A 265,311-nucleotide genomic window follows, 5' to 3' on the forward strand; every position below is an offset into this window, starting at 1 on the left:
TTTTTGATCATAAATTCACACTACTATAAGTCACAAAAATGGATAATTTAAAAGACATAGTAAAAAGATTGGGATCAAAAGAAAAACTTGTTGGACTCTTGAAATTCGAAAAATGTCACATAAATTGGAGTAGTGCATAGGAGGGGCTGAGGGGTAGTGAAAGAGTCAAAAGGTGACAGCAAGAGCATTTACTCCTCCCATGGGAGCCTCAGCCTAAAGTCAGCTGCCCTGTTTCTCTCTCTGCTTCCTCGAAACCGCGTGGGCATTCAATGTTCACCCTATCATTATTTCTTGCCATTAACAATCCTAATTAAGGCTCTCTGTATACTTTTTACTGCTTCATCAAATAAAGCAAAGTGCAGTAACACTTATCAAAAGCTTCGATTCATCGTAGTTTGAATAAGTCTAACCTACTCTGTACCAAGATATATAGTTGTTTCCCACTTTTCTTCACTGTGTTCTTCTGTGCCATGAACATGGAAATAATAAACTTTCAGTGTAGCTACAGAGTGATGAAATGAGTGTGTGTTTTATTTTGTGTTTAGGTAACACCAGCATCCTGCTTATAGCGAGGTCCAAGTGATGGAATTGGGATGTTAACAAATCACAACTAGGGTCATGGTTGAACATGACATGATTTGATAAATTTAGTTAAGAAATAAAGTTGCGATCTTACTTTTGCATAAAGTTTTGGACCAACAGTAAAATTATTTCTATGTGATTTATAGATCACATTTCAAGCTAGTAATGCCTGCAATAGGACAAACTGCCTATATTCTTGAGATCTAGTACTCTCTCATATCCATTTTATATGACTGGATATTATTAAACTTGCTTAATTTTCTAACTTTTAAAAATAAAATTTATATAAGTAGAATGTACTTACTACTATAAGTAATGAGTAAGAATTAGTACAAAGATATTTAAATGAATCACGAACAGTGCCACACAGAAAAGAGGGAGTAGCAGTGTACATGGCACATGCATGTAATAAGTCACTTCATATCTAATGCATGAAAATGACATAATAGAGGAAAAAGGGACAATGGCATTCATATGCGTATTAATCAGCCGGACGGGCCTCCAATCGACGATCAAAGCAGACGGTGAGTGCCTTTTTAAATTTATTAATGGAAGGCTACCCACTATTAACACTAGCATTCATTCACAAGCCAAAAAATATCAACCGGACTTCCGGGTCCGGGTTGGGCTTGTGATTTGTGAATGACGTCCTGTCATTAGCATATAAGCCCTACGAATTGAGTGTCAGCACCTAAGAAGATAGCCGACCTCTTTCGAAACACTTTTTTTTTCAAAATTCATAAAAAGAGTTGGTTATAGGTGTTGCTTTTCCCTACCGATGATGTGCCAAGAAGTGCATTATTGGAACTGGGTTGGAACTTAAGACCATAAGGTCTAAATTTTTTGAAGAATAATTAAACCAATTTATTTTGATTTTGATAATTATTTAATTCATATGTAATGAAATTTTTAATCATAAAGTTATAAGAATAAATTTTACAGATAGCTAAATTAGGTGTGTTACATTGCTAGTTACATTCATGTAGGGGAGCTAATAAAGAATTGTAGAGAGCATTATAAAGTTTATTGTGTTTATGAATAAAATGGGAAACTAAAGTACAGACTGTCTTATACACTCTAATAATATATGTTCTTGCTAGTTGTGTGTATATTTTGTAAACTAGATGAGGGGATGAAATTTGGCTTAAAAAACTCCTAAAATATTTTCCTTCGGTTGGTGTTGGAGATAGTCCTTGTCATGGATTTAGAAACATAGCATGGTCAGGGCTATCGAGCTAAAATCTAAATCATATAGAAAATTTCTTAGTGATAGCCGATAGGTCATCCATTACGTCAAACCACTGCAAACTTCTTTGCATTAAATTTCTTATGAAAAGAAATAGAGGTATGTCTTTTGACCAAAGTAAGCCATTATTTAAATCAATTCATTAAAATTATATGTTTTTTTGAAAATTTACAGAACTAGTATAAACGTATTCCTCAGTAACGTTTTAGGCTATATTTTATTAAAAAAATTCTGACGCATAAAATATATGGGCTGACGATGTTAAATAAAGAAATGTTATTGGTGGTAACGTTTTAAGCATAAAACGTTACTGCCAAATATGTTTTATGATTCATTACTCGGAGGCACGATTTACAGCTAAAACGTTACTCACAGTGACGTTTCTTTAAAATTCAGACAGTTGCTTAGTACATTTTTTGTTAATGTATCAGTTACTTTTTAACTGTTCACGGATTTTAATTGTGTTAGTTGAAAGGATCTAATAATTCTAAAAAGTGGAGAAATTAAAATATTCACATATAAAAGAATTTTTGAATTCTTCCAAGTGTAGAAAAAATTTACGTGTTCAAGAAATAATTTATAGAAATATTTTACTGTCAGTCATGCGATTTTTCGATCGCTGTCTCACCCACAATTTCCATATATATATATCCAACATTTGTTTTCAAGTAAGTTACTTCAAGATTTTCTAAATATCAGCTCTCTCTATCTATTAAATTTAATTTTTTTTAGTGATGTCTTCAATTTGAGGTAAATTTTAATTTAATTTATTTTAAAATTTTGAGAATTAATTATTAATTATTATTGTTTTGTAAAAATATTTTTCTTTAAATAGTCATATTAACATTAACAATTTTTTGATTTTTTTAGAGAAAAATAAATTTCATCACTTTAGATTCTAATTATTAGGATTCTCGATGGTTTTCGATATTCATTTGCCTATTGGTTCTTTACTCTCCTATTCTCTACATGTATAATGTTGGTTTTCTAACTCGAGAGTAATTTTCTCTCGCTAGGGTATTAATTTGAGGTGGTAATTTATCACTATAATTTATCGAACACTTGGCGGAAAATTGAAAGAAAAATCATCACTTTTATTTATTTGTTTTATCCTTTTTTGTTCACTTGATTTTCACAAGAAAAATCCAATAGAGCATGGTTATGCTCAAAAACATAGCTTATTCAAAAGGGACAAGAACGGAAAAAATAATCGTCGTGCATTGTTGGTATCTTGGATTGAAGTTAGCTTACAACAACTAATTGAATGGATACTAACACAACTAAACTTCGTAAACAGTTAAAAAGTAACCGACACATTAACAAGAAACGTACTAAAAAAAACTAAAAGTCTATGTCTGAATTTTAAAGAAAATGTTACTACGAGTAACGTTTTAGCTATAAAACGTGCCTCCGAGTAACGAATCATAAAACATATTTGACAGTAACGTTTTATGCTTAAAACGTTACCACCAATAACGTTTCTTTATTTGACGCCGTCAGCCCATATATTTTATGCATCACATTTTTTTTAATAAAATATAGCCTAAAACGTTACTCAGGAATACGTTTATACTAATTTTGTAAATTTTCAAAAAAAACATATTATTTTAGTAAATTGATTTAAATAATGGCTTACTTTGGTCAAAAATTCACTATGTGACAAACATGCAACCTGCAGTGTTTGCGATCTTTTTCAACTTAAAAAAATACAAGTGTGAGGGCTGAGATCGATTACAAATTTTAAAATTATGGGTTTGAAATTAGTATAATACTGTATGTATTTTAAAATATATGCGTCAGTCAAGTTGTGGGAATTGTGGAGTCAGCAGCAAGCTCAATAAGTAATAAGGTGTAACCCATTGGAGTTGCATCTATCCACCATAGTATGTTCTCCGGATTTTGTTTGATTGTGTACCACCTAATTTAATATGGTATCAGAGGAGCAGGGCCCATCTCATTTAATGTTGGGGTCCCAAAAATCAAAATTGTCCAAGCACTAAATGCTAAGCACTGCGCGAGGTGGGTGTTAAAGAATGACAAAAGTTTCACATTGGTGGTTAATGAGATGGATGGACTCCTCATAAGGCTTGGGTAATCCTCCTCTCTTGAGCTTTGAGTGTGAGTTAGGCCCAAGACCAAATTTAACATATTGATATGATGCGTTATGGTTATCTTCTCGATTCCAGCAACCAGCAAGTATCTTGCGAGTTATTTCCTATACGGTCATTCAAGTATTGAGAAAATCCAACTAAAGTAACTTTTGAATTTTTCTTTCCTATAAGATCAATAATACTTGAATGACATATAATTGGGAATTAACTCCTGCTCGTTATGCTGTATGTGAATATAATTAGTGGAAGTGGACTATTATTCGAATGGGTTTCGCTCATTTTTCAAGGAAATTTGTTAGAGGGCTTTTTCATTCTTCAACTTGGACATGAGAAAATGAGGAATTTAAGTGGGTTCACATTAGTGGAGCATTCTCAATAGGCCCCTTAACTATCTACAAATTAAAGTTTTTGTTCTACTTCATCTCCACGAGCCTGTTATATTTGGCCCAAGTGCAAAAATATCACTTTTTTGGAGTTGCTATTTTGATTGTACTCGATATTGGTGAAACCCCTTTTTTTGCTAACACATCCAATTTGGAACCACTTTAGATATATCAGATTGAAGTTTGGAAATTCACGTGTGAAGTTTGATAAATTTGAAATTTTTTTTTTGTTTGAAGTGTGTCTTGTTAAAGATGAACATCAAACATTTTTACCTAAACTTTAACATAATTTTGCCAAATTAAGGCCAACTTCAAATACTTTTGAATGAAGTTATTGACTTGGTAAGGTCAAACTTCAGGCATTTCTTTTTACTGAAGTTGTGGCATTGGTAAGGCCTACTTCATACATTTTTTCGACTGAAGTTACGAACCTGATCTAATTTCAAACATTTTGGCATGAAATTAAGGTGAATAATTTTTTGCTTGTGCAGCTAAATTAATTAACCAATAACAAAAAGAATGTAGCCGGTAGAATTTTGTAAGTGTAATATGAAAAAGATAGGATATATGCCTATTTTCACTTAAAAGAGACTTTCAAAAATGTCAAAAAAAATAAATTAACCATATATATGAAATTAGTACACCTACAATGAGACGGAATGAATTATTTTTTTTTAGTAGATTTTTCACACTAAACAAGATGGGACTACAAATCCCATCTTTTTAACACCACGGCCACGAGAAAAGTTGGTGGTGTTAGTAATATGTATTATTTTGATATGGCACCTTCAATTTGAACCACACTTAGAGCATCATATATCGTCTTATTAGGAGCCTTATCTTCTCATCTCTACATATGCAATCACGTCATAACCCAATATTTCAATTCGAAGTTGTACATATAAGCTATATTGAGTTGTGGTCTTTCGAAAATATCAATAGAATATAATTATTAAATATATTTATTTGCAACAAAACAAATATTAAAGTAATGAAAATAAATCAACCACAAGCAAAATATGAAGAAATAAGAATATTTTATTGATAAATTAATATGAGCACAATCTTGTTTCTCCCTTAATTCTTCTCTCATAAAATTTATTCATGATGAAGGTCATCTGGAATGATTTGAATTTGATCTATTTACGAATATTTCATGATTTACGGGATATTCGAGATTCTAAATGTCTTATTAAGGGAACATAATAACATTTATATAGGCATAAGTTAGGATTTAGGGTTAGAATAACCTCCAAGAATTCAATGTCTACAATATTGTTATTGTTATAAGTCTACTTGATACTCATTATTATATATAAATTTCGAAGTTACTTAATTAGTTTTGCCAAGTAAATATCACATAAAGCTACTTAACTATTTTTCTATAACAGAAAAAATCTCTGTCTTTGCCTAATTATCACAACAAGTCAATAAACAATTTGTGTAATAAAAAATTCATTCAACTTCTTTTTTGTTTCATTTTAGTGACTTTCTTGATACTTGGCCAAAGTTGAATTTTTTCTCTATTACCAACAATTAGTCTAGCGAGTTTCTTGATACTCATGGTGAAGGAAATAAGAGTTCCCAAAGAAATAATATATGCACAAGTGAATAACTCAACAATAGTAATATAGAAGAAGTTTATTAAATTAGAAGAAGTAGAAAACTTTATTCAATAACTCAAAAATACTAAAAGAGAACATATATCAAAAGTAAGCTGTTGAAATTTAGAACAACGTTCAAACTAAAGTTCAACGTTTTTTCTTGCCAATTATGCTAAACTCCGACTCCATTTCTTTTGGATTGCATGAACGGATTTCTTCAAAATGGTCCGAAATTCTTCTAGGTTTCAATACAAGTACCAAGAGTGAGATTTAAAACTTTAACAGTCATGAAATATAACTGTTAGTATCCCCTTATCATAACATTCGTTTTCTCAATCTTCAAAACCTTGTACTTAAAAACATTGTGCTCTTTCTCATTGTGTTCTTGAATGGCACGGTTAACCAATTTCATCATTATCCCAAAGTCAGCGTCCTCCTTGACATTTAAAATTGGTTCTATTAGAACTTCCCCACCGAGATAATCATAAAAATCAAAACCATAGGATTTACGAATTTGTTGACCGTATCTCTTTCGAATTTGATCGACAAGAGGACGGTGCTCCTTTAAAGTACCAATTCAATAGCATAGCCCTCGAAAATGTTGTCGCTATCATTCTCCGTCATTGTTTTATTCAATGACTCAAAAATTCTGTTATTTCACTATTAGAAAATATGTGAAAAAAACTTTGTATCTCACTATTAGAAAATATGTCAAAAAGAAACTATATTTATAATAGTAAGAAATCAAATTAAATAAGTACTAGAATATCTATTCCAGTATAAACTAGGATAACTAAACTCTAGCTAGATTCCAAATAAATACCAAATAATCAATCCTAAACAACTTAATTAGTATTATTACAACTTTGAAATAGTATTCCAACATAAAAATTTGAATTTTTTTTGTTATAAAAAACAATTTAATATTCATTATATAACTAAACAAAAATTGAGTGATCCCATCTATGCTTAAAGAGAATACTTTCATCTCTTTACTCTTTTCTACGATCACAAATTAAAATTTTGTTAGTTGGAAGTTTTTGCCCTCTAAGTAGTATAAGAAAGTATTTATTAGAGATTTATGGTAGTATTCAATATTTTAATGACACTCGCAGAAAAATTACACAAAAAGCTTTCATGTAACTACTTATTAATTCTACTATTAACTTAAAGTAAAATCAAAATAAATCTTTCAGTTTGAAAAAAGGAGTCCGGAGCCAAAAGGGCAAAAAAAAATTGTCAAAAATTTTAAAAGGACACATCAATTTTTTTTAAAACCAAAAGGGTAAAATCACTCCTGACGAAGCGATTTCCCTCTGACAAAATGACTAAAAATCACTGCCCTAGCAGAGATTTTGTCCATAAACTTTTTTTCTTTTTTTTTTATTAAAAATTGCTGCCACAGCAGCGATTTTAAGTTGAATTTTTTTTTCCTTACATCGCTGCAGGGGCAGCGATTTTCATGCCTATTGTTAATGTGCTATTATTTTCATGCCTATTGTTAATTATTAATAATATAAAAATGATAAAAAAGACGGACATTATATTCAATAAAAATGTTGAAGCATGAGGAAAATTGAATTATATATCATAAATAATAATAAAAGAATATTGAATTAAAAAAAAAACTTCAAAAAGGGCAAGATTAAACACATCAAAAAAAAATTCTATTTTTTTTAACTTTATCAAAATTGCTGGAAGTATAGGGATTTTTAAAAAAACTTTTTTTAAAAAAATTCTCAACTATAGCAGCGATTTTGAAGAAATTTTTTTCATTTATTTTAATGAACGACGTCAGCTTTTGTCAGAAGAAAATTGCTTCACGGAGCGATTTTTTCCCTTTTAGTTAATTTTTTTGATGTGCCGTTCTAATTTTTTGAAAGGAAAAAAAAATTACCCGTTTAACTTCTAACTCTTGAAAAAAGCAAGTGAAAACATAATTGGTGGCCCCTGTTATATAGCAAAAGCCATGAATTTCGGCCCAAAAGCAAAACTAATTAGCGTGTGAAATTATTTACTTCTTGAATATGAACATACTAGGGTAGTAACAGGGATTATTTACCTTATTTATAAGCAAAAAGTGCTGAAAAGAAATTTAAAAAGGCATGACCCTTTTAATTTACCATTTTCTACCTAAGGGATGAGACAAACATATAAACACGTTTAAGCTTATCTATGCTTTTGGTAAACACTCAAAACACACAAGTCAAAATCAGCAAAAAATCTTTTTTTTTTTTGAGATACTTTGCCAAAACAAGACCCTTAACTTCCTCTTTACTCCATATTAGTCGTTCATTATCTTATTTGTGAGAGATAAAAAAAATATTTTTAAATAAGTCTTGCGGCGGCAAGTAAAAAATATTTTTCATATGTATATATTTAACATAAAACAAAAAAAATTGGAAGCGGAAGGCTAGATGGAGTGGGTAGAATTAATTTTTTTTTAAAAAAATAAAATAATATCTAAATTAGTATTTGAGGGGGAGATGAAACTAAAAAAATGTAAATACTTTTATAAAAAAAAATTAAACAAAAAGGGGGGGAGGGAGTGTAGGGCGAGAGGAAGTGATGGTGGGTAAGAAACATATTTTACATTTTATTTTATAAAAAAAAAAATATTTTTTGGGATAATAATATTTTAATCTTTAATTTTTACTAATGCTAGTAATTTATTTAATTTTCGTGAAGGTGAAATGTTTTGTCCATGTGGACTGTAATGTGACAATTTTTTAAAATAAAAGAGAGAGTATTACACACACCATGGTGAGAATATTATAATAGAGAGATGAGTGTTTCTCAAACTAATAAGTGATAGTTTAGATATGAAAAAAATAAATAGTTTAGATGTGTTTTTGACATTTATCTTTTTATTAATAATGATCATCATCACTATATTTACTAATCACATCAACAATTTAGTATCAATTTCAACACTTGTATTCAAACACGTAATCATTTATTTATAATATTAATTTGGGCACTTACAAAATATTTTTTCTATTTGTGAAAATCTTCCTAACCTCTTCATTGTCACAATCTGAAGTGATGTGTTCATTCATAATTAGAGTGTGTGTATCCACTTATATACTATCTAAGAACGTTTTCATAAATTGAGGTTAATTAGTAACTAATCACGTGGCCATAATTAATAAGAAAAAGTTCAGCCTAGTAGATCTGTGTCTAAGATTGAGATCTTAAAAAGGAAAGACATATCAAGTGGAAATCTCTTACATAATCATAATACTTATCTTAAGCCAAATGAATATGATGAGCCATATCAGATCTAATACACTTAGTGATGTTAATCATTTTTTCATGTGATCGATAAAATGTAGAAGATGCTAAATGTCCATAACATTTGGTCAGAATTTGGCTAGAAAATTTAAAAGTCTATAATATCTTTTTTATTTTAAAATAAACTGATTTTTTTTTTAATTAAAAGGTATTAAAGTTAAAAGGGTAAAAATGTTCAAAAAGATAAAATAAAATAGTTTTTACCATTCTGGCTAAATTTTCTGGCCAAAAAGATTTTTCCAATGTTAGAATTATAAAAGATATAGAAAAGTAGCTATATATATATCACACTCGAAACACTATTAGCATAAATGTGAAAATAATTGCAATTAAGCTAAAAAGGGCTCATAAAGGCAGCAAAAAGTTCTGAATGAATTGAAACTAATAATTGAAAATGAGAAAAGTAATCAAGATGTAAGTGGCTAAACAAAAACTAATGGTAATGGAGATGTAGAAGATAAACAAGATAATGAAAATCAGAAAGTGTAAACTGTGATGATTGTTACTCCCAGTGGTCTGTTTTTACTTTGTTTAGTACTGATATTACATAATCCAAAATAATAAATAAAATAACAAATTTATTATTGTATATCACTTTGAATATAATAAATTAAGTACTCTGGAAAATCTTTTGGAAAATACTCCCGCTATTCCATATTAATCAAACTTATGAGGCAATGCATACTTATTAAGAAAATTATTCAAAAACATAATGCAAATCATATTTTTCACTATTGTCGTGAAATCAGAAATATAACTTTGTAACTTGTAAGTAATGAAATTTATCTCCTAGAAAATATCACTTTATTAAAGGAGAGGATAAATATGAAAAAAAATTCTAAAGTAATATTTATCTTGAACTTTGAACTATTCAATTATTTTGAATAATAAAAAAATTCCAAAAAATTCAATTAGTATAGAATAGAGGAAATATGTTTTCATTTTTCAAACTGGAAAAATACTCGGTCTGCTCCATTTTATTTGGTCAAGTTGACTTGACATAACTATCTATTTAAATTATTAAGAAAGCAACTTCCATTCGTGCTTTGAAAAGTATATTGAAAGGCTTACCGATTTTTCTACCATTAGCCATTAAAAACGCTTTTATTAGAGACATTTACTAAATAATCTTATTAATAATGTCTTGGGAGTTGGATTCTAAATTTGACTATTGTTACTTTATTTAATTATTTAATATTAAGTGCAGCATGAGAAAAAATAATAAAATTCTCTTAATTTACTATAATAGTTAATAGATGGAAAGTGCTAAATGGCCAGAAAATTTGGCCAGAAAATTTAAAAACTATAATATTTTTTTATTTTAAAATAAATTGATCTTTTTTCCTATTTTTTAATTAAAATGAATTAAAATTAAAAGGGTAAAAATATTTAAAAAGATAAAAATAACATAGATAAATATCATTCTGGCGAAATTTTCTAACCAAAAAGATTTTTCTTTTTAATATAATAAACTGAAAAATAAGTTTGATTTCTTTAATATGCATATTTATTACTCTATTATTATGATCGCGTGGAGTAGCAATATAACGACATACTCCCTTTGTTCCTAATTACTTGTTCACTTTTAAATTAAGTGAGGGTATAATAGGTAGAATTATTTTGTCCTTTCTTGATTTGTCAAAATGGACAAGTAATTAGGGACAACTATAAAAGGAAAAGGAAAAATCTTTTTGGCCAGAAAATTTGGCCAGAATTTGGCCAGAATGATAGTTTTTCTATGTTATTTTAACTTTTTAAATATTTCTACCCTTTTAACTTAAATACATTTAAACTAAAAAATGGAAAAAAAGATCAGTTTGTTTTAAAATAAAAAAAATATTATAGTTTTTAAAATTTTTTGGCCATTTAGCACTTTCCAAAAAAAACAATAGACAAGTAATTAGAGAGAGAAGGAGTAGCAATTTGTATCACTATGTTGATAATTTCCACATATTTGTTCCATGAGAATGTGGTTCCCAAGCACTATGTTTTCTCGTCAACCTTATAGTCAAAAGCATCATAAAATTAAGCCGACATATAGTTAATATGTCACATTTTATGAACTCACGAATAAGTTCAAAAAATATTTCCAGAAAAAAGAAGTCATTAAAGAACTATGACTACAAAGATTTACCCCTTTTCGCACTTTTCTCTCATACTAAAATGTTTAATTTAACTAGTATTTCAAATTCTTATTGTTTCCCCCATTTGCATTAGAATTGCAATTTATAGGTTATTTATATTCAATTTAATTCGTAAAATTTGTCGATCCAACTGAATTAAAACAGGACGTATATAATATTTCACAGGAATTGAAATCGAAGAAGCAATCTTTTCAAATTTATGAGCTTGGTCAATTTAGCTATGATGCATTGATAGATTGTTAAGTAGTCAAGTAGGTAACAAAATTTATTGGTATTTATTTTTTTGGTTATTAGTAAGGGATTGATTATTCATTTATTGGTAGGGGATAGATAACTCATTTATTTTGTGTAATTATTATTAGATTACGCGGATGCCAAAGCCACCTAAGAAAATTAAATTTCATTCATAATTTAGTACCGTTAGTTTTACCATTATAATCAACGCGTAAGCAAAAGCAGAGAAATTTCCTTTATAGCACAATTACACCAGCAGACACGCTTATTGCTCAATTCCAAAATATGTCCATTCAGTTTACTTTTTTTGGTTCAATTGGGACATCACAAAAATAATTTGACAAAGTCCATTGCATATGTAAAAACTAGAACTTAAATAATGCACGTACGTATTGCACGTGCAAACACAAGACGTACTTAGGAAGATGATGGTTGAATTTTACACCTTTTATGTAATGAAATGAATTGAACTTAAATAGAATAAGCCTATTCATGTAATTCGCCTTAAATTATGTACTTTTTTTATTTATGGAAACATCATTTTGGCCATAATTTGACTATAATGACCCAAATACATATTCACACTATAAATTGATTTTCTTTTTGATAATTATATCTTTCTTTGTCAAATTTATATTTTTTTAATTTATTTATTAATTATGTTTCAATAAAAGAGAAAGCTTTCCAATACATGGGAAATTGACTAATTTTCATATTATTTTTTTTAACTTCCATACACATGGTTTTTAATTTAGAAATGTTTTAAAATGACCAAAAGCCAATACGTATGTAGTTATTTTTTCCTTTTCTAAGTAATTAAAAATTTGTAAAGAATACCAAATTTAATGCAAACTTATTAAGAAAAAAAAAGGACATAATTTAACCATACTTTCCACTATTGTCCTTAAATATCAAACTTCATTTAAGGAAAAGGTAGTATTATATTGGGATCGATTATGTATTTACTACTCCCTTCCCTAATTACTTGTCCACTTTTCTTTTTTTAGATGCCCCTAATTACTTGTCCATTTTGACAAATCAACAAAAGACAATTTTTTTTACCTATTATACCCTCAATTAATTATTTTGAAAAAGGTAGACTTCTTGAAAATCTTAAATTTTTAATGCCTCTACTTCATAATTAATAGGGGTAAAATGGTAAATTCACTATATCAATAATTGTTTTCTTAATAAGTGTGTCAATTCAAAAGTGAATAAGTAATTAGGAACAGAGGAGTATTACTTAATAAATTGCCACTTACTTGAAGCTTTTTTAGGAAAAGTAATAGTATTATTTTGCCACATATTTAAAAACTATTTTAACCAAAAAACACTTAAAATAAGTTAATTCAACTGAGCTATTAACACAAATATTCTCAAAGTACAACCCATAATAAAATTAAAATAATTTGCATACTTTTTAACAACATTTTTCTATTGAATAAAATAAATGAAATTTGCAGCCGACTGCAACTTCATAAAAGAAAGAAATGTAAATTCCGTTTTAACCCCAATTTACCCCTATATATATATTTGTTTATTTACCCCCAAACCCCACGCCCACTCTCCAATATTTTCGTCTGCAAAGAATAAGCAGGAAGAACAGGACTTGTCCAACTGATAATTTCCGATTCTGTAGACGAATTTTTATATAACAAACTCAATTCTTCTCTCTCTACTTTTTTTTTTTAATTAATAAACCAGAATTAGGCCAAGATGGTGACTGGTAGCTCTCATAAATCTGTGAAATTCTCCAGTTAGGTCATGTTTCAATTTCTCGACCCACACTAAAAAAATTCAACCTTTGTATTTGTTTACAGGTGCTGTGTCGATTTCTTGCTCTGCAAAATTCAAAATTGGCATGAGTTTTCCTTCAGATTTCCTCTCTTTCTTTCCTTCAAACTGAATTTTTCACCACTGGGTGTTAAAATCCATGGCAGATTCAGAAACTCTTTCTTTCTCCCAACCCTCTTGGTTTCTCTGAATATGGATTTCTATTATCGCTTATTCTTTCAAAATCTGTTCTTGTTTCTTGCTATCCTATTCATCTCTGTTTTCTTCTATTTGGTTCCTCTGTTCACTTTCATCCCTACATTGTTCCTCAGGTATCAAATTTCATTCTTTTCAGTAATTTTTATGTTGTTTGTGATTATATCATCACTAATTTTTGTCTAATTTTCACTTTGTAGATTAAGAAGGGGTCACGCTACTTTAAACGACAATTCGGAATTTTTTGAAGTACTGCCTGAAGAAAAACAATTCGACAATGTGAAGGTCGAGCAAGAATTAGAACCAAAGTTTGAAGATTTTGAGAAAGTTGATTCGGACAAGAATGACGATAAGGAGAAAACTGAGTTTTGTTTTAAGTTTAAATTCCCAACCTATGAGGAATTTAGTAAAGACAAGACAGAAACTGGTGAACTTATCGCGTCTGATTTTGTACCAGAAAAGAGTTTTAGCAGTTTAATTCAAGAACCTGAGATTGTGAACCTGAATGCTGAAGAAATTGGTTGTAATATGAAAGATGTGTTTGATTTGGATGAAGAAGACAGGAAAGAAGTACCACATCATAAAATGGAAGGCATTCAGGAGGAAGAGGAGCACACAGGCGCACCTGAACACCACGGTTATCAAAAGGAAATTGAAGGAATGGAATTCCTCAAGGGAGAATCAGATTCTGTGTGCAAACAATTTTTGGGTGATTCAGATTTCCCTGATGAATTTTTGTTTCAATCAGAGAAAGATTCTTCAGGTACTGATTCAGATACTGTATCAGTTGGTTTTGAGCATATGCGTTCGCTTATGAGCAGGTTAGTAAATTCCTACAGTGATGGCTTCTTGTCCGATGAAGATTTTGGTGGTGAATTTGAGCTTGATCCTTTAAATGATATTGATTCAGACTTAAAAAATCCTGATTTGTCTGAAGAAAATCATGAATCTGAGGATTTTGAGGACAGTGATAGTGATATAATGGAAGAGTTGAGGGAATTAGAACAAGAAGACCAGCAAAATGACTCAGAATTTTTATCCCAGAATGATATTCATGAAGATTTGGGCATGGTTAATACTTTAGAATTTGTTACAGAAGATGACAAGTTAATAAATGGTCCACAAGAGTCTGAAAATCCCAAGTCAATAAACACAGCTATTGTTGACACTTCTGGGGATGCAAACAAATTAGAATCCCTGTGGGAACATCAAGAGTTGATTGAACAATTAAAGATGGAAATTAGAAAAGTCAGAGCCACGGGTCTGCCTACTATTTTGGAAGAGTCTGAGTCTCCAACAATGGACGAATTACAACCATGGAAGATTGATGAAATGCTTCATCGTGAAGATTCTATGAGCGAACTTCACAAATTCTACAAGAGTTACAGAGAGAAAATGAGAAAATTCGACATCTTGACATATCAGAAGATGTATGCAATAGGTCAGTTGACAACTCTAAACTACGTAAATTTTTTTCATCAACTGTCAACGTATAAACGTTGGAGTCTTTTTCAATAGTAGGAGCTCCAAGATTAGTGTCCATGGTTATCATCATAATTAGAAATTAAGTTAAAAGACAATAAAGTGGCTAACCTTTAATTATTCAGGACCCACAAGATCTTGTTAGCTTGGGATCCTGAAACTCATAATAACATGAAATTCAATGCATTGGATCCATGATGTAAGTAACAGAATAGGCCCCAGTGAAAAGGTTAACAACCTTTTCTCTTATTTTATGTTGTCGTCCATATGAAAAAAGAAAAGGTTAGATAATGATAACACTCAATACACGTTACACGTTTGTTTCCATTTGAATAAGTCAAAATGTTGTTTTTAATGTTTATTCATATGAACAAGAGGAAGATTACACGACAAGATGTCCGTATTATATAGTAATACTGTACTTGCTAGAAGTATGTTCTTGTTTCTTTCTTATGTAGCTGTCTAAACAGAACACACATGACACAAGTAAAAGAATAGAATAATGTGTATACTGACCTTTTGTGTAAGATCATATCTGGAAAGTTGAACTTTTTAAACTTTCATAATGCATACCTATAAGTTTGTTGGCCAACAACAGACAATTTGCTTAAGATAATCTTGTAGGATTGACTGATTACGTAGCGGATCATAGTTCTCTTCCCTAAATGTTCCACCTACTTGTCTCGCGAAATACTTTCTAATTATTAAATCCTTTTTTGATATTCAGCTGCTCTAATCTCACATGTTTTATAGGTTATCTGCAGAAAGATCCGCTAAAAGATCCACTGCAATTACTGTTCAACCAGAAATCTTCAGGTCCAACACTAAAATCCCTTCTCTCACAAAATATTAGGCTATTCAAACATAAAAGTCATGATATTGACCCAATGGTAAGGTTTATCAAAGAAATGCAGAGTGATTTGGAAGTGGTATACGTTGGCCAGATGTGCCTTTCTTGGGAATTTTTGCACTGGCAATATATGAAGGCTTTAAATTTGTGGGATTCTGACCCACGTGGGATCCGAAAATATAATGAAGTAGCTGGAGAGTTTCAACAGTTTCAGGTGCTCATGCAAAGATTTATCGAAAATGAACCTTTTCAAGGGCCTAGAGTTCAATATTTTATCAAGAGTCGATATGATCTTCGTAATCTTCTTCAAGTTCCTGTTATTAGAGGTTAGTACATTTTTGACTTTTTTTGCTGATTGTCGTAGAGGTAAAATCTAGTGTATTTAAACTCAAAAGTGACGTACAGATGACAGAGTGAAGGACAGAAACAAGGCAAGAACAAAAGAGAAAGCTGTTTTTTCAATTACAAGTGACATGCTAGTGGAGATACTGGAAGAATCTATACGAATATTTTGGCGCTTTGTCAAAGCTGATAAAGATTGTTATAGCGTGATGACGAAAGGTCAAAAGGGAATTCATCCAGAGGTTCAAGAACAAGAGGACATGGAGCTTTTACTGGAGATAAAAAAAAATCTTGAAAAGGTTAGTTTCTTTTTGTAGCAGCTATATCTATTGAACTTTGTGACTATATAATCTAAAGTTTAAGTTGTTGGACAAAGCACATTTTTATTTACTTAATTATGTTATGTCTCAACAATATCTGTTTTCGATATCTAGAATCTACAATGACATGATTGCCTGAACGTTTTTTTACGGAATGCAGAAGGAGAAGAAGCTGCAGGAAGTTTTGAGAAGTGGAAATTGCATATTGAGGAAGTTCAGGAAGAACAGAGAAGAGGATTCAGATCATGTACTCTATTTTTTCTCTCAAGTAGATGTGAAATTAGTGGCTAGGGTCCTCAACATGTCAAGGCTAACCAAAGATCAACTAGTGTGGTGTCACAATAAATTAAGCAGGATTAGTTTTGTACATAGGAAAATACATGTAGAGCCCTCTTTTTTGCTCTTCCCTTGTTAATACTAGTCATTGTTTTTAGTATCAAATCAAGCCAACAAGTTTCCTTTCGTATTGTTGTCATTTTATTTACTCCTAGATTGTTAGTCATTGACAAGTAAATATGAACGAGTGGAAACGTAGACGTAGGTAGTATTACATATCTTTTGGCCGTAAAAGGAGGTGGCTTGTCTATTTATCTTTTATTATAGGAAGTTTCCCCAACTCCAAAGATTGACTTGGGAACTCCTCTTAAGGTAACTTCTGATGAACATGAAGTGACATGTTGGGAAAGTCTGTTTCTTGCACGAAGGAACGTGGATGGATTGAACTAACTGTATCACTTTCTGCAATTTAAAGGTGAAAAAGTAAAGAAAGGGAAAGAACTCCGCATACACATAAATTCCTTCTATTTAAGGACTGAATTGGATTTCTGACAGTAAATCAACCAATTCCTAGAATTTCAGATGCCAATAGATACTTCGTGTAACTAGAAGTAGTACCATTAGTTATGAGGGGTTCTCACGTAATTAAAGTAAAGATGTCCAGCGATTATAGGTATGGTATGGGTAATTTATATACACAAACTTTGGGTAAACTGCAATCGAACATGCACTGAGAAGAAAACGGGCATGTGCTACTTCCAAAACAAACAAAATCGCCCAGTTTTCAAGTGTCTTACGTTTTAGATATGACGTCCCTGCTGAGAGCTTGTTCATTTCTTTCTCTACGTCCAACTTCTTAACAAAACTTCCGAGTTGCAACTGCAAGTGGATTGTCATAAGATCATGAAGCAGCATATAAGATTCAGTAGTTGCTGGTATGAAACCTTTACATCTTAAACAATACAGCAAGTATGTTGCTTAGATGATATCTCAAATTGAAATCATTGAACATTCTGTCACTACTAAAATTCTTTCTACATATCACTGTTCAACATAATACGTAAAACTTGGTTCACTTAATTGGCTATTGGAACCCACACCCCCAAAAAATACTAGCTCATAAGTTTTGAGTTAGTTGCACAAATTAAATACCTTCCCTGTGGAAAAAACCATATGAAATGTGCAAGAACTTGCACCGGAGAGTCTTACAGATAAGCAGAAATACAAAAGATAGATCAGTTCAAATAAAGCCATCATCTCTCTGTTAGTCTGTTTATACCAATGCCACCATCTCCGGACCTTCGAGTCTGTTCCTCTTCTTTTCTTTTCTCCATTTGTATTCCTCTTTAGGCAGGGCTGTATTTGCATTTATTTGATTTATTTCCCCTTGGGAAAGGTCAGAAGGAGGCGAGATCTCCAAACACAGGGCTTGGCTTCTGATAAAGGCACACAAGAGAACAAGTTATGCTGAAAATATTATTACTTAAAAGTTCATTAACATGTTATCTTGAACTTGACATTGCTTATTATACATTATTTTTATTTTTTTGAAACTTACTTATTACACATTATTTTTCTAACCCTAAGGAGAAAATAACGAACACCCAGGGATTCAGGAACCAGAGAAAGCGAGAGAGTGTAACCTTTGGTCATTTGGTGGTGCTCTCCTTCTTTTCTCGCATTTGATCATAAGCATTAAGGAGGTCTGCCCGTTTATTTGCTACTTCCACTAGAGTTTCAAGAGCTGCAAAAGATGAAGCCACCAATTCTATCAGGATGAGGCACAGAAAGATTGCAAAAATAGATACACAGAATTGATGCCAGATTTTCGCAGGTTCTATAGATGGCTAGACACACCAATCCTAGAGTAGTACGGTATAGTTTTGGCACTTTTAGTTCTCGGAGTTTAATTTTACCAGGGATTCTTTGTTACTCCGAGCCACTTTTATTTCTAGTATACCAATGTGAAAAGATACTTTGATCGTTGCTGGAGGGATGAAAGTAATTTACCTGTCTCAAATGACGATTGGGCAGCTCGAAGCTTTGGACAGACCAGCACTCCAAACATGGATAATGACTTGAGTCGCTCTTTTCGAGCCTAGAAAAGAAATAACAGTACCATTAAATTTAATGTACAGAATAGCACTCAATTTAATTCCAGTCTAACCCTGCCAAATTAATAAAAAGAGAGGTAAAGTTTAAACATTGCAGATTTGCACTCCACCTATCCAATTTTGGAAAATAGCATGGAGATAAAAACACGGGGAATTTGATGGACTCTTTCATTAAAGTTGGTGAAGGGTGCTTTGAAATGATGACAGATAACATGCAATGTAAAAGAGAAATAGTTTGTTGAGACGGTGTCACATCAATGATGTAAAGGAAGAAGAAGACACAGAGAGAGATTATTTCTTCACTTCAGTTAATCAGTTCACAGAGCAAAATTGTAAGAAAACTTGGATGAGAAGGGATCATATAACTGAGGAGATAAGTAAGTTGAAAACAAGATTAAAGTTAAAAACCATTTGGTTAACCTTGATCTATGTTCACTTCTAATCACATCATAAAGAACATTTGGTAGCAAAGCTGAAGTGCAAGGTGATTCAATGATTCTGAACAGAATTGTCAAATTATAAATGAATTTATTGGCCATGAAGCATTTATATATGTTGTCACAGCCTGAATAAAGTACTCAAAGGCTATTTCATAACTCTTCATGCATTCTTTCTCTCTCTCTCTCTCTCTCTATATATATATATATATATATATATATATATATATTAAGGGGATGTACTGCATGGCTGGGGAAATTAATTTAATAATGCATGTATAGGTGCCAGAGGCGAGCATCGCTTTATAAAATCATACCACCTGGAAAACACTGCTTGATTAGAAGTTGTTGTGAGAATATAAATTGGCGAGGTCACTTACTTGATCCTCCACCGTGCATGGTGATTCGGTAGCTTCCGGTGCTTCTGACACTTCTTCCTGAACTTCTGCAAAAGTAAAAGAAAAAAAAATTATTTATCAGAGAAGCTCAATTCAGGTAAAGGATTTTTTGATGCATCCTTTATTTACTTATTTGAATACATATCTTATACTATTTTTTACTTTAAGTGTAGAAGAAGCATTCCTTAAGCTGGACTTACATGGCACTAACAAACATCAAGTGCTGAAGGAAAAAGGTTATAGATATTGTCATGCAGTCTGAAACTACAGAAGTTGAGAGAGAAATATTTCCTTGCTTCTACCTCAGTAAGTGTAGCTGAAAATTCAGGTCTATTATCATATTTGAAACAAGGTGTCTTACATTATATTAGCAGCCTAGTATCTTATTCTTCTTAAAACTGCTTTTTAAGAAACGGTGTAAGTGTTAAAAGAGCCAGGAACATGCATCTGTACCAGAATTTGATGAACCATCCTGATTCAGAACCTTTGGGCTATTGGATTTCTTCTGTAACAGCTTATCCTCCTCAAATTTTGCTTCCTCAGAACAGCTTTTTGGACTCTCAGATGATGCCCACTTGCACAAACTGAAATGTGATTCCTCCGATTTAGGCCCAGCTGCATAACAAAATCAGTATACATCACAGCTAGACTTATAAAGAAAATCTAGGATAAAAAATATAATCAAATGCAAGTCCATGAGCCCACTTTATTCATATAATCAATTACATGGAGAATGGAAGAAACGCTGGTCCTAAACATGTAAATGAGGAAAAAGATAAATCGGGCATCGTCTTATAAATGATCCCCTAGATAGAAAATTCCATCATTATAATTTGGGTAATGGATGGTTACATAACCGCATTAGAACTCCCACGAGTCCTACAGATTAAGCATTTTCTAACAGAAAAGGAACTCCATGAATCACAGGCAATATTGTGTGCCGTCTAGTAAAAGGCACACTACCCTCCCCAAACCCCACCGTAGGATTACACAGGGTATGTTGCTGCTATCAACCCAAAGGCTGAAATGCTGCAAAGAGTATGGATTTACCATCCTGATGGTTTAATTGCAATGTAGTGGCAGCAGAATGAGATTTGAGATCAAACAGTGCACTGCTGATACGTGAAGCGCCCATGGAATGCCTAGCACTCGCCAGCTCCAGCCATCCCTGCCATGTAAGCCAAATTCAAGGTCAATACTATAACAACTTGTCGGATCAATAGACGGTACTTGCGCGGATTCGAATATCATCCCCTAGCAATCATCTCAATCAAACTCAAATTTTCATCCACTTGAATAAGCATTATATTTACATATGCATCATTACAAGTTAAACTACATTCTGGATCCACCTCTGTTAATGACTAGGAGAAGATGCTACTCAAAGTTAAATCAGGGATAGTGAGGATTACAGCGGAATCAGTAACTATCTAATGTAATATTCAGATGTTTTTGAGCGAAATCAGAAAAGAGGGATAAAGAAAGAAGTTGAAACCTCGCGAAGTGATGATGACAGAGAATTCATAAAAAGTAGATAGCTGTCCATCGAATCCATCAACTCCAAAACAATTTTATCGGAACTCTGTATTTCTGAGTTTTCTCCACTCACCATGTTGAATCACAATCTGCGTATTATTCTGGAAGAAAGCTATAATCCTTAATTTGATTTTACATATCCTTGATTCAACTTTAGTTTTACCCTCTATAGCGTGCCCCGACCCGATTCTATTAAATCAACCCAACATTTCTAGGTTAAATTGACCAACTTACCCTCTCATGTCAAGGCATTGTCAAACATAGGTCGGTTTGGTTTGATTTTTCATTAAAAAAATCTAAACTAATTATGTCGGTTTATTAAATCTAAATATCAAATCAAACCACGCAAAGCCGGTTTTTTCGGTTTCGTTTTTAGTCAGTTCTTTTGGTTTTTTACAACTTAACGGTGTTTGAAAAAGAGATCAAATATATTTTCACCTACCTGTGTGATAAGTTAAACTTGAGAAATGTTAAATGAATAGAAATTTTAGAAAAGACGGTAAAATTCACATGAGTACAAAATATTTTTTTTTGAAATGTCAACGTTCATTATATTAAATTAATAAGATTAAAGGATACAATCAAACTGAATACAAAATGAAATATTTACAAAGCAAATTGTTAACTTCGAATTTGAAAAACTATAACAATATAATTGTAACTTCGGATCTTAATACAAAATAAAATATTTACAAATTTTGCAAGCCCAAATTTGAAATAAAATATATAAACATTGAAAACTATAAACTAACTAAAAATATATTAACAAAGTAGATTATAAGTAATATTCTTTTATCTATAAATAAAATAAAATTATATATATAATATTTACAAAATTTTACACGCCCAAATTTGAAATAAAATATATAAACACTGAAAACTATAAACTAACTAAAAATATATTTAAAAAGTAGATTATAAATAATATTTTTTATCTATAAATAAAATAAAATTATATATATATATATATATATATTATGTCGGTTTGGTTTGGATTCAGTTTGACTTTTTTTCATTTAATACCAAACCAAATCAAGAGTGGCCGATTTTTTTTTTTGAACCGCCAAATCAACCAAACCAAACCACAAGTCGTTTTTTTTTCCGATTTGATTTGATTCGTCGGTTTGGTTTAACTTTACAGTTTGACTTGTACATCCCTAGTCAAACATATGTGAAAGGAGCTTAAATTTATTTAGAAAAATAATTGAGTCAACAAAACGTGAATGATATGATGATGATATTAAAAAAAAAATCATATTAACATTATAGTATGGTGAAATTTTAAACATGTATGGAACAAATTACTTTCAGAAATTAACTTTAGCGATGTCTGAGATATAATTTTTTTAGTGTTAATTTTCTATATTCAATTAGTATATGATATGTATTAAAAAATTAATGGAAACTTAATCCATTCGTATTATGTTAAAAATAATAATTGTTCTTTAGTTAGTCTCTATTCTCTTCGTTCACTTTTACTTGTCACAATTTGACTTGACACACCCATTAAGAAAATGATAAATAATATAGGTATTTTACCAAATTATTCCCTATTAAATGATGTCTTAGAAAATTATTTGAAAAATAAGTATTTAATGTTGAGGGTAAAACATGGAAAAAAAATAATGTTTTTTTTTATATGTCAAAAGTGACAAGGAAAAACAAAAATCTATTTCGAATAAGTGACAAGTAAAAATGAAAGGAGGAAGTAATTATTAGTAAATGAAACTAATATTTTGGCCTTCTACTTGTACTAGATATAGGACCCCGTGCCAGCACGGGCCCAATATATATATTTTTTTATTTTAATTTATGTCATATATGGAATTTGAGAAGTTATTGAAATTTTTATATGATTTTAAAAATATTTTAAATTTTTAGCTATTGTGATTTGTAGTACTTTTTTTTAACATAATTTTGAAAATAATATTTATTACTCTGTTTGTTCTAATTTATGTGGCACACGCAGAATTTCAAATATTAACCATTTTTTATATGTCTCTTTAATATATTAAGTTGTTAATTATTGTATTTTATAGTACATTTTGAACCTAATTTTTTAATAATATATGTTATTTGCCATGTCCCAATTTATGTGGCATTAATTGATAGATTTGTTGGAGTCGAGAGATTTATTTTATTAATTATTGTAATTTATAAAAAAAAAATTTGTCAATTTCAAACAATATATGTTGTTAATTGATATAATACTTTTAATGTAATTTTTTAAAAAAAATATGTGTGACTCTCCATGTCCCAATTTATGTGGCACATGTAAAGTTTTGACAATTAACCAAAATTTTAATACATTTAAAAATATATTTTTAAGTCGTTAAATTTTAAGTAATTTAAATTGTTGTATTATTTATTACAATTTATAATACTTTTAAAGTAGTTGAAATATTGTACTATTTATTATGATTTATAACACTTTTTTTTTAAATTTATGTTATATTATGGAATTTGAGAAGTTATTGAAATTTTTATATGATTTTAAAAATATTTTAAATTGTTAGCTATTGTGATTTGTAGTACTTTTTTTTAACATAATTTTTAAAATAATATTAATTACTCTATTTGTTCTAATTTATGTGGCAGATGCAGAATTTCAAATATTAGCCCTTTTTTATATGTCTCTTTAATATATTAAGTTGTTAATTATTGTATTTTATAGTACATTTTGAACCTAATTTTTTAATAATATATGTTATTTTCCATGTCCCAATTTATGTGGCATTAATTGATAGATTTGTTGGAGTCGAGAGATTTATTTTGTTAATTATTGTAATTTATAATTTGTTTTTCGTCAATTTCGTCGACTATTTTTTTTTTATTAATTATTGTAATTTATTGTTTCTTTTTCGTCAATTTCAAACAATATATGTTTATCATATAATCCATTTTATGTGGTACCAATAGAATTTAGAGAGTTAATTAAATTTTTTATATAAGTTTTAAATAATTAAGCTGTTAATTATTGTAATGTATAGTGTTACTTATATTATTTTTAAATATATTTAAATATTATATGTTAGGTTTTTTATCCTAATTTATATGACATTGATAGAATTTAAAGTGTCAAATAATTGTTAATTATTGTAATAGATAATATGGAGTATTCAAGTCATTTATAGTATAGTAATTAATATATAATATGTAGTATTTAAGTGTTATATTATAGAATTTGAGAAGTTATTGAAATTTTTATATGATTTAAAAAATATTTTAAATTGTTAGCTATTGTGATTTGTAGTACTTTTTTTTAACATAATTTTGAAAATAATATTTATTACTCTGTTTGTTCTAATTTATGTGGCACACGCAGAATTTCAAATATTAACCATTTTTTATATGTCTCTTTAATATATTAAGTTGTTAATTATTGTATTTTATAGTACATTTTGAACCTAATTTTTTAATAATATATGTTATTTGCCATGTCCCAATTTATGTGGCATTAATTGATAGATTTGTTGGAGTCGAGAGATTTATTTTATTAATTATTGTAATTTATAAAAAAAAAAATTGTCAATTTCAAACAATATATGTTGTTAATTGATATAATACTTTTAATGTAATTTTTTTTAAAAAAATATGTGTGACTCTCCATGTCCCAATTTATGTGGCACATGTAAAGTTTTGACAATTAACCAAAATTTTAATACATTTAAAAAAATAAAATTAAGTCGTTAAATTTTAAGTAATTTAAATTGTTGTATTATTTATTACAATTTATAATGCTTTTAAAGTAGTTTAAATATTGTACTATTTATTATGATTTATAACACATTTTTTTTAATTTATGTCATATTATGGAATTTGAGAAGTTATTGAAATTTTTATATGATTTTAAAAATATTTTAAATTGTTAGCTATTGTGATTTTTAGTACTTTTTTTTAACATAATTTTGAAAATAATATTTATTACTCTGTTTGTTCTAATTTATGTGGCAGATGCAGAATTTCAAATATTAACCCTTTTTATATGTCTCTTTAATATATTAAGTTGTTAATTATTGTATTTTATAGTACATTTTGAACCTAATTTTTTAATAATATATGTTATTTGCCATGTCCCAATTTATGTAGCATTAATTGATAGATTTGTTGGAGTCGAGAGATTTATTTTGTTAATTATTGTAATTTATAGTTTCTTTTTCGTCAATTTCAAATAATATATGTTGTTAATTGATAGATTTTTTGGAGTGGACTATTTTTTTTATTAATTATTGTAATAGAATTTAAAGTGTCAAATAATTGTTAATTATTGTAATAGATAATATGGAGTATTTAAGTCATTTATTGTATAGTAATTAATATATAATATGTAGTATTTAAGTGGAAGGTGGTGGGGCCCACTTATATAGTTTGATAAATATATTGGATATTAGTAGTGATTTATAGTATAGTAATTAATAATATATAATATGTAGTATTTAAGTGGAAGGTGATGGGGCCCACTGATATATTTTATAAATATATTGGACATTAGTAGTGATCTTATTGGAACATTGGTAGTCATTCCTAGACTCTTCTATAATATAGTAATTTGTAAACAAAGGACCAAATTGAATACTAATGAGAATGTAAAGATTCAAATGGGAGATGCTATTTTTGAGAAATTCTTAAACATGACAAAGAAAGTGAATACATAATAAATAACTGTCTTTTAATTTAGCTTTAGTTTGTATTTATGTCATTTAATTTTGAGTGTGCACAAATAAACAGTTAAAATTGTATAAAGTTGTACATATATATGACACTTTATGTGGTGTTTTACGTGGTCAATTGATATTTTATGTGTATAAAGCCACGTAGGATGTGTGTGCCTCTTTGTACAATTTAATACAAATTTAAGTGTCTATCACTATGTACCTCCAAAATTGAAGGGCATAAATATAAATTAATAAACTCAAAAAATATATTTATGTATTATATCTTAATTTTTGTAAAATTACTTAAGCATAGAGTATCAAACGAGGTAAACAAATATATAGATTGCAAGTACTAATTGAAACTTAACAATATAAATATTATACAAGTTCGAAAAGAAACAAACAAACAGGGTTAGGCATGGTATGATATATACCAAATTATCATATCATATTGAAATTTTTGATATCATGATTTTATTATTATGGTATTTGGTATACATTTTAAATTATTTTGATATTCGATACGGTATTTGGTATTTAGAAATAACATATCCACTATCATACCGAATTATATATATATATATATATATATAATACTAACAAATATGCAACCTAGTATTATTATAAACTAAATGTTTAAAAGTAAAAACTTGACTATTCTATTTTGATTGAAATGTATTTAAGTGTAATTGATTAACAAAATGAGTTGTTTTTACTTTCTTTTGAATATATACTTCTAAATGTGTAATGTGTTAGTATGATACATTTGAGGTTATTTTTTGAATTATCGAAGTCATAATACTCTAATTATATGAGTATATATTAATTGAAGTTGAACAAACTATGGTTACCAATTTATCATACCGTATAATATCGAAACCAAACTTTAAAATACCGAATCATACTGAATTAAATTGGTATAATAATGATATAATAATTTTAAAAACTGTATACCAAAATTTTAAATACCGTATTGTACCATACCATGCAATACCACGTCCACCCGTACAAACAATATATAAATTTCTAACAAATGAAGGTCACATAAATAAAACAATATCTTTATATGATAAGATATTATTTATTATTTATTTTTATTGTTGCTCCTAGCCTCCTAGTACATTTATGCATAAATAACTATGAAAATATTTAACATTTCTATTGAGTAGTAGTATTTCTTAAAGTTAGAAAAAGTAAAAATGATTTGATTTGATCAAAATTTTATTTACCCATATATGAGGTGCTTTTGTAATATACTCGAAATTCGGATGGGCATTTTTGGAATAAAAAGTGAGGCATTCGGAATTAGGGTTTGCAACAGTACATACCCCAGTATATATATGCATCTCCTTCACAAGACTTCACCCCTTCGTCCATTCTTGTCTCCATTAAAGAGAAGCGGAGAAACTTAACCTAGAAAATGGTTCAGAGACTTACGTATCGAAAGCGGCACAGTTATGCCACCAAATCCAATCAACACAGGATTGTCAAAACTCCGGGTAAATTGCTCCATACTGTAACCTAATTTTCCCCTGTTTTCATTGACTTGGATTTGTCTCAACATTGTTCTTATTGTTTGTACTAAGACAGATCCTGAATTTAAATTAGTGTGCATACTTATCCTAATCATATATGTAAAAGTGTTAAGACCTAATAGACAGTTCGAGCTGAAGTTAGTTTTGATTAGTAGTGTATATGTACACCCGTTGATAGAATTTGTTTGTTATATACATTGTATTGAGAGTACTTAGTTATGTGATCACTGATGTACCGTTATGTTCATCTTTTTGTAAATTAGGTGGAAAGCTAATTTACCAGACCACCAAGAAGAGAGCCAGCGGCCCTAAATGTCCAGTTACTGGGAAGAGAATCCAAGGGGTACTTTTCACTGTTCCCTTATTGTTTAATCTTCTAATGATTTAGTTCTTTTCAGTATGCGATCCCTGGGTTATGTGTTAGCCCTCTCTCTTATTTGTGACTCGATTCTAAAATGAAGGATTCCTGCTTGAAGATTATTATTCCTTTTAATGATGTGATACTAAGACAAGTAAATGTACTTTTTATCTAAGAAAATAATTAATTGGAATTGTTCTGAAGTAATTGAGTGGGTTGGCTAACAATCCTAAAGGCTTATGGCTATGCAATTAGTTGTTTTCTCTTTTCCCCTTTAGAACTTGGCTAATGGATAGAGTAAAGCTTGCGTAAACTAAGTAGTGCTTTAAAATTATCTTTAGGTATTTATCCATAAACATGCTAAGAATCACCTTGGTTCTGTAAAGGACATAGTTACCAATTACTGAGAATGCAAGACCTTATTTAGTGTATATAGACAAACATTTCTTGCCCCAGCCTCTTCTCATCTTCAAGCATGTATTTAAAATAGAAGCAACAACTGGTACCATAGAGAAGCGGCCATAAACTAGAGAGTCATGACCTCGCATTCAGCAAACAAAAGAATGTAGCCTTAGTCAGTGAAGACTCTTATTGAGCTATTGGTTTACAAAAGTGGTCATATTAGAGTTTCATTTTCCAGATTTATAGTGAATGTACTATTGCTGGTGCCTATGTCCCTTTTATTCCATTTTTAGTGTATGGAAATACCGAAATAAATTATTTTTGATCCTAGCCTGTGTCAGATTGTAGTTTTAAACTCTTTTATGTGTACTATTTACACATAACAAAAAATAGTATGAAGCCTTCTTGAGTATATTAAATTTGAATTCTCATGTACTATGCTAGACAATAAAGTTCCAATCTTTAAGCAAGCAAATCTAGCCGAAGGGAAATTATTGTTGATGGAGTCTGAACGTTTGGTGGGGGAAGTGAGGACATTAGTAAAGGGGTCAAAAATACCCATTAGATATCCGTATCCCTCCATGATTAGGTGAACTCATGTTTGTCGTCTTATAGCAGTCTTAATTTTACTACAGTGGGAATTCTTCAAAATCACCAAATATTAACTTGTTTTATTCCTTCTTCTCTGTCCCAGAGTCGAAAAAAGGACCTTCAAGCAACAACCATATATTGATGTGTTTCTCTATCTTGTTTAGATTCCACATTTGAGGCCTGCTGAATATAAGAGATCCAGATTGCCAAGAAACCGCAGGACTGTGAACCGCGCTTATGGAGGTGTGCTATCTGGAAGTGCTGTAAGGGAGAGGTATGCTTTTTTTGTCAGCAAAATTTCATACTTGCTTATGATATATATAACTGGAGTTTCTCAACACATGTATATTAATCTAATCCATGATTTACCTATGTAGAATCATCCGAGCTTTCTTGGTTGAAGAACAAAAAATTGTGAAAAAGGTGTTGAAGATTCAGAAGGCAAAGGAAAAACTAGCTTCAAAGAACTGAGTGTAGAGACCCTGAAGTCTCTGTCAATTCTATCATGTTTTCAGATAACTTAGCTTTGATGACAATGAATATGTGTGAAAGAACTTGTTGAAATGCAATTACTAGAATTCGATTAGAATTTAAGCTTTAGTATGGTTTTGCAAACTCCTTTTTGGAACTATTGCCACCTGACTGGAAGAGGTTGTTTCCTCTTCCCAGTTAAGTGATACTTTATTGCATGATTACTTGAGTTTACTTTACTGTTGTGATTAATACTCAATTCAGAATGTTATCTTTTTTGGATGAGATGCACAGGAGTGGTGGTCATTAGAAAATTAGTATTACCTTGAAATGTGAAGGAGGCAGGGTTGGTTGTCCTTGCAAGCCTCAGTATGTGATGATGCGGAAGATTTAATTTAGGATTGTTTTTACGTTTCCCTTGAAGTAGTTGATAGTAAAATTACGTTGGAGAAGGTATAACTTAGGAGGGTATCAGAAAAGTAATTGGTAAAATTTGAAGCAAATACAAGAGCCATACATACATAAAAGAAGAGTAACTGTGTTGATCCAAACCCAAAGAAACGCTGAAATTATGTTTTGATGAGTTGTATATTCTCAAGTAGCCTGTCCAGATTGGTTCATTCAAACCTTCCTGTTAAGTGCCATAGTACATTTAAACTCACGATTGGTTCTACTTACCTAGTGGCAGAATTAGTTGGTTCAAATTAAGTTTTTGGAGATCCAAGTGGTAAGTTTTTTTTTACTTTTCTTTTCTACGATTAAAACGTTAGAAGGCACCCTTGCCAAATCAAGGAGAGAAGTTTCGTAATGAAGAACACTGCATGACAAGTAGGCCATAGCCTAAATCTGAAAAACATACATGGGTTAAATGTCAAATCGTAAAAGAGTACAAAATGCAATTTCGTGGTAGGTTGCATGTCAAAAATGGGAATCTTTAATTTAGTAGATATAAATTTGTTGCTTATTATTGAATATATGTCAGGGTGGCCGAGTGGTCTAAGGCGCCAGACTCAAGTTCTGGTCCTCGTGAGAGGGCGTGGGTTCAAATCCCACTTCTGACATTTAATTTAATTTTTTTTACCTTTTCATTTATAAAAAACAAAACAAAAGTATGACTCTAATTCAAGTAATTGCTTATCTCTATAGGCCAGCCCTTAAACATGGTGTCGCTCCCTGGTAATTAACAAAGCACTACAAAGTTTGTTTTTCATCTTGGTAAGTCTATGTTCAGGTTTCCGTTTGATCCAATTTTATTCTAGTTTGAAGTTGATCTAACTTGCTATTTATCCAATTTCAGTCCCTGCCATTTTAGGGTTACAAAACGGGTCAAGTTTGCTCCCAGCAATTTCAGGTTTTAGAGAGTACACAGACAGTCATTATCTCAACTAGTGTTAGGCTTTAAACAGCATCTAATCTGATATTAATGGTTTTGGGGGAAAAAGAAAAAGTCCAACTTCAGAAAGGGTAAACATACCTAATAGCACTTAAATACTAAGAAAAAAACATGAAATTTTATCCAAACATATTACGTTTAAATTCGAGCAAGCTAAAGCAGTGAAAATCATAAAGCTGTACAATAACTTTTTAACAGAATATAGCTGGTTTTTTTAGTGCTATGGCTAGACTCTTTTTTTTCCATAGGCATCCGGTATCTGAAGTTGATTGAGTCGACGACCTTAGCTACTGGATGCCGAAAAGGAAAAAAACTAGATGTACACAAAGCCAGGAGGTTCTCTATTTGAATGTAGAACTAGTTGTAGCATTTGTTTGTTGAGAAACTGGTGGATATCTCACTAGGACAGGGAGGAGAATCCCATGACAAACTAGGCTTCCATTCATCAGCCAAACTAGCTGTCAAACTAAAAGGAAATCCCACTGATCTCATGTTTTCCCATTCAGTATTATCATTTGTTGAAGTTTGATTACTCCTTAATCCTGCTTCATCATCTTCCATGCTTATACTTCTTTGCATCTCTTGTGATGAACTAATTGCGTAGCTGTTCAGTTGTTGATTTGGACCGTCAAAGTCAATGGACTCGGAAGTCTTGCTGATATCAGTGATTAAGCCAGGGGATGCGTTGAAAAACATGGAATTCGCGTCTAGTAAACACCTGCTGTTTTGTCCTGAAACCTCAGGAGACGAAAACATGAAGTTATAGGAAATGTCTGTGCTAGGACTTGAAAGATAAGATGGTCTTGAAGCCATAGTATTGAGGGCCTTATATGAAGGAACATTTGAGACTCCTTGTAGTAACTCACTATTATTGGCTAGGTGGAGAACTGATCCTGCTTCGGTTATAGAAGAGACATTCTCCGAGATGAAATGAGTATTAGCACTTTGATTGAACAACTCTGGAGATGCTACTTCAGATAACGGATTTACCCATGCGTAAGATAGAGCTCGATTTGCCATTGAGTTGGTTTTCTTGAATATTCTGCAGATGGCCCATGAATCCTGCAAGGACCAAAAAGAATATATCGATTTAAACTAAGATAATACAAAGTCTTCAATGGATAATAAGGGGTTAATTAAATTACATAGTGAACCTACATTTGGTGGAAAATTCTTATCCAAGAATTTCTTAGGTGGTCCTGACTCACTGTTAGTCGTAGGAAGGCGAAATTCGTGCATCATCCAGTCAGTTTTTATGCCTCTTGCAGCCCTGCCTCTGTAGAAGACTAGGGACTTCTTAAGACCAATGCATTTGGTGCTATCAGATGAATAAATTGGCCTGTCAGTTCCAGTAGCCTTCCAAAAACCAGCTCCTGTTACACGGTTAGGACGGGCACTATTCCTGTACTTACGGTCCCTTGGACAGTAAAAGTACCACTCTTTTTCCCCTGTAGATGCTAGCTCTGGACAAAAATTGGTATGACAAGGAAATATTAGACTATGGTTCATAATTGTTAAGAATGAACCAGGCTCAAAATCAAATCAAATTTCATGACCAAACAGAGATATATGAAGATAAAATTTTCAAAATCTGATGGACAAACGCTAGCTCACTATATTTAACATCCATAAAAGTTAGATAATCAGTAACATGAAAAGTAAAACAATTTAGTTGCTACTAAGAAATTAGAAATGAAAAATGAACCTAAAGTGTATGAAATGCAGAGTTTCTTACTTGGAAGGTCCCATGGATCATATTTATATATATCGACTTGCTTGATGAGCTCAATAGGAAGAGATCTCTGCTGAATCTTTCTCTTTAGGTAGAACCCAACCAGCTCTTCATCAGTCGGATGAAATCGAAAACCAGGCAGCATCACTTCATCAAGCTTTTCCACATCACTTTTGTCATCCATAATTTCACTAGTAAAAGTCTCAAGGCAAAGGTTAGATTGTGATTGTAGTTTAGAGCAAATTAACAGGCAATACTGTCCCTTAAAAATGATAGCAAGAGACCAAATTTATGATCTCGAAAAGACTACAAAGTTAGTTTGTATGGAGATATGTTTTCACACCTTCCATGATGTGCTTATGGTTGGCTATCCTTTATATTCTTCTGAGTTCTGGAAATCTAAACAAAATGACAAGTCAATCTTCTAATGAAATTAGTGCATGCTAATATTATATATAATATGTTGGGAGTTTGAATAGTTTTTTGTTTATCATGCATTGCCAATGTTTTGTGTACATCCTCCGATTAAATTATTATTTTTTAGGTCATTGGATCTAAAAATAGTAGTTTCTATTCTCTGATATAAAAAACTTCTATTCTTTCTGTCACCTACGACCACGTGACCCTTCCCCATTTAATATCTTCGATAGCTAGAGATTCATTAAACAAAAAATTTGAAAATACTACTACTCGTCCGTCCATTTTTACTTGTCATATATTTAATCATGGTTAAGTTTTATTTTAATCTCACTTTAATTAAATTGTTTGGTATGGTAAAAACACTTAGATACATATAAGTATATTTAACCTGGTCCTGGTTGTTAGGACTGATAAAAGGCTAAAGTTGGATAAGGCAATACTCGTCATAAAATGTTGTCTTAAGTGTTTGTCTTGTAGCATTTGTCTTTTCAAAATATCCATTTATGCAGTCGAATTCTAATTACTTCTTATTCCAACTTGGTTGCTAAAACATATATAGAATTATAGAATTCATGTTCTATATGTGAGATAATGTTACAGAAGATAAAAATTAGAATTCTCCAATACTTGGTTTACCATGAAGTATCTGTATTACTTTGAAGCTCTATACGTAGAAGAGGTTAAAGATGATACAAATAAATATATTTTCTGGCTATTTTTACTTGTTCAAGTTTGACATGACATACCTTGTAAAAAGTAAATAAAAATGATAAGTTTACTATACCATCTTTTGAATATACTAGTAATAAATTCATTGTTTTGAAAAATGCATTAGGAAATGAATAGTATTTTCTCCGTTCACTTTTACTTGTCCACTATACTAAAATTAAATGTTCATTTTTTACTTGTCCAATTTGAAAAACCCAAACATAAATTATCACTTCGTTCCTAATTTTCTCTTATTATTACCTACAATAATTTCTCGAAACATTGAATTAAGTATATTCAAAGGATATTATATTAAACTTACCCATTTAACAATTAGTTTTAGAGCTAGGGGTGTTTCAAATCAAACACGAACAAGTAAAAATGGATTTCTCAATTTTATTTTAAACTGTACGAGTAAAAATGGTCTGAGAATGTATTTTATTTAAAGAAATGGGAAATTAATAAAGTTGAATGAGAAGATTGGTGGATCTGGAAATTTACGTCATGAGTGCATTGATTTAGGTTGGAATTTGTACAAGGGTTGAGTATATTTCAAGACTAGGTTAACCACATATGATATAGATTTAATTACCAGTGTCTAATTAAGTGGTGCGCATGTGCAAACTATATATATACCAAGGTAAATACTACTTATTGCAGTTCACCAAACATTAAGCAATGAGCAGCTCACCTACTAGATATATACTATATCGTTGACTGCTTCTCTAATCTTTTCATCATTATTTCTATTATTGGAAAAAAAACATATTTACTAGCTAATTAGCTAGGCGTCATCCAACAACAAAAGAATTTTAAAACTCAAAATTACATTGAAAAGGAAATATTTAAGCTAAATTACATCATATCGATCTTCATTACTCCAATTAGTATTGAAAATGAATTGAAGCTTTCCCATAGTTGCAATCATTTATCAATGCACATAACCCTTATATAGACAATGTTAAGTGGAAACCTTGCATGAGATTGCTAACCCCATGTCTGCTGGCTGAAGAGCATATAATTAAGAAATAAGCAATCCATAATTAATAATTAATGGGGGAATTGAAGTTCTTCAATGGCCAACTCTTTTAACGTTTCTGGTTTCGTTAATTAATTTCAACTTCCAATTAAAAGAATAAGTCAAAGTTCATCTTGTAACCTGAGCTAACCACACTCTTTTCCTGTGTCAATTTCATTATTATAAACGATGTGTTAGAGGATTGAGTAGTAGTAAAATTGTAATTATTGCCCAGGAACGTAGGGATAGTGTTTTACGTACTTTGTAAAATAAACAAAAAGGCATAGCCTAGCGAGAATTTAAGTTTAATGAGTTTAATCATTAATATTATGTTTATCGGAAACAACTTACCTTTGAGATAGAGGTAAGATCTGTGTACACTCTACTATTTTGAGACTCTATGCACCTTATGAGATTATACTGGATGACTATGATGTGTGAGTCGGCTGAAAAAAACACAACCTTAACACGTCTTTTTGGATTGTAATTTTAGAAAGTGATAATGTTGTTTGATTTAAAGATTTTGTACATTACTCTAGATTGAGATAGCCCACAAAGACTAGTTGATTGGCTTTGTCACTATACATCGTTGGCAAATCAATTAACATCACCAAAAGAAAAAATAATATTAGACATAAATATATTGATGGAATCTTGGGGGGGAGAAATTATTTTAATTTGCTTCTAAAGTTAAGAGACAGTTTTCACGAATAAACTAATGCTCTCGTTGTGAGACATTACATAAATATATATAGTAAGGTTAAGATTTAATTAAGGATATTTGGTTTAATATATTATTTATTTTTAGATAGAATAATTGTACTTAATTTAGAAGTTTCATATTACAGATCAATCCTACTCTGCCAGCACTAACAGGATCATTTTTGTTGGAGAAAAATAGAACCAACATATGTGATTTTGACACCATGTCTGAATCTTTAGAGCAAAAAGATCGAATTTTTAATGGATTTAAAATGAAACTCTACAGCATGAGTTCAATCCATCCTCAACCTCTAAGGTTCGTTTGGGTTCCTTAGAGGCTAGCTAACGCCTATAAAAAGAACATGTATATATTTTCTTGAAAATGCATTTCGAATATCGCAAATTGAGTAATCATGATAAAAAAGATCAAAATATCAAATAATTGTCTTTCTCAAATTTGAAGTAATTAAAAGGGGACATTCCTCAAGATCAACCCGACGTTAATTTTAAGCGATCAAATACAACCTCCAATAAATTATCCCACTTGAGAAATACGTTTCTAACGACCCTCAAGGTAAAGAGAAAATTGTGAGAGAGACTCAAGAAAGGAATAGAATTATTATACTTACAAATATTGATGAATAAAATATATGTTTTTTCATATTTTATGTGTGGTTGCAATTAATTTTTCATCACTGTATAATTCGCTGCAAACATTATCATTCTATTCCTTGTGTAGTATTCGTTGTCTTATGGTTACATCATCGAACATCAATCTTCAAGTAACAAGACATTTTAGACTTAATTATATCAAATTTTGGTTTAGTTAATAATGACTGCTATTTTGTTACATAATAATACAAAATTACAGTTACTAGAGGACCCATCCATTGTTTATTAAATTTATGGTTTCATCCGTGAAAATAACAGGATATAACACACCAAATAATTGTAGAAAAAAAAAAACATATGTTGATGTTAACATGAACAGCATCACCAAGATTATAACCTCTATTCACATTCATCCACCCAAAAGTTTGCCGCAACATTATCATGACTCATGAGGCGCCACACAGATTATTTAACTTCCTTTTTGGCGTTTGCATGAAAGTTGTTTGTAAATAAGTATTTCATAAGTGATCTGATTGTTTGTATATAAATATTTCATAAGTTGTCTGATTGTTTAACTGTTAGTGTATTTTGCATTAAGGTTGAAGGGATTGCGATTTATAGAAGGCTAAGTGATTCATAATATAATTAATGGGTTGTTCTCTTGTTTTCTGCAATGACTGGGAGCATTGAGCTTGAGCCACTGCAGGAACTCCAGTCTCCAGCTTGTTACTCCAGGATATATATTTTTATACACTTTCTGTATGGGGGTAATGTTTTCGTACATAACGTTCTATCCTTTATAGTAGGCCTCACTTATGGAATTACACCGAACATGTTATTGTTGTTTGTATATAGTATGAGCCTTCTGATTTTATGAATATATTCATTTACCCTTGTATTAATTTGGATTTAATAAGTGTGGTTAGCTCTACATAGTGGATCCACATATATATAGTATGACATTATTAATTTTTCCTTATTGTGTGAATATATAAGATGGAACTTAACAACACATAACATACCAAATAATTGAACTTGCAATTTTAGATGATGACGAAGGAAAATAATTAGTACTCAAATGGATGAGTTTGTCCAATTTGAGCGGATTAAAATGACTTGAGTTATTAAATGTGTGAATTATTAATTTACTCAAGTTTGGACGAATTGGGCAGATCATATTCTGTGAATGAATATGTATGATGATAATAAGAGTACTAGAGAGATGAACAAAAGAGCTAGCTAGGTAGACATATTTACTTTTATAACATTGTTAATATTTAATACATACACACAATTCACAATTGGGAGTACAATTAGAAGTATATATTTTGCACTCGTTGGTTAATATTGCATTTGCAAACGCTTCCTCCCATACTATTTATTGTCCACCCATGATCTCAAGGAACGCTGCAATAAATAAATAAATAAATAAATAATTCCAAGTAAAGAGAGAAACTAATTAATTTGTCTGTCATTGTATATAAGTTAATTACCTTTTGCAGTTAGTAGTAGGAGAGATTATTGGTATAGCAGTAGTAACACCACAGCGTGAAGGGAGATTAGATGCAGCATCTGGTTTAAGATTAGAGTAACGAGCTGCAGCAGCTTTCATACATTCACAAGCATCTTCCCTGTCTTGTTGTGTTGGCGTTAGTTGTACAACTTTTTTCACACCATCACAACATGAACCTGATGGATCTCCACCTTGTGTCAAATAAGGCACACAAGGAGCTACTGCTCCACCAACTTCACCACAATTTATCGCTTCTCCTAGTTGCACTACCAACATAAACAAACTCACTAAAACTGCACCTCCCTTCATTTTTTTTATTTGTTTTATAATTCAATTGTGTCTATGTTGAGGAGATGGAGCAGAGTATTTATACTAGTTGCGGGGACGGATAGCTTTCTCGTATTTTTTGATGTAAAATATATGTAAAAATTTATTAAAATTGCAATAAATAATAAGTTTGAGCCAATAAATTTAAATTCTGGATCCGCGTTTGTAAGTGACAAGATTCGGTGGAACATGAAAAGCGTGTTGGAGATATAGTAACGCTTGCGGAAATTTGGTCTTTTAATTCCTTTTTAGGGTGTCGTTTTGTTACTAATTTTAGCAAATTAGACAACTTTTTCATTTCCTTCCACATTTTGGAACTTTGTAGGTTGCGTACTGCATGTTGAAGGAAGGATTTCAGGGAAAGAACCGATCGAGCTCTTTGTGAAGAATTATTCACGTGAATACGGAGTACTACTTTGTAATTTAACATTATCAATAGGTGCTATTAATTAAATAGATTCACCGATAATTATACAAAGTGAATATTTTTTAAATCGTCAATACATAAAATGGTACTACTAATTTCAACCGTTTATTACTTATATATAAGTGAGTTTTATAGTGAAGACCAATGCCAAAATATTGTTGATGTTATTACGTCGTAACTAGTACTACTAAAGTCTCATAAAATCAAAGATTTATTTGTTTTACGCGAATGTGTTTGGTATGCTTGATTAAATTATTTTCTATTACTTGATTATGTAAAATTATTGCATCAAAAATGAAGAAAACTGATTTCCGTCACTAATAGGCACAAGTCATGTTTCTTTTGGATTATTTACTTCAGCAAACAATTACACAGATTCCACCTTATATATAAGTTAAATTAATTACCTGAACATCCAATCAAACACAAAAAGAAAACCTACATCGAAAATAATTTTTCAAAGAAAAACATAATGCGTTATCCCAAATACACCAAATCAAATTTTTTTTCTAAACACTTTACTCGTGCGTACACTAGTTCCATTACACGTATAGTTCTTTTCTCACATCGTATTAAATTTATCAACCACATCTTCATATAATTGTGTTCTCTAATATTAATATATACCTCAATATATTATTCATGTTCTTTGCTTTCGAGAGAAGAAGTTTGATAAGATTATTTACATGTTCTCCACTACTCAACACTATCTCTATCATATTCTTATAGTTCTGTCACAAAAGTAATATACCTAATGTATATTCATAAGTGGAGTCTGTAAAGGATATAGTATACACATACTTCACCCTACCTCATAAAAATAGAAAGACCGTTTCCAATAGATTCCTGATTTAATAACGCATTTCTACATTGTTATAGTTCGTTAAAAGATTAAAATTTGCCAGCTACATAAATTGAGAGATTGAGGCCCATGCCAAGTTTACTTTCGATGATGGGATATCGTCATCGCCCTTAATTGGCCTTCACCAGAACTACATGATTATTACAAAAATTGCTGCACAATAAGGGGTTTAAAAATTGTGGACATCCAAATCACTCAGTCCGAGTCCATAAATAAATTTAAAATCATTTCTGGTGGAACCTTTAAGTTTGTCAAAACAAGTCTGGAATTACCATTCTACAGTTGGCTACTTAACATAGTAATATTGAACCCATTTTCCAGTTCAAGTTACCCTCTATTCTCTTTGAGAGTTATAAGCTTATCTAGTTGAGAAGGAAAAATTAAAAATAAAATGGATGCGTTGTACCAACAAACAACTGTCATTAAAGCCCGCCTGGGCACCAAGTGACTTGATAAACATTCAAACTTACATAGCCAGGCCCCAACAAATCCCGAAAAAATCACAGGTTCAGTGCCTGTGGCTTCTTCAAGCCAGATAACGATACAACTTCCTATCGGTTTTATCCCTCTCCAAGAATTCACGCTCAATCAAAGACTCAATTCGTTTCTTTATGACAACAGGGTTTGGCAGGAATCGAGACTGTAGCTGCTTTGTTACTTCGGCAACTATATTGTTGTGATCTAGCACCCTCCGAGATTTCATGATTCTGACAATTGCTGCCTCAATCTGTGGTTTTCGGTCCTCCTCCACTCTCTGCCTAGTCTCCTGTTTCTCAGGCTCTGACTCCTTTTGTGCAACAACAGTACCTATCTTCACCTTGTAGAACTTGCTCGAGAATTTATCATTGAAGTAAAAGGCATCATCTTCAGCAATATCCTTGCTCATTGGCTCCTTCCTCAAAACATTCTTCCCCTTGACACAAGCGAGAGATTGTAAGCACCTCTTTAAGTCTGAAGCTGGTATTTCTGTAGCCTGTTCAATTTCTTTGTAACTCATTCGATCCGCTTTGTTAAACAACATAAGGATGCACATCTGATAAGTGGAAACATTAAGCTCATGCTTCTGTCCCTTTCCAAATGTAGCTTTCAGATCAGCAGTCCCCATATTTGTCTGCCATGACAACCTCCTACCCGTATGGGTCCCCAGGTAGTATGTCTTGAACCTATCACAGACCCCTAAGATTTCCGAAGGAAGATTGCAAGTATTAACAGATTGTGTTGGCCAGGACCCAGTAGTAAGAACCTGGACAGTAAGTGAAGGACCCTCTGCAAGATCAGCACCCGCAGCAGCATGAAAACCCTGCATTGTATCCTGTGAGGTCTTCATATCAGTAAACATGCCTTCCAGTTTTGAGGTGAACTGGTACCCGCATTCTGTTTTAAGCTTAACTATCAAACTTCTCTCTGCGTCATCAGATACCGTCTTCCCTGAGAGTAGCCTCTTTGCCAAGTGCTGCTTGTAGTACTTCTCAAACACATCTTTCTCCTGAAGGTAGCGGAAGAGCATCATCACTTTGTCTAATATGATCTCTACATCCTCCTCAGTAACCCCTTTCAGCCCTTTCCGAAGTTTGTCATCCACAAACAAAGAGATGAACTCAGGTGATCGTGGATTCAGATTAATGAAGAACTCAAATGAGGAATTGAGAGCATTCTGGAGTGTTTTGTCATTGTTAAATGCTGAACTAATGATCTTATCATGCTTATCCTTCTCATCCAAAAGCCTCTGCACAAAGTCTACAGGATCCTTCAACTTTTCTGGATCAGTGACAAGCTGCTTACCAATTTCTCTAATATGAGAAGTCATGACATCTCTAATCAGTGCGAGCCCAGTTGACACTCTTCGGAACAAGTTGTACATCCTTCCTAAATCTTCGTATTTGTCATTTACGATCATATTCACTAAGCCCGAGTTCTCCATTTGAACCAGCCTGTGCATATGGCTTTCAATCATCTCTTTCTCCACGACATTAGTAAGTTTGGGTTCACTTTTTGTATCTAAATAGTGGGACACTCTTTCAATCTCTTCGATAAGACGTTTCTCAGCTTTCTTCAGATAATCCCCACAATCACAGCACTCAATGTATTGCTGAGACTCAAGCCGATAGAAATCAGCCGAGACATCAAGAAACGGCTTTTCAAAGTCTTCTTGGTATACTGAAGAACCTAAATCCATTAGCATTTGTATTACATTCCTCATCAAACCCCTGTTTATCACTTCACCGGTCCTCTCATGCTGAACTAGTTCAAGAAGTGTGTCCTGAAGCCTTTTGTGTATTTTGCTAGAGTGGATGATGTTGTCTCTCCATAAATTCAAACCAAGCTCATGAACAGGTGTTTTATGTGTACTGGGAATGAAAGTTCTATCCATATACATCAATATATCTCGAATCATTTGCAGTGCCTTGTTATGCTCTGCCCATATCCGATTCAGTTCTTCAAGAAACAGCCCTCCCTGAGTAGATTCAATATGTTTTGCAATTTCCTTCAAATGTGCTGTCATAGTTGACACAAGTCCTGAATAGAGCTTCTCCCCAAATTTGTGTAGTACCATGTTATATGCATTTCTGCAGATGTCAGATAATAAGAACATCAAAGTAACAAGACGGCTATTCAAGAAGAAAAAACTATCAAAATAAAGGTGGCAGATCACCTCCTTAAATACAAGAAATAGAACTTGTCACTAAGCTCAATTACAGAAGAAAAAGATTTAGGGCCTGTTTGGATTAGCTTTTGGCTTATGACTTATAAGCCAAAAGCCATAAGTTAGGATTTCGAAATTATGGCTTTTGGCTTATTTTTGTTATTTTGACTTTAAAATAAGTGCTTATAAGCACTTTTTAACTTTACCCAAACACTTCAAAACTGCTTAAAAACTATTTTGGCTTAAAAGCACCTAAAATAAGTCAATCCAAACGGGCACTAAAGCAAGTAATTTTATAAATATCTAGACCCTCACTCCCCAATAAATGGTATGTGAAGTGATATATTGAAACTATCCGTTCATGTCAACTGGGAAGCTGTATGGTTTATGCACCAAAACATTTGGCAAAAAAGTAAACAAGTTCTAGGATTTCAGTCAATATCTATAATGATGCAATCAAACTACATCAAGTTTTCAATAGATATCTACTACATCTGTTACTAAACTACTGGCATATTATTTTTCTTTTGACAATAAGTGCTATACCACCTACATTATACCTAACAGAATAAGCAGGAACAGTTTGGACTTGAAAGGGCAAGGATAAACTTGCACTTTGCACTTAAAAGACATAGACAATACTTAAAGGAGGAGCACACTTCCATATAAATTATCACATTGCTATTTAGAAGTCTAACAGGAAGAGAAACCTTTTACAGAGATATATACTCCACTTATTAGAAGTAAAACCTCTAAGCTCAATCTTCAACAAGTAACGTTATGTGCGGGATTTTTTGTGTGAATCTACAAAGACTCTGTATGTGTCCCCCTAAACGAAAGAATAGTATCTCTATATCAAATTGCATTTCCTTCCCCTCAAATGAAAATATTCGCGCAAAATTAACTACAACGATTAAACTTACTTAGGTGGAATGAGGTAACTTTTTCCTCTTGATAAAATAAGAACATCTACATTTGACAAACCAGCCTGAAGTATCAGCTTTTTATGTTGCATCAAAGTCAACCTAACCTTGACTCACATTGTAATAAATTATGGTCAAAATTGTGACCACAAATCCTCCTCTTGCAACCATCAGCATGGAAAGGAGCCTGATCGGGTGGAACAAAGAGGTATTAAATTGAAAAACACATTCAAAAAAACAACTATTTAGGGTGAATGTGAGACAGAGACAATAAATCATCTCTTTTTACACTGTAAGGAGACAGTGAAACTTTGGCAAATTTTCATCAATAAAAGGGGCATCAGTTGGTCTATGCCAGGAAGCATAAAGGAAGCTTTGGCATGTTGGAATCGGGATGGAAATCAGTCGGGGCACAGGGAGAGATGGAAGATTGTCCCAGCCTGCATTTGGTGGACTATTTGGCTGGAAAGGAATCAAAGATGTTTTGAGGACAAGAGCTGCTCTATGGAGAAGATGAAGCTGAAATGTTTAGCTCTTTTCTATTTTTGGTGTAAACATGAATATCCTCATGAAGATGAGGATATCACTAGTATGTTAGAGTCCTTAAGGAGTTCATAGGAAAACAGCAACACTTTTGTATTTCTGATTGTAAGTATTACTGGAATACATCCTGAGGAACAGTATTCCTGTGTTTATAATACAAGTTACCTTTTCAAAAAAAAAAAACAACTATTTAGGGTTCTCTAATATACCAGCCTACAAATAGACTAAATGGACTACTACCAATTAACTAGTTAAAATCTATATACTAGTATTTATCCTATAGTTTCAAGTCTCTAATACAGTTATTAGAACAAAATTAACCTTGCACCAGCAACAAGTACCAAGTTACTCTGTCGACAAAACTAGGACAGATGGAAAGAAATCAGCTAGTGTTTTCACTTCTGCTGGGTTTTGAACCTGAGAACTCACGATTATCGACTTACTACATTGACCACTATACCGCATCCTGGGGTGCCTATGTGTTGAGTAATTTAACAGCTATTAATTCTTCCTCAAACAGCAGAATACAATCAATTACTTCTGCGCTAATCAAACAACTTATAACAAGTAGCAACATCACCAAAAGAAAATCTTAAACAAAAAAAACAAGAAGCAAACCTATAGAGCTCTTCAAAACTTAGACCACTGGCGTTATGATTGTAAATCTCATGAATCGCATGTTCAAGGATCTTCCAAGTTTTTTCAGCATACTTCGGATCCACAACAACCCGATGCTTAAATGCCTCTATCTGGAAAATTTTTTTCTTCGGTGCACTCATTTTTCTCAATTCCCGAAGTCACACGCCGCCTGAATATTCCAACTTCCACAACCTAAACTTCCTAAACCCGAATATAATCCAACTTCGACCGATCAGGTTTTAAATCACCGATCTAATAATTAGGAATTTAGGGTTTCTCTGCAAATAAAAAAAAATTGGGGAAAAGATAACTTAGCGACTAAGAAAGTAGAAATGGAATTGAACTTTGAAATTAACAGACGAAGAAGATTGATGGATTATAAAAGAAACTTGATGAATTAACAAGTAAAGATGGCTAACCAGATAGCCATTTTTGGTCGGTTGAAACTTCGAGCGTTTTCTTCTATGCTTCCTTCCTATCTGTCTCTGTTATTTATTTCAATCATTTTTTAATTTCTATGTTGTTCCTTCAGCCCCTCGAGTCTCGTTTTTCCTGTTTTGAAATTCTTTGGGTTTTTCAGTCGATATTTGGGACTTTAAAGCCCGGCTAAATGGCCCACGAAATTAAGTGCAAGAGCATCAAGAATTTCAATTTTTGTAGAGTCTAATTGGAGATTTTTTACATTGGTATGCTATAATTGGTGCATAGTTATCATCGATAGTGATCTAATTACGCAATTTTATTCATATGTGATGATACGTAATCTGTTATTTTTACATAAATCAAAATCTTTCATTAAATATTATCGGAAAGATTACATAGAGTGATGTGTTATACGATTTATTTCTTCTATGTGAAATATTGATACAAGAAATCAAATGCAATAAGTTTATTTTCAATTTCGAAGGAGTTATAGTTCATTCGAAATATTTTGCGCTAACAGGAGTGTCAATTGCAAAGGAAAAGGCAACGAAGTTGATGAAAGTTGCGTGAGAAAATACAGAGGGTGATACAAAATACAATCTCCTTCTCATATGTGAGATATTTATACAGGGAATCAAGGGAAACAAATTTATTTCCACGGAATTACAGTGCATTCGAAATATTTAACGCTAACAAGGGAAAATCGACATAGAGATTTAAGGAAGAACAAAGGTTGCAATGGAAGAATCAATGAAGTGAACGGAAATTGCCTGAAAGAATACAGAGGGTGATACGATATACAAATTTTTTTTTAATCATATATGAGATATATGTAGAGTATCAAACACAATGACAAAGTTGTCTGAAAAATACAAATAATAATACAATATACAATTTAATTCTCATATGTTAGATATTTATAGGGAATCAAACACAACAATTTTATTTCCAATTTTGAAGGAGTTACACTTCATTCGAGATAGTTGGTGCAAATAGGGAAATATTAACTCAAAAAATCAAGGAAAAACCTAGATTCCAATTGGAGAGGATTTGAAGTGCATGAAAGTTGATCAAAATATTACACAAGGTGATTACGATATACATTTTCTTTCTCATATCTGAGATATTGCTACAGAAAATCAAACGCAATAAAATTATTTTCAATCTCAAACGATTTACAATTTATTCGAGATATTTTATGCTAATAAGAAAATATTGACACAAAATTCAAGGAAGAACCTAGATTGCAATGGGAGAGACTATGAAGTGAATGAAAGTTGATCAAAAAATTACAGAGGGTGATTATGATATACAATTTCTTTCTCATATCTGAGATATTTGATATAGGAAATCATACGCAATAATTTTTTTCCAATCTCAAATGATGTACACTTTATTTGAGATATTTGGTTCTAGTAGGAAAATATTGAAACAAAAATTTTATGAAGAACCTAGATTGTAACGGGAGAGGCTATGAAGTGAATGAACGTTGATCAAAAGATTACACAGGGTGCTTATGATATACAATTTCTTTATCATATATAAGATATTGATAACAAAGAATCAAACGCAATAAATTTATTTCAATCTCGAAGGATTTACACATTATTCAGAATATTTTGTGCTAGTAGAGGAATACCGACAAGAGATTTAAGAAAGAACATAAATTGAAATGAAAATAACGGTGAAGTGAATGAAAATTGCCTAAAAAATTACAGAATACAATTTCATTCTCAGTGAAATTTTAATTAAAATTTACTAATTAATATTATAAAACATAAGGAGAATTAAGATTTGATCAAAACAAATAGATAAAAACTAGAAATGTATATGGGTAACAAGAAAGAACAGAAGACAGATGGGTTATTTTTCCCTCCCAATGAAATGTTGTGGATTATAATCCAATTATCCTGTCGCAGGCCCACACCAATTATTGGGCTGGTACAATATCATGTGGATAATGGACTTTTGCTATTCCATTTTACAATGGGAGAATTTTCGCAAATAGTCAATATAATACATTTAGAAAAAATTACTGAAATACACGTATGAACAATTTTCACATATAATAAATATAAAAATTATATTTGTATGTTATAGTTATATTTTGTATAATTGGCTCCATAGCAAATATAATATTTGCTATGGAGCTTTTGATTTGTATAATTCGCTAGATACATCAAATTTTATACAAATTGTTTAATTTTGTATAAATTTATTTATACATTGTAATTTGTATAATAAGATATGTATTTGTATAATTATAAGTGTGTGGGATGAAAATAATGTATTTGTATTTGTATATACACTTTTATCTCGCTTTATACAAATACAAATGCATTTTATACATTTGTATATCGAATGGCTAATTATATACCAAATCAGATGGCAAAAAAATGGGATGTTTGCTGCGAATTACAAATAAAATAAGTTATGGCTATAACATTTAATTTGAATTAATAGTTTGCTATTTCATACAATTTCCCCTAAATTTAATTATGTTTCATAACTATAGTTTGCATATTTACAGGTTGTAGTTACAGTTTAAGCTGCCTCGTATAATTTGCCGGGTGAGTTTGTATTATTGAACTATTTTTGTATAAACTCGAAATAACGAATTTATATAAACACAAACACCTGAACTTTAAACAATTATTATATTATATTAAAATTACATTATACAAAAGTTATACAAAATTTGAATTATACAAACTCAATATCTCAGCGCAACTCAGGATTTAAAGACTTCAGATGCACCAAATATGATTTCCAAGCTAAATTTTAAATAAAAATAATAAATATTGTCTAGCTAGATTCGGATCCTAGTCTCATAAGTGGTTCTTTTGCCTTATACCAACAGTACAAGAACACACCTATGATCCTCATGGGGTGCATTGTTAATTATATTCTAGTTTCTTTCAGTTTCTAAATATAGATATACATATATACACATGATATTTTCTGAATTTAACGGGTGCACATGCACCCTCACTAATTATGATGGGTCCACCTCTGTTGATTGCAAATAATAATTAACTAAAACTATAGTTACGATAACTAATCAACTAGTATATGTTTGTTTAACTATTTAATTTTCCCTATTATTTAAGTATTTGTAAAGGGAATAATTTCCGATCCTCTGTTTTTATTTCCCTCTATTCGTCAAAAAAAGAAAAAAAAAAGTAACGGATTGTGCTATAAATTTATATTAGGTTGATTTTTAGCTTGCATTTCATAATTTATTTTTTAAGTGACTTTCATTTTATCTCAATCCTAGCCTATTTTAAGATTTACTTTGATTTGATTTATTGCTTAAATTTTTAAAGCATGATGAATATAACACGGTAACCCAACATTCAGTAAAGCAAATAAATGGATTTTCAGCCTTAATTAATTTGTGCTGGTAAAGTGCCTAATATCCCATACTTGCAGGTATATTATATGGCAATCTCATGACCGTTTATCCCTAGCTCTGCTAATTTAATTTCCTACGATACATTGAAAGAGACACAAACATGCGATCCATATAAAAAATATATAATATTTTGGTAACTGACTTCAGTAGCTGCAACATTTGTCTACTACATAACTTTAATTTACTAGGTACAATAAATAAAGGCCAAACACATATACTGCTCCTTAAATTTGTCCTCATTTTTCATTTTGGCACTCCAACTTAGCTTTGTTCCATTTTAACCCTTAAATTTCATTTTTTCTGTACCATTTAAATACTTGAACTAATTTTTATGATTTGTTTTTATTTATGTTCTTCAATTGCAATATCTTATTTTAAAAAAAATAGACGTGAGCCTGTTAATTAAAAAAATTAAACATTTGCGAACGAACATAAAAATTTTCAAACAATAATATTATTTTTTGATATTTCTCTGTATTTTTGCATGAAAATAAATTGACGAAAGTTCTTTGATTTTCTTTCTTAAACATTCAATTAAATTAAATAACACTACTTATTTATTTTTTCTTATCATCTAGGCTATCTAAATTTAACGCAAATACTCACTTTTAATTTTTAATATAAAATCAATACGAATAAAAAAACTCATCTTCAAAAAGACTCGACTGACTTTGTTAATAACACTACTAAAAAAAGACTCTTGTTCATTGTTAATAACACTACTAAACAATGTTAAAACTCGACTGACTTTGTTAGGTTGTCGGTGATTTTAAAGAAAGAAAACCAACACAATTTCGTCGATTATTTTTCACACAAAAATACATAACACTCTTAAAAAGAAATTATTATTTTTTAAAAAGAATTATTTTTTGTTAATTTTTAATTTTTTAACTAAAATTAAATGACACATGTCGATTTAAAATAAGAAGTTGCAATTGAAGAATATATATAAAAATAAATAAATCATAAAAATAGTATTTCGTGTTAAAATGGAACATAAAAAATGAAATTCAAGAATTAAAATGAAACAAGGCTGAGATAAAATGTAAAAATGAAAAGTGTGAACAAGTTAGAGAGCTTGTATATGTGTTTGGCCATAAATAAATATATTTATATTCATCAAAAGATCAGTCTCTTTTTAGATGCATTATTGAATAGTCATCAACCAATAGAATCCTAAAGTCTACTTGTAAGGTGGCTGCTGCTTGTCATTTCAATGAACATTGAGAAAGAGGATGAAGAGTACAGAACATTTTTGAGTTTGACACAAAATCATTTTATCTATCTATTGGGTTTGGCCTGTCTTCATGTGCTTTACAATAACAATAATATCATATTGAGTATACTTTTGTGAAGTACAATTTTGTGAACTGGAGTTGTGAGATAGAATATATACAAGCCTTATTTTTAAGTCAAAACAATTAAAACAGTCAAGAAAAATAATATACAGAAGTGAAGTCATCACAAAAATTTATCAAACAGTGAACAATAACTATAACAAAATATACCATAATCGAAGTACAAGAAATATCAAACGGTAACAAATGGCTTGATTCACCAATATTAGGTTAATACGCAATTGCCTAAGAACAGAACCTTTTTAAACCTTTCAACAATTCCACATGTCTGGTAATCCAAATATGTTGATATATTATCGATAGCGATTGTCAAAATTTAAAGCCTAATTCTGAAATACAGAGGCGTATCCAGGATTTTGAGATGATGGGTGCACTGTTATAAAAAAGGTTGATCTATGATATAAATTTGATCAGTTCGACATTTAAGTTTTTACTACTGAAAACCGTTAAAATTTTAGGTCTAAAATTAATTCTTATATATATATAGCAATTACCACTTAGAGAAGTGTTATCTAATTTTAGAAAGAAAAATAAAACAAGATAAATATAAAATTCAAATTTCTAACCTCGCGGAGAGAGGTGCACCCAATCATAATCGCATTATGTGATACTTCAAGTGTGGGTTCACACATCTATATTTCAATATTTTTTTAAAAATATAACACTACTACATATGATCTTAGGAGGGGACTATGGGTTCACGTGAACCCAGTGACCCCCTTGGATACGCCTCTGCTGAAATATCTATCATATTATAATCTTTGATTTAATAGCTAAAAAAGATGCCACTTGTTTTCCAATTTCCTCTCACGTAGAAATCCTTGTATGAGCATTGACCCACCCATAATTGCAATTCCCCTGCCATTTGGACACCACTAGTAGTTGAATTATTGTAAAAATATTTGTCTTTCATCAGTTTCTTGATTGTTTGGCAACTCTGTTGGGACTGTGCAGATTTGATAGAGACCTCCCATCCAATATTTGTAGCCCACTTGGGCTATATTCAAGATCCTCACATGTTTTTTAATACTCAATTGTATCGACTAACTTCATGAATAGACGTTCCATTAATTAAAAAAGAGTAGTAGAGAATATCTATATGTGAAATCAAGATACTCTCTGTTCAATTCAATCAATATCTGCTTTAACCTTAGTCCTTATGAAGAGTAATACATATAACCTTTCAATAAATAGATTGTTATTGTCATTGGTCAAATATATTCTAACTACTAGTTTGAACTTTGAAACATGAATAGATTAAGTAATGCTTTTGTTAGTTTATAAAAATGAGTTTGAAATAAATTAATATTGCAAATAATATATTTTTAAGATCATAAGATTAAAGAATATTTTGATATATTTAATATCTTTTTAATTTAAAAAATCTTACTTATTTAAAGTTTTTATCAAATCAAAATTACCGATTAAATGTTAATAATGAACTCTACCAATAGCATATATGACTTGTCAACAAATGAAGTACATGTGTAAATTAAAAAAATTAGGCAAGGGGCTATACATGTGTCAACAAGTTAAAAAAAGGCTTAATTTTAGCTCCACCTAAAATGCGTAACTCAGCAGGTAAGTCAGCTTCCCACCGGCCCACCGATGCAGCACAAATTTTATGATTATCATTAGTAATTAAGAGAGGACACATGTATAACTACTATAAATACTACCAATATAACCATGACAAACCAAAGCGGCACACTTTTGTTTTCTTTATCATCACTTGCTTGCCTCAAATATTCATCTATCCTTTTTTCCTCAATATATATTTGGATCCAAAATGATATATCAACACTTAGAGATGGAGAGTAATCAAGAAAGAGAGATTGAGTATTGTCGTGCTAGGAAAATGAATGCATATATTCATAGCCAAATTATGAGAATTAGAGCAGAGGATTCACAGCTTGGGGAAGATATAGCTAAGAAGCTCAGGCAGAGAGTTGTTGATCAGGATGTTGCTTCTGTTTTTATGTTGTCTAAGCCTATGTTGCCTGCTTCACCACTTGGTGGGAAAACGCCCATTAAGTCTGCTAATTAGGTGCGTTTGACTTGTTTATTTTCCATTTTTTCTCTAGTCACAGATTCAAAATTTGAAATTAAATGTGTGATATATAATTTTTTATAAACGTGGTGAATGCACATGTACTCACTGGTTTTTGAACTTCTAACATAGCGGGGTTTTAATGGACTTTTTTCTCTTGTTTTGAAATTCAATTGAATTCCCTTCGGAACTGGTATCTGTTCAAGTACCCCTTCTTACGTTCGAGCATGAGCAGAGCGTTTTTTTTTTTTTTTTTTTAATCTCATTATTATTGTAAGGAATTCGAAAAGACTCTTTCATATTGCACTGGTATTGGATCCTTTAGGAGAAAAAGAAATATCAGACTATATATAAATGGTTGAATTCTCTTAATTTTAGGAATTTTTTTTTATATAATGACAAAATTGGTTCAGAAATTGCGTTAGGCCGCGGTACATCTCTTTGACACTCTTGTTTAACATTTTTTACTTTACCACTTCTTGATATATCAAAAGAAGGATTAGTAGTAGTATAATTTTTAGGTACTATTTTTTACTGTAGAATCTTTCTTCGCTTTGTATACTGCTATAAATCTTGTAAATTAACAGTTAATAATTCTGCTTGATTGGAACAGGAAGATTTTCTCTACGCTGGGGCTACCGGAAAAAGGAATAGAGATGGAGATGAAGTTCCTTTCTTATCACTTCCGTTATGTATATTTTGATGTACAGTATATAATACGTAGGAAGAAAATAGACGAAATCTCCAAACTCCACTATGTATATTAAAATATTGAAATACCAAAAACGTAGTTGAGAAGCAAAGTCTTGAGAATAGTATGGTGAATGAAAAAAAAGTTAATGAACACGTATGTGGGATTGTGAAATTAAAATTAGTATGGTGAATGATAATTTCAACGAATATATCAACATCAATGTGTTTGGAAAGTCCAAGACTGGTCCATAAATTAGGGATAGTTGATAAGACACAGGATTAAGAAGTTGAAAATAGCAAACTACATATTCAGAAGAAAGTTAATCAAATACATGAACCTACTGAATATGAACCACTTCTAGTTTTAGGTACCAATGAGACCATTGGCTACATAATCATCCAAGCAAAACATGGAGAAATAAACCTAATACTCTTCATTTTCATCATCTTCACCATCACCAGACTCGCATCCAACTTCCTCATAGTCCTTCTCAAGCGCAGCCAAATCTTCTCTAGCCTCAGAGAACTCTCCTTCCTCCATACCTTCACCCACATACCAGTGAACAAAAGCCCTCTTTGCGTACATCAAATCGAACTTGTGGTCAATTCTTGAGAAGACCTCAGCAACACTAGTGGAATTTGAAATCATACAAACAGCTCTCTGCACCTTGGCTAAGTCTCCACCAGGGACAACAGTTGGTGGCTGGTAATTGATACCACATTTGAACCCAGTTGGGCACCAGTCCACAAACTGAATGGTCCTCTTAGTCTTAATTGTGGCTACAGCAGCGTTCACATCCTTGGGCACAACATCACCTCTGTACATCAAACAGCAGGCCATGTATTTCCCATGGCGTGGGTCACACTTGACCATCATAGACGATGGCTCAAAAGCAGTGTTAGTAATTTCAGCAACAGAAAGTTGTTCATGGTAGGCCTTCTCAGCAGAGATCACAGGCGCATATGAAGAAAGCATGAAATGAATCCTTGGGTATGGAACCAAGTTAGTTTGGAACTCATTTACATCCACATTCAAAGCACCATCGAAACGCAGAGAAGCTGTCAGCGATGAGATAACCTACAGAATCGAACAATTGATTAGCCCATCTCTTAAATCAAACAAAACATTTCAAAATAGGAAACAGTGAGATGCTAAAAATACAATACCTGAGAAATAAGCCTGTTGAGATTGGTGTAAGTAGGTCTTTCAATGTCGAGAGATTTACGGCAAATGTCATAAATGGCTTCATTATCCAAAAGGATAGCAACATCAGTGTGTTCAAGAAGCGAGTGTGTTGAGAGGACAGAGTTGTAAGGCTCAACTACAGCAGTAGAGACCTGAGGTGAAGGGTAAATGGTGAATCCAAGCTTGGATTTCTTTCCGTAGTCAACAGAAAGCCTCTCAAGAAGTAGAGAACCAAGCCCTGAACCAGTCCCTCCACCAACAGCATGGAACACCAAAAATCCCTGAAGCCCAGTGCAGTTGTCAGCTAGCTTCCTTATTCTATCAAGACACAGATCCACAATCTCTTTCCCAACTGTCACCAAAATTAACCAATAAACAACATATAAAACAAAAACGAAATGAACAAATGAAACTCCCTCTTCATGAAAGTTAGAGGTTTCGAGTCTTACTTGTATAATGTCCTCTGGCAAAGTTGTTAGCAGCATCTTCTTTGCCGCTGATGAGCTGTTCAGGGTGGAACAACTGACGGTAAGTTCCGGTCCTCACCTCATCAATAACAGTAGGTTCCAGATCTACAAACACAGCACGAGGTACATGCTTTCCAGCACCCGTTTCACTGAAAAACGTGTTGAAAGCATCATCTCCTCCTCCAACAGTGACGTCTCCGGGCATTTGTCCATCAGGCTAGACAAATTATCAAACACAAGCCGGTCAATACAAAAATTCCAAATAGAACTACATCTATTGAAGTAGAGAGATAAGGGGACAAACCTTGATACCGTGTTCGAGGCAGTAAAGCTCCCAACAGGCGTTTCCGACCTGGATTCCGGCCTGACCAATGTGGATGGAGATGCACTCTCTCATTTTCTTTTATGTAAGAAATTGCAGAAAATCGAACTAGAAAAGTAGTGAAGATGGATGAAAATTTATGACAAGAGTGAATTGAATAAGGAGCTAGGGTTTGTAAGAAATGGGTTGTTTATATAGGAGAGGGAAAGAGGAATTATAGCCGGTGGAATTTTGAAATTTGAAATGCTTTCTTTCCAGCTGTTTGTGACCGTTGCCGCTCCTTTACGTTTTCTGGAAAATTTGAATTTTTGGTTTCGTTGGGCCTTACGATACTGGACCGAGCTCATCAAACTATAAGAAATGGGCTCGTTAGTTTTCTCTATTGGGCCAAATCTTGTGGATTTAGCCAGAGATCTCAGCCCAAACCTTCTACATAGGCCTAAACCAATAACTGGAGAGCTATCTTTTTCTCTCTCACACACATTAGTGATTAGACCCCCTCACTTCCAACCCGAAAGTTGCGAGTTCGAGTCACCAAGGGAGCAAAAAGGGATGGACGCTCGTAGGGAGGGTAAAAAAAAAAGATTAGACAATGTTTTTCTCTCTTTACTTATTAATTATTATTGGTGAGCAAAACGTGAAGAGACATAAGATTGTGCATTTAACATGCTTAAAATTATGATACAATTGATGTGTCATTGTCTCATCATCTCTTATCATTCAATTTAAATGATTTGTTCAAATTTTAATTGTTTCACCTTATATGAGAAGCTTAATCTAAATGAATAACAACTATAAACGGCAAAAAAATAGGTTTGGAACAAGGATATGCCGTGGTAAGGCATGTTGGAAATAGTTTTTCTACCCCCACAAAATAAGGATAAGGTCTAGGTTTGATTCTCCTCAAACCTCACTTGTAGAATTTCTCTGCATATGATATTGCTGTTGAGCTCCAGTGAAAAGACTAAATTTGTCCTAATGAAGTTAAATGTAGTTTTGGTTTACTAGTAAATTTAGCCCTATGGACTATACTAATAAAATACAACACAATTTCTCGTAATTCAGTGACCATTCATCAACAAGGCCTAAAACTATTTTGACATGATTGTTCCATGTTAACTTTGAGATGTTTTATTGAGGGATTTCAAAATCCAGTATCCATCATGTTCATTATATGTGGATTAGGTTGGAAAGTTTACCAGAATTAATTTAATGTATCCATATAGGCCTCATTAGAAGAAAAGGCAGTTGTGGTCCAACACAAAATGAATTTAGCTTCACTGTCTATGTTTGTGGTCCAAATGTCTTTATGTCTGTCTCTAATAATCCCATTGCAAACTCATACTTTTATATATCATTGTTCTTCATTATTACTCTCACCTTCTTATTTTCATTGCTCTTATAATCATTTATATGATTACTATCAAAGTCCCTTTTAATTTCATTTGTTTTTTTTTGTTGTATAGTTTTTCCTATTTTCCTAGCTTAATTATTAGCCTAGATTTCAGCAGGGAGTAAAGGGAATGAATTGAATGATCAACCGAATCATTATTAATGTAATTAACCTCATCAACCAAATCACTTCATAAGATTGCATGCAAAAATTAAGAAGTTACATATATCCTGTTTGGTAAAGTTTTTTGAAACTTAAAAAAGGATTTGTTTTAATAAATTTTTTTTATTGGTTTAGAGTGTTAAGGTGTCTAAGGAAGATTGTTTAGGAAAAATAAATACTTGGAATATATAGTAAAAGAAGATGCTAAATAAAATAGCTTTTTCCTATAAGATCTTTTTGAACTTTGACAAAATACAACTTGTTGTTCTAATATTGGCAAAAACTTCTTTTTAATTTGAAACACAAAAGAGATGCTATAGCACTTTTGGTTCCTCAAATATGAATAAATTCTAATTTTGATTCTTATGATGTATGATTCAAATTTATTTAATTAAAATCTGTGTTTTTGGTCCCTTATGTTCTGTTTAGACTATTTTTTAGAAATAAATTACTATCTTCAAACATGGAGTGACAATATAAATTTAACATACACTCAATAATTAAATGGTGCAACGTACCATAAATCTGTAGGAAATTTTTTATTATTCTCAAGAAAGTGAATCAAAAGTGCATATTTTAAGTAATTGAAATTTGATTGTTCTTGATCAAATATTACAAAGAACTAAAAATAGAATTTATTAATTAATAACTAACGAATCAAAAATGTTATTAGCATATATGAGCTATATACCTATTATTTTTTAAATTCTTTTTATATGATCGTGGTGTCGGACCATCTTTCACATACCTCAACTTATTTTAAAGAATACCAGTCATCTCACCCCTTCGACCAACAACAAATATCATCAGGTACCTCTAGCGTTCTTTAGAAACAAAAATAAAAACATTAGGATGGGAATTTTGAAGAGATGAAAGATAAGTGGAAATCTTTGCATGGAGAAAGGAGGATAATATCCACAAAAATAGCACATGGGTAGTACTCTGGTGGGCATGCTAGCTAATTAGAAGAAGCTTAAATTAGTATAAATTATTTCACCGAAACGGATCTTATGTCTCCAAAAGTGACTACAACACAACAAAAGCCACTTCATTTGATTAATAAATCCTTTTACTCAAATACAAAATGGTTTTTTGTTCCTTATAATAATATATCTTTATTTACTATCATTCTAATCTTGACCCTTATAGTCAATAATCACATCTTTTCTAGAGCACCCAACTACATTTAGGATTCTCATCTGTTAATTAATTTCATGTTGTTAAATTTTATTATTGAACAAACATTTAATTATAAAAAATTACTTGAACAACAGCCACCATTTGTTGGCGCCCTAGCTACTTTTCTTTTCACACTAGCTAATATATAGTTTAATGTATTACTGTGATGAAGAACAGATCATATTTCTCATGATTTGATAGTTTAACTCATAGTTTATACTATAAAAACATTATAATATATTAACCCTTTTGTACTAGAGTTATTGATTCCTTTAAGAATGAGAATCAAGGCAACTAAGAATGTGACATGGTTATCAATGATGTTGTGTGAAAATTAAATCCTGAGAGATCAATATTCAAATTTCAGCAAAAAATAGTAAACACTAACTTATTATGGGCGAACTTAATTAAAATTTATTGTTTTATGTTAATTTCAGATTAATATTATACTAATAATAAGTGACTTCATAGTTATTTAATTATGATTATCTAGCGAATTTCATAACATAAATATACATACACCATCTGAATAAAAACTACCATGTGGACTCAAAACCTACTCGTGTCTTGCATGATGGTCTGTCTAAGCAAACTTTGTTGGATAAAATTATTCGGTGCCTATGCTAGTGAAAGGTAACATAGTAGAATAATTGACTAATATATAAATGCGCACAAACTAACTTAGACACCACTGTTCTAAAAAATATGACCATTCAATATTATAGAAAGATGGGACTTTTTGGTAAAGCAACTGCCAGATCTTTAAAGCCAGGATTTGTGCGTTTGAAGTTTGTAAAGGTGATACAAATGACCTAAATGGTCTATCAACATTCAACAGTGAAGCAAGGGCTAGAAGGTGGACACCCTCATTCTTTCTTCTAATTGGGTTATGGGGTAATGTTTTTTTTTTTTGGAGAAATTGTAATCATTATTCAAGAATAACAGAGCAAAAGGTCACCTCTTTTTTTTTTTAAGTGGCCTGGCTGAGGTTGGTTTGAGACATCGATGAACTTTTGAAACGTGTGATGGATATATAAATAATACTAGTGTGTTTTCAAGATTTTCTAATTTTTAATATCTAAAAATAGAACCTTTTGGGGTTGTTCATGTGAGGAATGGAATCAAAGATTTTTTTTTAAGACCACCAAGCTCAAAATAATTTTTACATTTTAGAATTGTATGTGTAGCAATGTCTGACACAATTTTTTCTAAGTCATACTCCCTTTGTTATATATTACTTGATCATTATTGATCTTTCATACTATTTAAGAAAACTTTAATTAAAGATGCATTTTATTCCCTCTTGGGAGAGTTGAAAGATCATGAGGTTATATTCACCTAATAAATCTATTAAGTTTTCATTCATTTCAATTGTGATCCTTCAGTCTAGTTACTTTGTTGAAAACTCGATAACTTTTATATATATATATATATATATTAAGAAACATAATACCTGATTATAAATCTAGCTATTATAAGAGTGGTAACTTAAGATTATTGTAGGATTTTGCTAAAAAAAACTTTAAATTCTAAGTTCAATTCCATTTTAAATTTGTCTAATCTAATTCCAAAAGTTCCTCTCATAGATTCGTTTTATCAAGACATCACTACTACATTTGATCGTTCATTTTCTAATTAGCCTAGCAATTCCAAAAAGTACCATCAATCTGTTATGTGTAAGTTATTCAATGCTTGTAATTTTTATGCTTTGTTTCTTGGAGACAACAATTTTAGTAATTCAATGTAAGTTTTATTTTGTTGGAAAAGGAATCTATATTGTTTATCAACATAACCAATTGGGCTATTTAATTTGGGCTGGATCTTAGCAGGCTGGACTGCTTTTTTATCTCAACAGTAGCCCAGAAAGAGACATTTCTGGCACAGCAAAACAGTGCAAAAGAAAGATATATGATGGCATTATTGATATCTTTCATTTTCCATAGAATTATACGTTTTGTCCTTCAAATTATTTGGTCTTTGATTTAAATAGTTGGTCTTTAATTTTTATTCATTAGTAGTCAAACTTATGCCTAAAGAAGCATAAGCTAATTAGAAACTGAAACTTATGCCTAAAAAAGTATAATTTCAGTAATATAGCTCGTGAAATATTATGAAATAGGAATATAAATTTATGCCCTCCAAAATGACTGTTTGTTACCAAGGGAAAAAAATTATGATAAGAAAAAAATAGGGGCAAAAATGGAAATAACCTCATTTTTTTCATCTACACTTGGATGTGACAAAGCTTTAGTGGACTGTCTTTGTAAGCACATGCATTTGTTAAATCTTATGATTGGAATTGAGTGAATCAGGAAATAACCAGATAACCTTTGAATTGATTTGACATGAGAAATTAAAATAAATATTATCTAAATTTTGGGTTTTCATCTTAATAAAGAGTTTTATTTTTATTTTGAATAGGCTATATATAGCACAAATTCAAATTAGTATTCTAATCAGATAGGAACGATAAAACAATTCATATTTAATATTTAGTTTTTAATGGACTCCATAACTTTAGACATTAAAAATAAAAGAACTAGTACAAATTCATTGATGTATGTGATATCTTTTGGGAGGATATTGTAGAAATATTAATAACTGAACGAAATATATAAAATTAAATAATAATATATAGTATCAAGTCACATGTGTAACGAAACTGGTTTGTTTGATTGAAAATGGCCCATCACCTATTCCAAGCATGGCAAAGTTGTATCATCAATTTTGTAGCATGTCTCTCTTGACTTTATTAGCAAGTTTTTTCTTACTTCTGCGCATCAAACATGGAGTCGCTTGGTAGCTGATCTGAAAGTGAGTTATGCATGTATTAAATTTTATATAAATTATGTCATATTATTTAGGTATAAAATAGTATAGTATTATTATTTGATTTGCAATTGTAAAACAATCCACATAACTAATATTATATAGGTTATGATGAATTTATGTAGTATTATTTTATGCAGGATAGAAGATAGAATACCTAATACAAATATATAATACATGAATAACTAAAAATTGCATAAATATACATAATTTTTCTCATAATTAATCCATACATTACTAATATCCCCGTAACTTTAATCTAACTACCTAATGATCCCTGGTTTGAATTCCTCATATACCTTCCAAATATATACGAATTTCAAAATATATATCCTGGATTATGAGAAGACCATTGCCTTTCTCTTAGAAATAAAAGGGTAAAAACAGAAGGTTATTTTTTTATTTATAAAATCTTTCGCTTAGGATCATATGTTATTATATGGTACTTGCACAGTATAATATCAGGAAAAAAAACTATAATTTGACCTATTGGATGAAGAGTCTTAATTGAGCTATTAAAATTCTTTTAAACTAACAATTGCGTGTCAATTTCAAGTCACAAGTATGAAAAACAACAACCACGACCAACGTGCCCCCAACACTCTTATTTACACCTTAAAATACAATATTTGAGGTTCCAACCATATACAATACTTATTGTGATAGAATACATTTCTACCGCATATTATAAAGGAAACTTTTATGTTCATTCATATTGTGTTATCTTTACAATTCGAAAATAAATCTGTCACAATTGCTTACTATATGATGAACACGGGAGTAACTAAATTTTTGCAAAGTAAACGATGTTTAACATCTGAACCACTAAAAAGTAAATAAATTGAACAAAAATTATCGCAAGATTATATGGTAAATAAATAATAATAATAATAACCATTAGTTCATAAAATGAATTTTATACCGTCCAATAAATCCTTTTCTAATTGAGTTTGTATTACAAAATTAAAATCAAATAAAGAATAAAGAATAGTCCTCATTATTAGTCATTAGAAATAGAGCTATCAAAATGGGCTGGTAACCCCATCCGGGCTAACTCATACATGCTTTGCAATTTGACGGGTCAGACCGGGCTAGCCCATTTTTTATGTGGGCAAAAAAATAGTCGGCCCAGCCCACATGTGCGTGGGCTACGGGCTTTGCCGGCCAACCCTCTTTTCTCATAAGTATATTTTTTATAATTTTTTAAATTAAATTATAATTTAAAAATATTATCATAAATATCGACTAGTGTTACTACTTATTAATCAAATACACAAATAAAATTATCTGTATAATATTTATTAAGTTTGATTTTAAGTAAAAACATAAATAACTAAATAGAAATATTAACGTAATTATTTTCCAATGATCATAATAAAACATAAAAACTATGATAATATTTCATAGGCTATGACCTATGTAGTGATTCCCTAGAAATTTTAGGAATTTTATTTTATGTAGTACATATTTTATAAATATAATTTGTATTTAAATTGTAATATTTCAAACTTTAAACAGATTTTGAGTGTAGACTCTTGTTATTTTTAATACTCTATTTTATTTTTATTTTTTTAATTAATTTGTATTTATCCCACGGGCCGGCCCTATCTATATTTCTCAAGCCCCACAAATCGACAGACTTATTCAGGCCGGGCTAAAAAGCCATTTTCTTAAATGGGATTCAAAAATCATAGCCCAGCCTTATCAAATCACGGGTTAGGCCAGGCCAGCCAACGGGTGTAGCCCATATTGACGGCTCTGATTAGAAAGTTGAATTTCGGCAACTGTGACTTTTTACATTAAATGAAAATTCTACGATTTATTTTATTTGAAAATAAAATTGTTTGACTTTAATCAATTAACAAGTCATAATCATTCCCATTTATGAAATTTATCCAAAGAGACGTAACACTTTTTTCAACAACTTAATACTTTTCCTCTTTATTTTATTTTATATATAAGAGATTGAAACTTGTAAGGTATTTATTTTAAATATGGAAATAAACATGAGAAATTAATGGCTCAGTGTCACAGTTTTGCCATAAGGAAAACACAGAAGTCGAAGCTGCAGAGCAGAGGGAAAAAGATCATTAGATTCCGTTGAACTCAGTAAAAAATATCAAACCAAGTTTAAACAAACCAATAAATTTTTAGTCAAATTCATAACTCTTAAAAAGGAAATATAGGTAAAAAAAAATATTAGTCAAATTCATATCGTTTGACTCTTAAAAAAAAGAGATTGAAACAAATATTTTCTATGTCTAACAATTGTTGTTGTTCTGTCATTTTTATTAAATATAAGTTATCTAAATATTGAAGAATGAATAGTATTTAATAATACGAATAATACAGACACAACATGATAAATTATTTATTAATTTTATAAATTTAATAAGCATTATTAGACATCCTAAAACATTATAATAGACAAGTAAATACTTACCGGAATAATAAAGAAAGAAGGGAGTAACAGAAAAAAAAAAATCAATTTACAAAGGAGACACCCCCATACCCCCAAATAAAGTCCCTCTCTGAATCTCTGCTGCTATATATAAGTATAGTTTAGTGAAGTGAACGATGTCTCACTCTCACTTGCACACACTTTTACGCTTATTTTTCTCTCATTCCTTTGACTACTGGTCTTTATTACTCCCCCCACCTTTCTCTCTTCTCTTTCTCCATTTTCTCTTAAGCTCAATCAAGAAAATATTCTGTTTTCTTCAACAGATCTCTCTGATCCCATCATTCAATGGTGTTTCTTGTTTCTTTCAAGAAATGAACTTTCTTGACCCCAATTAATATTCTTGAACTGGGTTGTCAACAAAATTTGTTTTTTCTTTTTGTTTCTTGGGGGTTCTTGAAGTTCAATGGCGGAGACTACTGAAGGGAAATCAATGCCAGAGGCAGAGAAAAAGAAAGAACAAAGTCTTCCTTTTTATCAGCTTTTCTCTTTTGCTGATAAGTATGATTATCTTCTTATGACTTGTGGAAGTATTGGAGCTATTTTACATGGCTCTTCTATGCCTGTTTTCTTTCTACTTTTTGGTGAAATGGTAAATGGTTTCGGAAAAAATCAAATGGATTTACACAAAATGACCCATGAAGTATCAAAGGTTAATTTTCTTTCTTTTGAATAGATTTATAAATTTCTTTTACACGGATCTGATTTTTTTTTCTTGGTTACAAAATTTGCAGTATGCTCTGTATTTCGTGTACCTTGGGTTGATAGTTTGTGCATCATCCTATGCAGGTGAGCTCAGTGATCTACTTACTTTTCCTTTTTTAAAAACTTTTATGGGTATCTTGAAACAAACTTTGCCTCGAGTAGAGACATTTTGTTTCGATGCAAATAGTAGTTTATATATATATATCGATATTAAAAAAATGTTTGTATTTATGCTAGTTAGCCAGTTCACACTGGATCAAGATTAGGTCTCATGGTTGCACGTGGTCCGTGGACCGTCTTCCTGTCTTTTAGCTCTATATTTTATACAGTTATAATTGTCAATTTCCTCATGTATTTTCCACCTATTTTTATACAATATTATCCCAATCACACGTCCCTATCATGGATCTGTAATATAAAATTTTGTTTTCTATTTCTTGTTTTACAGAGATTGGTTGTTGGATGTATACTGGAGAAAGGCAAGTAAGTGCACTAAGGAAGAAATATTTAGAGGCAGTGTTGAAACAGGACGTTGGGTTTTTTGATACAGATGCAAGAACAGGGGATATCGTTTTCAGCGTTTCAACGGATACTCTACTGGTCCAAGATGCCATTAGTGAGAAGGTCCGCCCTCTCTTCATTAATTATTTCGAATTTATTGCCAACACTGTTGCAATCCATTTAAGTAAAATATTCACAAGGCCAACGGTGAAATCTAGTAGCATTCATAACTGTAAGGATAAACAAGGAAATACGTTACACATACTTTTGAATAATGATGTGTGTTCAGTCTTCATTCAGAGCGGGTCCCATACAGTGGCAGAATAAGATATATAGTGTAATTTTTCGACTAATAATACTCTAGTTACGCCCCCCTGGTCCCAGAATGGCACATGTTAGCAAAAGATTGCTTGCTATCACACGCCATTTCTTGGCTTGTTTTGTTTGGAATGCTTGTCTTGTTTTCATCTTTTTCCTTATTTTCCGGTGATAAAGCCATATTAGTTAAACTGTATCCTTTTATTTTTTTAAATCTACTTTAATGATGTTTACTTGCACTAATAATTGATGAAACGACTTTTTGACGTAAAAACTTCAGGTGGGCAATTTCATTCACTACCTTTCGACGTTCTTGGCGGGTTTGGTGGTTGGTTTCGTGTCAGCGTGGCGGTTAGCTCTCCTAAGTGTGGCGGTTATTCCTGGAATTGCTTTTGCTGGGGGTCTTTATGCTTATACTCTCACCGGTCTCACCTCAAAAAGCAGAGAATCCTATGCCAATGCTGGAATTATTGCTGAGCAGGTAATTCACGATCATCCTGTCTGTCAGCTAATTTCCTTTTGGTTACTTATGAAGTACTTTAAAACAATATGAATTAGTCCAGATGAAATGATCCTTCTACATGTGCAGCCATGATAAAGTTTCACTGTTCCTTTATTGGTTTTTGAGTACTTTAGCCTCTAATTATCCTTTTTTAGCATGCTGTTCCAGTTATCAAAGTTAAATCTTTCTAAATGTGACTTTATGAAAGTTATCTTTCTGATATGATCTAATTATGAAAGCTGTCTTTATACTTTGACTAATCAAAATGTTTTTGTAAAATTACTATTTGTGTTTTTTTTCCTGGATTCTTTGCATAAAGAAGCTAACAACTGATTTGAACCGGTTTATCAAAATTTTAAAAATGATGTAGAAGTTGTTTTAGGAATAATATACAAGATTTACCGAGTATTGCCGCATATTACACAAAACAGGCATTCCTTATCTATCCGTATCTATATCACTATTTTGAAAGTTTTTGATGTATAAAATTTTCAGAAGTGAGAGCTTTTTTATTGGGCCTTTGCTTTGATTTTTTTGTTCTACTAGTCTTCGCTCACGTGCGTTGCACGTGTATCCTATCAATTAATATTGAGTTTTTAAAAATGACACAAGTATAAAATATATAAATGAGACATAAAAGTAAAAAATTTTTAGAAGAAATATACTCGTAAACTTAAAACAATGAAGGGTTATATGTATACTCCAAATTTTGTGAATCAATTGAAACACCAAGTAATTTTACCCTATTATCAAATATAGATATTGGGAACCATATAGTTATTCACTGGTCACTTGTATTACATATTTGCATTGACTTTTCATTTTTTCATTTTAATTGTTACCATAAAAGTGAGATTAAACCTTATTATTTTAATTGTTACCATAAAAGTGACATTACTACGATGACATTTCTTAAAGGATGAAAAAGTCTGTCAAAGGAGATAAAGAAGCGATAAGTACTGAAATTATTTTTTTCCAACAAAAATTGAAATCCCAAGGTAAAAAATAGAAAAGTATCACACGTATAAAATTGAGCAATACCTCGAGAATACATTTCAAAATTACTAAAAAACTCATCAAAAAATAGACATCAAAAAAACATTCAAGGGTACAACATATTAACAAGACCACACAAAAATAAAATAATAACCGCGAAAACCTTTTCTAGTCTAGATAGAAAGCACACTGAGGCTAAGCAAATCAAATACCATAAAACTAACAAAAAAGATGATACTCAAAGAATACATCAAAATCACTAAACATTAAGAAAGAAGAATCAAAAGCACATAGCACTAAAAAAACCACACAAAATTAAACAATACAGACAAATTGTATTACAGATTATTAGCACAATTTGATGAAAACAAGATCAAAAACTTGAAGAAAATATATTAAAATACAATAAAAAAATTCAAGATTAAACAAATAAAGTAATAAAAAAGAAAAAACATAAAGATTCAATATGAAAGAAATAACCTTTAGTGTCTTTGCTACTTCTTGTATATCTTTTCTCTATTAACAACAAACAGTGATAAGAAATAGTCACTGACACAAGTCCCAAGCCAAAATTTAAATTGTTTTTTGATAAAGAAGAATTGATATACACATTTATTAAGGAAAATGGAACTTTTGGTCTTTCCTCTTCATTGTAACTGTTTCCCAAAGAATTTGAACCATTGTGTCTACAGGCATGAATTTAAATAAAATTATTATTTAATATTAAATTAATTATATATTAATATTTTATTTAGTTTAGAGATACAATAAGGGCAGAATGGTAATTCAACTTTTAAGTTAGGAGCTTCCCACTTATAATAATATATGATAACTTGCACAAAATGTAATGGCCGTTCTCTTCAGATTTTCAGTTCTTCTGGTTTATGATGTTTACATTGTCAATGCAGGCAATTGCACAAGTCAGAACAGTTTACTCATATGTGGGCGAGACTAAAGCCCTTAATTCATATTCCGATGCAATTCAGAACACATTGAAGCTCGGATACAAGGCTGGCATGGCTAAAGGATTGGGTTTGGGATGTACCTACGGAATAGCATGCATGTCATGGGCCCTTGTTTTTTGGTATGCTGGGGTTTTCATTAGGAATGGACAGAGTGATGGTGGAAAGGCATTTACTGCTATTTTCTCAGCCATTGTTGGTGGCATGTAAGACCTTGGAAGTACATTATTTCTGATCACTTCATTTATCTTGTTAAGTCTGTGCATGTAACCTGTTATTGGTTGTTGAAACCTTGGTTTTGCAGGAGTTTAGGTCAGTCATTTTCCAATCTTGGGGCATTCAGCAAAGGAAAAGCAGCTGGATACAAGTTAATGGAAATTATTAGGCAGAAACCGACCATTGTGCAAGATACTCTAGATGGGAAATGCCTGTCTGAGGTCAGCGGGAACATTGAATTCAAAAATGTGACCTTCAGCTATCCGTCAAGACCTGATGTGATTATCTTCAGAGATTTCTGCATTTTCTTCCCTGCTGGAAAGACAGTTGCCGTTGTTGGTGGCAGTGGCTCAGGAAAAAGCACAGTCGTCTCATTGATAGAAAGATTTTATGATCCTAATGATGGTAATTTAACACTTTTCCGCGACTTATGTTTGAGTTTTATAATGTTGATTACCAATTATCCCATTTAAAAATATGGTTGATCATGCAGGTCAAGTTTTGCTTGACAATGTGGACATAAAGACGTTACAACTTAGATGGTTGCGTGATCAGATTGGCCTTGTAAATCAAGAGCCTGCGTTATTTGCTACTACCATACTCGAGAACATTCTGTACGGAAAGCCTGATGCAACCATGGCTGAAGTTGAGGCGGCTACCTGCGCTTCCAATGCACATAGCTTTATTACCTTGCTTCCTAACGGATACAACACCCAGGTTATAGTTTGTTTAAGCCTTATCATTCAATTTCCTAGAGCATTGAACTTGATTGGGTCGACTAAGATGATTTGCACTTCCTGAGAAGTTAATACTGATTCTATATCCAGGTGGGAGAGCGTGGTGTACAACTCTCTGGTGGACAGAAACAGAGAATTGCAATTGCAAGAGCTATGTTAAAGAACCCGAAGATCCTCCTGCTTGATGAGGCCACCAGTGCTCTTGATGCTGGTTCTGAAAGCATTGTCCAGGAAGCTCTAGACCGTCTCATGGTTGGCCGTACTACTGTGGTTGTAGCTCACCGTCTCTCCACAATCAGAAATGTCGATTCAATTGCAGTTATACAGCAAGGGCAGGTGGTTGAGACTGGAACACATGAAGAACTGATTTCCAAAGCTGGGGCTTATGCTTCTTTAATCAGATTCCAGGAAATGGTTGGGAACAGAGACTTTTCAAATCCATCTACTCGCCGTACTCGTTCAACTCGGTTAAGTCATTCATTATCAACAAAGTCTCTAAGCCTTCGCTCTGGAAGTTTAAGGAATTTGAGCTATTCATACAGTACCGGTGCAGATGGGCGTATAGAAATGATTTCTAATGCTGAAACAGATAGGAAAAATCCTGCTCCACAGAATTATTTCTGCCGGCTTCTCAAACTGAATGCGCCTGAGTGGCCTTATTCAATCATGGGAGCCGTAGGGTCTGTCCTCTCCGGTTTCATTGGTCCAACTTTTGCTATTGTTATGAGCAACATGATTGAGGTATTCTACTATACAAATCCCGCAACCATGGAAAGAAAGACGAAGGAATATGTCTTCATCTACATTGGAGCGGGTCTTTATGCCGTTGTAGCATATTTAATACAGCATTACTTCTTCAGTATTATGGGAGAAAACCTCACTACCAGGGTTCGGAGGATGATGTTGGCAGGTATTTTCCCGTGCCAAATCATTTAGTATTACTAAGATCTTGTAATTTTGAGCTAATTGTTTGTTTTGACTTGTTCAGCAATTTTAAGGAATGAAGTCGGTTGGTTCGACGAGGAAGAGAACAATTCAAGTCTACTAGCAGCTCGTTTAGCTACAGATGCTGCAGATGTTAAATCTGCTATAGCGGAGAGGATCTCCGTTATACTGCAGAATATGACATCTCTTCTCACTTCATTCATAGTTGCATTTATAGTCGAATGGCGGGTCTCACTGCTCATCCTCGCCACATTTCCGCTTCTCGTCTTGGCCAATTTCGCTCAGGTAATTTTTTTTGCATTCCACTCAATTAGAAGTAGTACTCCTCCACTAAAACAAGCATGTCAGGTTTCATTCTTTATTTAACATTTTAAATATAAAGAAAACGGGAAGAAGGAACATAAAATAATTAAACATTGAGCTGTGAGCTTTTGAAATTGAATTGATGATAAATTGTTTAAAATACTCTATTAAAAAATTTGAAATGGTTTGCTTGGAATCTGGTGCCTTGTAAAAGCATAGGACAAGAGAGTAAGTAGAAAGTGGTACCATACTGGTGCCTTGCATGTGTTTCCTCCAATTCAGCTGCTTTAGTTCTTCGATACTCACATCTGACCAAACTTTTTTAAAAAAAAATATTCATATTCAAGCATACCTATTTTACTAGCCATGACAGTAAAAACTGAGCAGCAGCCCTTTCCCTTTTTCTTTCTTTTTACTCCCTCCCCTCCGTTTCAAAAAAATAATGTCTTTAACTTTTCACATGTCATGCTTAAGACTACTAGAATAAACTACATTTTGATATATTCTACTTATCTTTGAATTCCGTGTCAAGTTAAAACTAACAAACAAATTGAAACAAAAGAAGTAGTATTTCCTTAGTTGTCCACTTCTCAAATTACTATTCCGCTTTTTTTCCTTTTTTAATGGTGATGTGCGGGACTATTCCACTAGATACCTACTATCTTCCACCTATATAAGTTCCGGATAACTTTAACCATTGCTTTTTTATCACACTTCTTTTGAGCTAATGGTTTACCGGAAACAACCTCTTTATTCATAAAGGTAGGGGGTAATATCTATGTATATTCTGCCTTCTCCAGACTCCGTTTGTGGAATTACACTGGGGTGTAAGATAAAAACACATCCAAAGACAGTGAAAAGGACAAAGAGGAAATGGGGTTGAATAGGAGGTGCAGAGGGTTAGATTGTTTTTTTGACTTTGTTAGTCTCTTTTTTAGCTCCTAGATATTGATGCCAGAGTCTCAGAAGTAGCAGAGATTCTTTACCCGTGATCATCTTGTGTATATGACAAACTGGACTTAACTTTTTTCTGTTCAATTTTTTTTTTTTTATCTTTTTACTATATTATGTGAGTAAGTTATTGATGGGAGAATTGTCAGAAATGCCAGTCATGTGCCTAGCAGAGTGCTTGAATATCACAGATCTAATATAGCTCAATAACTTAAATAGTGAGCAACATGTAGAAGAGATCAACAATTATTTTTGTCCTTATACATGGTGCTTATTCCTTTTTGGTTTTTAATTATTCCCTAATTAGAGAAAATAGTGATTTACCTCTGGGAGCGGAGGTAGCATATAATATGTCGGTTCGGCATAATCCAGTAACTTTGGTCTAAATTCTGTATTTATATTTAAAAAATCACTAAATATATATATACAAAAGTTAAATTTTTAACCAAATTACTAGCACTTGAGACCGTGTCGTAAAATCTAGAACTCATAAATTTAATTTGCATGCATGATACAGCAACTCTCACTGAAAGGATTTGCTGGAGACACGGCCAAGGCGCATGCGAAGACTAGCATGATTGCTGGAGAAGGAGTAAGCAATATTAGAACTGTAGCAGCCTTCAATGCCCAAGAGAAGATTATCTCTTTGTTCTCCCAAGAGCTTCGAGTTCCACAAATGCAGAGTCTTCGACGAAGCCAAATGTCAGGACTCTTATTTGGTATATCACAGCTTGCTCTTTATGGTTCTGAAGCTTTGATTCTTTGGTATGGTGCACACCTTGTTAACAACGGGGTCTCGACTTTCTCTAAGGTGATTAAGGTCTTTGTAGTCCTTGTGATCACAGCTAATTCAGTCGCTGAAACCGTCAGCCTAGCACCCGAGATTATTAGGGGTGGTGAAGCTGTTGGTTCAGTATTTTCTATTCTTGATCGCTCTACCAGGGTCGATCCTGATGACCCTGAAGCCGATCCAGTTGAATCAATTAGAGGGGATATTGAACTCCGTCATGTTGATTTTGCATACCCTTCACGACCGGATGTCTCTGTGTTCAAGGACCTCAATCTAAGGATTCGCGCTGGCCAAAGCCAAGCTCTTGTTGGGGCAAGTGGCTCGGGAAAGAGCTCCGTTATAGCCTTAATCGAAAGGTTCTATGACCCAACCGGTGGAAAAGTTATGATCGATGGGAAAGACATAAGGAGATTAAACTTGAAGTCTCTAAGGCTTAAAATTGGTTTGGTGCAACAAGAGCCAGCTCTGTTTGCAGCTAGCATTTTTGAAAATATTGCCTATGGTAAAGAGGGTGCAACAGAAGCTGAAGTCATTGAAGCAGCTCGCGCAGCAAATGTACACACTTTCGTAAGTGGTTTGCCTGAAGGTTACAAAACCCCTGTTGGTGAGAGAGGTGTTCAACTCTCTGGAGGACAAAAACAAAGGATTGCAATTGCAAGGGCCGTTCTTAAAGATCCATCGATTCTACTACTTGATGAGGCTACAAGTGCACTGGATGCTGAATCCGAATGTGTGTTACAAGAAGCACTTGAAAGGTTGATGAGAGGTCGAACCACCGTTTTGGTGGCTCACCGATTATCAACAATTCGAAATGTGGATACTATTGGAGTTGTGCAAGATGGACGAATCGTTGAACAAGGAAGCCATTCTGAGTTAATCAGCAGGCCAGAAGGTGCATATTCTAGACTATTGCAACTACAACACCACCGCATATGATGAAAATTACAAGAATCTCTTCTTCCTTTTTTTACTTTTAATTTTTATGGAAGCAAGCAACATGGCCTAGTGTTTTTGGCCTTTGGGATGACAATGTTTGGGTCCTAGTAACTGTTGCTTTCATATGCTTTATTGATTATTATGATGATGATGCTGATAGTTGTAGATATGGGATTGATTGTCACGATCAAATATTATTATATCATTGGGAAAGTTTACAACTCTATTCCCTATGGAGAAGAAGAAGTATATGTTAAAATATTACTCCTATCATCCATGGAGCATTCAACTTTTCTGTATATGCTTTGGATTATTTCATTATACAGCTTGGTTTCCCTTTCTTTCAGCTTTTGTAAGTTTTTCAAACTCTGAAAAAAGCAAAAGACACACCTTTTCCAGCTCACCTAAAATATTGCTTTCCACTTTTTCTCCAGCATGTGTTTGCTCTTTTGTTATAATAAGATCAAGAAAAACAATTGGGGCCTCTAGATACAGACTGGATAATCATAATAATTCACAATAAACCTTGAAGCTCAATCGTGTTTAGGAACATTGTTATTAAGGATGATATTTCACCCGTGTTGGGAATGGGAATAAGGAACAACAGAGTTTGATAAGTAAAACCCACACTTGGACGTTTTTGGAGTAAGACCAGGAAAATATTGAGGAGAAATCTACCACATTTGCTTTTCAAGCCATTTCTAGTGTGTGAACCTAACCCCTTTTCTCTTTACTCACCAATTGAATGGGTGAAAAAAAAATCTTTAATTAATACTTTCTCCATTTCAAGTTTGTCTAGTTTTGATTTGACCATAATTTTAAAAAGTCAAAAAGAAACTTTTGAATCTTGTGGTGTTAAACAGAATATCTTAAAATATTGGTCTCAAAATGTTTTGAGATACTTTACCTAAAGTTCTTTTTAGGATACTAATAACTAACATTCTTTTTAGCTAGGTATGAAGTTGAGACATATTCATTTGGAGTTGATGGACTGAATTATTGTTTAAAAAGCACGAGTACATCAAATATTAATGAAATTGTATAGAAGAAGTCTGTTTCTCACATTGTGACCCTACCATGTTTAGATCAACAGTGTCTGCAATAAGGACTCTGCCTACAGAGTGGCTAAAGTTTGAAAAGAAAAAAGAAAGATCAGTGGGATACGGTCGGCATGAAAGTGATAATTGCATAACTTTGCAAGGACAACCCATATGCGTTAACTTAAAAAGGCTTTTCAATCAGTGAATGGCTTCAATTTCTGATTACTCTGCAAAATGTTACTAGATATTTCAAAAGAAGAAAGCATACGACTTATGGGGTTTGATGGATGGCAGAGCAGTAATGAGAGTAGAGGTTTAAATTATTTGGACCCATCCAACATGGTCCATGGATTATTAAATACATCGAGTGATGAAGTAATTTGCACACTTCAGCTTCTTGGGCAAGACGAACTCGATCCTCTTTTCTAACATCATTTTCCGCATGATTCCTAACTTAATTAATAATGTCTATTCACCTCCATGATTTACAAACTTTAACTTGTAATCTCCAAAATTACATTAGAGTAGTAGAGTATACCAATCTGAGGAGAACAATGTAGTCCCACTAGTGGAAAAACAATCTAGATAAAAGAAGTAAGGAAAAAACAAGAAACAGTTGCAGAATTATATGATTGAAGTACAAAAAATAATAGATATCCATAACATAGGAGTATCCAGGATTTTGAGAAGATGGGTCTACTATAACGAAAATACGGATCTAAGATATAAATTTGATCGGTTTAACATTTAGGTTCTTATCACTGAAACCATTAAAAATTTAAAATTATAGGTCCGAAATTATTTTTATCTATCCAAACTACTTAGAAAGGAATAAACTTATAAAAGATTCAAATTTCTAGTCTCACTTAAAAAGGTACACCTAATCATTATTGCACGACATTATATGATGATACTTCAAGTGTGGATTTACACATCTATGTTTAAATATTTTTTTTAAAATATAACACTGCTATATATGATTTGAGGAGGGGAGCATGGGTTCATAATCACCAATTACAAATATTATGATTTTTTTCTCTTCTTATTTCCTTTAGTTTTTGTTTTAGAAGAAGAAGCAACCAATTTTGAGAAGTCCAAGGGAAGAAAGTATTTTGTGTTCCTTACTTCCTTTAGTTAATTTAAGAGTTCCTCTGTTTTATTTTTTCTTTTTGTTGAATTAGTTGATGGACCAGCCCGATGCATCTAGTCCCGTGACCATGAGGCCAGAAGTTGACTTGGGCTCGGCTGAAAAATCGTTAAGTTGGACAAATTCATTTTGATGGCTCTAGTTAAAAAAAAAAAAAATGTACGCTACCAAGTTTTACGAGATAGTAACGTTAATAAAATTTGAGAGGTTTCCCTAAAAGACAAAAAAGAAGAGTGGTGAATACTAGTATGAAGCATAAATAATGAAGTGAGTCAGGCTAATAGAGAGTGGGGTACAAATTTTGAAAGACTCTACACTATTACTATTATGGGTCTTGGTAGAATATGGAGATCGGAGATAGAGTTAAATAGCCTCTGCAATATTTGACTGTTGGTCTATAAGAAACTTTCTTCAGAATCAGAAAAAAAAGGGCCCAAAAACCCAATGGCTTCTCCACTCCTTTTCGACGTCCGTATTCTTTTGTTCTCTTCTTCTGCTTAATAATGTTAACGCACCTACCTAACATGCACACTAGAGACTACTACATAGCTTCATTAATTCATCATTTTCAACAAAATATATTTACCTCTACATAAATATTAGTAACTACTTAACTATGTATAGGTAACTGAATAAATTTTGTTAAATCAGTTGTTTTTTTGTGAATAAATTATACAATTAGTAAAATAATTTAGTAGCCAAGTTAATGTGTCAATACAACATTTAGAATATTAATAAAAAGAGAAGCGCAAATAATATCTAATGAAATGGACAATCTAGGATTTATTATAGTCGTACCTTTTTCCCAACATGGTAGCTAACCTGTAGTTTTCTTCATGTACTAGGTTGTTTACTTGATGTTAATTATGGATGAGCTTAGATATTAGATAAAATTTCAGAAATTTAAAAGGATTTTGTGCAGGGATGGACCCACCCTTAACCAAGGCCCTTCCCATGAAAATTATATTGTATATAGAGGTTAAATTTTTTGATAATAACTATATATACAAGCATTGACACCTCTTGACAAAAATTGGAGATTTAGTCTAGTAGTTAAGGCGTTGCAAAAATTTCTTGAGATTGTGTGTTCTAGTCCTACTACAATATATTACAAGTTTTTGCATGGATTACTCCTACTTCTATTTTGGGTAGTTTTTAATTTCTCATTCAAATCTGTGATTTGTTGTTCGTCAATTTAACAGAAATGACTGAAAATGCTCTTGACAATGAAAATAATAAATCACAAGACACAAATTCAATTAAACAAGTTACGCTACAAGCAGAGGTGAACCCATGTGTACGTATGAGGGTGCACACATTAACTTTGGAAAAAATAATGTATTTATGCGTATATATAACTTGAGATATGAGATATATTTCAATAGGCAGGACAAAGAACATTGAAACTGATTAGTGCACTAGTTTAAATCTTGCGTCCCTCTTCATTTTCAAAAGAATATATTTGGGCTGGACTGGGTTTTGGTTAGGAGATCATGCCTATGGGTCCTTACATTTATAGCCCAAAAATATTAAGATCCAATTCATCATTTTTCATCAGCAATTTTGACGAAAAAATGGCACAACATGACATGTTATAGTTAAAATTGACAATAAATAGCCACTTATAATTTTTTAGCAAAAAAAATATTTTTTAAAATCTATTTGTCATTTATTAGCCATGTTCTCTTTTACTCGTTATTTTTTTTCTTTGTAAACTTCTTTTTTTCTATGCCTTTTTAAGAAACTTTTTTCTTTCATTCCTTTATTTATTGAAAAAGTAAAATTATTTTTTATCCTTTCTTCAAATCTCTTCTTATTTTTCTTATTTTAAACAGTTCTTTGGTAATAACAACTCTTCCAACTTTTTTTAAAAAAAACTTTTTTGTTTATCTCTTTAAAAAAAATTCATACATGCATATACTCTTTTTTTTGCCTAATTTTTCTCCTCCGCATCTACATTCAATCTATGTATAATGATATGCTAAATCATTTTTTTTCATTTTTCTTGACTATATTTAATCTATCATATATATGTTGAAAATAAAAGGTTCATTATTTTATTGTTCCTATTTTCTCTCTTCTTATTATTTGTCAATTGTTTTAAAACAAAATTCTCTCCTTTTTGTCTCTTTTTTTTCTATCTAAAATTCTTTCTTACGATAGTTTCCCTTTACTTCACTTCTAAATTTTTCTATTCTATTTCTTAATTTCCTCTTTCTCCACGTATTTCAAACTTCAAATAAAAAAGTGAAAGTATCACGAAGAAGAAAGTGGAAGAAAATGTATACGCTATTTCAATGAATTATTTGAGACATATATAAGATGTGTATACATATTAACTTTTAATTTGATAGACTATATATATCAAGAGTGTATACATTTCAGAATATAATTTAATGGTGTATACATACATGAGTGTATACATATCTGAACTATATAAATTACAATTTAGTGGCAAATACATACCAGAAGTGTATACATTTTTGAACTGTACAAATACAAAGTAATGATGTATATATATATATTAGAACTACACAAATATAACTTAAAGATGTATACATGTCAGAATTATACAAATATAATTTAATGATGTATACGTGTCAGAATTGTACAAATATAATGTAATGATGTATACATATCAAAATTGTACAAATTTCAAATTAACAGTGTATACATATGAATATGTTTCATATTACTATCTACCCTTTTTTCTTCTGTAAATTTCATATATGACATATATTATAGTACTATTTTCAAGCTATAACAGTAGATTTAGACTTTCAAGCTATAGCATTAAAAATTTCAGGTTATAACAAGTTAAAAAAAAATATATATTTTTATTAATTAGAAAAAACTTAAAAAATAAATAAAAAGATAAACGAAAATTAAAAAAAAAATGGAATTAGAAATAATAAAGTAAAAAATTGAAATTATGGGCTGTAATTTAATTTGAATTTATTGTAGATAATGACTGATTAGCATGAAATAAGGGATCCAAACTAATTAAGAATATTCAGTTTCCTTAATTCACTCTAATTTGTTAAAATTAATTCAAAAATCTGATTTTAAAAATCAATTTCCATTTATTTAATAAATGATTAATCTATTTATGGTTTTTTATTATTAATTAATAATATGTAATTAATAAGGAAAAAATGAAAAAAAAAAAAACAGAAATAGGGGTGTCAATTAAATTTGAATTAATTTAAGATAATTATTAATTAGCATGAATTAAGGAATCTCAAACTAATTAAAAATATTCAGTTTCCTTAATTCACTCTAATTTGTTAAAATTAATTTACAAATCTGATGGATGTCAACTATATACAGTTTGGATACCAATTATATGGTGTTCATTTTGATCTCCAATTAAATATCAAAACTAAACTGTGTATGTATCCAATTGCTATGTAGTTTGTATATAACTGATATCCAGAAATTTATATCCAATTGATATGCAGTTTGTATATAACTAGTATCCTGAAATTATGAGAGTCGATCTGTAATTCATATGTAGTTGAAAACTGACTTGAAGAAAACAATGCATATTCTATATCATTCAATACCTAAAACTGTATCAAAAACAAATATATATCGTTCAAAAGTTAAAAAAAACATGAAATACAAAAGAGTCTAAGCTGCAATCAACTATCTCAAATTTGATCTTCGTAGTCTTGGTGTAGGATAATTGCTGGTATTTGGAGCATGTTCTTTTGCTATGCGGGATCCATCAAATTTGCTAGCAACAATCCCAGTTATTTCACTCTCAGTGATCGCGCCATCATCGTTCTTTGTGTTTCCGCATTGCCATCAACCTAGTTGGAGAAATTGAAAAAGAAACCTTCTTATTATAAAAAAAAATAGGTATTATAAGAAAATACCAATTTCATACCAACATTAGTCATAATTTATACAAAAAAAAAAATGGGTGATTTAACAAACTACAATCAATTCACATAATTGGACCACTAATATCATACCATTTTTTGATAAAAATAATACACAACTTAAGTCAGCTTTCATACCAGCAATAAATCAATTTCATACCAATGTTAAAACACATTTCATACCATATTCATAAATCGTATATTAAGTCAGCTTTCATACCAATATAATTCATGTTTCATGCCAGATTAGTAGACATAATGAAAATAATTTGAAAAAAAAATAGATTTCCTCTAAACTGTGTACCAATTTATACCAGATTTAAACTAGTTTCACACCAAATATAAGTAATACATCATACCATTTTTATACCAAATTTTACACAAATTCATGCCAACATTAAACAAAATTCATACCATATTCATAAATCGTTTATTAAATCAGCTTTCATACCAATAATATGCATAATATAACAATTTTAACAAAAAAATTTACTAAATTGATTTAACCATATCTCATGTAATAAAAAACCCAATTAACTTTTGGAGGACTAATACAAGAAACAAATCATGTAAATCTTTTCCTTTTGAAAAATGTACAAACAAAATCATGTAAATCATACATAAACAAGAATTTGTACAAACACCATACATCACATGCATAGATATATGTTATATAATACAAATTGAAAGATCAAGATCATACCTTTTTGGTCTAAGCCAAATCAGTTATACCTGTGATCACAAACGACATATAATTCCTTTCTGTCAACTATTAACTCCTGATGAAAAATGTTCTTTTTTTTCAAAAAAAAAAAAAAAAAAATTAGATTTGTAAAACTGATAAAATCCATCACCCTCTCCCTTTTAACATCCTTTTCCAACTTCATATCTTTAACAATTTTGGGGCAAAAATAGATAAACCCTAAACCCTTTCACCTTCACCTTCACATAATTAAATTTATGGTAAAATCGTCAGTCCCAAGAAAACCCCAGAAATTCTACAGCCAAATCAGAAAAACATAACCTTTTCACATGAAAAGCCTCAAAGCACTCAACTCCAAAACAAGTCTTCCTGTAAACACAACAAAAACACCAAAAATCCTTTAAGCCCCATTGAAAGTCCATGTCTCACAAGTAGAGATCTGCCCTTTTATTTTGATTGTATGGAGAATATATTTCTCCTAATCCATTTTTAGATGTTGAAAAACCGGCTTCAATGGAGTATGGATGAAAGAGATGAAAGATGATTTTTTTTATTTTTTTTTAAACGTGAAATTGTTGTGGGGTGAGGGATTTAGGTGGGGTGTGGAGGTGTGACTTGTAACTGTAAAAAAGGAACATTAATCAATGTAAATCCCTATAATTGTGTAAGAGATACTTATGGGGTATTCTTTATTTAAATAATTTAATATTAATATAAAATAATAAAAAAATTACTTATTTAATAAAGTAAAATTTAATTAATTTATAAATAATTAGTGATATGTTATAACCCGTAATTAAACTGTTATAAACAAGAATTTTTTAAAAGTAGATTTAAAACCTGTAATATTGACTCTTAAATGTGTATATGGGGTGATTTTTCCTTTTTTCTTTTACATTTCAATGAGATTAACTAAGTGATGTCAATTTTGTGTTGTATTGTAAGAGAAAGAAATATGAACAAAATAATTTTTTTATGGGAAAAATATGTGACTATTCAATACACGTTAATAAAGGGATAAAAATATTTTCATTCTATAAAATAACCGCATTCTTTTCAATTGATTAATTAATTAATGTTGTTTGACAAAAAAAATTCTTTCCTTAAAAATAGACGCATCTTTTTATTAGTGGCTAAGTAGTACCAATTAATTGAGGCCTTCGGTTGCTAATTAATTTTTGACTACTTAGTGCCAATACTATATGCGGATTGTACCTTTGTGTCAATTCCTCTTTGTTGACTTACATAAAGATATGGGCCAATGGCCCACCTTCTTTACTGGGCTTTGTAAGAGTTACTACTGGATCAGGTTAATTAGTGCTTGTTATTGGGCTTTACCGAGTACTTCATGAATCGGGCTTCCAAGAGTTATGTAGTACGTCTAGCAATTTGAAACAATACAAAAATGAATTATTTATTTATTTTTAATGTAAAATAGCAAACATTTAGATTATATTAAATACTATAGCTATGGTTTAAGAAAATTGTAATTCACGGCTACAGTTTTCTCAATTTTTGTTATGTCCCTGATTTGTATAAATCCAGAATCTGTATAATTCAGTTCTTGATTTTATAAATCCAGAATTTTGTATATGTTTATCCTAGCTAATTGTATACAATTTATGAAAAATTCACAACAAATTATTATCATTCAGTTTGTATACTGGCAAGCGTATATACAAACGGTGTCCTGAAAAAAAATATATATAAATATAAAATTTGTATATACTTACCCTATTTGTATATTCGCAAGCGAAATATACAAACGGGCAGAAATATACAAATCGCAATCTCCATAACAAACAAAATTATAGCTATGAAGAGGAATTATCGAAACTATAGCTATAGAGCCTCCTTATGTCTAAAAAAATAGAAATTAATTTAAGGAAAAATATCTAGTTAGATATACATTCATATATTATCAATTAATTCAATCTTTTCTTTGAAATAATTACTTATTACTCGTATCTCACTATTTACTTTTTTCTTAGTTTTGTTTAAAAAAAAGAATTTTTATTTCCTTTTGTAATAACTCTTCAATTCTAACTTTTCACGTAACAGATTTAAAACCTCAAGATTAAATGACATTTTAAAACATTCTATTTATTTTTAGTTTCAAACCATAATATTCAAAAGTTACTTCTACTTTTTAATATTCCATATCAGATCGGTGATAAGACAAGCTCGAGCCAAGTCATTAATTAAAGAAATGGTTTTGTTTTCGGTGTATTTATTTTGTTTCCATTTTTATTATGACTGTATTTACTAACGCGTAGTTAAAACCGAGCATGTTATGATATTTGTATTTATTTATTTTAGATAGGAACTAAAAAAAAAGGGGTAAAATTCATGGAATTTGGAGAGGGGACAAAAGAAGATGCTTTTGAAATAGAAGTAGAACCAAAATAAGTAACAAGTCATGTGGAGTCTTCGAAATACCTAACAGATAAAAGCGTGTTAATATTTACTTACAAGAAAGTACCGTTCCTTTTTTTTATTTTTCTAACTTATTCGGAAAATTCATTGTTAGTAGTAGTATTTTTTTATTTAACGGCTAACGTTAACCCCTTTATGAGATTGTCATCTTCAATTGGTTTAATTTTATTTTTTTTTTAAAAAGTTTCATAAGTAATATTACACATGAATTGTGTTTTCCATATCCTTTTACCTCATCCCTATTTTTAATAATATTTGTTTAAATTTTACATTTAAATTTTTTTTTTTTTTTTTACTATCATATTGATCAACATAAAAAATAAGCAAGAAATCCACCTAAGATAGTTGGGGTTAGGCGCTACCTGATAAAGATATGGGGGTGGTGGGCTGGTGAAAAGACATGATGAAGTTGAGTGCAACTTACGAATTTTGTCTTTCAAATTTACTGCAAAAATTGATTTTTCTTATATCTTAGAAACTTGATTATTTTTCTATAAGAAATATTTTAATCAACCAAATACATCTTTAAATGTATCAATGTGAGCATATTCTTTTAAAAGAGATAGTGAGGTGAGGATAACCAGTCCAAGAAACTAAACGACTTAGAAATTATTTATTGAAAAAGGGAAGAATTTTAGAATAAGGTGAAAAATATGCATGAGAAAATGAGGAAATTTGAAGTAGTTAATGGTGTGTGGTGAAAAAAAATAATTAGAGCATAAGGGATTAGGAGGTGTTTACTATCGAAGCAACTCATTCTTGTATGGATTCCTAGTCTCAATCAAATACATACACATCTTTTTATACTTGTTCGACTTTTTCATTTACTATAATACCTGTTGAACACCTATAAGAACCTCTAAAAGTGTACCTAAACACATTTTAGCTAAGACAATTAAAAATGAAATTTCGGTACTAACCTGAATTTAGGTGTTTAAACGAAAAAAAATCCAATACAATTAGGGAGCCACATGATGAATAGCCATTTTTTGAAATACGGCACGCGCTCATTAAGAGTGAAAAATACACACTCGCCATAGTAAATTAAAATGTGCCTAATAGGTAAGTTAAACACTAATACAAGGGTAAATGAAAACTTTGGAAACATTTAAGGACCGCGTTTATTTTATATTACTCAATCATGTTGACCTAATATATCTTTTAAGAAAACTCTAATAGAGGTGTATTTTTTTCTAAATTAATTTTATTAATAATGTTTAAGAACTCTAAGGTTGACTACTACTGGAAAAAAAAAAAAAAAAATCAGTTAATTTGCTAAAATAAACAATAAAATGAAACATTTACTTTTGATATAGGGATCAAGTAAAATAAAACAAAGAGAGTATTTTACATCGAGCTGAAGGCTAAAGACAAAATTTTAATCTTATGAGTTTTTGAATTTTATAACATGACATCAAGTGTTTATAATTCGAATTTAAAACTTAATATTTATATATATTTAATATAAATATATTATTTAAATAAAAATTACTGAATTTGATCGAATTCATATCCAAACTTCTAACTCCGAAGCTGATTTTGGGTGCGTGGTTAATTATGGGGTCAAGGGAGTGGGGTGGGGATTTGATAAAACTTAGTTTTGGACATGTGACTATGGTCGACAGAAGCATGGGGGATTATTAAATTTGGTTGCTTGATTTAGAAAATCTCCTTCCTCCTAAATTTTAATAATATAAGGTGTAGTACGCCACGTGTCATGTCGAGGATGGAGAAGAAAGACATGTGACATGAAGTACCCCTCTCTCGTGCTTATGTTCCTAACAAGGTGGAAAATTCATTTAATTGGAGGGTTCTTCACTTACATGGCCCCTTTATATAGTAGAAACTTTAAACTATTAGTATTTTTTTAATCATACATAAATTCCAATTCTTGCACGACAATGGGGTCACCCTTTTTTCTCCTTCCAGCACTTCGATATTCACATTGGAGCCTTTTTTAAATTTGAATTCGTATTAAAAAGTTTCACATTAGAGGGTAAAATGCTCTCTAATAAAAACAACTTCATACTTAGGGAGATTCAAACTTGAAACCTCTAGTTATGAATTATGAATATTAACTACTCCACCACAACCCTTGTTAATGGGATCGTCACCCTTAATTTCCAAACATTTTCATTTGAATATTTCAATCGACCTGACTAATTTTACCGCGACATCTCTTACTAGCTAATGAAACTAGCAACATCACATCATATAGAATATCGATTGATCTGCAATTAGGTCTATAATATAATTATTGAGGATCTCATTATTTCTGCAAGCATAATTTTAAAATTGAGAAAATAAATGAGATTATTTAGTCACCAAAAATCCTTCTATTTTGAAAGCTTTTTCATTTTTAGTTTTTCTATATTATATAGACAAAATAGATCAAGGAGACACTTAACTACAATTGAATCACATTTTTTATGTTGAGACGATAAAAAAACTTCACTTATTGACCTTTGTTGTATTTGAAGGTAAGAGCGAAATCTAAATTCTAATTTTTGTATAGAAATAATGTTCATTCTTTATTTTTTGGTTTATCATCAAAACAAATAGTCATAATTATTTAATTTTAAATTTCAAATGAAGATTATCTTGAGTGTTTTCCTGGAACTTAAAAGTTAATAATAATAATAATATATATATATATAATAAGTCACAATGCAACTATCATTGTAACTATCTTGTTAGCTTTCAACCAAAAGCTAACAAGATTTTTAGTAAATAATAAGTATGTAATTTCTATATATATTTATTACTCATTCTTTTTGAATTTGTTAATCTGATTTTGATATGACACATAGTTTACAAAAGTAAATTAGATTTTGAGAAAAAACATTAAGTGATACTTGAAGATGTCCCAAATTTTCAAAAAGACACATTAACTTTGTGTGCGTCCTATTACCCCACAAAACATTCAAAATCACAATAAATACACATTTTTTACACAATATTTCCACTTTGGACAAAAATATCCTTCGAATGTGTAATTTCTTAAAAACAAAAAGTCGGACCCATTATTGATGTATTCAAGGATGCTTTGGTAATTTCCTATGATAAATTCGTTTTATTTGTTTCTTTTAAATTTATTTTACTATACTAAATAATTCTATAAAATATCATGAATCACAATAATTAATTACTTAAATATTTAAAAGATATAAAAATATATAAAAGATCTGATTGACTTTTCAAATTTTACCAGTGACACATAAATTGGGACAAATGAAATAAGATATATTATTTGAAAATTTCTTAGAAAGTACTATAAATTACAGTAATTAACAACTAGAAATATTTCAAAGACAAAAAAAATTGATTGAATCTCAAATTTTTTTTAGTACTACATAAATTGAGAAAGAAGAAATGACCTCTATTATTTGAAAATGACATAAAAGTATTACAAATCATACAATAAGAATTAACAATTTAAAATTTTAAAAGACTTTAATGCTTTATACTTATTCTATTTTCACTTTGGACAAAAATATCCTCCCAATATGCATATTTTTTTAAACAAAAAGTGGGACCTATTATTGATGTATTCAAGGATGTTTTGGTAATTTTCCTATGATGAATTCGTTTTGTTTGTTGTTTAATTTTTTCTTAAATAATTGTATAAAATATTATAAATCATAATAATTCTTTACTTAAATATTCAAAAGATATAAAAATATGTAAAAGATCTGATTAACTCTTCAAATTTTATCGGTGACACATAAATTGGACAAATGAAATAATATATATTATTTGAAAATTACTTAGAAAGTACAATAATTTACAGTAATTAACAATAGAATATTTTAAAGACAAAAAAAATTGATTGAATCTTGAAATTTTATTAGTACCACATAAATTGAGAAAGAAGAAATAACCTTTATTATTTCAAAATTGCGTAAAAGATATTACAAATCATACAACAATAATTAGCAATTTAGAATGTTAAAAGACATAAAAATTTTTTACCATAGTTAACAATAATTAAAAATTTAAACTATTTTAAATTAATATTAAAGTTTGATTAACTCTTTAATTTTGTCTTTGTCACATAAATTGAAACAAAAGATGGTATATATTGGGCCCGTGCTAGCACGGGCTCCAATGTCTAGTATATATATATATTTCAATTATAAAAATTGAAAATTAACTATATGTGAATTTTACCCAAATTTTAACGTTGCTCAGTAATGAGCCCATGAGGTCACCATCAATGGTCCTACCTGCTTTATGTCCTAATATTGTTTATATTGCTTCTCCTATACAGTGCTGCTATTGGTACATTCTACATCCAACATATTTACCGGTTATTGACACTTATCCTCCTATTTGTGGTGGTCTTTAATTTATGTCTTTTACCGCATAATAATATTTTATTTTATTTTAAATCAGGGTATATAATTACATATTTTATATCATAATATTTTAAAGTTATGCTAGCCTGACATCTATTTCTAAAATAAATAAATTATGTTGGACTAGACATAAGTTCAATGTTGAAGGACATGGATTAAAATCAGACCATTTTAAGGGCAATTTGTGCAATTTCAGCCATACTTACTTTCTCCACTTAAATAAACAGTATTTGTTTTAATTCCCTTGAAAACATTAGTAACGTAAAAGACCTTATAATTTTTTTTAAAAAAAAGTAAAAATAATGAGGTTATTTAGCAGCCAACACAATTTGAAAAGAGTTTGACTTCTTTATATTAACAGGCAGAGCGAAATTAATGCCGCAAAGGTTTAAAGGTTTATTTGAATTACTTTCGCAATAAATAAATATTTATAAATAGATGTTGAATCACTTAGCTTTTTCATTAATTCATTTTTTAATATATTGAGAAAAAAATTCGATTCCGCTAATAGTTATCTAGAAATGAAGGAGATAACGTACAAAAATTTAAGTATACTAATATGAGCATGTATAATAAGCAAAATTATTTTAAAATCCTCTACGTGATTATGTTCCTAATAAGGAGGAAACCCGTTAGTTTTAGAGTTAATAGTTTTGTTCAATTTGGTATTGACAGTGATACCCAAATTCTTTATCATGCCTAATGTTTGGCGGCCATGGGGTCATCCTTACTTCCTAATCTTCCTACTTAATCTCATTTTGTCAGATTCTTCATAGTAATCACGTTTAGATGCTTCACATATTGACACATTTACAAAATTGTTTGGCTCCTTATGCTGACACTTAACTTGTTTAAATTTTCTTTATTACATCAACAAAGAAAAAAGGGATGCTATAATATTCATGAAATTCTCCATGTTAATTTAATATTTACCCTTCTTCCATAAAACCTATATATAATCATGAGCAGTGACATTAGTAGTAGTACAACTTGTTGTCTGCTGCGACAAAGCTAGAGTTTTAATTACGATTCAACAAAACTAAGTAATTTTGGTCAAAATTCTATATTTGAATTAAGCAATTCACTTATATGTATATACTTTCTCCACTTCAAAAAGAATTGTCTAGTTTTCTTTTTAGTCTGTTTCAAAAAGAATGACTCATTTCCTTTTTTGACAACACTTTAATTTCAACTTTCCACGTGACATATTTAAAGCCACAAGATTAAAGGGCATTTTGTTACATTTGACATAACTTTAATTTAGAACCACAAGATTAAAAAGTCTTCTTTCATTTCTTAAACTCCGTTCCAAATCAAACTATGCCATTCTTTTTGAAATGGAGAGAGTATAATTTATTCAGAACCTAATGAGATAACTTTTCTTGATATCAAAACCCAAAAAACTCATAATTCTGAATCCGCCCCCGTATATAACTATATATCCATCAAACAAAGTACAAATCTTGGAAGTTCAGTGGATCACATGCGAGTCACATGATCCCTTTAAAACAGTTATGAAAGGAGTGAAGGAAGGTGTGGTGTGAGTGCGAAGTAGGTCGTCCACATATATAGTATGGTATTTCGTACTTAATTAGTACTAAAACAATAAAACACAAACTTGAGGTGTTTAATTCATCAGATATTCATGTTTATAAAACAAAGGATATTTTAGTAATATTTTAATCTTAACTTGTCATATAATATTCTTCTTTTTAATTTTTTTGTACTTATATATTTGGGCAGAAGTTTGAGAGTCCTTGGATCATTAATTGGAAAACATGCTATGTCTGTTGTAAAGAAAGAAACACAATCACAGCCATGACATTCGTAATGATGTGGCATGCATGGCCTCTAATTTTCTCAATTGCATAGTATAATCTCTTCCACTTTTCGTTTTTTTTTTTAATTTTTAGCAGCGGAACCAGAATTTCTACTAACAGATTCAAATCACAAAATAAATCAAAGAAGTCAATATCATCTACTATATGCATATATATAAAAAATATTTTAACCTTATATATACAACATAATTTCAGGCGCTCACATGCTCCGCCCCTTTTCTTTGTCCATTCTTGGAGGGGCAAATTTTAAACATTGGGTTGATTTGACTGAGATTAGCACCAAATGTGGATCACTGTATGAACGTCACGACTTTATAATGTCCTTAGTACAACAGTAGTCACCCAATTACTGCCATGACATCCGTGAATCAAAGTCTATTTAACTTTTTGGGTAAAAATAAAGTCATTTTTATTTATCTTTTTCTTGGTAGTTAGATATATGTGTGGTGACTTTTAAATAGGAAATCATCTCAAATGAATACTACTTTTAGCGGTTGAAGTCGAAAGTGACTTTTAACTGTTGATGTGCCTTTCGAATTTATGACACTTGGTAAAATTAAAGTTATTATTCATCTTTCTTGGTAGTTAGATATATGTGTTGACTGTTGAGTATGTTAGTTATACAATAGGAGATCTATGTCTTAATATACGTAACAGCATTTGTACTATTAGCGGTTGAACTCAAAAAGGGACTTTAATTGTGACAATCTTACATTAAAATGGATGGGAAATTGATACCCATAGAAGGGCGGCCGGTTCATGAATTTAATTGTTGATGCGTCTTTTTTTTACTTTAAAAGGCTTAAGGGGTCAAATCTATATGATTCTGAATGTTAAATCAGAGCGAATAATACATTGATAGTTGATCCAACTTTCTCCATTATATATATATTTTATTCGAACTATATTCTATTAGAAGTTTTTAGTTACTAGTGAGCAATATATACTTAATACTAAATTCGTTTACATTATAGCAACAAAAGATAAGTAATGATTAAATAAAATGATAGTCTATAGCTTGTAAGCTAAAATCGTTGATTTTTATTATTATTATTAATATGAATGAAGTTTAATAAGAGAGAGTTTGGTGTCAGAGTGGAGATGTGTGGAAATGATCACATGATATTGTATATGGAGACATGCACATGAAAGGCCCACCTTGTTAGTACAATAACAAACACATTTCTTAAAGCCCACTTGAGATTAAACCCCATTTGGAAACAAACAAACACAAAAATTTTACACTTAGTTATGGCCTCCCCACCCCCCAAACATGACTAAGTAGTAGTGAGTTACCATTACCTCTTGGCTCTTAAAAAAAAAAAAAAAAAAAGGTTTACTGTGTGTTTCTTCAATGCAATTAATTGTCTTCTTCAATCCAACATCACTATCTATGTTTTCTCTCTCTTTCTTTTGTGGTTCTTCCCCTTCTTTAAAGCTAATTCGTTATCTCTTCTCTTCTTACTCTCTCTTTTTCTAACTACCTTACCACAACTTCCTCTCCTTAACAAGTTTCATACACACACAAAAAAAAAATATCTTCTTTCCTTTCCTTATCCATATGTGTTGTGTAAGCAATTAAATAAAAGAAAACTACGCTAGCACAGAGCCATATTTGTAACGAAAAGAAAGACATTTTTTTGTTGAATTTAAGGATGTCGAGCAGAAGGTCGAGGCAATCATCAACAGGATCCTCGAGGATTTCAGATGATCAGATAATTGAACTTGTCTCAAAATTGCAACAGCTTCTACCGGAGATTCGCAATCGTCGCTCTAGCAAGGTTGGTTTTTAAATTGAATTACTACTCTTCTTTTTATGCATGTTCATAATATATGGATAATATACATGCAGCTACATTTCAATTTTTTTGATTTATTTTCACTACATTGAATTAAGTTGAAAATTAAGAGTGTAGCAGTATAACTAGCTAGGCAAAGTCACGTTATGTGTGGAGCTCTATACATCTCTTGTCTGTGTTAGTCGCATTAATTGTATTATTATTCATGAAGGAACATATTTCGCCTGTTATATTCAAGCATTTATTTTATGTCTCTTTTTGGACTCTAAGGTCCATTTCACATATATCCTAATTTGTCTTCCCATAAAAAAAGATATTCTTTTCTACTAAGAAAGGATATGTATCGCAAAAACTTTTTACATATCAGTAAATTTTAATTTTATGCAGTTATTACTATTTAAAAACTTAATATCAACCATGCACAATTAACTTGAGGATATATAGGAAATAAGAAAGGTCTCTACCTCTTTATCACACACTCTTTATTTTCTTGGAAAAGATATAAGTTTAATTTGGCGTACAAAAAGGAGAATATTACTTATGATTTGAATAATTTGTTGTGACCATGCCTAGGACCATGCTTTGGGGTCCCAACTCCCAAAAAATATAGAGCCAAATTGAGATTTTGTAGGTCAATGACTTGAACATAGTCAAAGATTTGCAATGCATCATTGCACAAATTAAGGCATGTCTACTACTAGTCTAAATAAATTATCACGTAACACAACATGTTGACTCTAGAATTTAGGAGTAAAAAGTGTTGGTGCTTTAATTTAGGAGTTGATTAATCAATATAAAAAGGATTGTTGATCACAAAACATCTCGTATTAGAGGAGTGCATTCAAATAGTGTGATGGACAAGTCTATCCTAATAAAAAGTGATAGTGCTTTAATTAAGGAGTTGATTAGTTGATAAATAAAAAGGGCAGTTTGGTACACAAAAAATCTTGTGTTAGTAAAATCCGAGGAAAGATCGCACCACAAAGGGTGTGATGTAGCTAGATAGTCTACTCTTATTCATGTACTAGTGCTTGTTTTCATGGCTCAAACATTTGACCTATAAGTCATACAAAATTAAATCAATTTTATTGCTGCTCTCGGCCCCCTTTTCGAAATGATTAATTAATAATTTGTAATCTCATATATTTTGTTCATACAAATGCAGGCATCGGCATCGAAAGTACTGCAAGAAACATGCAACTACATAAGAAATTTGAATAGACAAGTGGATGATCTTAGTGATCGAATTTCTCAGTTACTCTCAACTATTGATGCTGATAGTCCAGAAGCAGCAATCATCAGGAGTTTATTAATGTAGTAACCATATACTCCTATGAATTAATTAATGTATTTTCATTTCTAAATATTGGAGCTATATTTATATATAAATCTTACTACCAAGTTCTTGATTTTCTGGTTGTTGTTAAGCTCTAGTAGACTCAGCTGGTCACTATAGCTAGGCCAATCATGAGTTAGAATTTAATTAGAACTCAACTATATAGTAGTACCGATTGAACCAATGTGATCCCCCTAGCTAAGGGCACACGTACGTACGTTTGTATTTATATTTCCCTTACTCCTTAGTTATATATAATTAATTAATAAGATGTACTTTTGTGCTTTTATTAGTACTTAGATATTTTATGTAATCCACGTTGAAGCAAGAAACTAATAACATGAGTGAGATTAAAAAAATTATTGCCTAAGGACCACCTAGGAGCACCTATTAATATGGTGATTAATTTAAACGATTATAAAAAGTCATATCTGAGAAAGCAAACATCTAATTAATTAGCAAAGAAAAAGACGAAAAAGAATAAGGCCGTGCTCATTTTTGGTTGGTGAATCGAGTAAGTTCAGGGTCAATGTTGGCCTGAAAGTTATCAATCACCTGAAGCACCGCTCCGATGCAACAAAATAATGCTCTCTCCGTTTTAATTTTGGTTGTTTGATTTTGACTCGATAAGTTTAAGAAAATTTACAAGAATTTTAAATTTTATGATCTTAAATTAATTTAAGATATATATGTAGAATGTAATAAAATGTCTTACATATTATGTGAAAAATTAGAATTAAAGAATTGTTAAAAATAGAAAGACATTTTTTTTTTAAAAAAATCTTTTTACAATTTTAGATTGTGGTGCTTTGTAATCAAAGGCAAAAACTTAGAGAAAGGTAGTACAAAAGGAAAATAAAAGTAAGACAAACAAATTGATACTAATGGTTAGAAAGACGAAAAAAAAAAGTAATTTAGTACTAAAAAAATTGATTCTGATAAAATCGCACTTAAAAAGTATGATGTAACTAATATATCCATTAACCAACATTAATATTTGTTTTCACGGCTCAAATTCGTAACTTATAATCACACCACGATAGCATTACTATTGCTTCAAAGTTCTCTTTAATATTATAAAGAATGCGGGTAAACAAAGAAAGGAATCAACGGACAAGTGAATTGTAGTCTATCGGGTGGCATTCATTACCGTTGACAATAAATAGTAAAACCTGATTATAATATTGCTATCATTTGTTGGTTATCAATTTAAGAAATAAAAAAGAGTTTCAAAATTTATAATCTTAAATATATTTGAATGAATATAAGATTTTTGAGCATCTAAAACAAAATCTTAAAGCTATGGTGGGAGTAGTCCGGGACCATTTAAATCTCTTGGAAAAACTTCATACAATCTGCTGAGGGACAAATGTTTCAACATCCTCACGTATGTACGTGTCGATCTTTTATTTTATTTTATTTTATCTTAGAAGAACGAATAGTGAGACTAGATATAAATGATACTATATATTTATCTTCTGAATATGCATAGAGTATTAGTAATTCAATTTTAACGTCGTTTAAAGAATCTCGACAAAGGTTCAAAATAACATATGATTGAATGAGCACTAATTAAAATAAAAAAATAAAAAAATGTAGAATAATGCAAAATGAAAGAGAAAAGAACATAAGAAATTTAAGAAGGCTCAATGGAGCGGGCGAAAAAGTAGAAAAAAATGCTGATAAGGCAAGTTAAATTTAACGGACTAGGATTAATCTTTTCCTTCTCAGCCCTTGCTCCGTTTTTTTCATTAAGTATTTTTACATGTTTGTTTCTTTATACTTTGAACTCCTTGAGAGAGATTCTGACTCTGTCACTTATATGAGGTTGTATGATACTTTCTCAACGGAGAAATTGAAGGTGGTGAGTGATGGATTTTTGCAGCGGTGGTATTTATATGGTGGCTAACGAATGGAATAGTGATTATGTTGATGTTGAAGGAGAGACATAAGAGTAAACTTCGCCGGTGATGGCAATCTTAATTTTGTGATTTCTTGGTATAATTTATTTTGCTAGAGGATAAAGTTAGTCTTTTCGTAAGTCAGAAGATCAAATTTTAATTCATTTGCCATCGTAAAATTGGTCTAGAGATTAGTGTCAAATTAGTTATTGCGAGGCAAAATGATAATGGCACGGTGAGCGGTGACGATATAATAAATAAACTCCAACAAAATTAAACTATTTTGCATAGTTCAAAAACTAATTTATCTAGCTTTATCGTTTGAGAATGATGACTCATTATAAATCAATCTAAAAGGAAACATAATGAAACGAAGGGTGTCGTAAGATCACATCAGCATAAAACATTGTAGGAATATCAAGTATATATATATATATATGTATGATTGGAATTGGATAAGAGGTGTCAATAAATGGGTAAATGATGAAGATAGCGATAATAATCTATTGAATAGACAAATTTGCAGTTTGCGCCCTCAACGAGAAGAGAAAAAGACATTTGCTCTGTGTTTGAGCAGGGGTGTGTCTATGTCTTAATCAAATATAAAATGCATGGATTCTGATAACGATGAGCCCAGCCATATTAATATTAATATTATAATATTATTATTGACGATGACTCTGATATTCATCAATATCTAATGGGCACCACACCAAATCATACTCACCTTTTTATTTTCAGATTTAGTACTATTGAAAACGAATTTATGGTGCAACATCAATATATATATATATATATATATGTCTTTTCAATCATTTTAGTTTTTTTTCCTTCCCAATAATTGTTTTCTATGGTCTCTACTATTTAGGAATTTATTCTATTGGATCATGCTACTTTAAAAACATTTCACGTTAAATATGTTCTAATCTTTCCATTTTTTCTGGAAGAACTACTGTTCTAATTTTGTCTTTGTTAATACCTTGTTCTTAACGTATTAGCATCAATAAGAGCAGGGCAGAGTTGGCGTGTCTGTTGCGGATTCAGCGATCTTTAATTAATAATTTAGAATTCAACAACTTAAAAATATTAGAATATCAGATCGAGTAATAGATGTTTGAAATTTTGATCAAGCGATCCAACATAATTTTGACAAATTATCCCAAATTGCATCAGTGCCTGAATAATGGGCCGAAGGTGGTGTAGTTTTCTGTTAAGAAGAAGCCCGCTATTAATATTTGGGCCTAGTTTCAACTTGTATAAAGCCCAATGAATGAATCAAATCGATCGCGAAGGGCATAATGGACCTAGAACCAAATAGTTTCAGACTTTCAGCCCAAGTCTCCTTATTTTATTTTTTTGTTAATCGTCAAAAAAGTGGCTAATATGACAATTTATGAGTTCGATTGAAACAGTCTTATTCTAAAAATAAAATTTTGTCAATTTTTAAGTTTGTGTAATTGTGTATATTATTCAGCCCTATACAAAAAGAGATATAGCAAATTTGGTGTACAAAAATATACATATTCAAGACAATTATGTATTTACCGAAATATCATTTCAGTTCATTATATTTCATATAATCTAGGATGTGATATAATTTTAAAAGATGAACCAAATATAAACAATTTCAATAAGCAATTTCATTCTTGACATAATTACATTTTTAATTTATTTCTGAAACAATGAAAAACACATTGCATTACAATTTTAGTTTGAATCAGTAGAGAAATTCCAAGGAATGACACATTTATTAATTCTATCAAAAATAACTTAATAGAAACTCAACATGTAGTTTAAACTTGGACAATTAATTATCATCTCCTACTTACATGTCAATTTCATATAGTATAGGTGCTTAATCACTTTTCAGTGATAATTATAAAACACGACTTGCTTAAAATGTGTTTTTAGAGGTGTTACCATCAAATTAAGGCTAAATAGGCGGTGAGTAATTTCTCTACAAATTGGTGTGATGAGGTTGCAACTGTCATATGGTGCTATGAAAATCATTAATTAAACTCAATTTGACTTAATCCTCAACTTTTATTAATTTGATTACTCTATATATTAGTCCCAACTATCCTACAATCTACCTTGTGGCACTTCTAATATTTATGTTCACCTTTTCTAATCATCACAAACTGCCGGTGTACTAGTCCATCAAAACAGGTTCAATCTTAAATCTTCTGCTAATTTGTGGGAAATTAATATAGAGAATCACCACATGATGTTTTTTTTGTAATTTACTATCTGGAATTAATGTTGAGGATGCATCGAAAATGATCTTTCTATATTTAGAAAGTCAAGATAAAATTATGTTCACATTATCCTTGTCAGATCTCATTTATAAGATTACGCTGTAATGTTTGGAATTGATGGAACAAAGTGAACAGATCCGGCTCCTCTCCATTTTCTCCAAGTTCCTATTTGGATTAGTAACACATGGCATAGGTTAAAATCAAAGGCTAAGATTTAATTTTCCAAAGTAAATCTCTAACCATGATTTAACTAATAAATACAATATATATGTAGTATTAAAAATTATTATAATCTCACAATCTTAGCTACGCATTATCTTGTCCAAAAATATAGGGGAAAAAAAGTTCTTCCTAATTACTTTTTTTTTACGTGGAATCTTTTTTAATTTTCTTTTAAATATTGAACTACTGCCAAATATAACTAATGTTAATTTTGGAGGAAATAGAAAAAAAAAGAAGAGGTGAAATAAAATAGGAAAAAATAATATTCTTCTATAGCTAATGGTTAAAAAGAAAAATTCAAGGAAAAAATGCAATAAAAATATTAAATTAAAATAAAATAAAATTAACATCCTAATTAAAAAAAATTAGGAAGAAAACTTTTTCCCCCCTAAATTTATGAACAAGATAATATGTTGTTAAGATTGTGGGGGTTATAGTAATTTTTAAAATTAAATATATATAATATATTTATTAGTTAAATCATGGTTAGAGATTTACTTTGAGAAATTAAATCTTAGCCATTTATTTTAACATATGTCATATGTCATTAATCCAAATAGGAACTTGGGGAAAATGAAGAGGAGCCGAATCCAAAGTGAACCAGCAAACTTGCAAACAAAAAAGTTAGGTGAAATGGTCTGATGGACCCTTATACTTATATGCATTTGTATTCTGGCCCCTTCTACTTAACTATTTGTCAATTGAACCCTTAAATTTAATGTAACTTAGCATTTTAAACCCCCTTGACTCTGCGTGTACTTCAAACTCTCAACAAAAATGACACATCATCATCCACGTCAGATTTAAAATTACACATCATTTATTATTTATTTTTTTTAAAAATATCAATTGTGTTTTATTTAATAAAAAGTAAAACAATAAAATTTAAATTTATTCCTTAAGCTAAAAAAGAAACCCAACATATTTCCAAAATAGATTAGGCAATAAGCTCTTCAACTTCTTCTGAACTTTGACAATGGTGGCTCTTCTATGGAGGAGATCAAGCTGCTGGTGCATTTCTTTCTCGGAGGGTGAGTCCCCATTCCCATCTTAAAACATAAAAAATCTACTATTTTCCTTTCCTCCTCCTTCAACCATCACATAACTACTAACCTAAATCGCCGCCGCCGCCGCCGATCTAGCCGAAAATCTCTTCACTGTCGTAGCTAAATCCTCCAACCCTCACCCGCCTCATTCTCCACTGACTAGCACAGTCTCTCTCACTCTACTGCGAACTAGATTTCTCCGACGAGCACCATCACCATCGACCTCTCCCACTAGCGGTGATTCAATGGACTCAAGGAGGTTTCAACGCCAAGATCTTTTAAAGATGATGACAATAGTATGAAGAAAAAAAAAGAGTCGGGACATGTAGATTGCTGCAAATGAAGGTGGAGTGGGTGAAGAAGATGGAGACTTTTTAATTAATTTTTGTATTATTTTATTCTTTTATTAATATTTTTAAAACTGAAATATAGTACTCACTCGCCTTAAGGAGCGTGAAGTCACACACTTTCGCCAACTCAGCCATCTTAAAGACACGTAAGTATGGTCAATGGTCAGAGGGGTTCGATAAATTGTGTTTTATTGAGTTTAAGGGTCCAAATGACAAATGGGTAAGTAGAAGGGTTCAGAATACAAACTGATACAAGTACAAGGGTCTATCAGACTATTTCGCCAAAAAGTTAAGTATAATCAGATATATATTTACTCGAGCAGTGCAATTTCATCTGCTATAGAAGGTTGCTCGACTTATTTTTTTACTAATTTTACTTATTACTAATAAAAAAAAGTACTAGTAACTAATTGTAAAAAGTAAAACTCTTTTTTATCCAATACTCATTGTTGCTTTTCTAAAAGGCCAAACAAAAGGTTCCACAAACACCCTAAAAATGGTAATGAGAAATCATTTTGTTTGGACAATAATACCCCTTCCTTTATACTTTATCATTATTTTTTTACAATATAAATGAAGATTTGAAAGTCATAATCATTCCCACTCAACCAACCAGATTAAAAAACGTCCAAAATGAATTAGTCAGTGGTCTAAATTCTAAAATCTTTGTGGTGTACCACAATCATTTTTAAATTAGACGACGAATTCCTTTAAATCAAAATGTTTCACAATCGATGGCTATATTTATTTATTTTAATGTCACATTAGATACTAGCTTACAACACAACCTTATTTAACATAAATTTTTAACCATTATTAATTTTTTGCGCCACAAAGTGTTGAAAAATTAACACAAGAAAAGGGAAGTTGCCGTCACGGAGAATGATTAAATTGAACTACTAATCGCCTTTTGGCACATCAAATGAATAAATAATAAATTAAAGTTGTCAACAACCCAGATTTGATGCTTTCCAATCTGTTTTTATTTTTTATAAAAAAATAATTTGTTTTTTTTTGTATTCAGAATGGAGACTTATGATTCTATCTGTCTACATCCTTACTTGCTACTTAATTCATTTTTCCTTTTTAAAAAATATTTTTATGAAAGGGCAAGCCTATTGATAGGGAAAGGGGAAAGAATTAAAGAAGTAGTAGGGAGGACATTTCCTATAATTTAACGGAATGAAGTTTTATATACTTTAAAGTTTAAGTTGTATATACTGATAGTTTGAAATTTTTAATATTCTTGCAATAATCAAATTTGATATCAAGCTAATGTAGTTTTTATCATATTATCAACTATTGTATGTCATCTTAATTTAGCTTCTTCTTTTTTTCAATCGTGTTTTACTTATAATTACTTTGTAAGTGATCTAGATCAAACTAATTATTTTGTTCTACATCATTAATGCAAGAAAAACCCAAATTCAATTTCAATACTATTTTTAAATCAGATGACGAATTCTAACACTAACTTCTTTCATGTGTTATCGTTGGAGGTTTAGTCATTAAGCCCAATCATTATTAAAAAAGATGAAATTATATTGTTTATAGTTGTTAAGTATTATACATTATATAGAAGAAGACATAAACTTTAGACTAGGGTGTGCACTATTCGGATTAAACCGAATAACCAAACAAAATCAAACCGAATATTTATTTGGATTGGTTTTTTGGTTTTTCGGATTGGTTTTGGATTAATAAATTACTTTGTTTGGTTTTTTGGTTTGGTTTTGAATTTTAAAAATAAAAACCGAAAAAAACCGAATTATATATATATATATATATATATATTATTTAGGCTTAGAATTAAGTTGGAGTTAACCACTTTTGTCCCTTTTTGGTTATTGCCTTTCATGATGATTACGTTTATATTTTATGTTTGAATTACATCTATAATAGGTATACTTATAAGTATTGTGTTTTAAGTTTTACTTATGATTTATATTAGAAAGTATATTTAAGGGATTAAATATTATTACTTTGGTTATATATGTTATTAATTATTGACATAACCGAATAACCAAACCGAAAAAAGCTGAACCGAATAGAGGAAAACCAAACCAAACCAAACCAAATTTATTTTGGATCGGATTGAATTACACTTTTACAAAACCAAAAATCAAAAATCCAAACCGAATAGTGTAAAACCAAACCGAAAAAACCGAATGCACACCCCTACTTTAGACTATGCAATAAATCAAATTGTCTATGGGATGAGATATCCCAACTTCAAAGTCCTTGAAAGATGCAAATAATGGCGGGCCCAAGAATGATGAAATTATATTGTTATAGTAGTTAAGTATTATACATTTTATAGATATAAATTAAGGATCAAAATAATCGAAAATAAAATTTCTAAATTTGCCATTAGGTGAAATAAAAACGTAACCAAAAGAAGTAGCCATCTATGTGGACACTAGACAACATTTAATAATAAAAAAAAGGAAGTAGCACTAGTAAGACCACAAAATATTTGCCTTGTTTGAAACACATTTGATCAAACATTAGTCACAATTTTGAAAATGGCATTGTTGAATCAATACAAACCAACCCAACCCAAAGCATTTATATTTCGTCGGCTGACCGATGCATATTTAAATCAGTGGCACCACTTCCTTTCAATTCGTTTTGTATATGTAGTTAATTTTCTAAATAAAGATTGTATTACTATATCAGTATTATTACGAATAAATACTGACTGTAACGGTATATTTTTAGTATATAGTATTAATTTAAAATTTCAAATTTCGAATCCAAACTGGATAACAAATGCAGAAGCTAAGCAAACACACAATATCTGATATGAACTACATAGAGAAAATTTCAAAATTGTATAAGCTTCTCGTTTTTACCTGGAAAATGTATTACAGAAGACTTTTAACACCACAACTCCAGAGCTTGGAATATGTTTATGGTTGGTTATGACTATATTAAACTCAATCAAAACTCATCACTGTACAACAAACATCATCCAAAAATAATTAATCCAAACCAAATTAGGGAGAAAAAAAAGGAAGACACAAGAAAATTTTGTGATCAACCTTAATCACAACAAATTGGACAACGAATTAGACCGTTCTCATTGCAATCTGGGCATCGTTGAAAGCCATATTCATCTTCTTCATCTTCGTTATCTTCTTCATAATCTGCTTCATAATAGATTTTACAGCTCCCTGAACATGTCTCACAAGGTACAAATCTAATATCTCCACAGGCCTCACAATTACAACCTCCAATGACAGCGCCATCCTCAATTCTTTCACAGTTTTCTACGAATTTCTCGAGTTTTCCATCCTCGTTCATTCGACGTATTTCATCAGCTCCACCAATGTATTTCCCCCCATAAATATCCTAGGCAATCCCCCTCCACTGTATTCATTTCCCAGTAATTCTTTCAGCTCTTCCTTGAACCCCGAATGCATCGATACATCTCTTTCGTCGATTTTGACACCTAATCCTTTCAGAATCACTCGAACATGACCACAATCCTCATATGTTTTCCTCACACCTCTCAGGCTTGTGAAATAAACAACAAGTTTTTCTTTACTTACCTTGTACTCTGTTACTTTCTTCACATCCGTTATCTCCAATGGATCTTCCTCGTCGGCCACCGGCTTCTGATTTTCAGTAATCAACGGTTTAAGGTGAAATGGGTTTGCCGGTGGAAGATCTTCTAATGCTTTTCTGAATGTAGAAATCACTTCAGAATCAAACTCGGACACGATTGATGTGTCGTTTGAACTTGAGTTCGTTTCATCTTCAGCTACCTCCTCCCACAATGGCTTTGGGGAACCTTCGATATGATCCTTAACTCTGGGCGTAGGCAGATCATACTGAGATGAATTTGGATTTGGAGAAACGTGGAATGAAAAACTTCGAACATGATGAACAGGCTTAAGAGGACTAGAATCTTCAAGACCTTCCATTAATTCCCAAGTATTGATAGTTTCTGGCTCACCAGGTGGAGTTCTAATAGGGGTTTTCGGAACCACTTTGGGGATTTTCTCATTGATCATTTCTGACCATGTTTTTGCCTCAATCAAACCCATAGCAAACTCTTCTTTACAGCTCTTCACTTCATCGAAATCACAGAGATCAAAAGAAGATGTATCTCCGTCTTTGATAGACTGACTCTGGTTCATGGGATCAAGCTTCAGAGATCCTAAAGTGGATGAAGTGAGAGCCACCATATGGTAGCCATCGTCGTGCATTGAATAGCTCCGGCGCACCGGAGAACAAGGGGCCCTGCATTTGTGACACACCTTCGGCTTCGAAGTTGCACAACCCATTATTACAAACCAGAGCAGAAGGAAGAAAAAGTTATACTTTATCCCCAAAGTGGTTGGCTAAAGAAATCAAATGGTAGTATATTTTTTTTAATGTGGGAAGAAGAGAGATTAGAAGAACATTCTCAGATGATTAAGGTGGGTGGTGTAATTAAATTCGGTATAGATTCCAAGATTAAGCAACCAAATCGAGGAATTAAAAATGGAGGAAAATAGCACTGAAAATTAAAAATTCAACAGAAGAGAATCACTGGAATCGAAGAGGCAAAGATAGAGAGAGAATGGAACCTTCTGTTCTCTGAGAAAAACAGGGCACGCTGTTTGCCATCAATGGAAAGCCACACAGATCAAATCTTTTGATATTTCTCTAACTAAAATAGAAATCGGAACAAACGCCCATAATTGATTTAACGACAAAAAAAATAATCAATTGCTTAATCCAAAACTTTAACTTTGATGATACGTCAGAGAGCTAAAATTTCGCATTGATCAAAGATGAGTAACCAAACAGAAACAGTTGATGCCAAAAACTAAAAAGAATGGGAAAAAGAAGAAAAGGGGCAAAGGAAAGTGAAGTCAAAAGAATAGGGCGGAGAACAGTGAAAGACCCTTTCAGCAGTTACCATCACATTTCTTTCTCCTTTCCCTACTACCAAATTCTCTATTTATCTCTGTCACAATCAAAAAGGGCCAGCACAGAAAATGGACAAAAACTAAAAACGACCCAGTCAGTGGGTAGATGAATAATAGTTGTAGAAACAATTAACCTTTCTGTTATGGAAAAGGGAAACGGATTGCGTATCAACAAGGCTGTGGGTGTTCTTGGTGGGATGATCTAAAAATGGCTGCTATACAATTGATAGATAACTGATGAAGAAGTAGCAAGTGAATGGCATTTGAATTTTGAGCCGTCCAAGGGAAAAAATATAACGTAACAACTTGCACATATCCCTCTTTATATATTCCTAACTCCTAAACCTAATATTTCTAATAGTCGTTCATTATTGGCTTTGCATATTTCTTTATAAATAGAATGTAATATTATTTTATCACCATTTGAATATCAATATATTAAAAAATGTAATACGAAAATGACTATAATTAATTATAAAGGTAAATTAGGAACTAAATTTAAAAATATTCATTGATTTCATAAAGTAGATAACTATTACTATTAGACATCCTAAAATAATACTATAATAATATAATGGACAACTATTATTGAATAGAGGTAATATCAATTTATTTCTATATTTGTATATGTTGCATACTTGAGATCCCTGCTTCCTTAGGGTGATCATAGTTTGGGACAATTCAAAATTTCCATTGAAATTTATATTTTAAATTATTAATTGAACTTTGAATTTTGTTTTTTAATTTTGAATTTCGTATAGGTTTTTAGAATTTTGTATGATGAATTGTTAGATATTTGAAAATCCGATATCTTTACATCTTCTATTTACCCCTGCCCATGTTATATGTGTTTTATACTAATAAGTCTAATTTTAAAGGTTCAATAGATTAGTATCTTAATGCCCTATCTATTTTATAGGTTCGACAGATCAGTGCCTTACTGCCCTATCTATTTTATAGGTTCAATAGATTAGTGCCCTACCGCTTACCTATTTTCGCCCTTCTTACTATTTATCCCATTCTTGGAGTATTTTAGAGAAAATATCTATTAGGTTGTTTGTCGGGCGGATAATTTTTATTTAGTAGTTTGGCCTACCAGATATAGGTTTTCCTATTTACTAATCTGCTAGCCAATCAATAATATTGTTTGGTTCATAACGGTTTAACAATTATCAAACAATTATTGGACGGTATATCGGCTAACTATGTCTTTTTTTCTTACCATACTATAAGTATGATAATTCTTAACGGGGTAATGATTTATCCTATAAAGAAACTGAATAATCCACCACCATACCGATAAGTTGTTAATTATAAAATTATAATTCATTCATCAACTATTTATCTGATAACCCAATACAATAAGTCAATAAATCAATTTTATGATTGGCTTATCAGTTACCATTCGATTGTGAACACCCCTAATATCTATATTCTATAATATCTAGATGATCTTATTTAGTCAAACACCTAGTGACAAACTCCTATGTTCCATTCATTACGGTATGGTGTCCTCAATATTAGTTATAGAAAGTTATAGGCCAAACACATATGCAGACCCTTAAACTTGTCCCTAAATTTCATTTTGACACTCCAACTCAACCTTGTTCAATTTTAACCATTCAACTCCAATTTTTATGTTCCATTTTGGCACTTCTAAGTGATGTGGTAGAGAGTGTGCATCACACATTCTCTAAGAGAGTGAAAGACAAAAAAAAAGTATTTTTTAAAAAAATAATAAAAGATTACCCTTCAACTTTATTTCTTTATGTACCATTTAACACAAAATACTAATTTAATGATTTCTTTATTTCTATATATGTTATTCAACTGCAATTTTGCATTTTAAAAATCGACGATCATCTGTTAATTATTGTAAAAAATTAAAATTGACGGATTATCATTGATTTATTTTATAAAAAAAGTAACAATTTCTTTTTAAGAGTTTTCCTATATTTTTGCGTGAAAAATAACTGACGAAAGTGTGTCGATTTTCTTTCTTAAAAAAATCAATGACAACCCAACGAAGTCAATCGAGTTTCAACATTTTTTTGTAGTGTTATTAATTAGCAATGAACTTGAGTTTTTTTTTACTCGTATTTAGTTGAATGAAAAATTAGAAAGCTGATATTTGAGTTAGTCCAAGTAGACTAGATATGAAAAAAATATATATGTGATGTTATTTAAATTAACTAATTGTTTTTTAAAAAAAATCAATACACTTTCACCGATTATTTTTTCACACAATAATGTATGGAATCTCTAAAAAAAATCTATTTTTTAAAAAAATGATGTTCATCCATTATTTTTTAACACAATAATGGCATGTGAAGTACACATATCCCACTTTGTTGATTCTTTGGAAAAAAGTACCAAAATGGAACATAAAAATTGGAATTAAAGAGTTAAAATGGAACAAGATTGAGTTGGAGTGCCAAAATGAAATTTAGGGGCAAATTTAAGGGTCTGCATATGCATATGTGTTTAAACATAAAGTAAAGGCTCAAAATGGAAAATTCAAAAATATCCAAATCAACTAATCTAAAATTTGAACTTAAAAGAATCGCACAAACGCCTACAGCCCATCCCTATTGGTTGCCCTATATATATGACTTTTGCTCATTGATTATTTTACTCCATTTATTATAAGCCCTGTAATTACTTTTCCGATTAAATCACTTATAACGGTGTATGCTCTTAAATGGAACTTGCAACGAACCGTTAATATTGGCTGGGTCATAAGCTGAACTAGAAATTTTAATCTATGATTTCTAAAAGAATTCTTTTTTTTTGGCTTAGTCAATTCTATATAAATTATTTATATGTTATTAAATAATTTTCTTACTTCAGTCAAAATTACTGATTCTGTTTGAACTTGTAGATATCAGGTGGGTCCGCTCCCTGGCTGGGAACCACTTCTTTCTAGTCTTTCAATTGCGTTTTGGCTTTGAATAAAAATCTCAAAGTCAAAATAATATTTTTTATATATATACAAAACTCAGAGAGGAATTTACTTGCACCTTTTTCTACACGGGAGTAATTTTCTAAATAATGGGCTAATCCAATCAGATGGATGAGTACGTATACTAGTTTAAAAAAAAAACAAACTTGTAAGAATATGTCAAGAGAAATATCCAATGAGACCGCTATTAATATTACATAACAAATATGTAATATTAGGTGAAACACTGCTAATTAATGATTATTAATTAAGTAGCGTAGCCGCTTCATTGACAATCTTCAACAAAACATCTTTGACATATAAGTTTAAGCAAAGCAGCTATCAATAGACTCGCATGCTTTATGATATAAGCAACATAATAGGTAAGGGATTTAGAGTTAATTACATATATTTATAAAATAAAAAAAAACGTCATGTAGACGTGTTGCTCGAAATAGTAAGAGGTAAGTTTATATACACATGTGAAATTCCGTCAATTTATGATATATAATTGTTTCAATCAAGATCGAGCACTTGAAATTCGAAAACTAAGTATATATATTATTTTGTTCAATACAAGAAGGCTGGCATCGAATTTACTAACTCACTTGTTTTTAGTACAAGTAACTTATGGTGTGTTATGAACTTTCTAGTTTCTACTACTATATCGTCCATTATCCCTATATTTTGAAAATGACTTTTTAAAAATTTATATATATATATATATGATCATGAGAGAAGTGGCCAGGCAATGAATCGTGGTAGTGATTTGTGCATTCAAATGAAACCAAAAAATCTTATGAAGACAGGGAGCCAGGGCCACCCTTGTGGTCTTGCATAAGTTGTCACATCTTTCAAATAATTTTTTTCCATAATTCAATCCTATTTTTCGTCCTACGAATATATTTTTTGTTTTGTATAATGTTCCCTCATTGAAGTATAATTGTTATTTTTCTCCTTCGTATTTAATTCCTCTTTTTAAAAATAAATAAATAAATTTAATTCATTTCAAATACAATTCCCATAAATATAGTTAAAAGATGTAGAATCTTCCAGTTAGTCACAAGACGCATGGTGAAGGAAGCTAGAAGTAGAAATTAGATCAGAAGGTAAGGATTTTTCACTTGGAGGGTAAATTCTTGATTCTTTTTCTTTTGGGTATATGATCATGCTAATTAAAGCCGTATCAACTTTTTTAGGGGCCTTAAAAAAGAAGCAACAAAAGTGGCACTGTTGGCTATTTATCACTGGCAAATACTAAATACTTTTTCTATTTCAATTTATATGATTTTTTCTAATTATTTTAAAAAAAAATTATATTTAATGTAATAGTTTAATTTTAGAATACATATTTTATCCTTAATAAAATAATTTATAGACATATAATTATCTAATAACTTATTTAAGATCATAAATTTTAAATTATGTAATTTTAAATTTCAACTACTACTATACTAGAGTACTTAAATGGGTGAGAGAGATAGAGACAGTGGGTTCTTTAATACCAAATGTGGAGACAGGCCATTGATCCGATATTGAAATGCAATCATTTATCATCACCACTCACTACACGCGCTCTTCCTCACTATCTTTTACTTCCTCCAGTATAATTTATGTGATAATAATTTTTCTTCAATATCATATTTTTAAAATAAAAATAATTTAATTCTTTAATTAAATAGAATATATAAGATTTGTGCGTGAAGGACAAAACTAACTCTTTCATTCTTTTTTTAAAAAAGGGAAAAAATTTGTCATTTAACTTTCGTTTAATAGTGATGTTTACCCTTTATTATATCACTTATACTATTTGGATTATTCATAATTCCTTCAGTTGCAAATTTGTTATTTGTATCCCTCTTTTAACAGAAAGTCTCAATCTATACAAAATTATCCAATTTCAATCAGATTTATCTATTCAAAATGATTTTTCAATGAAACTCAACCCACAACCTATTAAATAAAAGACAAATATACTCGATTTTATGGTCACCATCAAAAGTATACTTATAGTGCACACAATTTTTCAAATTGAGCTACTTTGAACACACTTCAGATGTACATGACTGAAATTTTTACCCATTTTTAGATGTTGTATTCACACTTTTCTCAATAAATAATTATTTAAATGTTTATTTTATTAGATTATACAATTTATTATATTTGAAACTCAAAACTCCACTTAGAAAATACAATTATTTAATGTCCAATTTATTATACTTTGAAATGATTATTTAACAATAAAAATAAAATTAAAGAGAAAGAAGTAATTTTCCCTCATTTACTAAGGTGTGAACGAATAAAAGGGAAAAAACATACAATATATTATTATTATACCGAAAAATCTATTTGTGTCTTAATCTATTTTGGACTATTTTTGTGATGATTTTGAACCTCAGAAGGTGTGATGGACCATCTAACAATAAGTATACAACGACTGACTACCTTCCTATTTCTATTATTCTCTGCAGAAAAAACCAACCCATAATATCTGTTTATTATTTTCCTATCTAAATAAAAAATGACAAAAAATACTTGTGCATTTGCCACTCTAGCTACCTAAGAAAATATCTTATACCTTATCCTTTTGATGTCTCTCCATTTTTATATTTTCGTGCTTTCAAATATTTTAAATTATTAAAATTTTCTTCTCCAATATAAATATTGCAGGCTCGAAAAAAAAAAAACTTACTCCTTAGGCAGGAAATGACCCTGCCACTTTATGACACGTGCACTCTCTTTAATGGCTAACAATTTATTACCGTACAAAAGTGGCTTGGACTAAATTCATACTCCTTCATTTTCAATTATGACTTATTCTTTCTTTAAACTGGTCTTTAAAAAATGATATATTTAATAATATTATATTTTTAATAAAAATAACTTATTTTAAATCATAAATATCAAAAGTTATTATTTTTTTGAAAACTTATTTTTATATGATATCACATGGTCAAATGCGTACTAGGAGTATAAATTGGAACGAATTGAGTATATATAAAAGTAGTTTTTTTTTCCTTGTAAAATTCATGTTCATGATTGCCAATAATCATTTAATATGATGACATACCGTAAATGTAGATGCCACAATGGGCTTCAGTGGTAAGTTGTCTCTCTTTCTTTTCTCACCATTACTGAAAAGAATGACACCAAGGCTCTCATCACAAATCTTTGGCGTAGTACAACCTTTAATATATGGTGTACTAGCAGCTACTGCATATTTATTTTCTTTCCCAAAATAACTTCATGCATTTAAGACTATACTCTATACTGAAATTGATTTACCAAACTCATATTTTCGGTACCTACTTTCTTTTCCCCCCAAAAGCTTCTTTGGATTTATACTCAAAGAATTAATTGAAGTTGTACACATGACTCACTGAGGCCTCGTTCGAATATTATTTAAAATTAAATTGATTTAAAATTAAAATACTTTATGTTTTATCATTTTAATCGACATAAAATTTTGGAAAAAGTTAAAAACGTAGAACGAGGTACGCAGCTGTTGGATTTTATTTTTTTAGCAAAATGAGTAAACTAGGTAGCCACTAGGCAAGGTATTTCCCGTAGATTATAATTGGATACGCATTAAGAGAAGAGGCCTAAAAAGAAGAATACATTCCCATTTTTTGAGGAGTGAGTGAAATTAATTAAGGTGCTTCACCAAAGAAGAATACTTCATTTTAAAAAAATATTTTTTCTCTTTTAACTTTAATACTCCTCTGTCCCTAATTACTTGTTCACTTTTAATTTTATAGTTATCCCTAATTATTTGTTCATTTTGACAAATCAAGAAAGGACAAATTATTTTTACCTATAATACCCTCAATTAAATGACTAATTATTTTTAAAAATGTAGAACTTTTCATCCACTTCATAATTAATAGGGGTAAAATAGTAAACTCACTATGTCATTAATTATTTTCTTAATAGGTGTGTCAATTCAAAAGTGGACAAGTAATTAGGGACAAAGGGAGTACCTTTTAACTTAAAAATGGAAAAAAAATCAGTTTATTTTAAAATAAAAAAGATATTATACACTTTTTAAATTTTCTGGTCATTTAGCATTACCCATTTTATTTTATATTATCATTATTTGAATATAACAAATACAATGTTTTAGTAATAAGAAAATTACTATATATAATGTCTAATGATTCACTGGGCATGTTGTTGTTGTTGTTGTAATGTCTAATGATAATGTAAATTAGAAACTAATTGTAAAATTATCCATTAATTTCATAACATGAACAAGTATTATTAGATATCCTGAAATAGTATAGTAGTCAACTATTGTTGAATGGAATAAATATAGTATATGGTTTAATTAAGAGGGAGAGGTGTTACATTGACAATTTGGCGTAGATTATGGAAAGAATGTCCCCTCTTTTTTCTGCTTAATCCTCTCTTCCTTCAACTTTACGTTCATGACCTCCACTATTCCACTAACAAATTCCCCTTTTAAATTATTGTGTCTTTAATTTATGCTATTATTATTTTATAAAAGCAAGAGTAAGAAGTATTTATTATATTACGATATGATTTTAATTAATAATACCCATTTAGGCTGAGGTTCTACTTTTTATGATGTCTTGACCACCTCATTTTCTGAAACTAGACGCCATCCAGCTAATATTTTATATTCTTTTCAGTTCACAATAAATGATTTTTTAGCCGTTTAAATTTGATTCAAAATAAGTGATGTTTCGAAAATTATGCAAGTGTTAATTTTTCCTGCAAGTTTAGCTTTGTCTAACAATTGATCTGAGAACATTTATTAAAAAAAATAAAAAATCTTTCTCTACTCGTTAACATATGTTGATAAGAGATAAATGGTAGTTTAGTCAAATAATTCTCTTAATTAAATATGATATGTGATTTTCTAAATGAATGTATCCAAATCTTTAAATTTCTCTTACTTATTATAGACCAAAAGGGAGTATTATTGCAACTTTAAGTGGGATTATAATTAGCTTTTCGATTCAAAAAGAAAAAAGCTAGAGGCACATGCTCCTAAAGGATATAGAAAAAAAACGTAGAAAAAAAATTGATGTGTTGCGAATCAATGAGGAATTGAGTTTAATATCTCTTGCTTTTAAAAAATATTAAATACTCTTTACTTTTATCAAGTATGAAAATATATAATAATTAAATAGTTACACATTTAGTAATTTAAAAGAAAGTGTTGCAAAAAGTTAGTATTCCATTACATCACAAAAGGCGATTTTCTTATATTATAAAAAAATAATTGCTTAAACAAGTTTTATTGTTATTATTTAATATATAAGTAAATCAAAGTAAGATACAAATTCAATTAACATCCGAATATGTCACTAATATTTTAATGAAGTTTTTCCTAGGCACCTTGCCGCTATTACATTTTTTTAGAGTATAGAGCATAGTTTGCAATTCAGAAAAATGTATATTATATATTATTTTAGACGGACAAAATAAACAAGAGAATCCGTCAAGCCTCAAAAAGTCCAGGCCACAAACTGATGAATCCATTTGAATGGCCATTATTTATTCTTTCTTCCGTCAATCCGATTATGACTTCACTACTGGTGCCTGGAAAATATTTTTCATAAAAAATGTATTTTAAAAAAATAAGTGACTTTTTATGTTTAATTTATAAATAAATTATTAATCTGAATGAAAGTAAATGTATGTAATTTTGATAAATATTGTCGGGGTAAGGGTGTGGGATATATGGTGGAATGAGGTGAAAATAAGGTGTGTTGGAGAGTGAAGACTTAAGAGGATAACTTATTTTTCATATTTGTCTTTTTTCTCATTTATTTTTCTACGATAAATATTTTTTAGACCAGCTGAACATGAAAAAAAGAAAAAATAATTTTCTCCATTGACTACAAGAGTCAATTAACCACAATTGTTTGAATAACGGGTTCAAATATTTGTTGGAGTTTTAAAATCAAGAAACAAATTTTTGGGGTTCAAACATTTATAAGTTCAACTTCAAGGAATGATTCCGCTAGAGTTTCAAAATAATTCATGGGTTCAGACTTTTATAAAATCTGAAAACTCAAGAAGAAATAGTTCAAACCTTTATAGAGTATGTTCTAAATGAGCACATGAAGAGGCAATTCAAACAATAAAATGGGCTTTGTTCAGAATGAATATCCTTGATAAACAATAAATTGGGCCTTGGTACAAATAGAATGGGAATAAAATGCATAGCACTTGATGCACTCAATTTCTAAGATTGTGAACTTATGACTAGGTTATAATCTGAAAGCCCATCAGCTTAAAGATCAAACGATGCCCATAATCAAGGAAAAATCACCCCATATACACATTTAAGAGTCAATATTACAGGTTTTAAATTTACTTTTAAAAAATTCTTGCTTATAACAGTTTAAAAAATTTACACCATAATCAACCCATCCCTTAACTCATTTCATTTCTTTTTCAATCCATTAAAACATAAGAGTGTGTTTCGTACGAAGAAATATGTTGTCATTATCTACCCTAAGATAAAATGTTTTCGCCTCCAGGTCAAGGTATAGAACTAACTGCATAGATAAAATAACAACAACAATTTCTAGTGAGAATCAAAGTCCAACAGTTACAAATCTAAAAATTTGATCGCTTGTGAAATAAACAATCACACTTTAATGTCTAGTAAATGAACTTAAAACATCTATATCTATATATTATAATAAAGCTGAATATGAAAACGTTGATGTCGCGCACTCTAAGGGCTTCATTCTTATTTATCTTTCTTTTTGTGATTTTATTGGCATTTTTCTCTTATTTCTTTCAATTATTTTATTTTCTTACCTCTTCAATTACATAAATTTTACTCCTAATAAATTTCATAATTCCTAACCTTTCATATTCATAACCCTCAAATAATTTAATATACAAATTTATGACATCCCAAAATCACACTTACAAAAATCTATTTTGAGACATATGTGATGATTATATTTTTTACATTTTTCCTTATTCTTCATCTTTTATCTCTTTTATTGGTTAATTTTTTGTCTTCTTTGATCTGATTTTGCAGGATGAAGATTGTTAGATATTTCTGTGCAATTCGATTTTACAAGGTAAACTATTTGATATGCCTAATATGGTTATCACTTTTTCTCTGTTGCAATTATACATTTAATATTATTATTTTTGAATTCATGATATTATGAATCACAATTTTTTAAAAAAAAACTGCTTGATTTTTTCTCTTTGCTTCTCTTTGTAGTTTATAGAGATTTTTTTTTCTTCTTTTTGTAGTTTTTGGAGCATTATGTAATGTTGATAACAAGATCTTTCCTTTATCTTTAACTCATAATTAAATATTCTTTAAAGTTTTTATTTGATTAGTTAACTTCATTTTTATATTTTTGTCGTTATTGTTGTTGTTGTATGATTAACTTATTTTGTTTTCATGTTAGGATATTTTTGAAAATAGAACCTGAAAAGATAGTCAACACACACATATATGCTACTCAATAAAGCATGTATATATAATTTTGTAGTCATGTAAATCAACTTTTAATAACTACTATAATAGAACATGAGAATGTAAAGTTAATTCATAATTTTTGTAATATTGTATAATTTATAAAAAAAAATGTTTATTGATATAGAACTTTGTAGTCTTCATATTTTTAGTTTATTTTATTATTAATATTAGAAGTTCTCAAGTTTTTGAGATTTTCAAAGATAATTATTACAATTTGTTTGGTCAGAAATTAAAATACAAAAGTATTTGTTTTGGATAAAAATAATTTAGTAAAATTGTTTATCAATTACTGCACCTCCATTGGTTCATAATTTTTTATATAAAAATTCAAGTATCTTTATGTTCCGTACTTTAATGACTTTTGATAATCATAACTCCTAAATTATATTAATAATCATATTCATAATATCGTTTGATATTTCATATTGTTGTCCTATAAATAGGGGCATTATAAAAATATTTATAAAAAAATGATCAAATTTATATGTATAGTAAAATTAAGATTATATATATAGATAAAACTAAAAAAAATAATTTCCTTAACTTTTTTTTCTCGAGAAAAACTTTAAATTCCATAATTTAATTTTCTCAATGACAAATTTATGTTAAAAGTGTTAAAAAAATATCATATATATAAATTAATTTTCTTCTTAACAACATAAATGGAGTTTAAATAAGGATAATAAGAGTAATATTTTTTTCTCTTTCCTTTTTACCATAATAAATATGAATATATGATTAATGTGTATTAAATTTATTATTATTGAAAGCAAATAAAAGTTTCTTTTATTTTTTCTACATTAAAGAAGGTGTTATCCTTTGTACAGTTATTACTCCAATTTATTTATAATAATTACCACGATAATATTATAATAATAGATTGAGAGAGAACAACTTTTTAACTTTTCATATCAACGTTTATATTTTCAACTTTTTTATCAATATGAAAATTTATTTTTAGCAATTTTTTTGAATAAGTAATATCAAAGTCGTATTTTAATTTGTGTTTCTCTCTTTTATTATATTATTTATTAAAACATTTATCAAATAGTGAAATTAATTTTTTTTAAAAATATTTAAGTTTTTCTTATAACTGCGCGAAGCGTGGACAAGTACACTAATTTCTTAATAAGCATAAATCTAAACAATTTCTTTTGAGATACCATCTTCACTATTTTCCTAACACAAGTCACCTCAATTGCCCAAAACTACTAATCTCACACTTCCACTACTATTCCACTATATACACCTATTATTTTAAACTAGATATCAAATAATTCTGTCCACAAATTTTAAGGCTGACGATAAAAAATCAAATGTCTTATTTTTGGTGGACCATTGCCTTTCTTTTAGCACTAACAATTGACAGGAAACTAAAAAAAAGTTTGCTAGAAAGTGTCACCCCAGCTTTCCCTATGGCTGATTTGGTGTGAGGTAGAGCATACTCAGTCACTCCCCTCCCCTACTGCTGATTACACTCTTTTCCCCTTTTCCCCCCACAAACTAATTCACATCAAAAGCTTCCACTATGCTTCTTTTTTTCCCCCTCATAGTACAAGTACAGCTATTGTTTACTTAACTTTGACAATCTGTTAAATTTTTTTAAAAAAATCTATTTATATATATTGGAACGAAAAGAGTACATACAGAGTGAAAGATAGACACTTTTTTTGAATAACTCAATGGTTATTCAACTTGTAGGAATTAATTAGCTAATGCGATGTATCATTTGTAAACATTCATAGAGAAAAAGAAAAATGGAATTTTCTAGCATGTTTTACTTAAATTGTAGGAGATACTGTTGGGATATATACTATTAACCATGTGTTAAGAAATAATATTTATTATAGAATAAATATTTGCTCAATTTTAATAGATCATATATTTGTTTATGGTGTCTGTTTACTTATATAGTAGATGATTTAGTGTGTAGAGTTTTAGCTTATACACAGAGGATTAAATCATCGGTTCTTATAAGTATTTTTTGTTCACAATCTAGGATGGAAATTGGACATGCCATCGGTACGATTGTAGCACAAGATTATATGTAATTTATCTTGATTATGGAAACGGTATAGTTCCAACTTCTTGTGCTAGTGCATTTTGTATGTATTGAACGGGACCGAGTAGAGATAGTTGTTTTAGACTGACTGACAAAACATATTCTCTAAACTATTAAATGTACTTATATTCTTAATCCTGATATAACTATTATGATATGTATATATTAATTATCGTTTTGATTTATTAAAAGGTGAGATTCTGAGATGAGTCAATATGCTTGGTAAGTTGGATGATAATAATATATATTGGTGAAATAATAAGTTAGTTGATGGAATCCATGTCTTGTTATAGAGATTGATTGATATGCCTTTTTGAGAAACTTATAAGTTTTCATCGTGTCAAACCTTGCAAGTGGATTTATGAATCCGACACATGAAATAAGTTAAGTAGTGCTCTAAAGGAAATTAATCATTAAGTTAAATTCGTCAGTAATTTAATTTATTGATTAGTATCTGAAATCTTAACATGGGGAATTACGAAATAAAATAGAGGAGTGCAATTACGAATTTCTAGTGGAATGATTTGTAATTTATCATGGTAAGAATAATTCAAATTAATTATTTGGAATTATTTCCATAATAGAAATCCTCAGTAATTAATTCTGTGGTCCCTCTCATGCCCATATTTAACTAGAACTCAGAATCATATTTCTTAGGGGAAAAAGGAGTAGGCGCGTGTTTTCTTGTTTTTCAAGAAAACTGGGTTTTCTTCTCCTTTTTGGATTGGGGAAGAAATCTCTATAAATAGAGATTCTCCTAACCTAGAAAAAAATTGATTAGTTTTTTATTCATACTTGCCCATCCAAGTATTGAGAGAGTTCAGATGTGAACTTGGGATCACTATAGAAGACCATAGCTATCTTGTAGATTCACTTGAAGTCTGTCTATTTTGGGGATTCGCTTGAAGGTATCTGTTCACGCTTCAAGAGGTATTTATCAAATTAATTTCAGTATGCTTATGTGATCTAGCATGATTATGTGGTCTAGCATAAACAATATTGATTATCTATTATTCATGTAAGCAGTAAAGATTCTAGTATGCTTCCGCTGTGCATATAATTTTTCAACAGATACAAGCCTAGTTTGATGACTTTATTACGATATTTATATGACTTGAGTTATCATTTGAGAAATTAATTCGAGTTGAAACATACAAATAACTCGCCCTAGGGATAGAATAGATATTTGTTTCTTGTTATGTGGTGTTGCAAGGAATGCGATCAGCTGCAAGAGTTGTTTAAACATATATTCCCAACAGTAACATGCGCCCTTCAGATTTTGCGGCAGCCTATCATTTTATTGTTAGATTAAAATTAAATGTATCAGGAAAAAAATATTTACCGTTTCTATTCTTCCTTATACATAATTCATTTACTTATTTTCTATCGAGCATCGCTATATATGTAGATGCTAAACTAGTCGCCTTTTATTAAATAGAGAAAATGTTAATCTATCACCAACACAGACGACATATTAGAATAATTGAACGCAGAATGATTACTACAAGTTAAAATAGGTGTGTCCCAAATTTGATGCTTGATTTTGACTCTACCATGTCATTTTAATTAGAACTATATACATCCCTGTACTTGTAAACCATTAGCCCTACATAGCAGAGTCATTGTTTTTTATCGTTTATATAACAGTTTGGTTTTAACGAGTGACGGCTCAAACATATTAGTGGTCTAAAGTCAAAATCAAATAGAAGCCTTAAATTTTAATTTTTTTAATGAAATTTATTATAACCAATTCATTTAATTTTTTTGACACATAATATTTTAGATGTGATAAACTTTTTCAAATAATTCTTTCCTCGTCTGAAAAGTTTACATTTTCTACAAATAATACTCAATAAAAAATACGTATAACCTATTATTGCTAAAGAAAATAACGCCCCTCAAATTTAAAGGCCTGACACAACTTTTTTTTCTAGGCCCGAGTTTAACTTCTTTCCATTATAGGTATAGTTTCTTTTAAGAACTTCAAGTTAAGATTTTTTCCAAATTATCATCAATGATGTACTACAACAATATGTAACCGATTAATTGGTATAATAAGCCTAATTTAATAGCCTAACAATTAAAAAACGTAAGTAATATGATATAATCGGTTAAAATATATTGATTGATAGAGTAAAAATAAGTTTTACTATATGACATATTTCCTCGAAAACTTCATGTTAAACTAATGGTCGAGGGCTAGCTCATTCAGTGAGCTCTATCAATAGAATTTTTTTAATATATAGTAACGAAATAAATATCCCCTTCTCCAATCCTTCTTGTATTATATAAAAAAAATTGTATCTCAAATATTATAAAGTTGATCCGGTTAAAAGAATATTAGTGGGCATAGAAGATCTGATCTATATTGACAAATGAAAATATAAATAGATTTAAGGCTAGGTTATAATGGATTTCATGTGATGTAAAATAGCAAAAGTTTAAGAGCATTAATACAAGAGCACATCACATTGCAGGTAAGAAGAATATTTGGAAGACTCTAATAAATTAAAATAAATAACACGTCACGTTATATGCTCTAATTTGTTAAGTATAAACTTAGCTGGCTTCCAGTCTTGCCATCTTCCCACCCCATGTTAATGTCCCCTTCCCTTCCCCCAATTCCATGTTCCCACTTCTCTTACTTAACACCCTTTTTTCTTTTTATAAAAGGTCGCTTGTCACTCTGTCTAGTAATATAAATTCGCTTCTAAAAAATGTTTTTTTTTAAATACCGTCACTCCCTCCCTCCCACCCCCTACGTAGCTGACACGCATTACATATATACAGTAGCTGACTATAGATTTTTTTAGCTAGCATGATTTCTGGTACTAGAGGGATCATGGCTTTTCTTCCTTGTAGTACACCTGATATTTCCCTCAATTTTCAAGATAATAATCATCACCTTCCTTCCACTTCTCCTAAACTATTTTCTTCTCCTTCTCTTCCTCATCAAGATCACTTCAATCATGGTAAGTTTAATAATTTCTCTATTACAAGACACGAATTCAGGTCATATATATATATATATATTTTTGAATTATGATTCTTCAAGTTTGCTCGATTAACATTATCGTTATATAATCCTTCTTTCATGGTCACATATCTTTCTAGTTGATGAGGAATTAGCGATTTTTTTCTTCACTTATCACATGAATTCAATTGAATATTTATTGAAACTAGCGATGTTTGACATATAAATTAAATTTGTGGGATTATATATATATGTGCAGGTGTACCATCAATGTTAATGAGGAGATCGATGTCGTTTTCTGGTGTGGAGAGGTGCAATAATCATGTGGAGGATAATGAAATGTCGGATGAGGATGGATCATCGCAATTACTAGGGGAGAAGAAGAGGAGGCTTAATATGGAACAAGTGAAGGCACTGGAGAGAAGCTTTGAAGTGGCTAATAAGCTTGACCCTGAGAGGAAAATACACTTGGCTAGAGCTTTAGGGTTGCAGCCCAGGCAGATTGCTATATGGTTCCAGAATAGAAGAGCAAGGTGGAAGACTAAGCAATTGGAAAAAGATTATGAGATCTTGAAAAGACATTTTGATTCACTTAAGACTGATAATGATGCACTCAAGGCTCAAAACAAGGAACTTCATTCCGAGGTAGTAATTAATTTCATCTAAAATTCAACTCTCGTTTATTGTTCATTGATTATTTATAAATTTTGGTGTGACAGCTGCAGTTATTAAGTGTGAAGAAGAGAGAATCATCAGGCGCAATAATTATGTTTAATCTAAACAAAGAAAACGAAGGATGTTGGAGTAATAACGGAAGTGACGACAACAACAACAACAACAGCATAGACGTAAATCTGGGAACAAGGACATCATCAGGTGACAGTCCATTTTACTCCAAGAATAATGTTTTTCCACCCGAACCCGGCCCAGTCCCTCTGGCCCAGTTCCTTCAGAGCTCATCAACACCACCTGATCATCTCACCCATTGCAACAAGAATAATATTGATCCAACGGCCCAACATGAAGGATTCTGCAACATGTTTACTCCAGTTGATGATCAGACCAATTTTTGGCCATGGCCAGAGCAGCAACACTTTAATTAGTTCATTTATTTTCTTTAATATTATTATTATATCACCATCCTTTTGTTCTTATTCATAATAGTTTAAATTCTTTTGGGTGTATAGCAAATCATGTAACAATTATTACCAATCAGAAATGGATTTTCTTTCTTTTTTCCCCTCTTTGCGCGCGTTTATACAAGTCTATTTCACTTTTCGTTATTATCTTAAATTTTAATATATTTTTTTTTATACTCCCAATTTATTTTTCTTTATTTTATAATCACACAAACATATGTATGACTTAATTTAAACTGAAAATCAAATTATGTCAAATTAAATGAAAGGTAGAAAATAATTGTTTATTAATATATTTATATTCCGCTTAAAGTATTAATTAAACTCGCCTTCAAGCAGGCATAGTAGTACGTACTGTTTTTGGAAGGTTAGACCAGTTGGGATATAGGAGTTTAATTATAATAATATGTTGTGTGGATATATAATAAAAGAGAGGCATGCAATATTAGGAGAGCCTGTGGTGTAGGGTCTCCACCTTTGGCATTGGACCATTTATAAATTACTACTACTAATATTTTATTTTATTCTGAGAAGAAAAATGAACAAGTGTGGTGATCGTGGGGTTGGGGGAGAAGATTCGCATTTGTTTTTATATATTTAAACGTTTTATATGATATTAAGTTTTTTTCTTTGTGGAGTAAAAAAAAGATTGTATATTTTGTATGAAGATGATTTTTAAGAATCTTCTCTTGATACTGATAATTGAGGATCATACAATAATTTCTTTAATTTGCTGCAAAAACGTAACAATTGTATACCGCTAATCACAAGTCACTACATCAAAAGTTACATTTAGTGCTAATAAAGTTAGTTTCCTTTTAGTATTGTCGCAAATTTTTTAATGGTAATGAGCTAATGTTATTGATATCAAAGTCACTAAAACTTTTAGCGATATTTATAGAGAGGAATGGTTATAAATATCTGTATATGTTATTATAGCCACAATTTTATTATTATTTTGAAATAATTGACAAAAAATCATTTTTTATTGCAGTAGTATCTACTGATTCACGTACACATCAAATATCACCACTTTTTTTTTTCTTTGCTTTTGTAGGTTAAAAAAACCTGTATAGAGCTTTAGGTAATTAATTTGCAAATAATGTAGACATGAAGTCATCTCTCCATGCAAAATTGATAAGAAATTATAATGACAAGACATGTTTTGATTTTTCAGGTAAAAAGGCTTTGAGACTAATTATAAATTAGAGTTAATTGAATAAAGACATGAAAAAGGAGAAAGGCGCACATGCAAAGGATGTCCCATTTCCATGCTCAACACATCCATTTTACGTAAATCGACCCACTACCTTCCTTAATCTCCATTTTAGCCCACAATGTGACGCCTGCTGACTGGTTAGGTCCTACTAGTTTTTTTTTTTTTTTTTTTATATATACCCACAAACCTGACTAATTCGAATTCAGTAACACTCTTAAACTTTTAAATTACGACTTTCTAAGATGGGTGTTCAGTCAATATTTCGTTTGTTATTATAATTGTTAATACAAAAATTAGTATAGTGTTTAGATAAAAGTTAAAACACAATGTTAATAATTTACGTTCAACCTAGTGTAATTTTTCATTACAAAAAATTATAGATTTATTATTTATACACAGGTCTTAGCATGATATATTATACTATTAAAATAAGTTCAAATCATATATTTAATTTTTTTTATTTTTGAAACAAGATTGAACTAAAGGTAGTGCAAATTTTAAATATTGCTGAAAAATATGTGTCTTTGTCTACGTCACTGTGTGGCGGTTCAAACAGTCTTTTAAAAATTGTGTGTTTTATATCTCTATTCTAAAGAAGAAGAAGCAAAAAAAGAAATTAGTTTAGAAGAGTAATTTGATTGTGTCTGGTAAAATTTTAAAGTAAGAATAAATTTATCTGAATTGTGAAAAATGATTATATTTGATTGATGCACAATGCCTTTAATAGAATTGTGAAATAGGTTACTAAAAAACTGTCTGAAAAAAAAATGTTAAGTAGATATATACAATTTTAATTTCATTTCCTTCATTTGGTTTGAGAAAAAAATATTTTCTCTTAGAAAACATGCATGAATGAGTGAAGAAAAAATAGTTTAGAAGGAAAATTTGATTCTCAAGTTTTATAAAATTTTAAAGTCACGTAAATTTATCTGAATTGTGAAATTGATAACCTTTGATGCACAATGCTGTCAATTGGATTATGAAATAGTTTAATAAAAGTCCGACCGAAAATATATGATAAGTAGATATAAATGACTTTAATTTAGTTTTCCTTCATTTGATTAGGAAAAAAAAATCACTCTCTAAAAAAAAACATGCATGAATGTTGTTAATGAAGAAAAAAATGTTTCTAGTGTCTTATAAAATTTTAAAGGAAAATAAAATCTATCTAAATTATGAAATTAATTTTATTAGATGCACAATGTCTTACAACTAGATTATTTAATAGCTTAATAAAAGTTTGGTGCTTGAAGAAAATGATTTGTAGATACATATAACTTTAATTTATATTTCCTTCAACATACATACGAAATTAAGTTAAATTTCTTTCATTTGACTTGGAAAAAATAATTGTTTTCCTATAAAAAAACATACATGAATGCAACTGAAGGGGAAAAAAATAGTAGAAAGAAACATAATTCTCGAAACTCATAAACTTTAAAGTTTAGTAAATCTACCTAATTTGAGAAAATTGATTTTATTTAATGCACAATACTTTTCATTGGATCATGAAACAGTTTAATCTTAAATAAAAGCCTGGTTGAATTTTTTTTTAATGAAATAGATATAAATGACTTTAATCTAATTTACCTTTATTTATTTGAAAAAAAATAATCATTTCCACTCGAAAAACGTTACATGAATGTTGTAGCCTGTTAGTGAAGAAAATAATACTGTAGTTTAGAAGGAACATTTAATTCTCGAGTTTTATATAAAAAAAAATATTCAAATAAATCTATCTAAATTGTAAAAAATCATTCTATCTGATGGACAATACCTTCAATTGAATTATATAATTAAAGTTTGGTTGAAAAAAAAGATTAGTAGATAGAAATGATTTCAATTTAATTTTCCTTCATTTGATTTGAAAAAAACATAATTCTCTCAAAATATGTGCATGAATGTTGCTAGGAAAGAAAAAAAAATAGTTTAAAAGAATATATAATTCTCAAGTCTTATAAAATTATAATTTGAGCTAATATGTTTGAATTGTAAAAATTGATTTTATTTGATGCACAACGTTTAATTGAACTATAAAATATTTTAAGAAAATTCTAGCTGAAAAGAAAGAAGACAAATAGACAGAAGATTTTAATTTAGTTGTTCTTTTTTTTTTAATTTGATTTTTTTTTATCATTTTCTCTCAAAAATTAAAGAAATTATTTGAGGTAGGATGTTCAGAGAAATAGAAAAATCAAACCTATTTCAATTTAGAGAAAAAATTACTTTGTTTTTTATTTGCTTTTGATGTTTAAATTTAAAAGTCGATAACTATTGATTTGATTTTTTTAAAAAAAATAATAAAACAACCAAATTCAAATCGATTTCCTAAATACTTATTTAAAATTGCAATTACACACACATTCTAGTGTAGCTTGTGATCTTTTGCTTTTTTATTTTTAGTCTAGTCATTCGCTTTTACAGTAGTTTAGTTCTTTTTCTTTATATTTTATCTTGATTTGTTAACTTTATTTTGACAAGTTCAAAATTATGTGTTTATTTGAGTGTTTAATCACAATTATTGACTAATTCAATTTTCCCACAAAGATATTTTTGTGACAACTTTTATTAAAAGAATGATTGGCTTGTAATATTATGTTTCCTATAGTATTTAGAATAAGTTGATGACAATATATGCCACATATCTTTAAAAAAAAAACAACCATTTTTTATTAAAAAATAAACAAGAAATGGACTTAAATGAAAAATCTGTTTAATATATTACGTATATTTTTTTAATCTTGTAATAGTCATCTCTATAAAATGAACATCATTAATGATAAAATTGGAATATTGAAAGTAAAAATAGTAATTAAATATAACAATACATTTTTGAAAAAATAAATTACAAAATTATAAAATCATAAATGGAATCTAATGAACGAAAAATCAATGAAAAAACGAGGAGAAAATAACAAAATTTATTGGGGGTTGGAATTAAAGATAAACAATTTTTTATTTATTTTGAAAAAATCTTGATTGCATAGTAGACCTATATTCTGGACTTAAATGCCAAAACTCAAAAGAATAAAAATGCAATTAGATATGATATATCAGAATATTAATTCATTAGTCCCCACATTGTTGAATAATATTAAAATATATCTTTCCCAAGTATTACAAAATTTTATCAGAACTCTTAAACATTTGAATAATAAATATATGCCCTTGTACGTAGCTGCTTCGCTCGGTCACAAAAAAATAACCATGTCATTGTCTTTATTCTTGAAATATTTTTTTTATTTTTTTTGTCGTGTCTTTACCGTTAAAATCTAATAAATAGAGATTTGATTGAAAAAAATGTAAGTGCGAAAAGCATGAGTGGATTGACAATATTCACCAACAATACGTGAAACATGAAATTTTTCTGAAAAATTCTATTGAGATTTTCGGTGTTTAATTCCACATGGCCCATTTCATTTGAATTATTCTCATGCATTATTATTCAGTTTTAATAAATTTGAACCAATTTAAATAAATAATTACCTTCCTCATCCTTTTTGTTATCTGAGTATTTCCTATTTTATTGGTTTGTGAGTTAAAGTGTAACTTTGACCAGATTCTTTGTAATGTCAACTTTTTTTTTGTACACTTATTACTCAAATCATAATATGAAAAAAACACACACATAAATATATATATATATATATTTGAATACACTTCTCAGAAAAAAAAAGATTATATCATTTATAGTAAGAAATCTTAGTAAGAAATCTACAGATAAGAGCAATTTAAAAATAAATAAATAGATTTTGATAATTGAATGCATTTTTTTTATAATAAATTTAAATTGGCATTTAGAAGTTAATGAGATTGTCTTTATAGTAAGAAATCTACAGATAAGAGCAGTTTTTTTTTAAAAAAAATAGATTTTGATAATTGAATGCATTTTTTTAAAAAAAGATTAAATTTAAATTGGCATTTAGAAGTTAATGAGATTGCCTTTTAAAACAGTAACCTTAGAACATTTTGAGACACTTCAAGTCGAACAAAAAAAATATATGAAGAAATCAAGCAGTTTATCCAAGGGGGGTTACAAAATTCTGAAGTTTCTATGCTTATCACCAAGTGTCCGATCATCCGGTATCACTCTTAACGTTTTTTTTAATCTAGTTAGCATCTTTTTATTTTATATATTGAATCTTCTTTTAAAGTTAGAAATTCCTTTCATATGTGATTTGAAAATGGTTAAAATGTATCATCAATTATTTTGCTGCGTAGTTCTATTATTTAGTCATATCATGATACTAAAAGCATGTCCAAGTCTTTCTAGCATGTACCACCCCCTCATTAAACATCTACATACACAAATTGGAAAAAAAAAAAGGAACAAAAAAAAGAGGTTTGATTAGTAGAAAAATCTTAGTAGCACAATTGATTGACAACCTAAACTTTCACCTTGTTGGTGAAGATTCAATTTCCCACCTTATAATCCCTTTTCCGTGACTCAAATTTTAAAAAGAAAATTTCAGAAAAAGGTTCTAATCACTAGCATCGAGTCTTCAAATAAGGGAATACACTTTTACTAGTTAGCATCAGCTATAAAAGACACTTGTAACATCCACAAATATTGACTAAGATTTTTTAATTAATTAAAGTAAGGCCCAATCATACATTGTTAAATAAATATTTCTGGAGCAATTTTGAACTTTTAGATAATTCTTGTTTTTTCCTTTCTAAATTTGCGAAATTTCGAGTCTTAATTTTTGTAGGAGTATTTTTTTTTGTCAAAACTAGTTTTTGTATTTCAAGTAAATTTATTGTTGCGTACTTACTTTTTTTATCTTTAACAATTGATAAGTCAGACTCTTCATTAATGACCTAAGAAGTATTAACATTAGTCAATTTTTTTATTTACAATTTAATTATTTTATATTTTACAATATCATAGGTTGATTTAATTAACTTTTTCTGGATTTACTCCTACAAACATTAGATATTTTTTATTCTCTCACTTTACATGTTTTTCTTTTTAAAAGAACTATTCAATTTTTTTTTGATATACCTAAGTTGCAAAAAGACAAAAGTAAATAAAATATTTTTGAATGAAATAATATTTTACTAAAATTATGGAATCTGCCTAAACAATTGAAAGCAAATATATGGAAAATCTACTATCGTAGCTATGATTAAGAACTTTACTTTAATTTGTGAATGCTGAACAGAAGAAACTAAACCATCAAACGAGACCACTGGAGCCCCTTCTGCTGAAACTAGTGATGTTCAAACCACCCCTCATAGAGGTAGAGGCATGGTACAGGAAATAACTTCTCAGCCTCGAAAGTTTTCTTTCAATGAGCTGCGTTTGGCGACAAGAAACTTCAGACGTGAAGATCTTCTTGGAATGGGCGGCTTTGGTCCAGTTTACAAGGGATGGATCAATGAGAGTGGAACGCCGCCTGTAAAACCTGGCACTGGACTAGCTGTTGCAGTGAAGATTTTGAATAGATATGGAGTTCAGGGTCATAGAGAGTGGCTGGTATGCTAGCTACCTACTTTCTGAGTAGCTAGTTTTTATCTTCATTTTTTTTTTGTTAATTTCTGAAAGTTTAATTTACAGGCTGAAGTACACTTTCTTCGAAATCTCCACCATCAAAATTTAGTGAAGCTAGTAGGCTATTGCATGGAAGGACATCAGAGGCTAATCGTCTACGAGTTTATGGCTCGTGGAAGTTTGGAGAACCATCTCTTCAGTATGTTATGGTTCGAGTTTCACATTTATCTTAATTCGTTTTTTATTATGCCTATATATATCCTCTTTCTTTGCTGTGCAGGGTCCATGGTTCTTCCGTGGTGCACGAGGATAAGAATAGCATTAGGGGCAGCACAAGGCCTAGCCTATCTCCATGAAGAAGCTCAAAAACCAATTATCTATCGTGATTTTAAGGCATCCAACATCTTATTAGATGCGGTAATTATCTTTTAAATTTCAATTTTCTCTTCCTAGTAATTATACTAGCTATAATTGTTATTGTCAATATTCCAGGACTACAACGCGAAGCTATCAGACTTTGGACTCGCCAGAGATGGGCCTGAGGGAGAGCAGACACATGTGTCGACGCGTGTTATGGGAACCTATGGCTATGCTGCTCCAGAATATGTGATGACTGGTAAGTTATAATATCAGCTTTAACTCTTCCAAAAAATGAAAGTTAATATAACTATAGGATTGCTATCATTGCGTAGTTGTACATTATATGACTATATATACTCTTACAGGGCATCTGACAATCAAAAGCGACGTCTATAGCTTTGGGGTGGTTTTACTTGAAATACTGAGTGGCCGAAAAGCCATGGACAAGAGTCAACGGATGGGTGAGCATAACTTAGTATCATGGGCAAAACCTTATCTTGGAGATAAGCATCATTTTTGGCGGATTATAGATCCTCGTCTTAGAGGCAAATTCTCAAAGAAAGGAGCACTAAAGTGCACTGAGATTGCTTCTCTCTGCCTTAGAAAGAACCCAAAACTCAGACCTCAGATGAGCGAAATAGTGGAAATGCTAATGCGTCTGCCTTCAACCAGTGAATTTAGAGATGCTGATGACGACAACTCAAAGGATAATAAACATGTAGCTGGGAACCTCTATTCACCAACTGGTCCAAATGCGTCACCGTCTAGCTATACCCTTAGTAACAAGCAGAAGGGGAAACGTCCAGTTCGTTCTTAAAAGAGAAACTTCATTAATTTGCGTTATTATTATTAGTATACTTGTGCTTCCTTATCTGAAAACTTTGACTTGTTATATTTATGAAGATTAGACTTTTGTTTTGACATGCTTTTGGTCATCCATTTTTCTAATTACTAGATCATTTCTATTGCCTATGATGTTGAAAACTCCATCCAAAGTACACTTGAAACTAAACAAAACTATAGGTCACAGGGAAGATACAACCTTCATACACATATCAAACTTAAGTAGATGATATTAAGAGGGATACAAGCCAGCATTCTAGTATTTTTTTATGGAGAAGGTATACATCACGTTGTGGACGTAGGTGTTTCCTGGAGTCACAATTGACGATGGAAAGTTTGGGTGATTCACAGCATCAGGGAACCCTTGAGTCTCCAAAGACAATGCTGAATGAGGCTGATACACAAATCCACCTTTCCCTTTTACATTAATGATAAAGTTTGCAGTGTAAAGTATCACACCAGGTGCAGTTGCTTGTACATTCATCACTCTTCCTGATTTCTTATCATAAACTATTGCCACAGGCTTCATTTTTTCAGTGCTGTCTAGTGCATAGTTCATGTCATATCCGTTTTGGAGTTTGTTAATCCTGCTCCCCACCTTACGGGGTTTAAGGAAGTCGTACGGTGTGTTCTTGACAGGGGAAATTACGCCTGTGGGAATGTGTTGTTTATCGTCTGGGGTGATGTGTGATGCAAATATTTGAATAACTTGGGACAAGACGTCCCCACTGTTGTGACCACCAATGTTCCAGTAAGGGTGGTGAGACAGGTTAATTGGAGTGGCCTTGTTCACTGATTTTGCCTTAAATTCAACGCTAAGTTTGTATGGATCTTTTAATGCATAGGTAACATAGACAAGAACATCACCAGGAAATCCTACATAAGAAAAATATGGAGTTTAGTCTATACATAGTATGAGTAATTGTCTTGTGGAATACCAAAGTTCACCTTCTTCTCCATCAGGACTATGGTAAGTTAGAGTTATGTAAGGACAGGGTCCGTCTTGCACGTGCTTGCTCACTTTCCAGACAACTTTGCTAAATCCTTTAGGACCACCTATTTTTTGAAGTTTTAGTTACATGAGAGACAAAAAGAAAAGAAAACTTGGGTGAAAGTGGAAGAGAAAGCAAAGGAAATGTAACGCGAGTCTATACCATGAATCGTGTTATTGCCTTCATTAGGGACAAGCTTGTAAACGGTTCCATTCAAAGTAAACTGAGCACCACCAATCCGGTTTGCAACCCTTCCAAGTAGAGCTCCAAAATATTCCTTATCATTCTGCACTAAATTATGTTCATTAGTGAACAAACAGGGTTAAATTTCCTTCGTATGTACTTCACATCAATCTAATTGATAGGAGATTTTGTTGAGATGTTATAGGCAAGGGAGGCGCTGTTTATTTGGAAAGAACTACAATTAGACAGCGCCAAATGATGGTATTTGACATGTCACAGTACACATGGAACTGGTGCTGTTGATTTATGAGACTCAGAACCAGAGTGACGTAATAAAATTAAAGGCAATCAAAGAAAGATACAATAGGAAAGGGTAAATTGGAATAGACACATTCAAATACAATTGACAAACTGAAGTGCACTAACCAGGTATTCCTCGATCGTGTCATATCCAAGAACAACATCACCTATTTTTCCTGGAAAGGATCAAGACAAGATGAGACTGATTTATTCAAGGAACAGCAGAAAACAGTCACAAAAACAGATTTAAAATAGGAACATATGGGATTTTTTGGTTAATCATCTAGTTTCTGGTACCTTATTGGCCTGACTAATTCAGATTTACGACCCATTAAAGGGGAAAACACTCCCAAGTTTTTTTTTCCATTCCTAGGGTTTGAACCTGAGAGTTCTCGTTAGGAGTGAGACATGTCAACCATTCCACCATGGCACACTACCTCGTGGTAAAAAAATGAGACTAGTTAAGGTAATAAAATTACATTACCATTCTTATCAGGAAGAAGAACGGAGATGATTGAGGCACCATAATTAGTGACCTTAACAGAGAAATCTCCTTTCTTGATCTCATAGATACCTATCTTGCTCCCTGAAACACTAGAGGCAGCCAACAGATGAAAAATGAACAAACAGATCAATACATTATTTTTTGAAGACATAGTTAACGCTAGTGATTTTGAGACTTTAGGAGTGTCCTAATGACAACTTCTTCGGTCTTGAATTTATACACTCCTCCATTTCATTTGTTCATCATTATGGGATTAGATTATAATCTGAACAGTAACAAAAGATGAGTGACAGCTCTTGAAATTGACATTAAAGTTAGCCGTCCCCTTAATTTGTGACTACTTAAATGCAGAAGTAGTTAATTGTGTTGAATTGCAAATACAAAAATGGCAACAAAGCCGGCTTGCTTGTTATCCTGGAAAATATTAATAACAACTTGGAGCATTTTTGACATAAAAGATATTTTAAACTCAATCACACGTAAATTACCAAAACCTTAGTGTAAAATGTTCCTTTTGTAGAAAGTTTAGAAGTGCTGTACATTAGTTGGAGCTTTCCTAAAAAGACCATTCACGTTTCTCCAGAGGGAAATTCTCCCCATTTCAGCTAAGTTTTTAAAGCTTTAAGTTAAATCAGAAGAATGGTTTTGTTACAAGATTAACGTAAAAGTTAGGACAAAATAAAATTATATTGTACCTGAATGTCAGGTGTCTTATTTGTCACAGAGAACATAATATCCTTGATACAAATATATCAATTTACGTAGAGGATACAAATTAAGAAGAATACAAAAAGAGCACAAGGCGTCGTGCAAAGAAATAACTATAAGCATTCTAGTATTTCTTGATGGAGAACGTATACAGCACGGAGTGGACGTAGGACTTTCCAGGAGTAACAATTGTTGATGGGAAATTTGGGTGATTCACAGCATCCGGGAACCCCTGAGTCTCTAAACACAAGGCTGAATGAGGTTGATACACATATCCACCTTTGCCCTTCGTATTAATGACCCAGTTTGCAGTGTAGAATTGCACACCAGGTGCAGTCGCTTTTATATCCATCACTCGTCCTGATTTCTTATCATAAACTATTGCCACATGCTTCATTTTTTTGGTGCTGTCAAGTGCATAGTTGATGTCATATCCATTTTGGATTTTATCAATCCTGCTCCTCACCTTACGGGGTTTCAGGAAGTCGTAGGGTGTGTTCTTGACAGAAGAAATGATGCCTGTGGGAATATGCTGTGTATCTAACGGTGTGATGTGTGATGCAAATATTTGAACAACCTGGGACAAGACGTCACCACTGTTGTGACCACCAATGTTCCAGTAAGGGTGGTGAGACAGGTTAATTGGAGTAGCCTTGTTCAAAGCTTTTGCCTTAAACACCACGCTAAGGTTGTAATGATCTTTCAATGCATAGGTAACAGAGACAACAACATCACCAGGAAAACCTACGTAACAAAACAATTGAGTTTATTCAATTCATAGTACTTCCTTCAAAATTAAATTAATTGTCTTTGTTGTAGAATGTTGTTACATATATTGAGATTCACCTTCTTCGCCATCAGCACTGTGGTAGGTTAGAGTTATGTAAGGACTGGGACCATCTTGCACGTACTTGCTTACTTTCCAGACAACCTTGCTAAATCCTTTAAGACCACCTATATTTTTGAAGTTTCAATTACATCAGAGAACAGACGAAAGAAATTTGGGTAAAAGTGGAAGAGAAAACAAAGGAAAAAGGAAATGTAGTGAGAGTACCATGTAGCATGTTTACGCCTTCATTGGCAACAAGCTTATAATGGGTTCCATTCAAAGTAAATTGAGCACCACCAATGCGGTTAGCAACCCTTCCTAGGGCGGCTCCAAAATAACTTGTATCATTCTGCAACAAATTACTTTCATAAGTGACTACAAATCACGCTAAATTCTTCAATGTACTTCCATATTAATGCAAAAGATGGGAGATATAGCTGAGATATTATAGGCTAAGGACACAGTCTTTATTAGGAATTAGACAGTGTCAAATGACTGTGGATTTTGGACATAGCATAATTTAAGGCAGTGGTGATAAAAGGACTTGGTAACCTAAAGCTAAATCTCTATAAGAGGCTTTAAACTTGTTTAATAAGATTTAGCCATCAATGAGACAATGGACTTACTTTATAAGATGCATATTACTCAACTGGGACAAAGAAAAATAGCTAATGTAGCAAAATCGAGAAGAAATGGAAAAGTGTAGTAGTCAAATTCTGGAAAGATTAAGTAGAAAACTTTTAGGAAAGAGCAGATTGCAAATAGACGCATTCAATTACAATGAACAAATTAAAGTGAACTAACCTTGTATTCCTTGATGGTATCATATCCAAGAACAACATCACCTATTTTTCCTGAAAGAATCAAGACAAGAAAAAACTGATTACTTCAATGAGCATCAGAAAACAGATCTAAAACAGGAATATGTTTTACAAAAGATGGATTTTTGGTGTCAACCATCCAGTATCCCATTAAAGAGGGCAACACTCCCTACCAAAAGTTTCTCCATTCCTATAGGGGGGTCGAACCTCAGACCTTTAATTAAGGATGGATGGATCAAATAGACTTACCGTTCTTATCAGGAAGAAGAACGGAGATGATTGTGGCACCATAATTAGTGACCTTAACAGAGAAATTTCCTTTCTTTATCTCATAAATTCCTATCTTATGCCCTGTTACACTATCGGCAGCCAACAGGTGAAGAATGAAGAACAAACTGATCAAGAAACTAATCTTTGAAGACATAGTCAACTCGTGTGGTTTAAGAGTATCTTAATGACAGCCTCGAATATATATACTCCCCCCCAATTCATCTGGCATTATTATGGTATTAGATTATTACCTGCATGTGAACAAAAGAAAACTTGTCTGCCAAATTGATCTGCCTGGAAATGGGAAAACTCCGTAGAAGATGGACAATAACTATCAAGTTAGCCGTCTCACATTAGTTTTAAGTATAGTTAATTGCACAAGTAGCTGTTTGTGTTGACTTGTGCATACAAAATTGGCTCCCATGTTGGCGTGTCTTTTTTCTGGTAATAATCAAAACTTGTCCCATTGTTTGGCAAAAAATATATATTAAACTTGATGACTTGATCCGCCAACGTCTTGACTTCTTTTAAGTCACTACCAAGCAGAATCTGGTTCTGGAAGTAAATTTTGACTCTGTCATGGATAAACTCGAAGATTAGTCAGTCATCCTTGTACCTTTATCAGCCTAATTCAGTTTGGAAAGTAAGTAATAGCTTTGTGATTGCCGTATTTCATTTTTCATTAATATGGCTTGGATAGATTTTAGTAACTGGATTCATTAATTGAACTGTTAAAGAGTTATTAACGAGATTAGAAACTTCATCGCTGACTATTAGCTTGATGCAGAGTATCTTGAAAAACAAATGCAAAACAAAACTATCCTTTATTGAGTCAAATGCTGTGTGTTTAATTAGTCATAAAGAACACTACAACCTTGACAAAAATGTCAATTAATGCAAAAGACACAAGGGTGATGAAACAAATAAAAATGAAAGCATTCTCATTATTTTTTGATGGAGAACGTATACAACACTGAGTGGACGTATCTCTCCCCTGGATTCACAATTGACGATGGAAAATTAGGATGATTCACAGCGTCTGGAAATACTAGAGTTTCCAAAGCCAAGGCTGCATGAGGCGGATACATAAATCCACCTTTCCCTTTTTTACTTTTATCCCAATTTGAAGTGTAGAATTGAACACCAGGTGCAGATGCTTTTACATTCATCACTCTTCCGGACTTCTTATCATAAACTATCCCCACGGGTTTCATTTTTGCAGTGCTGTCGAGTGCATAGTTGATGTCATATCCATTTTGGAGTTTGTTGATCCTGCTCCTCACTGTACGGGGTTTCAGGAAATCATAGGGTGTGTTCTTGACGGGGGCAATTTCCCCTGTCGGAATGAGTTCTTTATCAACTAGTGTGATGTGTGATCCAAAGATTTGAATAACGTTGGACAAGATATCGCCACTGGTGTGTCCACCAATGTTCCAGTAAGGGTGGTGAGACAGGTTAATTGGAGTAGCCTTGTTCAGAGCTTTCGCCTTAAATACAACACTAAGTTTGTAAGGATCTTTCAATGCAAAGGTAACAGAGGCAAGAACAGCACCAGGAAATCCTACATAAGAAAGCGATGGCATTAAGTCATTCAAAAAGAAATTACTCCCCGTTATATTTTATGTGATGCTACTTCCTCATTAGTTTGTCCAATAAAATGACACATTTTCTATTTTTGGAGATGATTTTACTCTAAATTTCCTGTTTTATCTTTAACGGCATGATATTATAGCTATGAGAATCTCTTGACATTTTAAATCCCACGAGTTTAAATAGGTTTTCTTTCTTGAATTTTGTGTATAATCAAACTACTACAAGTAATCGAAACTAAAGGAGTAATGTCTGATATGGAAGGCCAAGACTTACCTTCTTCGCCATCAGCACTGAAGTAGGTTAGAGTTATGTAAGGACTGGGACCATATTGCACGTACTTGCTCACCTTCCAAACAACTTTGCTAAATCCTTTAGGGCCACCTATATTATCGAAATTTTAATTACATCAGAAACAGAAAAGAAATTTGGGTAATGGAGATAAAAGAGGAAGAAAAAGCAAAGGTAAAAGGAAATGTAGTGAGAGTACCATGTATCATGTTTTTGCCTTCATTGGGAACAAGCTTATAATGGGTTCCATTCAAAGTAAATTGAGCACCACCAATCCGGTTAGCTACTCTTCCAAGGGTGGCTCCAAAATAACTTGTATCATTCTGCACCAAGTTACTTTCATAGGTGAAAACAAACGAGGCTAAATTTTCTTCAATGTACTTCACATCAATCCAAAAGATGGGAGTTTTTTTTAGCTGATATTATAGACTAGTGACGCGGTGTTTTTTAGGAAAGAACTACAATTAGCAGTGTCAAATGACTGGATTTTCACATGGTACAATTCAAGCAGGGACGGCTAAAGGATTTGGTGACTTGAAACTAAATCCCTATAAACTTTATTTTATAAAATTCAGACATCTATGAGACAAAGTATCTACTTTCTAAACAACATATCACTCAAATGAGAGCAGGAGAAGAAATGAATGTACGCAAACGAGGACAAACAAAACTCAAAATGGTGGTAAATGTTATCCCACAATTTAGCCGCTCATCTGAATAACCTCAACTAAATCCCAAAAGTTAAAAATCAATCGAAGGTTTCTATTAATGTTCGCCTATTAATCTACCGTGCCTGAAGTGAAAGGTTTATAAACTGCATTAAGGGGAATCTTAGTAACTCAATTGGTCAGCTAACTGAACTTTCACCTAGTGGATGGGTTCGATTCCCCCACCTTGTAATCTCCTCCCCATTTCCCGATACTATTGAAGGGGGGAATTGGAATACACATTCAAATTTCAAATACAACAAACAAAATATATTGAACTAACCAGATATTCTTTGATGGTGTCATATCCAAGAACAACATCGTCTATTTTTCCTGGAAGAGATCAAAGACGAAGATAAAACTAGTTTCTTCAAGGAATAGCAGAAAACAGTACAAATTTACACATCAAGACAGAGAGTACATACCATTCTTATCAGGAAGAAGAACAGAGATGATTGTGGCACCATAATCAGTGATCTTAACTGAGAAATCTCCTTTCTTCAACTCATAGATTCCTATCTTAACACTAGCAGCAAACAACAGATGAAAAATGAACAAACAGATGAACAAATTAATCTTTGAAGACAAACTCATCTTGGATCTCTGTTTTTTTAGAGTGTTTGAATGACTGCTTTTTTCAGCCCTTCAATTTATATACTTGTTCATTCATCTGGTATTATTGTTTTTGTGGTATTAGAATATTAGCAGCATGTGAACAAAGAGCCTGTTCTGTAGAAAAATCCACAATAATGAGTGTTAAGGACTGAAATTGATTGAGTTGTTTCAGTCAAATTATTCGTCTCCTGCCCAAAATAGTAGTTCAATTTCCCTTTTTATGGTGAATTTAATTAATTTTCAAGATTGTAGTAGATTAGATCAATTTAATATTTTATAATTATAAATTTTGGATATTAAGAAACTATTACGGAGTATAAATTGTTTTTTTTTTATATCAATAAAATGAAAAAACATAATTTAAAATGTTGGTCTAAGTTCATATTTTGACTCTCAAAAAAAAATTATGACAAGTATTACTTTCTGTCCACCTCATACTAACGAGTACATAATTTTTTTAAAATTGCATAAATATTACTATTAAATAATATTTTTTTTTTTGAGTAAAGTTATATTTAAAAAGTGTAAATTCTTGAAAATGACGAAGGATCAAGAACTTATTTGGAAGTTCTTCATTTTAAGAAGACAATTAGTCAATGATAATTTGCCCAAACTGAAAATTATTTTTAAGAAATAAAAATGTGGACCAACATTTCCCGTAGGTCTGTGCATTAATAAGGGGGAAACGTATACATCATCCTACTGGTCCTTTTTTCACAATATATCATAATAATTGTACTTACATTGAGAATCCTACAATTATTTACATTTTATACCAAGCTAGTAAAAATAGAACATTTTTTTGTAAAGATGGTATATATACAATGTAATTTAAATTTAAAAAACTGAATTAAAAATTTAATATCATTAGTGGGTGAAATTTAAAAACATTGTTGTCAACATGTGTTAAGTGACTTTTCTATATGGTATACCAGATAGATTTCTCTTATAATAAAATACTATGGATATACATAATTAATCGCAGAAAGTAGCTGTTTGCGTGACTCTTAATACAAAAAAAATGGTACCCACGTTGGCGTGATTATAAAAACTTTTTGCTTATTATTTAGTTTTAAATTTTGGCACTTGAACCGCATTAGCAAACATCATGAGTATTTCCTTTGGTTGCGTTCAGTGTTTTCCGGGTATGACTGCCCATGATATAAGGTCAACTACAACGTGTCAGTTTGATAGAGTGTATAAAAATAATATCAATTAAGTTATAAAAAGGCATATTTCATTGATGTACCCACACTAATTACTGAAAAGATAAATGAGTTATTTATAAATACATTTATTGGTGTGAGTCGTAGTATGAATTTAGCCCAAAGGGGATAATATCATTATTTAATTACCGATTTGCCCTTAGAAATCGAATTTATGTCTCCTTACTAATGTAGGAGTTTTAGTTGTCACAGAACATATAACCTTGATACAGAAATCAATTGAAGTAGACAAACTTATTAAGAGGATACAGGCCAAGTCTACTTTTTGATGGAGAAAGTATACAACACAGAGTGGGCATAAGTTTTTCCTGGATTCACAATTGTGGACGGGAAATTTGGGTGATTTACAGCGTCAGGGTACCCTTGAGTCTCCAAAGACAATGCTGAATGAGGCTGATACACAAATCCACCTTTCCCTTTTACATTAATGATCCAATTTGCAGTGTAGAAATGCACACAAGGCGCACTCGCCTGTATATCCATCACTCTTCCTGATTTCTTATCATAAACTATTGCCACTGCTTTCATTATTTCATTGCTGTCGAGTACATAGTTTCTATCATATCCAATTTGGACTTTATCGATCCTGCTCCCTACCTTACGAGGTTTAAGGAAGTCGTAGGGCGTGTTCTTGACAGGGGAGATTTCCCCTGTAGGAATGAGCTGTTCATCAACTAAGGTGATGTGTGATGCATAGATTTGAACAACTTGAGACAAGACGTCACCACTGTTGTGACCACGGAGGTTCCAGTAAGGGTGGTGAGACAGGTTAATCGGAGTGGCCTTGTTCAGTGATTTTGCCTTAAATTCGACACCAAGTTTGTAAGGATCTTTCAATGCATAGGTAACAGAGACAACAACATCACCAGGAAATCCTATAACAAAACAATTAATTGACATGATTCATCAAATTCATATATAGCTTTCTTCAAAAGGGCACTAAGATTTATTTACCTTCTTCACCATCTGCACTGTGGTAGGTTAGAGTTATGTGAGGACATGGACCATCTTGCACGTATTCGCTTACCTTCCAAACAACAAAGCTAAATCCTTTAGGGCCACCTGTATTGTAATTACATCAGAGAAAGGAAATGAGTAAAAATGGAGGTAATAATGTTAGAGAAACATAGGTAAAAGGAAATGATGAGAATTGCCATGAATTGTGTTATTGCCTTCGTTAGGGACAAGCTTATAAAGGGTTCCATTCAAAGTAAATTGAGCACCACCAATCCGGTTAACAACCCTCCCAAGTAGGGCTCCGAAATAACGTGTTTCATTCTCCAATAAAAAATCACTTTCATATTAGTTTATACATAACGTGGGATTGCTTTGTGCGCGTTATGAGTAGCTAAGAACAACGTCATCTATTAAATACAATGAAGAGAGTGAACTAACAATGTATTCCTTGACAGTATCATATCCAAGAACAACATCATCTATTTTTCCTGGAAAGGAGCAAGACAAGATTATGACTGATTTCTTCAAGAACTCGCGAAAAACAAATACAGATCAAGAAAATTGAAACAAAAACATATGTAAGAATCCAAATAAGTTTCCGAAAACATACCATTCTTATCAGGAAGAAATACAGAGATGATTCTGGCACCATAATTGGTTATCTTAACAGAGAAATCTCCTTTTTTAATCTCATAGACCCCTATCTTGCAACCTGCAACACTACCAGCAGCCAACAGATGAAAAATGAACAAACAGATCAACACACTAATAACCTTTGAAGACATAATCAGCTCCTCTGGTTTTGAGACTCTGTTGGTTTTTTATAAGATGGAGTGACAAAGAGGTTGAAAATATTGACTGTAATTGACTATCAATAGTTTTATTAAGCAGAACTTTAAATAGCTAACTTAAAAAAGCAGAAAATCTGCATAACAAAAATTCAAAAATAAAATAAAATATCAACAAATTAATAAAAATCTAATATTAAAAAAAATAGATTCGTCTTAAAACTATTATGGTATAAAGATTACTGCAGGAAAGCAAATTTCGAGTGCTTTTTAGTGACAGCTTCTTCAGACTTAATTATGTGATCCTCTAATTCATGTGGGACCTATAATTGGAATTAGATTATTATGTGCATGTGAGAAAGAAAAGAACTTGTCTGTCAAATAATGTGCGCAAAAATGGGATAATTCAATTAAAAATTAATAATGGTGAGTGCAGTATTCATTAAGTTTAAGAGAGTCAAGTTAGCCATTCCATTATTATTTTATGTATCGTTACATGAACAAGTAGCTGTTTATGCTGACTCGTAAATAAAATAATGGCACCCACGATTGGCGTGGTTCTTATTCTGGAAATGTAATTAAAAACTTGGAAAATTTATGGCTTAAAAGATATATTATACTCAATCACATGATCCACAATTTCCTGAATTCAACTTTTTAAATGCCCCTAAATTTAGCTTCCAACTTTGGCCTTTCAACCTCATTAAAAGGTGTTAATTTAACACATTAGAGTTAAAATGAAATGAAAATAGACTCGACCTCTCTTAGAAGATTCAGAGTTCATAGCTTCGTTCGATAAATCACTCAAATCAAAGAGGAAGGAAGGAAGCCCTGAGTTGTGGTGAGTCCCATATCGGTGGGATGAGGAAATTTGAACTTTTTTATTTGGTCTTGACAATCCTCTCCTCGTGAACTAGTTCTGGGTTGAGTTAAGCCCAAAACACTTTTCTATCGTGGTATCAGAGCCACACCCATGGTTTATCATATCAGAACACTCAACGGAAATACAAAATTATCCACTTCAAAAACAGTGAGTCCACATTTGAACACTCACTGAACATGTCTGCAATCAATTCTTACAGAACTCCATCAAGAAACAAGTACTATGAGTCTAAATGTCAGGTGTTTTATTTGTCATAAAGAACATATAACTTGACGAAAAAGTATCAATTTTATGCTTTAGATACTAAAGACACAAGTGATGGAGGAAAAAACTAATAAGAATTCCAGTATTTCATGATTGAGAATGTATACAACATTTTGTGAACGTAGGCCTTCTCTGGAGTCACAATTGTTGAAGGGAAATTTGGGTGATTCACAGCGTCGGGGAACCCTTGAGTCTCAAAACACAATGCTGCATGAGGCTGATACACATATCCACCTTTCCCCTTCTGATTAAGGGAGTTTGCAGTGTAGAATTGGACACCAGGTGCAGACGCTTGTACATCCATCACTCGTCCTGACTTTTCATCATAAACTATTGCCACCGGCTTCATTTTCTCAGTGCTGTCGACTACATAGTTGATGTCATATCCACTTTGGAGCTCCTTGATCTGGCTCCCCACTTCACGGGGTTTAAGGAAATCATAGGGTGTGTTCTTGACAGGAGAAATTTCGCCGGTAGGAATGAGGCTCTGGTCTACTGGAGTGATGTGTGATGCAAAGATTTGAACAACATTTGACAAGATATCACCACTGTTGTGTCCACCGAGGTTCCAATAACTGTGTTGAGCCAAGTTAACTGGAGTAGCCTTGTTCAGAGTTGTTGCCTTCATTACCACACTAAGCTTGTAAGGGTTTTTCAATGCATAGGTAACAGAGACAAGAAGATCACCAGGAAATCCTACAAAAGAAAACAATGGATTTTACTCTATTCATACTGTATCTTCAAAAGGAAATTAATCAATGTGATTGTCATGTGGAATAACTAATTTACCTTCTTCACCATCAGCACTGTGGTAGGTTAAAGTAATGTGAGGATAGGGACCATCTTGCTGGTATTTGCTAACATTCCAAACAACACGGCTAAATCCTTTAATGCCACCTATATTTTTGAAGCTCTAAGAGGAAGGAAAGTTGGGTATATGGAGGTGAAAGTGGAAGAGAAAGTAAAGGTAAAAGGAAATTGTAATGAGGATACCGTGCAGTGTGTTTGCGCCATCATTGGCGACAAGCTTATAAAGGGTTCCATTCATAGTAAATTGAGCACCACCAATCCGATTAGCAACCCTTCCAAGTAGTGCTCCGAAAGAAGTTGTATCATTCTGCACAAAATTACTTCTATCTCTTATGTGTATGAAGATTTCAACGTATCAAATGACTCATCCCATAGAAGACTTGAAATTAAAATGGGACATTATTAAATTCAAAACTCTTTCTCATTCCAAATGTTGATCTGGTAACAATGTGAAATAATCTAACTATCCAATCTAAAACTTAATGCAATATAGGCCGCAGCTGAAAACTTTCAGTTGAATTGAAACGAACACACAAATAAGAACAATGAAGGCAAATGGTTGGTTTTTTGCTAAGGCACATCCTATGAGCCATACAAGCATTACCACACAGCAGAGGTGCATTGATATCACTATGATGGTCCACCAGTTAGATGCTTCAGAACGTGAATTTTCCTAGTGTCAACCAGCTCAGACAAGCATACATTTAGTGTGCAGTATGCTTAAACGACGTAGAAACAGAATTATAGTTCTGTACTATTACTATGATTGTTGAATGTGTTTTGTCTGAAATTTCAGTTAAAATTAGGCCCAAAATTTCATTTAAGAAAAGAACCAAGAGGAGTTTTTACGATTTCCTAAAATTTGATGTTCAAACTAAGGATGGTTCATTGAATCCAGAGAGAATTAGAATGCATAACTCCAAAGGGGCAGAGGACTTTTTGCCAGTCTTAATTTCATTCAATGTACTTCACATCAAGCCCATAAGCTGGAAGGTTTTGAGTTAGATACTATAGGCTAGAGTCGCTGTTTTTGTTAGGAAGGAGCTACAACTAGACAGTGTCAAATAAAAAACTGTTAATAATTGGATATGAATTTTGACATGGCACAATTGCTATAGAGTCACAGAGAACAAAAGTGGCAATCAAAGAAAGGAGAAAATGAACTAAAAAGCTTTTAGAAAGGAGCAAATTCAGATTGATCATTAAAATAGAACAAAGCGATCTAACCTTGTATTCCTCAATGGTATCGTATCCAAGAACGACATCACCTATTTCTCCTGCAAAGGATCAGCAAGAGACTATAAGACTGATTTCTTCAAGGAACAGAAGATAACAGTTGACATATATACATCAAGAAAGTTCCAATGTAGAACAAGTTAAGAGTGCTAAGAAATATAAAAATAGAACTCATTCAATTTAAATACTAAATCTGTCTCTGAATTGATAACGAGAACGACAGATATACCATGCTTATCAGGAAGAAAAACAGAGATGATTCTGGCACCATAATTGGTGACCTTAACAGAGAAATCTCCTTTCTTGATCTCATAGACCCCTACATTTTGCCCTGTAACACTGATGACAGCCCACAGATGAAGAATGAATACACAGATCAACAAATTAATCTTTGAAGGCATAGTCAACTATAGTAATTTTGAGACTTAAGAATGTCTGAGTGACAAACTCGTTCAGCCTTGAATGTGTACTCCACTAATATCCTTGGCCTTACTTTTTTCTTTTGAGTATGGTAAACATTTATCCTTCACTTTATTGTGAAAAAGTTTATTAATTGCAGTTTGCATGTGCACAAATCAGAACTTGTCAGCTGCGCGGATATTAACTCACGTGAAGTTAGCCATTCCAATTATTTAAGGCCAAATACACAAGTGGTCCCTTAAAATTAACACCAATTTTCATTTTGACACTTAAACCAAACAGTGACCAGATTGGCTTTTCATCCCAATATTGACACCAGGGCTAAAAATTAACAGTGATGGATTGCACACATTTGTTTTTTTTTCAGAGTTATCTATAAAAGGTGGAAATCACATTTTGATTCTAAATAAGTAAATATTATATGAAACTGTTAACTATTTATATGGAGTAATGTGATTAGAGAACTCAATGAAAACTATTAACCTGAAACAATAGAGGTACACACTTTGATTTGTTCTAAGAAAAGCTATGCTCAGACTCTTCAAAAACCCTGAGGATGTGTATCCGATACTGCAAAAGTAGAGCATTTTGAAGAATCCAACACGGGTACAACAACAAATTTGGAGAGTCTAGCAACATAGAAGAAAAGAAATAAATTTTTTCACTCCAAAAGCAATGAGTCCACATGCAAACACTCACCAAACATGTTTGAAAACAGTTCTTAGGAAACTCCAGCCAAGCACAACTGTATTGAATAAGAATGGCAGGTGTTTTATTTGTCACAACTCACAAAGGACATGTCACCTTGATAGAAAAAATAGCATTCTAATATTTCTTAATTGAGAACGTAAACAGCATTTTGTGAAAGTAGGGATTTTCCGGAGTCACAATTGTTGATGGGAAATTTGGGTGATTCACAGCATCAGGGAATCCTTGAGTCTCCAAACAGATGGCTGAATAAGGCTGATAAACAAATCCACCTTTCCCCTTCTTTACAAGGGTGTTTGCAGTGTATAATTGGACAGCAGGTGCGGTCGTTTGTAAGCTCATCACTCTTCCTGACTTTTTATCGTGAACTATTGCCGTGGGCTTCAGTTTTTCAGTGCTGTCTAGTGGATAGTTTATGTCATATCCATTTTGGAGTTTCTTGAACTGGCTCCCAACTTTACGGGGTTTAAGGAAATCATAGGGCGTGTTCTTGACAGGGGCGATTTTTCCTGTTGGAATGAAATGTTGATCTAACGGGGTGATGTGTGAAGCAAAGATTTGAACATCGTTGGACAAAACATCGCCACTGTTGTGTCCACCAAGGTTCCAATAAGCATGTTGAGCCAAGTTAACTGGAGTGGCCTTGTTAAGAGCTTTTGCCTTCATTACCACACTAAGCTTGTAAGGGTCTTCCAATGCATAGGTAACAGAGGCAAGAAGATCACCAGGAAATCCTACAAGAGAAAACAATGGATTTTATTCAATTCAGAATGTTCTTCAAAAGGACTCCACCCATTTCAATTTGCTTGTCTAGTTTGACTTGGCACAAAGTTTAGAAAAACAAAGAAGACTTAAAATTGTCTTGTGGAATAACCATTAACCAAGCAGATGTATTCACCTTGTTCACCATCAGTACTGTGGTAGGTTAAAGTAATGCGAGGATGGGGACCATCTTTCTTGTACTTGCTCACCTTCCAAACAACATGGCCAAATCCTTTAGGGCCACCTACATTTTTCAAGTTTTTACATAAGAGGAATGAAATTTGGCTATTATGGAAGTGAAATTGGCAGAGAAAGCAAATCTAGTGAGGATACCATGCAGTGTGTTTTCGCCATCATTGGCGATAAGCTTATAAAGGGTTCCATTCAGAGTAAATCGAGCACCACCAATCCGGTTAGCAACTCTTCCAACAATAGCTCCAAAAGAACTCGTATCATTCTGCACAAAAGTTTTTCACATTTGTTTATTCCTATATAGATTTGTAAAGTATCAAGAGGCTGATTCCATATTCTCATCCATTGATTTTTGGAAAGAATTTTGAAATTTGACATTCTTTATGCCCCCTCTACTAACTTAGAATATGACATTATTGAGGCACATGTGAAACCTGTTAAATGAGCTTGCCAATGTTGGTTTTTATGTCATATGAGATAATGTATCAAATGTAAAACTTAAATGCATTAGGTGGAGTATTCAAAAATCAAAAATCCCTTTGGATGCCTTTATGTATTCAAAATATGGTGTACTGCTAAGTTAAACAAATACAAACACACAAATAAGGCATCTTACTTTTAGCTAGCTCAAATGATGAAAGAGGCCTAATATGTCCAATGATGGTCCACCCTATTGTGAATGTTCATAGTGCCAGCCAGCTCGGCTAAGCATACTTTTTAGTCTAAAGTGCACTAAAATGGGATAGGGACAGCAGAATCATAGTTCTCTACAATGAATTTGTTTTACTGAAAACTTCTTGTATATTAGGCACAAGATTTTGTTTCAGAAAAGAAACAAGAGGAATTTTTACAATTCACCTAAATCTGATGTTCAAACGATAGAGAATCATCTATCTCCACTTTTCTCCAGTCTAAATAAATTTCTTCACATTAGTCCCAAAAAAAACATGGGAATTTAGGTTACATACTATAGGCTAAAACACGGTCTTTTTGGTTAAGAGCTACAATTAGACACTGTATCAAAGAAACAGTTGTTAATCCGACAAATGATATGTGTCAAACAAACAACTGTTAATCCCACAAATGTTTCTCACTGCTCTTTCTCTGTTTGTCTTTTTCCCTAATGAGAAAATGATGAACACTAAGAAGTTTTTAGAAAAAGAACAAAGTGAAACTAACCACGTATTCCCCAATGGTGTCATATCCAAGAACAACATCACCTATTTTTCCTGGAAAAGAACAAAGCAAGATAACACATCAAGAAAGTTGAAACAAGAATCAGATAGTGCAGTTAAGAACCAAGAATCATGAAAATATAACTCATCAAACTAAAATCTTGAATCCGCCTCCGAATTGATTATGTAAACATACCATTCTTATCAGGAAGAAGAACAGAGATGATTCTGGCACCATAATTAGTGACCTTAACAGAGAAATCTCCTTTCTTGATCTCATAAATTCCTATCTTGTGTCCTGCAGCAGCCCATAGATGAAGAATGAAAAAACAGATCAACAGATTAATCTTGAAAGACATAGTTAAGCAACTCTCAAGAGTGTGTGTGAGAAGAAGATATGGTATCCTCTAGTCTTAATATACAAGTACATGTGCACAAAAGAAGACTTTGTCAGCAGATAATGATGTGTGTGTGGTCTTGGATTTACACAGAGGCAAGTTGTTTTATGTATTGTTTAATCCCAAAGTAGCCGTTTGTGTTGACTTGTAAACAACAAAAATGGCATTCAAGTTGCCATGAATCTTAGCATAAAATAAAACATATTAAAATCAATCACATTTTCTTGAATTTTAAAGTATATAATCAATCAAGTAATCTTTAAATTTAAGACAGCAGCATATTAAATTCAAATTAACGCTTTTCAGCAAGTCATAATCTTCAACTTTACAATGTACAGAACAGTATCAGTGAGAAATCTTTTTTTGGTGTATGGAAATAAATTTAGATATTTAATTGAATAAAGTACACCACTTTTATCTTTTTTTTTACTAAAAATAAGAAAGCAACAAAAACCTCATCTAAAAAGAAATACTTTGACCAAAAGATGAGATTCAAATTAATAGGGATCACCCCACCACCACCACCGTCCACCAAGACTCCGACCCGCATAGGGCAAAATCAAATTGAACACAAGTGAATGCAGGAAATAACCTGAACTGTCTGATGATGACAAAGGTATAATTTTTAACTCAGATGATGACAAACACATGAAATTTGAAGAAAATGTGAGATTTGCCTGCTAATTTAAGGAGATCCCAAAACCTTAATCTAGTTACTAATGATGAGGTTATACTCCTAGCCCTTCCTCTTTAAAGACCACTGTCTTTCATTAAAAAGATATTGAAAATGATATACTTCTCTTTAATTTATGGTGAGTGTATTTAAAGAAAAAACCTTCCCTCTTTCGGACATAATTAAGGGGTTGTTTGGTAGTGTGTATTAGGAAAAAAAATACATGCATTAGTCTTGTGTATTACAATTATACACCCTATTGTATATTATTAATACCATGAATTTCTAGTTATTAGCAATGTAATGATATTAATGCTACTCAATTAAAGATTCAATTGCCCCTCAAATCCCTTTTTACACTGTTTCCATCATAATAGTGAAGGGTATTTTTGTAAATAATCTTTTTTATGCAATGCATGTTATTTAATGCATCAAACCAAATAATGTATAAAACTAATTTATATATAATTAATGCAACCATAACTAATACCTCATTTTATACTTAGCAATAATTATTTTTAAAAACTATAAATAAACAAGAAAAGAAATATTTAATATCATAAGACATCAATGAGCATAAAATAATAAAAAAGTTCTCCTAATTTATACTATTTTCTTTTAAAAAGCCGGGACATATAAATTTGAGACTGAGGGAGTGATCAAAATTCACAAAGATTATGTCCCACCTGTCACATTGGAAAAAATTTATCATGGAAAGCACAATCAATAAAAGGTGTGTGAGGTTTCATTTACTTTTTGACACATGGATAAGTTGGGCCATTTATGTACTTTTCTACTTTAAAGCAAGAATTTTCTACAACTAACAAGAGAGAGAAAATATATTTACACATAAATTGAGTTGAACAAATATAAAAAATGCAAGAAAAATTATGTGTGTTTGCTACTTTTTTTTAATCATTATTAATATTATATTAATTTATGGAATTATATTAGATATATTATTGTTGTTATAGTTGTATGTTAGTTTGACAAATTTATTTTGACATGATATTTTTTTTGTGTATTCATGTTGTGTTTTTTTTTAAAAAAAAAATTATTTCATAATTATTGTGAATTTAAAATGTAGTCATTTTATTTTAATTGTTACTATCTGAAATGTTGATTGTTACCTTATTTTTAAATTAGACCTTTTGAAGGAAAGTAAAAAAAATAATTATATTATTATTGTGGAGATGATTGTTTAAAACAAAGTATCACTACTCAAAGAAATAATTTTAAAAAAGTATCCTTATCCTAACAACAAAATTTCAGTAGATGTAGAATGTACGATTTAATATAGTTTATATTTTATTTTTATCATTATTACAATTTGATCGTTAATTTTTAAATAAAATTTTAAAATATTTTCTCAAGTACGTTTATTTTAATTTTTTAAAAATATTGTATGATTATTGTTAAATTTGTGAAATAATAAGTTATTTTAATTAAAAATGGCTAGATATAAAAAGAGAATCAAGGTCTGAAAAACTAATTTTTTTATTTATTTTCAACATCAACGAGGATGTCAACTTTTTTTAAACATCAACGAAAACGTTAATTTTTTATTAAAAAAATACACATTCAGTTTGAACATCAAAATATGTAATTTTGATTTTTAATAAAATTAACAAGACCATGATTTGATTTAATAAACAGCATTACAAAGAATTGATTAAATGAGCATTCAACAAGTATAAAATGTGGACCCTATAGTCATTTTTTATTATATTTTTATAATTATTCAATGAATTGTATTATAGTATCCGATAAGATATAGGAATAAGGGTGTGAAAAATATCCTAACTTTGGTCGAAATTGTTGTTATGATACCAAATTTTAATGAGGACCTATTACCCCCAGACTATTTAATACCGTATTTTAAACATATATATTTGTCCACGTGTACATAAAAAATAATGCAAAATTATAAATAGTAATGTGTACACGTGGGCACATATATATACCTTTAAAATACACTATTAAATAGTTCAGGAGGTAAAAAATACACTATTAAATAGTTCATGGGGTAATAGGTCCTCTATAAAATTTGGTATCATAACAACAATTTCGACCAAAATTGAGGTATTTTTCAAACCTTTATCCCTAAAATATATTAATTATAAATACAATATTATTTTAATATATATCTTTTGTCAACTGAACTCTAATATGGTATCACGCTTAAAAAAGCGAGTGAAAGCAATGAATTTGCTTTAAAATAATTAAATAATAAAAAGAAAAGAAAAAGGAAAAAACAAATTAAAGTTCTTAACCCTCCCTTTTCTTCTCCCTTTGCTTCCGGCGTTCTGAGAAAGCAATACAGATCTCGCCGTCCCTTGCGACGCCGTTTTGTATCTTCGTCCATTCTGTACATTGAACCTCCGTTAATGATTAGGTGTATTGTGAGTTTTAGCAGTGTCAATAGAAGTTTTAGATGTTGAAAAAGAAGGCTGATTTTGCTTCGGTGGCTATGGGTCTTCCATGGTAGTTATGCGATGATTTCGCTTCGGTGGCGATTTTGTTCCGATGGCTTGCTCCGCCCATTTTGTCGATAGATTTCTTTTTCTTGTGTTGAGATCTGGGTTTGATTGTGCGTGGTCTTCTTCTTGGGCCACAAAAATCTGCCATAAGACCCAACATTAAGAAAACATTGTTTCTGATCTTTATAGTTATTTTTCGAAGAAGAAAAGAATTACCATAACGATTAAGAGTGTTCAAGTAAGTTTAAGAGTGTTCAAGTATGCTTATAGAAGCGGAAATCTGTCGAGTTTGTCCAGCTTAAGCATGTTAGGTTGAAACTATGAATGAAAAAAATTCTTATGTCTCACTAGATCATTGAGAGATCAATTTTGGGTTTCCATTTTCTTTACCTGTGTTTGGTAGTCGTGGTTTGAGGGTGATGGAGGAAAAGCAAAAGAAATAACTATTTTGTTTTATTTTTAAATAGAAAACTTATTATTTTTTATCTTTTATTTGAGTGATATTTTAGATTAATAGAACTAATTATGACATGGCATTAGCATATATGATGTGGATATGGCATGTCATTTTTGTTAGAGAGAGTGAGCTACACACATGATTGGAGGGGTTCAAACGTCTCATTTTAATTGAGTTTAAGGGTTCAGTTGACAAAAGATTAAGTAAAAGAGTCTAGAATACAAACTCATACAAATACAAGGGTCTAGAATACAAACTCATACAAGTACAAGGATCCATTGAACCATTTCGCCTTTTAATTTAGGTTTAAAGTACATAAATGGCCCACTTATCCATGTGTCAAAAAGTAAATGAAGCCTCGTACATCTTTTGTTGGTTGTGCCTCTACCATGGTAAAAAATTTCGTCACATTGAACCTTGAATTTCAAGTATCTGTCCACGTCTCTCTTTTCTGTTCTTCCCCAAAGGCGATACTTGTTTCTCCTATATATATATATACTATACAACTAATGAAGGGATATTCCAATCTTCTGGGAGCCAGTTCTTCCCATTGCCTCTGTGATTGAAATAGACCTATGCAGATATGTATGCTACAATATTGTGGTCAAATGAGACTGGAGCCACCAGCTACGGTCATTAGTACGAGTAACTCATACATTTGAAGGGGACGGCTTCCACCTTCTTGTCCACCCTTTTTTAAGTCAGTACCACACAATGAAGTGAAATTGTGAATAGAAATGTGTTTATTCTCTGCTACTCAGTAGGTTATGCATAGGGGATATACACATAAGAATAAAATCTCACTGAGACCAAAAGAGCCGAATGTTCTTCACTCAAGATACAAGGCATATGGGGCTAATAGAAAAAGGAAAGGAAGATAAAGAATATCAAGGAAATCCTGTTAAACCAAGTACAGAGTCTCAACTATACAATAACTGCAAACACCCCAACAACACTAATAGAAACATGATAAAGATGCTTACGATATCAAACAACGGTTATTTGGAATTTGCAAATTTAACCTAATACAGAAAATATTGATGTCAACAACACATGCGGTACTAAAGTTCCTTGAGTAAGCAGAATGTTTAACTCATCTCCTCCAACCAGGAAGCACCTTTTCTGAAGAGGGAGCCAAAACATAATCATTGAGTCAGTGAAGTGTGTTCCAAATTGATGAAAGTAAATGAGCTTATAACACATCAATTCTGAAATGATCTAAGAGAACCATTTACCAAAAGATAAAGGCATAAGACTATCACAATGAAGAATAAAGAATAAATGTCAGACCATTTTACATATGGAGTCTTCAACATTTGAAACAGTGCATGCAATTTACTTTACTTTACTTTTGAGAATTCGGTTTTCTTCTTGTTGTCTTGACTTTATGAATGGTCAGAAAGAAAGAATGACGCACCTCATCCAGACCCAAACATTAATAATTACCATACATGATTTTTTATTTTTTTTTAAAAAGCAAGTTATTCTACAAGTCACTTGAGAAAACAAGCAAGTACATACTTTTCTTGGGTTTGATCAAGATCAAATTTGAAAATTCCCAACTATATTACTCATTCAGCTTAAATGAAAAAAGAAAAGAAAAAACATTTCAAAGTAACACAAAATAACAAAGGCCCAAACAGAGAACTCACATCAACCTACGACAATTTCATTATGTACTCAGCTATTGGAAACAATCAGATAGCAAGAAACATGTAGAGCTACCAACTTGTAACTAAAAGGTCCCTAATCATTTTTTCTTACCGTCTTTCGAGGAGGACATCGGTCTGGTCTTGTTTCCACCTTTTCCATTTGCTTGCCCTGGTTTTTGAATCCGAGGTGACAATGAGTTGAATTTGCCATTGGCAGAGGATGGTAGAGAATGACGCCGAACAAACCCATTTTCAGCTCCATCATCACTTACCTTGGGAGATCCTTGAGCTTTAAGCTTTGCCTTAGCAGATTGAGTAGCAGCCATATAACTAGGCACACTTGGTGTATTCTGTGAAATATTCTCACAATTGTCCTGCTTAGTGGGGAGAGACTTCCTCCTCCTAATTCTTTCTTTGGTAGTCTGATCTTCCATCGAGCTAAGTTCCTCATTGCCAACTGGGCTGTTTGCGGTGTTGTTAACATCCTCCGACTGCTGCTGCTCAGTGGTAGGATGATCGTGCAGTACATCACTTGGCTCATCCACTGCTACAGGTAAAGGAGCTTCACTTTCAGCCAATTTCTCGATTTCAGGAACTGAATCACTCGTTTTCTCATAAGAATTAACCATCATTTGTTCAACAACATCTGGAGCTGAGGATTTTGATGCTATGGCCTGTGCCTGAGCCTGAGCCAGATTAGGAGTCTGTTGCACCTTCTCAATTTCTGTTTCAGACCTCTCTGAAGATGTTGCCAAAGCTGCAGAAACTTTTCTTAAATTGCGCTTGACTTTTTCAAGTTCATTTTGAGGCTGATCCTGCACTGGCTCTATGTGATGATTCGAGAATTTCCTTGGGTTGCGTTTAGCCTTTTCTGGTTCAGAGGAACTAACGGCATAAGCATCTCCATTTGATGATGTAAGAACCTTCTTGACACTTCGTTTTGGTCGTACAGCTTCTGTTTCAACAGTCGGCTTGCTACCCTGCTTCTTCAGCGACTTTGCTCCAACTACTTTCTTTGGTTGTGGAAGTGGTTCCCAAAAGCGAGATAGTGACCATCTTTCAAGCCACTGCCAAGCTGAATTAGGTTCGCACTCATCATACTGAAGGCTCAAAGGCATGGCTGTTGGCACTGCCACAAGAAGCTAAAACAAGCAAGAGATTACCATCAAATACAGAATTGTGTCTACATCAGAAAACTAAAGAAATACTTCACGGTTCCAAATAGTTGGCATTATTACTATGAGTCTTAACTGTTTTACAACGATCATTTCAAAAAAGGTGGTTTAAATTGATCATATTTTTAGTACTTTGCGTGCAATTTTGAGAAAGCTAATTTTATTCCAAGGAATTACAAAATGTTAGAATTCATACTGATCATTAGATGAGTTAACTCTCGTACAGTCGTACTTTACCCTCCCCCCACCCCCAAATTGTTTAGCCTTCCTGACCCTTCAAATCCACTTTAGGTAGTATATGGATTCATTTTTATCAGCAGTATATGGATATCCATTGGACCTTTGTGATGCACATACTATGGGTCAGGCTTCGATATTCAAAGCAACATTCTCTCTCTTCATAATAAGTAACTTCAGCTCAAAGATGGATTTACGATTTGTTCAACTTTCTCAGAAAATAATGGCAGGCAAAAACCTTCTTTAGATTAGCACAAATAGCGTTAGTAAAAGACATGCAAAATGTTGCAGATCACATAAGAATCCAAAGAGGCACCCTTCAGTCTGCAGCCACACTGAAGTAAATGAAAGCAATGATGCAGACAAATCAGCAACACCTTTGCACTCTGGATGTACAGAATGTTGAACCTGTATCAGAAACCAGATTTTCTAACCTTTTAAGATGTGTTACTCCAGTTTTATTTAATTTTTACTCACCCCCTCCTTTTATTACATTGGGGACTATTTTCAAGGTTCCTCAACCTTATATAAGCAGCGCGGATAACTTCCCATACCCATCACCTTATACTTTGTTCTCTGTTTATTGGCACCTCCCTGACCCATCGTCTACCATAAAAGTATAAAAACCCAAAAGTAAAAGGATGAAGCAACATCATGATTTTCTAACCCCAATCTCCTAGTTAAATACATTATCAGCCACACACAGGTCTTCAACTCCATCAACCTAGGGCCAAAAGGAGAAAAAGAAAAGAAACAACACCTTATAGGAAAAACCTGTGATGCAACGATAACTTGTCAGTTAAAAAAAGAACAGATAGTTCAGCAATACCTTGCGTGGAAATGCATAAGCTGTCAGTTTTGCAGGCCTCTGCTCAGGATCCTGGTTAAAGAAAGAATACATGGAACTCAGAGTCAATATCTGTACCAACATGAATAAATTTGAAATAGCTACTACAATCTGTCAAAGTTGAAACAATGGGGAAAGAAAAGCAGTAGCAGATCCCTACTCATTCTATGTTACAACAAAGTAAAAAAAAATGAAGAAATGATGAAAAGAAATCCAAATTTTAGTTTTAGTACTTTGCACTCTTTTTTGGATCGTCCAATTTTATGTGCAGTTCCTTTTGAATTATTCAAATGTTATGTGCACTTCCTCTTTTGGTTTGTCCCAATTGTTTGATAGACTACTACAAACATGAATATCAGTTACTCCACTCTTAACAATTATTAGTTTGAATTGGCTGCCAATTTACATCTAAAATATGGACATGATGTTTTAAAATAAAACTAAATCTAAGTTACTTCTTCTATCACTAATAGCATTACAGGTAAGTCAAGTTCCCTACAAGACTAATATTTAAGCCAAACCAACTCTGTATATGTCCCAGTAAATATCAACTCCATCTTGTTTTAATGCCTATGCTTTTACAATAACAAAAGGAATGAGAATACAAGCAAATCAGGGAAAAAGAGAATTTAGTAAGACCCGTATTGCAAGAGTTACCTTAAGTTCCTCAAAATTATACTTTCCGAGCAGCTGATGCCCAGGATCTGAGAGTCTAATCCTTCGGCCACGAGCTAATGCCTGAATCCTGACAATCGCCTGCATGCAGCATAAAGTAGCAACTGCCTGTCTCCTTACCAAGTGCCCACGAATAAGGGCTTGTAGCCTTATGATGCCTTTGAGAGCTCGAAAAGCCCGACGAGCCTGAGGAAAGTTATAAGTGGATAAGGACACGGTCCTTTCAGAGAAAAGAACAATTGAAAGGCAGATCCTGCTTTGAAATTAGAGGAGGAAAAGACATCGAAGCTTCTTCAATTTTAAGTCCAACTAGTTTGTTCTACATAAAGGCTAAAGCTATGGGCTTTCAAGAAAAAGTATGCTGGCATGGTAAAAGTGTTGATTGATTATTTGAGTTAACAGAAAAGGTTTCTTATCTAATGCAGAACTAATTTACACAAGCAGATAATTTAGAACCCAAGTGCCCCACAAGCATTGACAATGTAGAGGATCACATAAATTCTACTGTCTCACTTACACAGAAGAAAAAGTTCTAAACTCTTACAGATTTTATACATTGCACGCATAAACATTCAAATATTCTACAATCTAACAGAGAAGCTATTCATTAGAGTGAATAACTGAAAACAGAATTAAAATCATAATAATCGTACACGTTTTTTTAGAGATTAAAGTTGTAAATTCTGTAATTAAACAGTACCAAGTAGCCCCTAAAGGCTGCCTGTGCTATGGTGGCAGCATGCTCTTGTCTTTTCAGCTCAGCATCATCTGTGGAGATTGTCCCATTCACATGCGGTTCTATATCATGTGTTGCAGAGGATAATGAGGCAGTTTCACATGCAAAGTCAGTGCTTGTACCCTTTTCCAATCCAGCCTGGTCACCACCATTATCAAAATTCTGAACTGGTAGATCCAAACTTGGTGAATCAAGAGAGAGATCCCCCACCGGCGCTTTTGCAGAAGATATTTTCTCACCCGAAGCATCCTTCATACAACACATAGAAGTAACTTAACAATATAGGATAAAAAATTAAAATAACACGCATTATGTTGAAATCTCTAAAGATCTTGGTTTACCAAGTCGTTTCTCTACCCACTCTAATTCTAGATTTTTTCATGCCAGAGTTCCTAAATGTTATCAAACAATATAGAACGTTCTTACTACTTTATAAATGGAGAGAGACAGCAAGAGAAAGAGAGGGGAAGGTATGGTCTCATTTACCAGTGACAATTAATTAAGAAGCCAAATTGCTGAAAACCAGGTCAAACCAAACAAGTAGTAGAATTTTCATGACAATGTGAGAAACTTATTATCATGGAGAACACAATCAGACATAGTTAGGAAACCACCATTAACTATTAAAGGAGGAACAAGAGAGAAATGTCTTTTAGAACCCAGACAATGTTGAATTATGACACAATTAGAAATATTCTCTTGCCTTTGATAAATGAGACTTGGATGATTTCTTCCCAAAAAGCACTGCCTTGATCCACTTGGCAGGAGATTTTTTCCCCATTGCAGACAGCAAGCTGCTGAATTAAAGAGGATTTCAACTGAATCCTGCATTATTCGATATAAATTAAGTTCTCCTTAAAACAAGTAAACATGAGGTAATATGCACTAATTCAACTTCAAAACAATCTCTGAAGGATAACCAAACTCTTCCCAAATAGAATCAACAGACACACCAGCTAATCAGCTACAGCTGTAAATGGTGAAGATCTATAAACTAAAGTTAGGGAGCTGCATATCATAAGTAGGGACACTAGAGCATTTCTCATACTGAAATGAATGCCTCAATACCACCAGTCACTCTGAGTCAGCATTACAACAACAGCGCCTACTACTACTACTACTACTACTACTACTACTACTACTACACCAATCAAACTAACAGAAATGAAGAAACATAATGTAAATTTGTAAACAGTGTCCTCTTCCTGTCAATACACTTAATAGCAAATCCGAAGAAGAAACACAACAATTTCCAGAAAAAACATATCAAATAGGCAAAACAGAGTCTGGTAACTCGGAATCAGAATGCTAAAACGAGTATGACATTAAATCAAGACAAGATCTGTAGTAAAAGCACAAAAAATCCAAAATTAAGGCAAAACAAAAGGTGTAGTAGGGTTTTCGGAGCAAATGTAGCTCAGATCTGAGAAGTACCTGAAGAACAGAAACGAAAGCTCCTGTTTTAAGATCCGAAACTTGGCATAGATGAGCTGAAAGAAGAAATTGAAGAAGAAGAGAGGTACAAATTATTCAGTAGAATCAGGTAGACTGAGATGAAAGCTAAGAGGAAATAAAAATTGGAGTTGCTAAGAATGGCCCATATGGCCATAGCCATCCATACCTTGAGGAAAAATGGACCCCTCCACCGCTTCTCTCTCTCTCTCTCTCTCTGGGATTTGTGTAGCAGTAGTAGTAGGATGTGAACAATGATGGAGTCTGTACATATACGATAGAGTACAAATGTATACTGGAGTTGTTATACTATCACTTTTAGTAAAGTTGGTGATTTCCTGCTAATCCACTTTTTTAAACTTTTCATTAAGGCACACTGCGTCGTTTGCGTTATTGGTTTATGAAACTATTCTTTCTCTGTTCATTTTTACTTGTATGATATATTAAAAATAAATCTAAAATTAATAAGACAAAAATGAATGAATACAGATAAAAGGAGGGAGTATTATTATTTACAGAAAAAAATTAAAAATATTCCTTAAATATATAAAATTATGTTAATCTCACCATGTCGTAAACAAACGCTTAAACTCACGAAAGAAAACAAGTCCTGTGTCACTTTTTTAAAACAGTAATAGCAATATGATAATTTTAATTTCAATACATTTTGTTCTTTTATTTGTCTATGTAGTCTGGTCTACTCATTTGTTTTTGTTTTGTTCCTTTTTCAACATGAAACAAAACAATTTCCTCAGATGACAAAACATTATAACATATCGATCATTCAAATTTCAGTACTTTTTTGTTCATGCCGTCTATTTGGTATTTTCTAGTGTTAACCATGTGATTGTGAAAGGAAAAAAGGGGGAAAGACTCATTATATAAAATAATATGAAACTGGAAAAGTACAAAAAAAGAAGAAGCAAAAGTAATGTTAATGTGATACTATTTATAGAGGGACCTAACATTCAAATGTAAATCAATAAATGTCATTACAGATTACTTATGTAAAAAGAAAATCCCACAAAAGAAAAGGAGATATAATTACCACATCACTGATATACGTGTTCAATTAACAAATTTTTAAGTACCCAAAAGGTAATAATTCCAAAGCTCTCTCAAAGTGGTCCCTTTGATTTCAAGAAGCAATAGAGCAAGGGAATTATTATTATTGGTGCTAAATATTACCATACTAAAGTATAATACAAATATCTGACTTTTTTCTTAGTAAGAGTTTTTATCAGAAATTCTATTCGATAAGAAGTTTTATCTATTTTGAAATTTCTATAATTATTTTTTGTTAGGATATAAAAAATAATGATTGATCTCATAAATACAAATATATAAAAGATGAGGTATTGTTGTTATTTCATATATATCTATATGTAGACACATAAAAAGGACAAATGAATATTTTAGTGGGCAAGTGTTGCACCAGAGAAGAAGCGTCGTTTAATTGGAGATACGATGAGAGGGATGTAGAGAAGAAGCCTCCAATTTTTGATAAAATGGAAAGACAAGAGCATCCCAGTCCATTAATAATCACTTTGTAATGATTTAAAGCTGCGGTCCCCTTTGGTTCCTTCATTAGGTACACCAAACAAAAAATGAGTCCATCTCATTATTCTTCAACTTACCTATAGGGATGGAGGGCCCTTCAACACACACCCATGTGCTCATCATCAATAAACATAAACATTAGATGATCACTTCAAACTCTTTTAACTTAAAACATATACTCCTAGTAAATGATTCTTCCAGCTTTAATTAATTAAACGAACAATACATCATAACTTAATAATTATTTCTCATCAACACAAGTATCAAATAGTATAATAACTCATTTTAACATATGAGAAAAAATCACCTGATATAGAATTTAAACGTAAGATCACATAATTATCTATCGATTACTGTGTTGCACGAACCCCCGGGAGATACTATGTTGAGTCACTCGTTAAGTTATGGGTGACATGTAGAGGAATGGAGCAGCGTGTTAGATGCAAGGAGAATATGCCACCGACGGTTTGTTAATTTCCAAACTTAAGCAAACAAGTGGAGTGACGGCACTTATCTTCTAACGGGAAAAAAGCTTACTTCACCGACTTTATTCTTTACGAGATAAAAGAAACTCTCTAGTAATATAGGATTTTCAGTCACATGAAACTGACAGCCAAGCTAACAGACAACGATTATTAATAATAATGATAATAACATCCAACAAGGAGGAACATCATCCACTCGTCCTAAACTTTTTTAAAAAAAAAATTAAAAAGAAACACACACATATGACAATTGCTAGCTAACATGACGATTTCTTTTTAATGTATAAAATAACATCATCGAATAGGAATTGCAAAAAGAAGACAATAGAGGCTTGAGAGAATAAAATATCTCACTGGGATAGCATAGATTACTTCAGGCTAAAGGCAATACCTCAAACTCTGGCTCATCATTAGCAAGCAATATAGTCGAAACAGATTAGTCAACCACACAATGGAGGTTTCTCCAAGCTGTGAGGCACGCCTGTAAAACTCTATAGGAAAAGATCATGATTAGGAATCAAGTAATATAAGAGCAATATAAATTCAGAAGCTCCAAAAGGCATACACTGGTAGTGGTATGTCTCTTTATGAGGTTTCATAATACTTTTTTGACATATTGTGAGTGTCACCGCAGATCCAATATTAAGTGATTGCTAGTCCTGCAATTCTCCACTACCTTTTTTTTTCAACACATCTCATTGCCTGAATTGAAACTCAGACAGGCACAAGAATTTTGACTCCTCTATCTCCTCAAAGTTGGTGTTTAAAGCCCACTTCTACTAAGAATTTATTTTGTTGAGTCGAATGAATGATATTGCACAATTTACATTGGTAAATAAAAATATCAGATATTTATCCATTTTCCATTTTGGAGGTCTCATGATGACCAACAGAAAAGAGTTTCATACAATTAAAATACAAAGTGATCAATATGTACACTGTATCAGAGTAACAGAACATGAAGATAAAGACAATCAGAGTTTCTAAACAGCACATAAAAGGACAATTTCATGCTACATTTATTATTAATGTAGCAACAGCATGGAGAACACTGCCGCTTGACCTGGCAACCCTACCAGAAAAATCTCTTGTAACAGATTCAGCCAGAAAGATGTCAGTCAGCCGTCCAGCTCTGCTCAACAATCTCACGCACCTTCCTGTTGTACTCACGCTTGTTCTCACTAAACATGCGAGCTGCTTCTGAATTAGCTGGCGAGTTTGGGTTTGGATCACAGAGCAAAGACTGCATTTCAAGAAAGTCAAACATTAGGGGATGCTAAAGATAATGCGTTCTCAGTTCAGTTTCATTTATGAATTGACTCGACTCCACTCTCACACCAGACAAGACCAGAATTCAATTACTTGATTAAAAAAATGATATGATTCAGATGCTGTAGAAAACTCTACCGACCAAAAAATTGAACTGGACTTCTATGGAAACACAATACAAAGATGGCGGTGACAGAAGATGTTTTAAACTCCCAAGTTAGCGCCTAGATGAAACATAATGTGAAACAGACAGAACAATATCACAGTAAAAGTAAGAACTGCTTGAACCAAATAAATTTAACAAAACAGAAAAAAACTTGCCTCTCCAGCAAGTAGAGACATATTCAATGTTTAAGAACCAAGGACCTGAACTGTTTGCTTTAGAGCAAGTTCTTTGTTTAGTTACTTTATTCATTTGTTAAATTAATTAATTTACCACTCGTAAAAAATGATATCAAACACAGTATGTGCATCTACGAAAATATTTTATCATCTCACTGAATCAAATAATGAAGTCTCCATTCCCAACTTATCCAAAATTACAGATTTCCTGTTCTCATCAGTGTACACTATCCATGTTCAAACAGAGAAATGCAAAGGGGAGCATAACTCAATGAGTGTCCACTAACAGCAACAGGAGTACAGGACAATGAGCTACTTGACCACACAGATATCATGTCTTACTAGTGGTAAACTATTAGTGCATTATATGAAATACAGAAGGACACAAAGCTACAAAGACAAGGCAATAAAAAGGAAAGGGGCTTATAATAAAATAAAACATACACCAAGAAATAAACTTTACATGTTACATTTCTTTAAAATTCTGCACAGCACGAGGCACAATGATGCATTTAATAACAATATCAACATACCTGGATTGAAGTGAGTATAGCAGCAACATCGTATATAGGACTCCATTGATTTTGCAATATGTCTAAGCAAATACTTCCATCGGCATAAACTGACCAATAGATAGATAAACAGTGATATGAGAAATCAGCAAAACTAAAAACTACTCAATTTATACTTTGCATGACAAGGGCCACAAAGTAGAATTCAAGCCCTTTTTATGTGTAAAGTTAAATCGAGGCTAATATAGAATGCAAGAAGTATCCATTTTGAATGAGTGGGAGATCTTGAATTAACTTCTGAACAAAGGCACAAATGAAAAATAAACAGAGCATAAATCTAATTGATACGCACACATTACATCAATTCTCTCAATAAGCCAATAATTAAACATAAAATAATACAATGCTCCGATTGCGTAGGTGCTGAGCTCCAATTGCTTGGACTGCCAGGTGTAAATAAAAGACAAGAAAAATAGGTGCGGCAAAACTAGGATATTTGAGGGAAAAGAGTATTGTGGGTGTGGCACAAGTACATCTGCTAAAATTTCAGCTAAAAGTTCCCATGTACTTCTACTGTTCTTTATCCGAATTTATTTCATTTTGTTGCAAGGCATTTTGCTCCCTATATTGATATCTCCACTATTTTATTTTATTTTTGATAAGTTTCTCCACTAAATTGATGCTTTGAAAAATGTATAAGCTTAGAAGTTACTGCTTATCAAAAAACGTATGTGCTTAGATGTATTTAAAAAGAGAGAGAATATGTAGTCATAGGGTGAGAGTACAAGAAGTGCAATGGGCCATTGCTTCTTATATTTCGCATACTTTGGACTGCATTATGCATGTAAAATGGCAAGATCAAATCTTGAGACCAATTTATTCAGTGCAAAAAAAAAAAAAACTAAAAATCAATAAAGTACCTGGCCTAATCTAGTATAAGATGGAAGAAATACTAAGCTGTACGTCTTAACACATACACAACTTTACATTCACATGAATCACAGCATATTCAATAACACACAACCCAAGCAGCTACCAGAATATGGCTAATTCTCTCTTATTCAACAACTCCCAAGAAACAAATACTCAAACAAATAACTTCAAGAAACAGGATTCTGTATGCAATGATAATTACAAACATTCTTGTAACATTTCCATCACCAAAATATCATAATCATTGAAGAAAGTGTCACACCAAAATACTCATTAGAACTGAAACGATGAAATTACCAATTACAGATATATGGGATTACCAATCAGGGTAAATTCAAGGATAAGGATTTGGGACGACCTCTGTAAAGGTTGAGTGGATGTAAGAGTTGATATGTCTTTAAAGGGAAAGGGGAATAAACTACTAAACTCATTATCTGATATAACCACATAACATATGTCCACTGTTCGGTATTGTTGGAGAATGCTCTGTGAAGACAATGATAGGAGTTCAATAGAAACTGGTGGGAATAGGCGTCGATATGTTTAAGAGATAAACGAAGGGGAAAGGCACTTTGTTTACGTTCTTTATTATTATATAGGCATGAGAATTAGGTCTCAGATAGACTGGTTCTGTGGTGTAACTCTGAGCAAAATAGTTCCACAAGAGTTGGCATGGTGACAGACTACATGGCACAGAATTTAGACTAGCAATAAAGGACTAGGAATAATAGAAGATTGAGGAGTTTCTTCACAGATATACAAATGGCCTATTGGTGGTGAAGGGCAGGATAGGATGATACAGAGGGAGAGAGTGCACTACAATGAATTGACAGGTGATGCAGAATGTGTGGCCTATGTGGGATATTAAAAAAATTAGGAAGCTGGCTTCCTTCTCAGTTCACGCGGTGTGAGACGCAATACTAACACTATAACTAATTTAAGAAGGTCCCCGAGTTGATATAACTCCTTGTCGATACTATTAGTCTTGGCACCACAAGATAAACTGAATAAGCAACCTAAGCTTAAAGTTGTAAGTTCTACTTGTTCTATGGACTAGAACTATGTGAAGAGTGGGAGAGAAAGATAATGCAACGTTACTTAGGCTACTTACTATTCGGATGGAACATCCTGGATACAAATCGAACCGTTGGAGGCTTGTTGGGGTAATCCTCTGAAAATTGAAGTGTCAGCTTAAACGTACCTGCATACAAATCAGAAATTCACTAGTCAATATTGGGGTGGATGGGCATGCTATAAATCTGAGGGTTCTTGCCCATACAAACAAGACATGCCTGTATCCTCCATTTTAGTGAAAGAGGAAAATCATGGATGAAAAAGAGAGAGCAAATCTTAATTATGGTGGGAAAATGGTCATGCAACACAAACACAGATTCCTAGAAACCTTCTTCACTGGAAAGGCACAAAGTATATGCATTACTCAGGTGGCAGTGATTGTATCAACACAAGATATTCATCCACATAGACAAGTGTCTCAAAGTGCAATTTATGCATTTAAAAGGAACACAGAAATCACAAAGTAAAGTACAAGGAGGTGTGTAACTATGCATTCAGGTTTTACATGATGGACTTAAGAGTCAAAAATATGCTTCAATTCGTATCTTAGATTGTAAAAAGATTGTAAAAAGATTGTAAATGAAGAAGAATTTCCTCACCTCCATCCCAAGGTGTGTCGTCAGGACTGCATTCCAAGAAAAAGAAACAAGAAACGGAAGTGCATAAGTCAAAAAGAAAGAAGTACAAGAGCAATCGTAGCCGAATTCAATGATTTAATCCATAGGCATGCATACCCGAATATAACAGCATTCCAAAGCATTATATTGTTGTCATAAGGAGCACCACTGATGCCAGCAGGCGGATCCTGCTGTAACCGCTTAAAATCCCTCATCAATCTTTTCCTCGCCGGCGTCGACATCCTCACCGCCTAAATCCACGAATTACAATTCAAGAACAATAAATCAAGAAAACCCTAGATCCCTAAAGTTTAGACACAAGAATCTAAAGTTTTCATTTAGAGAATCAGATGCTGTGAAATCGAACCAATAAATCAAGAAAACCCTAGATCCCCAAAGAAATCGAAAATAATTTCATAAATTAGTACTCCAAAGACATAACCATTGATTGAACATTCATATGTGAAGGATGAAGACGAATTACCTGAGTGTTAAAAGCGGTAAGAACTTCAATGAATGTAATTGGTTCAGAGTTGAGGTTCTTGTTTGCCTGCTTATGATAAATGTAGACTTTGAGAGTTTGCGTGATATGTAAGCTGCTCAGACACATCAGGTGTCCCAATCTAACACCCAATATATATATCATATCATCATATATTATTAAAAGTGAAAAACATCAAAGTACAATGTTGAATTATCATTTTAGCTCTATATTAAATAAAAATGTTATAACATATTTAATTAACAAAATATTAAATGGTAATCATATCACATATTATATTGTACTTAAAATATATATTTTTACATAAAGTATTAAAAGTGAAAAACATCAAAGTACAATGTTGAATTATCATTTTAGCTCTATATTAAATAAAAATGTTATAAAATATTTAATTAACAAAATATTAAATAGTAATCATATCACATATTATATTGTACTTAAAATATATATTTTTACATAAAGTAGATACATTAAAAAGACAATTATTCATTAATAATCTTCTAAAGAAAGTGTTATCTCTTTACATTCTCCACTATGATCCTTCTCTTTTCATTTCACATATGTATATCATCTTGTTCGTTACATTTTGTTTTATGAGTTTGATAGAGAGATTGTCCTTTCCGATGCTCCATTCATGTGTATGTTCTTTTAAGTTATTTTTTATTTTGTTTCTTACTTCTTACTTATCATATAATTTATGTTGTTTGATTGATGTTTAAGATTTTGATCAATTTTGTGTCAATAGCTTATGAGATGATTTTTTTGTTGCAGGGAAAATCAATTGATGAGATGCTTCTGTGTCAATCGCATAGAACTGTACTTTGAGTTGTTCCAATACAAATGGGGTAAGTGACATTTTCTTCTAACGTAATTTTTTTGTTAGCACAATATTCTTTGTTTGGTTTTTCTTTTCTTTTGTCAATAGTAGGTCAAATTTATTGAATTTTCATATGCAAATTCATGTGATTTATTTGTGTTTAAAGCTAATTAAGTATTGAATTTTGATATTAACCGTCATAACCCAATAAAACTAAAAAATGTATTTATGAGCTATGGCATGTTGAGTGATTTGATATTCATTGCCTATTTGGCATCACTTTCTTTGTCTGAATTTAATTTTTCTTAATGGAGCTTTCATCCAAAAAAAAAGAAGGGAGGATAACAACCCATGTTAAGAAAGAAAGGAATGAATACAATATCATATTTTGGTTATTTTTTTCACGAAATTATATTAACTTTCTTTGCTTTAGTTTAGTTGATTGTTTTAGTTATTTGAGCCACAATTTATCCCTCCCTTTCTCATTCAGAATTTATATTACTTATCACTTACATGTCGTAATATTATTTTTTATCATATCTTTTGACAACATAAAACAATACATGTCTTTTGTTTCTCAAGTACAATTTTAACAATACAGTCGACAAAATATAACTGAAATGCTAAATTCCTTTTCTAACTACAAAAACTATTATAATTGCGTTGAGTCACATCAAATGAAGTTCGTTTAGAAATGTAATATTGATTTTGGAGGTAGGACAACGGTTAATTGATGATATGAGCATATTAAGCCTGTAATCTATGGATTTAATTAACTTAATAATTTTTTGATCAAAACATAATCATCATATCATCATATCATATCATATATTATTAAAAGTGGGAAGCATCAAAGTACAATGTTGGATTACCATTTTACCCCTATATTAAATAAAAATGTTATAAAATATTTAATTAACAAAATATTAAATAGTAATCATATCGCATATTATATTGTACTTAAAATATATATTTTTACATAAAATAGATACATTAAAAAGACAACTATTCATTAATAATCTTCTAAGGAAACTATTGTCTCTTTACATTCTCCACTATGATCCTTGTCTTTTCATTTCACATATGTATATCTTCTTGTTCGTTACATTTTGTTTTATGAGTTTGATAGAGAGCATAGAAACATTGTCCTTTAAATATTGGATGTCATTGATTTTTGAATATATTTATCATATTGATGTAATTTTGAAAAATACTTATGCTCATTGGTAAGGGATATACGCGCAATGCGCGTGTTGCGCGTGACCAAATACTAGTATATATATACACCCTACTCCTTCGCCCTTCGGTTTCATTTTACTTTCCACACCTACGAATATTTATTTTTAAACCATATATTTTTTTTAAAACACAATGTTCAATTAAATATGAACGTATAATTAAGGTCGAAGGAGTAACATATTATTTTTTGGTAGATAATTTAGTAGGAATTGAACATGAATAAGTTGATATTCTAAAAAGAATGGTATATGAAAGTTGCGTGCCTTTTTTTCATACTCAATTTTTTTATCACTTATCTAAATCGAAGGTTATCTTAGCATAAGAGATTTTCTTTTCAACTGATTGAATCGAACTACAAGCAATTTGATTCTCATGTTTAGGGATATGTAGGCGAGTTTGATGTTGAAAACTCGACTGTAGTCCAACTTCTCCTCATTCTATTCCCATGCTTTTCGATCTCCATAATTCAATGTCGAGATAACTTTTGAATTCTTTCAAAAATCATGCGTCAAATCAAGCATCGTGTTGAAAATGACCTGAATTCTCATATAACCTGAGATATGTAGAGAACCTGATACTGGGATCTGGCCATAACCTCTCAAAGTCTGTACCAAAATCTCTTTCTAAAAGATGAAGATGTGGTCGAACAAAATTGAATTTGTCAATTTTCTTTGACCAGGATCTCTTTCATCGACCCTACCCAAAGAAAGAGACAACCGTTGACACTCAATTTTGATCCTTCACAATATAAATAAGTCATTGAGCTTGTTTAATTTCAAACGAATTGAAATAACTAATTTTATAAAATTCAAAATATTTTTTCAATTATTTTTTAATGTAATTTTGACATTTTAAAAATAAAATATATGTTTTTATATAATTATGTATATAAATATATAATTAGTAATGAATTATCAAAAACGTAACAGTCTCAAAAAGATTTTGTTTTTACTTAATTATTTGACGTTTATATTCTTTTGAGTTGATTAATTTATAATAATTATGTTAACTATTTATTATTTACATCAACAAACCAATACCGAGGCCAGACCCAATTCTCCTAACAATACAATACGCGTACACCAACGACCCTTCTACTTCGTCGTCTCCTTCACAGAACCAAACGACCCGAACCCAGCAACGCGAAGAACCCAGAACCCGACAAACCTTCGCCAAATCACGTATCCTTCCGTACGCAGACCGTTGGTGTCTCAATCTCAGTGCCGCGTCGTCTCCGCCTCAAGAACCAGACGGCTCTCATTTGAAATTCGTTGGTAAATTGTACGATTTAAACTCATTGGAGCCTTCTCCATTTCAAAATTTGATTTAATTTGACTCTGCCTCGTTGTTTGGGACCCGAAATCCTCCCCACAATTAAAATTTTCTCTTTTTTCAACTGGATACTAGCAATTAGCAAAGCCTTTTCTCCCAAATAGTCTCAGGATGCGTACCAAAGCAGGTGCTTCAATGGCAAAATCACTCGATGCACAGAAGTACCTGAAGAGAGTCGGATTAGGGAAAGAAGATTATCACTTCTGGAAGCAAGTGGGAAAGGCTTTGCTCTGTACTTACACGCTGTTTGGTGTGGCGTGGGTGTGGAATGAAACTTCGCCGCTTGGTTGGTGGACCTTAAAGCCACGGCCAAAAGAAGAAAAAGAATTAGCACATCTTTACGAACGCCGGAAATTTCCATATCCAGGTGACGACAAGGCCATGGAAGAATTCGTTGCCAAAGGTGGGATGATTGGGACTACCATTGGTCCCAAGGGAATCATTGAATCTGATAAAGATTCATACAATTATCAGAAAGCATTGCAGGATAAGAAAGTTGACCAAGAAGCCTTCAAGCTATGGATGAGGATGAGGAATGAGGTCATTTCTGAGCTTCAAGAGAAAGGGTTTGATGTAGAGTGAGTGAATATAGTTAATTACTGTTAATCGGATTTACTTCTCTCATGCTTATACCTTAATTGCGCATTTTGTGCCTTGCAAATCCTACTTTAATTTTGCAGAATTGGATTTCATCTGTTGTTAAAAGTTTTGAGTATTATTTACTTCTGTCGTAGTATCTACATTACTAGTTTACTACGTATCCTTTTGGTTTGCCTCTTTAACATCAATTAATATGATGCAACACTTGTGAATTCATCAATTTTGTCGTTCAAATGTGTGCTGACTGATGACTATCTTAAAGTTTCTTGACCTGGATCACCTCCTAGTTGTTCTCTTTGATAATATAGGAACTCTTTTATGGGGGGATATCTCAGCAAACTTCCTGTTTGTTTCATTTAGGTCAGTTGGAACTATCTGTTGGTTTTCATATTTGAAAGTATGTACTAACCTATGGCTTTGTAGGTTCACATACATTGCAGAAATTTTTCTGTGTGCGCGTCTTCCCATATATATATATACACACCTTTTGTGGGCTGAGAATTTGATATTACTGATGTTTACCATGCTCAAATGCCACTTATCTAATCTTGTTTAGTTAAAAAAGTTAATTCCAGTTTTCTTCATGTCTATGCCTATCTCAATAAACAGAAAATAGTACACGTCCTAGTTGAGGTGTTCAAACTCGGTAGGATAGAAATGACTTGAGCCTAAAATTAAATTGGAACCTAATTAACAATCATGTGCACAAGTTTAATTTGAAGGCACAAAAACTTAATGACGTAAGATATCAAAAACAGATCTATCCCAATTCATTGGTGAGGCACAAAATACTCAAATCTTATATGATATCAGTAGCAAATATATTTCAATTTCTTTGTTCACCAACCTTATTATATTATTCACTCCAATTAACGAGGTCTGAACATGCATGAGAGTACCATGAGAGTGTTAAGAAGTCCCACATGGACAATTGATATCATTGACATCCTTGTATGAGCTTGATAATCCTTACCCTATAAGCTAATTTAATTTTTGGGATTGAATTCAATCTATAATCCATTTCTTTACAATGTCAACCATAAGTATCGTAACGCCCCTCAATCCACTTGAATTACAAGCCCACTTCTTATTGTCATATTCAGATTCCAGGGCAAATGTTCCTAAAGTATATGTAGGACAACCTGAGCTTCTAGTCAAATAGCAAATTGTACCATAAAAAGAGGTACTTAGACAAATGCTAAAACATGACGCTAAGTCAGAAATATGTAACTGTTGGAAAAAAAAAAAAAAAACACTACTGCATCAAATTTTCGCCATGACCTTCGTTTGTTTCCTCCGGTCTGAATATGTACACTAGCAAACCGCAAGAAGGGAAAAATTAGGGAGGAAAACAAGGGAAAGAAAGATAAGAAAAGGAAAAAAAAAAAAGTTTTTTTCTTTTTTGGTTCTGCTTCACTGCCAACTTTCGTCATCATCCACAGAAATTCTCTTGGTGGGGATAATTCAATTCACTTAACCATTTTTGGTCCCTTGTACAATGCTCCAACTACAGTTAAGTCATCAGGTTTTTCCCTCTCTTTCAGCCATGCATAGTCACCCTTCTGTTCCTCGGGAACTGAAATCGACAAAAAAGAGTTTGCATAAACTTGCTAGTCCGTATATATAATGCCCTTCAGGTACACAATCAAAATCAATTTACCATATTTATTAAAACACCCTGTCAATAAAAAAGATAACAAAGATTCTTGTTGTCTGATCATGTGATCCCAGAAATAGATTGAAAATCAAGTTGCCAATTTTATAAACACTCTCTTAACTGTTCTGGGAACTGTCTCCCCACCAGCCAACAATTTGGAAAATCAAATCTCAATGTTGTTAGATTCGACCTTTTTCACCAAGGACTTTGACAATTTACACTAGCACTTTGTTAAAAGCGAGGACGAAAAAAAGTACAAGATGTATACCGGAGATATTGGAAAACGGGAAGTCATAGTAGTATTGACAGTGGCGACCTTCAGGATCACAATATGGTGGGCCAAGCACATCTAGCACGGCGCAAGCTGTTTTTGCTGTGAAACAATGCATATTACCACCATCAGCTGGATATAAGATGGAGGTCTTGCAAGGAGCTCTAAACGCTGAATTCATCTTCACTTTTGCTAGACGAATTCCAGTAGTAGAATCCCCAAGTCCATCTGATAAGGAAATAATCACCAATAAGTTAGGCCCCCTTTGATCCTATATTTTTAAAATACATCAGTTATACAAATGGTATGCAAGAAAATAGAAAGCAATTGGATTTGGTTCAGCAGGGATATTTTCAAATACAACATCTTATGTGACAGGTTTAAGACCACAAGATATAAAAAGATTATAGATACCCTCAACAAAGCAATCTCCAACTAAAAAAACTTACTATCTAAAGGCTTAGCAAGTGGAGTTGGTTCAGCCCAGTCATACGACTTTATGTGCATTTCTCCAAAAAGAAGCTTACTAAAAACCGTCATTCCAGGGTGATCATGAAGTGGAATGACAGCTGATGGGGGCAAGCAGAAGATACCAATCTGTCAAAGAAGCAAAAACACATTTATAAGCCTCAAAAAGAAGACACTGAAGAGAAGAACATACACAGCCTGATTCATTATAGTGAAACAATGCACTTTGGCCACTTACTGAGAATTTATCACACTCATGGAGGTGCAGGTACGTTATTGTAGGTGGTCTGTCATATCTTATTGACTTAAAATATGGTATGTTCGGTCTCAAGCCAACGTCTGCTCCAGCCATGGTATCTGCTGATCATACGAGTTATTAAGTAATTACATTGTGTCTAAATCAAAACAAAAGGGAAATTTGCATTCACATCAAAACAAACTAGAAACTCATAAATTATCACGTCACCCCTACCTCTCCTCCTCATAAAACCTTGAACAATCACAAGCAAGATAAACTATTGAACTACAGGGAAAAAAGAAGAAAAAAAAGCGTAGCAGTTATTTTCCAATAAAACATTCTGAAAATAGTAGTACTCACCAAATTTAGAAAGAAATAACAGTTGTATTTATCCAAACATTTACAGTCCTCATAAAACCCTCAAATAGCAAAGCAAGGCAACCAGATTCTGTCGTGCTAAAATTGGCTATCATCAATCAAAATTGTCCAACAACATAACATTGATGGTTGAACGTATAACCAAATGTAGAAAGACATTCAACCCTTCTTCAAACATAAGGTCCTATATGTCCGCTACGAAACTAATGAATGAAAATCACATGTAACAGCTCAATTATTTTAATTTTTGGCACCCATTACGCATTCCTCTGTTGGGGAATTAATTAAGTAACTCAATTGGTTGACTTTGAGTGAGGGTTCTATATCCCCACCCCTTTTGTAATTTAGAGAAGACCAAAATTGGGTTAAACCGATTCAAAAAATGGTTATACTAATAACAACGCCCGATCATGTACCTTGCGAATCAAATATGGTGCTTTGGTCCACATACGCACTTTAGAATAAAATAAAAAAGGAAACTGAAATTTATGACGCAGCAGCAATTCAATATTAAACCTAGGCTAAAATAAATTACTCCTACTAAGGAAAAGAAATGTATACCCAAAACTTCCTTGAGACGTTCAATCTTTTCTGCAGATGGTACAACACCAGGACCACAATTAGCAAAGGTTTCTTTGCAAGTTTCATAAAGTCTTTGAACCGGGGAAATCATCCTCTGTCTTCTCCGGTTCTTCTTCGAATCGCTATACTCTCTACCTCTTCGTTCACACACATTTTTGTCGATCCTCATCCTCAAATTGAATCAATTTTTTTCTCTTTAACTGGAAATAATTCAAGAAAACTATGATCTGGGTATCGAGTGTGCTTAGGTATTTACTATGTGCATTTTTTATGGGTAAATTGTTTGATGATGTTGGAGTTGAGGGGGTTAGTTAAATTGTATGTTGTTGAGTATAAATGAAGAAACACAGCGGAAAAAACTAAAACCAGGGGCTATTCCCTGGATTTCCTATGGGCTCTGCCACTAGACTGTTTTTTTAATTTATTCTTTCCCAAACCCCCTTTTCTTACTTTTCAGATTGTCTTCCACCCCCTAATCTTTTTCTTAATTTGACCTTTTACCCATTTCTTTTCCTTTTTACCGCTAAAGAACGTGTTTTTAATCAATTGAGAATCTTTTATTAAAAAGTCCACCGTACATGGTATCAATTAAATTAATTAGATAAATAAAATTTAAACATCAAGTGATTTTTCCCACTTCGATAGAAATAAACAAGTCAAATAATTACCAACGAGATAAAAATATGAATCTTTATCTATCATTTTTATTTTTATTTTTGGTATGATGCGTATTAATTAATTTAAAATAAGTATACCCTACCCTACAAAAATACAAAGAATCATGCTTGACATGGTTGGAAATAATATGCAATTTGACGGCTTGCAATTATGCAAAAAAAAGTACACTCCGTAGCATATACAATTCGTATAAAATGTTTAATTACGTACGAAGGTAGCATCGATCTTTTTTGAAGAAGAATTATTTAAATAGTAATAGTGATCTAGACAATGAGGGTATGAACCTAGTCATTCATTCTACGTCTCTACTTTTTAACCGTCACCAACTTCCTTTTCATTTTTTGTCTATATACATTGAATGTTATGACACAGCTTTTTCTTTTCTTTCTCAGTTTCTGATATGATAATCTAACCTAAAAACATTATTACTAAAATATGCACATAGCTTTAAATAGTTATTTAAATAATATGATTTTCTACTATCAATTATAATTTGAATCAATCCAATCTCCCCCGACTTTATATATATAGTTAATACATGTAAAACGTGTGAAACATTTTTCGAGTTTTCGTATGATAAAAGAGACAACAAAAAGATAGATCAAAAGGAATATATTACGTACAATAATTGAATTAATCCCCTTAATTTTCTTTAGCTCTAGCATTGCGTGCCTAGGAAGAACATATTCTCTCTGAGTATAACAACTAATTTGTGTGAAGAAGTAAGGTAATTTGAAGTGGAATTTTGTTTGATTTTAATTTTAATTTTTCACCTCAACATGGCTACCATGCAATATAAAAAATGTAAGTATTTATTATTTCACTACACGAACACTTCGTAAATCTCACAGCAGATCTGCCTATGGAGTAATGACACAACGTACTGTCACGTCCCGCCATTTCACAATCAAATTTTGCAGTCGGATAGGGGCGGAAGAGTCTAGAGTTATGGAGAGGTTTATAGAGAACTCTAGAGGCCCTTAGAGTTTTCAAGAAGGCTTAGAAATCCCTAGGTCCTTCCTTAGAATTCTCTAGAATGCTTTAGATATTTTCTTGGAAAACCTTAGAAATTCCTAGAAAGTGTAGAGATTTCTAGAGAGAGACCAAAGTGTAAATAATCTAGGGACTTGTAAAGTAATTTTAAATTGCACTTTAGTCCCTAAGTGTTAGTATAAATAGAGGTGGCCCTCATTTGCTAGGCACTAAGAAAGAAAGAAAGCAACCAAGCAACCAAACATTCAAGCAACTTGTAAAACATTCTCCAAGCAATATAAAGCCTTCTTCCAAAATTCTCTAAGTTTTTTCCTTTCTTTCTCTTAGCGATCTTAGCATAAAAGGCTTATTTGAGCTTACAAGATCTTGAAAGATTAGTGAGTAAGTTGTCAAGTGCCGCACAGAGCTTTAATAAGACTCTAAGTCCGTGACAAAGTGGTATCAGAGCAAAGGTTTGATACTAAGGGAATGGCAACCGAAGGAGACGTGAACGTCGTTAGTACCACCAACGTTCGTCCGGATGGTGGAAAGAAGAACCGCAAGGGAAAGAAATACCAAAAGAGTCATGAAAAAATGTTGTTGGATCCGACACCAAGCGAGGCGCTAACATCTCATCCACCATCAACCACCGAAGCAAGAGACGAGAAACGTGGCGAGGAGGCCATTGACGTCACCGCAGGAGAAGAGTGGGTCACAAGGGTTGAAGTGGCAAGGCAGGCCTTGGAGATATTAGGTCGGCGCATGAACGTGGCCGATGGCAAATTCAAGACTCTCGAAGACTTCACCCTTGAGGAGACCGAAAACATCCATAAGGAGTTGGAGGGACGTCAGCGGGCTGAGTTTAAGATGAAGGAGGCTATCACTTCCTTGGAGTGTCGGCTCATGGAGGCGTTGAGCACGATTAAGACCATGAAGGCCGAGATGAAAGCACTCAAGGAAGGTGTGGCAACTGGAAGATCATCGTCGCTTGACCGAGATAGGGAGGGCAGGGTCGAGGCTCCCAAGCCACCTATGTTCAAAGGCGTCCGTGACGCGCAAGAGGTGGAGAATTTCCTTTGGCATTTGGAGAATTACTTCAAGTGCAACGGGCTGAAGAGCGACGAGAGTAAGATCAACACCGCTGTGTTGTATCTTTCGGAGATGGTCATGCTATGGTAGAGGCGCAATGAGGCCGAGATAGGGAAGGGGACGTGCATCATCAACACCTGGGAGAAATTCCGGGAGGAGTTCAAGAAAGCCTTCTTCCCTAACAATGTCATCTATGAGGCGAAGCAAAAGTTTAGGGAGCTGAAGCAAACGGGCAGTATCCGCGCATATGTGCAGGAGTTCACTACCATGACGCTTCAAATTCTTAACTTCACGGATGATGATATGTTGTTCCACTTCATGGATGGGCTGCAAAATTGGGCCAGGACAGAGTTGGAACGTCGGCAAGTCAGGACCATAGACGAAGTCATCATGCAGGCCGAAGTTTTGACAGACTTCAGGCATGAGAAGCCCGACAGAGCCAGATGAAAAGAGATGAGAGGTAGTCATAACTATGGTGGGGGAGATCGTGGCAAAGGCGAGAAGTAGTGGCCACATCCCAAGAATCATGATACATACAAGTCTGATGGCAAGAAGTCTGAACATCATGGCAACACGGAGAGGAAGACAGAGGTTGTCAACAAAGGTGGTTGCTACATATGCAATGGGCCGCATGGCTATGCAAAGTGCCCTGAATTGAAAAGCCTTGGTACTATCCTGCGAGAGCGGAAAGCGAAAGACGCACATGAGCAAGGACAAGGCGTAGAGACAACACAGTTGGGCTCGATAGGACTATGCAGAGCCATCACGAAGCAGCCAGAGAAGCCAAGAGGATACGACGCACAGTATGTCGACATTACGATAAATGGAAGACCCGCGCATGCTATGGTCGACACAGGTGCAGAGGTCAATATCATGACCAAGACGGTAGCGACAAGGTTGGGCCTGGGTTACAGTCCAAGTAAAGCCTAACTCAGGACGGTCAATGCACCACGACTCCTATGAGCGGAGTCGCACATGGAGTGAGCATCACGCTACGCGAGTGGCAAGGTAAGACCAATTTCATTGTCGCTCCTGTAGATCTCTTCGATGTAATTCTTGGGCAGGAATTCTTCCAGCAGTGCCACGTAGTGATCGACCTTTACCTCCAACGACTTCTAGTCATGAAGCAAGGAAGATCATGTATGGTACCCCTGGTTAAGGTACCGAAGACGGAAGGGCAAGTCCGTCTAACAGCCCTACAGCTCATAAGAGGCCCTAAGAAGAAGGAGTTGACGCATAGAGCCATCATTGCAAGTTCGAAAGAAGACAATGGTGCAAAAGGGTCCCTGCCACCACGCACGGAGAAGGTTCCAGAAAGGAACAATGTCGTGCTGCCAAAGAAGTCGCCGAGGCGCTTGCCTCCTAGGAAGGAGGAAGATCATTGTCACGACCCGGGAGCACCCCCAAGTCGTAACAAGGCGTACTCGACCCCGAAGGGGTCTTATACGAGCCACATAGTCATTCATTGCATTCAATAATGAAAATAGTGCGGAATAAAAAAAAACTTATTTACATCCACACATTTAAACTTCTTAAAACAACTTTAAAAACACACAGCGGAAGTCTAAGTCTCACATGACCATCTTAGACACAGTCGCAAAACATAAGTAGGGACACGGCCCTTTACAATCAAAAGAAGTCTATTACATGAACAAAAGAACTTAAAAGTCTTGTCCTCGAATCCATGAGGACATACCAAGTCTTGGAGGAAAGCAATCCAACACTTCAAACTAGCTAGGAGGGATCACTTGCCGGAACCTACACTTATAGTAAAAATATGAAGAATATGAGTTAGTACACAAAATGTACTAAGTATGATGACCATGCAAAACATGCTTAAAAAGGGACATTTCAGTTAGAAACCATGCATTATGCCACCTTTTTGAAATATCATGAACAATAGCATAAAAGACATACAAGACAAACATAACATCAAGTAAGTCATAATATCACCTTTAAACAATATCAACATGAAAACCTTTACCTTGGACCTTCACCTCAAGAAACCCTTATGCTATACCTCGTGCAATGTATGGATGACGTCCCATACCACCATCCATACTAAGGCACCACATTTAGGTCACTTAAAGTAACTTATCATTCCTTTCTTTCACCTTTGCACAATATTCATACATAAGAGGTATATCATTAATTAAGACATGACAAGGGAAAATAACTCGTAATATAACCCAAGTATAACATGCATAACATATTAAGCATTTAAGAGCCAACATTCTTTAATAACCTCATTTAGGGTACATTCATGTCACAGTCATTAGGATTTAGAGAAACTCACTATGACCCTCTCCAAGCCTACTCGTGCGATGTATAGGTAGCATCCCATACTACTACCTACACTTTGTAGAACCTGTCAAGAAACCATAATGAAATCTCACATGATGGGAAGTAAGCGTTTAACCGACATAGACCATGAGAGCTTGTCATGGAATCCGGTGTCATGAGTCCCCACACCGAAAAGAGGTGGTCTACTTGCCTAAGGAAGACCGGTATATATAGCTTAATGGATCCACTAGCTTCCTATGCGGGCACATAGTTTATGGGATAAGGTAGACGATCATTGAAACTCATGCCTAACTGTCGGGGGAGTTTCCATCTAACCAAATCCGCTCGGTGCTTAGCCTACATTCCCATAGAATAGTTCATTACTTTGACATCATCACACATGAAAGGGTGCCATAAGCCTACCGATTCAAGGTACATTATTTAACACATGAAAGGGTGCCATAAGCCTACCGATTCAAGGTACATTTAGGAAAGCTCATTAACTCCTCTTGAAAGGGTGCCATGGGCCTACCGATTCAAGTCTCATCATTAACCTTTATGGAAAGGTGCCATAGGCCTACCGAATCCAAGGTTCATTACTTATCATTAATGGAAGGGTGCCATTAGCCTACCGATCCAAGGTTCATTATAAGCATGTGTGGAAGGGTGCCATAAGCCTACTGATCCAAGGATTCAACAATCAACAATATAATCATTTATACAAGAAAATGATGCATAAGCCCTACCAATTCAAGGTATACTTTATATTGAAGAATCCTTCATATTATATCATCAACATTCATGAGTGTCATCAACACATCTCTGGATTTCCATACATCTCATAACTCAAACTTTAAAGCATCGATTCATCAATTCTCCATAGTTGGACATTTTGTCAAACACCTTGAAGGCATGTAATGGAATCAAAGAGCATGGAAAATAGGGTAGTAATTATGCAACCAAACCAGTGAACAACCTACAACAACACCTTTACATTCATAACATGATCACATTATCTTCATTGAATTCTCATTCGTATAATGTCATGATAACACTCCAATTTCTCATACTATGCATTTAAGGCCATAAGCCTCACATACCAATACACCAACAATACACCATAAAATAAGCATGGGTAATGACATACTTCAACAATCTAAAGACCTTTAAACAAATTTGATTCATATACATTCATTATCTAGCAACCCACTTCATAAAGGCATAAACTAGGAATAGAGAGAAATCATGGGTTCATGGAGTATTTTCATCTTAAATCATCAATACAACAACAATATAACCATAAAGTGCCATTAGAAACCTTTTAAAACCATTTGGTGGAAGAACCCATGAGATTGAGTGAAAACCTAAATTTTTCATACTTTGAAATAACTTTGGATTTGGCTCCTTGAATGGAAAATTAGACAAGGATCAAGACCACCATACCTTTGCTATGATCTCCCACGAAAATTGATGAAGAAAGCCTTGAATCCAAAGCCCTAGCTCCCACTTCTTCTTCTTCTTAAATTGAGGATTGTAGAGAGGGAAATGTTTTTTAGGGATGGGAATGAACTAATGGAATATAGGAAATAACATAAGTCTTTTGAAAAAAAATGGTCCAACACTTAGAAAAATTTCAGGCGGGTGAACAGTAATGAACAGTAAAATTAGCTACTGGAATTTGCATTTTCTGCCGGACAGACTTTACGAAAATGGGCATAACTTCTTCGTCCGAACTCCGAATGAGGTGAAACGAAGTGAGTTAGGTAGCTAACTCAAAGGGCTTTCCATGGATATATTATTGGCCACCCAAATAATTTGTGTGCTAGGAGATATGACCCTCCAAAGTAGACCCTCGAAAAAGGCTTCACTTGGAAATTTTGGATTTTGATACGGTTGCTCTAAAATTTGGGTTAGACCCATTTCCCACTCAATTTGACCCCCTAAACAAGAATATGAAGTCGGATTTTTGAAAAACGAAACGGATCTTTTTATATACAGCTAAACAAGTTTCCGGTAACTTCCGAAGCACATTTTAAAGAACTTTTGGGTCAAATTCAAATATAATCATTTCATTAAGTTCTCGACTCCAAACTCACATGTGAGGCTCTAGTTTCACTCTATCATTTTCCGAGTCGTTACAATCATAAGACCGGGCTGAAAGAGATCAGGAAGCAACTGAAGGTGGTGCGCTAGGGCGTGGATCGAGTGAGTAGATTATTGGCCACACGTACAGGAAAACCAAACCCGGTTGGCGATGCAGCGACGCGGTCGTCGCATCCATAGGTGGGGGAGAGTGTCACGTCCCGCCACTTCATTATCAAATTTTGCAGTCGGATAGGGGCGGAAGAGTCTAGAGTTATGGAGAGGTTTATAGAGAACTCTAGAAGCCCTTAGAGTTTTCAAGAAGGTTTAGAAATCCCTAGGTCCTTCCTTAGAATTCTCTAGAATGCCTTAGATATTTTCTTGGAAAACCTTAGAAATTCCTAGAAAGTGTAGAGATTTCTATAGAGGGACCAAAATGTAAATAGTCTAGGGACTTGTAAAGTAATTTTAAATTGCACTTTAGTCCCTAGGTGTTAGTATAAATAGAGGTGGCCCTCATTTGCTAGGCACTAAGAAAGAAAGAAAGCAACCAAGCAACCAAACATTCAAGCAACTTGTAAAGCATTCTCCAAGCAATATAAAACCTTCTTCCAAAATTCTCTAAGTCTTTTTCTTTCATTCTCTTAGCGATCTTAGCATAAAAGGCTTATTTGAGCTTACAAGATCTTGAAAGACTAGTTAATAAGTTGTCAAGTGCCGCACGGAGTCCATAACAGTACGGCTTAAAAACCATTCAAAAATTATTACTACTCCTTTCATTTCATTTTATATGTGTCAGTTTAATATATGTGTTTTTCATTTGTAGGAATGGAAAACGGGAAGTTGGCCATGCTCTATCCTGTCGATGATAGAAATGGGAATATTTTTATTGAGAAGTGTGTAGACATATTATATACTGCTAACATCACCAGTATCCTGCATGCATTGAAGTGTTGTTTTTCTGCTACTATTATATATGTCGTCATCATCAAATCTTAACTGCTGCAACGTGGCATCCATCCCATCCCTATTTCCTGACCATTTGGAAAAATCTCTTTGACATGTCACGTCGGTTATTTCTATATGTATGTATATGTCAGAAAAATAGTGACACGCACTACATATATCATATATGGCCTGTTGGTATTGCCTATACCCACCTTTGAGAAATAACGAACATAATAAGACTACTTTTATAATTATAGTTTTATTTGGTATGAAGGCTTCGGTTAGTATATTTCTATTTATTTGCATATTTCACTTGTGAATATACAAATAGAATAAGTATAGTATTTATATATTTAAGAATTTTTTAAAACTATGTTTGTATATTTCATTTATCAATATATAAACATGATAGTTTATTATGAATTTTTCATAAATTGTGTACAAATAGATAGGGTAAATATATACAGTATAAAATTTTGATTTATACAATCAAAAATCGAATTATACAAAATTCTAAATTTATACAAATCAAATGAATAACAAGAATTAGGAAAATTGTAGCTACGAATTACAATTTTCTGAAATTATAGCTATAGTACCTGATATGTGCTAAAGATTTGCTATTCTGCATAATTTTGTTCAATTACGAAAATAAAAGGTTTCATTTTATCTTAATTTGTGTGGTACGATTGAAATTATAAATTGATTATTTTTACTTTGATCAAATTTTCTTTATATGTTTTAAATTGTTAATTATTGTGATTTTAACTATTTTTTTAATAAATAAATCTCCTTTTAGAAAACATGAAGTTTTTATTTCTAAATTTTTGAATCTGAAAATTTCACCAATACGTCATAAATTAAGATAGAGGAGGAAATACTTCATAGCTTCAAACAATGCAGATAAGGACGATATTTAGTTTTAAAATTTCATATTATTGTTAGGCTCCTTTTCATATAACTCATAAATTAGCTCAAGAACATTGAAAAGGAAGATCTGATCTGAAATAATTTGACGTTCGTTAAATCAAACATTTAGAGGGCGCAAACATAATTTAATTGTTTATCATACAGATATGAAATGTGGATCTTACTCAATTTCAAATTTAACTTTTGAGGAGAAAATTGTCCTAAGTCTATATACATAGACCATCAATCAATTTTGGAATCATTTTTTAAAATGTAGTATCATTTAACATTGAGTAAGAAGAAGAAATAAAAAAGTAACCTCAATAACAAGATTTTAGAGTCAGGGGGGAAGAGCTAGGTTGAATCATTAGCTGATTATTCTTCAGTATCTCTCTGTGATTTAGGAGCCCAAAACTTTGATTGGAGAATGCTTGAATCGGAATAGATAGGAACCGTGGCGTTGTTGAAGTCCCGGAAACACAAGTCACTATAGTCTCCGTCATTACAAGCTGTTAGTATACGACTTCCATTGACATCCATTGCAGAACACCGAAAGCCTCGAAGATAATCAGATAGAGGGCAGCAATTCAATGAACTTAATTGTTTACCGTTCCCCGTTTCCCAAACATGTACCTAGAAATCCTTCAGCCCACCACTAACAATCTTGTAGGGATCCATGTGCAAGAGATTAACATTGCCTCTATGTCCATCTAATTCAGCTATCGCTTCTCCCTTCTGTATGTCACACCCTCTTCTAACATCCCAAAGCATTGCTCTGACAACACCATTTGCATTAGCACACAAATGACCACGACAGTACACAAGCCATTTGATGCATAATGAAGTAACTACATATCAAACAAAGTCAACCATATGAGTTCAAAAGATCATACCTTTGAGCTAACCCTGTGCAGATCAATGATTTCTCTGGCAACATTTGAAATGAATGTACTTCTTCTTGATGGTTCACTTTGAAGACTTGACGCATTGTTCTTATATCAATTGCAACAACAGAGGAACCAGCCGCAATATAGATCAGTGATTCATGACATTTCATTGCCTTAGGTGCACCAGGCACAGTGCTCTTTCCCACACAACATGAAGAACGATTGGCGGATGAAGTAGCAGTGTCCCAAACTATCACATGCGTTGAGCAACTAAAGTTTAAGGTTGAAAGGAACTATTGATTCTATGCCAAAAAAAAATAGTGCAAACTAGATTCTGTAAATGGGATCACAAAGATAATAGCTTTAGAGGATATTAATACTTACTAGGAAGGCCTGGAGTTTTCTGTACATATTTACTTCGAAGTATGTGGTTTAATGAGGAGAACTTACAATCACATGGTTAATTATCACGCTTCACGAAAAGCAAGGATGCATCATAAGAACAGATAATACTGCTCTATGATTACAGAATTCAACTCATTTGGTTTTAGAAGGGAAAAATTGTGAAAAACACATCAAGTATCGCACTAACAAGGTGTTACAGATTTCATGTATGTGGGGAAAGTTGAGTTCAAAGGCAACCTCGGATGGTTAGGAAATTATGTAAGATAACAGAATAAACGATTCCCTGAAGAGACGCCACATGACCTAGCTCAACTACCTCATGCTTCTACTTTTCTAGAGAGAAAAAGTGAAGCAGTAGGAGCTTGCTTTCAAGTTCCTTTTGTCACCCCCTTTTCCTTCCTAACAAAAACAGTATTACAATCTTAACTACTAACACTAAGAGGACTAATAAACAAGAGAAAGAACTTCCTTATGGATTTTCACTTGGTTTCAAATATGAGTTCAAATTTAAGAGCAGATTCTGCTAATACTCGAATCAAAAGTTTTTCATACTAAATAACAACAGAATCAATCCAAACAAAAAAGATATAATAACTCAAAACAAGATTTGCAAATGTACGTCAACAGAATCAAATAAAATGTCATGGAAAATTTTAGAACCACACTCAAATTTTCCACTTTGGGTGTCGCTTGCTCATAACTCAAACTTAAATGTCCCAACACAAATTACTATACCTTGGAGTTCCTTGATATGCTCACTAGAAGAGATGTCTTGTGCCTGAAACCAGAGAGATTCCAACAATAAGACATTTGAGAAGATTGATTAAAATTGATAATTTAGCAAACCTCAACTAATACTATACCTCCTCAATATTCTAAATCTAAAATTTAGCACGGAAGTTTTTTAACTTCGATTGACAACAAATAGACCTGAAGCTAATGTAAGCTTCTTCTAGATTGCTATACTGTCTTGGAGATGCTTGTTTCTTGAAATCTATACTCTAGAGATTCAGTATAGTTTGACTAAAACCAAATACTGCTTCGATTGCAATGATGCATGGAGAAAAGAAACAAATCCTGATTGTTAACCTAAAACATGCAGCTAGATAAGCAAAGCTAGATGCCGAATTCCCAAGCAAGAAGGTTTAGCAGCACAACATGATAATAATATTGATAATTGCAACATATATGCAAAAACGATTAAATCATACCCGGCAACTGACATCAGCACTGCAGGTTTATCATGCCCGTAAAGAACAACCTTTAAATCATGTTGGCTGCGCTTTCCACTACAATCAAGGGACCATAATCGAATAATTCCATCTGAACCACCGTTTGCAAGTATTTTACTCGGACGATCACCCAACAATTTGTCTGAAATTGCGGAAACTGAAACATTACAGATTCTGAAGCTTCTTTGACAACGCCCCTAAGAATGAAACTCACAGGCAATACTAAGAAAGTTATGGACAACATAGTTATTTAAGAGAATGGATACCCATACATGGAATATAAAACGAACATAACCAGAAACTGATGCATGCTCATATCATATGCATTGAACCTGACATTCATCTAACTAAAAAAAAAGCCATATCCCTAGGTGGCAAGCTGCAAAACATCAATAGTTCCACTGATGGAACCTGCATCATAAAGTAAACATACTTTTGCACAAAACGAAAAAGTGAAGAACATCAATAGTTCCACTTATGGGAATCAATAACATAATATAAATACACTTTTGCGCACAATCCTTGTAGACTATAGACCAGCTATGATGCATCAGAAGAATATTTTGTTTCTTGCTTTTGCAATTGGAAAATGATATTCAACAAAGAACAAAATGAGTAAAACAATAAGTACAACAAATCCATGATATAGTGAAAACAAAACTTAAAATTAGAAACAATAAGTTAAAACGAAATTCAACTAAAGAATATGCAGATTAGAATATCACAGACAGGGTAAAATTAGATCAGGAGTTCCATAAGCTCATTAACACAAGTATTCAAATAAAAGTTCAAAGAACTACAACTCATCTTTAGTTATTTAAACTACCTTCTACCATAGCCGAATTGAATGGTCCAAGCTTGAGGTTACAAAAAGATTATCACTTTTCTGCCTCTTGCTACTATACAAGCATGTCTCTTCAAATGGAATTGACCTGCAGTTAGTAGTATTATGGCTATCGATACACATATTAAAAAGAAATGACAAACTAAGATGTAATGTATTTATAAGTGAAGTAAATGATCCTGAATTGGATAATCTAGAACTTCTGTTGACATATCCATCCGGTTTACCCCATGTGCTAACTCCTAAATAAAAAAGAAAATATATAGCAACTCTAATCTCAGAGAAGTAATTTTGGCGGTGTGACCCCTGAGTGTGTCATATGAATCTTTTTCATGCCGAAAATCGTCAATGTTCAATACATAAACTGAAGATCCATGTAAACAAGTTGTCAACCAAAATCATGTCATACAAATAGTATGGTTTAATATTTTATCACCTTAACTGCAGAAGATAAGGATTACAAACGTCCACACTGCTATTGATGGAAAATATATAAGATACTGTAGTCGAGTAAGAGCTAATTATAAAAGCAAATGCATAGCTTGCTGTCTAGTAGATCCAAATAAGCAAGCTGGCAAGCTAATATCATAACATATTCATCAGTATGACATAGTACAACGAAAAATTTATTACTTCTACAGCGTCAAAATTTCAAGTTATTACAACAGCTTTCAGAATCATGTGATATTTTCTGATCATCGGAAGCAAGAATACTCCCCACCCCACAAAGATAATGCAGATGAAATTCTGGAAATAACATTCTTTAAAACAACTATGTGCCCCAATCACAAACAAGTTGGGGTTAGCTATACGAACCATCACTGACTATGTCACTCCATTTAAGCTCATCTCAATCCAATATTATACAAAATAAAAAGTACTTAAACATAAAAAGTACTAGAAGGTAATCAGTGAAGCAGAGACACCTACAGTGAAGGGATGAAAGGAAAAGAACAAAAAGATGAAACCTAATTAAGTGGACAGTCCAGATGATAGTGATCTTAGCAGCTTCTACATGGAATGTTGCGCGGAAGTTGAAAACAGAAAAAGGCATATCTTGACCACAGAAAATTTCTTGGATACCTAAATTTTGTAAGGCAAGAATAATAACAGGGTAAAAAATGAGGCGAGACTAGTTCATGACTATAACTAACTAGGCATAAACGTGGAGAAGGGTTAGGGGGATTATCCACGAGTTTCGAACTGAGCAATAGTGTCCCTCAGGAATTTACCGTTAATCAAAGAAGAAAAAAAGTATGGTACGTCACAAAAGATAAAAAGAAGAAAAGGCACAAGCATGTAATGGAAAGAGGAAAATAATTTTTCTGAATCCTAAATGGGCTACAGGGATTTGATATCATTGATTCAAAAGAAAATGAAATTCCTATGGTCGGGTTCTAGTGGCAAGAGTACGATACATGGATTATATGCACTGCCACAGAGAAAGTATAATATTTAAGTAGAGAGGGTAGATGAGTAGGCTCATTATCGGATATCAAAACGTGCACCACTGACCCTCAAGAATTTCTTGGTTATCAAGAAAGAAAATATTAGATCTTAAGGGATGCTGCAGAAAATCGGAAGTAGCAATTGAACTCACAATCCAGAGAAGTAATGCTGCTCAACTATCAGTCTTTTAGCATGTTGCAAAAGTTGGAAATGGCAATGAATTTCTTTCCATTCATGGAAACAAAAGGCAGGAGGAGTGCAACACAAACTAAATAAAGGGGCAGTTACCTTCTAAGTAGTCTGTCAAATTAGGATAGCACTAATTATACTGATCTAAGAGAAAGAAGAATGCAGATATCAATCAAACAAAAAGAGGAAAAGAAAATGATTCTGCAAAGTTATCAGGCAAAAGGAAGTGGCTGTTTTCATGTACTCCGCATTTACACAGATAAAGTTCCTTCTGTTCAGCAAAATGTTGCAAATCAGAAAGTTTAGGAGGTGATTTTCCAAGAGTACAAGCAGATGCAATTCCAGAAAAAGTATGCATTCCCTGTTCTGCCTCTATACAGATAAACGATGGTTTTTCTTAATTATAACTGGCGATGTGAGTTTGCTAAGCATAACTACACGGGATAAATGAGGAGGGTTGCAGGGAAGCTTCAAGAGTAGTCAAATTACATGTCCTAATATAGATGATTTATATAGCTAACCTCCACTAGTTTCATATTAAGGCTTCATTGATAGATAGACCAATTTTCCTTAATGGCTTAATCATCTTTATTTTTTTTTTGATATTCGAGAAATCTGTCTGTGACCCGCCCTTTGGACCAATCACAGCCTTCTAAACTCGGTGGATAATGGGACCGCACCTCTACCCTTCTCCACTTAAATACCGGGCTTCGCTTCGCATGGTGTGGGGCTTGAACTTGCGACCTAAGCCACAAATCCTCCACCTTTTGCCACTTGAGCTAGGCCTTGGGGGCTGACTTAATCATCCTTTATTTGAGCTAATGTGCTTTATAATTTATTTTTCCTTGTAAGGGAACCCGCAACTGCTACCCTTTGGGTGCACACACGGTAAAACCCCACTCCTATACAATAGCTCACAAAACACACATGAGAGGTAACCTACACTGGGGACGAGCTCGACCCAAAAGGCAAACCCCTTGCTTTTGTTGGCAAGGGGTTTCGAACTTGAGACCTCCAACATGGAAGTCCCAAGCCCAAACCACTAGGCCACCTCGAAGGTTCTTATAAGTACTCTTATTAGTACTCTCCTACTATATTATTCTTCGATTTTACTATTAACTGTTGTTTCCATTGCTTCAGTTATCCTATTAGTTGTTGTTGTTGTTGTTTTTCCTCCATTACTTTTCAAAAAAGGCTTTTCACTACTACATTTCCTTTTCAAACATACAGGTTCGTGGTTTGAGCTTGGAACTTTCATGTTAGAGGTCTCAAGTTCAAAAAAATTTGTGTGGTTTGTGAACTATTGCATAGGAGTGGGTTTTATGAGCACCAAAAGGGTAGCGCTGCAGGTTTCCTTGTCATATAAAAAAAAACATACAGGTTTATGCACATTTATTCAGACCCTCAAATCTTGATGTAAATAATTCTTCTTTTTTTCCAATTCGATGAAATAGTTGGAAAAAAGTATGTATAACCTGAAAAAGGATTGCCAGATTGGGTCAGAATACGCTGCTTTTTGAAGATATTTACTGGACATGGCCATGTTCGATACGTCTTGGAATTCAAGTGACTTGCACAGTGAACCAATGCGTCCATGTCGAGGTCTGTTAGGCTGGTGGAGGTATTTCCAGTTGCTGGTGGCGGTGAAGTGTCATCCATCTTTCGATTCTCTCAAATTTCCCTCTTCCTCTAGTAAATTCTACAAGGAACAAGGAAGACATATACATATAACTTTTCTTTGATTTTCAACCTAAATAAAAGCCCTCAACTATGGTCTATGCCCGACCTTTTTCTCTCACAAAGTATCCAATTTAAAATTTTAACATAAAAATTAAAAAAAAATATTATGACTCACAATAATTAATAATTTAAACTATTTATAAATTATTAAAAAAATAATTAGCTCTTAAAATTTTATTATATTATTTAAATTGAGATAAAATAAGTAGTGGTAATATTTATTTGCCCGTACAAGCACAAGCTCCAATATTTAGCATATTACTAAGTATTATGGAAAGAAAATAATAAAATATGTTGACAATTTTATACACACGTACAACAATAAATTTTTTATTGTAAATTTGAAATATTTACAATAAAATATGAAACTTTTTAAATTTGAAATATTTCCCAAAAATAGTTTTTTCTTAAAATAATTGTTTGACGGGAATGGCTTGGGTGGGGTGGTGGGGGGTGGGGGAGGTTAGGGGTAGGGATGGCGTAAAAATGAAAAAAATTTAAATTTGAAATATTTTTTCCAAAAACAATATTTCTTTTTTAAAAAATTGACGGGGATGGCATGGGTGGGGGTGGCAGCTAGGGGGTAGGGTAGGGTGGGAGGGGGTGGGGTAAGGATGGGGGTGACATAAAAAATGACTTTTAAAAAAATTTAAAATATTCTTTAAAAACAATTTTTTTTAAAAATTGACGGGGTGGCCGGAGTGGGGGGAGGGGGTGGGGATGGCGTAAAAAATGAAAAAAAAATTAAATTTGAAATATTCCCAAAATTAATTTTTTTTAAAAACAATTTGACGGGGAAGGGGGTGCCCTTGTTGGGGAGGGGGGGCGTCGATTTTTTTTTTTTTTAATTGAAATATTTTTCAAAAATGATTTTTTTTTTTTTTTGGGGGGGGGGGGGGGAGTGGTAGGGAGTAGGGTTTGTAGGGATTGGGTGAGGTAAAAAAAAAATCTTAATTTGAAACATTTTTCAAAAATAAATTTTAATTTTCTTTAGGGGGGAGGGAGGGCTGGGTTGGTGGTAGGGATAAAAATATATTTAAAATTTAAAAAATAAGAAAATTAAAAAATTTAATTTTTTTTTGAATGAGGAGGGTCGGTACGGGGTATGGGTAGGGTAAGAAAAAAAAATTAAAGATTGAAGTCGAGTTTTGAGATAAGTCATTTTCCTTAAATTTGAAAAAAATGGATTGATTTGGAAAACATTTTCCAAACATTTAAGTCAAACTAAACATGGGAAAATTAGAAAACATTTTCCACCATACCAAACACACCCCAAGCGTCTACACCAGACATTGTCTGAAACAGCTGTTGAGTTTAGACAGATTGCTAAGGTTCCTGATGAGGACTTTGGTGGAAGGATACTTCTGATTTATGTTTTTGATTTGGATGTCAGTTCAATTCTGATGCTTGGTCGTTATCATCAGTCCGTAGCCTTTTAGGGATATGGTTATAGCAGTCAGTACAAAGAGTACACAGACTGTGAGTGACTATAGATGTAATGGACGTCATGTTTTTACCTAGACTCGTGAATTAGAAAGGCCCATTGTAGGTTCCATCTTACACACTACAGAGCATGTGAGGAGTCTCACCAACACATTTAGTCTGGAGCCCAAGACACAACAGATCTCTAGTAGACTATACATGGAGTGTCAGACAAACACCATTTGGCCCATTTTTGGAGGTTTTTTCGTTGTCATTTGTGCAGAAGGATGCTGCTATGAATCCATTTCTGCACATGGCGGAGAGAGAAAGCTTCTTAAGCATAATCAGATTACTGAGTTCACGGAAAGGTGGAACTAGTTCAAGTACAAGCTAGACAAAACAGTTTCAGCACTCTCACACTTTGACTTTGAAATGGCTTTGTATCACCTGAGGGCATCAGATCATGACATATATGCCATTCATTCTCATGTTTATCATGCTTCTCAAGAGCTGGAAGCATCACTAGTCTGTTTCAAGGACCTACCATTTCCCTGGGCGTCAGTTTCTATGTCTGCTGGAGTTTTTATTTTCCTTCTGTATGTTTGGAAAAAGAGAGACAAGTTCTTTCCCAACAAGGGAAAACAATTTTGATATTTTCTAAAGCGTTATCTTGTAAGATCTGAGTTAATACAACACATGTATATATGAGTAGCATGTTGGTTGCAAGCTCTGAAATTAGAATTCATTTGTTAAGAAAAGGTACTGTAGTTTCAACTTTCAACTAGCACAGAACATATTGATCAAGCCCTTTGGATCATATATGAGCATTTTGGTCTAACTTCTTTTGAATGTTCACTGAAGACTTTAATAGATTATAAGCACATCAACTAACTTATTTTCCAACTTCTTCCCATGTATAATTTATTTTTCGAGAAGTTTGTGAATTAGCTCCTTGCACAATGTGTTGGGAACAAAAAAAATCTCTAAATTCAATCAAAGAAAGAGAAGAATTTTATGCTGAATTTTAGTGATCAGTGCTTATTTTTTGGCAGAGAAGTAGAACATGTCTAAGTTTTACTTATTGCTCTATCAAAAATCTGTAATGATGATTATTTTTATCTTTATGGAAGTGACAATTTCCAGATTCTTGGTATACTCTTTCTATGATGACAAGAGAAATTAGTGGAAAACATGAAGAATATGAGCTATGTAAGATGTAATGGCAGTTGACACTACTCTCTTGGTCCTGTTTTGATACTTCTATTTTGCTTCCTGGTGATCTTTTTTACCAGCTTTTGGAGCAAGGCTGTGAGCAAAATTATTCATCATTTGGGAATAAAAACTAGAATTTGAAATTACTGAGCTCTATCTACTACAAATACAAGTGTCTAACATTGGCATTCGAAATATTTACATCATATGTTATAAATCTTGCCAAAGATGTTGTATGAGAGTAGTACGATTGTTGGAAGCAAAAGAGAATTACTTTTAGACATGGATTGAAAAAATTGCTTGCGTGAGGATTTTGAAACTACCTTTCTACCTCACAAAGGGGTAATATAGGAGTTTCTTTTTATGCCTTATTAAATTACAGTGAATATATTATCGTTGTTTTATAGCTTTGACGATTTTGAGTTACTCAGACAATTATTTAACATGAAGTGCAAATATAATTGTTCTTCTGAAAGAAAAAAATGATCTTCGCATTAGACGACAAATCACATAATTTGCCTAAGGTAGTTAAATGATTAACGAGACGTAGTTTAAGAGGATGTAAGTAGTAAAGAGCTTCGTTTAGTCATCGTTGTTATGAGAATATAAATATACTCAACAGATTAGTGGATAATAGTATTAACTAAATAAGATTTTCTTGGATGCAAATTTACTCGTTGCTCAAAATTCACTTGAGAGTAGGTTAATTTAAGATGATTTTTTTTAAATGGTTAATAGTAATGATAGAATTGTGAAATAAAATTTCATTTAGTATAAATTGATAATTCATTCAAATTTTTAAATGTTACGGTTTGAACATAATAATTTCCACAAGCTAAGATTATTCATATGAACAAACAAAGAATAGAGGGTTGATTGTTACATTATTACAAAGAGGTGAATTAACTAATTTGAAAAAAAGAACGTTCTCAAAAAAATTGGGACGACAAATTTACAACAACAATAATATAATTAATATAATCTCACAAATAAATCTTAAAAAACCTATTGTGCACATTACAAATAGTCGGTTTCGGGTCGGGTCGAAAAGTCTCAAACCGCGTAACATGTTTCGCGCGGGAGGAAGTTGATGCTTGCGGGCGGGTCTATATATATAAGTAAAGTATACAACCAATTCCTCAGCCCTCTTCGCTTACAGCAGTGTGTGTTTTAACATACGGAGAAATGACGGACGGTCATCAGTTCAACAACATCTCTCTCGGCGGCCGTGGAGGCACCGTAAGTTGTTCTTACTCTCTTCTTGATTCTTGTTTCCTTTTTGTTCTCTTCGTTTCTTGATTCCTACTTTCAAATGGCCTTCCGTGTGTGTTTTCTTCTTCTTCTTCTTAGGTGCATGCTTAAAACCCTAAATCTTATTTATACTAAAATCGTTGTAACAGTTTCTTTTTAAACCCTAACTCTTTCCGTTTTGTTAAAATCTCGTTGTTTTTGTTGTTTTAGATGGATTCTTGAAACCCTAATTATCTTGAACGTGATTGAACCTTAGCACTATGAATTGATGAATTTCTTGAACGTGATTGAACCCAAGCAGTATGAATTGATGAATTTCTTGAACGTGGTTGAACCCAAGCAGTATGAATTGATGAATTTCTTGAACGTGATTGAACCCTAGCAGTATGAATTGATGAATTTCTTGAACGTGACTGAACCCTAGCACTATGAATTGATGAATTTCTTGAATGTGATTGAACCCTAGCAGTATGAATTGATGAATTTCTTGAACATGACTGAACCCTAGCAGTATGAATTGATGAATTTCTTGAACGTGATTGAACCTTAGCACTATGAATTGATGAATTTCTTGAACGTGATTGAACCTAGCACTATGAATTAATGAATTTCTTGAACGTGATTGAACCCTAGCAGTATGAATTGATAAATTTCTTGGATGTGATTGAACCCTAGCGTTATGAATGGAGATTTTATTGTAATGTGATTTAAACCCAATTTTGTGCTCTGTTTGTTTAGTGCTTTTGTTAGTTTTTAACTCTAATTAAGTGTCTTTATGGGATATTTCCATCTGCTTTGGGCCTATTTGGACAAAAGAAAGGTAGAAAACAGAAGAATTTGTAAGATACACACAAAGGAGAGTGAATGTTACCTTGGTAGAAAGATTTTATTTTCAAGGTATATGTCTTGCATATATGTTAACGGTAATATTTTTCTTAAAAAATAATTTCTGAGAATGCAGAATACAGGGCAACTCAAGGTTCAGTCTGGAGGTATATTATGGAAGAAACAAGGTGGTGGTAAGGCTGTGGAAGTTGACAAGGACGATATAGTGGGCCTTACTTGGATGAAAGTTCCTCGAAGTAATCAGCTGGGTGTGCGGATTAAGGATGGTCTTTACTACAAATTTACTGGTTTTCGTGACCAGGTGAGTCTCTATTTTGCTTTTAGCAAGTTTCAGTTTATCAGCTTCTTGAACTATTTCATTGCTGATGTAGTGGAATTGAAACAGCTCAATCAATGGAGAGAGACACAGACAATTAACCATAATAAGTTTGGAAATTTTGGTACTAGGTTACTCAGTGCATGGTAATTAGAAACTTAAGAATAGTTTAATAAAAGGAAACCAGGGAATGGACATGGTTATCAATCTTACAGGTTGACTGATAATTTAATTGAATTTAGGTGTGACTAACAAGGGTGTGGCGGAGTGTTAAGTACTCCGTCATCTTTAACCAAAGGTCTCGGGTTCGAGTGATTACAAAGTTGCTTTTGTTAAGGAGTTCAAAGTGGGACTTCTCAGCCCAAATCTGGGTGTTGTTGGGCCCCAATGCATGTACTGGACACTAGCTGGGAAACCAAAAAAAAAAAAGAATTATGGGTGATTTGGATACCTAACACAGATCTACTTTGGAACTGGCTACTGGAAGTGCTTAGTGTCACAGTTCCACTACTGTAATTTCAGGCTGTGAGGAAAAGAGAAACAAGGGGAGAGCAATGTTCTAAGTTCATTGAAGCGAAAGACAAAGTTCCAAGTTTATTGAAGCCAAAAGGCAAAGTTGTGAGTTTAGTGAAGCCAAAGAAAAGTGATTTTCTTCATTAAGATACTGGTAGAAGCTGACCATCTCTAACTTCTTTGAACAAGTTTATACCTCTGAATCTGTGCAATGTATGTAATAGCTGGAGAACCTGTTGGATAGGGACACATTTATGCATTATTATCTTTTGTTATCAGTTTTTGATGTCCTTTGGTTGTGTATTTACTTATTCGCAGGATGTTGCGAGTTTGACCACCTATTTCCAGAGTTCTTGCGGGATATCTCCGGAGGAAAAGCAGCTATCAATTAGTGGAAAAAATTGGGGAGAAGTTGATCTAAATGGTTGGGATATATGCTTTCTGCTTTAGTTCAATGACTCCCTTGATTTTCTTATGCTTGACATACGCGTTTTTTCTTTTTCTGTAAATGAGTTGTAATTGAAATAACCTTAATTGTTACAAACAATTGATTTTTTATGCCTTCAACTTAATTGACTGAATGCAAGTGATTTAAATTTGAAGTTCACACTGCACATATTGCTTTTAATAGTCTTGCAGTTGATCATATATGGAAGCAAGATTTTACACTGTAGAGATCTGTTATCTTAGCATTTCTTCTGTCTACATGGGGATTTGTTGATTACATTATTGGTTTTATACAATCTTCAAAGGGCTTTTTAAAAATAAATAAATAATAGACATGGGAAAGTTGCACAGGTTAGGAGGAAATATTGAAAATAAAGGCAAAAAGGAGTAGAGACCCCCCCCTCTCTTTCTTCAATTGCTCTGCCAGCATAGGATCCCATCCTTTCTACTTCTGGTGTTAGACTACTAGAAATCACCAACTTATTTATTCCATGAGTTATTTACCCTACTTTAAACAGGTTCTGTGTTCCATGAGTTTGGCAATCCATATGTGACATTTGAGTGTGGGCACAATGATGCAATTTATTTGTTCCCACCTGTGTTCCCCGATATTTCTTTCATTTTGTTTGATATTGTCTTTGCCTTTTCTTTTGGTATACACATGTGAACATGATCTTCTCACATCTATTTTATTTGGAATGCGCACACATACATGCTTGACTCTGCTCCATTTTCTGCAGCGAATATGCTCGCTTTTCTTGTTGGTAATAAGCAAGCATTTGAGATATCATTGGCAGACGTTTCTCAAACACAGCTTCAAGGAAAAAATGATGTCATGTTGGAGTTCCATGTAGATGATACAACTGGGGCTAATGAGGTTACTTACTGTCCTCAATGATTGCTGAAGATTTTTTTTTTCCATTCGACATGGACGTGTTTCTGATTTTGTTGGCATGCCCAATCATTACTTGAATGACACACTTCTTGACTAATTCTTGAAAGCCATTCTAATCTCAGTAAGCCACACTTTCATTGATTTCAGAAAGACTCACTGATGGAAATCAGCTTTCATATCCCTAATTCGAACACTCAATTTGTTGGTGATGAAAACCGACCTCCTGCTCAAGTAAGCAAAAGGCATATCAATTCAATTTCTTGATTTCATTAGAGGCGATCATTAATCCCTTCCATGACACGATAACTTCTCTTGGTAAAAACTGAGTAATGTGATTTGTACCTATTAGGTTTTTCGTGACAAAATTATGTCAATGGCTGATGTTGGTGCCGGAGGTGAGGAAGCTGTTGTCACATTTGACGGCATTGCCATACTTACTCCAAGGTTGGTTAACTGCTTTTCATGTCATATTCATTATTATTGTTATCTGTTTTTTGCTTCAGAGTGATTGACATGTGCCCATATGCTGCAGGGGTCGTTACAATGTGGAGCTTCATCTCTCATTCTTGCGCTTGCAAGGGCAAGCCAATGACTTTAAAATTCAGTACAGCAGCGTAGTCCGTATTTTTTTGTTGCCGAAGGTTAATTCTATGTTCCATCCCCCATTTAGCACCTACATCAATGTTTTAGTTATGCCTACCCCTTTTAATTCCTTCATGCAGCTTTCTGAAATCGTCTTCATTGAACTTTTAAGCAAGCATTGTATAATTGACATGACTTCTCTGCTTTGCAGCATAACCAACCACACACTTTAGTAGTTATCACTCTTGATCCTCCGATTAGGAAGGGCCAAACTTTGTATCCGCACATTGTATTGCAGGTATTGATTGATGCATATTAGATAATGACGTACATTCTGTTTTGGTATCAACTTGCTGCTTCTTTGTCTTACCAGTTTGAGACGGACAATGTGGTAGACCTTTCACTGGCTTTAAGCGAAGACCTTCTGAATACAAAATACAAGGAGAGGCTGCTAACGGGTTACAAAGTAATAGTTTTTTTTGCGTTTATAGTCGTTTGGATTTGCAGCAACTGTGAAAATAGAAATGCAAGTTCATTGTTTGTCTAAAAAAAAAAAGAAATGCAAGTTCATTGTATTCACGTGTTTGGTGTTGTTTACTTTTTAGCATTTAATTATAATTTTACTTATGAACCAGGGTCTTATCCATGACATCTTTACTCAAATTTTACGCGGCTTGTCTGGTTCCAAAGTTACTAAACCAGGGAAGTTCCGTAGCAGTCAAGATGGGTATGCGGTGAAGTCCTCATTAAAGGCTGAAGATGGACTCCTCTATCCTCTTGAGAAGAGTTTCTTCTTTTTACCTAAACCTCCAACTCTTATACTGCATGAGGAGGTAAATTCAAATTTCTGTAAAGCTCAATCTTGTGAGATACATCTTCATTCTTGAAAAACTGACCTATTTCACTATGCAATTAGATTGATTATGTGGAATTTGAGAGGCATGCTGCGGGCACGGCCAACATGCATTACTTTGATCTTCTCATCAGACTGAAAACTGAACAAGAACATCTTTTCCGGAATATCCAGAGAAATGAGTACCACAATCTTTTTGATTTCATCAGGTTAGCTTTACATGCAAGCCTTCTCTCTCAATTTGGGTTTAACAATTCTTCTTAGTCTTTCTGACACAATCATTGAGTAATGCAGTGGAAAGGGTCTGAAAATAATGAACCTTAATGAAGCTCAGGCTACAGAAGGTGTTCCTGTTTTGCCCGATGATGACGATGATGCTGTTGATCCACATCTTGAGCGTATTAAGAATGAAGCGGGTGGGGATGACAGTGATGAAGAGGTAAACGTGCCTATTTGTAATTTCATTGTCTTCAACTCCATGGTCGTCTCTCTAAGTCATCCTCAGTGTGTCTTGTTGGATTCTAGTATCTTTGCTTACCCTTTGTGTTGTTGGAAATTCTTGAAATGCTGTCTGACATTCATAACCTTTCCAGGACGAAGATTTTGTCCTCGATAAGGATGATGGAGGGTCTCCTACTGATGATTCTGGAGGTGATGAATCTGATGCCAGTGGTAGTGGTGGTGAGGAGGAGGTATAATTGCCCTTTCACGTTTATATATTTTCAAGTTCTTATCTACAAAATTGGAAAAATATGAGCATTCATGTATGGTGGCTTCAGAAACCTGCAAAGAAGAAGCCAAAAAAGGAGGGTACTGTTTCAAAGCCATCTACAAGCAGGAAAAAGACAGATGATGATGGATCGAAGAAGAAAAAACAGAAAAAGAAGAAGGATCCAAATGCTCCGAAGAGGGCAATTAGTGCTTTCATGTACTTCTCGCAGAGTGAAAGGGAGGTAGGTATTCTGTTACATGATTTCCTTCTTAGTAAACCAATGACTTCTCCCGTGTTCTGTGGTCTGTATCCCAGTTTTTTATGTTGAGAGTTATTGAAACATATAATGTTCATTTTGAAGAAAACAAGTCTTCATTCCCCATCAGATGAATAAAAATAGGCACCCAATGCAGCGTATCTAAGTCTAGCTTTCCTCACATGAATGTATTTGGAGTCTGAGCTACTCAAAACAACTGATCCATGCATCATCGTATTATTAACAACTAGAAAATCTAGTCCATCATCAAGCTGATAAAATCGTAGTAGACTTAAAAGTGCCAGGGCCCATAATCCCATATTAGGGTCCCTTTATTTATAATATAAATCCTGATATAATTGAGTTCCTTGACCCTTTGGGGTGGCCCAGTGGTTTGGGCTTGAGACTTCCATGGTGGAGGTCTCAAGTTTGAAACCCCTTGCCAGCGAAAGCAAGGGGTTTGCCTTCTGGGTCACGCTCGTCGTACTGGGCTTGCCTAGTGCGGGTTACCTCTCCTATGTGGTTTGCGAGCTATAGCATAGGAGGGGGGTTTTTTACTCTGTGCGCACCCAAAGGGTAGCGGCTGCGGGTTTCCCTTGTCATCAAAAAAATAATTGAGTTCCTTGAACCGGTGCCTTTCATGGGCATTTCATCCTAATAGAGGCATTCTGGGTGGTAGATTCATTTCCTAAGTTGACAATTTTTTTGAGTCCTTGAGGACAATGACATGTCTAGATAGTCTTCTGTTCTACAAGTGAAAAGGGCTAATTCCTAGTGCAGGGTTGACTGAGAGAGACTTGGTGTCCTTACAGAGTAGAATGCTCGGAGGTGGAAGAGAAAATAGGGACCACATTGCTTTTTAATGAGATGGGAGGCTCCTTGTGATGGGCGTCACTTAGGCCCAAGATCTAAATTTAACTAAGTTTATTACTCCCTCCATCCAACAATAGTTGTCCACTATACTATTTTAGGACATCCAACAATACTTGTCCACTTTATGAAATTAATGGATAATTTTATACTTAGTTCCTAATTTACCCTTATCATTAATTGTAATCATTTCCTATTATATTTTTCAAGGTATTGTATTTATTATATTCAAAGGGTGATATAGTAAAATTACCCTTCTATTTATAGTTTCTTAAAGGGTATGTCAAGTCAATAGTGGACAACTATTGTTGGGCAGAGCAAGTATAATTTTCTGGTTTGTTGGAAATTACACCCACATGCTGTTACCGTATTAGCCTGCTTCTTTTTTGAGTTGGTGTGCTTTCTTGCTTTGAGATACCTTTCAAGACTCATCATGGTTGTAACGTTCCATTCGCTTCCCTTCCGTTTTTTGTAGAATGTGAAGAAAAGTAATCCTGGAATTGCCTTCACTGAAGTAGGGAGGGTTCTTGGAGAGAGATGGAATAAGCTGTCAGGTTGGTTGTTTTTGTGGCTTTCGGTATTTATCTTATTTGCTTCATTATTTTATATTTAAGGGTGGTTGATACAATGCTCGTCATGTTTGTTGCAGTCTGTTTTGTGTTTTTATTTTCTTTGTTATATTATATTTAAGGGCAGTTGATACATTTATTGGCTCACTTGCTGTATTAATGACTTTGCAGCTGAGGAGAAAGAACCCTTTGAGGCCATGGCCAAGGCAGATAAGAAACGCTACAGCGAACAGATCAGTGATTACAAGAACCCTCAGCCGACTGTCGTGGATTCAGGGAATGAATCTGGGAGTTCTTAAGTGCAAAATCAATTTAGATAGAGTGTGGGAACTTAGAAGGTCGACATGCCTAATCAGCAATCGTGGTTCATATTTGGAAGTCCTTGCTGCTAACGTTTATGTGAAGCTCAAGTTTTGGGAAAGTTGAGAAAATAGGTTTTGTGAGGCACTTTTAATCAACAGCCTAATGAAATATAATTGTTCGTGATATTCCGGAGTATTCTAGATATTCCTCTATGATGTGTAGCATAATTTAGGAGCTACGTAAATTCTACTTAACCTGCGTTTTCCGGATATAAAAGGTAGCTTTATAATTTGATGTGCTTTTTATTAGAGATGTCTCTAGGAATTGAAGTTTATGTGTTCCTATTTATAGTTATTATCAATTGAAATCATAGCCAATATAACACTGCAGATCTGTCCATCACCTTTACTTGATTAACACAGCCAATAATTTGTTGTTACACCTTGTAGCCGAAGCCCGAATGTGAAATTTTGTGGAAGGCAGGAGGTTTGTATAATGTCGTGGACTTGGACATCAATCTCTTCCCAAAATGATTAAAAGCCACAGTAATTTGCATCTTTTTATCAATTGAAGAACTGTCACTCGCACCAAAAAGCATCACTTGGTTATGTTCAGTGAAATAGCTATTCGAAATGGTAACATCAGTGGATCCCTCCACAGCATCAACAATCCCGTCCTAACAACTCCACATTGGCACATGATCCACCAATATAGTCGATCAACCAAGTATCGAAATACCATCTCTATTGATCTGTGTCCGTTGTCCAATGTGGTCCACCACGTCTCTGATCATCCCACCATTGCCTACCACAATGTTGTGAATGCGCAGTCCGTGAACGATCACGTTTTTCACCATAGCCTATCACAATGTCGTGAATGCGCAGACCGTGGAAGTCACGTTATTCATGTAAGAATAATACCTGTCCAGACTTAAAATAATTTACGATTTCGCTTGGTATTAGCTGATTAAGAAGGCTCTGGTTTTTTTTAAAAATAAATAAATAGTTTAGATAGAAATGTTGAAATTGATATTTAGTTAATTGATAATAAGGCACTTTTCGATTAAAATGACCAAAATGTCCCTAAAACGGTTAAATTGATAATAAGTCACTTTGCATGAAAAATAAATAAAAATTTGCTTAGCAAATGCAAGAGTAACATTAATCGGGTCGGGAATTCATCTGCTTCCAGGGCTTTCCTCCTCCACACCTCATCATTAATCCCTTCCATGACATGATAACTTCTCTTTGTGAAAATTGAGTAATATGATTGTTCGTGACAAAATCATGCCTATGGCTGGTGAGGAAGGTGTTGTCACATTTGGCGGCATTGCCATACTTCAAGGTTGATTAAGCGCTTTTCATGTTGTTATCTGTTTTTTTGCTTCAGAGTGATTGACAATGTGCCCATATGCTGCAAGGATCTTTACAATGTTGAGCTTCATCTCTCATTCTTGCGCTTGCATGGGCAAGCCAATGACTTTAAAATTCAGTACAGCAGCTTAGTCCGTACTTTTTTGTTGCCAAAGTTGTTCCCCATTTAGCACCTTTATCTATGTTTTAGTTATGCCTACCCTTTTGAAAACGTCTTCATTGAACTTTTAGGCTATTGTATAATTGAAACTGACTTCTCTGCTTTTGCAGAATAATCAACCACACACTTTAGTAGTTATCATCCTTCGATTAGGAAAGGCCAAACTTTGTATCCCCGCATTGTATTTGCAGGTATTGATTGATGACGACGTACATTCTATTTTTGGTATTTACCTGCTGCTTTTTTGTCTTACCAGTTTGAGGACAACGTGGTAGACCTTTTGCTGGCTTTAAGTGAAGGTCTTTTAAATATGAAATACAAGGAGAGCCTGTTAATGAGTTACAAGGTAATTAGTTTTTTTTTTTGCGTTTATAGTCATTTGGATTTGCATCAACTGTGAAAAAAGAAATGCAAGCTCATTGTATTCACGTGTTCAGTGTTGTTTACTTATTAGCTTTTAATATGACTTATGAACCAGGGTTTTATCCATGACATCTTTACTCAAATTTTACGCGGCTTGTCTGGTTCCTAAGTCACTAAACCAGGGATGTTCCGAAGCAGTCAATATGCGGTGGAGTCCTCACTGCAGGCTGAAGTTGGACTCATGTATCCTGCTTATACTGCATGAGGAGGTATATTCACGTTGCTGTAAAGCTCAAAATCTTGTGAGTATCATCTTCATTCTTGAAAGTCTGACCTATTTCATTATGCAATTAGATTGATTATGTGGAGTTTGAGAGGCACGCTGTGGGCACGGCTAACATGCATTACTTTGATCTTCTCGTCAGACTGAAAACTGAACAAGAACATTTTTTCCAGAGCATCCAGAGAAATGAGTGCCACAATTTTTTTATTTCATCAGGTTTGCTTTACTTTTAAGCCTTCTTCACTCTCAATTTGGGTTTAACAAGTCTGCTTAGTCTTTCTGACATAATCATTGAGTAATGCAGTGGAAAGGGTCTGAAAATAATGAAGCTCGGGCTACAGAAGTTGTTCCTGTTTTGCCCGATGATGACGATGATGCTGTTGATCCACATCTTGAGCGTATTAAGAATGAAGCAGGTGGGGATGACAGTGATGAAGAGGTAACCATGCCTATTTGTAATTTCATCGTCTTCAACTCCATGGTCATCTTTCTCTAAGTCATCCTCTGAGTGTCTTGCTGGATTCTAGTATCTTTGCTTACCCTTTGTGTTGTCGGAAGTTCTTGAAATGCCATCTGACATTCATAACCTTTTCAGGATGAAGATTTTGTCCTCAATAAGGATGATGGAGGGTCTCCTACTGACGATTCTGGAGGGGATGAATCTGATGCCAGTGGTAGTGGTGGTTAGGAGGAGGTATAACTGCCCTTTCATGTTTATATATTTTCAAGCTCTAGTTTACAAATTGAAAAATTATGAGCTGCCAATCATGTATGGTGGCTTCAGAAATCTGCAAAGAAGAAGCCAAAAAAGGAGGCTACTGTGTCAAAGCCATCTACAAGCAGGAAAAAGGCCGATGGTGATGCATCGAAGAAGAAAAAACAGAAAAAGAAGAAGGATCCAAATCCTCCGAAGAAGGCAATTAGTGCTTTCATGTACTTCTTGCAGAGTAAAAGGGAGGTAGGTATTCTGTTACATGATTTCCTTCTTAGTAAACCAATGACTTCTCCTGCGTTCTGTGGTCTGAATATAATGTTTATTTTGAAGGAAACAAAGTCTTCTTTCCTAATCAGAAGAATAAAACTAAGTAGCTAATGCAGCGTTTCTAAGTCTAGCTTTCCTCATATGAATGTATTTGGAGTCCGGGCTACCAAAAGTCCAAAACCACTAATCCATGCATCATCATGTTATTAACAACAAGAAAATTTAGTCCATCATCAAACTGATAAAATCGTACTCTAACTTAAAAGTTCTAGAGCCCATAATCCCATTCTAGTATCCCTTTATTTATAAATCTTGAAATAATTGAGTTCCTTGAACCGGTACCTTTCATGGGCATTTCATCTAAACGAAGGCATTCTGGGTAGTAAATTTACAAAGACTGAAAGGCATGGATGGATAAGAACCAAGATAGACATAGCCTTCCGTTCTACAAGTGAAAGGGGATTGTTCCTAGTGCAGGGTTGACTGAGAGACTTAGTGGCCTTACAGAGTAGAGTGCTTGGAGGTGGAAGAGAAAATAGGGACCACATAGGTGATTAATAAGATGGGTGGTCTCCTTGTGATGCTTGGGCAATCCCTCCTCCCTTTGAGCTTAGGTGTCAGTTTGGCCGAAGGCCTAAATTTAACAAAGTTTATTATAATTAGTCTGGTTTGTTGGAAATTACAACCACATGCTGTTACTGTATTAACCAGCTTCTTTTTTGAGTTGGTGTGCTTTTTTTGCTTTGAGTTACCTTTTGAGTCTCATGATGGTTGTAATGTTCCATTCACTTCCCTTCCCTTTATTTTTGTAGAATGTGAAGAAAAGTAATTCTGGAATCGCCTTCTATGAAGTTGGGAGGATTATTGGAGAGAGATGGAATAAGCTGTCAGTTTGGTTATTTTTGTGGCATTCTGTTATTTATCTTATTTGTTTCATTATTTTATATTTAAGGGTGGTTGGTACAATGCTCGTCATGTTTGTTACAGTCTATTACTCCCTCCGTCCACTTTTGTCTTGTTGCGCTTTTTGATAGTCAATTTGACTAATTTTCAAAGTTAGTACTATAAATTGCAATTTTTTGCATATCAATATTTCATCATAAAATGTTAGTCAAAGTTCTTATAGTTTGACTCTAAAAAAGGAAACCATGACAATTAAAAATGGACGGAGGTAGTATGTTTTTTTTTTTCTTTAGTTATCTTATATCTAAGAGCAGCTGATACATTTATTGCCTCACTTGCTGGATTAATGATTTTGCAGCTGAGGAGAAAAAACCCTTTGAGGCCATGGCCAAGGCAGATAAGAAGTGCTACAGCGAACAGATCAGTGATTACAGGAACCTTCAGCCGACTGCCATGGATTCAGGGAGTGAATCTGGGTGTTTTTAAGTGCAAAATCATTCAGATTGAGTGTGGGAACTTAGAAGGTCCACGTGCCTAATCAGCAATTGTTGTTCGTAGCTGAAAGTCCTTGCTGCTAACGTTTATGTGAAGCTCAAGTTTTGGGGCAGATGAGAAAATAGGTTTCTTGAGGTACTTTTAATCAACAGCATAACTAATATAATCCTGACATTCTGGAGTATTTCTAAATATCCCTCAGCATAATCTAGGCGCTACGTAAATTCTCCTTAACCTGTGTTTTCACTTTTCAGGATATAAAAAGTTTAGTTTTATAATTTGGCGTGCTTTTTACCAGAGGTGTATCTAGGATTTGTGTTTCGGAAGAAATGGAGAGGCTAACAACAATTGTTTAACTGTTATAAGCCATTTAACAATTAGTAAGCAATATACAATCTTTTTACATTTTTGTACCATTAGCAGGTTGATAATTGCGAATCAACAAAGTTATAGTTTTTTTTATCATTACTTTACAGATGAAGATAGTAATTGCTTTCAACTAGCTCTCCCTAGAATCCCTCCTCCCTTTTAAAGCAGATGCTAGTTTTAGGGAAAAACGAGTAATATCCATCCCAGATAGAAGAAAATATGAAATAACATTGACACAGTTGTATAGCTTGGTATGAATTTGCATCTTTTTGATTTCATTGTTCTTTTGTAGTCCTTAACAATTCAAAATTACAAAGAATTTTGATACAATAAATGTATACAAAGTTAGTTTAAGGATATATGATGAGAATGAGTTTGCTTTGGTGATAATATGTATAGGACAATAACTGTCTAACAAGCTTCTCCTGGCTTGCAATTTAGTGCCCCTGAAAATCTTGTAATCCAAGTGACTTGATCCCCTGAGGCTGATACAATCCCATCAAAAAGCTCAGTGTGTTTCTTGGTCCAATCTGGATCTCCAGATTCAACAAAGAATGCTCCATTCATGAATAGATCACCTTGTGATCTCCATGACCATTGTTTCCACACTGATTCTGGGGAATAGTCCCTCTTTGTTACCTCTTTCTTGAACATGTCAGGAGGAGCAATGAAACGATTACCTTGACTAATAATAGTGGGATGTTGGCTACCACCAATAGCATACATATTCCAATGTGTGTAGTCATTGTTAACCACATGAATAAAACCCCATCTGCACCTTGGCATTCTCTGTATCAATCTCTTCCCAAAATGATTATAAGCCACAGTAATTTGCATCCTTTGATCAATTGAAGAACTGTCACTTGCACCAAAAAGCATCACCTCATTATGATCAGTGAAATGGCTATTCGATATGGTAACAGCAGTGGATCCCTCCACAGCATCAACAAGCCCATCATAACAACTCCACATTGACACATGATCCACCCATATATTCGACGAACCAAATATAGAAATACCATCTCCGTCGCTCTGTGTCCGTTGTCCAATGTGGTCCATCGCGTCTCTGATCATTCCACCACTGCCCACCACAATATCATGAATTCGGAGACCGTGGATAATCACGTTCTTCACATACTGGAGCATGAAACCTGTCCAGACATAATATATAATATAAGATTTCACGTTTTTCTTTTATAAATATTTAATTGCAAACTCAATAAATACCTGCTCCATTAGCAATGTGAACGTTAACTCCGCGGCCATCAATGGTCTTATCGCTTTGCACTATGAGTTCCTGGTGTAGCCTAATGGTCATGCTTTTAGCAAATATGATCCATAATGGCTCCTTTTGAATGACACCATAACGGAGGGTTCCCGGATTAGGGTCGCTAGTGTCGTCGGAAGAATCCGTGACGACGTAGATCTCGCCGGCTTTTCCGCCGGTGGTCCCTTTTGCAAATCCCATTGCACAATCAGCTAATCTTTTCCGATTGTCGGCCCAATTAGGTTGGCATCTCCAGCACCTATCAATTGGGTTGGTGACTAAGCAAGGCCCATTGTATTTTTTCCCGCCTCCTTTTAACTCCCTCCTTGTTCCATTTATTGCCAGCTTCGCTTCCTTGATTTCCTTTAAGGCCCTGTTTTATAGTGTTTTAAATTAGAAAGGTCACCATTAAAGTCAAGAAATTAAATTGTTAGCCAGTTTTAGTGAGCGTTTGATTGTGAATTTTGTGTAAAATATAGCTTTAAAGTTGAAGCTGTTCTTGAATTTTTCTAAGTTGTTTGAAGTGAAAATAGGTTTATGTTGTTTTTCAAATACTTTTCTCGAGTTGAGTTCCAAAATAATATAATCAAATGTGATTATTCAAGTTCAATTATGAAAAAAGTGAAGTATTCATGGCCAAACACCTTGGCGCTAATCCTAAGAAAATAATGAAAGCGTTTGAAGTGCGAGAAGCAAGCGTTCTTCGGGATTTCTTAATCTTTTAATATTAAATAAGATGATAAAATATAGATGAAAGAAAAAATGTTTTTACTCTCAATGGATAACTGAAGATATATTTGTAAAATTTAGGGGAAAGAAAGTTGTAGAAAAAAAAAACAGTAAAAAATTGAAGCACAGACCAAAAATATCTTTTATGTGTAAATGTCACCTAATTAAAATACTATATTTGCGAGGCTTACAAGGATCAAAAACATTTTAAAAAGAGAAAATAGATTGGGAGGAAATTAATTAACGTACTGTCCAGTTTGCTTAGCAAATGCAAGGGTGACATTGATCGGGTCGGGCTTGTAAGCCTTTATGGCCCATTCATCTGCTTCCTGGGCTCTCCTCCTCCACACCTCATCAAACTCACCAATGTGACCATTTATTGCCAAAAATGTGGAAAATAGTAACAGAGACAAATATACCAGCTTAGTTCCTCTCATTTAAAGATTTTATGATAATTTAACTAGTTTAAGTTTGTATGTTTTTTTCTAAAAAAATGAAAGAAGGTCTTAATTGGGTCAAACCCTTTGGCTTTTTAGAGGTGAGACCCTCTTTGTTGTAGCCTAAAAAAGCAACAACGTAAAGAGATGTGTTTTTTGTTGATGGAAAAATGTAGTTTAAATACTAAATAAATGCTAATAGACAAATAGCGTAAAATGCGCATAGCCATTATCTTTCAAAGGCAAATAACTTATACAAGTGCATGGCTGGTTAATTAAAAACTTAAGGTCCAAAAATGCCCGAAGATTAATTCTTCCACTAAAAACATTAATTAGTTGGTTGATAGTCTTTATATACGTATAAATCATGCATTAGACGTAGATGAAAAACTACATATATATATATGGTCTTAAAAATGAAGAAGGGGATAAGGATGTAGTTAGGGCATTTCAAGAGTTGTAGAAATTTTGAGAATTTTATTGAAGGTGCATAAATATTGCGGAGGTTACATACTTACTATTCTAGACAATCATATCTGATTTGTTGACAATAACTTTGGAGAAATCAAACTTTCTGTATAAACAAAACCATCTTGAATGCTACTTGCATGTATATAATGATCACAATGAAGAGGCCATATTCGATTGTTTGATTCAAGTGATACATTATGCGTCCTATATACCATTCCATCCCAACAAAAGTAGCTAAGTAGCACTTCATTAACTGAAAACCTATATATTGGTATGATAACATAATCTCGAACAATCTTATAACTAATTGGTATTGTGAACCATTTCGTCCAAGATTCTTTAACACCATAGTCTTTCAGTACCCATATATCAAAATTTTCATGCTTATGATAAAGAGAGAGTTTTCCTCCCAACACTGATATACCCATTTCAACGAGTCTACCCACTTCAACGAGTCTAGGGAAGGACAGAATCCCTGGCAACGGTATCTCTCCATACATCTCATTTGAGATATTAAATGAAACCACGGAATCCCTTGGGCAATGACCGATCCAGTGAAATGCTCCATGTAGAAATGCCAAACATAATTCCCTATCAGGTATTTTAGTGAAACTCATCCTATCTGAGGTTTCTTCAATTTGTCTCCAGGAACCACTTTTAAGTGCTAGAATTTCATCGGGTATTTCGTCATGCGTGTCAATCCTAAGGATTTTATAGTCATCACTAGTAGCGTCATATCCCAATCCATAAACATATTCCTCTCGTGGTGGAATTTTTACATGGCTTGGAAGTATTATTGACTCTCTTGTGGAAGGGTTCCATAACAATAATATGGATGGCTCTACTTCTTCATCATTCCAATAAATCCAAAACCCGATAAAAAATAAACCATCACAACAACAATAGACTCTACCATCAATAGGTTTACAGCTTGACGGGTAATCAAGTCGGCGTATATCCTTAACAAGTTTAGACGACGACGATAAAGAAGAAGTATACAAGTTAAAAGAATTACTGTACTTACCGTGCGGCACTTGGGTAATAAGCAGTTTTTGGGAATTTTGATTCTTGGCATGAGTATTGAGATGTTTCTTTATAAAGTAAGGTTCAGATATTAATGTATTCCAAGACTTTGAAACACACTTGAACCGAAGAAGAGACTTCACGGATAGCCTGCTAAGGATGTCTATAATTATTTCTTCGTGACTTCCCAAAAGTACAAATTGATTTAGGGTACAGAAGAAGAAAAAAACGAAGATGGAAAAAGAAAGCCTCAAATAGAGAACAATTTATAGATTTGAGAAGGCCAACAAATTAAACTGTTAGATTCCTAGATATAAAATTTGATTCCCAATAGGAGACTCGAATCGTAAGCAAACCTCACTCCAACCTGAAGGTTATGAGTTTGAGTCACCCTAAAAAAATTCTCAATAGGATTCCGCCTTCTGCAAGGACTGCTCACCATAAACCCTTGTGTTGTTTATGATAGTAGTTTAATAGAAAAACAAATTTTATTTCAAGTTCATTGATTCGCCCCTACCCCAATGTTCTTAACCCTCACCACTTGATCGCTCCCCACCCACCCACGTCACATTATATTTTATAAATTACATATAAATGTTCTTGAAACAATATATTGTTTACTTGTTTATCAAACACTAGAAAATAAAGTAAGAAAATCACTTATTTTTCAAAAAAACAAACAAAAATATTTTCTTTAAATGCTTTTCTTTTTTCAAACGAATCCACTAACTTTTATTTAATTCTTATTATTAAATTCATAAAAATATTTAATTGTGAGCCCAATAATTATGATGACTATAATAAATTCAAGGGAAATTTAAAATACATAATCTTCACAATTGGACTCCGTCTCCAACTAGGACGACTATTTGTGTTGCAATTTGTAAGGGTCTTGTACGGTAAGATGTGCAAGTCTTCTTTTTACACTATATCAAACACTTAATAATCAATTGTATACTAAGAAGGCTTGATTAAATCCATTGATTAAGAAGGCTTCTTTAACAAGCGAAAACCATTTCAAAAAGTGATCTGCATATTTTCCGGAGAGGAAAGAATGTGCTTAGCTCTAAGAATAGTTTACTTATTAAAAAGCAAAACATACAATATAAACAGTCAAACAGAACAAGTGGATTGCAATAAATATCCAGAAATTATCATCAATAGTTTCAACGTTTATGTGTGAAGCTCTACTGAAATTAACCCATAATCTTAAAAATATAACAGATTTAATGATAAGAACTTTAAAGATTAACCCGTAAAGCTTAAATCGTGGATCCAACCCACCCAACCCTGGAAAAATTTCAAATGTTAATCACATAGAGAATCAGGAAAAGTTCCATGAAGAACATTATATCAATCAATTCATTACACCCTTCACTCTTATTTTCAGATCATTTGATTTCGATATTGCTAAATAATTTGTCTTTTTAAGACGAAAGCAAATCTCCCACCCCCCACCTCCACAGAAAAAAAGAAAAAAAATTAAAAAGGAAGGAAAAGAGATTATGGTTTTTAGTAGGTGTGTCTTGGCTAGATTCCCCATATTTCAAGTGGAGAAATTCTCAAAAAAAATAATAATAATAAAGAGGCACCAGAACTTGGCCTGTGAAAATTGCATACCTATAAAAGCAAAACCCTGTAATACTTATTCCAAAACTTTGACCATATATAGCAAAAATTCTTACTTCAGAAACGTTATTTAGTCATCAAGTCAGTTACTTCTATTGCAGTTTACTTCTTTATTCTCCTAGCTTACTTTTCCAGATAACCTGGCAGCTAAAGGCTATGCAATTTCATAAATGGAAATTTAAGCAGGATTAACTTAACAGATTTTCACCCCTGAATTCAAAGTTAAAGACAAACAGTTCGAAATGTAAGGCATTTTGGTGCAGTAAAGATCACTGCATATAAAGTGCAGTGAAATACCTCTTCTTCCTAAATGAAATCTTACAAGGAAATAAAGTGCATGTGGGGCACAAAACAGGAGACAGATTAAAGCTTGTATAGCTTACTATTTTCCGTCTATTGAGATAGGTATAGGCTAACACCTAGGCCACATGAGAAATGAGCAAAAGACAAATAAGCAAAAGGGATTAACCTCATGATGAAAACTAAAACTAACTTTTTAACTAAACAAGATTAGATACCTGGCATTTGAGCATGGTAAACATCAGTAATATCAAATTTTCAGCCTAAAAAAGGTGTTTAATATGAGGGAAGACACACACACAGAAAAATCAGATTACTTTCTGCAATGTATGTGAGCCTACAAAGCCATAGGTTAGTAAATACTTTCAAATATGAAAATCAACAGATGCTGGGATAAAACTCAAAAAGATTAGTCAGAAAGCTTCAGCAGAAAGATGTAGTGGTCACTTTCCTATCATATGCCAATAAAGCAAACCAAACAGCATAAAAGGGCCTGTTTACCAAGGTTTCGACATACGAAAATCTATAAGAAATACCATGATATCCCTACGTGATGTCTACCATGTTGTGGCAGCCACTATACCTTTATATGTTGTCATGATCTTAGCCTATATCTCTGTAAGGTGGGGGAAACTCTTTTCACCAGAGCAATGCTCTGGAATCAACAAGTTTGTAGCGAAATTTTCAATACCTTTATTGTCCTTCCAAGTGATATCAGGAAGCAACCTCTACAAAGTAAACCTGAAGCTTCTATTAGCAGATTTCATTCAAAAATTTCTTGCTGTCTTTCTACTGGCAATTTTTGCCAAACTAAAGCCCAAAGGAAACCTGACTTGGATCATAACAGGTCTTTCAGTTTCCACCCTTCCAAACACCTTAATCTTGGGGATCCCGCTAATTAAGGCCATTTTTGGTGATGCGGCAGCAGAACTACTAGCGCAACTAATTGCACTACAGAGTTTAGTCTGGTACAACCTCCTCCTACTCCTGTTCGAGCTCAATGCAACAAAAGAATCTTATGTGATGTCACCATCAGAAATAGCAGGTACGTACACAGATAACAGAATAATGGTTCCTAAACGTAGAAAATCTATTTGGATGGCATCCATGTAGCAGAACCTATTTTAAGCTCTCCAATTTTAACTGTTAAGAACCAAAAAAGCAATATATTGTAAATGTGATAAGTGAAAAAAGAATCCTATTCTGGGCCCCACAAATTCCAGATTAGCCTGTATCATATGATCTTTAGATAAACTAATATGTGATATCGTGAAGCATGACAAAACTCTATTTAAGAAATGTTCCGTTTCCATTTTCAAAACTAGTCAGAATTCAAAACTAGAGGAATGAACCACAACTTGCTTCATCTCTTAAACTACATTGGTCAATCCTAAAACTTATTAATGTAGTTTGGCAGCAAAAACTCAAGAACTAAGAGGTGAACAGTCTCCAATGAAATATAAGTTTGCTTTACCAAAATGAATTGATTCATCTACTTGTGAGACACAAATACTTCCAACTCATCTAAATGAAACACACATGAAGTTTGCTGAGATAACCCCTTCAACAATGAAAAAAGTAGACAGTAGCCATAATTGGTCCCTAAAGTTCCGAATGAACCAAACTACTATACGATGCAACCATCCAGCTTGATTTTTACTTCCCTTAAGCCCCCCTCCCCACACCCCACCCCACCCCTGCCCCAAGAACAAAAAGAAAGAACAAAAAGAAAAATAGAATAGCTCACTAGAAGTTAGCAATGTGTAAGTTTTAAATAATGACCATTCCAACATGTCGACTATTTATGCAGACATCATTATGCATGCTCTTTTGTCTTAATACATAAATTTCTGCCATTTAAAGTTGAGCTTGAGGTCCCTGGAGAACCAGAACTAGAAAAGGACGGTGAGGAGGAAGCAACAGACAGACCCCCAAGGAAGAAAACAATTATGGTAATTCTTCTAACAGTTGGAAGGAAACTCATAATAAATCCTAATACACATGCAACTCTAGCCGGTATTATTTGGTCAAGCATACACTTCAGGTAATGCCTTACTAAGCCTCTCTAGAAACACAAAACCTATCTTCTACAGAAACTCCGCATTAAAAATCAATGGACTTATTTTTTTTACACAAAATGAAGTGCAGGTGGGGAGTCAATCTGCCAAAAATTGTTGAACAATCAATATCAATACTTTCAGATGGTGGACTAGGAATGGCAATGTTTAGCATAGGTACACAACAGAAAATAAGCACTCATCACACGAAGTACTAGCGAATTACTGAAAAACGAAAAATGGCCAGCTACTCATATTGCATTAATTCAACAGGTGTTTTCATGGCATCCCAAGCTAATATTATAGCATGCGGAACCAAAAAGGCAATATTAGCAATGGCACTGAAGTTTGTTCTTGGACCTGTTCTCATGGCAATCTCATCTATTGCTGTTGGACTAAGGGGACAATTGTTTAGATTGGCAATAGTACAGGTGAAACTAAATTGTTTTCTGTTGTCAATTCATGACAGATTACTCAATGCTGTACTTTCTACTGCAGGCAGCCCTTCCCCAAGGAATCGTTCCTTTTGTGTTTGCCAAGGAGTATAACATACATCCAACCATCTTAAGTACAGGGTACCAGATACAATTATCATCTCAAAACTTTTAATTCCTCCACTAAGAAAATTTTTAAGCAGATATGATTTCTGATGTGGTTTCATTCTGATCGCAGGGTAATCTTTGGCATGCTGATTGCAATACCAATTGCTTTGGCATATTATTTCTTGTTGGAAATATGAAACTCAGACATGGTCATCGCAGTTAGCAGTTATTCACAGATTCATCAGAGATACAGTTTGCTCTTCTCTAACAACATTCAACTGTAGAGGGTTACGATAAAGAAAAGGCAAAAATCTTAGTGACAGTTCTTGTATAAAAGAATAAAGGATGAACGTGTGTCAATTTATCTTACCAACTCATTTATTATATTAAAACAAGAGCAAGCAATTAGCATGCATGAATAAAATCCAATTTCAGCAATGAATAGTCTCCGAGTTCAAACATTTCAGAGAGAGAGAATGACATGAACGGTATTGATGAGAGCATGTCATTATCTGTTCTCTACACAAAATTACAGGAAACCTAAATACAAACCAGATACAATATGAGTAAAAAGGGGAACAACCACAGAAATGAAACAAGTTTTACTACAATTTAACTATTAAAGGATTACAACTGTTGACTTAAGAAAACAAAGAAATGAAATACTAGAGACTAACATAAAAGAGTTCCTATATTATCAAAGAGAACAACTAGGAGGTGATCCAGATCAAGAAACTTAAAGATAGTCAGCAGTCAGCACATGTTTGAACGACAAAACTAATGAATTCACAAGTATAGCATCATATCAATAGATACTACAACTGAGGTAAATACTCAAACTTAAACAACAGATGATATCACATTCTGCAAATTAAAGTAGGATAAACAGCAAAGGTCCACCACATCCGAGATAGCACTTGATTGAGCTAAAATAGTTAAAACCTTATTCCATAATTGCCCACATTAAACATCCAACTACAAAATACATAATACATAGTAAATTTGCAAGGCACAAAATGCGCAATTAAGGTATAAGCATGAGAGAAGCAAATCCGATTAACAGTAATTAACTATATTCACTCACTCTACATCAAAACCTTTCTCTTGAAGCTCAGAAATGACCTCATTCCTCATCCTTGTCCATAGCTTGAAGGCTTCTTGGTCAACTTTCTTATCCTGCAATGCTTTCTGATAATTGTATGAATCTTTATCAGATTCAATGATTCCCTTGGGACCAATGGTAGTCCCAATCATCCCACCTTTGGCAACGAATTCTTCCATGGCCTTGTCGTCACCTGGATATGGAAATTTCCGGCGTTCGTAAAGATGTGCTAATTCTTTTTCTTCCTTTGGCCGTGGCTTTAAGGTCCACCAACCAAGCGGCGAAGTTTCATTCCACACCCACGCCACACCAAACAGAGTGTAAGTACAGAGCAAAGCCTTTCCCACTTGCTTCCAGAAGTGATAATCTTCTTTCCCTAATCCGACTCTCTTCAGATACTTCTGGGCATCGAATGATTTTGCCATGGAAGCACCTGCTTTGGTACGCATATTTGGGCGAAAAGGCTTTGTTAATTGCTACTGTCCAGTTAAAAAAGAGTGGGATCGACAATCAATCCCCTAATGTATTAATTGACGCGGTGGTTTGTGGGATTCTATCTCAATTTACCCTGAAAAAAAAAAGAGAAAATAATTTAACTGTAAACTTAGTTCACCTCACATGAGAATTAGCATGTTTAAAAATAAAAATAAATTAGATTTTGAAAAAAAAAACTGGAATAGTTCAAACTCGTAAAAGTGTATGCTCCAGACATTAAATGGTTTATCGGTGATTAATTTAGATTTATTTATAAAATTACTTTTATTTATGTTTTAATAATAAAGTTGTAAAATTGAATATATATTTATGCCCGTAGATTCATGAGGCCTACACCAAATTTCGTTCAATATAAACACTTTGTGAATCGTTTCACACTTCACCTCTTAAAATATTGGCGGGGATCATAGATATAATGTCTATCATAATGAAATAGAAGTTTTATATAACAGTTATAAGTAATGGCGAGCTACAGTGGGCTGAGGTGTCCAATTAAACACTATTCGATGAAAAATTATGTTGTGTATATATAGATAAAATATTATTTAATATGGTTATATATATTAAGTTTTGGACACCCTTGCAACAACTTGATGGGGTGGCTGAGAATATATTTGTGAATAGCAGAAGCAAATCAACGTGCCTGCCTCTGTACATCTATATATATATAGGAAATCATCTACAGATATACTTACACATAAGTAAGAGTCCTAATAAGAGTCTAAGAGTCCTAACAAGAGTCCTAATACGCCCCCTCAATCTGAACGGGCAGAAATGAAAGACAGATTGTCACGCAAAAAGGAAAACTGAGACGATGATAATCCTTTTGTAAAAATACCAGCAAACTGTAATCGAGTTGGCACATATTCTACAACAAGAGATCCTTGAGCGACTTTATCACGAACATAGTGAAAATCCACATCAATATGTTTGGACCGATCATGAAACACTGGATTGCGAGTCATATACATAGAGCTAACATTGTCACACATTACACGAATTGGTTCACGGAGATATACACTAAGCTCAGAAAGAACATGTTGAATCCAAGTGGTTTCAGTAACAGTGTAGGCAATGGCTCTATATTCGGCTTTAGTAGAAGATCTAGAGACAGTAGGTTGCTTCTTCGCACGCCAAAAGATAAGATTAGATCCCAAAAATACTGCAAATCCAGTAATGGAACGCCGACTATCTGGGCAGCCGGCCCAATCAGCATCAGAATAGGCCACCATTCTAGACGTAGATGATGATGCGCTCATAAAAAAACCATGTGTAATAGTACCTTGCAAGTACCTAAAGATACGCTTCACTGAGTGCAGATGAGTAGTACGAGGAGCATGCATAAATTGAGAAACAACACTTACAGCATAAGCAATATTAGGACGAGTCAAAGTTAAATATTGAAGTGCACCTACCATGCTCCGATATTCAGTAGGATCTGAAAACAACTCACCATCCACAAGTGAAAGGGAAGTTCGAGAAACAAAAGGGGTATGAACGGGCTTGCAAGTATGCATATGAAACTTAAGCAATAAATCAGATACATATTTTTGCTGAGATAGATGAAGACTAGTAGATGTACGGGTAGCATGGACACCAAGAAAGTAATGGAGATCACCAAGATCTTTCATGGCAAATTGACGTGAAAGACACTTAATGAAATCATCAACTATAGAAACATGACTTCCAGTAAGGATAATATCATCAACATAGAGTAATAAAATGAGAATTCCAGATGAATAGTGACGAATAAACATAGAGGAATCTGATTTACTACTAACAAATCCATTATTAAGAAGAAATGTACTAAAGCGATGAAACCAAGCACGGGGAGCCTGTTTCAAACCATAAATAGCTTTGGTTAGTTTGCATATGTAATGAGGATAATCAGGATGAATAAATCCTGGTGGTTGTTTCATGAACACCTCTTCACAAAGCACACCATGTAAAAATGTATTTTTAACATCTAATTGACGAATTAACCATGAATGAGAGATGGCAAGAGAAAGGACAATGCGAACAGTTGTGGCCTGGACAACAGGACTAAAGGTCTCATGATAGTCAATACCAGGTTGTTGGTGAAATCCCTGTGCTACAAGACGAGCTTTCTATCGCTCAACAGAACCATCTGAATTATACTTAATGTGATAAACCCATTTACAACCGACCAAGTTCATGTTGGGGTTATAAGGAACAAGAACCCAAGTTTGATTAGCCAAAAGAGCATTGAATTCATCAGCCATGGCAGTTTGCCACTTAGTTCACAGCTTGAAAGAAGCACGAAGGTTCAATGTGAGAGACGATTGAACTTAGGGAAAATAATTGCTTAGGCTTAGAAATTCCAGATTTGGAGCGAGTTTGCATAGGATGAGCGACAATAGTAGAGGTGGATGTAGAAGGAGCAGAAACACACGTATGTGAACTCGACCCTCCATGAGACATCCCAATAGAGGAAGATGGATCAAGAGTCTGAATCGCAGGATCATTAGAAGAGTCTAAAGAACCTGAAGACGAAAAAGAATGAGCAGAATCTACTTGAGAACTTATAGAGGAAAAAAAAATAGTATGGGACACACATGAGTTTAAAGGTGAAATGACTACAAGAGGGTCAAAATGAAGAGACGGAGATATAGGGTCAGGAGATAACTCAGAATATGGAAAGGCTAACTCATGAAAAGTGACATGATGATTAATGTAGGCACGACCTATTTTTGGATCCAAACAACGATATCATTTATAATTAGAAGCATAGCCTAAAAAAACACAACGAACTGAACGAGGGTCAAGTTTATTTGAAGTTCGAGAAGATACATATGGAAAACATTCACAACCGAACACCTTGAGAAAATTATAATCAGGAGGAGTTTGAAAAAGTTTCTCAAATGGAGAAATTCCATGTAAAAGTTTGGTACGAAGCTTTTCAAGCGATAAGTGACCAGGAAAATGTGTAATGATGCCAACCAATGTGTCATACTCTTTTCCAAGGCCAAGTAAAACATGATCAATGAAATCCTGAGAAAGGACGGGTAAATTAATTGTTGCAAGAGAATCAGCTAGTTGTTTGGCATTGCGAAGGTACTGATCAATACTCATCTGATCATCCTTTCGCAGGGTAGTGAGTTGGCGTTTCAACTCAATAGATTTAGCCTGACTCGCATCCATAAAGCATCGATGTAAGGATAACCATATATCTCTAGATGTAGGAAGGAGATGAACATCAAGAAGAACGTCACGAGATAGTGTTGCGAATAACCAAGAACTGACACTTTGATCAATTTTTATCCAAGAGCGATAGAGAGGATTTGGTTGGTGATTGCCAGATGCATCACCAAGAAGAGGAGAAGGGTAAGAAATTGAGCCATCAACGAACCCCATAAGCTCGTGCGAAAGTAGTAGAGAGGTGAATTGAGTGCGCCATGTGAGGTAGTCCTCCACAGAACCTAACTTAATAGTCACTAAATTGGTGACATTAAGGGTAGCAAGAGCAGCAACAGAATTGAAAATTGGTAGAGTCTGAGAATCTATGCTAACGGGAGGAGGCAGACCAAAGAAGGGAAAGCTTGAACCTGCAATAGTACTGACGCTAGAAGGAAAACTTAAAGGAAGACTTGAACCTGGAATAATAGTGACGCTAGAAGGAACGATTGGTGTAGTGGAAGATGAATACGCCATGTCGTAGAGAAGAAATTAGATGGATTTCTGGCTATCTGATACCATGAGAATATATTTGTGAATAGCAGAAGCAAATCAACGTGCCTGCCTCTGTACATCTATATATATATATGAAATCATCTACAGATATACTTACACATAAGTAAGAGTCCTAATAAGAGTCTAAGAGTCCTAATAGTGGCTTAGTGGTAGAAAGACTCCATGAAGAACCAAGTGTCATGACTTGCCACTTTGTCATTCCAAATTTGCATAAAACATAGTAAGAGGGTAGAATCTAGAGTTATAGAGAGGTTAGAGAAAGACTCTAAAATTCCCTATATCTTTTCTTAAAAGATTTTAGAATGCATTACAAATATCTTAGAAAGGGACTAGATGGTAAATAAGTAAGGACTTGTATAGTGATTTTTATTTACCCTTTAGTCTCCTAGGAAATACTATAAATAGAGGGCTCTCATTTGTAAATTCTGCAAGTAGTTATTTTATTTTTTTTAAATAGCTTTAATTAAGTAATATCCAATCAATTTATTACTTTTTATATCATTAATTAAGTTATTATAATAGTTAATAAATTTGTTATTTCTGATTAAAATAACAATTAATTAGTGACGTAAAATGTTAAAGATATAAAGAATGAATAAATATATCAATCGCCAATTGAATTACAAATGAATGTGTCTTTAATTTGTTTGTAAATTTCATTAAAATTTAAATAAAACTTAAATGTTATTCTATAACTTTGCCAAAATCGAAAGTAAAAATGGTACATTGGTTGATTCTACTTTTTGTTCTTATATCTCCTTGTTATCGTTACTGTTGTCAAAAGTCGATAACAACTCAAAACTCAAAAATACTGTTATCAAAAGTCAGTAACAACTCAAACTGAAAAATGATTTTTGTTAAAGAGTATACCATTATAATTGGTACTCATTATCAGTTGGATCAACTGAACACTTTAAAGATGAATGTAAACAATTTTGGCAAGGCAACTGCACTGCTCTAACGCAAGCGGCTTCCAAATTCTCTTTTCATCATTTCAAGTGAAATCGACACAGAAGCTGGTTTTAACAAAGTGGCAAAGTATGGATTGATTGTTGCTCTTAAGCCACATACTAGTGGGTTTGGAGATATGAGACGCTAGTCAAATTGTAATTATATTTATTCTGTAGCGATTTATGTTTCGACTATAAAAATTACTAGGCGGTTGCCAAAATCTATTTTTTTTTCTAAGTTGATACATTCACTCTCTCTCGTGAAACTGGTTTGGTGTCATTTTTCTTGTTATTGGGAATATATAATTTGATTTAAATGTTTTCTTCTATTTTATTTTAAGACTGGAGAAAGAAAGGTCACATGCTGGGCTAGTCAATACATCTGAAGATTTTGTGAGGAAAATGAAAACTATTTAATGTAACACCCCGTATTCGAAAACAGACCTCTAGGCAGATTTCCAGAAGTTACAGGTGCAATCCACGGTTGCCACCCACGGACTGTAGGGTGACCCACAACTTGTGCTGGTGGTCCGTGGTTCGCATCTACAACCCTACTCAGACTCTGCCCCAAAAATCTTGCTAAGTGTTGACACACGGTCGGACCCACGGACCGTGGTACGGTCCGTGTCTGTGGATCAACACCCAAGTCGCGATTGACGGTTGACCAGCACGGATCGTCAGTCAATCGATGGTCCGTCGGTGACCCCGACATCAGTTAAGTCATGGGTCTTTTGATCTTTTCCTTATGTGTTGGACCCTTAAACTACGTGGTTTTGGTCAGTTTTAGCCTGGAAACATAACTAGAACTTACCTAAGTCAGATCATTCATCAAAACTTAGAAAAATTAAAACGTAAGAGGAGAAAGAGGTCAAGAAAGCAACAAGGTTCCATCAGTTCCAGCCTTGAAATCGAAAAATCTCTTAGTGGAATTCGTCACTAAGTATGTGGAATTTCATCAGTGGGTTCCTTTCGCCCGTTAAGTCCCTAGATTTCAATCAGAATCTTGATTCCTTTAATATTATCTAGACCCAAGGTTTCTTGAATGTTAGAAATTGTTGGGTTTTAGCTGTTAGAATGATCCAAGTCAGATTATCATGAATTCAGTATCTTTTGGTGTAGATTCTTTCATAAATTCAGAACCCTAGCTATGTAGTTCTTTTAGTTCATGAATTACACATGCTAGGTCAGATATTTCAGATATGTACATGCATGCCTCAATTTTTAAATGTGCCTTATCAATATATTAATGATGCATTCTCAATTTGCATCCCAATATTTTGAGCTATCAAATATTACAACATTTCAGTTATAGAATGTTGATTACTTAATCAATTGGTAGAAGCTTAATACCGAGTGGACTAGGGTCAGTCACCCTCAAGTCCTAGAACTACGTCCCCAGTAGGTTGTAAGTCCCCCTCTGTGGGCATCATTTTAGTGATCACGCCAGCATGTCTCTATACCTCTGGCAGGGTATATTGGGTCCTTTCGATAGGGCGTATACATCGGACCCCACATTTAACTCATGTGGTTTTATGTCGGTTATTAATAGATCCATTAGAGTTCAGTCAGATTTTATTTCATTGACCATGTTATCATATTATAAACTTGGTCATTGCATTCAGTTAGTTCATGTTCAGTATTTCCAGTATCCTTATCATGTTCAGATTATATCATTACTTGATCAGTTATGTTATTATTCAACTTTATTCTATCATGCATGCTCAGTACCTTTCAAGTACTAACGCATACTCTACGCTACATCTTCTCGTGATGTAGGTTCAGGTCCTCAGCAGTCAGACCACGCATAGATCGATTCTCGATCTTCAGTTCAGCAGTATCAGTGGTGAGTCCTCATTTTTTGAGTACTAGTGACATGATTATCTTTTTGCTTTTAGCTTTAGTTTCAGTTTTGCTAGATCTAGCTGGGGTATGTCCCAACATTTCTAGTCAGTAGAGGCTTTATTTCAAACATAGTTAGTTTCAACTTTAGTGTTAGAGTTTGACTTTTCATTTGTATTCAAACTCTCAGTTTTTTATATTCAGATTCAATATATGGGTATTTCCCATCATTTCAGATTCTTATATGATTTAGCTTCCGCACAGTGTTTATTTATTCAGTTTGCTTTAGTATGCCTATGATATACCAGCAGGGTTAGCTTGGGGTCACTCGTGATCCTATGTCCCGTGTTTGCGCCCAGGGGCTAACCTCGGGACGTGACATTTAATGTAATGTTTTAATTGTTTGACGTGTATAGGGACTAGTGAATTCAATGGAGTGACAGGTTCAGAAGTTATTATGAGAGACCCAAATCTTTTGAAAATTTTCAAGGTCCGAAGCCTCTGTGAAATTTTATGAATGAAAGCTCTTTAGTTTGTCTATCATGTCATATTCTTTTTATTTCTCCTAATATAATGGAAATTACATATGTACATTACTAGTTTAGCCTTTTGCCTTAAATCCTTAAATTGTTTTGACATGACATATGAGCAAATTTTGGTACATGAAAAAAGGTCTTTTTGTCTCAAATCGTTTTGAAATGACTTATGAGCAAAATTTGGTATATTAATTTTTTTTTTTGAAATGACATATGAGCAATGTACATGAAAAAAGGTCTTTTTGCCTCAAATAGTTTTGAAATGACTTATGAACAAATTTTGGTACATGAAAAAAAGTTCTAAATTTTGATACACGAAAAAATGGACGTTTTGAAATGACATATGAGCAAATTTTGGTAAATGAAAAATGATCTTATTAGTTTTCATAGTAACTTTTTCATAAAAAATAATGGAGATGCGGGGTATCGATCCCCGTACCTCTCGCATGCTAAGCGAGCGCTCTACCATCTGAGCTACATCCCCATTGTGATTAGTTCTGTCTAATATCTATACTCCTCTCTTTTGTTTTTGTTTTCTTTTCAAACTGCAAGCCCCCTCGGAGTATACTAAATTTAGACTGCAATTTTCTGAAGCTCTCCTCCAAATATTCCATATCTTGTACCGGTTTGCAACAATCGAAGCTCGACCAAAATCGAAATGTTAAAAAGATTACTATTCCAGGCTTCAACTCAGCGTCGTTCGCTGTTTGGTGCTTCCGCACCACTCTCACGGTGTCGTCAATATTCTTCTTCTCCTGCATCAACTTCCCAATCTTCTAACAGTATTTCTGTCGAACACTTGGAGGACAGAGAAGTTAGTACCACTCCCCCTTCTGCAGCAATCTCCATTGACCGATCCGGCTTATATAATCCTCCCGGTACTTCTCCTTTCTATGTGCGTGGTATTTTCAACTCTTTATCCTGCTGAATTTTTATTTTTTGATGATTTGATGACTGCCTTGTAAACTGCAGAGCATTCCCATGAACCGCCATCGGGTACCGAGCTTGTTAAGCATCTTAAGAGCATCATCAAGGTTTTTAATCGCCGCATTTCCCTACATGAGCATTTCTTGTGTATGCATTTGCTTTCTGTGTTTTATCCTGTCAATTTGGATTGAATTTAGCGAGTAGTTTAGCTGAAGATGTAGAATTTCTCTTTGTTTTGCTATACCTTAATCAATGATGTATCAATCAAGTTTAGTCCTAGTTTGGTATATATGAATCAAATCAATAAGTAGCTCCTCATTTCCTCACTAGTCTCATCAGCATATTGGCCATATCCCTGACTGGTATGGGATAATTGCAGGTGAAACCATTTCTCAGTAGATAAAAAGTAAAAACCGTTAAAAAATTGGCCAAATATACATTGGTGAACTGGGAAAGTCTGCAGATATCTTCATCTTTTGTTTCCCCCCTTACTCTTGAGATTCAATATCTTAAGCTGGTTATGTTTTCAGTTCAGAGGCGGGCCCATCTCAGTTGCCGAATATATGGAGGAAGTCTTGACTAACCCAAAGGCAGGATTCTATATTAATCGCGATGTGTTTGGCGCAGAAGGTGATTTTATTACCTCTCCTGAAGTAAGCCAGATGTTTGGAGAGGTAATTTAGATACAGTGGGGTTTTTCTGATTGATTTTCTTCCTTCATCATTGGTGGAGTTTTTTAAAAAAAGAAGAACCAAATTTACCACCAGTGTTTTGTTTGATTTCCTGATTTTCTTTTTCTTAGATGGTTGGTGTTTGGGCCATGTGTCTTTGGGAGCAAATGGGGCAACCGAAAAAAATAAATCTTGTAGAGCTGGGACCAGGACGAGGAACTCTCTTAGCTGATCTTCTACGTGTACAGTCCCATTGATATACATCCTCTCCAGCCTGCATATTCTTAAGTTTTTTATGTCGATTCTTAAAGTACTGATCTTGTTCTGATATGCCTAAAATGTACTTGTTGATTTCTGAACCACAGGGTGCATCAAAATTTAGGAACTTCACGGATTCTTTGCACATACACATGGTTGAATGTAGTCCAACTCTAAAGAAACTCCAATATCAGAACTTGATGTGTATAAACAAGAATGATACAGATGGAGATGCAGAGGACCACATTATAAGCAGGTTGACTGGGACCAGTGTATCATGGCATGCCACCCTGGAGCAAGTTCCGGCAGGAAGTAAGAAATTATTACCAGCTATTTTAGTAAATTACATGTTCTTTAAAGTGTAAACCAGTTCAAATGTTTCATGATCGTACAGACATACTATTGTTTTCTTCTGTTTGGTTTTGAAGCTTCAATGGAAAATTGTATTATCATCTACATATAGGTTTTCTTACATTTTCTTTTCTTTGACTTCTCAGTACCTACAATCATTATTGCCCATGAATTTTACGATGCCTTACCTGTTCATCAGTTTCAGGTTCGTTTGTATAACCTCTATTTTATCAGTTAATAAGATTTGTTAATCCATTTTTACCCAACAGTTTCCAGTTAAACATTTTACTGCAAATTATCCACTTTCATCTATTATTTAAACTACGAAACTACCAGAGAATATCCTGAAGATGGAAATACAATGAAATACTTGATCTTTGTAGTCTGATTTTGTGCCTAACGGAATTAACCCCGCACCTTCCACACACACTCACAGAAAAAAAGAAGAAAAAGGAAATTTAGATTAAAGATTGTGTCCATATAGTATTATTAGTATTATGAGCATCAGCTTGATAGGTGGTACTTTAGATTTTAGAATCTTGTTTTTGTGCCTGTGGAAGTTCAAAACTAGTATCTTTTCTACCTGGCTTGACATTTATTGTAGTATCGTGAGCATCAGATTGATTTCTTCATATACATGCAGAGAGCATCTCGAGGTTGGTGTGAGAAAATGGTTGATGTTGCTGAAAATTCAATGTAAGGTCTCAAGCTAGTCTATCATATATTCTCTTCCTACATTAATTTCTTGTAATATTGCCCCTTTGTAACTTCCTTTTGTACTTTGTCGGGTAGGTTTCAGTTTGTTTTATCTAAACAGCCAACTCCTGCAACTCTGTATCTTCTGAAGCGCTTCAAATGGGCTGAGAATGAAGATATAGGCAAGCTTGAACAAGTTGAGGTTTGCCCCAAAGCAATAGAGTTGACTCAAGAAATTGCTAAAAGAATTGGCTCAGATGGTGGCGGGGCACTCATTATTGATTATGGTCTAAATGGAATAGTGTCAGACAGTCTTCAGGTCAGTTGCAATACTAAAAGTTCTTTTCCTACTTCCTTTGTTTTGGGTGGCCGAATCCATTTTCTTCTGCCTTGCTTCATTTTCATAGAAAATGGGAACAGTGGCTGGACCAAGAAACTGGTTGAAAACGTGTGATCTGTATTTTCTCGATGCTCAATCTCTGATTGCACTAGCATGAAGTCAACACTCAATATTGTTTTTTGTTCCTTTGGATTAGTAGGTGATCAAATATCAAAAAGTTCAATGGTGCATATTGTCTAACAAATGCGAGTATGTCAAAGATCAAATGATTTCTTAAATAGTTATTTTCAATGACCTTTTGTTGTTTCGGGCTTTCGGCTCAATGCCTCCGTCCACCTTTCTAAATTCAATGTTACATTTCAGCTTAGGAGGCAAACAAATTGTTCTTTTTTAAGATTTGCATCTTTCATCCAAATTGAATTTCACTTCCCTTTTTGAGCTATCCCACAATACGCAATAACAACTACGTTTCAATCCCAAGCCTGTTGGGATCAGCTACATAAATCCTCACTGCCTAATTCGCTCCATCTGAGCTATCCTGCTATGCATCAAGGAAAATTTTGAACATGTTATGTGGAACACAATTATCCCCGTAAATGTTATGAATTCTGAACTCTTATGTTAGTAACCATGCAAAGTCTAATTATGACATACAACTAATTTATTCTATTTCATTACAAATCATATTTGGCATGAAAATTGAGCAGTTAATTTGACTTGTATGTGATTTTGGTAATAGAGGAAGGACAACATTACATTGTTTCTTGAAAAGCTGGTTTGATGAAGTAAATATGATTTAAAGTTCCCGAAAGTTTGTATATATCATGAGGAAGTTTTGTATATTGTAACTACTTTGTAAGTGTGTCGATCACTCCCAATTAGAAAGCATATATAGTTTAAGATGGAAATAACTTTTCTAAGTGCTCAAAATCTCACTAATGTGTAATCCCTCCGTTCCAACTTATGTGGCACTGTTTGACTGGACAAGGAATTAAGAAAAAATGGAAGACTTTTGAAACTTATGATCTGAAACAATCATTGGACATTTGTGTGGCAGTGTGGCTATAAATCATTTCATAAAGGGTAAAATGAGAATTTTAAAGTTACAATATCAACCTGAAAGTTTCTTAAATTGACTACACATGAGCACATTATTTGATTTGGTACGAAGGGAAGCTCGTTTTCGTGCTGGTAGTACAAACTAAAATTGCAATAGCTTTATATGCAATATCTAACTGATTAGGGGAGCTATACCTGTTCACAGTTACCATTTTAAATTTTGGCCTCCGAGTCGTTAATCATTTTTATTGCTAAAGACGAATTAAGAGGTTTCATTTAGGTTAAGAAAGTGATGAAGATTCTTGATGTTTTCATTCCTATCTATCAATTGATGGTGATGGTTATTCTCCTATTTTTATCAAACAGGCTATCCGAAAACATGGATTTGTTAATATACTTGATAATCCTGGAACTGCTGATCTTAGTGCTTATGTTGACTTTGCTGCAATCAGGCACTCTGCAGAGGAAGCTTCAGGTACATTTTATTAGAATCTCCTTAGCTCCAATCTCTTAAAGTTTCTATATTCCAAGGTTAACTTTTACTAGAAGATATTCAATGTTGATTTAATTGTTCTAATGATCAACTTCACAGATGATGTGGCTGTGAATGGCCCAATGACTCAGTCTCAGTTTCTTGGATCACTTGGAATAAATTTCAGGGTTGAGGCATTGATGGAGAACTGCACAGATGAACAGGCTGATTCTTTAAGAACAGGTTACTGGCGTTTGGTGGGTGAAGGCGAGGCCCCATTCTGGGAGGGTCCTGAGGGGCAGGCACCTATTGGGATGGGGACCAGATATTTGGCAATGACAATTGTGAACAAGAAGCAAGGAGTACCTATTCCATTTCAATGAAACATCTGCAAATGGGCTTCCTGTTGTACTGGTAAAATGACCGTATCCCCTTAGGTTTGGGGGATTGTGGTATTTGCTTCATAACTTTTTCATCTGCCATGAATGTGTATAGCTGGATGAAAGGCTAGGAAGAGACAGGATGGTGATACTAGTTTTGTCCTGTTTCGATGCAATCAGTCTTTTCCTTTTGTTCTGAAGGAGAGAATATCTAGTCTTTTCATACATCTTTGTTTCTTCAGTTCTCTCGTGTCTCAACTGTGGTGCAACAAGAGAATGTAGACCCTACATCAAGTTGTTAAGCTATATTGTTCCTGAAAGTTCAGTGGAAGCTAAAAGACTGAACCACTGGTCTATTTATTTAAAGCTTCCACTTGAAGCGAAACTTGGGCAAACTGTATGCAGTGGGAATAAGTTCACAAGGGATCATATTTGTGTGTTTAGCAATATAAATATAAACAATGTCTCCCTGTGGTTTTGCTAGTATACAGTCGATTTTTCTCAGGCAAAGCTTCCTGAAATAACTATATGGGAATGCTTCCTTCTTAGAATATTTTACTGTATATTGTTTTAATGCTTTGTAGAAGAAGAGTGGTTGATATCTGTTGGATGTAGCATTTGCATTTTGGGTGGGAGAGAATGTACTGCTACATAGGCTGTCAAAAGGATTAAGCTCCATCAGACAACTTTGTAGCACTAAAACTTCCCCTTTGACAATGACCTGATATTTTATTAAGAAAAAACTGCATTTTTAAAGTTTCTTGTGTTATTTACTTCTACTTTTTTAAAGTAATAAAATCGAATCAAGACCACAATGTGAATCAAACTGGTGTGATACCGTTTTAGTACTTCCGTCGTAAAAGAAATGGTGCTGGATGACAAATTAAATAATTGTTTCTTCAATTACCATTTTCTTTTTTTAAAAATAAAAATAAATATATCTTATCTTAAAATGAGTGGTTTTAAATATTTATGTTCTTTCTGAATAAGTAAATTATACTGGAGAACAAATATATTAATGTTTGAATACATATTTTAATTATACTGCCGCAAAATGACAACCAAGCTAAAACAAAATTCCAATTTGACATTAGGAATTCGCGTAAGATAAAATAAAAGCAGCTCTATTACTATCTTCGTCTTAATAATTTCTTCTCTATTTTGACTACTTTGCGTAAGAAGTGAGCGAAAGAGAGAAGTCGAATGGGGTCGTATATTTCAAGTTTTCTCGGTGGAGGTGAAGCGCAGGCAGCTACGGAAGTGTCAGGATCGCCGTCAGAGCCGTCGCGTGTGATTGCTTTTCATTCCTCCAATCGGTGGCAACTTCACTTCAACTCCTCCAAGCAATTGAATAAACTGGTATCTCTCCGTTATCTATTCGCTTTTGCAAAAAATTAGGGTTTAATTTTTTGAGAGATCTGACTTTGATCGAGGAATCTAATTGCCAGATAGTTGTGGATTTTGCGGCTGCATGGTGCGGGCCTTGCAAGTTCATTGAGCCGGCTATTAACGCCATGGCTTCCAAGTATACCGATGTTGACTTCGTCAAAATTGACGTCGATGAGCTCTCGGTCAGTGACGTGAAAATTTCAATTTGGAATTAGTCATAAATTTATCATTGATCCACCTGTAGTGATACTGATTGATTTTGTTTCTTCGGTTCTATAATAGGATGTAGCGAAAGAGTTCGGAGTTCAAGCTATGCCGACATTTTTGCTGCTGAAGCAAGGCAAGGAAGTAGAGAGAGTTGTTGGGGCTAAGAAAGATGAGCTCGAGAAAAAGATTCTCAAGCACAGGGAAGCCCCTAAATATGCTGCTTAGTTCTTCTAACAGCCTCTTGATAATATTGGAGCTGAATTTCATATCCAATAAGTTAAAAAAGCATATTACTGCCTTATTCTGATGTGATTTGACTATGGTGGACCTTCTGAAGTCTTTCATTTTTTCCCTGCTTAAGTTTCTAATTGTGTTATTGTACTCTTTGAAACTTTGAATTCATGATTTGCCTGTTACTGCTTCAGAATATGAGAAAATGGGAGTTCAGAGTGGTCTTGTTAACTCAAATAGGGCTTTCAGTCCCATCAATTATGATGATGTTAGCCTTTATTTGGGGAAAAAAGAAACGAACAAGCATTTGAGAAAATTGGGTAGAACATAGAACGAAGTCGTCAAAATCAATTCTACTAATGAAATATAAGAAAATGTGGATATACTGTGGCATGATTGTACTTGCAATAAAGAACAGTAAGCAGATCTAACTCTGAAATCTCATGCAGTCAGAACTCTATCGGCAAGCAAAAGCTTATGAGCCAAGTTTTTTGAATTACAGAAAGTTCATCATTATAGCAGTAGAGGCTGAAGTATATATGCCATGTAAAAGTAGTTTTTAACCATTGATCTCAGAAAATGTATGCTAGCTGTGTTGTATCCGTATCTATGTCAAAAATCTTCAATTTAGGAATCGATTCGAACACGCCTTTCACAATAGGAAATTGCATATTTCCCACACAAAAAGGAAGAATAAAAGAAAGAAATGGTTTAAGTCTGATGATATACCTCAGTTTGATTGCATGATTATCTTTTGTAATCCAAACATAACTTTCCTTTCCGTCTTGAAGTTAGAGAATCTTCTAACTTTCCTTTTCTTTTCAAAAAAACACTTATCCACACAGATGTGCAGTAGGGGTTTCCCTATGCCTTACAGGCTACTTCTGCAAGTCCCATGTATACAAGGTCTTTTCAAATCACAGTCCCCAGGATCAAGTACGTGGAATAATGCTACATTTTGAAATTAGTAGTCACTTTCTGGATTTCAGCTAGAGTCACATTTGCGTAAATGTTCAAAACAATAAAATTTAGTACTACCAAATATATCTTTGAAAGCACGTTCCAAACAGCTCAGCTAGAACTTTGAGTAAAAAATGAGAAAATTAATGGTTATCTTGGTTTTTTTTTCCCTTCAGCTCTTATTCACATGCTTCTAACATGTAGTATAATGACACTCCTGCTTCCTATCCACTTTTACCGTTACTAATGTCATTAGAAGTACGAATTATTTTCTCAGCTTTTTCACTCTGCCTCTTGTGATTTGAAATATGCCATGACATTTCTATGAATATAGGAGCACGTCATTGGGAATTTCTTGCTTCTAATCAGACATTTCACGAATAGCAGTACCAAGTCAATATATAAGCAAGATGCAAAAGAGTTAAAAGATTAAACAGCAAATAAGAATTCAAAGTGGAGCTCATTTACATTATAGGCCGACTCTATTATATATGTAGGTTTGTGAGCCCAGGCTGGTTACTGCAAAAAATTCCCTTTATCTATGTGAACGAATAATGGAAGAGAAAAGGATGTCTAAATGGACGGTAATTGACAGTGTAGCTCCTCTTCCAGAATTCTTCAGCTGTTACTGATTCTTGATTTGAATGTAAAATACCTCCAGAGGAAACAATCTCCACAACGCAGTTTGATAGCAGAAACATCCAACAGGGGAAAATATTGTACTACTTCCCATTGTTGTTCACATGCTTGTGGAAGGGCCAAATCTTTGCCAGGCGCTCTAAAACCGATGCACTTTTCGAGAAATATCCAGAAAACCCTTGAGGAGTTGACGGTGGTGGGAAATCTTCAGCTGGCATGGCAAATGGACGCACCAGTTTTTCCATGTTTGCCAACGTAAGATATGACCCAACTTCTTGAAGCCTTTCAGGACCCATTATTGGCAGTGTGTGCTCTTGATGCAATGAAGCAGCTATCTCATCATTTACCTGCAAATTAAGCATGGTACGAAAATAAGCTGTAGTCTCTTTCATCTTCAATGTCATAATTCAAAACAATTCTTGTACGGACTACTCATTTCTAAACACAACTTGGCATAGACAATAACAAAAAAGAGGTGACATGACTAATACCTCAAGTGGTGATAGATCGGCACCACGACTAAAAGTTAGCTCTATGCGGAACCTTTTAGGGTCTTCCAGAGCCACCTGCATCAAATTTCAATATAATATGAATCCGACAGACATCTATCAGGAGTTTCACATCAGACAAAAACATTATTACATCACATGTTGCTACAATGCTAATCAAGGGTAAATCCCAGACAGTCTTTGGCAAAGTTTAGCAGTGCGCTAAAATATTTGAAAATAACACATCTCTTTTTACTTACCAAGAAAAAATGAGGAGATCACTATATCATTTCAGTTCTTCAAAACATTATGACATTCAAGATAGCCTCTTTGCTTGTAAAGCCTTAATAGAAAGATGCAGAGTTACCCGCAGACACCCAAGAAAAGCAGCAAATAGCTTCCATATAATAATTAAGGTACACCAAAATACTTATTCACATCAGCAAAACTACTTATCCCGTCCTTCTCATTTTCTTTGTTCTTCAGAAGGAAAAAAAGATGTACGAACCTCTGTGTTCTCGAACATCCTCAATACAATATAACTCATGTAATCTAGCTCCTTGGTTTTGTACAAGCGATCCAAAGCATTATCGCACACAAGGCTGTCCTCTCCTTGAAGAGACTCATCCAGGTTGCAATAACGAAGAACATTCATCAAGGAATGGATATGTGACTCCTGTCGAGTCAAACAATCAATAAACTAAAATTGGAGAAAGGAATAGGAGGGGATTAGGGGAAAATCTAAATAGAGAAAGTAACAGTAAGCAAAATGTTAATAGCACTAAAGTGTCTTAACAAGAATCTAATCATATCAAACAAGCAGGGTTAATATATGTTCAAACAGAGAAATACCACATTGCATACATATTATATTGTTACATATGACAGAATTGAGTCAGCTGAAGAAAAATGAGAATTATTTTTAGGTGATGGATTATTCTCCTTCACGCATCAACTGTTTATAAACTCCAAAGTCGGAATTAACCATCCATATTTGATATTATAAAAGTTGATTTAGAGTTTGGCTCTTTGTTAATTAGTTTTTACAATAATTATGTGAACCAACTCAACTAAAATGTCAAGCTAAAATAGGACATTTTTATTTATTTATTTATTTATTATGATCTTCAAGATGCTGCTTCTGTGCGAGCCAAAAAGTTGCCTTGGGCCAAAAACTCGTACATCAGCTAGAAAATATAGTAGAATAACAAGAAAATTCAATTGCAAGTTTCCACTTACTGATGTGAAGTACAGGCGTGTTCGCACATGTCTTTCAGGTGTTCTGACATTTGCATACCTGAAAAAGGTAAATCACAAAATAATCAAATACAATACACATTCTTATCTTAATTTACAGACACATTTCTAGATAAACACAAAAGTAACACTACGAAATACAAGTTCACCGAACATCTAATTAAGTGAATAAAAGGGACCACATACTTTGGATCTAAGCGGTACTTAGGCTCTTTGTCATCATCATCATCTTGATCCATGGATCTCTCACTATTGAAGCTAGTTCTTCGAGACTCCTCATTACGAGTGTGAGGCTTGGTATGATACTCTGTATCTTCCTTTGTTGTCTTATTCACTGCTAAATTGTCTTGACTACCTTTCAATTCGGCCACACTTAGAGCTTCTTCACGGGTATTCCTTAGATCAATCATAATTTTACCCAACAAGCGGCGAGCAACCTGAATGAACAACTCATAGATTATGCATTGATGTCTATATGAGCCTTCACCACCATACAAGAAGCCAAATAAATGCAAACTAATTGCACCACCCTTGTTTTATTACATTCTCGTAGGAAAAGTGAGTAACAAAATAGTGCTGGACCCAAGATAAGTTAGCTGGGGAGGAGAATTATTGTTAATTATTTCCAGATTTTTGAAAAGCTTAAAGAGTAAAATTTAGTTCAGGAAACTGAGTGGACAGCAGGCACAGCCAAAGTAGCATGTAAAGCGGCAATAACTAGTAGTCTCAAATCCTTATTGCAGACCAGTGATAAGAGACGAGAAACTTTGAAAGCTGGTGAACCAGTTGATTTAGTAGTTGTGGACATTAATATTTGACGAGATGTGGAGGGATAACTGACAAACTACTAAAAGATACCTAATAACATCTACCAGGAACTCTCAAGCAAAACACAACTTAGCCAGACTTCTTCAATAACCACACACTCCTTCATTCAGATTAAGATATGAAATATAAGGGTGCCAATAGTGAATAGGGTGGTACAAAATGATATTAGGTTACTTCCCTCTATCCAACAATAGGTAGACAAGAAAGAACACAAGAAATCGGTCTACTTCAGAAAAAGGAAAACACTGAGAAATGGACCTGGATCTGAATGTAAGAAGTTTTACCTTTGATCCAATCTTTAATTTCTGCTTTGGATTTATCCCATATTCATTTGGAATAACACCATCTGCAAGTAGCTGAAACTCAAAAACAATCACACTTTCTTTTAGAAATTGTCATAATAACTCTATAGATAACATTGCAAAACCCTCATATATTTGAAAAAATAGAATTTCAGGACTACTGGAGACAAGAAACTCATAGCCTACAGAGCTGGAAAAGTAGCAATGTCATATGGAAGTGTTGCTACAGAGAAAATTAAGGTAAGGTAATATGATACCAGACTAAAACCTTGTTTTGGATTCTCTTTTTTTTTTTCTTTCTTGTGGGTAGGGGTGGGGTGGGGGGTTGTGGAGGAATCCATTCTTTTTTCATAAGAAACTACTCATTTGTAGTTGATCGTCATTGTACCTGAGCAACCTTAAAAAGTTCATTCAAGCCCCCTAGATTCAGATGTGAATTGTGCAAGAGGTCGTACCTGTAAAAAAAATATTCAAAAGAACATAAAGACAAGGACACAAGAGACAAAATAGAAGCTTGAACAAGCTCTTTCACTGCCATATTGCTATAGAAGAAGGTAAAAGTATTTTGCATTAACCAAATATGCTATGAATGTTATTGAGTTCACTTACTTGCACGAGTCATAAACATCTGGAATTTGCGTGATATCAAAACGGCTGTAATTAAATATAGAGTGTTAGGGGAAACACCAACAAGGAACCAGTTAAATCCAAAAAGAGCAGATCAGTGAAGATTGGAAGGAGGACAATCCCAACAAACTAGCATCTGGGAAGCAAAGGTCCAAGAAGCAACAAGCATATGTTCAAGCTCAGAATAAGTAAGGTTAAGTTAACAAAATCTTACTCTTTCCGTTCGTTATATAAATCCCTCTCTAGTTTTCTCCATCTTGCATACATGAGTAGAAATCCCTCGCTACCACAAGGTAAACCCGCAGCAATACGATCAACATCAATATTTGTTTTACCAAGCGCTTTAGCCTGATCATAAGGTGGAATTACATCATATGGACTTGCCTCTGCAAGTTCTTCATCCTCATCCTTAGCAAGAAGCCTCACTTGCTCTGTCACCTTCTTAGTAAATTTCACCTGATTGCAAGAGACAGATTAACACAGAATGAAACTATAGAAAGATACAAAGCAACATAAAAGAAGGAAATGGTGCCAAAGAACCAAATTCAAATGCTTGCAGTATTAGTCCACTAAAATCAGTGATTCAGAACAAAGGATTCCACTGAGAAGGAAAAAAAGTACAGTAAGGGGGTAAAAGATGAATATTCAACGAGAATCAGAAGGAATTACAAGATGAATCATGAATTTTAAACTGATTTTGACTGGAAGACTGATCAAACGGGAGATACACATTAAGACTTTACCAATTTGGGCAGAAGTTCAGATGCATTAGGCGGGAGTCCTGTTCCATCAACCATCCAAGGTTTCTCTGCTGATCCATTGTTATGAAGTGTCCTTGTTCCAGAAGTAATTATGTCATTCAACCTTGCCTAAAGAGAACAACGGGACAGTTATTTTAACAGCAGAAAGTAAAAGCATTTCCGTAAATAGAAAGATCCTGAATTTGTAACAAGATTATACTTCTGGTTCAATGCTAATTTCAGTATAGTTGTTTCTGTCTAAAAATATATTAAAACACATAAGACAATATATGTTGAATTGAATATTCACAAAAGTTCTACCCAATAGGCCTAACTTGCCCTGCTCAAACTATTTTCACCCCGAAGGCTCTAAGGCTAAGGCAAATGGGAGGAAACCAAAGCACTACCCCTTGTACCACAATATCGGAGACACTGTTAGGTCATATGGTCATTACAGCAGCATTTGCAACATGATTTTTATCTAAATATCCTTCCCCAGACGCAACAAGGTCAGAGAGGATTCATATAGCGGATGGGAGCTGTAATTGCTTGTATCCTGCCTCAGGCAGTAAATATGAAACATTAGGTCTTGAAAGATGATTAAATTGGCAACTTTCATCCACTTAATCCTTGATTTCTGAAAAAGAGACTTCCTTGAAAGATGATTAAATTCTTTAGGCAAATGAATTCAAGTTTCCTGAAAAAGTTTGGATTCAATCCTTAGAATTTACCTTTGGCAAAGTTAAATCAGAAAAACATGGAACCAATGAAACAAACTTCTACCAAGGTAATGATCATATCACTGACACTTGCACCAATAGTATCAGATTTGAAATGGATACTTATCACTGTTTAGAATCAAACTAACACTATGGATGAAACAACCACAAAGTTGAATCAATACTAGCTAGAGATTTTCCAATGAGCATGTAAATTTGAACGAAGTGTAAGGAAAAGAAAACCTTAGCATCTTCCATTTCGATACTGGCATTGTCAAGTCCATCAAGCATTGAAGAATCTTTGCTAACCAGCGATACCTTCAAACAAAGAAGAAAGCACATGGTTCAATCATCTGCGCTGTAAGAATCCAACTATAGAAGTATGCCCTATAACACCATACAAACCAGGATAGGTGTCAATTGTCCTTCCAAGTCAAGTAGACCTTTAGCAAATGCAGCTGCAGACATCTGCCGAAATATCATGCATAATACAAACTCAACATTAGAGGACAATGCAATTGGCCAAGGACAAGAGTAAAAATTTAAGATCGTTGAACAAAACTAGAGTACTTGTATGAGAAAATTTGAAATATAAACCAGGAGAAAAAAATTGGAAAACAAACAGATAAAAGCTTGATTCTTAAGACTATTAAGTATTTCTTGAGCAAAAGCATGGAACTAACCTGCACACGGCCCTCATCAGAGCTGTATATTTTTAGGTCATGGCGATATGTACTATGGAGGCGAAGGAGACCTGTACCTTCACCTGTGTTACAAAGCAGATGGAAATTAAGCATCAGATTGACTGAGCATACCACTAGCCCCCCAACACCCAGTTTGATCAAATAGGAAAAAGGGGATATACATCAAAGCATTAAGTCGCGTAGCTGCAAATTTTTGATACACCATTTAAAAGATGATCCAAAATAAACTTTTTCAGTACTGTTAAATTAAAAGTGCTTCAGCTGGAAGTAGTTTATCTGAAACTTTCTTAAACCACATTTTGCAGAAGGAAGATGTAATTTTGGAGAAAACTTTGGGAAGTAAAATGAAAGATGGCAAAGGGCACCAGCCAACCTGGATACATGTTGTTACGGAAGTATCTTCCAAGCTCTTCAGCCTGCAAAGCAATTTCATCAAAGCAAGAAAGGAAGGTTAAGACTATATTTAAAAACCTTCCTATCACAAGGAAAATATTCACTTCAACAGGTCAAGCTAGTTCACAATATATAAATCAATGTTTTACGCATAAAAGAACCTGCTTTCTGCCAGCGTGAGTGAGAACACCTCCATATTTCAGAACCATAAGAGCTTCAACAGGCCGTTCTTCTTCACCTTCACCATTTGACTTGGCAACTTTAGCCCACTTTAGTGGCTTTAGCTGAACTTTTCTATAAATTCCAGAAAAATGTCCCCCCTGCCATCCATATTTTACTTTTTTTAACAATCAATACGAAGTGAGGAAATTGAAAGCATAAACGTTTTTATGCATAATGTATTGGGATTTTTTATTGTTTCTTCTTTCAACCAGAAATTAATATCAGTTATACGCGCAAGAGGGATCACTTATTTCCCAGTATACAAAGATATTCTCCAGTTCCAATTCCTATTCTAGAACTCCTGAGATAGGCCCAAATCTGAATTACAGTACAAGGGAAAGGAACTATAGTAATGAAAAATAATTCAAATACCTATAATGCAAAATCTAACCTTTCAAAAATATCCTAGATGGTGAAATAGAAAACATGGGATTTTAGATTATCTATCATTCATCAGTGTGATTAATGATGTTTTTCTCCTAAAAGATTGAGAATAATATGCAAGATCACGTTTTATGTTCTTTCACATATGAGTAATGCAGTTTGCTAAGGCCCCATTTTTTCTAAATTAAAGGGAAAAAAAAGATATGAAAAAAGTTCAAGCCCGCAGAGTAAATTTATATATCCCGAGACTATTATTACTCTAATGAGAAATGGATGCACAATCAACTGTAGACATGTATATTTTTATAACATTTTCTCCTACATCCAGACCCCACTGGAGGAATTACACTGGGTATGTTGTTGTTGTTGTTCTCCTACGTGTTTACCAACTTATACTATTGCATAGTGCCAAATGCATAGTTCAACTGACCTCCTCAAGAACAGCTTTTACTTGACGAAGTTTCTCAGCATGCTCAATGTCTTCAGCTTCGCTATCACTTTCCCGACCAGGCCTACCACAAGAATGAGCAAGAAAACCATGTTTGCTTGAACACAAATTCCATCCGCAAATGACATTCTTTTAGCTCAAGTACATTACAACATTAACCATACGACAAAAGAAAACTAGAACTGAAACAGGACAAAATTGAATAAATTGGATCAGTTGTTATTGTGTATGCATCATGCACCACATATATAACATAAGTTCTCAAGCTTTTGCTTTTGTAATAATGCACCATCCAGTTGCCTTTTGTCAATGATAACTTCTTAATTCATCAAAAAAGAATCATATATAACATATCCGACGTAGTTTCATAATATTGACTTCAAAAAGTTATGACGCACTAACAATCGATATACGGTACAGTTTGAGCATAATTGACAACAACAATACCCAGTGTAGTCCCATGTAATGACCCTCCTGGTCATTTCTGTGTCTTGCCTTCTGTGTGTCGTTTAGAACGTTCCTGTAGCGACCCCAAGTCATTTATGACGCTGGCACTGACTGTTCAGTCGCCTGGTCATTCGTTTGGATTTTGTGTAGTTTTCCGTGTTATAGAGACCTTGAAGCTTAAGTAGTTGACTTTAGTCAAAACGTCACGTAAACGACCTCAGAATGGAATTCTGACGGTCCCATCAGCTTTGGAATGGACAAATTAGGCTAGTAGCATGGTTGACACGAGTATCGAGGCCTTTAGTGCAAGTTTGGACCATTAGGCGTTTTAGCCTTTGAAATTTGGCCTAGGGTTGACTTTGGTCAACATTCTTGGTAAACGCGCTTGGATGAAAATTTCGTCAGCGCGGTTAGCCCCGGAATGTCGATTTTGCTCTAGAACGACCTTCCATTCGACTCCCGAGGCCTCCGGACTCATTCCAAGCCCCTCGGTGGATTTTGGCTAAAAATGGTCTTTGGGAGTGGGACCCACTTTTTATCGAGATGACCTCGTATGGAGATTTTGACTGTGCCATTGAGTCCGGAATATCAATTTTGGTATGTTTGCATATCTCGTTTGCGTGCACGGGGTTCTGAATGAGTTCGGAGCCCTCCGTCGGAGTTTTTAAGTTTCCAAAATATGCTGAAAATCTGGTGCATTAGAGCAGAAAATTCAGCACTTGTTCTAAAACTTTAAAAGGGCATAACTCTCTCATTTCAAGTCCAAATTCTATGATTCAAAGGTTCATCTTGTGGGGTTTTTCGCAAGGAACGCATTGGTGAGCTCGGAAACTGATTTGGGGTCCCCGTTTGAGGTAAATTTCGTAAAATACCTTCTGCCACGACCCCTTTTTGTGAGCTTGATTTTGGAATTTTTGAGACTTGTTTTCTCAATCATTTTAAGTCTGATTTCAGTGATTCTTGAGGCCATCTTGAGTGGTTTTTCGAGGAGAACGTCGTGGTGTTGTCGGAATTCACTGTAGACCTCCCGTTTCTGGTAAATTTATTGATTCAGCTGCTGTCCCATTTCTAGTTCTTGAGAAAAAATTTGGGTTTAGGTTGCATGTTGATATTGTGTTGTTCCCAAGCCCCGAATTGTGTCCCATTTTGGGACATGAGCTCGGGGAACTGATTAGGACCTACTTTTAGGGTTAATTTCGGAATTTTCAGCGCGGGTCCCACTTTCCCCGTTTTGACCCCGAAATTGATCCGTCTCCGTTTCTTGCGATTTTAGTGTCTAAACGACCGTAATAACTTTGTGACTCTATTTTTGATAGCGTGGCAGCGTTTCGAGGTCGTTCAGAAAGGAAGAGCTCCGGAGGAGTGATTCTGGAGCGCGCGTGATCGGCCTACAGGTAGGCTACGGCTTCCCTCTCTTAGATTGAGCTCGAGAGTGTGAATGCATGTTGATTAGTTGGGATTTGGGTTGGTAATTATTGAATTATGCATAGGTGTTTAGAAATCATGTGTTCGGCCTATTTCGAGAATAATCGGGTAACTGTGAGCATGCTTTGTGTTATTAATTGTCCCTCTTTGCTATGTGGAGTACTTGTATGCTTGATTACTGTTTATTTGAAGCATGTTGAGTCTTAGTTTAGGTTTAACTAGGTCTTGCCTTAGAAATGCATGATTCGGAATCGATAGGCCTTAGTTTTTGCCCCGACGTTGCTCGGCTGGCTTTGATCCCTGTAGACTGGTGTAGCAAACTTGAGTCTGATAGTTTGGGCCTTAGCTAGGCGATACGCTTGCTCCGACGATAGTTATCCTTATTTCCCCGATGTTATGACTTCACGAGTTACGTTGACGACACTAGTTCTGCTTTGCGATTTGAATTTGATTTTTGATTTGGTTCCAAGGACTTACATTGATTGGCTAAGTGTGGACGGCATTCCACGGACATTTATGAGCATGGATCGATTGAGACTCTTTCAGCAGTTACATTGGCACCTATATAGAGCATCCGGTTTAAGGTCCGACCTCTATCGCCCAGATTCTTATACAGAGCATCCGATTTAAGGTCCGGCCTCTATCGCCCAGGTACTTATATAGAGCATCCGGTTTAAGGTCCGGCCTCTATCGCCCAGATACTTATATAGAGCATCCGGTTAGAGAGGTCTGGCCTCAGTTACTTGATACTTGTGATTGGTTACTTGGGTACTTCTGGTGAGCATCCGATTAGAGGTCCAGCCTCAGTTACTTGATACTTGTGATTGGTTACTAGGGTACTTATGGTGAGCATCCGGTTCGAGGTCCGGCCTCCGTACTGTCAGATTTTACTAATTTGGGTTGAGGTTTTGGTTCGATGTTCTTCATTCTTGGGTTCTCATATGTAATTCTCTTTAGTTATAGTTATTATGTGTACTCGTCGGGCTTATGGGGGTCCGTTCGGGTTTTAATTATACTTGCGCACGAGTGTACCTTCTGGGCTTATGGGGGTCCAGTTAGGTGTAGTTAGCTTATAGATTACTTTAGTTCGTTCTTTCTACACTCGCATGTATTCCATTGTTACTTAGATTTCCGTTCTTGACCTCTGTTTGTGTTATTCCTTATTTTCATATTGCCTTTACTTTTCAAGTTCAGTCGGCCTATGATGCCTACTGGTTACCTGTTGTTTTGGTACTCATGCTACGCTCTACATCTGTTTCGTGATGCAGGTCCGAGCATCAGTGGCAAACATTGATCTAGTTTGGAGTAGTCTGATCCGGAGACGGGGGTGAGCACACGGCGTTTTGTACTATTTCAGTCCCCATCTGTATATATAGACTTGTCTTTTACCTTTTGAAACAGTCCAGTCTCTGTGGTCCATTTTTGGGACTTGTACTCGTTTTGTTAGTAGCTCTGTACTAGTGACTTCCAGGTTCTGGGAGGGATCTTTATTTGTATATATGTTTTGGTTTTCTTCCGCCTGTTTATATTGTTTCTTAAATTCTGCCTACTCTTGTTTAGTTTCTGCCCTCAGTCCCATTACTTGTTGTTCGGGGTTACGGGTTGGTTTACCTACTGGTGGGTTATAGTAGGTGTCATCATGACTCGAGAAATCGGGTCATGACATCCCACAAGTTGGGTCTGGAGAGGGTGGTGTGTATGCAGCCTTACCCCTACCTTGTGAAGGTAGATAGGTTATTTCCAATAGATCCTCGGCTCAAGTTCAAACATAAAACAATACAAGACATGCATAAAAAAGAACACTATCTTTGCTTCTTCTTTTTTTTTTTTTTTGGGGGGGAGGGGGGGTGAAGAGGTCAATGTGATTTAGTATGCTCTCTAAGAATCAGAGTCTCACTAACCTAGAACGTGGCACTAAGGCTCTGGTGGCATCCAAAAGATCTTGCAATTGCACAGCAGTTTTGAGCTTTGTCTGTGCAAGTTTGAAAGCAGAAGAGCAATATTAATCATCTAAGACATCAGAAAAAAGATAAAGAAAAGCAGTTGTACCATGAGAGCAAAGAAGCACCTCTGATCTAGGTTTACCGCCATTGTATTTTAACATCAAATTTAAGAGCTTTTCCTCAGTAACCTTCAACTTCACTTTTTGTTTTGGAGTTCTATCACCACTGTTACAGTTGAGAATGGTTAAGTAAAGGAGACAAATGGATCTCACCAGCAAGGCTAAGAGGCATAAGGAGTATGTCTTACTGCCGAACAATTGTAACAACACATCGTAGTTCCTCTGCTTGTCCAAACGTGCCAATCAGCCCACTTCCTTGACGTGTTAACCCCTCAGAAGGCTGAACTGGTTCACTGACTTTCCATGGTAAAATTGGTGGGATTGTCGATGAAAGATGTGGAGCTTTTGCATCTAGAAACATCTTCCTCAACACACAAGCAGCATCGTCATAGTACCTTTATTTGGCCATCGTTGCAATAAAAATCTTTTAGAACAAATCAAATAATGCACAAACTGAAGATAGTACCAGTCATATAGCAGGTACTGTTGTAATTATGCTAACCATAGAGATTAAGTGATATCAGTAATGATATGATATGATGATACACCAACAACACTAACACCAAAAAAGTAGGAAAGATTAGATTGGAGTATATGTCTCATTTAATTGATATTTGAGGGAACTGAAGAAATTTACTTGTAAGAGTTCTTCACAAAGCTCCAGCCATTTACATCACAAACATATGAACGCCCCTCACTACGCAATAGATCGAAGCCACAAACCTGAAACGAGAAGGGTAATTTCGTTGCTTAATTTTCTTAGGGCACACAGATAAAACAGTGATAACTTAGTCGACATTATCAAAGAAAAGAAAAAAGGGAAAATTAGCTTGCGTATATGCTCCAGATCCTTAGATCTTCATGTATCTCTAAACCCCAATACAAAAGATACTCATGTTTATTTGGCGGAGAAAGGAAGAGAAAATCCATAAATCCAGTTGTATATAGATTACAGTATAATATCTTGTGAGTGTGGTTTGCTAGGACATCAGTGTCGTATATCTTCTGCAGTTGGACTATATGCACAGACCACAAGAGATTAGAGGCAAAGAAAGGAAATGTTTAATTGACTGTGAGATAGTGGACAGTCAACCTACTCAAAACATGCAATGAAGTAGAATATGAGGACAAATCAGATAATGACATGATATGTCATAGAGAATGATGCTGCCTAACCTCTACCAGGAGGGGTTACCAAGGATGAGGATGGAACTACCTATAATAGCTGCAACAGTTTCCACCATGCTTGTTGAAGGTAAAACAACAGCATACACCAATATATGTTGACATGAATTAGTAAATTTAGGTAACTTACTGCTTGCCTAAAGGCTATGCAAACTTCTCTGGCCATTTGCTTCTCTGCAGGGGTAAGTAGAACAGGATACCGAACCTGCAAAATGAAGCAACTATCAATATATTGCTGAATATATTTCTCTAGCAACTTAAAGTGATTGCAACTGGCTAATTTACATATTTTAATCTAAATACTGAAAAGATAATGCTGGAACTCAGACATTTCCAAATTAGAGGAATAGAAGCTCAATACTTTGATAAGTTCTTTTGTTTTCTTTCCATTCCCAAACCAAACTCATCCCCTCCCCAGGGAAACAGTGGTTTTAACTAAAACCAATAGCCTAATAGCTGGATGTATTCCTTTTTGAGTTTGCTTGTATCTGATAAGTGTGTCTCTCACACAGACACAGTGCAAGACAAAGATTAAATCTAAAGGGCAGAGAAGATGATACTTTGTTTTTCTGTTCTTTTCTTTGTTATGTGGCAACAAGCATCCAAATTATAGAATAGGAACAAATAGGATGACTTATGTTGAAGAAAGAACTTACTTCTTTCCCATCAGGATTTCTCATAACAACACCATCAACAACAGGAGATTTCCTTGCCTCTGCATGTGCATAATCTGGACCAACTGTATACACCTACATAAATACAAAAAGAAAGCTCAAATCATGAGATAGGCTACAAAATTTTAACGCAATGCAAAAGCATGTGCATGGTTACTCCTATCTACAAGATGCTTGACATGTTTAGACTTATGAAACCAAGTTGGGAAGCTATGATCTGTTATGCAGGTTACTTGTTAGGATAAGTATATGAGATACATCTAAGGTATGCAACATTCCCCTTCTATTTTATTTTTTAGGCTATGAGGGCTGGACGGCACACATGTACATGCCTTTTAGCATACTATATTACAACAATGTCATTTATCATACTATATTACAACGATAACTCAACCAGTAGATCCAATTTAACCGAAAATGAGGACGACCTCAAGCAGCATAGGTATTGTTCAAGTATACTTCCATGATAGACCAGAAACAAATTAATCTGCTTGCCAATTAAAGAGAAATTATTCACTCAGGGATACTGAAGTATAAACTTAGGAACCTTAACATCTGTTCCTCCTGTGGGCATGAATTCCTCATATATGTAGGATCCTTCACGTCTTACTCTTCTAACCTCTGGATGGAACTCGCTTGAGCGGTTACCAACCTGAAGGAAAAGAAACAAGTGAAAATACATCAATTGTAATTGCATATTCAAGCACACCATCAGTGTTGATGGCCATCATATATGAATCCAACAGTACACATAAACTATTACTGAGATAAGAGATGATATGTGTGGACTTAGAAACCTAACATTTAATGCTGAAAATCAATGTTTTACAATGATTTAACACCTGCTAATTTAAATAAGATGCAGAATCACTTCATAGGGTAGGCAACACCTCTCATTAGGAGGCAAATTGATTCTGATTAGCAGTGTGGTGGACTAGTACAAACTTATATGATGTCATTGTTTCTTGTACCTTCCAAGGTAGTTAATGCATTGGAAGGTTGCATTAAGGAGAATTATGAATTTAAGCAAAGGAGGAAGAGAAACAAACTATTGTTGTTAAATAGAGCAAATGGTGCACCAGGACACTTTTAATTGTGTGTGTGACCATCTCATCTAAAAGCTTAAGTTGTTAGAGAGAAAACACTTTTATTATTTGATTATTTTCTCAACACGCCCCCTCACGTGTGGGCATGATTCTTTTTCATGGCCAAGCACGTGGAAATTCTTTTTTTTTATTTGGTGGCGGTGAGATTTGATCTCAGGATCTTTGTCTGCTCTGATACCCAAAAACTGCGGTATGAGTTAAGGTCAAGACCTAATTTAACATGGTATCAGAGCAGGGTCCATCTTATCCAATGTTGGGGCCCCCAAAAATCAAAAATTGTCCACGCACCAGATGTTAAGCACTAGGCGTGAGATGGGGTGTTAAAAAATGACAAAAGTCCCACATTGGTGGTTAATGAGATGAGTGGACTCCTTATAAGACTTTGACAATCCTCCTCCCTTTGAGCTAGCTTTTGGGGTGTGAGTTAGGCCTAAGACTTAATTCGTTTGGGAGCATATCAGAATGTTTTGGCCTCAACTTTTCACTAAATTAAAAGTCAACAACGTCTGTGATGGCAGATGAATAACTTTTTGGCAGGATCATAGTTATGCCATCCTCCACTTAAAGAGAAGTTACTTCACCGCATACAAACGTCAGTTTACACCAACATATAGCAGAAAATAGACCGGAAGTAGGGTTCCAACGAGGTTATGATTGGGAGATTAAGAGAATGTCAACCATTTTTAAAGGAACTATAAGATGTGCAGTCACTCACCTGATTCTTTGATTTGGATGATCCTAAGTAATGTAATATTTACATTGGAATCAAGCTCAAAGAATTTCAGGAAGTATTGACATATCAAAGTGGCTGTGAAAAATGATATACAGACGTCAGTTTACTCCAACATATAGCAGAAAACAGACCGGAAGTACGGTTCCAACGAGGCTATGATTGGGCGATTAAAAGAATGTCAACCATTTTTAAAGGACCTAGAAGATGTGCAGCCACTCCTTTAACCCTCCAGAATCTTTGATTTGGATGATCCTAAGTAATGTAATATTTACATTGGAATCAAGCTCAAAGAATTTCAGGAAGTACTGACATATTAAAGTATCTGTGAAAAATGATTTGGCAAACTAATGTCACTTTAAAGTGGTATGTTTAGTTAGGCAGGTTGAATACAAAGAACTTTTACAAGAAGCAGTTGAAAAATCATACACAAAGGAAAGAAAGCAATTCCAATTTTCTTTTAAATAATATGTTACCTTACGGAACAATTCCTTCATTCCCCCACCAGCTGAACTAGGATAGTAAATCATTATTCTGTGGTCATCAGCTACATAAAAGCAAATTAAGAGATTGATCTTTCCCATCCTGAGTGGTATTTTCACAATATCAGAAGTGCAGCATATTCACAAGCAGGCAACATCAACAACAATTCCATAGTTCAAAAAGGTCGCAGTACTAATAGCGCTCATCATATGTAAGGTGAACAAAAATTCTTTAAATTAACCAACCTGAACTTTGAAAACAGCATGTTAACAACAACCTAACAACTATGAAATCTTAACCAAGAGGCATCTTTTTTTTCTGACTTTTATGACACCACCAAAGTGGTTAGTTATCAAGGAACTAAGAGAATATAAGTCCTATCTTCTCATCTAATTGGCAGCCTGCCACACCACATACATTTACTCCTAGAGCAAAACAATATGAAAAATTGATCATCCATGGAAAAGAGAGACTGACCATTGACAGGCTTTTCCACAAAAGGTTTCCAAAAGCGATTCCCATGAACTTCAACAAAGTCATCGTCTTCAACAAAATAATCCAAATGTTGATCAGGTACTTCTCTGTGAACGCAAGCATACCTTGGCACAGGGATTCCAAACATCTCAAGACGCTAAATTTCCCCAATCAAAACAGAAAGGAAAATATTAGCATAATTTATAGAAGGTCAATTTAAACAAATGCAACCCCCCCCCTCCCTCCCCACCACCAGGGTAGAGTTTCCGACCCAATGGACTATTTTTTATTATTACAGAAGGTCAGTTTAAACAAATGCACCACCCCCCCCCCCACCACCAGGGTAGACTTGCCGACCCAATGGACTATTTATAAGCAGCTTCTTCATTTCACATGTAGGCCAAGATGGAGAACTCAACAACTTGAAGCAAGAAAGCTTGGAATGGCAATAGTTGGGAACATATGTCCAATTTAGTCAGATTCCTATATCATTGTGATATTGCAAGAGTTCAATGAGAACATAAATACTATTGCAAAACAGTCAGACAGATATGATGGTATAACATTTTCTAAAAAAGAATCAACATACTCATTGACTCTTATAGAAGACAATGCACTTCTTTAGAATCTTTGTAATTTGTACATATCTAGATGAGGAAGTTTCATTTGATGACCAAGCATAAAACTGGAAACAAACTAAACACAATCGTTGTGGCTAATCCCCTACACATTCAAGTCTATAACACTTCCAACTCTAATTATTGGAAGATCTTACCACCTAATAATAAATATTCTGTTATGTTGGAAGTATAACTCTCAGCATTAAGAAAACAGAACGACTGCCGCAAATGGAAACTACGGCATCAGACCTCAGCCATTACAAATACCACTGAAAGAACCCAACAATTAAAACAAATAAATCAGACTAAAGGCTGAATAACCAAAGGAGATTTTTTAAAGAGCTGCAAGAATATTCCTTATAAAAAAAATAAACAAACTCATAAGTTTTTCGGCTTCACCTGAATGGAAAAAATAACCAAAAACTGATACATACCTCGTATACTTTCCTCCGATCATGAAGAAGGTATTGTGGTTCCAATTCATTCACAAGGAAAGGCCTGAGAAAGAGGAGATAATATAGCATCATAAGTTGTGCATTGTGATGGCAAGGTTTATTTGTGTTAGATATTTCTTTATGACATTTACAGGGAAGAACAAAAGAATTTTGTCCAAAAAAAAGTTTCAGTTAAGATGCCAAACTCCATCATTGCAAGAGATATTTATCCTTGGAGCTTCACAACTCTAACAGTATCAGATCTTCTTGGTCTTGGGACCTTGTCTAGACAAAAGAAATATGACCAGACAGTTCTTTCAATATTACAAATACCAAAATTTTACCTGAGAGGAAAGATAGCCAAACAGATCAACGATAATTCCCGAAAAACCCGAGGACAGACTGGCGCATCATCTCGGTGGGAAAGGAAGACGGACATAATGAGGAACAAAAAAGAGCAACAAGGGAAAAGGCTCTTTTTATTTTCATTTTTTAAAATTTTTTGATGAAGTATGTCCTGAATTATGTGCTATCCTTGGAACTCCTAATGAATGCTTCAGATCTGCCAGCCAATCATTTATAGATTGCCAGAAGAATCAATCACAAACAAACAGATTTTACACTGAAGTCTGAAGCATAGTATATGTGCTATCAAATTTGAGACCCCAATAGATTAAAAAGAAAAGGAGATTGACAATCAATTTATGACAAAACCTTAAGCTTGTTGTTTATACATGTTCAGACAGACAAGTCTTGTGATTTTATATGGCTATAGACAGAGGCTGGACTTCTAATAATCAGATAAAAATCCCTAACTCCTATATTGCAAGCATGCTAAAGAAAATCTATGCTTTGTCAAAATAGATATTCAGAGAACACAAAATGCCACAAAAGTGAAAGCGAGCATGCCTAGACATTAAAACAGCATGGTGCAAAGAATGAATGAAACTTACTTTCTTAATGAAGCATATGCTTCTGCCTTCTTCAAAGGATATCCACTGGAGTAGAAAGCAATCAAGCAGTCGCATAACGGCCAGCTGCCACCATGACATAGTACACTAATAAATTAACATGACACATAGTATATAGTATAGCTTATGACATACGATTTTTCATGGAAAAGATGCATAACAGATCATAAAATACGAAGTAGCAATGGGTGTACCACTCAATTGGATCCTCAAGAATAGCTTTGTCCCCAAAGTACACAACCTACAAGTAAAGATAATATACTCTTAATCACAAATAAGAAAATACAGATTGCAAAATCAGTATAGAAGATGAATACCTCAAATTCCCCAAAACACTGCAATCTTTCAAGAATCTTTTCCATTGGCGCTGAAAATACCTAAATTTCATTAAACAAAGGGAAAAAGAATCAGTGTGGGGTCCCTAATATCTGCCTGCTGGAAAGCTAATAACTAGTAGACTGGTAATGGTGCATGCTCTGCAATTGCAACGAAAAACATAGAACAAAACCTCGGAGCCGCATTTCACCTTCTTTTCCATTACACAAACACCAATAGTTATCTTCTTCCCGACACTTTCCTCCTCCTTCTCCTTCTTCATCTTCATCTTCATCTTCTTTTTCTTGTCTTTCTCTTTCTTCTTCTCTGACTGACAAAAAGCTCCAAGATTTGCACTTTTCTCAACCCCACTTACCATTTTAAACAAACAAACACTAATTCAAGAAAATGGAAAAAAGGGTCCTTTTTCTTTTACGGAGGGAAAAAAGAGTCTGAAAGAAGTAAAAGATACCCACAGATTCAAGAATCCTGCGTGGGATAAAATATAGGAGATAATACAATATACTAATAAGGGAAGATCGAAAACTCCACCGTATTATACTTAAATCTTTGAGAATCTTGATAAGGCTTTACGCTACAAACACATGGAGTCACGAGTACAGGGGAAAAGGCTGCTGGGAACCGTCACCAAGAAAGAAAAAGAAATTACTATTATTGGTACCTAATGGAGTGGTTACTACGGTATATATAATATTTGTGGACCGTTCTGAATATTAACAAATCCACGAGGCGCTCGCTAATGTAGGATAATCTTGAATTCTGAAATATACATATTTTTTTATAACAATAAATGTTTAGACTAATTTATACACATTTAAAATAATTTAATGATATCTGCTAATTTTATTTGTCAAAATTACAACAAATAGAAAGTATAACAATAACAATAAACTCAGTGAAATCTCACTAAGTGAGTGTGAAAACTGATAAGGATATAATATAGGCAGATTTTATGACTACTCATAGAGATAGGAAGATTACTTTCAAAAAATTATGTTACATAATTCTCAATTCACTTTATTAATTACTAATTTGCGCAATTCGATTCTGGAATATACATTAGAGAAAGTGAAAGACAAAAGGAAACTTGGAAAGGGGACGTGGAAAGGTGTTTAGGAGATGGTAATATTAAGGATTGGTGCTGCTTTATCCCTGTCATTGTTTGTTATAAAGATCCTACTGTCTTTTTGTCTATCATCGTGTTCCATTTTTTTTATAACAAAAAATATATATCTGAGGTCCGCAAATCGAGGTTTATAATTTTGTCATTTTGTTTAGTATGCATTTTTGGGCACGTGATCAAAGCGTGATATGTTTTTAGAGAAGAATTAACCTAATTTTTAAGCGTGATCAATATATTTTCTTTTGAACTTAGGATCTATTAGAAATAATTTTCATATTCTTATAAAGATACAAATAAAATTAGCGTATATCCTACTCTTAACTAATTTCACGGAATACAATTCACATAAATTATTTTTCCTGTAAGACAGCGACTCATAAAGGCAATGAAGGGGCATCAGCACCCACCCACAAACAGCACCCTCATGCCAAAAGTTTAGACAAGTATATACTTATATATACTAGTACTATATGCTGTAATAAACTTTGCACTTTGCAGGTGTATTCTTTGAAAATGATACAAACTTTTTGATAGGGTCCTCCAAATATATATAAAGGACATCACCTTTAATATCATTGTTTATGTATATGATCCTTTAGTTATATGATGATTCTTTTCATATCAAATTCATTGAATAAAATATATAAATATCTTTGTAAAATTATTTTCTCTAAATATAGATGGTTATCAAGTTACGTTAATACCTTTCGTATTCGATACATTAGTGTTATTAATAGTTTCCATAACTATACTACGTTTAGAATGTATCATCAGAACGTATTTATTTGAGTTTTTTCTTTGTTCACTTTTTATTTATTTATTTTATTAAAATGGATATTTATACATTTTTTAATTATAATTATAATTATTTTATAATATATTTTTTCAAAATATCATATTTAAAGAATGTCATAATATGTATTTGTTTTTGTTTTTACTTTTATTTTTAAAAATTCATAGCACCAAGAATATAGTGTGATGATCAATCAAGTGGTTCAGAATCTTAAGGTCTCAAGTATGAAATAAATAATAAAATAAAAAATATAAGTGGAGGGACTAATAATTATTAGTAGTAGTAGTATAACGGAGTACTTGTTTATTCTATTTGTTGGTTCAAACTTCAAAGTCATCATACGTGATAAGTGGTCAAAGGAAAATACATTTATAAGATTATTTGGGACCACAAAGGTTAATCATATCCCTAGAACATTCCCATCTTGTTCTATTTTAGATTTTGCATTTTAATATTGAAAAACATAATAGGTAAGGTACAAAATATATATTTTTGGTGATTTTTTTATTTTAACTTTTCTTGTGTTTGATACATTTGACACTTGTATTGAGTATACCTTAAATTAGAGCGTCAATATGGGCTAGGTCCGTTGGACTGATCTGATCTTACTCATGATTTGATAGGGTTGAATTACGATTTTTGGAACCTATTTAAGAAAATAATTTTTTAGCCCGGCCTGAATAAGTCTACCGATTTGTGGGGCTTGAGAAATATGGATAAGGCCGATTCGTGGGCCAAATAAAAATTAATTACAAAAAAAATAGAGAATTAAAAATAGCAAGAGTCTAAACTCAAAATCTATTTAAAGTTTGAAATATTACAATTAAAATACAAATTATGTTTATAAAATATAAATACATAAAATAAAAATTCCCTAAAATCTCTAGAGATTCACTACATAGACTATAGCCTATGGAATATTGTCATAGTTTTTGTGTTTTTTATGATCATTGGAAAACAATTAGGTTAATATTTCTACTTAGCTATTTATGCTTTTACTTGAAATCAAACTTAATAAATATTATAAAGATAATTTTATTTGTGTATTTGATTAACAAGTAGTAACTCTAACACCATGTAATATTGTCTTGTCGATATTTATGATAATATTTTTAAATTATAATTTAATTTAAAAAAATATATTTTTGAGAAAAGAGGGTTGGTCCGGCAAAGCCCGTAGCCCATGTACTTGTGGGCTGGGCCAATCATTTTCTGGCCCACACAAAAAATGGGATAGTCCGGCCTGACCCGTTAAATTTCAAAGTCTGTATGGGTTAGCCCGGATAGAGTGGATCAGCCCATATTGACAATTCTACCTTAAATCAATAAATATATAATTTATGTAAATTGTTATCATCTAATTTAGTTTATTTATTTATTAAACCACTTAATTATGAAACTGAAATATAATTTGATATAAGTATCCGACAATGGTAAATATTTACTAGAGTATGTCTTTGTATCCACCATCACATAATTATATAATATTATTTAATGATTATTATATTTTGGAGAGAACAAGTCAAAATGTTACTATTGATTTCACATTGACTTGAATCTTCTCAGCCTCATTATAAAGAAATATTTTATTTTTCTTAAATATATTATTGTTCACCCATAAAATGGGATGTACTAGCTAGTTTATAGTCAAAAGCAAAAGGGCTAACCCATCGGTGGTCACCTAAAGTTGGCATCAATTTTCATTTAGACACCTTAACTAGGCTTTGTTCATTTTAGACATCTCATGTCATCCCCAATTGTGTCATTTTGACACTTTTTCGACAATCTACCAAATTTGTTAGGTGTGTGTAACACACTTGCTGATGACGTGTCAAAGTAACGAATTAAATAAAGACACATGGCATATATAGAAAAAATAATTATTAAATGATGAATCTTGAGTAGGAAAAAAATTACCAACGACTCATTGACATGTGACATTTCTTTAACTAAATAATTAAAAAAAAAAACCACTTTTAATAAAAAGAAAATCATATGCACACCACCCCAAATTGTCTTCTCTACTACCCACCCCCACCTCAAACCCCAACCCCTCTCTCTCACCCATATTTTCTTCTCCACCCACCACCACCCCCGACCCTCCCTCACCCAAATGTGTCAAAAGAAGAAGCTGTTTTTTGTTTGTTTTTATCACTTTGTGAATGTTGTGAGATAAGAACGTCTTTCTTCTAATATATTGATGTTTGAATGCTTGATTTGGTGAATGTGGTAATGCATTTGCTTGACCTTTTTGGGGTTTTTTTTTCTTCCTTTTTTTTTTTTGAATTTCTGGGTCAATGCAAGTCAAAAATTGGTTCTTTGGTACATAAATATGGAGTCCCAAACTTTCTACTAAAAATTATATAGCTTATCTATTTGATTTGGACTTTTTCTGTGATTATGATGTGAGAAGGCATACAAATGGATTGGAATGCTAAAATTGTTTGTTGTGAATGTAGAATTTGATAATTAAAAGGGAGAAGGGATGGATTTACCCCTGAACTTTAATAAATGGTACGTCTATGCCCTCCGTTATACTTTGTGTCCACATAAGCCCCTGCCGTCCAATTATAGGTACACACATACCCCTCTCACTAACGGCCCCCTCATTTTTTACACGTGTCTTAAATCTAATCAACTACCCGTTTGACCTTTCTTTTTAACCCATAAACCAACTACCCGCCCTATAAACCTAATACCCACCCAATTTCCTCTAAGATATATCCTATTATTTAGTTTCCTTTTTCAATTTTCCCCTAAACTTCAAACTTTAAAAAAATCCCCTAAATTCCCGTTCTAGGAGAATAAAAAATCTCTTTGGATCTGAATCTTCTCTCTTCCAGTGACTTTATTGCACTTTCCTCTCTCGATTTCTCCACAATTTTGGTTGATTGAAGTTTGTGTGCATGCAAAGTTTTGATCTTTGTGTGGTGGAGTATTTTCAACATTGTGATCGGTGGAAGGGTGGTATAGAGCTCTATGAATTTGGAAGGATTAAGGTTTGGATGTGATCTGTTGTTGTTTGTGGGTTTGGGTAAATGCTCGTGGGAGGGGATCTAGGGTTTCTCTCGAGCTTGGTGGTGGCGGCGTTCATGGCGGTTTTTGGACCGGTGTCAGGTTTTATGGTTAGACAAAAATGAAGGCGTTCGGTGGCGAGGAGGGAGGAGATCAAGAGGTGGTTGGTTTTGGCTTCGGATGAGGCAGCTAGGGTTGAGCTACAAGCCGCTGAGGAATATGGGTATGATTATGAGTATAGGTGTGAGTCGCTGAAGGAGGAGGATGAGGTGTTTGTTGAAACACCGGCATCATTAGCACCACCACCAACAATTTCAACATCATATTCTGGGTCTTTTAATTAGGATTCCTTTTAGAGGAAATTGGGTGGGTATTGGGTTATGGGTTAAAAAAAAGGGTCAAACGGGTAGTTCAATAGGATTAAGACACGTGTAAGAAATTAGGGGTCCGTTAGTGAGAGGGGTATATGTGTACCTATAATTGGACGGTAGGGGCTTATGTGGACGGAAAGTATAACGGAGGGCATATACGTACAATTTATTAAAGTTCGGGGGTAAATCCGTCCTTTCTCCCTAATTGAAAATATGATTTCTTGCCATTTTTTAGTGTGTGTTTTTCTTCTTGAAATTTATGTTGATTTTCTCAAATTATTTTGAGGAGGAAGCAGGACAACAAAATAAGTGAAAGTACTTAAGCTTAAAATTTATGGGCGCTAGAATTCACTTTTTGTTTGTGGCATTGTCAAATTTATTTCACCATGGCAAGATTTAAGCTTGGAAAATGGTAGCCAAAAAATGCGGAAGAAGAAGAAGAAAAAAAAAATTAAAATTTGGTAAAATGAGGCTCTCACGCGCGTCCAGTGAGTGTAGCACACTTGCTATGCCATCTCAGCAGAAAGTGTCAAATTGACACAACAAGACATGACATGAGGTGTCTAAAATGAACGAAGCTTAGTTAAGGTGTCTAAGTGAAAATTAGTGTCAATTTTAGGTGGCCACCGATGAGTTTGCCCAAAGCAAAATAATACTACTGAAAGAAGAGAAGAAAAGAAAAGATTGGTGATTGGGGTGAGCCGTGGCCAGTGAATAGGAGTCTTAGTTGACCATCACATCAAATGTATAGAATAGAGGCCAATTCCAGCCTGTAATTTTGTGGGCACCGACCAATTAATGCAGTCTACTCATACATACACAAAGCAAAAGGAAAATATAATTGATGTTTTTATGAGTAAAAAACTGTTTAAGTTTAATAATAAGCAAACATTTATTTGAAATAATCTTCTTGTAATATTTCAAATTTTAAAAACAAAGTCTATGGATGATTACAAACCACTTCTAATAAAAACATATTATTATAAACTTGTAGATAAATCAAAATATACAATTTAACGCTAATATTATAACTTCTTTTTACTTTTTTTTTTGGAGGTAGGAGAAGGGAATGAACCCACACCAACAAAATGAAAATTCAAGTAGTCAACCAACTAACCGAACCTACTAAGGTTTTCATGCTAATATTGTACTGAATAGTTATTTTGCAAATGAATTTGGTATATATTTAATGATGCCATTATTCATTGTTTCCAAACTATGAAAATATCCAGAATAGATCCTTGCCTTTGCTCAGATAATTTGAGAAATATTAGAGGATGGTGCTGAGGATACAACACATAACAAATTTAGCTTTATAGTGCAAGTCAATAGATCTCCAAATAAATGCCCCTTACAACAATATTATGCCCCATATTCATGATATCCTATATGGCACAGAAGTAAACTTGTTCATGCTATACTAGGTTGTCAATTTCGGGATCTAGATAAGTTAGATCAAGCACCTTATGAATGTCAGCTAGACATGCATGGGAAACATCTCCAGATATGAACTCATTAATCATCCCATCAATCTCAATTGCACTGTACCCAGGTGTCTTCCTGAGCCCTCGGTCACCAATTCTCCTCCTGATTCGACGTGCATCATCACATTGTCGAGCTGCTAAATATATATTTGATAGTTGAACATAAGCAGAATCTTCTTCAGCTTCATTGCTATCTTCTACCAACAAAATCTCTTTGACAGCAAGTTCTGCAAGATTCACGTTGTTGTGATTTCGGCAACCACTTAACAATGCCCCCCAAACAGAGGCCCGCGGTTTCATTGGCATCCTTCTAATAAGCTTAAGTGCGTCATCCAATCGGCCAGCTCTGCATAGCAAGTCCACTACACAGCTGAAGTGCTCATGTTCCGGTGTAACGCCATATAAAGATTCCATCTCATCCAACAAACCTTGACCTTCTTTCTGAAGCCCTGAATGTGCACATGCTGCTAAAACTGCCAGAATGACAACACCATCAGGCTTAAGCCCATCAACCACCTGCATCCTCTCCAAACAGCTTATTGCTAGCTCAGGACAACCATGGACAGCGAACCCTCGAATCATTGTTGCCCACGAATGCTTATTCCTCGTAGGCATGCTCTCGAATACCTCAGAAGCCATGTTAATACACCCACACTTAGCATACATATCAACAAGAGCAGAGCCGATAAAAACATCATATTCCAACCACTCACTCTTTGTAGCATGCTCATGAATCCATTTTCCTTGCTCAAGAGCACCTAACTGAGCACAGGCAGCAAGTGCTGTGGTCACACAGTACTCATCTGGACCAACTCCACGCCCCAACATATCTTGAAAAATACTCAATGCCTCCTTTGCTAGTCCGCTTTGAAGGTGTCCACTCATAAGAACATTACATTGAATAACATCAATGTCAGTAATTTCATCAAACACCTTACGAGCATCATCCAATGCTTTGCAGTTCGTGTAAAACCGAATTAATGCAGTCTGTACATGTGCATTTGACGCAGAAAAGGAATTCTTGATTATCCAACTGTGTATTTGTTTACCCTCCACTTCCAAAGGACCGTTAGCGCAAGCGATGAGGAGGAAGGGAAATGTGAAGTTATCAGGAGCCGCAGCGTTATTGGTTTGTACCATGAGATTGAAGTAATTGAGGGAAAATTGGGGTTGTGAGCTGCTAGAGTAGGCCCGGATAAGGGCGTTGTAGAGGAACGTATTGGGAGTTTGAACCTGGTCGAAGATCCGTGAGGCGTAGGAAAGGTCGCCGGAATTTGAAAGGGCACAAAAATCGAGGAGCTTGCTGACGGAGTAAGTGTTGCGGTGAAGACCGAGGGTAATGTAAATGGCGTGGATAGCTTTGAGTTGACGCATATTGTTGCACTTTTCTGCCATAGACATGCACCATTTCCATATTTGGAAGCTGTTGTTGGCTCTCACTAGGACACGGGCGTTGCTTAGACAGTTCATAAGCGCACATTGTCAAGGAAGAATGTGGCCGGAGGTCTAAAGAGCCATTGAGTCCCTGCGAAGAAAAGCTTAAAACTCGAATTGGCTACCAACTGGGTCGTGTGGTACCAAAGAAAATAACTTGTACTGGTGTGGCAAACTAATAAAACTTGAGTGCTACCACAGAAACCTAGTAGCTCGACTAATCATGATTCACGCAGTGTAGAATTTACCAAGGAATGAAACATGCTTTATTGGAGTTTCTTCATTTCTAGAGCTTGAACCTGAGTGTCCAAGACCCTCACACTCATCCATGAGTGTTCTTTTATAATTATACCTATCAAATTTGATTTGAATAGTTCGTGATCTGTAAGTGCAGAAACCCAATGAAGGAATTGAAGCTAATATGAAGCAATAATACACCACCACCACTTAAACGGATAATGTTATTCAAACTAAAAAGTACTCTGAAAACCAACTTTAAAGTTCCATTTGAAGCAAATAAAGTAAAACCTTCAAAGACTTGACAGCTAGAACTTGTGGCATGTCTAGATTGAAGAACATCGGCCAACTGCCTGAATATATAAGAAAACTACACAGCTAGCTGTGCTAGGTATGTCTTGTCAGCTCCTTAGCTGCATCCAAGTGCTTATCGAAGGAATCCAAGCCACAACTTCAGATTTCCCAAGCTGACATTACAGAAATTTGACCTCAAACAGATGCCATTGCAGTTGGAGCAAAACAGCATTAGAGCAAACTGCTGCATAATCATGTGGTACTACCAAAGTATTTAACCCTTTCACGACCAGGTGAGGTTCCATATGTAGATATCATATACTGATCATAAAAATGTTCAAAAGAATTTCCGTTGCCCAAACATCTTATGGCAATCTTTATAAAATTGGTGTAAATGACCAGTAATTGATTTCAGAATACTTTGAGATACAGTAAGGAGCTCAACATGTGACAATCTTGACGTCCTAGGTAATCTCAAGCTTCACTTGCTTCAGCATAAGAAGGATACTGCCATATACCCCAACCCATCAAAGCCACCGCCTGACAAGGTTTTCAGCAACTGAAGAATTAAGATAATCCCATCAGAGCACCTCGTTACCATGCCTATTACTCAATCGGGACATAGAATTTCACAATAAGAATCATCAGTACTATATATGAATTGAAAGTTGAAACCTGTGAAATTTGGATAAGTAATCACGTACAGGCAGATGGATTGATCAGTCTGGCACGTGATAATCAAAAGAGCTTCGAGGCAATCCTTGTGCTAAATGTTGCTTCAAAAACACAGAAAATGGAACAGAGCAATTATATTTTTCCCTCTCGTCCTCCCTTTATCAATTTTGGCCTAGGTTTCATAGGCTTGAAGAAAGAAGCCTGAAATTTAACCATACTTCTTAAAACCTCTATCAAATTTGACTCTATACTGATTCCATTAGGCTCAAGGATCCGTAAGCAATGCGCTACTGCCTCCATGGTACTCATGCACCCACTAAACGGTTCCTTCCTAAGAATTAAATCAGAATTGAAGATCGTCCCACCGTCATTGCCAATATCATAGTCTAAGTGAACCTGAACAGCAAACTTGGACAGAAAAGATAAGCTTGCTCGCATCATCTCTCGGGCATGCTTCCAAGTTCCATCAAAAGCAATCAAGACATAATTAGTCATCTCTACATTATTTTTAGAGGACTTCCAATGGTTGATTTCCTGAGATGGTGAAGTATCAGCACCTGGAAAAGCCACGATCACATGAAAATATTTCCATTAGTTCAACAACCAGATAAAAAAATCTGAGAGAAATAAAGGAAAGGAAGAATATTGTTTCTCTTGGCACGTATCCTGCAGGTTTGGGAGGTGGGGGAATGAGAGTGCCACCCCAAGGATTGGTGTATATTGAAAATGTGATTATTTACAAATTATTTTCATTAGACGTGATGGAATAATTATGGCATGAGGATCCAGATAAATAGTCAAAAGAAATTTTGTCCAAGGATGATTGAGTTCTAGCCCTAAATAGACAGAGCTTGGCCTTCCAGTATGCCAACCAATAAACAATTAGTCGTGTTTAAGCTTAACTATATGACCACATTCAGTATCTTTTTCTTTTTTAAGAATTTATTTTGGTATTATTGTCAAAGGGGAAAGGCACTAAAGTCTACTGAAGCTTTAAGAGAAAAGTGCAGTCTGAGGAATGAGCCTCGGTGAAGTAAAGCACAAGTGAAGAGAACAGTTAAGAACATATACATGTAATGGGAGGAAAACTAACCGTAAATACAAAAAGACGATTATATACTTGAGTAGCAAATCAAAAGGATAATTTGAATCCAAGTGAAACCTTAAAATCTATTGTTTATTTTAATATATAATTAACATATAAACAACTCCACAAAGCTCACACAAATATCATGGAGGACCATAGTTCCAAGATCCCAATATTCTCTACTCACATGGAGAGAACAAAAGCTTCTGTCCTCAAGATGATTTTATTTCAGTAACCATCAGTCTCATCTTCCAGGTACCATTAGCTTTGTACATAGAGAAGCCACACACGATAATACCAGATTAAAAGTAATGAATTTTCCATAAGCACGAACCTATGCATTATGGCTTTCCTTTTACCCAATGTTATCAAAGGCGAAAAGCGCAAAAAAGCTCTAAGGTCCGTGGGGGCTTTAAGTGCAAATAAAGTGTGGGCTTTAATGGAAAAACGTGCAAAGGGAGAAAAAATACAAATATATATGTTTAGTCCAAGACTAATAATTATAAACATGAATGACAAATATATGACTAATGAAATTGAATTTTTTTAATTATAAAGTAAAATATCAATTGTTTAGTGTCAATTCTTCATAAGAGGCTCATTGGCAAGGAAAAGTTTGTCTTTGAACCTTGATGACGACACTGAAGCGCACATAAAGCGAGGCGAAGCGCTCAACACGTTTTGAGCCTCGCTTCAGGGTTTAAGAGCGCTTAAAGCGCGCCTTTGATAACACTGCTTTTACCTACAAAAGTAAATATTTTTTCTTGTTTTCTCTGCTTAGTGGTGAATCATCTTCCAATTGTGGGAGCATTTTCTGTTTTCTTTCTTTCAAATATCAATCTAACCTAGACACCACGGCTACCAAGAAAAAATCAAACTTTTTGTCAACACATAGATGTCTGCCCACATAAAAACATTCATGGAATTCAGTTAGATAAAAGTAATCTGCTGCGGGTCAAGCTGTCGAGGGAATCACGAGATAGCACTAATCTCAAATAAATTATCAAGAGACAACAACAAAAACTCAAGATACTTATACAATATGAGTTTTTGAAGTCTTTAGCTTAAGTAATAAATTTTGTTCATACTTGCCCTCAAACAATTTATCAATATAAGCACATATGGGAACTACACAAGATAATTATTCAAACAGTTCATACCAGGAAATAGATAAATAGCTCTGCTGGTGAAATTAGGGTTTCGAAGAGCATCATCATGGAGAGAATCGAGAATGTCGCAAACACCGTAGCGTAATCTCCGTCCAACAATAACATCGCAATTGTCGAGGCACTTGGATAGAACAGGAACCGTAGCAAGCTTGTGGCGCTGCTCGTGAGGGTGGTGAAGAATTACGATTCGAGTAACAGTGGTTATCGGCTCCGATGGGATTATGTTGCATAAACAAACTTTTACTGGCCTATCACAGTTCGAGCAGATTTTCCGTCTATCTTGTTGGTGGCCATCGGCATAATCGCCGGCTAGGAAGCAGACGGCGGCACAGTTATCCAATTGGCGATCAGAGTCCATCTGTTCCCACTAACGGTCAGCCCGCTTAACAAATAGGGGTCGTAACGGGGCTAAGCGGGTTTCATTCTTTTTAATTTGTTTGAAATTTTAGCTTTTAAGAAATCAAATAAAACTTTGAATATGAAACATATTAAAATATTATTGAATTTGTAGTTTAAACATAGTTACACATAGAAAGTTGAGATGGGTGTGGGTAAGTATGCGAAGAACTGAACCGATCGAAATCGAATAAAAAACAATGTTTATTGATCTATTACTATTGAGTTATTAGGATAATCATTTTTTAACCATTTTATAAAAAAATATTGAAAGTAAACTCCTAATTGAGAAAGTACTATCCTATTTGAGTTTTTTTTTTTCTCTTCAAAATAATAAATATGTTGCTCTATTGATAGGCCAAAAGTAATACAAGTAAAAATAAATAGAAAGATTAATTAAGTTTTAAATAAATTAATCTAATTATTATTTTTTATAAAGAATTTAGAAACTTTTCCAAGTCCTAATCTCTTCCTTTTTCCCAACCCAACTCAAATAAGGATACATAATAAGGAAGCCTTTACCGCCAAACAAAAGTTTTTTGTGTTTCCTAACCAATTCTAACTAGGACTATATAACGTGTATATATATATAGGTAACCCTTAGCATTACTTTCATCACCTCATATTTTTTAATTTCTTCAAACATGAATTTGAGTTATTGTTAGTGTTGCACAATGGATTACGAGTTGTACAGAGTTGTAGAGAAATCTCCTTGTGGTAGGTACATTAGATATGATCAGTTGTTGGGTGGAGGCGCTTCCAAAGAAGTCTACATTGGATGGGATCGTGTTCAGCAAGTTGAAATCGCATGGAACCAAATAGTTTATTATGAAGATGATGAAAAATTGTTCGTTGAAGAAGCTACTCTGTTGAAGTCCTTAAACCATGAAAGAATTATTAAGTGTTACCATTATTGGTTTGATTCAGAGTCCAAAATTTTCAACATGATCACGGAGTTATTCCCCTCGGGCAGCTTGAAAAAGTATATTCATAATGGTGTTGGTGTTGGTGTTGATTTGGTGAGTATCAAGAATTGGGGAAGACAGATTCTTCAAGGTTTGTGTTTTCTCCATAGCCAGAGCCCTAAGATCATTCATCGAGACATCAAGTGTGACAATGTGCTCGTTGCTAGTGATGGGAAGCAAGTTACACTAGGAGATTTTGGGCTGGCTGTTCGTATTATGAATGGTGATTTTGTGAAAGAGAAAGAGGCTAAAGGTACCCCTGAATTCATGGCTCCAGAGTGCTACGATGGAGAATACAACGAGTTGGTTGATGTATATTCATTCGGGATGTGTCTTCTTGAGATGGTTACCGGTGAATATCCATATATGGAGTGTAGCAATCAGATGCATATATTTAAGAAAGTGTACACTGGTGTAAAGCCTGTGTCTCTCGGAAAGGTGAAGGACTACAGAGTGAAAGATATTATTGAGAAGTGTATGCTTCCTATGTCTGTTAGGCCGTCTGCAGAAGAGTTGCTGAAAGATCCATTCTTTCTATACAACGGTGGATCATCAACATTCGAGGCTTGTGCTCCTGTTGACAATATTCTTACTAGTCGTGCAATGGATGTTAGGCATTTATATTTGGTGTGATGATCGCAATCACACGTATTTTACTTTAGGATTACGGTGTATAATTGATTGATTTCCACACATTGTCTCTTGGAATTTTTTTTAGAGAAGCCAGGAGTTTTTTCTTTCAAGAATTTGTTGTTGTATGAGAATTTAGTTGTATGTCTATTGAGAAAGTAAATGAAAGCAATTTGCATTTTGATCTGTTCAGTTTGTTTTTTCCTTTATTGTGAATGTTGTAATAATTGACATAATGAGTATTTTGTTGTTTATGAGTTTTTTCTAAATTTTTCCTTTCTTCAGCTTTAGACAAAAGAAGAGAATATCAAGTTGCAAAAGAGGAAAAGAATGTAGTTGAATAATAATTTCTATAACAACTAAAGTTGAAGAACAACAAAACGAGATAAAAATAAGAAGCTAGAACTGGAAATAGAAAAGCAGGGAAGTAAGAAGGCAGACTAACATACAAGAATACCACGTTACAACGGTTGCATGCTAAATTTGTATTCGATTCTGTACAAATGCATCATACCTCAATCCAGTAGCCAGGGCCCAGGGGTAGTGTTTCACAATCACATGGTCTTCACCACGGACTATTTGGATGTAAGAATATCTGCAATCAATTCTCTTCCAGCTGCACGTCAGCACAAGCTACTGTCGTCAAATAGATATAAAATGAGGCTAACACAGCCAGAGAAGAGAACACTTCATAGCAAGGAGGCAGGTGGTTCATCAGTTAGAATGATATACTTTATAGGAAACCAAATACTATAAAGATTTTGTTTCTGGTATGGATTTTACCGATTTGGTTCATACATTCAAAATCGCCCATGGTTCTAGTCTAAACTCATTAAAATTTTGTTATCTCAAACAAAATCTGCAGTTATTATACTGAGCAGATGCAAAACTTAACCAATAGCGTGTGTTAGTGCTCCAGGCATGCATCTGTAGCATCTAGGAGCGTTGCATAACCAGTAGAGACCATCTGATATTAGTTTTTCCACTACAAAAAATAATTGTTTGTACGGACTTCTGCTCATGAATGAAAAAACCAAATAACATTGCAACTGCCACTGTGAAAATAGCAATAAAAAAAAATGTATCTAACAATCTCGGCAAATTTACCAGCTTGAGACATGAAAAAAGAAAAAGAGAAATGTACAGCTTCGTTTCTCGAGGAACTGATCAAATATGAAACTTCTTTCACACGGAGATGGTAAATTCACTAACTTTTGGCTGATGCAGGAACTACCACAACATTCATATCCGCGTTGTTTGGAGGCAATGCTAAACGGAGTGGATATAGATTCCCATTGAACTTGTTTCGCGAACAGACAGTAATATTATCCAGCCCTGTTATTTCCTCCAACTTTTGAGTCAGCTCCCCTACCCCATGCCCTTTGAATTGAAAAGATGGCCCTTCCACTGCATCATTTGCATATCCATTTTCATCAGCCACATGGTAATAGATCAACCGACCTTCAGACTTCACCGTGGAAGCATCAAATGCATCTCTTGACTGTAAATTAAATAGTGGAGTAATAAATAACAATCTCATCTTGCAGTATGATTGAAGAACAAAGACTAGCTGTTTTTCGAGTAAACTAACCTCATTCCCAGGATATGTAGGGGATGTAAAATGAAAAGAAGAGCTGGAATTATCGTCCAATCGTGATTGTGCAACAATTTCAGATTCAGGCAGTATTTCAACAATATCCACTTGCCATAAGATCCAATCGTGGTGTCTATGAGGTATATCATGTGTAATTGAATTTCTCCAAGGGGGTAATCCACCATTTGCGCGTAAATAATTCCCATATCTGGTTTTAAGCTTCACTAGGAATCCATCCTTCATTGGTTCCCACTCAATTGAGGAATCTAACTTTCTAGGCAAACTCTGAACAACTTTGCTACCCGTGACACCAAAAAGGAATTGATCATCTGTGGCTGTTAGATATTTTCCATAGCAACTCTTCAACCTGATGACATTTTCGACTTCTTCAGGGAATTCAATTGTCCATTTTGCACTCTGGGAAGTTCCATCGCGATCTTGGTACACGGTTTCTTGATCAGGATCTGCTAATAAGAATTTGTCATGGCGACTTTTTAGCCTAACCGATTTGGCTTTCTGGAAGAATTCCATCCCAGAATTCTGCAATGAGATTTACAAAAGAAAAATTGCAATTGCAATGATCAAACAAGGCTTTATAAAACTGATTTTTGTTTTTAAAAATATAGAAATCCACCTGTATCCGTGATTCTTTGAGTATTTAGAAAGAATGTTCCATGTGGATGGACGGGAAAAAAGATCTGGAAATTTATGAAGAAACTAACAATGGAAGCTAAAGGCGTTCACTAATGGCTATTAAAGGTATGTCACATGAGAGATGAAAATAGTAATCTCAAGTTTTAATTTGTTATCTCATTTTGACTTGAACAAAATTTAATTTTAAAAAAGTAAAGAAATTTTTTGAATTTTGTTGCATTAAATTAAACATATTTAGAATGTATGTGAGTTGTAAATAGAATTTTTTTTTATTCTTTTTAGAATGAACTAAAAATATAAGTAAGACAAATAAGTTGAAACAGGTAAATTAATAAGTTGAAAGGAGTTTATGTTGTATATATATTTTGTACATTGCCTTCTAGGAAAACAAGTTCTTTAAAAATAAGAGGAAAATGACATATTTAAGAAAAGTAGGAAAAATACGCATAAATGATAGTATTTCAAGTTTATTATTTCCTTTCCATACACTCAATCCTCCCAACCCCCACTCCTTTACTATCCCAACCCCGCCACCTTCGAACCCCACTCTCCGTCTCACCCCGCCTATAATTTGATCTTTTCCTACGCCCCACAAATATTTTCTTTTAAATACAGTTTGATCTTTGTCCCTAGGCCCTACAAATATTTTTTAGAAAAATAATTTGATCTTTGCCCCAGGCCCCCACCCCCGAGAATTAGCGGTAATTTCTCCCCTCAATTACACTCAATATCATGGTGATCAAATAATTACTTAACTGGTATGTCAAACTGTATGACTACGTTCAATTGCACACTAAATTCAATTACAAATTAACTCTCCAAGGAGGCCCTAACTTTTTTTTTAGGAAAAATTACTTAAATACACAACACTTCTTTACCTATTCTCAATATTTCCCTACTCTTTTACTAAAATACAAAAATCCCTTATTTTCCCCCAATTCAACTTAACCGGATACTTTATTAGTTTAAGTATCCGCACTGCTATATTATGCATCTGCCCGTTAATTAAGTATCTGTGCTGCTAACAACTTAATAATTTAAGTATCCGCCCGTTATTAATTAAAGTATCCGCGCTGCTATATTATGCATCCGCCGTTAATTAAGTATATGTGCTGCTAACAACTTAATAATTTAAGTATCCACCCGTTATTAATTAAAGTATCCGCGCTGCTATATTAAGTATCCACACTGCTATATTATGTATCCGAAAAGTACTAAAAAAATGGATTTTTGGTAATTAATGAAAGAGTAGGGAAAAGAAGTAATTTCTTTCTTATACTATGTCATTTGCCTAATTTTTACTTTTTATAAATCCTGCTGTCACTTTAGACGTTAACCTTTTTAATGATTTTGACAATTGAAGATTCGATATAAATATTTTCAAATTACTACAATTGATCGACATAACAAAAGGAAATATTCCAGCCTTGCATGTTGACTTTACCAAATTAGGTTGTTGACTAGTACGTGGCCTAGTGGAAGAAAACAAGATATTTGCCACCGTTGCTAATGTAAAATGGATTAAACATATTCACATTATTGACGCAATTTAGCCTATTATTGCATGTTATTCATGATTTTATTTTTCAGATTACTAAATTCACTTATTTTTTAAAGAAAACCTAGAATTAACTTACACAGACAATTTATAGAAGTTGAACTCATTGAAAAATATAGTACCTTTTTCACGGGTGTGTTCATAGACCTCCTGGATTGGTAGTTTACGACATTTGGGGATCCAGTATCAGGAGAAGTTGTATAATCATCGAGCACAGAATTAAAACTTGACGCTGGCGATAAACACCTTGATACTGATTCAGTAGTAGCTGAATTAGTAATATCCACAACTTCTACTCCCCACATAACCCAATCTTGAGTAGCTGTCCTGTTAGGAACATCATGTGTTACAGAGTTTCTCCAAGGTGGTGTAGCTCCATTAGCCCTCAAATATTTCCCTTCATTTGTTCTAAGCTTCACATGAAATCCTTCTTTTATTGGCTCCCATTCAATTGACCCATCCATATTCTTTGTTGAAAGTGCTTGAAGAACCTTTTTACCAGTCATTCCCAGAAGAAATGGCTGCTCAGTTGCTGTTAGGTACAACCCATAGCAGCTTTTTAGTCGAATTAAATTGTTTTTTCCGGCAACTAATTCGACTGTCCATCGCGCCCTGTGCGATGATCCGTTTCTGCTCTGTCGAACAGTTTGTTCGTCTTCATCCGCCAGTAGGTACTTTCCGAGATGGCTCTGAAGTCTAACTGCTTCAGCTCTGTCGAAAAATTCCATGCCATTCTACATTCATAGATCAAAGGAAGCATCAGTTGAACTAGCCAAAACAAAAGTAAAATAAATTGAAGAAAATATTCAAAAGTGTGAAATCAATCAATTTCCCAATTCGTACGATTGAATTATGACACATTTGTTTACTCAATTAAACTCGAATGGGCCTATAACTCATTTATTGATTTTGACTCATTCAAATTTAATCCAACCCATCCATTTGTGACCACTAATTGTCATACCTGTCTGGAACTTGAACATGAAGAACGATCTGATGAAATTGATGGACAGCTAGGAATTTCAGAAACAGACCGACGAATGTTTGAATAATCTGTAAAATCATCCTCTGCAAAAGAAGAGAAGCTCGATAGAGTTGAAGGATAACTCTGTAAGGATTCAGAATCCAGTACAGATATATCAATCACATCCACATCCCATAATACCCAATCTTGTGTAGCAGTTCTATGAGGTAAATCATGAGTTACAGAATTTCTCCATGGAGGTGTAGCTCCATTAGCCCTCAAGAATTTTCCTCCTCTTGTCCTTAATTTCACTTGATATCCTTCCTTTATTGGCTCCCATTCAATTAAACCATCCGTCGCGCTACCTGGTAATGCTTGGAGTACTCTTTTACCTGTCATGCCAAGGAGGAAAGCGTCCTCAGATGCCGATAGATATTTGTCATTGCAACTCCGGAGACGAATGAGGTGAGGATTGCCTTGGACCATTTCGACCATCCAACGTGCCTTTTTTGATGACCCGTTACGGCTTTGACGGACGGTTTTTTCGTCATCATCGGCGACAAGGTACTTGCCAAGATGACCTTTGAGCCGAACAACTTTAGCTCTGTTGAAGAACTCCATTATCTCTTAATTTTTGCCCTATTGTAAAAGCAATTATTTGGTTGGTACTTGGTAGTCCCTGGTTCTTATGGTCAGTTATTTAAAGGACTCTGCTTTCCAATATTCAAAAATACTATTCATTTGGTTTTAATTTATTTGTAGTGTTATAATTTTATTATTTTGAACATATCATGTCGTATGTAAAGATGAAATTAAAGAATTGCTAGAAATAAAAATTACATTTCTTTAAATGGGCTAAAATAAACAAATTGAAACCGAGAAATTATACTATTCAACCAGTTCAAATCGATGACTTGGGAGGGTTGACTTCAAAAATTCAACTTTTTTTGGATGCTTTGGGCACGGCACATGTTTCCCTGGCCCTCAAATATATTTGAAATTTCAACTATAGGAAACAACAATTGGGCTAGTTGTTGCGTCGTACAAATGATAAATTATATGCCGTTTAGCTAAAAAAATTCGAAGACCTAATCAACGTTGCAAATTTATAGTGTCACAAGGTCAGCAACTAGTCGTTGAATTTAAATAAAAGGGAAAAAAGCTTTGAAATTTTATCAACTCGGATGGAAAAAATGGCATAATACTGAATTATATGGGAAATTTCCTCATAATTCTCAATTTTTAATTGAAAATACAAGTATGACCTTAATTAGAGGTACACATTACTTTAATTTCTTTCATTATTTCATGGAAAAGGGCTTGATTTACCCATGAACTTTATGATTTGGAGTTGATATATCCTCCGTTTAAAAAATGGCTCATATATTTCCTTGTCGTTATAGAAATGGCTAATATATACCCTTTTACTTAACAGATCACTATTAAATAAATTAAAATTTCATTTATTTTGTTTTTAATTTGAGAAAATGTCATGTTGCTTTTAAAATACCCCACTCAATAACTTTGCACCATGCCCATCCAACCCAATTGGAAACAAAAACCCCACCCATCTAAATAAACCAAACCCATTTCATTCCATTGTTTCCCCAATTGGAAACAAAAAACCCCACCCATTTAAATAAATCAAACCCATTTCATTCCATTGTCTCCCCAACTGGGAACCCATTTAAAGCTTACAATAGGTAGTATTTTGATCTATTAGCTTTTTAAATTTTCTGACAAAAGTGGTACCTTTTTTCTTATAAATTGCTTAATTTTTTTAATCTGTCTCAGAGAAATTGGTGAACAAGCAAGCTTCTACTAAAACTGATCTTCAATGGCAATAAATTGTTGTAACGGTTCAAATTGAACTGAAATGCATTGTTTTGTGTGTGTGAGCTCGCCTATCTTCCTCTTTCCTATTCGTGGGTGTGTCATGTGCCATAGATTCACCTTTAGTAAATTTTATTGAATAAAAAATGGCTTTTGCAGAATATTGGAGCCGCCAACAGGGGCTTATCTAAGGGGGTGTCGTTCACGTGAACCCTCTTTAGATCATATATAGTAGTTTTATATGTTAAAAAAATATTTAAATATAGATATGTGAACTCACCCCCCCCTCTAGATACACCCCTAGGGGTTTTTGTTTCCAATTGGGGAGACAATGGAATGAAATGGGTCTGGTTTATTTAAATGGGTGGGGGGTTTTGTTTCTAATTGGGTCGGTTGGGCATGGTGAAAAGTTATTGGGTGGGTATTTTAACGAGCAACTTTCACATATAGCAAACAAAAAAATCATATTTGTATGTTATAACAAAGTTTGCATAGTTGCGCTCCATAGCAAACATATATATGTATAATTCTCTATACATATACAATTGAAAGCTGTCTATTTCGCTATACATATATACAAAAAGAAGCAATTGTATAATTCGTTGGCTCTTCTTCAGATTTGTATAATTTCGTTGGCAAGTCATTTGTATAAATTGTTGTTAGCCTCTCGTTTGTATAAATCGTTGACAAAAATATTTGTATATCAAAAATCACTCTCTCTTTCGCTTTATACAAACATAAATTATATATTATACAAACATAAAACTGGGCAGGGAGAATATTTTTATTGTATAATTATAAGTGTATAGGATGAATATATATGTATTCGCATGTGTATATACAATTTTCTCGCGCTTTATACAAACAGAAACGCAATTTATACAATTCTGTTGTATAAAACGAGAAAGAGAGAAAGACAAAAGAGAACTGGGCAGGGGAATATTTTTATTGTATAATTATAAGTGTATAGGACGAATATATATGTATTTGCATGTGTATATACAATTTTCTCTCGCTTTATACAAACAGAAACGCAATTTATACAATTCTGTTGTATAAAGCGAGAGAGGCAAGCACAGAGGGAGTGAGCGAGAGAGGAAAGTGGCGAGCGAGAGTTTGAGGGAGAGAGGCGCTGACAAACAGTTTGCTACAGGACACAATTAAATCAAAGTGTGGTTATACCATTTAATTTGAATTAATAGTTTGTCATTATGTACAATTTTCCCTATTTTAAAAGCCACATGACATTTTTTCAAATTAAAGAAAAAAATATATTTTTAATTTAATTAAATATTAGTCGATTAAGTAAAAGGGCATATATATGAGCCAATTTTATAACGGTAAAGACATATATGAACCATTTTTAAACAGAGAATATACCAGCTCCAAATCATAAAGTACATGAATAAATCAGACTTTTTTCCCTTATTTCATTAATGTTCCTTAGATTTGATATGATATGGTAAATCAAAATCAATCTTAAATAAGCCTAGGTGGCTAGGTCAAGTTTTTTGTTCAAAATGGTACTTGTTATATACATATGTTTTATAAGGTTCACTAAGGAGTTTTAATATATCATAGTCCTAGATTGGATGCTTAAATTATGTCTCATAGAATTAATGCCAAATTTTGTAATATATTTTTATTTACGTCTATTAGCATGTGTTCTTTTCGTGCAACTTGTCCATGGAGTTTCACTGGGTTCTCTTATTAAATTACTAACTCTACTTTGCTTCGAGCTCAATTTTCAACCTGTTTGGCATTTCTTTTTTCTCAAAAAATTATGTAAACAAATATTTATTTATTTCTTTTTAAAAAATATAAGAGAGGAAGAATAAGACGAAAGTCTTCCATTAATCCATGCACAAACACTAGAGTTTCAAATTTATAAGTTTTTTATTTAAGAATATATAGCTTATTGAGTTTTGGATATATATATATATATGTGTGTGTGTATGTGAGAGAATCAACACATTTTTTTATGGTTAAAAGATGAGCTTGAAACACATAATTCAATTTTATTTCAAGTTAAGTTTTCATAATAGTCTCACTATTGATATGGTAAAAAGTAATATAGTGATTTTCAAATTAGATTCACATGTTTTTCTTTCCGTTTCTTGTCAAATACTTAGTCCCTTTGTTTTCAAATGACAAATCAGTTCCTAATTAGTGGCAAAAACTAGCCAGAAATCTAATTTCTCTTTTTCATTAAGCAAATAAAAATAAATTATCACCACCCAAGATTTAATTACTCAATAAATAAATATATTAATTTATTTGGCAAATCGGCATTAGTATCAGATATTAAATGTACACGTTTCACACCTGAATTTATAGTTCACTATTCTTTATTCA

The 265,311-nt window shown here is 33.3% G+C and overlaps 34 protein-coding genes, 2 non-coding genes and 1 pseudogene across 45 annotated transcripts; 14 read left to right on the plus strand and 23 right to left on the minus strand.

Annotated features, from left to right (window-relative positions):
• Positions 1 to 13,170: 13,170 nt before the first annotated feature.
• On the plus strand, positions 13,171 to 17,012 carry LOC125811161 (uncharacterized). Of its 3 annotated transcripts, none has more exons than XM_049490683.1 (6): positions 13,171 to 13,703; positions 13,788 to 15,028; positions 15,823 to 15,885; positions 15,976 to 16,245; positions 16,325 to 16,560; positions 16,742 to 17,012. In XM_049490683.1, exons 1-6 carry the CDS (start codon positions 13,585 to 13,587, stop codon positions 16,994 to 16,996), a joined length of 2,184 nt encoding a protein of 727 aa, XP_049346640.1. In that variant the 5' UTR covers positions 13,171 to 13,584; the 3' UTR covers positions 16,997 to 17,012. The 3 variants fall into 3 exon arrangements, with proteins under 3 accessions (XP_049346640.1, XP_049346638.1, XP_049346639.1); XM_049490682.1 differs by having other exon boundaries at positions 13,337 to 13,354; positions 13,419 to 13,703; positions 15,823 to 16,245; XM_049490681.1 differs by having other exon boundaries at positions 13,270 to 13,703; positions 15,823 to 16,245.
• Positions 17,013 to 18,500: 1,488 nt separating this feature from the next.
• Positions 18,501 to 21,473, minus strand: LOC125811191 (uncharacterized). 2 transcript variants are annotated; one of them, XM_049490718.1, is made up of 6 exons: positions 21,302 to 21,473; positions 20,857 to 20,974; positions 20,260 to 20,421; positions 19,789 to 19,850; positions 18,868 to 18,955; positions 18,501 to 18,601 (listed from the first exon to the last, which is right to left on the minus strand). In XM_049490718.1, exons 1-6 carry the CDS (start codon positions 21,416 to 21,418, stop codon positions 18,507 to 18,509), a joined length of 642 nt encoding a protein of 213 aa, XP_049346675.1. In that variant the 5' UTR covers positions 21,419 to 21,473; the 3' UTR covers positions 18,501 to 18,506. The 2 variants fall into 2 exon arrangements, with proteins under 2 accessions (XP_049346675.1, XP_049346674.1); XM_049490717.1 differs by having other exon boundaries at positions 19,789 to 19,853; positions 21,302 to 21,453.
• A 5,892-nt stretch (positions 21,474 to 27,365) lies between these two features.
• LOC125811195 (60S ribosomal protein L34-like) lies at positions 27,366 to 29,613 on the plus strand. The gene is made up of 4 exons (XM_049490721.1): positions 27,366 to 27,496; positions 27,796 to 27,875; positions 29,048 to 29,157; positions 29,261 to 29,613. The coding sequence occupies exons 1-4, from the start codon at positions 27,418 to 27,420 to the stop codon at positions 29,352 to 29,354; spliced, it is 363 nt and encodes a 120-aa protein (XP_049346678.1). The 5' UTR covers positions 27,366 to 27,417; the 3' UTR covers positions 29,355 to 29,613.
• Positions 29,614 to 30,331: 718 nt separating this feature from the next.
• TRNAL-CAA (transfer RNA leucine (anticodon CAA)) lies at positions 30,332 to 30,415 on the plus strand. The gene has a single exon. It is a non-coding gene; the product is annotated as a tRNA-Leu (tRNA).
• A 674-nt stretch (positions 30,416 to 31,089) lies between these two features.
• LOC125811172 (putative NAC domain-containing protein 94) lies at positions 31,090 to 32,835 on the minus strand. The gene is made up of 3 exons (XM_049490695.1): positions 32,483 to 32,835; positions 31,906 to 32,210; positions 31,090 to 31,809 (listed from the first exon to the last, which is right to left on the minus strand). The coding sequence occupies exons 1-3, from the start codon at positions 32,661 to 32,663 to the stop codon at positions 31,105 to 31,107; spliced, it is 1,191 nt and encodes a 396-aa protein (XP_049346652.1). The 5' UTR covers positions 32,664 to 32,835; the 3' UTR covers positions 31,090 to 31,104.
• A 4,501-nt stretch (positions 32,836 to 37,336) lies between these two features.
• LOC125810982 (non-specific lipid-transfer protein A-like) lies at positions 37,337 to 37,761 on the minus strand. Its single transcript, XM_049490477.1, has 2 exons — positions 37,433 to 37,761; positions 37,337 to 37,346 (listed from the first exon to the last, which is right to left on the minus strand). Exons 1-2 carry the CDS (start codon positions 37,759 to 37,761, stop codon positions 37,337 to 37,339), a joined length of 339 nt encoding a protein of 112 aa, XP_049346434.1.
• A 1,676-nt stretch (positions 37,762 to 39,437) lies between these two features.
• Positions 39,438 to 44,297, minus strand: LOC125811162 (cullin-3A-like). The gene is made up of 3 exons (XM_049490684.1): positions 44,237 to 44,297; positions 43,797 to 44,095; positions 39,438 to 41,635 (listed from the first exon to the last, which is right to left on the minus strand). Exons 2-3 carry the CDS (start codon positions 43,955 to 43,957, stop codon positions 39,595 to 39,597), a joined length of 2,202 nt encoding a protein of 733 aa, XP_049346641.1. The 5' UTR covers positions 43,958 to 44,095; positions 44,237 to 44,297; the 3' UTR covers positions 39,438 to 39,594.
• A 7,736-nt stretch (positions 44,298 to 52,033) lies between these two features.
• LOC125811169 (tubulin alpha chain-like) lies at positions 52,034 to 53,893 on the minus strand. The gene is made up of 4 exons (XM_049490692.1): positions 53,714 to 53,893; positions 53,392 to 53,626; positions 52,924 to 53,294; positions 52,034 to 52,834 (listed from the first exon to the last, which is right to left on the minus strand). The coding sequence occupies exons 1-4, from the start codon at positions 53,804 to 53,806 to the stop codon at positions 52,181 to 52,183; spliced, it is 1,353 nt and encodes a 450-aa protein (XP_049346649.1). The 5' UTR covers positions 53,807 to 53,893; the 3' UTR covers positions 52,034 to 52,180.
• A 7,983-nt stretch (positions 53,894 to 61,876) lies between these two features.
• LOC125811155 (ABC transporter B family member 19) lies at positions 61,877 to 70,916 on the plus strand. Its single transcript, XM_049490673.1, has 10 exons — positions 61,877 to 62,407; positions 62,490 to 62,544; positions 62,909 to 63,084; positions 63,560 to 63,760; positions 65,686 to 65,945; positions 66,044 to 66,360; positions 66,449 to 66,672; positions 66,783 to 67,602; positions 67,681 to 67,922; positions 69,409 to 70,916. The coding sequence occupies exons 1-10, from the start codon at positions 62,162 to 62,164 to the stop codon at positions 70,615 to 70,617; spliced, it is 3,750 nt and encodes a 1,249-aa protein (XP_049346630.1). The 5' UTR covers positions 61,877 to 62,161; the 3' UTR covers positions 70,618 to 70,916.
• A 16,494-nt stretch (positions 70,917 to 87,410) lies between these two features.
• On the plus strand, positions 87,411 to 89,229 carry LOC125811196 (transcription factor PRE1-like). The gene is made up of 2 exons (XM_049490723.1): positions 87,411 to 87,810; positions 88,994 to 89,229. The coding sequence occupies exons 1-2, from the start codon at positions 87,685 to 87,687 to the stop codon at positions 89,144 to 89,146; spliced, it is 279 nt and encodes a 92-aa protein (XP_049346680.1). The 5' UTR covers positions 87,411 to 87,684; the 3' UTR covers positions 89,147 to 89,229.
• An 8,561-nt stretch (positions 89,230 to 97,790) lies between these two features.
• LOC125811171 (uncharacterized protein At3g28850-like) lies at positions 97,791 to 99,618 on the minus strand. Its single transcript, XM_049490694.1, is given in 3 exon segments — positions 97,791 to 97,897; positions 97,986 to 98,282; positions 98,285 to 99,618. Coding segments are annotated over 2 exon segments (1,245 nt in total). The 5' UTR covers positions 99,234 to 99,618; the 3' UTR covers positions 97,791 to 97,897; position 97,986.
• Positions 99,619 to 115,169: 15,551 nt separating this feature from the next.
• On the plus strand, positions 115,170 to 116,564 carry LOC125811184 (homeobox-leucine zipper protein ATHB-13-like). Its single transcript, XM_049490707.1, has 3 exons — positions 115,170 to 115,324; positions 115,586 to 115,971; positions 116,046 to 116,564. Exons 1-3 carry the CDS (start codon positions 115,171 to 115,173, stop codon positions 116,427 to 116,429), a joined length of 924 nt encoding a protein of 307 aa, XP_049346664.1. The 5' UTR covers position 115,170; the 3' UTR covers positions 116,430 to 116,564.
• A 6,370-nt stretch (positions 116,565 to 122,934) lies between these two features.
• LOC125811175 (serine/threonine-protein kinase PBL34-like) lies at positions 122,935 to 124,367 on the plus strand. The gene is made up of 5 exons (XM_049490698.1): positions 122,935 to 123,163; positions 123,245 to 123,377; positions 123,459 to 123,595; positions 123,671 to 123,794; positions 123,904 to 124,367. The coding sequence occupies exons 1-5, from the start codon at positions 122,936 to 122,938 to the stop codon at positions 124,353 to 124,355; spliced, it is 1,074 nt and encodes a 357-aa protein (XP_049346655.1). The 5' UTR covers position 122,935; the 3' UTR covers positions 124,356 to 124,367.
• Positions 124,368 to 124,636: 269 nt separating this feature from the next.
• LOC125811179 (uncharacterized) lies at positions 124,637 to 126,512 on the minus strand. Its single transcript, XM_049490703.1, has 5 exons — positions 126,341 to 126,512; positions 125,983 to 126,032; positions 125,536 to 125,659; positions 125,330 to 125,437; positions 124,637 to 125,257 (listed from the first exon to the last, which is right to left on the minus strand). Exons 1-5 carry the CDS (start codon positions 126,510 to 126,512, stop codon positions 124,638 to 124,640), a joined length of 1,074 nt encoding a protein of 357 aa, XP_049346660.1. The 3' UTR covers position 124,637.
• A 659-nt stretch (positions 126,513 to 127,171) lies between these two features.
• Positions 127,172 to 129,166, minus strand: LOC125811174 (uncharacterized). Its single transcript, XM_049490697.1, has 5 exons — positions 128,969 to 129,166; positions 128,703 to 128,752; positions 128,124 to 128,247; positions 127,916 to 128,023; positions 127,172 to 127,813 (listed from the first exon to the last, which is right to left on the minus strand). The coding sequence occupies exons 1-5, from the start codon at positions 129,141 to 129,143 to the stop codon at positions 127,194 to 127,196; spliced, it is 1,077 nt and encodes a 358-aa protein (XP_049346654.1). The 5' UTR covers positions 129,144 to 129,166; the 3' UTR covers positions 127,172 to 127,193.
• Positions 129,167 to 129,862: 696 nt separating this feature from the next.
• Positions 129,863 to 132,249, minus strand: LOC125811177 (uncharacterized). The gene is made up of 5 exons (XM_049490701.1): positions 132,003 to 132,249; positions 131,861 to 131,910; positions 131,070 to 131,193; positions 130,856 to 130,963; positions 129,863 to 130,550 (listed from the first exon to the last, which is right to left on the minus strand). Exons 1-5 carry the CDS (start codon positions 132,169 to 132,171, stop codon positions 129,934 to 129,936), a joined length of 1,068 nt encoding a protein of 355 aa, XP_049346658.1. The 5' UTR covers positions 132,172 to 132,249; the 3' UTR covers positions 129,863 to 129,933.
• Positions 132,250 to 133,675: 1,426 nt separating this feature from the next.
• Positions 133,676 to 135,160, minus strand: LOC125811176 (uncharacterized). Its single transcript, XM_049490700.1, has 5 exons — positions 134,986 to 135,160; positions 134,814 to 134,863; positions 134,573 to 134,696; positions 134,373 to 134,480; positions 133,676 to 134,293 (listed from the first exon to the last, which is right to left on the minus strand). Exons 1-5 carry the CDS (start codon positions 135,158 to 135,160, stop codon positions 133,677 to 133,679), a joined length of 1,074 nt encoding a protein of 357 aa, XP_049346657.1. The 3' UTR covers position 133,676.
• A 1,038-nt stretch (positions 135,161 to 136,198) lies between these two features.
• Positions 136,199 to 138,847, minus strand: LOC125811173 (uncharacterized). Its single transcript, XM_049490696.1, has 5 exons — positions 138,586 to 138,847; positions 138,348 to 138,397; positions 137,304 to 137,427; positions 137,100 to 137,207; positions 136,199 to 137,006 (listed from the first exon to the last, which is right to left on the minus strand). Exons 1-5 carry the CDS (start codon positions 138,755 to 138,757, stop codon positions 136,378 to 136,380), a joined length of 1,083 nt encoding a protein of 360 aa, XP_049346653.1. The 5' UTR covers positions 138,758 to 138,847; the 3' UTR covers positions 136,199 to 136,377.
• Positions 138,848 to 139,545: 698 nt separating this feature from the next.
• Positions 139,546 to 142,100, minus strand: LOC125811178 (uncharacterized). Its single transcript, XM_049490702.1, has 5 exons — positions 141,810 to 142,100; positions 141,618 to 141,667; positions 140,580 to 140,703; positions 140,383 to 140,490; positions 139,546 to 140,218 (listed from the first exon to the last, which is right to left on the minus strand). The coding sequence occupies exons 1-5, from the start codon at positions 141,970 to 141,972 to the stop codon at positions 139,602 to 139,604; spliced, it is 1,062 nt and encodes a 353-aa protein (XP_049346659.1). The 5' UTR covers positions 141,973 to 142,100; the 3' UTR covers positions 139,546 to 139,601.
• A 4,399-nt stretch (positions 142,101 to 146,499) lies between these two features.
• Positions 146,500 to 152,513, minus strand: LOC125811198 (protein IQ-DOMAIN 31-like). Its single transcript, XM_049490725.1, has 7 exons — positions 152,378 to 152,513; positions 151,647 to 151,768; positions 150,908 to 151,192; positions 150,190 to 150,393; positions 149,515 to 149,565; positions 147,386 to 148,415; positions 146,500 to 146,743 (listed from the first exon to the last, which is right to left on the minus strand). Exons 2-7 carry the CDS (start codon positions 151,722 to 151,724, stop codon positions 146,715 to 146,717), a joined length of 1,677 nt encoding a protein of 558 aa, XP_049346682.1. The 5' UTR covers positions 151,725 to 151,768; positions 152,378 to 152,513; the 3' UTR covers positions 146,500 to 146,714.
• A 2,795-nt stretch (positions 152,514 to 155,308) lies between these two features.
• On the minus strand, positions 155,309 to 159,531 carry LOC125810747 (ubiquitin-conjugating enzyme E2 2-like). The gene is made up of 5 exons (XM_049490229.1): positions 159,305 to 159,531; positions 159,170 to 159,195; positions 158,608 to 158,697; positions 156,585 to 156,673; positions 155,309 to 155,683 (listed from the first exon to the last, which is right to left on the minus strand). Exons 1-5 carry the CDS (start codon positions 159,427 to 159,429, stop codon positions 155,555 to 155,557), a joined length of 459 nt encoding a protein of 152 aa, XP_049346186.1. The 5' UTR covers positions 159,430 to 159,531; the 3' UTR covers positions 155,309 to 155,554.
• A 3,591-nt stretch (positions 159,532 to 163,122) lies between these two features.
• On the plus strand, positions 163,123 to 163,757 carry LOC125810930 (uncharacterized). Its single transcript, XM_049490433.1, has one exon. The coding sequence runs from the start codon at positions 163,189 to 163,191 to the stop codon at positions 163,657 to 163,659; it is 471 nt and encodes a 156-aa protein (XP_049346390.1). The 5' UTR covers positions 163,123 to 163,188; the 3' UTR covers positions 163,660 to 163,757.
• Positions 163,758 to 164,914: 1,157 nt separating this feature from the next.
• LOC125810932 (plant cysteine oxidase 1-like) lies at positions 164,915 to 167,664 on the minus strand. Its single transcript, XM_049490435.1, has 5 exons — positions 167,251 to 167,664; positions 166,312 to 166,430; positions 166,055 to 166,202; positions 165,603 to 165,833; positions 164,915 to 165,253 (listed from the first exon to the last, which is right to left on the minus strand). Exons 1-5 carry the CDS (start codon positions 167,438 to 167,440, stop codon positions 165,147 to 165,149), a joined length of 795 nt encoding a protein of 264 aa, XP_049346392.1. The 5' UTR covers positions 167,441 to 167,664; the 3' UTR covers positions 164,915 to 165,146.
• Positions 167,665 to 176,581: 8,917 nt separating this feature from the next.
• Positions 176,582 to 179,864, minus strand: LOC125811135 (uncharacterized; annotated as a pseudogene).
• A 6,895-nt stretch (positions 179,865 to 186,759) lies between these two features.
• Positions 186,760 to 194,412, plus strand: LOC125810934 (FACT complex subunit SSRP1-like). The gene is made up of 16 exons (XM_049490437.1): positions 186,760 to 186,851; positions 187,825 to 188,010; positions 188,857 to 188,962; positions 189,726 to 189,862; positions 190,028 to 190,111; positions 190,230 to 190,324; positions 190,413 to 190,521; positions 190,674 to 190,760; positions 190,836 to 190,928; positions 191,098 to 191,295; positions 191,379 to 191,524; positions 191,610 to 191,754; positions 191,909 to 192,007; positions 192,095 to 192,268; positions 193,629 to 193,707; positions 193,894 to 194,412. Exons 1-16 carry the CDS (start codon positions 186,798 to 186,800, stop codon positions 194,019 to 194,021), a joined length of 1,920 nt encoding a protein of 639 aa, XP_049346394.1. The 5' UTR covers positions 186,760 to 186,797; the 3' UTR covers positions 194,022 to 194,412.
• Positions 194,413 to 195,290: 878 nt separating this feature from the next.
• LOC125810984 (FACT complex subunit SSRP1-like) lies at positions 195,291 to 198,575 on the plus strand. The gene is made up of 10 exons (XM_049490479.1): positions 195,291 to 195,369; positions 195,417 to 195,529; positions 195,669 to 195,749; positions 195,815 to 195,904; positions 196,509 to 196,643; positions 196,800 to 196,878; positions 196,963 to 197,162; positions 197,999 to 198,072; positions 198,174 to 198,241; positions 198,448 to 198,575. The coding sequence occupies exons 1-10, from the start codon at positions 195,291 to 195,293 to the stop codon at positions 198,573 to 198,575; spliced, it is 1,047 nt and encodes a 348-aa protein (XP_049346436.1).
• Positions 198,576 to 199,161: 586 nt separating this feature from the next.
• Positions 199,162 to 201,539, minus strand: LOC125811096 (probable pectate lyase P59). Its single transcript, XM_049490589.1, has 3 exons — positions 201,199 to 201,539; positions 200,181 to 200,593; positions 199,162 to 200,104 (listed from the first exon to the last, which is right to left on the minus strand). The coding sequence occupies exons 1-3, from the start codon at positions 201,384 to 201,386 to the stop codon at positions 199,365 to 199,367; spliced, it is 1,341 nt and encodes a 446-aa protein (XP_049346546.1). The 5' UTR covers positions 201,387 to 201,539; the 3' UTR covers positions 199,162 to 199,364.
• Positions 201,540 to 205,101: 3,562 nt separating this feature from the next.
• On the plus strand, positions 205,102 to 207,727 carry LOC125810937 (auxin efflux carrier component 8). 4 transcript variants are annotated; one of them, XM_049490442.1, is made up of 6 exons: positions 205,102 to 205,890; positions 206,673 to 206,853; positions 206,958 to 207,043; positions 207,140 to 207,297; positions 207,365 to 207,441; positions 207,539 to 207,727. In XM_049490442.1, the coding sequence occupies exons 1-6, from the start codon at positions 205,347 to 205,349 to the stop codon at positions 207,603 to 207,605; spliced, it is 1,113 nt and encodes a 370-aa protein (XP_049346399.1). In that variant the 5' UTR covers positions 205,102 to 205,346; the 3' UTR covers positions 207,606 to 207,727. The 4 variants fall into 4 exon arrangements, with proteins under 4 accessions (XP_049346399.1, XP_049346396.1, XP_049346398.1 ...); XM_049490439.1 differs by having other exon boundaries at positions 205,102 to 205,854; XM_049490441.1 differs by lacking the exon at positions 207,539 to 207,727 and having other exon boundaries at positions 205,102 to 205,854; positions 207,365 to 207,532.
• A 521-nt stretch (positions 207,728 to 208,248) lies between these two features.
• LOC125811138 (uncharacterized) lies at positions 208,249 to 208,959 on the minus strand. The gene has a single exon (XM_049490633.1). The coding sequence runs from the start codon at positions 208,957 to 208,959 to the stop codon at positions 208,489 to 208,491; it is 471 nt and encodes a 156-aa protein (XP_049346590.1). The 3' UTR covers positions 208,249 to 208,488.
• Positions 208,960 to 216,452: 7,493 nt separating this feature from the next.
• On the minus strand, positions 216,453 to 216,525 carry TRNAA-AGC (transfer RNA alanine (anticodon AGC)). Its single transcript has one exon. It is a non-coding gene; the product is annotated as a tRNA-Ala (tRNA).
• On the plus strand, positions 216,478 to 221,744 carry LOC125811126 (uncharacterized). Its single transcript, XM_049490619.1, has 10 exons — positions 216,478 to 216,919; positions 217,014 to 217,075; positions 217,499 to 217,642; positions 217,771 to 217,881; positions 218,005 to 218,209; positions 218,395 to 218,453; positions 218,892 to 218,944; positions 219,041 to 219,263; positions 220,710 to 220,818; positions 220,936 to 221,744. Exons 1-10 carry the CDS (start codon positions 216,700 to 216,702, stop codon positions 221,196 to 221,198), a joined length of 1,449 nt encoding a protein of 482 aa, XP_049346576.1. The 5' UTR covers positions 216,478 to 216,699; the 3' UTR covers positions 221,199 to 221,744.
• Positions 221,745 to 222,292: 548 nt separating this feature from the next.
• On the plus strand, positions 222,293 to 223,240 carry LOC125810903 (thioredoxin H2). The gene is made up of 3 exons (XM_049490400.1): positions 222,293 to 222,554; positions 222,644 to 222,766; positions 222,867 to 223,240. The coding sequence occupies exons 1-3, from the start codon at positions 222,399 to 222,401 to the stop codon at positions 223,014 to 223,016; spliced, it is 429 nt and encodes a 142-aa protein (XP_049346357.1). The 5' UTR covers positions 222,293 to 222,398; the 3' UTR covers positions 223,017 to 223,240.
• Positions 223,241 to 224,384: 1,144 nt separating this feature from the next.
• LOC125810678 (inositol hexakisphosphate and diphosphoinositol-pentakisphosphate kinase VIP2) lies at positions 224,385 to 243,344 on the minus strand. Of its 4 annotated transcripts, XM_049490148.1 has the most exons (31): positions 243,212 to 243,312; positions 242,853 to 243,030; positions 242,662 to 242,721; positions 242,539 to 242,585; positions 242,327 to 242,410; positions 241,374 to 241,437; positions 240,323 to 240,476; positions 239,839 to 239,909; positions 238,074 to 238,178; positions 237,509 to 237,601; positions 236,983 to 237,057; positions 236,305 to 236,390; positions 235,856 to 236,062; positions 235,674 to 235,773; positions 235,507 to 235,577; positions 231,716 to 231,797; positions 230,841 to 230,999; positions 230,660 to 230,702; positions 230,266 to 230,348; positions 229,988 to 230,050; positions 229,826 to 229,900; positions 228,867 to 228,992; positions 228,338 to 228,579; positions 228,106 to 228,150; positions 227,885 to 227,951; positions 227,479 to 227,550; positions 226,553 to 226,803; positions 226,349 to 226,406; positions 225,618 to 225,785; positions 225,113 to 225,187; positions 224,385 to 224,968 (listed from the first exon to the last, which is right to left on the minus strand). In XM_049490148.1, exons 2-31 carry the CDS (start codon positions 242,952 to 242,954, stop codon positions 224,705 to 224,707), a joined length of 3,192 nt encoding a protein of 1,063 aa, XP_049346105.1. In that variant the 5' UTR covers positions 242,955 to 243,030; positions 243,212 to 243,312; the 3' UTR covers positions 224,385 to 224,704. The 4 variants fall into 4 exon arrangements, with proteins under 4 accessions (XP_049346105.1, XP_049346104.1, XP_049346103.1 ...); XM_049490147.1 differs by having other exon boundaries at positions 242,871 to 243,344; XM_049490146.1 differs by lacking the exon at positions 243,212 to 243,312 and having other exon boundaries at positions 242,853 to 243,103.
• A 6,053-nt stretch (positions 243,345 to 249,397) lies between these two features.
• On the minus strand, positions 249,398 to 250,953 carry LOC125810921 (putative pentatricopeptide repeat-containing protein At3g28640). The gene has a single exon (XM_049490424.1). It carries the CDS (start codon positions 250,934 to 250,936, stop codon positions 249,398 to 249,400), a length of 1,539 nt encoding a protein of 512 aa, XP_049346381.1. The 5' UTR covers positions 250,937 to 250,953.
• A 1,179-nt stretch (positions 250,954 to 252,132) lies between these two features.
• LOC125811140 (uncharacterized) lies at positions 252,133 to 254,770 on the minus strand. The gene is made up of 2 exons (XM_049490635.1): positions 254,354 to 254,770; positions 252,133 to 252,663 (listed from the first exon to the last, which is right to left on the minus strand). The coding sequence occupies exons 1-2, from the start codon at positions 254,718 to 254,720 to the stop codon at positions 252,239 to 252,241; spliced, it is 792 nt and encodes a 263-aa protein (XP_049346592.1). The 5' UTR covers positions 254,721 to 254,770; the 3' UTR covers positions 252,133 to 252,238.
• Positions 254,771 to 255,432: 662 nt separating this feature from the next.
• LOC125810985 (serine/threonine-protein kinase WNK8-like) lies at positions 255,433 to 256,356 on the plus strand. Its single transcript, XM_049490480.1, has one exon. The coding sequence runs from the start codon at positions 255,433 to 255,435 to the stop codon at positions 256,354 to 256,356; it is 924 nt and encodes a 307-aa protein (XP_049346437.1).
• A 1,203-nt stretch (positions 256,357 to 257,559) lies between these two features.
• LOC125811108 (uncharacterized) lies at positions 257,560 to 261,766 on the minus strand. The gene is made up of 4 exons (XM_049490602.1): positions 261,124 to 261,766; positions 260,291 to 260,893; positions 257,945 to 258,487; positions 257,560 to 257,854 (listed from the first exon to the last, which is right to left on the minus strand). Exons 1-4 carry the CDS (start codon positions 261,742 to 261,744, stop codon positions 257,561 to 257,563), a joined length of 2,061 nt encoding a protein of 686 aa, XP_049346559.1. The 5' UTR covers positions 261,745 to 261,766; the 3' UTR covers position 257,560.
• Between the last annotated feature and the right edge of the window lie 3,545 nt (positions 261,767 to 265,311).

Source organism: Solanum verrucosum, unplaced genomic scaffold (genome assembly GCF_900185275.1).
Source record: "Solanum verrucosum unplaced genomic scaffold, falcon-dt-bn FXZP01000032.1, whole genome shotgun sequence".
Taxonomy (NCBI): Eukaryota; Viridiplantae; Streptophyta; class Magnoliopsida; order Solanales; family Solanaceae; genus Solanum; species Solanum verrucosum.

Coding starts and splice junctions, on each gene's coding strand:
- LOC125811096 (XM_049490589.1), bottom strand. CDS start 201,386: ATGAGAGGAACTAAGCTGGTATATTTGTCTCTGTTACTATTTTCCACA. Junction 200,594..201,198: donor TTTGCTAAGCAAACTGGACA/GTACGTTAATTA, acceptor ACTATAAAACAG/GGCCTTAAAGGAAATCAAGG. Junction 200,105..200,180: donor TCACATTGCTAATGGAGCAG/GTATTTATTGAG, acceptor ATGTCTGGACAG/GTTTCATGCTCCAGTATGTG.
- LOC125810982 (XM_049490477.1), bottom strand. CDS start 37,761: ATGAAGGGAGGTGCAGTTTTAGTGAGTTTGTTTATGTTGGTAGTGCAA.
- LOC125811176 (XM_049490700.1), bottom strand. CDS start 135,160: ATGTCTTCAAAGGTTATTAGTGTGTTGATCTGTTTGTTCATTTTTCAT. Junction 134,864..134,985: donor ATTTCTTCCTGATAAGAATG/GTATGTTTTCGG, acceptor GCTCCTTTCCAG/GAAAAATAGATGATGTTGTT. Junction 134,294..134,372: donor CAGTGCAGATGGTGAAGAAG/GTAAATAAATCT, acceptor GTTTTGTTATAG/GATTTCCTGGTGATGTTGTT.
- LOC125810932 (XM_049490435.1), bottom strand. CDS start 167,440: ATGAGGATCGACAAAAATGTGTGTGAACGAAGAGGTAGAGAGTATAGC. Junction 166,431..167,250: donor ACGTCTCAAGGAAGTTTTGG/GTATACATTTCT, acceptor TATGATCAGCAG/ATACCATGGCTGGAGCAGAC. Junction 166,203..166,311: donor ATGAGTGTGATAAATTCTCA/GTAAGTGGCCAA, acceptor CTTCTTTGACAG/ATTGGTATCTTCTGCTTGCC.
- LOC125810984 (XM_049490479.1), top strand. CDS start 195,291: ATGATTGTTCGTGACAAAATCATGCCTATGGCTGGTGAGGAAGGTGTT. Junction 195,750..195,814: donor TCCCCGCATTGTATTTGCAG/GTATTGATTGAT, acceptor TTGTCTTACCAG/TTTGAGGACAACGTGGTAGA. Junction 198,242..198,447: donor CAATTTGACTAATTTTCAAA/GTTAGTACTATA, acceptor ATGATTTTGCAG/CTGAGGAGAAAAAACCCTTT.
- LOC125810747 (XM_049490229.1), bottom strand. CDS start 159,429: ATGTCGACGCCGGCGAGGAAAAGATTGATGAGGGATTTTAAGCGGTTA. Junction 159,196..159,304: donor TGGAATGCTGTTATATTCGG/GTATGCATGCCT, acceptor CTTGGAATGCAG/TCCTGACGACACACCTTGGG. Junction 155,684..156,584: donor CTATACTCACTTCAATCCAG/GTATGTTGATAT, acceptor CTTGAAATGCAG/TCTTTGCTCTGTGATCCAAA.
- LOC125810985 (XM_049490480.1), top strand. CDS start 255,433: ATGGATTACGAGTTGTACAGAGTTGTAGAGAAATCTCCTTGTGGTAGG.
- LOC125811140 (XM_049490635.1), bottom strand. CDS start 254,720: ATGGACTCTGATCGCCAATTGGATAACTGTGCCGCCGTCTGCTTCCTA. Junction 252,664..254,353: donor AGCTATTTATCTATTTCCTG/GTATGAACTGTT, acceptor TGGCTTTTCCAG/GTGCTGATACTTCACCATCT.
- LOC125811138 (XM_049490633.1), bottom strand. CDS start 208,959: ATGCGTACCAAAGCAGGTGCTTCCATGGCAAAATCATTCGATGCCCAG.
- LOC125811173 (XM_049490696.1), bottom strand. CDS start 138,757: ATGCCTTCAAAGATTAATTTGTTGATCTGTGTATTCATTCTTCATCTG. Junction 138,398..138,585: donor TTTTCTTCCTGATAAGCATG/GTATATCTGTCG, acceptor GATCCTTTGCAG/GAGAAATAGGTGATGTCGTT. Junction 137,007..137,099: donor CAGTGCTGATGGTGAAGAAG/GTAAATTAGTTA, acceptor TTTCTTTTGTAG/GATTTCCTGGTGATCTTCTT.
- LOC125810934 (XM_049490437.1), top strand. CDS start 186,798: ATGACGGACGGTCATCAGTTCAACAACATCTCTCTCGGCGGCCGTGGA. Junction 190,929..191,097: donor GGCTGCTAACGGGTTACAAA/GTAATAGTTTTT, acceptor CTTATGAACCAG/GGTCTTATCCATGACATCTT. Junction 191,525..191,609: donor AATCTTTTTGATTTCATCAG/GTTAGCTTTACA, acceptor TGAGTAATGCAG/TGGAAAGGGTCTGAAAATAA.
- LOC125811169 (XM_049490692.1), bottom strand. CDS start 53,806: ATGAGAGAGTGCATCTCCATCCACATTGGTCAGGCCGGAATCCAGGTC. Junction 53,295..53,391: donor TGCCAGAGGACATTATACAA/GTAAGACTCGAA, acceptor TTTTGGTGACAG/TTGGGAAAGAGATTGTGGAT. Junction 52,835..52,923: donor TCAACAGGCTTATTTCTCAG/GTATTGTATTTT, acceptor TCGATTCTGTAG/GTTATCTCATCGCTGACAGC.
- LOC125810921 (XM_049490424.1), bottom strand. CDS start 250,936: ATGAACTGTCTAAGCAACGCCCGTGTCCTAGTGAGAGCCAACAACAGC.
- LOC125811155 (XM_049490673.1), top strand. CDS start 62,162: ATGGCGGAGACTACTGAAGGGAAATCAATGCCAGAGGCAGAGAAAAAG. Junction 62,408..62,489: donor TGACCCATGAAGTATCAAAG/GTTAATTTTCTT, acceptor CAAAATTTGCAG/TATGCTCTGTATTTCGTGTA. Junction 66,673..66,782: donor CTAACGGATACAACACCCAG/GTTATAGTTTGT, acceptor TTCTATATCCAG/GTGGGAGAGCGTGGTGTACA.
- LOC125810930 (XM_049490433.1), top strand. CDS start 163,189: ATGCGTACCAAAGCAGGTGCTTCAATGGCAAAATCACTCGATGCACAG.
- LOC125811195 (XM_049490721.1), top strand. CDS start 27,418: ATGGTTCAGAGACTTACGTATCGAAAGCGGCACAGTTATGCCACCAAA. Junction 27,497..27,795: donor CAGGATTGTCAAAACTCCGG/GTAAATTGCTCC, acceptor TTTGTAAATTAG/GTGGAAAGCTAATTTACCAG. Junction 29,158..29,260: donor GGAAGTGCTGTAAGGGAGAG/GTATGCTTTTTT, acceptor TTACCTATGTAG/AATCATCCGAGCTTTCTTGG.
- LOC125810678 (XM_049490146.1), bottom strand. CDS start 243,038: ATGGTAAGTGGGGTTGAGAAAAGTGCAAATCTTGGAGCTTTTTGTCAG. Junction 228,580..228,866: donor CTGAACTTCTGCCCAAATTG/GTAAAGTCTTAA, acceptor TCTTGCAATCAG/GTGAAATTTACTAAGAAGGT. Junction 227,952..228,105: donor GATGTTTATGACTCGTGCAA/GTAAGTGAACTC, acceptor TTTTTTTTACAG/GTACGACCTCTTGCACAATT.
- LOC125811179 (XM_049490703.1), bottom strand. CDS start 126,512: ATGTCTTCAAAAAATAATGTATTGATCTGTTTGTTCATTTTTCATCTG. Junction 126,033..126,340: donor TCTTCTTCCTGATAAGAATG/GTAATGTAATTT, acceptor GATCCTTTCCAG/GAAAAATAGGTGATGTTGTT. Junction 125,258..125,329: donor TAGTCCTGATGGAGAAGAAG/GTGAACTTTGGT, acceptor TTTCTTATGTAG/GATTTCCTGGTGATGTTCTT.
- LOC125811178 (XM_049490702.1), bottom strand. CDS start 141,972: ATGTCTTTCAAGATTAATCTGTTGATCTGTTTTTTCATTCTTCATCTA. Junction 141,668..141,809: donor TCTTCTTCCTGATAAGAATG/GTATGTTTACAT, acceptor GTTCTTTTCCAG/GAAAAATAGGTGATGTTGTT. Junction 140,491..140,579: donor TGGCGAAAACACACTGCATG/GTATCCTCACTA, acceptor TGAAAAATGTAG/GTGGCCCTAAAGGATTTGGC.
- LOC125810903 (XM_049490400.1), top strand. CDS start 222,399: ATGGGGTCGTATATTTCAAGTTTTCTCGGTGGAGGTGAAGCGCAGGCA. Junction 222,555..222,643: donor CCAAGCAATTGAATAAACTG/GTATCTCTCCGT, acceptor TCTAATTGCCAG/ATAGTTGTGGATTTTGCGGC. Junction 222,767..222,866: donor TTGACGTCGATGAGCTCTCG/GTCAGTGACGTG, acceptor GTTCTATAATAG/GATGTAGCGAAAGAGTTCGG.
- LOC125811174 (XM_049490697.1), bottom strand. CDS start 129,143: ATGTCTTCAAAGATTAGTTTCTTGATCAGTTTGTTCTTCATTCTTCAC. Junction 128,753..128,968: donor TCTTCTTCCTGATAAGAACG/GTAAGTCTATTT, acceptor TGATTCTTTCAG/GAAAAATAGGTGATGTTGTT. Junction 128,024..128,123: donor AGGCGTAAACATGCTACATG/GTACTCTCACTA, acceptor TCAAAAATATAG/GTGGTCTTAAAGGATTTAGC.
- LOC125811184 (XM_049490707.1), top strand. CDS start 115,171: ATGATTTCTGGTACTAGAGGGATCATGGCTTTTCTTCCTTGTAGTACA. Junction 115,325..115,585: donor TCAAGATCACTTCAATCATG/GTAAGTTTAATA, acceptor ATATATGTGCAG/GTGTACCATCAATGTTAATG. Junction 115,972..116,045: donor ACAAGGAACTTCATTCCGAG/GTAGTAATTAAT, acceptor TTGGTGTGACAG/CTGCAGTTATTAAGTGTGAA.
- LOC125811162 (XM_049490684.1), bottom strand. CDS start 43,957: ATGAGTGCACCGAAGAAAAAAATTTTCCAGATAGAGGCATTTAAGCAT. Junction 41,636..43,796: donor AGTTTTGAAGAGCTCTATAG/GTTTGCTTCTTG, acceptor TGACATCTGCAG/AAATGCATATAACATGGTAC.
- LOC125811126 (XM_049490619.1), top strand. CDS start 216,700: ATGTTAAAAAGATTACTATTCCAGGCTTCAACTCAGCGTCGTTCGCTG. Junction 217,076..217,498: donor ATCTTAAGAGCATCATCAAG/GTTTTTAATCGC, acceptor TTATGTTTTCAG/TTCAGAGGCGGGCCCATCTC. Junction 219,264..220,709: donor TAGTGTCAGACAGTCTTCAG/GTCAGTTGCAAT, acceptor TTTATCAAACAG/GCTATCCGAAAACATGGATT.
- LOC125811198 (XM_049490725.1), bottom strand. CDS start 151,724: ATGGGGAAAAAATCTCCTGCCAAGTGGATCAAGGCAGTGCTTTTTGGG. Junction 150,394..150,907: donor CAGCCTTTAGGGGCTACTTG/GTACTGTTTAAT, acceptor AACTTTCCTCAG/GCTCGTCGGGCTTTTCGAGC. Junction 148,416..149,514: donor CTTATGCATTTCCACGCAAG/GTATTGCTGAAC, acceptor TGCTTGTTTTAG/CTTCTTGTGGCAGTGCCAAC.
- LOC125811172 (XM_049490695.1), bottom strand. CDS start 32,663: ATGGATGACAAAAGTGATGTGGAAAAGCTTGATGAAGTGATGCTGCCT. Junction 32,211..32,482: donor TGATCCATGGGACCTTCCAA/GTAAGAAACTCT, acceptor ATTTTTGTCCAG/AGCTAGCATCTACAGGGGAA. Junction 31,810..31,905: donor ATAAGAATTTTCCACCAAAT/GTAGGTTCACTA, acceptor TGGTCCTTGCAG/GATTCATGGGCCATCTGCAG.
- LOC125811161 (XM_049490681.1), top strand. CDS start 13,585: ATGGATTTCTATTATCGCTTATTCTTTCAAAATCTGTTCTTGTTTCTT. Junction 15,029..15,822: donor TCAGAAGATGTATGCAATAG/GTCAGTTGACAA, acceptor CATGTTTTATAG/GTTATCTGCAGAAAGATCCG. Junction 16,561..16,741: donor TAAAAAAAAATCTTGAAAAG/GTTAGTTTCTTT, acceptor TACGGAATGCAG/AAGGAGAAGAAGCTGCAGGA.
- LOC125810937 (XM_049490442.1), top strand. CDS start 205,347: ATGATATCCCTACGTGATGTCTACCATGTTGTGGCAGCCACTATACCT. Junction 207,044..207,139: donor AATGGCAATGTTTAGCATAG/GTACACAACAGA, acceptor TTAATTCAACAG/GTGTTTTCATGGCATCCCAA. Junction 207,442..207,538: donor CCAACCATCTTAAGTACAGG/GTACCAGATACA, acceptor TTCTGATCGCAG/GGTAATCTTTGGCATGCTGA.
- LOC125811196 (XM_049490723.1), top strand. CDS start 87,685: ATGTCGAGCAGAAGGTCGAGGCAATCATCAACAGGATCCTCGAGGATT. Junction 87,811..88,993: donor GCAATCGTCGCTCTAGCAAG/GTTGGTTTTTAA, acceptor ATACAAATGCAG/GCATCGGCATCGAAAGTACT.
- LOC125811108 (XM_049490602.1), bottom strand. CDS start 261,744: ATGGAGTTCTTCAACAGAGCTAAAGTTGTTCGGCTCAAAGGTCATCTT. Junction 260,894..261,123: donor CATGTTCAAGTTCCAGACAG/GTATGACAATTA, acceptor CTATGAATGTAG/AATGGCATGGAATTTTTCGA. Junction 258,488..260,290: donor GGAGGTCTATGAACACACCC/GTGAAAAAGGTA, acceptor ATCTCATTGCAG/AATTCTGGGATGGAATTCTT.
- LOC125811175 (XM_049490698.1), top strand. CDS start 122,936: ATGGTACAGGAAATAACTTCTCAGCCTCGAAAGTTTTCTTTCAATGAG. Junction 123,164..123,244: donor AGGGTCATAGAGAGTGGCTG/GTATGCTAGCTA, acceptor TTTAATTTACAG/GCTGAAGTACACTTTCTTCG. Junction 123,378..123,458: donor TTTGGAGAACCATCTCTTCA/GTATGTTATGGT, acceptor TTTGCTGTGCAG/GGTCCATGGTTCTTCCGTGG.
- LOC125811177 (XM_049490701.1), bottom strand. CDS start 132,171: ATGAGTTTGTCTTCAAAGATTAATTTGTTCATCTGTTTGTTCATTTTT. Junction 131,911..132,002: donor TCTTCTTCCTGATAAGAATG/GTATGTACTCTC, acceptor GATCTCTTCCAG/GAAAAATAGACGATGTTGTT. Junction 131,194..131,860: donor ACACCATCAAAGAATATCTG/GTTAGTTCAATA, acceptor AACTTGGTGCAG/AATGATACAAGTTATTTTGG.
- LOC125811191 (XM_049490717.1), bottom strand. CDS start 21,418: ATGGTGAGTGGAGAAAACTCAGAAATACAGAGTTCCGATAAAATTGTT. Junction 20,975..21,301: donor TGTCATCATCACTTCGCGAG/GTTTCAACTTCT, acceptor CTTACATGGCAG/GGATGGCTGGAGCTGGCGAG. Junction 20,422..20,856: donor GCAATTAAACCATCAGGATG/GTAAATCCATAC, acceptor TTTGTTATGCAG/CTGGGCCTAAATCGGAGGAA.